This window comes from Paramisgurnus dabryanus, chromosome 22 (assembly GCF_030506205.2).
Source record: "Paramisgurnus dabryanus chromosome 22, PD_genome_1.1, whole genome shotgun sequence".
Taxonomy (NCBI): domain Eukaryota; kingdom Metazoa; phylum Chordata; class Actinopteri; order Cypriniformes; family Cobitidae; genus Paramisgurnus; species Paramisgurnus dabryanus.
This window is the reverse complement of record NC_133358.1, coordinates 9,787,784-10,021,434: the sequence shown is the minus strand read 5'-3', so window position 1 is coordinate 10,021,434 and position 233,651 is coordinate 9,787,784. Positions and strand designations below refer to the sequence as shown.

The 233,651-nt window shown below is 38.0% G+C and overlaps 1 protein-coding gene across 2 annotated transcripts; it reads right to left on the bottom strand.

Moving 5' to 3' along the window:
• Positions 1-4,476: 4,476 nt before the first annotated feature.
• Positions 4,477-209,569, bottom strand: adarb2 (adenosine deaminase RNA specific B2 (inactive)). 2 transcript variants are annotated; one of them, XM_065294726.2, is made up of 10 exons: positions 209,269-209,569; positions 80,388-80,474; positions 78,575-79,506; positions 41,576-41,690; positions 33,900-34,068; positions 30,591-30,742; positions 26,390-26,558; positions 14,843-15,024; positions 8,914-9,095; positions 4,477-5,481 (listed from the first exon to the last, which is right to left on the bottom strand). In XM_065294726.2, the coding sequence occupies exons 1-10, from the start codon at positions 209,339-209,341 to the stop codon at positions 5,305-5,307; spliced, it is 2,238 nt and encodes a 745-aa protein (XP_065150798.2). In that variant the 5' UTR covers positions 209,342-209,569; the 3' UTR covers positions 4,477-5,304. The 2 variants fall into 2 exon arrangements, with proteins under 2 accessions (XP_065150798.2, XP_065150799.2); XM_065294727.2 differs by lacking the exon at positions 4,477-5,481 and adding an exon at positions 15,108-15,144 and having other exon boundaries at positions 8,939-9,095.
• Between the last annotated feature and the right edge of the window lie 24,082 nt (positions 209,570-233,651).

Below are 233,651 nucleotides of genomic sequence, written 5' to 3'. Positions count from 1 at the left end.
CGTCACTGCGCATTTAGGTTAGGTCGCGCTGGACCGGATCTAGATGAAAAGTTGTGGTTTAAAAGAGCATATTTTTTATTTTTCTTGTAAAAAATGACAATCGTTTCGCTAGATAAGACCCTTATGCCTCGTTTGGGATCATTTAGAGTCCTTTGAAACTGCGATTTTAAACTGTATTAAAACTGTTAAGTGTTGGGGTCCATTAAAGTCCATTAAAATGAGAAAAATCCTGGAATGTTTTCCTCAAAAACATAATTTCTTCTCGACTGAACAAAGAAAGACATCAACATTTTGGATGACATGGTGGTGAGTAAATTATCTGGATTTTTTTTTAAGAAAATGGAATATTCCTTTAAAAAGGACACTCCACTTTTTTGAAAATATTCAAATTTTTCAGCTCCCCTAGAGTTAAACATTTGATTTTAACCGTTTTGGAATCCATTCAGCTGATCTCCGGGTCTGGCGCTAGCACTTTTAGCATAGCTTAGCATAATCCATTGAATCTGATTAGACCATTAGCATGGCACTCAAAAATAACCAGAGTTTTGATATTTTTCCTATTTAAAACTTGACACTTCTGTAGTTACATCGTGAACTAAGACCGACAGAAAATTAAAAGTTGCGATTTTCTAGGTTGATATGGCTAGGATAATAATCAAGGACTTTGCTGTCGTAACATGGCTGCAGCAGGCGCAATGATATTACACAGTGCCCAAAAATAGTCCACTGCTATTGAAAGTTACCAAGTGGACTATTTTCAGGCACTGCTTAATATCATTTAAGTTTTAAATAGGAAAAATATCGAAACTGGTTCTGTTTTAACGCAATGCTAATGGTCTAATCAGATTCAATGGATTGTGCTAAGCTATGCAAAAAGTGGTACCGTCAGACCCGGAGCTAGGCTGAATGGATTCCAAAACAGTAAAAATCAAATGTTTATCTCTAGGGGAGCTGGAAAATGACCATATTTAAAAAAGCGGAGTGTCCCTTTAATTCAAGAACAATTTAAAAATGTTTTATTTTTTTGCTGGTTTTAAACATGAATTCAAGTCACTAGACTTATTTTCTTATGTCCTTTTGCTCATCAAGAAAATACATCTTAGTTTAAGAATGTTTAGATATTTGTACTGAAAACAAGACAAAAAACTAAGTAATTTTTTTGGCAGTGTAGATAAATTGGAGATGCCAAATTGTACCTCACCCAGTGTGTATATGATATAACTTGTGTGGATCTTACCAGCGCTCGCCATAAATATATAGATATAGATGCTGGGATGGCTTTAAGAATAAATTAACAATCCAACCTACACTGTTAAAAATGGTCAAAATATGTACCCCCTTAAAAAGGTCCTAATTTGCACAACTAGATACAAATATATACGTTTGAGATATTAATGTGTATTTTTATGAACTCTTTATATGCAAACATCTACTTTTTGAAAGCGTGTCGCCCCAGTGACAACTGGGGTAAATATTTTGACCATTTGTTTCTGACATTTATTGACAGCATCAGACTTTAAGGGGCGGTTTCCCAGACAGGGCTTATCCTATAGTCCCAGAATAAAATGCATGCTTGAGCCCCCCTGATTTAAAAACATCTTGCACTGACATATCTTAACAAATATCAGTGTTATTTTTTTGTCTCAAGATGCACACCAGTAATGTTTTTGTAAGGTTTTGTTTGTAAAAACTACTTAAATTACCTAATATAACTAAGGCCTAGTCCTGGATTTGCATAACGATTAATTGCGATAAAGGTTTTTGTTTTACATCATATATGTGTGTGTACTGTGTATAATAACTTTGTATAAATAAATACACACGCGTGCATGTATATATTTAAGAAACATTTGTATATTTGTTTATACTTAATATATAAATATATATTTTTTTCTTAAAATTATACATGCATGTGTGCATATTTATATATACATAATTATTATTCACAGTTCAAACATATGTATAAGCTAAAAAAAAACCTTCATTATGCAATAGACCAGGAAACCATGTCCAGGAAACCGCCCCTAAATGTCTTATTAAATATATAATATAATGTTTTCATAATGAATATAAGCAAAGTAAACCACAGTAATTGTTTTTGGTTTTATTCACATAAACATTCACTTTTAAGGTGAAACTGACCTTAGCAGCATATGCTTGTGGATTTAGATGTACACTTTATTGAGAGCGCTTATAGTTTTTGTTTTAATCTTCAGTCATTTTACAAATTTTTACAAAATGTACAGTCATTATTACAATATTGCCATTCAGTCATGCCTTACAGCTGAAGTACTTAATGCAACACGTTTGTCAGGGGGTTTATGATAAAAAAAGCTTAAGAGAAATAAAATAAATATTTCCGAAACATCCGATTTACCTATTCCAAACACTGTGTTTTACCAAGTATAAAATAGTGGTACATAAACACGTGCACTTATAAACTAGCAGATTATGAACTAAAAAATGTCCACTATTGACATTTTCAATCTGTAGAGGATTGTGTAGGAGATTTAGAAGACAAGACAGCAAATGCTGGAGGAAATGTTTGGTTAAACACTCTTAAAATCTTTCTAACAATATTGTATTTCGGTAGACAAGAAGTTTATCACATTTGGGATGTACAGATATCGAACAGTGAAGAGATGCACATTAAGTAGGGTCATATACTGAAGACATGAGAATACAAATACATGTTATCACCACTAGATGCCCCTGTAACATCTCGAGCAGTTTGTTAAAGATGTTTACATGACATGTTGTCAAGAAATGACAAAGTGGCTACGAAAATATATGCTGAAAGCAAATGAAAACGTACACTACAAAGGAGTTCTGGTATATCAAAGCAGCATGATCAATTATGCAAATGAATCAATTAAAATGATAAACGTTTCAGTCAATTAAAATATAATCAAGGGTGATGTTTTAAGTAACAAGTGATAATCTAAAAAAGAAAATTTTGTTGTATACTTAACCAAACAAAAGCATAAATCTACAACATAATAATAAACTAATGCAGTAAACTCATTGGTTAAAACTGGCATGTCTTTCACAGGCAGGGTCGGGGATGTGCTCGGTTCACTTATGATCTCTATTCGAACTCTTAAAGCTCGTATTAAACTATTTTCTTTTGTGTCTACATCAAACCGTCGACTTTTCCCTTTTCTTTTCACGCAAGTCTCTGCTTTGAACCGCTGTGTAAAGATCCAGCTCTGACACACAAAAGAAAGCCCGCGGAGAAATGGCACATCACCTGTGAACGGGAGCGTGGATGGAGGTATTAAAGCAGCAAGCTGTACCGACTCAAAAAACAGCAAGTGCGCTGGAAAGACCCGGGGTGTCGTAATGGCACCATTTACATTAGCTTGTCACCATTACCTTCAGCCTGCACACCCAAAATGGGACTGAATTAACCTGTCTTTGCAATGTCAAACCTACCCTACCCTGTTTTTCTCCCTTTCACCTCATTTTAGAGTCGTACGGATGAACCAAAGGCGAAAGGAGCGGGAGGAAAACTGGGGACGCATCACTGTGACAGGACCTCTAATTGGACAGGGTGTCGGAGCTCTTCAGGGGCAGGCCATTCGTAAATGGGTAGATAATGACAAGACCGCGCCTGCCTTTCACTTTGGCGAAGGTTAACATGTACACGTTTGAATGGCAGGTAAAGGGACACCTGACAACGTGAAGAGAGAGTGACAATCTTGAAGAAAATCGTCCCTGTTTCAAATGCGTGACCCAACTTGCGTGAGGTCTTGCCAGATTCTGGTGACATTATTGTGATACATTTTAATTTGGAGTGATGAACCGTATTGCTGTTCTTGTTTCAATAGTTTAGAAAATTGTTAGAGTTCAAACTAAATGCATACTGATTTAAAAATAGCTATTTTAAGATACATGATGGTTTAAGTGTGATACAACTGCTTACTGATCTTTCAATGTAAACTTATACATCTGAATTTTCAATTTTGTTGTCATGATCACAATACCTATCCTAAAAGATTTCAGGAGATCCACAATGATACCAGAACGGGATGTGACCTACACTGTTAAAAATGTCTGTAGAAATGTCTTACTTGCACACTGCAAAAAATGATTTTCAAGAAAAAAAATTCTTAGTATTTTTGTCTTGTTTTCAGAAAAAAATATCTAAAAATTCTTACATTAAGATGCTTTTTCTTGATAAGCAAAATGACCTAAGAAAATAAGTTTAGTTTTTAGACCAAAAATATACAATTTAAGTGATTTTGTGCATAAAACAAGCAAAAATATCTTGAACATTTTTCTTAAACACTAAATTCAAGAAAATTTGCTTACCCCATTGCCATATTTTTTGCTTGTTTTATGCACAAAATCACTTAAATTTGATATTTTTGGTGTAAAAACTAGACTTATTTTCTTGGGTCGTTTTGCTCATTAAGAAAAAGCATCTTAATTTAATTACTGAAAACAAGACAAAAATACTAAGAATATTTTTTTCTTGAAAATCATTTTTTTGCAGTGCAACAGTTTGTTCAAAGGTAAATGAAAATTAAACATTGACTTTATCTTTAAACAATAAAACTTAAATAACACCCTCATTCAAAGCATACTGAGAACCAAACTCTGAAGAAAAAAGTTGATGAGGATTTCTGGTTCCCAGAATGCTTTGCATGACTACTATTTTATAGTTTTCTATTGTAAAGATAAAGACTTGTTCATGTTTTATGTTTAACTTTGAACGAACTGTTGCCAGTAAATAACATACATTTAAATCTACAGTAAGTTACTGGCAAACAGCTACATAACTACAGTAACATTTTTGTAACATTTATTTAACATTTTACAGTGTAACTACAGTCAAGTTTTGAAACTTTATGTAATAGTTAACAGTTTTTGGCATAACTATAAGTTTGTTCACCTAGAAAAGTAGTCCTATTTCCCATTTTTGTATTCAGGTGTAATTTCATAAAAATATTGTGGGCTTCCCATTTCTGCTTTTTAACTTTCTGTACCCGCTTTTATACCAGTTTCCTTTTTTCACCACAATATATTACTTAACATAAAAAAAAAACCTGAGGGACAAAGTCAATTTTTGTGGTGATCAACAATATGTCACAAATGCTGTTGATAAGCTTTATTGATTCTAGGACGTTCCATCCATTTTAGGTTTACTATATTGACGACACCTTCATCATCTTCCCGTGAAGTATTTCTGGCAGTGGAACATTGTGGACTGGATGAGAAAGGGCTCCGGTGGTAGCTGGTTGGTGGAGGGTGTGGGTGGTTTTAGTGGTGATGGGATGATATCAGGTCAGGCTTTCACACTCATACAGTCATAGTGAAGTTTTCCTGCTCAGGAGGTTTCCTGACCCAGGTCCCTAGTCCTGCTTCTTGTAGACCCTTCAACCACTGCAGCTTCACAGTCTGGTAAGTGCCAGCGGCCTGCTTTGCTTCACAGTATAACAGCGACGTGTCACTCTGAGGTGCTCCTCGGACCACCAGCTGTACGGAGAAAGAAAACAAACATTAAGAAGTTGAAAGAGGCAAAGTGTTAAAAGAAAAAATGTAAAAAGAAAAACAGCATATAAGAAACAAACAAACCAGAGAAAACAAATGATGACAAACAAACAAAAAAGACAGATAAAAAATAAACAAACAAACTAGAGAAAACAAATAATGACAAACAAACAAAAAGATAAACAAAAAGAAAGAAACAAACAAACTAAAAGAAATGACAAACAAAAAAAGAAACAAACAAACAGACCAGAGAAAAAATGATAACAAACAAACAAAACGATAGATAAAAATAAACAAACAAAGCAGAGAAAACATGATGACAAACAAACAAAAAGATAAATAAAAAGAAACAAACAAACTAGAGAAACCACGATGAAAAACAAAAAATAAACAAACAAATCAGAAGAAACCACAAAAAATAAGCAAACAAACGGACCAGAGAAAACAAATGATGACAAACAACAAACCAGAAAGGATGACAAACAAAAAAAAACTAAACAAAAAGAAACAAACAAACCAGAAAGAATGACAAAAAAAATAAATAAACAAACAAACCAGAAAGAATGACAAACAAAAAACAAAACAAAAAATACACAAACAAACCAGAAAGAATGACAAACAAAAAATAAACAAACAAACCAGAAAGAATGACAAACAAAAAACAAAACAAAAATACAAAAACAAACCAGAAAGAATGACAAACAAAAAACAAAACAAAAAATAAACAAACAAACCAGAAAAAATGACAAAAAATAAATAAACAAACAAAGACCAGAGAAAACAAACAATGAAAAACAAAAAGAAACCAACAAATCAGAAAGAATGACAAAAAAAGAAACAAACCTACCGAGCCCAAAGGTGACATTGGAGTAAAAAAATCATGTGCTCACACGAAACCTTCATGTGCAGATTTTTTTATTATCTAAGTATTAAGTTTAGTTTCGCGTGTGCACATGAAAGCGAAAATATAACGTGCGCACGCGTTAGATTCACGTGTGCACGCGATACTTTCACGTGCACACGCGATACTTTCACGTGCACACGCGATACTTTCACGTGCGCACGCAAAACTAATCTTTATTTAATTTTTGCTCCATGTGCCCTTAGGGGATCCGTAACAAACACACCAGAAGAAACGATAAAAAAAAGAAACAAACAAAAAGGAAACAACAAACCAGAGAAAACAAATGATGACAAATAAGCAAAAAAGAAAAACAACAAAAAAAAACAGAAAGGACAAACAAAAAAGAAATAAACATAAAACAAAAATAATGAAAATTTAAGAAAGAAAAAAATGGGGAAAGATGGGACGAGAGACAAAAGAAAGATATGGTGAGAGAGCAAAACAAAACGAATGAGCCGGCACAAACGTGGCGTTTGAGCAGCTGTGTAATCTCTCCATTTAAATTTCACAAGCAATTGAACATTCTCCGTGCTTTTGTGCATTTCTTTGTCGCACACTCTCGCACACACCAAAAAAAGAAGGGATGCGTCGAACGGAGGGGCTCAGAGAAAAGAAAAGTTACTTTGGAGATTAGTGCGCGCGCTTCTGCATCCCTGACTGCGTGCGCTGAGAGTTTGCCATGGGAAGCCGCTCAAGTGCTTTTCAAGATGATTACCATTTCCACAGTCATTAGACTTTAACTGCCAGCATTTGGTACGGCAGTCGGCATCTCTCCCATACATTTACATGATGTGGACCTAATTTTGCCCTACGCTTTTCCATCTTCTAATAAATGCTTCATCCTCAACTAGTTTCGACCTGAGAAAATGCCACAGGATCGGAGCTGATCATTAAAAGACTGCAAGTCATACTCTTCAATTCAGTGACTTCAAGGCTATGAAATACTATAACTGACCTCCCTATGCTGCATGCTTCATTTGGTGAATGGCATGAAGTCAAGATGGACATGAAAATCTTTATTTGAAGTATTACTATTGGTGTATTAATGTAATCGTTTTATTAGACCCGGAGATCGGCTGAATGGATTCCAAAACGGTAAAAATCAAATGTTTAACTCTAGGGGAGCTGGAAAATGAGCATATTGTCAAAAAAAGTGGAGTGTGCCTTTAAGCATCCTAGGTGTATATTACTTTTTTTATCTTTCAGCCAAACACAGAGTTATACTGAATAATGTCTTGGCTCTTTACAGCTTTATAATGGCATTGGATAGTTTCCCATTTTTCCATCAAAAACTAATCTATATAGTTAAAATGTTTTAAAATGTCTTCTTAAGTGAAGTGATAACATATTTCAAACTTTATAAACTATGGCCGCTGACCCAACATTACAAAAACACATTGCTATACTTCAGAAGACATTTTATAAATGTGTGGATTAGTTTTTGATGGATGGATGCACTTTTGGAGCTTTAAAAATGGGGCACCATCCAATGCCATTATAAAGCTGAAACGAGCTATGATATTACATCTTGAATTGTTTGAGAGTAGGTAAAATGTTCATTTTGGGTGAACTATTCGTTTAATAATGTAAGATGCCGATGCATGCAATGTTAAAGGATTAGTCAATTTTCTTTAAAAGAAAAATCCAGATAATATACTCACCACCATGTCATCCAAAATGTTGATGTCTTTCTTTGTTCAGTCGAGAAGAAATTATGTTTTTGAGGAAAACATTCCAGGATTTTTCTCATTTTAATGGCCTTTAATGGACCCCAACACTTAACAGTTTTAATGCAGTTTAAAATTGCAGTTTCAAAGGACTCTAAACGATCCCAAACGAGGCATAAGGGTCTTATCTAGCGAAACGAATGTCATTTTTGACAAGAAAAATAAAAAATATGCACTTTTAAACCACAACTTCTCATCTATCTCCGGTCCTGTGATGCGCCAGTGCGACCTCATGTAATTGTGTAGTGACGTGGAAAGGTCACGTGTTACATATATGAAACGCACATTTGTGGACCATTTTAAACAATATACTGACACAAAGACATTAATTAGTATTATTCAACATACAACAACGTCAGAACGGTCCTCTTTCTCCACACTTGTAAACACTGGGGTGTAGTTTCACACTGCGTGAGGTCGCGCTGGGGCGTCACATGACCGGAGTAAGACGAGAAGTTGTGGTTTAAAAGTGCATATTTTTATTTTTCTTGTCAAAAATGACAATCATTTTGCTAGATAATACCCTTATGCCTTGTTTGAGATCGTTTAGAGTCCTTTGAAACTGCAATTTTAAACAGCATTAAAACTGTTAAGTGTTGGGGTCCATTAAATTCCATTAAAATGAGAAAAATCCTGGAATGTTTTCCTCAAAAAACATAATATCTTCTCGACTGAACAAAGAAAGACATCAACATTTTGGATGACATGGTGGTGAGTTAATGATCTGGATTTTTTTTTTAAGAAAATGGACTAATCCTTTAATTAAATACACTCTTCCGTGCTCACCTTCCTATAGAGTCTGATCCACCGTGCAAAAAGCGCATGTTTGCAAAGTCTGGACGGGGCTCCAGAGTCCCTCCTCTTTCCAGTAGATGCGTTGAGCACCTCCATTTGGGCGTCTCCTGATGTCCAGTTGACACTGTAACATGCCGACTTCCACTGCTGTCTGCAGTCAGTGCTGCTCAGGCCTACAGCACACGTGCATGCAAAGGAAAAAACAAAGAGAATCGGTGAAGGAAAGCAAAAGAAGAAAAGCACTCAAGGGAGGTTCTATTAAACATGTGATTGCTGAAGTGTTTCATTAGCAGGCGAGTGTCGTCTGTGCTATCTTCGCAGTAAACACTGGTTCCAACCACAAAGAATCTCTTGGGCTCCTCAATCATTGCCGCTCGGCTACACCAATTAACACGCCATTCTTTCCGTCTTAAAGTGGAAAGTATCAAGGCATTTTCATGTCTGCATTGCAAAGGTATTCGATTTTGAACATGTGTTCTGGCCAATATTTACCCAGAATTGGGTTAAAAAGAAACCAGAATTTAGTCTAAAAGGCATGGGCAACCATAAATTTGTTCCTGTAGCTCAGCTAGTGGAGCATCGAGTTGGCAGCCCAAAGTTTTGGTTAAAAGCATCAAATGCATAAATGCCAAGTGCATAAATATAAAATGTAAAATGTTTGATCATTAAGTCTCCCTTTAAGGATTAAAAATGCAAAAAATGACTGTATAAATCTTCCGAAATTTAAGAGAATTTCAAAGCGATATCCATTGACAGCCAATCAAAATCCTTTTGAATTCAAAGGGCTGTTTGGGTGTTAATCGATATACTCTGGACATTCTGAAATATGTGAAATAAAATCAAATCCAAGTTTGAAGTAAGTAAATGATCGCAGAATTTGATCTTTTTGCCCCTAGTTCTCTCTTCATGGCTTCAAACAGGTAATAGATTGTCTACTTTAATAACGTTTCTTTGTTATGCCAACAGCCCTCTCATACTTTATTCTCTCTCTTTATCAAATTTTCATACTCTTCCTCCAGTTTATCCCTTTGTGTCGGTAATAGAGCATTTCATTTTTATTTTCCTGCAAGCAGTTTTCATTATTTACTGTCATTCTCTGTGTTGTTGTCTATCCGTCATTGCAATTATTTTACTCAAGACACCGCTAAACGTGATTGCTGGGTTTTAAATATGTCTGTTGCTAGGTGCTAGCTTGTAATGTTTTGTATCTTTTTTATTAACGTTTTGCTAATGTGTAAAGTGTGTGAGCTAAGACACCTTGGGTCTCATTTATAAAATGCTGCCTACATTTGATCTTTTGATCATTTATCAAAAACGCGTACGTGTGATTCATAAACCGAACGTACGTGCAGAAAACGCATGTACCCCTTTCTTTCAGCTTCAACTTGTGCGCAGCTGATCAGTTTCAGATCTCCGCCTTTAAACGATTATTGTCATAGACATAAAAGAGCACTTTTTAATGTTTAAACCTTTTTCGAGCAGCAAGAATGGATTATATTTCCAAAAACCTGATTTTTGGGTATGCACACTTTACGATCAAATCTGTCTGTACGCACGCTTTATAAATGAGAACCTTTAAAGGCACACTCCACTTTTTTTGAAAATATGCACATTTTCCAGCTCTCCTAGAGTTAAGCATCTGATTGTTACCGTTTTGGAATCCATTCAGCCAATTTCCGGGTCTGGCAGTACCACTTTTACCACTCATAGCTTAGCATAATCCATTGAATCTGATTAGACCATTAGCATCACACTAAAAATAACCAAAGAGTTTTGATGTTAGCCATATCTGTCTAGAAAATCGCAACTTTAAACTTTCTGTCGGTCTTAGTACATGATGTAAGTACAGAAGAGTCAAGTTTTAAATAGGAAAAATATCTCGAAACTCTTTCGTTATTTTTTTAGCGTGACACTAATGGTCTAATCAGATTCATTGGATTATGCTAAGCTATGCTAAAAGTGCTAGCGCCAGACCCGGAGATCAGCTGAATGGATTCCAAAATGGTAAAAATCAAAAGTTTAACTCTATAGGTGCTGAAAAATGAGCATATTTTCAAAAAAAGTGGAGTGTCCCTTTAAGCTGCATGCACACCGCCAGTGACTAGCAAATTTTTTTTTCCGAACTTAACCAGGCTCGGCCAATCACAGGGATGTAACAATATTTCACGATTCACACCATAATACCTGTCTGATATCGATTTTGAATCGCAAGGGAGGTACTATTACTATTGTTTAATTTTAATATATTGTATGTTCATATATTAACTCTTTCGCCACCATTGACGAGATATCTGGTCAATCAAGAGAAAATGCTTCCCTGCCAATGACGAGATTTTCCGTCTTTCCGCAATACTGCTATTATCCGCAACTTTTTAAAACCGGAAGTATTGCCCTATGGCAAGCTGCTGCATGTCCGTGTCTGTTTTAAAGATTGCTCTGAATGGGATCTCTATGAAAAGTCCGTCACAAAAATGGAATTATCTCTGCTTTTTGCTCAAAATATGGTGTTTTTGCAGAAACCTACCCATATTCAAAAGCTGATTACAAAAGAACTACTGAAGGTAGGGTGAAAAGTTTTTTTTTTTTTGAAAGCAGACGGTCTGTTCTTTCATTTGGTATATTGTATGTTTATATATTTAAAGAAGAACATTTTCTGGAAGGCATAAAACTTTGGGGAAAATCATGAAAAACGCTGGCGCTGGCTGGTACCTTTTTTTTAAAAACGCTGGCGGTGAAAGAGTTAAAATAAAATCATTTTCTGGAAGGCATTAAACTTTTTTGAAAATCATAAAATGTTGGCGCAGGCTGGCGGGGGAAAGAGTTCATATTTTGCTCTGCTAACCGACCACACAAAGACTATTATTTTTAAAATCGTTGTTGTCTGTAGCTTCAATTTAGTATTTATGTAACAAAACACAACCTTATTTAGCAAAATTACCTTCACGTTTATATCTTCGTTTTATATCTCTGCCATCATGCAGAGCATCTCATGCAAGACGCCACTAAATTTGATTGCTGTATTTCTAAAACGGCTATTGCTATGTGCTAAAAGTGACATTTTGTATTATACATAAGTGCTATGCCGAAGCGTCCAAACATTAAGTGCAGGTATGACCCGTGTTTTAAAGGACAGTCTCGCTTTAGCTTCCTGACTGAAGGGGTCATTTGCTTCCCTTATGATAAGAGATCTCGACCGCGTCTCGGGAACTCTGCGGCCCTTTATGATGGCAGTGCTTAAAATAACCAGTCCATTTTCCCCAAACAAGAGAGTCCACACAAAGAAAGAAGCTCATCAATGGTGGTGAAAGGGGCCGTGCCTGAGACGTGCGGTCCATTGGGCGAGAGAGGAAGAGTGAAAGCTTCTCGTTCTCTTCAGTGGCAGTGATAAGGTATTTGATGAGATTGATTTGGAGGATGGGTGGATCCAATAGTGTGGTCTGTCTGTCCCGTGATAAATAAAAAGGTAATGTGTAATGTGCTTTAGGTAATGTCTACTACAGCACAGGTGAGGATTGAATATTTTAGTTAGTGGATATAAACACAAAATACAACAAAGGTACTACCTTTTCTGTCGCTGGGGTGGTACCCTCAAATGTTAATTTTTGTATGGTTATACAACACATTGAAATGTTGTACCTTTTGGGGTACAATATTATAGCCTAATGACTTAGTGTGTACCTTTGAACTTATGTACCAGTTAAATTGCATAGTTTAAAAACTATGCAATGGAAAACCACTGTAAGTGTCCACCCCAGCGACATTTTTTTTTTTTACAGTTTTGTACCTTTTTTTCTGACAGTGTAGGCAACGTTTCTCTTATTATTTAGGTAACAACTATAACATATAACAGAGTTAAAACTAGAAAATGCATTTCCGGAGGAACTGCAAAAGTGTGCTTGCTCTGGTGCCACCAATTTAGTTTGTGCATCCTCACATTGGAGTCCCAAGTTCATGTACAAAGTTTGGTTTCAATACGTGAAAGCATTCCTGAGATATGAACGACTTTCTGTTTAGCTCCGTAAAATTTTTGATTGTTTTTTTGATAATGTGCATCCTCACATTGGAGACCCAAATTCATGTACAAAGTTTGGTTTCAATACGTTAAAGCGTTCCTGGGATATAAACTACTTCCTGTTTGGCGCCGTAAAGATTTTAGAAAAGGCAACCTCTCCATCAGCTAAACACCAATGTTTAAAAAAAATATGCAAACAGTCGAACGCACATCCCTACAAAGCATAGTTTTTTTTTTGTTGTGCGCTGACTTTCGACACATGCGGATATTGAATGTATATGGCGTACATACCACATACTCCTATACACGCACGTGCGACCTATTCGTACAATGTACCGGAGTATGCGCGCACTCTTCTGATAATAAAAAGTGCGTTACGCGCACTGTACGCAGACCCTCGCGTACATTAGAAAAATGGACCATACTTCGGCCTGTAGTTACAGTGTATTTACCCCCCTCCCCAAAAAAAGTGTGACTGAAACTTGTGTAAATTATTGACTTTTTTGGCAATTCTTTATAGCCGAGACCTTTTTATCAAAGGTGTAAAGTACACAAGTATTTTTACTTAAGTACATTTTCAAATATTTGTACTTTAACAGAGTGTGTTTCTTTGGCAAACTCTTACTTTACCACGCGTGTGCGTCCGATGAAACCGTCTATACTTGAGTAAAAGTTATTGAGTACTATGTACCTTAATATCAAATAAAATAGTCAAATAAAACGCGTGATATCATGCTAAGAATGTAGTGAAGTAAAAAAAAGGAAAAGCACTCTGATAAAATGTACTTGAATAAAGTAAAAAGACTTAAAGGATTAGTCCATTTTCTTAAAAGAAAAATCCAGATAATTTACTCACCACCATGTCATCCAAAATGTTGATGTCTTTCTTTGTTCAGTCGAGAAGAAATTATGTTTTTTGAGGAAAACATTGCAGGATTTTTCTCATTTTAATGGACTTTAATAGAGCCCAACACTTAATACTTAACGTTTTTTTCAACAGAGTTTCAAAGGACTCTAAACGATCCCAAACGAGGCATAAGGGTCTTATCTAGCAAAACGATTGTCATTTTTGACAATAACAAATATACACTTTTAAATCACAACTTCTCGTCATGTAGATCCGGTCGTGATGCGCCAGCTGACCCCACGCAATACGTCATGACGTCAAAAGGTCACAGAGGACGAACGCGAAACTCCGCCCCAGTGTTTACAAGTGTTGAGAACGAGGGCCGTTCCTACGTTGTTGTATGTCAACTGATACAGTAATTAATGTCTTTGTGTCAGTTTATTGTTTACAATGGTCCGCAAATGTGCGTTTTATATATGTAACACGTGACCTCCCTACGTCACTACGCATTTACGTTAGGTCGCGCTGGACTTGACCTAGACGAAAAGTTGTGTTTTAAAAGTACATATTTTTTATTTTTCTTGTCAAAAATGACAATCGTTTTGCTAGATAAGACCCTTATGCCTCGTTTGGGATCGTTTATAGACCTTTGAAACTCCGTTGAAAAAACCGTTAAGTGTTGAGTTAAGTATTAAATGTTGGGCTCTATTAAAGTCCATTAAAATAAGAAAAATCCTGCAATGTTTTCCTCAAAAAACATAATTTCTTCTCGACTGAAAAAAAAGACATCAACATTTTGGATGACATGGTGGTGAGTAAATTATCTGGATTTTTCTTTTAAGAAAATGGAATATTCCTTTTAGTACTTTACACCTCTGCTTTATATTCTTACACTTACCAAACAGGTCATTATTTCTTAAACTTAAAGAGTTTAGAGCTACAATTTAATACTTACGTAACGTTAGTTAAGTACTACTGTGAATTTAGTAAAATGTACTTTAATGACCTCCCCTGTGCATAAGTGCGACTAAATAATTAGCAATGTGAAAAGAAAGCTTTACCGCTGAGTAAAGGCTGTGTGCGGCGGTAGCAAGTGGGCAGAGGTCCGACTCTCTCCAACCTGTGGTTCATCATCCTGGACAGATGACCCGTGTGTCTCAGGCTGCCCACTGTCAGACTGTACAGATACACCGGATCCACGAAGTGACTGAGCAGCGCCCCCTGTAGTCCAAGCACATTCCACCTATAGAGAGAGAGGAAAAGTGTGTGAGCTTGATTAAAGGGATAGTTCACCAAAAAATGAAAATTCTGTCATCATTTACTCACCCTCATTTTGTTCAATTCCTCTATGAGTGTCTTTACTCTGATGAACACAAAAGAAGATACTTTGATAAATGATGGTAAGCACACGGTTGACAGGCGGTACCCATTGACTTCCACAGTATTCGAAGTCGAAGGGTGCCGTCAAACTGTGTGCTTACCATCATTTGAATGATGGTAAATGATGACAGGATTTAAGAGTTTGAAGTGTGGAGTTTAGGAGCGAATAAAGCTGAAAGTCAGTGATTGGTCCGTTGGCCAACAATTCGCAATATCTTAATGTATGCTAATGATATGTATAAACACGCTCACACAACAGAAAATGGCATTCAAGGGTCAGAGTCATTTAGCCACATTAGAGTTTGCATACTGTTGTGATTTATGTTCTTTGGTGAAAGGCTATTTGTGCCTCCGTTAGATCAAGAAATGTATAAATACTGTAAATAAATAAATAAAAATAAATGAAATGTATATTGTAAAAATATTGGCTCACAGCCTGTACCCTAAATCCGATATCACACCAGATGGAATAAACATTTTCCTCTTAACCTCAGTTTGCACTAATGTATTTATAAAAAGCGCAATCATTTACAAATATTATGCCGCTAATTTTTTCACATCATTGTTCTTTTGCGTAATTAATGTCTCTTTATAATCCGTTAATGATTTCAGGCACCTCTCTCTGTCTGTTCATCTCTATTCATGACTAATAAAAAGCCATTACAGTTTTTGCTTTCCCAAGCAGTCAATTAACACGGGTCGCTCTTCAAATATGGATCCGTTTACCTGAGCAACAATCTGTTTGAGACTCTTCCTCTTTTAAAGACAAAATGTTATGTTTTATTCCTTCTTTCTCTCTCTCAGATCCAAAACGGGAACAATTTGGTCCTGCAATATTAATTTACCCAGGACGCAATGCTGTGAATTAGAAACATCTTTTAATCTCATGCAAGAAAAGACAGCCATCTGGCTGCTGTAGAAAAAGTAAAGCGGGGAGCCTCTCTCTCATACCCTCTTCCTAACCTTCCTAGCCCCCCCCCCCCACACACACACACTTCTGGCCTCCATCGCTCCCAGCTTCCTCCCTCCCCTCCCGTGTCGTAAAACGCTGGGCCATTTAAAGTAATGCGTTCATCTACATAAAACTCAAATGGAATATGACGGATCATATTCACAGGCTTGCCATTTATGCCTTCAATTAAAGCAGTCATCAACTTAATTAAACATCCACTCCACTCAATCAGCTCGGCATACCTTACTGCCTTCCAACAATAATCGGAAATATCACAAGCACTGCCGATCGGACCCTGGATCACAAATTAATCCAATTGCCACTGAAAAGTGCACCAAAATCAAACCAAATATCTATTTGCTTTCTTAGAGGGATAGTTCACCCAAAAATACAAATTTTGTAAACTTTCAATCTAAAAAAAGCTTTGGGTTAAAATCACAGACTGTAAAAAAAAAATGAACGACGTGATGTAACCTCCCTCCATTGTAATGAATTAAAGCCAAAAATGTCCGACCATGGTCGCCGCCATGTTACGTAAAAACTTCTGTTTGGAGCCAAGGCATGCGCAGAAGGAATCGTCCGTGGTGCCAGAGGCGGAGCCGCGGTATCAAACTTACGCCCAAACGCTCTTGCGACCAATTCACCCATGCCAATCATAACGATACGCCATGTTTCTATAGCATCAAATTACTAGCTAAAATGAAACTAAATCACAAAAATGAACACTTGAACATACTGTATATCAGCGTGATAACAACTACTTGAAATGACCAAAACCATCTTTCGGAAAATTTTATTGGAAGTGTAAATATTTTTTTTTATTTAGAAAAGAGTTCCATTCGTTTGAATGGAGAGGGTGGGGTTTCTGACTTGTACTGCAGCCAGCCACCAGGGGGCGATCAAAGAGCCAGCGGCTTCACTTTTCAAAACTTATGAGGCACACTCGGTTAAAATGGGACAAACCCAACATGATGGGTTGCAATGTTAAGCTGGATTGCTTCCCACTAAACACAGGACGTCGGATAAACGTGCAGATCATGTCTATATTGGGTCCGTCGGTCCATGACCAATTCTGGACATCTATTCGACGTCCAAACTAGGTCCACTATTTGGACGTCCAACCATGACCCTATTTGGACGTCATATTGACGGGCAACTTTTGACGTTTAAACTGGGTAATTGTTTGGATGTCATTTGGAAGTCTATGACAGGCCTATGTCTATATTACATGATTAGGCCTATAAAAATGTGTTTATTTACAAATATCAGCATTATTGTACAAACATGATTAATACATACGAATAGTCTATATTATTTTTACAGTAGTGTTTTTTTCTGCTTTCTTGAATTACATACAAATTAATCTAAATGTACCATTAAAAATCTTTAATTAAATGTGTAGTTCGTTATATTAAAAGTATATTACCATACTAACAATTTAACATTAACATTTTCTCACATTTTCTCGCACTTTTAAACCACAACTTCTCATCTAGATCCGGTCATGATGCGCCAGCGTGACCTCATGCAATACGTCATGACATCAAGAGGTCACAGAGGACGAACGCGAAACTACGCCCCAGTGTTTACAAGTGTGGAGAAAGAGGACCGTTCCGATGTTGTTATATGTGGATTGATACTAATTAATGTCTTTGTGTCAGTTTATTGTTTACAATGGTCCGCAAATGTGCGTTTCATATATGTAACACATGACCTCTCTACGTCACTACGCATTTACGTTAGGTCACCCAGGACCGGAGATAGATGAGAAGTTGTGGTTTAAAAGTGCATATTTTTTATTTTTCTTGTCAAAAATGATAATCGTTTTGCTAGATAAGATCCTTATGCCTCGTTGGTGGCCAATACGGGGCGGGATGAGTTTTTTAAAACTTACTAACCGTCTCAGGCTTTCTCGACCGATTTTCAACATTGTAGACTAAAGCTTTAAATGTTGGGCTCTATTAAAGTCCATTAAAATTAGAAAAATCCTTCAATGTTTTCCTCAAAAAACATAATTTCTTCTCGACTGAACAAAGAAAGACATCAACATTTTGGAGGACTATTCCTTTAATGTTTCTACGGGTGAAAAGCTCCTTTAAAGGAACATTATGTAAGAAATTTATATCAATGAATCATAAAATGGCCCTGATATGTCACTAGACATTAAGAAATCATTTTCATTTCAAATACTTATATCACTGACAACAGTGGTCTGGCCAGGATATTGTCATTTAAAAAGTGGAGTTACAGCCCTCAACTGATGTTTATGTTGTCATGTTGTGTATTGGCCACCAGTTTTGTGATTGCAATATCAGTTTTGGCCACAATCCTTCATACTGTTCCTTTAAATCGAGATCCATTTTCTTGATGAGCAAAATGACCTAAGAAAAGTCTAGTTTTTAGACAAAAAAAAATATTAGGTGAAATTGTGCTTACAACAATCAAAAAATATTTGCCAACGGGGTGAGAAAATTATTCTTGAAATAAGTGTTTAAGAAAAAAAATGTACTTATTTCAAGATTTTTTTATCTCACCCCATTGGCAGATATTTTTGCTTGTTTTAAGCACAAATTCACTTAAATTGTATATTGATTGTCTTAAAACTAAATTTATTTACTTAGGTAATTTTGCTCATCAAGAAAATACATCTCTTTTTAAGAATTTTTAGATATTTCTACTGAAAAAAATACTAAGTAGAAAGTAATTTTTTCAGTGTCTGCACTGCAAAAAAGTATTTGCAAGAAAAACATTTCTTAGTATATTTGTCTTGTTTTGAGTAAAAATATCAAAAAATTCTTAAATTAAGATGCTTTTTCTTGATGAGCAAAACGACCCAAGAAAATAAATCTAGTTTTTAGACCAAAAATATCAAATTTAAGTGGTTTGTGAATAAAACAAGCAAAAAATCTGCCAATAGGGTAAGCACATTTTATGGAATTTATCTTGAATTTAGTGTTTAAGAAAAACGTTCAGGATTTTTTACTTAACCCATTGGCAGATTTTTTTGCTTGTTTTATGAACAAAATCACTTAAATGTGATATTTTTGGTCTAAAAACTAGACTTATTTTCTTGGGTCATTTTGCTCATCAAGAAAAAGCATCTTCATTTAAGAAGTTTTAGATATTTTATTACTGAAAACACGACAACAATACAAATAAAGTGTTTTCTTACAAAAATATTTTTTGCAGTGTGTACTTGTTGTGTTGCGGGAATGCAGGAATGAAAGTAGTGAAAACACGAAATGAAGTTTAATATGGAATATAATGAACCAAGTGGAATGAATCTGAGGAAGCAGCCGTGTAGATGTCAAGGCTGTAACTAAAATGCAGTTTAATTGTATTAGGGCATTCCTCTAGTGGAATGGATTTGACTGACTGCACTTTGACATGTAAATAGAAAAATGTGCTACAGTATATTAAGTAAGAGTGGGTCCAATATCATTGATCTTCATACAGTATACTGCAGGCCCGGGGTGGGTAATCGGGAGAACCGGGAGAATTCCTGGTGGGCCGCTTCACTTTTGGGCCGGTCGAGTGTTTTTTTTATTTTACATTTGTCACGTTAGTGAGTCTATCTTCTCTTAAATGACACTTCACACATTTCGCATTGACACTGCAGCGTGCAGCCTCTGCATGGGTTGTACCATGCGAGGGAGTTTTCCCCTCCCCTCCCATAGAGTTGGTTCGGTCCATAGCACGTCCAAGAAAACTTTTCTCCGGTAGGCTGGGCCGGCCCAACCGTAACAATACGCGTCTGTGAGGAGGAGGGCGTAAAAAACAGGTTGAAGAAAAAATCCATTGGAGGAGGATGCTGCCAAATGTGCCAAACTTACAGATTTATTTTCAAGAGGACAAACAAAAGTGACAACAGGTAACTTAAAGAGAAATAAGCCTAGTAATGATTAGCATTAGCAACATAATTATTCGGCTAATACCGTTGTCAAACTATTTACAAGCCAAACTTTTTTTTTTGTTAAAATATTACCCTTTTGTGTATACATGGCGATTCATAGACTTTGCAAATATTATGCAAGCAGCTTCTGAGCAGTCCCCCCGCTGAAAATGAGGAGGCCATGAATAAAAAATATGAATTAAAGTTATTTAACCCTCAGGTTGTGTTCAGAACCCTATAACACCTTTTGTTTTCCCAGTCAAAAATGACCAGCCTAAAAAAGCTTATAAATCACTTGTTATGCCATTTACCCAATATTGTATTCAATATTTTTGTCAATTTTTTTTTTTTTTAATTAGGACTTTTATATTTCTATTTGCATTAATCATCGGCCTCATAGCATTAGCAATGCTAATATTTTATCAACCTTTCCTTATGGAATACACTCTAAAAAGGGCTGGGTTATTTATATATTTTATATATTGGACAGAACACGCTGCTGGGTTAAAATTGACCCAGTGCTGGGTTGTTTTAACCCAACTGTTGGGTTATTATAATCCATGGTTGCATAACAACAACCCAACATTGGGTTATTTTTAACCCAGCATGGAGTAATTTTTAACCCAGCATGTGTTCTGTCCAATATTTACCCATTATGGGTAAAAAGTAACCCAGCCTTTTTTAGAGTGTAGAGGAATATTTTTGTTAACTTCTTATCTTAAGTGAAATATTATTTAACTTTTACCTTATTTGTTGAACCATGATATTAATAAAAACTATAATAAGAGCTGAACTGTTGCTTTATTTATCCAATTTGAAAAAAGTGCTAATTTGGAATAACACTATGGAAAAAGTGGGCCGGTCTTGGGCCTGAAACTCCCGGGCTGAAATGTGGCCCCACTCCGGCCCTGGTATACTGTAACGGTTCTGACGCCCATGTGTGCTATTATATATACTGTATGTACAGATATTATAATATTTTAATGCCTTTGTATAGCTCAATAGCATAGCTAGAAAATAGAAAAAAATGGATACCTTGTAATGCACTGGATAAAAGCGTCAAAATGCATAAATGTAAAATGGATGGATTTTAAACACAAATAACAAAAATGCATTGCACATGAAGAGAACGCTTTAGAATTTAAAACTTAAAACACTGCAAGTATAATATAAAGACTGGCCGAAACTGTGACATTGATCGGTTCCTATTATCACAGCACAGCTTTCATGTGGTGGTCAGACAGACGCAGTGATGAAGCGAAGGAGGAAAGCAGAGTGGGATAACAGATAATGATTTGAGGTCAGGAAACATGATGAACTGATGAAAAAAACTGAGTGCGACCAAGGATGGAAAAAGAGGGAGTTGGTTGAGGACAGTGCAGATAAATGGTGTTGGTCTATAAGGGACTATAAGGACTTTAAACCTCTTTTCCGCTTTGCACTTGATGGTGACCTTGATCAACGGCCCCTCTGAGTTGTGGGCTCAACAAAAGAGTCAAATAACTCACTAGGATATAAAATGGAGAACGAGCTGCGGTCCAGGCGATCTGGATTCTCTTTTCTATCTCATTCTGTATTTTTTTTATAAAAGTAATTACTTTTACTCTGCACAATGACCTGGCCAGATAGAATCAGACCCTTGGGGTCCCGGGCGATGCAATCTGATTCGAATTAATGGTCCTGGGGACATAGATTGACCTGTGAGTGTAACTGTGTGTCATTGAATCCAACATACATGCACTTAAAGACGAGGTGGGAGATGTACCGTATGAAATAATAAACAGATGGAAATTTATTCATTTATAATAAGGATTGCGGAAAACACCACCACATGATAAGGACATCATTTTGAGTAAAAAAACAGAATAGAAAAAATAGTCTTAGTACATTTTGTGTTTAATTGACTCTCTGCTAAGACCTGCCACCCAATATTCAGATTTTGGTGAATCTCAAGACAAACCCTTCTTCTAAATAACAATAACTCTTTCAATACTCTGAAAAAAATGATTTTTTAATTTACTCAATTGTTTAAGGTAAGTAGTTGCAATCGATTTATTTAAGCTACATTTAGAAAAAAAATTGAAAAAAAGAAATAAAAATAACATAAAAACGTTTGTTTAAATGTAGCTTAAATAAAATGATTGCAACCACTTACCTTAAACAATTGAGTAAATTGAATGAATCATTTTTTTTCAATGAATCATTTTTTTTTCAGTCATTATTTAATCTTTTTTACATTATAGAAAAATAGTCAATTCATCAAGATCCTAATATATACCATTTTGAGATACCAGTATGTACTTCTAATGTAACTATCTGTACCTTTGCGGCACCTATTAGGTACACAAGTAGAAACGGTACCGCCCCAGTGACAATCTCTGTAACTTCTTGGACCTCCTGAAAGTGTCCAAGTGACATTTTGTCAATGTCAACTGACGATGGTTATTAAATAAAGCATATGGTAGTAAACTCAAACGCATGTGTGTGTGTGTGTGTGTAATGTGATTCACACAGGGTATGGATGGATTGTTAGTGTGGTGCACAACCATCACAATGCCAAACACTGGAGTAATCACACTCTCTTGTAACATGCCTCTGCAAATATTTCTCCATTCTTATAACCATACCTGTCAACATTGGGTTTTTGAAAATAAGGGACATTTCCAGAACCCTAACAATCCCCCCAACATCCAAATGAGTCTGTGTACGCGGGGAGTGGGTGGACGTGTGGGCTGAGTGCATGTGGCGGTTGTAGTTTTGCGCGAGGCTCGTCATCCTCCACCCTCCCTCAGGAAGCTTTTCTTCTTCTTCTTCTTCTTGTTTTTTTGGTGGGTATCGTTTGAGTGATATGTTACAGATACTGTATACATCAAATACCGCCAGTGGGATTTTTATAGAAATATTAAAAATACAGGAAATTATTTAAACGGGATGATGGCGGGATAGAATGGTAAAATACAGGAGAATCCCGGAAAAAAACGGGAGGGTTGACAGGTATGCTTATCACCTGTTAAACACTGCAAAAAATTATTTTCAAGAAAATGTATTCTTAGTATATTTGTCTTGTTTTTAGTAAAAATATATAAAAATTCTTAAATGAAGACGCTTTTTCTTGATGAGCAAAACGACCCAAGTCTAGTTTTTAGACCAAAAATTTCAAATTTGAGTGATTTTGTGCATAAAACAAGCAAAAAAATATGCCAATGGGGTAATTATGGGGTTTTATGCAAAAAATCACTTAAATTTGATATTTTTGGTCTATAAACTAGACTTATTTTCTAAGGTCATTTTGCTCATCAAGAAAAAGCATCGTAATTTTAAGAATTTGTAGATATTTTACTAAAAACAAGACAAAAATACTAAGAATTTTTTTCTTAAAAATATTTTTTTCTTAAAAATACATTTTTGCGGTGTAAGAGCTACACTGCAAAAAATGACTTTCTTACTTAGTATTTTTGTCTTGTTTTCAGTAGAAATATCTAAAAATTATAAAATTAAGATGCTTTTTCTTGATGAGCAAAATGACCTAAGAAAATAAGTCTAGTTTATAGACAAAAAATATACAATTTAAGTGAATTTGTACTTAAAACAAGCAAAAATATCGGACCAATGGGGTGAAAAAAAATAAAAAAATACGATTTTTTTTTCTTAAACACTAAATTTCAGAAAAAAATTCTCACCCCATTGGCAGATAATATTGCTTGTTTTAAGCACAAATTCACTTAAATTGTATAGTTTTTGTCTATACAAACTAGACTTATCTTTTTAGGACATTATGTTCATCCAGAAAAAGCATCTTAATTTAAGAATGTTTAAGAATTTTTCTACTGAAAACAAGATAAAAAAACTAATTTAGAAAGTCATTTTTTGCAATGTAAACTCAGATAAAAGGTACAAGAAAATACAGAAGTTGTCACTTTTTTTCAAAAAGTTCCCCCTTGTACCTAAAAGGTGCATGGTACCTTAAAGGTACATATCTGTTCTAAAGCGACGACTTTTGAACAATTTTTTGCACTGCAAAAAATTCGGCATAAAGTTAAAACAACTTGGTTGTGCAAGTCAATTCAACCTATTATTTTAACAAAGCTAGTGAGCCTGAGGTCATTTTGAGTGTGTTCTAGAGGTGTACACATGTCCAAAAATTCCGATCCGAACCCGAAGAGACCCGTAAATGTGTTACACACTGTACCGACCCGGACCTGGCTGTTATTTTGAAAGCTGGACCCGGAACCGACCCGGACCCGTCTATTTTTTAAAAGCTGGACCCGAACCGGTCCGGGGAAACACAGACCCGACCGGAGCCGATTAGCAAATATTCTTAAAGCAACACCAAAGAATTTTTTTTTTACCTTAAAATAACGTTTCCAAAAAAGTTTCAGTTGTTCATCCACTCTAAACAGAGTGAACGACACTTTCACATTCGCTTTGCAACCCTCTATCGGCCAAAACCGCACTAAAGAAGTTTCCAACCGTCGGGTCGCGGTCCTGTAGTTTGAGTGAAAACTACAAAAACTTGCTTTACGGCAGACCTACAATCCAATCAGAGCCAGCTATGCTTCAGTTTTTACGACAGTGGTAATGAACAATTACGCTTCTAACCTGTAGGGGGAGCAAAGAGCAATAAGTCTTTAGTGTTGCTTAAAGCTAAATGTTATTAATAAGTCAATAAACAGGTAGCGAAATTAAACTTTTTGTCTTACCCATAGAAGTTAGCCTTCTCCATCCTTGTACCTGACTGTGATGCACAATCCTCATTGCCAAGAAAGTTCCATTATTTAAATGTGAGTGTGTGTTCTCCGAGTCCAATCGACTCGGGTATTCCCACAATGTTAAACAGACCCGGGACCCGAAGTAATAGATTGAGACCCGACCTGCCCTGGCTGATCATTTAAAATATAGACCCGAACCCGTACGGGCCTCGGGTCTTCCGCGTAGACCTCTAGTGTGTTCACACTTGGCAGATTTGGTTAGATTAATACAAATTCTGGTGCAATTGCTCAGTTGGTGCGGTTCATCTGATGAACTTTTAACATTACCACCTCAACCTTGGCCAATCAAAGCAGACCGAGACAGCGGACAGGCTGTTTGACTAAAATTTGAACACAAACCAAAGACATCTAAACAAACCAAAAAACAAGAACTAATAACGAGATGCAACCCCAAAAATCCCACAAATGGCACAACATGGAAGAGCATTTATTTTATAAAATTGTATTATTATAACAGAGGAATTCCTGGGGCTGTTTAGTTTATGGTTTAGACCAAATGAACAAAGACTAACAAAGTACAAATGTGCTAAAAACCTTAGAGTGACAAATCTGTGAACTTTAGGTACCAATAAGTATCTTTGAACTACCAATATTGGGTACAAAAGAGTAAATTTTTGAAAGCGTACTGTCCTAGTGACAGCTTTTATACCTATATTTCTGAGAGTGCAAGAACCTGAAAGGCGCTGGAAGACGTTTTGTTCCTACTGTATGTGTTGTTGTTGTGTGTTTTGTTTGCTAAACTTTACATTTACCTACCCATGAAAATTGTTTACTTGTACAATAGGTCATTCTAGGGCTAGGAGGTATATAGAGTTTTGGTAATATATCAGTATTTTTTCCCCGGTGGGATACGGGATGGGACAATGCCACATCGGTATGGACTGATATACCCTATTCCCACATATCTGCATAGATTGGTTTGGTCGACTCCCTACCTCAAGGCAAATATCACAGCAACCTTTTCCATCTGACATTATAATGCCGTGTAAAAGTCACCCTGTTTAAACAGAGCTAACTCGCCCTCATAAAAACTAATCCTCTAATAAAGTTAAACCTTTAAATCAATACACTGTCCAGCATTCATGCTTCAGAAATCATACCATCGGGACGGTTGGTCTTAACTCGTAGGAAAGCACACTGTGCTGTGTGAACTGTTCCAGAAGACCACAATGTCACCTTTGGTACTGACCTTGGCTATATTTACACTGCAAAGCTTGATGGACTGATCCGATATTTTGACACATATCCAATTTTTTTGTCCTGCTGCCTATTTACTTTCACTTAAGAGATAAGAGCGCCAAGTGATAATATCAGACCTTTGTTGCTGGCAATGACATTCTCTTCTGCATTAGGAGGAGAATTGTATTTGAGTGTTTAGGACTAAAGTTGTTTCCTATCCCCTTATACCCTAGCAGTTATGTTTATGGCTGTGACATACAGTAACTAAAGCTTACTGTCTATTAAAATGAAAGGTGAAGAGTCCTTCTATATGACCTGCTCAAACTTCAGGCTTTAATAGGAAATAGCTTGTAAAGCAAATTCACGAGGTCTATAATGTCTACTCAATGAGAGTCTTTTATGTGTACAGGAAGTCGAGAGCTAAACGGTTACTGACCTGGAAATCTTGTCGGTGCAGGACATGGTTATGAGTCTCTGTCCTTGAAGGACTCCGTCCCACGTCTGTACGGGTACTGTGCATTTCACAGGCAGCGTACCCTCACCCGATTCCATCTTTGTTCGAAGGTGGCTGTGAAACTTCTTCACCAAGTGTCTGTTGGTGTGCACTGGAGTGACAATATATAAACACAAAAAGTATTATTGATGATCAACTGCATTTATCTGTACAAAAATGCTGCGTGCAAGTTTAATCAAATTGGTTATGCAAGTCAATTGAATCTTTTATTATATTTATTTTTATATCCTGTTTTTTAACTGGTACACATTTAACACTGTATTTGATCTATTTGTGATATGTTAAAACCTGAATAAAGTCATGTGATTTACTGTTTTCTACATAAATCATCCTACATAATGTAAGGAACATTTTGTAAAAATATAACCTTGATATCTTTAATATTGACTGAGTAAGGTCATGTCAAAGATAAGAAATCAATGAAACTTTAATGCTCAAAATCTCATTATTAGATTATAAGACTTTAGGCTGGATTTCACAGACAAGATCACAAATATTCACTGTACATACACTGCAAAAAATGATTTTCAAGAAAAAATTTGTCTTCAGTAAAAATATCTAAAAATTCTAACATTAAGATGCTTTTTCTTGATAAGCAAAACAACCCAAGAAAATAAGTCTAGTTTTTAGACCAAAAAAATCAAATTTAAGTGATTTTGTGCATAAAACAAGCAAAAAAATCTGCCAATGTGGTAAGCAACTTTTTTCTTGATTTTTCTTGAATTTAGTGTTTAAGAAAAATGTTCAAGATTTTTTTGCTTACCGCATTGGCAAATATTTTTGCTTGTTTTATGCACAAATCACTTACATTTGATATTTTTGGTCTAAATACTAGACTTATTTTCTTGGGTCATTTTGCTCATCTAGAAAAAGCATCTTAATTTAAGAATTTTTAAATATTTTTACTGAAAACAAGACAAAAATACTAAGAATTTTTTTCTTAAAAATCACATTCTTACTTAGTATTTTTGTCTTGTTTTCAGTACAAATATCCAACAATTCTTAAATTAAGATGTATTTTCTGGATGAGCAAAATGACCTAAGAAAATAAATCTAGTTTTAGACAAAAATATATACAATTTTAGTGAATTTGTGATTTAAACAAGCAAAAATATCTGCCAATGGGATGAGAAAAAAACCCTAACACTTAATTCAACAAAATTTCTCACACCATTGGCAGATTTCATTGCTTGTTCACGGCACATTCACTTAAATTTTATATTTTTTTTTGTCTGAAAAACTAGACTTATTTTTTAAGGTAATTTTGCTCATCAAGAAAATGCATCTTAATTTAAGAATTTTTTGATATTTGTACTAAAAACAAGACAAAATAATACACAAAAAAGGCATTTGCAGTGTATAGTGGCCCCATAAAGTATTTAGTCACTTATAAATCTTCAAAATGTATCAATATCCCAAAATTAGTAAGATATTTTTTTTCATCGGCCCCAACTGTATTTTTCCGAATACCTTTTATTTTGCTTTTCAAGCTTTTTCATTTAAAATTGAAAGTTCAAAGTTCAGTATCCATGGAGAAGTTCCGGGTTACGTTTCTTCATGTTGTAAACTCTAAGGGCGAGGCTTAATTTATATGGGCATAATATTCAAATTAAGATGACCCCCTTTATCAAGATCATTTGTATGATGAGATTGGAAGCGTGCAAATGTTTCACAAATCACATGTAAAACCGTAATTCCGCTACTATGCACTACCCAATTTATACAAATACTGATGCAAAAACAAATGTAATAAATTTTATACTCTGTGTATGTTTTGATCTTCATTCTGAATCTGATCTCTAACAAAAATCCTTTAAAAAAAATGCAATTATTTCAATTTTTTGATTAAAATTTTGTATTTTTGAAGAAATCTACCCATATTTGAAGGGTTATAAAAAAGAACAAATAAAGATTTGTTGTTTGTTTGTTAAAAGCAGAGGGTCTGTTCTAGGGGTGACCCCGAATAGTCGAAGATTCGATGCATCGATAGGAGAAGCCTGATTCGACTAACAATCTCACAGTCGAATCGTCGCAGATGTGTTATGAAATGAGGATCATTCAATTTTGGCCGTATATGGGTGCACACATTATATGATTTCACATATAACAGCTTTCTCACAATATATTAATATACTGCATATTATGATAATGCTGCAAATAATATGTGAAGTAGCAGCTTTCAATAAATATTTTTAAAATGCATTAATAAATCCAACAACCCCTGTGACCGGGCTACACGTCCATAAGAGGTTTCTATGTTAATAAACCACTGCTTCTTTGTTTTCTACATTTAAAAGACAAAGCTGGCAAATTATATTATGCCTTTCGTTCTTTTAATAATTTCTATATTTTATTTTATTTATAAATCACTTTGGGTTATCTGATTTAACTATTTGGCTTGTGTTTTGTTTCCGTGCACTTGAGGCATTTTGCATATTTGTTCTGCACTTTGTTACTTCTGACCTTATTTTATTTAAAAAATTGTATTTATTATAAACGTAAATTCTGATCTCATTTAAGTATGTACATTTTGGATAGCTTTTCGTTGTATCGATGTTGCGCTATTGCGTGCTGGCCATGCTTGCGCATGTAATTTAGCCGAACGGGCTAGGTGCTCTGCTTCTCATATTTAGGAGTTCATCAAACTAAACATTAAAAAAACTGATGTTTTTTGACGAGTATAAGTTTTTAAAATGTATTTAAAACATACTGGTTATCTTGTCAAAAGTTAAACTACAAAACAGGTTAGCCGTTTTTTTTATTTCGGTGATGAAACGGAAACTAGTATCTGCACCAAACCTATTTCTGCCTGACACGAATGTCTTTCTTGTGATTTAGTATTATGGTCGGGCGGTGTTCACTTTCAAATGATAGCAAAGAGATTCCTGAAATAAATAATATCATCCGGTCTTTCTGTATCTAAAGTTAATACAGAGATGATCAAAGTCAGAGCAAGCAAGCAGGTATTTCTGTGCTAAATAATAACGCGTAGTGTCTATAAAATCATTAATTTCAGTGTTTTTCTTGTTATAAATTAAAGTTTAATGATTTGTATATAAAGCTTAGTTTTTATCATTTATAGTCACAATCACAAATTATTTGTCATTTCTCATTTGTCGGGTTTTTTTTTGGTCATGACTGCTTTGACGCGCTATCTCCAAATTAAATAAAAACACTTAATTGTAGCCGGAGTTTCCAAGGCAGGATCACCTTTGTTATTTTTTTAGGTTTAGTTATCAAAATGTATTTTTGTGTGATGTTCTGTAGATCGTGGCTTTAAAATGTTATGAGGAATAATTAAACAAATGTTGCCTTACATTTTACCTTAAAAAAAATATATATAAATGCATCCTCAGTTTTGTCTTCGTTTATTACTTGAAAGACAGTTTTGGTCACTTTATCAGAAAGTTGTTTATGTGTGCTGCTTGTGAAAGAAAATAAAAGTTACCAATTTGTACCTGGTCTGGCCCCCTCCCAACCCATGCACACAAACATAGATGATTCGACTATCGGTCGACTATGGAAAGATTTGACAAATTCTGATTCCAATATGTAAATCCTTAGTCGAGGACACCCCTAGTCTGTTCTTTCGTTTGATATATTTGTATGTATATATATTTATAAAAGAAAATTTTCCTGGAAGGCATTTTGTGAAAATCACAAAAAATGCTGGTTGGCAACTTTAAAAAAAATGGCTGGCAGGGAATGAGTTAAAGTTGCAATGAAACGGATGTAGCAATTGTCTTATTTCCACTTGATGACGTGAAACGGCTTCTGAAAAAAAAAATAGGGCGGGACTTGAATTCGTCCATTGAGAACGAATTGGATCGTTTGAAGTTGGGTCATGTTGCTAATTGCTGCAATCTTTTCCCCGACACCGCCCAACTGCCATACCCTATGACCGGAAGAAAAGAGATCGCTTTCGAGAAGGGGAGGAGATTTGTGTTTTTGATTATGAGGGCACATTTTTTTTAAATAATGAAGCTCACAGATAAGAAATACCAAACTATTCAAAAACAAATTACAGATTTTTTATTTCAATTTAATTTGGCCTTTAAGAGAAAATAAATAACATGTAAAAAAGTAAAAGACAAGTGGAGAAAAAACAGACAATGAATCTTACAGTCAGAGGTGATTTCGTATGGTGAGTTGACGCGGGCGTCACCGCAGGGCGAAGTGCTGATGTACATGTGGAAGAGGATGTTCTCTCTCAGTCTCAAACACGAGTCTTTGTGCCGTACGAAGATCGATTGTTCCCAGTCTTCTTTCCGTTTGCTTCAGAGTGATCACAGACCCCGGGCAGAAACAAAGAAACGAGAGAAGAGACATGAGAAACAGCAACGTCTCAAAATGCTTTGCACCCACAGTCTCTGCTAATAATGGACCGAAGACACAAAGAAGACAAATATTGGCCTTGCCGTGACCAAGGCTACTTCAGTCACTGTCACCTTCATGGGAAATCTCAAATCATTACTCTGTCAGAAGAACAAGGTTAGAATAAATAGCTGCGAAACCAACGAGCTGTATTTCTTTAACCTGGATGATCTGCAGCTAGTCAGCTGTAGGGAGGACGTTTCCAGCTGGGCCGCCCCACTTTTACAGATATCATCATCGTAATTATCATTACCGCCACACTGTGACCATCTACAAAAACGTTTCGGCGTAGAGATGAACTGTGCGCGGGGATCGCATTACGTACGAAAACATCATCGCCTCTAATTAGCACCTGAGCTGAGCTGTGATGTCAGGGGTGGAGTTGTGTTGCTCTAGATCTGTCCATCGAGAAAGGTGTTGATAGCCGTTGTGGTATTTTATTTGACTTATCTACTAAACTAGACTCCAGAGCCAGCCAGGTGGGTCTATTTAGCTGCAGATAATGCACTTTGTGAAGACTCGTATGCAAATATGACATTACAGGAATCTGCAGCATCTAGGAAGACATTTAGAGTCTTCATAGAGGCGCACTGATACCTCCAACACCAGACCCACACGATAATGCAAATCCTTTATGAATGAAGAAATGAAAGTAACACCTTTGAAAGTACATCCAGATCCTGTGCTTGGTGAAAAATGTGCTACTCGGAGAAGAGCGTGTCTGCATGTGTGTGTACCTGCACGATAGTAATACCAGTAATTATTTGACCTTATGAGGACATTTTTGGTCCCAAGTTTATAAAACATACAGAATTATGTTTTTTGAAAATATAAAATAGCAGAAAGTTTTCTGTGAGGGTTAGGCAGAAAATACTAAAGTATTTTTACTTTCTACACTGTAAAACATCTGCTGTAATTATGCAGCTGGTTGACAGTAACTTACTGTAGAAGATAAAGACTGAAAATGTTTCATGTTCATTTAACTTTGAACAAACTGTTGCCAGTAAGTAACATAAATGTAAAATCTACAGTAAGTTACTGACAGCTAGTTGCCAGTAATACCTATTAATACTGTAATTTCTACAGATTTTTTTTACAGTGTACATAAAAGAACATTTTTAAGTATTCGTATTTTATCAGTGTTACATACATTCCAAAGCATATTATCATAATTTTTATTCCAGTTTTTGGTTTACATTAAATATTTAAGTACATTAAACATCTAGTATTTTTTTACTTTTACTTAAGTAAAAAGTACTTTTGTACATTTACTCAAGAAAAGTAAAAGTACACATTTTTCATGTAATTAGGTATTAAATTAATTCTAATATGCGATATAAAATGAATACACAGTATGATTTTATGCTTTAGAATGTAGTGAAATTTTTTTAGTAAAGTACATATTTCCCAAGACAAATACTCTGATAAAGCACAAATGCTTGGTAAATTTACTTAAAATACTTAAGTGTCCACCTCCGGGGTTAGGTTTAGGGATAATCCACACTCAAAAAAAATAAATAATTTTTTCTACCCAAAAGCTGGGTTGAGCCTTTTGGGTGATTTAACTGTGTAGTTTTACTACACTAACCATGGTTTAACTATGTTTTTTTGAAAACCATGGTTGTCAAAACCATGGTTATTTTGTGGTTACCATGGTTTTACTACAGTAACCATGTTTTTTAGTTTTAACTGTAATAAAACCATTGTTAATTTTTCATAAGGGACATTACGTGAATTGGTCATTAGTGGTTAGCTTGTTTGATAAGTTGCGCCCACATGATCCTAAATACATTGGTTACTCTTTTTTGGATGTTTAAAATGCCTGAATCTGATTTTGTCTTTAATATATGACTTTTTACATACTCTATATAGCCTATACAAACCTAAGCAAATAACATGAAGTAATAAAGGAAGACAAGTAACGCTTGGTGCGATTAATGTCATGGAAACAAACATAATCTGCTTTTTCAGATTATTTTTTCAGTTTATAACCACTGCATAAACTTCTTGAGCAGCTCTCACAATACACTTCAGAACATCTCCTTGTGTCCAGGTAAAAAGTTTTCAAGAGGATAATACGAAAGTTATAATTTTTTTTTCTGGTGAAATAAATGTTTATAAATGCATTTTTGATTGTGATTAAGTTTTATTCTTAGATATGTTTGATTGAGGTAAACTGTATTACAGCACATGTCATTTTAATAAAAAAAAAATAATTGGATACCATGTTGGCATGTGTTTTTAACGTGGTGTACACTCACCTAAAGGATTATTAGGAACACCATACTAATACTGTGTTTGACCCTCTTTCGTCTTCAGAACTGCCTTAATTCTACGTGGCATTGATTCAACAAGGTGCTGAAAGCATTCTTTAGAAATGTTGGCCCATATTAATAGGATATCATCTTGCAGTTGATGGAGATTTGTGGGATGCACATCCAGGGCATGAAGCTCCCATTGCACCACATCCCAAAGATGCTCTATCGGGTTGAGATCTGGTGACTGCGGGGGCCATTTTAGTACAGTGAACTCATTGTCATGTTCAAGAAACCAGTTTGAAATGATTTGAGCTTTGTGACATGGTGCATTATCCTGCTGGAAGTAGCCATCAGAGGATGGGTACATGGTGGTCATAAAGGAATGGACATGGTCAGAAACAATGCTCAGGTAGGCCGTGGCATTTAAACGCTGCCCAATTGGCACTAAGGGGCCTAAAGTGTGCCAAGAAAACATCCCCCACACCATTACACCATTGCATTAATGAGAAATTGAACAGGTGTTCATAATAATCCTTTAGGTGAGTGTATGTGCAAAATAAAATAAACATTAAAAAAAGAATAATAATATTAACCCATTTATGAAATAAAATTTATCCAATATTTAAATAAAAATGAAACCATCATTTGGGTTAAAAAACAACACATTTGCTAGATTAAAATGAACAACCCAACTTAATGGGTCAAGTTAGCTCAGCGTGTGTTCTGTCCTATATTTACCCAGACGTTGTGCATTACTATTCTATTCTATGGAATGTCTATGGAGTGTGTGTATAAGTTACCTGAGGTGTAACTCCAGGTGAGAGTATAGAAACCGCAACAGGGCTCGTCTGGTTGTGATCTCTGCATGGCAGTCGTTGACCACCAAACCCCGGTCACTGATGTACTCTCCATTAATACATTTAGTGCCAGTCGATAGTGCCACCACTTGGGCCTGTCTGAGATCCAGACCTGAAACACATCATATCAAACAAATACTGTAACTGCTAGAATGGTTTTAAATAATTTAAACAAAACTGAATAAATATCATAACACAACAAAAACAGGGTAAAGTTTACATCCCTTATCATTCGTCTGACCTTAATGGATTGTTTGGCACATTTCACAATGCATTATTTTGACTATTTTTCATTGGACAGCAGAACATGTAAACACTGTTATTCATTTTTCATGCAAAGTGGTAACCAAGCACAACAGAGGTCTTTATCCAAAGTGGCTTGCGGTGCATGCAAGGTATACATTTAATTATTGGGTTCGAACCCACAATGTTTTGCATTGCTAGCACAATTTTTTTGGTCTTCCTTACATGCATTTCTATTCTGCATTCTTACTAAGGTAAATTAATAAATTACTTCATTGTTCAGGACAAATTCTTGACAGATTCACACATAAAGTAGCGCATCATACACTGATAAAACACAATTGTTTTATCAGAACAGATATATAACTGTAAAAATTTTTCTCAAATTAGGTCTCGGAATGATGAGTGACCCCTAACTTGCTGTGGCCGTGCTGGACATCCGCACACAAAGCTTTTCCGTGACATTTTCATCAGCGAGACAAAACCCACAACCCCGGCACAAAAGCATCTCCACCTGCCGCGGTCCACCGTAGCTCTCTCACAGCTGCTGGACCTGCGATTCGACACGAACAGAAGTATTCGCGCTTAGGATGGGAGAACGACTCAAGCGTGTGACTTTATGTCTCAGCATGCTTAACCATAAAGCTCTGTGTGGTGGAGAAAATAATATCTACAGTATCTCTCCATCACTTCAAAAATGTAGCCTCCTGTAGACCTGCGGGCTAAAGGCAACATATGAGCTTTTATCAGTCAGGGCCCAGGCGGTATTGCACAGCGCTGCCCGGCTGCCACTAGTGCGGCGATGGCAATAACAATAATAAAAACTAATATTGAGGTGGGGTTAAAGGCATAGCCTTTGAAATCTATTTTTGCACCTTTTACTGCCTGCTGATCCAGAAGAGAGAGAGAGAGACGGAGAGAGGTTGTGGGAGATGACTACAGGAGACAAAGAAAGGAAGCTCTTGAATGCTCATTTTGTTTATGTAAAACACAACACAGACAAAGCTTAGCTAATGCAAGGACTAGGCCTAAGTTAAATTGGTAATTTTCTAAACATGCCTTAGAAAAAACATTACTGATGAATTGTGAATTCAAGGAAATTTTATTTACAGTGGAATAAATATAACATTATTGCACATTTTTATGGCAATCATGCTAACATTTTTATTGCATGTGATATGCGGTGAGCGAAATTCTTTATACTCCTAGAAAATAAATCCTAAAGGAGGACATGAGAGCAGCTGCCCAGCGCAAAACCCATCACGATGAGTTATGTTCTTCTATTCGCTCACTATTATATGAACTCTACCTCGCCATCTATCAAAGACCAACTGCAACCCTTAAATGTTCCCTTGAAGATTAAACACCAGCTGGTTGCCCCATCTACACCTGCCCTACCTGTGCTATCCCAGCAAACACCTGTGGCAAAGCACAGGAGGTGCACAGTATGCTCAGGTTTGCGTTTAGCCGTCTTTACTCAACAAACCCCAACAACACTTTCTGGAAAAATAGCGAGCGAACACCTCACCCACCCATCCGTTACTGTTCTTGCTGAAGCGTTTAATAATAGTTTAGATCAATCTGGCGATGGCAGCGAAAAAGAAAAGAAGTGTGCAGTCATTTCTCTCTGTATCGGCATGAAATTGTTGTACAGGCTCTTATGTCTCAGTATGTGGGGGTGTTCAGGCCTGTGGGCACTGCTGCTTTTAGAAGAGCAATAATCATCAACATCTCGGAAAGAAAGGCACGTAGTGCCAGTGAGGTGGGTACAGAGACAAGCACTGCTGGATGTGAACATCACTGCTGCTCTCTTTAGCCTTTAGTACACTGCTGGATAAAGGAACATTATAAAAAAAATTATAAAAACAACTCTTTGTTGGAAAATGCAATCTGTGCATTATTTTTAATAATAATAATAATAATAATAATGCTATAAAAATATTTTAAGGCCTACTTTTTAAACAGTAGGGTTTATAGATTTGAGACCAATAAGGTCCACACTGTCAGAAAAAAATTGTCAAAATATGTACCCCAGCTGTCACTGGGGCTGTAACACTTTAAAAAGTTCAGCTCTGCACCTAAAGAGTTAATATTAGTCAAAGATACATATTAGTACTAAATGTATACCTGTACCTAATGTTGCATATTGGAACCTTTTTAAAATGTACTGCCCCGGTGACAGCTTTTTTCTAACAGTGCAATAAACATCTTATGTGTTGACCCCTTTAGACCCTGCGTCCAATGGAATGGACATCACATTTTGTGATTCAAATCAATTAAAAATCATGCTGCTATGAATTGGTCTCATATCTACCAATATAAATAAGGCACACTGGAAGGCCCTGGCTAAGATGTTTGCCCCTAATCTCGCTAACCTGGCCAAGTTGGCCTCTTTCTTCCCTCTTCTCATTTTTGGTCCTGCTAGCGCCTCCCTGGTCTCTGGTCTCAACAGCATCTTCCTGGTCTCTGGCCCCCCAGCGCCTCTCCCTGGTCTCTGGTCTCGCCAGTGCCTCCCTGGTCTCTGGTCTCACTGGCGTCTCCCTGGTCTCTGGTCCGACCAGCTCCTCTCCCTGGTCTCTGGTCTCGCCAGCACCTATCTGGTCTCTGGTCTCACCGGCGTCTCCCTGGTCTCTGGTCTCACCGGCGTCTCCCTACTCTCTGGTCCCGCCAGCGGCTCTCCCTGGTCTCTGGTCCTGCCAGCGCCTCCCTGGTCTCTGGTCTCGCCAGCGCCACCCTGGTCTCTGATCTCACCGGCATCTCCCGTGTCTCTGGTCTCACCGGCGTCTCCCTAGTCTCTGGTCCCGCCAGCGCCTCTCCCTGGTCTCTGGTCCTGCCAGCGCCTTTCTGGTTTCGCCAGCGCCACCCTGGTCTCTGGTCTCTTGTCCCGCCAGCGCCTCCATGGTCTCTGGTCCTGTCAGCGCCTGCCTGGTCTCTGGTCTCACCGGCATCTCCCTGGTCTCTGGTTCTGCCAGTGTCTCCCCCTGGTCTCTGGTCCTCCCAGTGCCTCCCTGGTCTTTGGTCCTGCCAGCGCCTCCCTGGTCTCTGGTCCTGCCAGCGCCTCCCTGGTCTCTGGTCTAACGTCATCTCCCTGGTCTCTGGTCCCGCCAGTGCCTCCCTGGTCTCTGGTTTCACTGCCGTCTCCCTGGTCTCTGGTCCTGCCAGCACCCCTCCCTGGTCTCTGGTCCTGCCAGTGTCTCCCCCTGGTCTCTGGTCCTGCCAGTGTCTCCCTAGTCTCTGGTCCTGCCAGCGCCTCCCTGGTCTCTGGTCTCACGGGCGTCTTCCCCTGGTCTCTGGTCTCACCGGCATCTCCCTGGTCTCTGGTTCTGCCAGTGTCTCCCCCTGGTCTCTGGTCCTCCAAGTGCCTCCCTGGTCTTTGGTCCTGCCAGCGCCTCCCTGGTCTCTGGTCCTGCCAGCGCCTCCCTGGTCTCTGGTCTTACGTCGTCTCCCTGGTCTCTGGTCCCGCCAGTGCCTCCCTGGTCTCTGGTTTCACTGCCGTCTCCCTGGTCTCTGGTCCTGCCAGCACCTCTCCCTGGTCTCTGGTCCTGCCAGTGTCTCCCCCTGGTCTCTGGTCCTGCCAGTGTCTCCCTAGTCTCTGGTCCTGCCAGCGCCTCCCTGGTCTCTGGTCTCACGGGCGTCTTCCCCTGGTCTCTGGTCTTACCGTCGTCTCCCAGGTCTCTGGTCCCGCCAGCACAACTCCCTGGTCCCTGGTCCCGCCAGCACAACTCCCTGGTCTCTGGTCCTGCCAGCGCCTCCCTGGTCTCTGGTCCTGCCAGCGCCTCTCGGGTCTTACCGTCGTCTCCCTGGTCTCTGGTTCCGCCAGCGCCTCCCTGGTCTCTGGTCTCTCGTCCTGCCAGCGCCTCTCCCTGGTATTTGGTCCTGCCAGTGTCTCCCCCTGGTCTCTGGTCCTACCAGCAGCTCCCTGGTCTCTGGTCTTACCGTCGTCTCCCTGGTCTCTGGTCCTGCCAGCACAACTCTATGGTCTCTGGTCCCGCCAGCATCTCCCGGTCTCTGGTCCCACCGCTGTCTCCCTGGCTTCCTGCTCTGCACCTGGACTCTTGTGTGTTGGGAGCGTCTGGAAGACGCTCTTTGGCTCTGTCACAGTCATGTCTGTGTTTCCCCAGTCCAAGTCTCGTACACTATAGGGCATGGTACTTGTTCTACCCTCTCTAAGATGCCTGTTCCCGAGTTCCCAAGATTCTCTGCCCTTGCCGAGATGGCTGTTTACATGTCTCCTAAACTTTCCACCCTGGCCAAGATGGCTATCCCTGAACTCTCTGGGACCTCTGCCGTGTTTCATTTTGTTAACCCATTTGTATATACAGTATAACCCTAGTGTTTCCATTGTCTTTTGTTAGTCGTTACATGTGTATTACTTGGTTTGGTTTGGTGTTTTTTTCTGTTTCATGTTTAGTATTGCATGTTTCATTATTCAAATTGTTTTGTCAATAAACCACCTGCGTATGGATCTGCTACCTCTGCCTGCCTCTGCCCACACTTTGTCAAAGTATGAAAGCATGGATGAAACTTTGGATGAAAGCAACTGACAAATCCATAAATGTGCTTTATCTAAATCTCAGAATTTATATATAATTTTGTATAATTCATACAATAGAGAGTATACAATAATTATTAACCACAATACCATACATATAAACTGAGATAAAATAAGCTAAAAAGAGTAAAACTACAATGAAAAACTTTATCTATGTATGAAAGTATAAACAGAGACAGGTGTCAACACACTGACAACACCCCCAAAATCCTTAATATATTCAGCTGTGTTTATGCTGCAGGCCTCAGACCTGCACTGCAGATGTTACAGAGGTTTCTTAAAAAAGCTAAATTTTAGCATTATTCACACCCCTCCCTAATCACAGCATGTTTTTAAAAAAAGAACATTTCAAATGAAAGCTATCCTAGGTAAAAACTTTTAATCTCTGTTTTTACCCAGCATGCCTTAGACGGAAGAAAGAGAGTTTGGCTATGTTTGGAAAAGAAAGCTAGATTATTTATTTACCTTTTTATCACGCAATGCATTGCCAAGTTTTTTTTTAATAGTATGTGCAGTGCAATGCATTACACAATATACATCTAATAATATACACAGGACAATCCTTCACATTGCATATTAATACAATAGTTATTTTGGATTTTTGTAATAATAAATATAGAAATATATCATTTCTGATTTATAATACACTGAATATGCATGACAAGCACATTTCATTATGGGTAGTACATACTGTTGTACTCTCTATACTATTATTTTCCTTTCTAAATTGTAGGTGTAATCCATGCATACAGAAAAAGTATGCATGCTGCAAACTTAATACGAGTACTTTAGTATGACAGTATGCATTTCCAAACTTAGCCACTGTCTGAGCAAGACACTATTAATCACTGCATGGGTCACTCCAGAGGAAGTCTGTCTGGGGAAAGCCCATATGCTGATATGAGCTTAATAAGCATCATTACCCCCACATTTCCTAAATGAGTTTTGTTTCGCAAAACAAGGGAAGAACGCAGTTCATCAGCTCCTTTATGAGGCCATCAAATCATAAGGAATCATTAGATGGAGTTTTATGCGTCCACTGCTTTGGGGAGTTTAGGATAGTCCGCCGTGGATTCACTGGAAAAGACAGACGTATTTGTTGGATACACTAGAATTGTGCCGTTTTATCATAAAGGAAAAATCTAGGATTTTCTTTCTGAAAAAATCAAGCTTATCAGATCAAACGGCCGAGGTCAACATCTATGAAGTCATTTACATCCCATTAGACCAAAAATGGAATCAGAGAGCCATGAATTGACCCTTAAGTTGCTCTTGCATGATAAAACGCTTGAATTTTAAATGAGGTCAGAATGGCGTACATCATCATCATTACATTATTGCTCATAATCATGAACAGAAACCATGAACAGGGTTACAGAGAGGTTTCCAATGGCTGACTTTTAAAGAGGCAGATCACCCAAAAATAAATATGATATACACTCACTATTTCAGAGTTTATTTAGGGGGTTCAAGATTTCGTCACCATATAAGTTAATATAGCTATAAAACTTTCTGAAATTAAATATTGGGTCATAATTTAAACATCTTCCCTTCGGTGGCAAACAGTGATAGTGTAAACAATGGCAGTTTTTTATTTTGAATAACATGCGCTTTTAAACTTTTACATTTTGTCCTCTTAAATGTTTGATTTTACATCTTAATCTTGACTCATACAACGAAATACCGATGCAGTGTCACATTTAACTATGTGAAAAATCTGTCTTCAGAAGAAAACTTTTGGACCCCAGCGGTCAAATTCAATACACATTCACCATTAACACTCATTTTCCAGCATTGATATATGTTTCTCCACTTCAGAATTGCTGTGCATCTAAAGTTTATAACCCAATATCTCAGCATCCGTACCACGCTACGTTGAAATAAGATTATTCACACAATCTGATTCAAGCCGCGTCTGTTTCTTTTGCGTTACCGGATGAAATAATCCAATAAGAGTCCACTTTCGCACAGGTTACGACACCCTCTGTGAAAGTCCCATCGTTCGACGTTGGACCCGCATTAATATTCTACGGGTGCCCGTGCCAGTCTGAAAGATTCAATAGATGCTCAAAGGGCGGCAAACAGAACCCCCAGTGTTTCTGTCAAGTTTGCCTGTCTGCTCGCTTGCCACAAATTCTTGGGCACCCACGTCTGGATCTTTGAAGATAACAGTCTTAATAAACAAACTCTGCAATTACTGTGAAGCTGACACAGCGAGAGAGAGAGAGAGAGAGAGAGAGAAAGAGAGAGATTAGGTCAGATCTCACTAAAGTCCAAATTGATAGCTAAGGTCTTCAAAAGAGAAACTTAATACTGATCCTGCAATGACTCCTGATTCTGAAATCCTGCAGCCGTCTCTCACACAGACAAACACATAGACCAATGGTTGGGTTTGTCCAAATTTTTAGCCATTCAAACCATTGGTTTAAACAACCCAGCATTGTATCAAAGTTCAACAACAGAACAGCAACACCCAAGTAACCATCTACTGAACAATGCCCCGCAATTGTGTTGATGAATTGTGCATGGTCACATTTCTAATTGAATTTTCTTTAGAAAAAGTAAAAATGTTAAATAAAAAATAATTTAAAATGTTTGAAAAAAGAGCTTCAGATTCTGTGAATCATTTCATTCTTGACGGCTGTTTGACTCCCATTGTCAATTTTTGTTTCACAGGTGATAAAATACTAAATATTTCATACGAAGCTCCAAACTCAGCAAAGGTGCTGCCATGCTCAGAAGACAGACAGAGACGTAGAGGTGCTTTCTCTCTCGATATTGAACTGGTTAAATAATTCACAAGCCGATTGAAACGTTGCCATACCTCTGGTCATGACGATGCCCGCCAGGCCTTTGTGACGTGCATGCAGCAGCGAGGAGCATCCAGCCAGCTCTGTGTATTTCTCCCGAACCAGGTGAAAAATCGCATCCGCAAACTCCTGCCAAACACAATGAGTTCTTTATAAGTTTGCTGCCTGAATAAAAATATTTTCACTGTGGTTGATACTTTTGTGTGCGTGTATAATAACATCACATGGTGGAGCATTGAATTACAAAGACAAGCATTAAAAACATGGTCAAAAAATGCTCTCTTGCTGTCACTGGAGCAGTACACTTTAAATATTTCCTAAGAACCATTTAGGTACAGATATCTATTTATTTGGTACCAATATGCACATTTAAGGTACTAATATGCAGTTTTTGGTATCAATATGTGGGTCAATGACGTGACGTTAATTATTTTGTGTCCGTATGGTTCAATTAAATGTAAAATGTAAAATTTCTAAATAAATTTGTCTAAAATTTCTGGCTTTTTTTTATTTTAAAAGAAAATTTGGGAGATAATTTCAAAAATGTCAAGTGGTATAACCGGTCTGTGCCAAATGGTGTTTTTTTTTTAATAAAAATATAAGGGCTGGGAAAAGATTAATCTCGATTAATCGCATGCAAAAAAAGTTATTTTTTGCATAATATAACTGTGTGTAATTATTATGTATATTTAACCACACACACATACATATATTCATGTCAGTTTTTTTTATTATATATAATTTTTTTTATTTATATATATAATATAGAATATATAAAAATATAAACATATATATTTACACATGTAAATGTTTCTTAAATACATACATGAATTTTTATGTACATAATAATTACACACACTCATATATTATGCCAAAAATCACTTTTATTTTGTATGCGATTAATCACGATTAATCGTTTTCCAGCTCTAGAAAATATAAATATATTCATAAAAAATGAAAAATAAAATATAATCATCTAGTTTAGTGTAATATCACTTTTTTACATACATTTTTACATAATTTGTCAAAGATTATACAGAAAACAGAGCAGTTTTCAACATATGTCTGGACAAATATTACAAAAACGCATTAAAATTTACATTTAGAAATAACTTATATTTTAAAATGATTTTTTTTTTAGATTACGCTTACATGCCATCAAGCTGGATAAAATATTTTATATTTCTCATTCCTTGGCGCAATTGGCGGTTACACCATTTGACATTTTCAGGCCCATTCAGTCTCAACTTTCATAAAAATGGTGCAAATGTAGTTTTTATTGCATAAAATTTACATAAATACACTATGTGCATTGAAATATACCTGATGCGAGCTTTTAAAACAAGTTTTTTTTTAAGATTTTTGATTTCTCATCTTGCCAAACCGTTTTTGTCAGTGACCCACGTACCCCCGAGGTACTAATACTGTATATGTACTCCATAGATGCAAAGGTGTAAATTTTGAAAAGGTACCATCCCAAAGACAGCTAGGGGACATTTGTTTGATCGTGTGGTATTAAGATATACATTATGGACACGTTTTTAAAAACAATAAAAATAATGTATAAATGCACTCGAGCTCCACAAGTTTGTGCAAAAACACGATGATCAATATTATCCCATCATGAACATTTTTCAATGTGTGCTTTAATAGAAACAAGAAAGGTCAATGTCGCAAATTACATTTGCTTAGTGAAATAGGTAGATAATATTTAGATAATATTATTATAGATAATATTCAAAACATTGAGGTCTATAAGATAAAGAATAATACTATAAAATATCAATATATAATAAAACCATATGTCTCTATAAATTTCCTATACAGTAGATGTGAGATTTTTATCATATAGCTCATGTATATTTAAGGAGCAGTTCATCGAGCTACCGTTGCTATTTCATGATCGCACAATGACTTTCCCCATGGCGTTTTTTTTCACATGCTAACACGGTGACCCAATTAATTTGTGTCAAAACATCGGCCATCGATAGAGTAATTGGATGGTGAGGAGACCATGGGTGCGGTCGTGGTCAGGCGTTTATCTAAGACACTTTCGCTAATGGAACGGCATGATTAGTTTGGTGGCGTCTCAAATGGACCATCTGTCCATCTCGGTGAGCACGAGGTTGAGGCCACCCGGCTGAAAAATAACCTGGACTCTGTGTCTGAATTCAACAGACAGGTTTGAGCTCACCCCATCCCGTACAGCTGTTCTTGGATTTATCACACCATGTTGTTATGGTACTGTCTGTGGCAATTAGCTGCATATGCAGGCAGGAGCATATTCATACAGGACACACACACACACACACACACACACACACACACACAGTGTCACATAATAATTATGACTTCTGAGGGGTCGGCCAGGCAGCTGGTTGAATAAAGTGAAGGCAAAGTGCTCAGGGAGAGAAACAGATGCACACCTCTTTACTGAGGATGTTCACAGCATGTGGCCGCTGATGAACTGATTGGAGAACAGTCTTAGCATAATAGTGATGCGCCCGCCTGTGGACTCGGCACACCTCTTAACAATAATGTGAACATGAGCTTGACAGCCAAATAATACTAACATGAGCTCATTTGTTTTTAATTATTTTCATACGCATGCATTGTTTACATGTGGATAGACATTATTGCATACAGTATCAGTGTATGCGCTGTGTTGTATAAATATAATCAAATATTATATTAATGTAACCAGATGATTTCATGCCTCTGAAATTGTATGTTTAAACAGTTAATGTTTGTGAAGCTGTTAATTATTTACGAATTATCAACATAATACATTTAAAAACCAGAAGTGCAAAAGCTTTTTTCATACAAATGCTTATGCTAATAAGATTGCATTGGAAATATTTGCACTGTGGATGTTGTGCGAATTAATTTTGTATTATGAAAAAAAAAGGTCTAAAAATGTCCCTGGCGGTCACTGGGGCAGCACTGTTCGAATTGAGGAGGAAGGGGTGGTCCGACCATCTGAAATAAATGTAAACTCTTAAGTGCACCTCACGCTGTTTTCTGGAGGAATTGACAGATTTTTAGATTTAGATTTATATGATTGGATTAGGTTTTTTTATCTTCTCAAATTGATATTTACAACCAAGTCTCATGGCAAGTCGTGTCACGAAATATTTGATTAATTTATTTGTGTTATTGACACGATTTTCCATTTTTTTTGTGCCATTAAGCACAATTTTTTTTCATGTCACTCAGCACTAATTTCTATAAATAGTTTTTAGTGTCCATGGCACCAGTGTTCGAATTGAAGGGGGTCTGGGGGGGTCCCGGACCTCCTATAAGCCTTAAGGGACCCCCCATAAAGCACAAAAATATAAATTAGGGGGGTCCCCTGGTTTTTATTAAAATTAAAATACTACATAAATTTAAAATCCTCATTTTGCGTGTCACAAAGCGATACTGTCCATTATTTGTCCCAATTTCACAATTAAATAATTCAAATGACTTCTGTCCGAAATAAAGAAACTCGCAAGTGCGCCTCATGCTGTTTTCTGGAGGAATTGAGAGACGAGTCAATGTCTCTATCTGCGTGTGGAGTATTTTTTACCTCAGTTGCAGTAAGAATCTTTAGTAATCTTTAGGTTTAAGGGTTTTTTAAAAAATCTTCTCAAACTATTATTTCATAAGTGTGGCAAAGCGATCCACTCAGACTGACGGCTGGTCAACCCAGTCACATAAAATATTTTATTAGGAAAGCAGAAGAAATCACGCTTAAATGATAATAAATGATAGTCTCTTTAATACTAGCCTATCGCTCAACTACGCATCTTTCAGAAATAAATAATTATTTGTAGAAAGTATCTTTTGCATGTGTTTTTTTAAACCTTGGAAAAATGTAACATGCAGGGCCGAAGTGGGACTCATTTTCAGCCCTGGAGTTTCATGTCTTAGACCGGCCCACTTTAGTTCACCACTGACTATATTAAAATAATATAATTAAATCCTCAGTGCACTATTCTTTGCAGCCTTGCAATTAATATATTTTCCAAAAATATCATTTCCAATTCAATGCAAATAGTCTAAAACAGCTATGATTTTGCCATAATCACGCAGCCCTACCATAAGGTATTTTAATATTATTCAATTAAACTTATTCAAAAACTGTTAAAGGGATCAAATATTTTCCCCTATATTTTTTTCCCTAGCGTTTTGCATGAAATAGATGAAGAATAACTATTAATAGATTAATCATTGTTACATATATAACTTACCGGTAGATATAAAAAATACGACATTTACCTTTTATCAAGTTATCAACTGCTGAAAAGGAACAAATGTTTTCCCCTATATTTTTTCCCCTAGCGTTTGCATGAAATAGATGAAGAATAACTATTAATAGATTAATCATTGTTACATATATAACTTACCGGTAGATTTTTTTTACATTTACATTTACCTTTTATCAAGGTATCAAGTTGCGCTCAAGTTTATTTTAAATCTAAACGTGCAGCAAGTGCACTCAAATAGACGCGTCTAAAACAAAACTCGTGTTCACAGCGACCGCTTTGAAAAGCAGAAGGCGGCGGCGCGTAATGCGTTGTCCATGCGTTTTAAATGAATATGGACCCTAATTATGATTATGAACGCAAGAATTACTTCGTGGTCGGAAGTTGGACACAATCAACTTGGTCATAAAGCGATGGGGACGTATACCACCCGCAAATTACGCGAATGGGGCTGCTGTGAGTGCTGGGGACAGCAACCTTCAACCTGGTGGCATGATAACTATCTTTAAAATTATGTATCTTTAAAAAGATTAATTATATGTAATTTATACAGTGAAGAAGATAGTGTTATTATTCATTTGATTCTATTTATGTACCTAAATACTACTGTTAGATCTTGCTTTATTTGTAACTTTGTTCTTTTTTTCTATTTTTATATGCTCATAATTTCCAGTTTTGCTGATCCGAAAATTATTATATCTATGACTCAAAAAACGCAATGTAATCATCCATTTAACCACTACTATATAGTAAAATTATGTAATTTAAGAATGAGTCCACCCTATTTCACCCCTATTCTGTTTAAAAGTTCTGCCCTTGCCAGTGTTTCACACTAATTTGAGGGGTAAACTTTTTTTAGAGTTTGAGTTAAGGGTAATTTGGGGTTTCTTTGATTAAAACCAGGATCAGATGATTGTTGATCAAGGACGATCACATCTTACGTTGTGAAATCACAGCGACCCTATAATGAGGAGGGTGGAGCTTGGCCGGGGGTGGGGCTTAGCTAGGGGACCCCCCATAAGCTTTGACATAATTCGAACACTGCATGGCACGACTTTCTTTTACGCAAGAATGACTTTCTGTGACATTTCAGACATCCTAACCCAAACCCCAAGCGAAAATACATTTCTATAAATTTTAGTGTCCATGGCATGACTTTCTTTTTCGTGTCATTTTATATTTTGTTTCCTCATTGTTTTTTCTCTATTTTTTTACCATTGTTGCTTAAGGTGGGGGCTAGAATGACTTTCGGCGAACTTTCAGACGTCCTAACCCAAACCCCAACTCTAACCCCAAGCGAGAATAGTTTTTAATGCGGAAGATGAACATGTAGAAACCAATACATAAAATTACATCCTTACCCAACCACAAATCTAACCCCAAGCGACAATGATTTAAAAATAGATGAAAAAACAATGAAAAAAACAAAATATAAAATGACACGATAAAGAAAGTCGTGCCACGGACAAAAAAAAAACTATTTATAGAAATTCCTGCTGAGTGACACAAAAAAGACATTCGTATTCAATGGCACGAAAAAAGCGGAAAACCGTGTCAATAACACAAATAAATTAATCAAATATTTTCTTAATATAACACGACTTGCCGTAAAATAGGGTAGGATGTTTCACACTAATTTGAGGGGTAAAAATGGAGTTAAAGGTACTTTGATTTAAACGTTGATTCAGGATCACATCTTACTTTGTAAAATTACGGCAACCAAAAATTACGAGAGCTTGGCTAGGGGGGCTTAGCTAGGGGACCTCCTTATAATCTTTGACTTCATTCGAACACTGTGGAGCAGTACTTTTGCACCTAAAAAGTTCATATTAGCACATCACAGGTATATATTGGTGTCAAATGTAAACATATCTGTACCTAAAGGGTACATGTTAGGACCTTTTTAAAGGATACTGTCTTTCTAAGGACCATTTTTGACCATTTTTTTGATAGTGTATAGGTCAACTGGAGAGTAAGGAAAGGTTACAGGTTTGATTCGCAAGAACATCAGATAAAAACATCTGCTGCCGAATCACATGAATATAAATGTAATATAAAAGAATGGGGAGCATTAGAGTAAAAAGAATGTTTGGGTAAACGTGCCACAATTAATTTCATTACATTTATGCAATTTATGCAGACACATTTATCCAAAATGACTTACTGGGATTCGAACCCACAACCTTTGCACTGCTAATGCAATGCTACAGGAAATATGACTTGGATTCAGTGTCTTTATGCAATATATAATTTCTTACTTTGATATTGGGGATTATATGATAGAGATTACACCTCAAAAATATCAGTAGTATTTTTGATATGTCATCATCAATCAACGCTTTGATTGTTTTAAATGACGAGCGTCTCTTTAACTCGCAGTTAAAAACAAATGTGCGCCTGTAGCCCGAGCCTGCCAAGCCAGCAGCACAGACACCTTTAAATGTCTCTCAGTGGTAATTAAACACTAAGCCCAATGTCACCTTAATAAAACATCTTTTATTGGTGACATTAAAAGGATTAAGAGGGATGCCAAACATTTCCACACTTTAAAGACAGAGGCGTGGCCTAACGTTGGATTGACGCCCACGTTCAAGACAGTTTGACTCAATGTGCTCGAGATACGTTAGAAATTCAACATATGGTTGTAATGAATGAGGGTGAGTGAAAAATATATTAAAGTGATGTTTAATGTGGCTAAGAAGTTGCAAGGATGTTTCTTATTGGCCCAAGTCAAAATATGATATATTGGTCTCTAGATGTCTCCAGTCTGTCCTTATAAGTAATTTACAGTTATTATATCATAAGTCTTTTGGAATTTTATTTTATTTTATTACTTTAATACGTAGCCCCTAAGGGGACATGGAGAACAGGGGGACGTTTTTCAATAAAGACTACATAGCAAACAGATTTTTTTAAATAATGATGAACATGGATGAATAATTTAAAAAACCTACAATATTCCAGAAAATATAAGAACTGTCAATTTCGATTTCATATTGACTTTAATGTTTAGGGTTTGTTGGAGTGAGTAACTAGTACGAGAAATAGTACTAGTGATGCTTCTGACAAAACACATTCACAAACAGAGAAGAGTATGGAAATGAAATAAATATATAGAAAGTGAAAGGCACATCCACAGCTCTGGCTATTTCAGGAGAATTAAGTGGCGTCTGCCTTTTGTTTGGTACATGCCAACAGTACATTATGAGCTTTTAAATCTCAAAGACTTGTCTCAACACAAACCATTAATGGCAATCAAATCATTTGATTTCTTTTGAAGATATGCCACAATAATGAAGTCTTTAGCATAAATCTGTATTCACGACTCTGAATAACGAATAATGTCGCACTGATTTGAAAAATAAAAAAACCTCTTGCAGGTAATGGACTGAAATTAGTTATCAAAGGCGGGAATAAAATATTCAGAGCACTCAAAGGGAACTCTAATACCTTGAAAGAGGCCATGAAAAGAAGGGAAAAATAAAGAGGAAATATCTGTGGCACATTGCTACAGAATTTGTGTTGCTTGTTAATCGTGCAAAAAGACGACTCTGACAAATCAGAGCAGAACCGCAATCCGAGTCCTTTTTCTGGTTGCAAGGTGTAAAGCATGTGTCAAACACAAAGACAGATCTTTTGATGGATGTTTCTGCTATCTGGGAAGAAAAAATCAAATATGACACACTGCACTACACATATTAGTGCTATTTGGAAGGAACATGGTTTATAACTTATAAAATTATGCTACTTATTCCATTCACTTTTGGAAGCAAATGATTTTGTCATTATGATGTTCAATGCAAAAAGCATCCAAAATATTTTTAATAAAAAATAACGCTTTACACTGCCTAGAAGATTTTATAGTTGAAATGGATGGTTCTTAAAAAAAACACTTTGTTGGTCAGACTGATTTATATACTGCTTTATATATGATAGTAATAATAATAATAATAATAATATCAATAATGCCAATAATATAAATATAAATAATGCATTTATTATGGGCAAAATGTATTAAATACAATATTAATTATTGCATTAAACCAAAAAGCCATAGCTGCTTCCCCAAGCCTCCCCAACTTCTAATATTTGCAGTGGTATTTAGAAATGGAAACACTATTTTATTTTGCAAATTATTGAACAATTCAGATAGTTGTTCAAATATGATGTAAACATAACCAGTGCCTTAACAGGTTTCAGCTTCTTTTTCCGTCAGTCTTTTTTAATGTAATGTAAATTGTCAGTATACTGGAGTCATCATCCCCCCCTCAGAAGTCAATATTGTGCTAGGAACACAAATGTCAACAGGGAACTTTTCCCGACAGATTCCTGACCCAGAAGTCTGTTCCTCTGGGGCTTCTGGCTGATAAAATGGTCTTGGCAATGCATAATGTCCTCTGCAGGAAAAAGCGTATGCAGAGATTTTTGCTGCATGTGCCCAGGTGAGCAGAGAGAAAGATATATTTAACTCTTTACTCTTTCTTACTGTATGAGAACAACTAAGATTTTGCCCTCTGCTTATCAACCGACTCTACCCACTAAACATAATTATTACTTTCTTCACAAACTTTATTATATATATTTTTGCATTGTTATTATTATTATTTTTTTAAAATGTAAAAGGCCAAAAAAACTTTACACAACTTGTTTTGAGTTAAAGGTGTAATGTGTTTTTTGCGGCATCTAGTGTTGTGATTGCAAATTGCAACCGCCCTCAATTTCGAAACGCAAAGAGAAGCTACAGTAGCAGCTACAGGACAAACATTTCGTTGTCTGAGACAACATAGGGATGAATCGCACTCAGTAGAAAAGTTTGTCCGTTTAGGGCTACTGGTGAAACATGACGGCGAATTCTATGCAAGGAGACCTGCGGTGTATGTAGATAAAAACAGTTCAATCTAAGGTGATAAAACAATACAATTCATTATGTAAGGTCTTTATAATATAGTTATTAGGGATGCTAAACAATTAATCGCGATTAATCATTAGCAGAATAAAAGTTTTTGTTTACATCACATATGTGTGTAAACTAATAAATATGTATATATATAAATATGAACACATTCATGTATAATTTTAAGAAAAAAAATTTATATATTAAGTATTTATATTTATATATAATATAAATTATACATAAATATACAAATGTATATACACATGTAAACATTTCTAAAACATATACATGCATGTGTGTACATTTATTTATACAAAGTTATTATACACAGTTCACACACATATATGATGTAAACAAAAACGTTTATTCTGCTAACGATTAATCGCGATTAATCGTTAAGCATCCCTAATAGTTATGTATATTATATTGCATTTCTGTCAAGAGATCCTTCTAAAATGTTCACAGTTCACCTTTTTACTAGTAGTTTTAAATTGAATTAAGTTTAAGGCAACCAGCTAACTTACTTTTTTAAGTTGAACCAACCAATCCTTATTACAGTGTGCACATTTATATGTCATAAGCATTGCATCAGATTTGACATGCATATAGAGTATTATTAGGAAAGCAAAGATAGCATTTATCTATTATAGGTCCTAAATATTATGCAACAAGCGCATGACGCTTTGCACTGTGCTGCTTATATTTATGTAAGCAATAAGGTATGAGAGGCTGTGCTGTATCGTGAATAAGTAACGACTGAAGGGCGTTGTTACTGTGGGTTCACACCAGCCGCATTTGAGGCGTCAAATTCGCGTCTAGTTTGCCGCTTGAACATTTTAAGTTTACTTGCTTCATTCGCGCGTGAAAGCCATGAGTGAAATTCTAGTCATCAAGACATTCACGTGGAAATTCGCGTCATGGGAGGGGCTTCTGCAACTCGCTTTCTGTAATCAAGTCACTACTAGAGCAAGCTCCTGACGGTGCGATTTTCCACCAAAGTTCAAAATTTTCAATGTGCGCGTTTCCCGCGGCAATGCTCAATTTGCGCCATTCGCGTGAACTAGACGCGTGAATGAGGCGGAATCGCATCTACCGCGCCGTGGTAAACGCCTCATTCGCGCCGCGAGACCTCCAGACAGCATCAACGCGTCTTCACATTGACCTAACATTGAAATCACTTCTACCGCAGCTTGTCTGAATGCAGCATTAGGCACAAGCTAGAAAAAAAATAGTTCCTGACCGTGAACAACAACGTTCCAATCGGCTGTGCCTCATAAGTCTAGAAAAGTGAAGCCTCTGGCTCTTTGATCGCCCCCTGGTGGCTGGCTGCAGTACAAGTCATAACCCCGCCCTCTCCATTCAAACAAATAGGACTCTGCTCTAAATAAAAAAAATATTTACACTTCCAATAAAAGTTTCCGAAAGATAGTTTTAGTCCTTTTAAGCAGTTGTTATTACACTGATATATGTTCAAGTGTTCATTTTTGTGATAACTTTCATTTTAGCTAGTTATTTGATGCTATAGAAACGGGGCGTGTCGTTAAGATTGGCGTGGTTGAATTGGTCGTGCGAGCGTTTGGGCGGAAGTTTGATACCGTGGCTCCGCCTCTGGTTCCACGGACGATTCCTTCTGCGCATGCCCTGGCTCCAAACTGACGTTTTTACATAACATGGCGGCGACCATGGTCGGACATATTTGGCTTCAATTCATTAGAATGGAGGGAGGCAACGTCGCGTCATCCATCTTTTTTTACAGTCTATGGTTCCAATGTGTAAAATGCATGAAAGCTTAAATAAAAACAACAAACTGCTCTCAAACTGATCCGTGGGGTTGCTGAGGGTGTTGCTAAGGGAGCTGTGATAAATAGAACCATTGGGTGAATCGGTCATAGCCGTGTTTTATTGTGAATAAAGCACAACTATTGACCAATCAGAATCAAGGATTGGAACTCACCGTTTTAAAAACTACAGTAAAATATATGTCATACAGTACATGACACTATGTCTTTCAATAGCAACAGCTTGTTCTGCATCATGTGTCATTAAGCTATTACTACGCCATTGCACATGCGGAGAAAGTTCTAGTTTCAATGTTCAGATTATACTTTTAAACTTTTAAACAATGATGCTCAAACGCACTTGTTTGCTTGATAAATTAACAATACCAACTATGTTATTGGAATACATATTAATGCTACTGAAAAAGTAAGCAATTCATTATAAAATGTGTTTTATGTTTTATTGTTCATCTCAATAAATCTCAACATCCTTCAAACTCAAGCCAAACACTTACATGTTCCTTTAAATAAAATTCTTCTCAACACAACACGCAACCCTCCCACCATTAATTGCATCCGCTGTGTGACGCAAGCATCATATATTTGTTAGCAGTACGACCGTGACGACTCCATGCTTTACAGTCTCCAGCATGAGAGAATCCAATCATACGATGGCGTGTGTGAGGGCCATCTGTCAGAAACCTCCCCCAAAACGCTTATCAGGGCCCAACAGAGCACTCGTGCCTGCAACGGAATGGGGCCATGTCTCCTATTTCTTTATAGAGGTATTTAACAATTCATTCACCAAGTTTTAATAGCGTCTTTCCGTGACTATATCATCCTCCTGCCTGCTGCCCACGATGGGCTTTTGAAAATCAATATTCGTTGGTAGCCTTCCTCAGGAGCTCTGAAAACATCTCAAAGTGGCAGGTACCCATCCCGTTTGTCTGCCATAACCTATGCTATTAACTCCTACCTCGGCTTTACAAGGACCTCATTGTTTTGTTCTAACGCAGCAAAAACAAAAAAAGGAAACAAAAAAACTGCTGACAAAGCTTCCACTCCTTTCCGCAATGAACTGTGATGTCGCCTCAATCCGCGTCCAACCTTTTAGCGTGTGGAAGGTCCAGATGGCCCTGCAGCTTGCAGGACAGATTTTCAGCCGGCCACGCTTTCTGCTCTATCAGCGGGGAGCTGTCAGTCAGATCAGCCTGGCTGACCCACCAATGTTGTAAAACACATCGCCTTCTCATCTGTCCCATTTTGAAGGCCCACAACACCCAAAAACAAATAACGGCTGGAGATCATTGGTCCTTCTACGCTATAAAAAAGACCTAACCTGAGGGACGGACAGTGGGCTTGACCCTAAAGCCAACGGGGATCGTGACAAATCAGTGGCTTGGAGCAAATGACCTCTACTGTAAGAAAGGAGGTTGTGTAGGAACAAGCATACCTGAAAAAACAATGGCCTGGTTGGGACAGCTAACTAAGCTTTGTTTCTGTTAAATCGATACAAATTTTCATGTAGTTTTTAACAGGATTAGTTTCAGGATCCAGTTTTTATAACATTGAACATCAAATGATGATGCAACCATGATCTCATGGGTTATCAGATACCTTGTTAACACATACTCACTCCCCAAGGCGTCAAAATCTGAAGCATGTTCAAATGCCTTTGGAGTCAGTATTAAGATGCGAAGCGTGCCCTTATGCTTCACTATATTGACGAAATGGGAACTCCGTTGTTACTTTATGCAACGTCAACGTATGTGACAATCGGCAGGATCATGCCGCTACTGGACGGTAACTACTAAATTTTTTCCCTATTTTTAAACCATTGTTGCTTGGGGTTGTGGTTAGAATTTGGGATCGGTTGTCAGTTTAAGTATTGGTTTATACTTTTTGTGTTTTGATTTTTAAACCATTGTCACTTGGGGTTGGGATGTAATTTTATGTAACAGAAAATCGTTCTAACCCCAACCCCAAGCGACAATGGTAAAAAATTTGGAACAAAAAAGTGGGTAGTTAACGTCCAGAAGTGGCATGATCCTGCCGATCGTTGCATACGTTGACGTCGCATACGTTGACGTCCAAAAGTGGCATGATCCTGCCGATCGTCGCATACGTTGACGTCGCATACGTTGACGTCCAAAAGTGGCATGATCCTGCCGATCGTCGCATACGTTGACGTCGCATACGTAGACATCGCATAGGTTTACGTCCAGAAGTGGCATTATCCTGCAGATCGTCGCATACATTGACATCGCATTAATAATGTCCAGAAGTTGCATGATCCTGCCGATCGTCGCATACGTTGACATTGCATACGTTAACGTCCAAAAGTGGCATGATCCTGCCGATCGTCGCATATGTTGATGTCGCATATGTTGACGTCGCATTCGTTTACGTCCAAAAGTGGCATGATCCTGCCGATCGTCGCATACGTTGACATCGCATTAATAACGTCCAGAAGTTGCATGATCCTGCCGATCGTCGCATACGTTGACATCGCATTAATAACGTCCAGAAGTTTCACAATCCTGCCGATCGTCGCATACGTTGACATCGCATACGTTAACTTCCAGAAGTGTCATGATCCTGCCGATCGTCGCATACGTTGACGTTGCATACGTTGACGCCGCATAACATGTCGGCATCACCTTCCGGGATGCCCTTTCGTCTATATTCGACGCTGAGGGATTAGCATAAAAGCAACGGAGTTCCCATTTCGTCGAAATAGTGACTCATAGGGGCACCCTTCACGTCTTCATACAGACGCTGAAGGCGTTTGAACATGCTTCAGATTTTGACGCCTGGGGAGTGAGAATGGGTTGAAAATCTTTATGAATAAGCATGTTTTGGTTGCAAAAAAATACCTAATAGTTTACCTTAAAACAATACTTAATTTAATTGTGTATAGCATAGTTTTAGTATAACACATTTCTTATTACTGCTAGTCCCTGCAAAAGTTGTGTTTGGTGTGCAGCTTACATTACACTTTGCAGCTGATCTGTGAAGGTTTTGCTAAATAAAAGCATAGGTTAAACTGTGAAGTCTGCACTTCTTTCTGACTTGTTACCCAGCTACTACGGTGGTGAACAGCTGGTACAGTACTCACGGGGATATTCACATTAAAGACGCAGACGCATCGCAATCCGAAACAAAACACTGCAACGTGAAAAGAGACCCGAGGGACAAAATCATGTCTTCGAAGTTAAAGGGTGCGTTCACACTACCAGTGTTTAAATTGGCAAACACGCGTGATTGGTTGCTAGTGAGACTCCAGCGTCTGCACTGTAAATTAGTTGAAGTTAGTACCACATCGCATTTCTGCTCATTTGCATAAAGTTTGCTTCACATCGACAACTTTTATTTAAAAATGTACTTTGCCGCTGCAAATCAATGTCAGTGCGAACGGCTCTTTAGGGTGAGAGTGACAAATGGTGCGGTTAAAAAACACATTGACGATCAAGCTCAGTAAAGTTATTTTCCAGGTCATAACGCAGATGCGCACTAACAAACCTGCGGCGAGGATCGTAATCACATTATTACAGATGGACTCATCCGCACTTCTGCAGCCATATAAAACAGATGTTGTTGGATGGGGATCGTGTGGTTGTGTGCGCATAGATCTGACGCCCAAAAACTGTCCTGCTCCAATAAGGCCATACAGAACGGGCAAACAGATTCAAAAGCAGCTTTTAGGATCAGTTCAATCTGTGCTGGCGAACAGTGTGGCACTGCATGGCCTTAATTCTCGGCCCGTGTGCATTCGACCCTGTATTATCTGTGTTTCGAGGTGAAGTTCACCAATCTGGACAGTCATATGCATATATCATCATTTTGTTGCTTGTTATACAACAATTTTTCAAGAGTAGCTTGACTGAAGTTTAACTATTTTAAATAAGTTAAACTAGAACAACTAGCAGCTCCAATGTGACCCAAATTAACGTCGTAAATAAGCTTATGTGTACCTGAGGAAAACGTGGTATAAAAATAGAGGCGGCGGTAGGTAAGATTGTGTTTTAAAGGCTCAGCACCAATCCCTCCCGATTAACCCTTCTGTCAAGACACAAAACCGAGGGTAAGAAGAAAATGGCTTAATAATGCCTTTATTATACATAATGCATCAAATAAAGAGGACAGGCAAGAGGCTCCTTCAAAGACATAACATGACCTGCCCCTTACAATGAAATCGTGAGGAGGAGGATGTGAGGTGTACAGGAGGAGAAACAGATCGCCTGGGAGAAAAAGAGAGAGACAGAGAAAAAAAGAGAGAGTGATGTTCTCTTAACAAGCGCCACTCAGGCAGACCCTCGTCTGACCGCAAGGGCTGTTCACACACCATTCATTAATCCACGTCTGATGGTAAGTGCCCCGCAGACAGAAAGGCCACAGAATTGCGATCGTCATTATGCCCACAACCTTCAATATACTTAAAACAAGATGGATAAAATATGGATTTGACCAAAAACAAATATGATCCAAGCTATAACTCATATTACACTGTTGGACCTTAGTTCACCCACAAATGAAAACTTTGTAATAATTTCCTCACCATCATGTCGTTTCATCCCCCAATTTTTTTCTTTGTTCTTCAGAGCCCAAATGCAGATTTTTTTTATAAATGGTCGTTTTGGGTTTTCTGGTTACTATGGGAGTGGATGGTGACTAACTCTTGAAACTTCGAAAGGCCCAAAAGTGTTAAACAAATAACTCGACTGAACTTATATAAAAAGTGAAAAACTTAAAGGGACACTCCACTCTCATTTTCCAGCTCCCCTAGAGTTAAACATTTCATTTTTACTGTTTTGGAATCCATTCAGCTGATCTCCGGGTCTGGCGTTAGCACTTTAAGCATAGCTTAGCATAATCCATTGAATCTGATTAGACCATTAGCATCGCGCTCAAAAATAACCAAAGAGTTTCAACATTTTTCCTATTTAAAACTTGACTCTTCTGTAGTTACATAGACAGACAGAAAATTTAAAGTTGTGATTTTCTAAGCAGATATGGCTAGGAACTATACTCTCATTCTGGCGTAATAATCAAGGATTTTGCTGATGTAACATGGCTGCAGCAGGCGTAGTGATATTACACACTGCCCGAAAATAGTCCTTAGTATCTTTCAATAGCAGAGGGCTTTTTTCGGGCACTATGTAATATCATAGGAAAAATATTGAAACTCTTTGGTTATTTTTGAGCGCGATACTAATGGTCTAATCAGATTTAATGGATTGTGTTAAGTTATGGCAAAAGTGGTACCGCCAGACCCGGAGATCAACTGAATGGATACCAAAACGGTAAGAATCAAATGTTTAGCTCTAGGGGAGCTGGAAAATGAGCATTTTTTTTATTGAGTGTCCCTTTAAAGAAATGATCCTTTATTTGATAAAAATCTTGACCTGTGCTTCTCTTTTAGTGCAAATTGAACTGTTGTTGAGGCAGGTTTATGATGTTTAATTTTTGTATAACAACTGAAACAATAGCGATGTCCACAACAAGAAAGTGGTTGATTAAATATCTTCAGGACACTTTGATATGACACAAGTCAAGTAGAGTTGTTTTATTTAACACTTTTGGGTCCATTTGTAGCTTGAAGGGTTTTCTGGTTACTATGGGAGTGAATGGTGACTGACTTTTGAAGCTTTGTAAAGTGTTAAACAAATAATTCAACTTAACCTGTGACATATTTGTAGTGTCCTGAAGGCATGTGAATGGTGACCACCCCTCCTACAGTAAACAGAAAACCTTTAAAAAAAATCTGCACTTGGGTTTTGAAGAACAAAGAAAGACAAGCTATTGAACTAGCCCTTAAATGTTGGACTGTACGACAGATAAGACTTCAAAGCCCGGTTTTACAGACAAGGCTTAGCCAGTATTAGGCCTTAGTTAAATTTGGACTAGTATTTGGATTTATAAATGTGACTTTACTTTATTACTTGTGTGCATCTTGACACAAAACAATGGCACTAAAATAATAACATTGCAAATAGTTTTCAGTTTAGACACTTCAAACATGCATTTAAGTCTGAGACTAGACCTAAGCCTTATCAGAGAAACCAGGCCTAAAGACTCATTAATGGTCTAGAGTCTTAAAATCGCATACTCAAGAAGACTTTTGTGAAGTTTTGCGTCTTGTTGTGATAGGAGAAGTTACACTCAAAACAGAGAAAAAAATCTGATGGCATTGATCACATATTTTGACCTAGACTTACAGGAATATTTTAGGACACTGGTTTTCAAACTGGGGTCCGGGGGCCCCCAGGGGGGCCGCGAGATGGTGCCAGGGGGGCCCCAGTTTTATGACATTTTATGAAATACATTAATTTATCATGAATTTTGTGTAATTAAACCAACAAAAATAAGACTACTAACCAAAAGCACTACTTTTTTGTATAATGTAATTTTTTCTTTGGGGGGGGGCGCAAAGGAATGCACCGTACACAAGGGGGGCCACACGCTGAAAAAGTTTGGGAACCACTGTTTTAGGATATCCAATTTGTGCCCAAAATCTGACAGTATGAACTTGGCTTCATACAAAAAGTAAACCATCCCTTTTCTAATCAAAAACTTATGGAGACTTTTTATTTAATTTCAATGCGTAGTCCAGCGCCACGTAGGTGTATTTTTAACATTAAACATGCCCTGATTGGCTGTGATTTTGTCACTTAGCATTTTAATTTAAGTTAACACACAAAACTTTAAACTAATTTGTGACTGGTGCCCAGTCATTATGAGGTGTTAAAGTGAAATACATCCAGCAAATCAACCTAGGACTAGAAAAATTTGCACACCCAGCCTCAAATGCTGCGACTAAAGCCGAACAAGGACTTTCCATCTGCTACGAGAGATGAGACGCATTCAAACACCCTGTGAAGCAGCATTTTGTTGTTTTCTTTAAGCGAGAATGTTCTGACCATCAACCAGACACATCGCGACTGCATCATCTCTGCTTCCCTTGAAGATACCAGCCACAGCACTGCGCATCATCCCAGACAGCACTTCAAACCCAACCAGTCTCCTTTGAAGAAACCCTCCATTTATGGTGCCAAACCAAATCCTGCCTCAAATTCACAGGAATGACTAAAACAGGGTGTGAAATAGGGTACAAATTATAGCTGTTAAGAAAGAAAAAGTGTAGCCAGCATCCAAACCCATGGGTACCGCACGAGCACTAAACCTTTTCATGGACTGGCCTTTGTGGCATGGTCGAATAATCTGGACGCTCGTGTGCCTTGTGAAAACCCTCCAGCAGGTCATATATCACTCGGTATTGATATGGTTCCACTAGAATGCAACACCTGACATTTGATTCATAGCTTCAGGTGTTATTTTCAAATTCTAAACAGTCAACATGGAATCAAGAGAAAATGTCAGACGTACGTTGTGGCGTGTTGGAGATCGGTAAAGTCAGAGTGCCTGATGTAAGTTATTTTGCTTGATGTGTGCTTATTGATGTGTGATGTGCATTAGGTCTTTGCGAGTGATGTTTAAAGGGTCCCGTACACACTGCATATTCATTTGGTTGTCAGTTCAGCTTTTAATGCTTAGTCCTGTTCTGTACACACACAGTTCAGCAATTTACGGGACTGACAACCACATTCTACAACCGAATTAACTCCCCCAAAATGCAGGTAGTGACAATCGCATTTACAGAAACTTTGCATAGTGTGTACATAACCGAACTGAACAACTAGTAGTTAATGAAGTGTTTAAACATGCATCATAAACATGACAGGTCTTTCTTCTGAAATACAAATGCCTAGAAGGGGAAAAGTCTTCTGTATGCCCGATGCAGAAAATGACAGAGGCACGAGCATTTGCTGAGTAGTGTTGCCAGATCTTGCCCAAAAAAACATCGAACAAGAAAAATCCAATAATAAAATGAAATAAATCCAAATGCTTTACCTCAAAGATCAAAATATTGGGACCGGCACCTTTACACCTTATTAACACCAAAATCTTGATTGCTTCAGGAGCCAAAAACCTTAACAGTTGTGCGGCATAATGGTATGTAGGTACAAAAAAGATGAGGACCTGGCAACACTGCAAAATGCGTCTAGTGCACAACGCCAAGACGGAGGTTTATTACAAAACATAATGCTGTTAAATTATTTTGTTCAAATCTGTGAGTGACAACGAAATAAGTGTTTGCTTTGGATTAAGTTATGCGGTAAACCACAACACCAACTAAACGTGGATAAACGTGGATAAGGATCTCTACCTCTGTTCTAAGCTAAGTCAACAACGTATTTGAACGTTATCTTTAACTCTTTCCCTGCCATTGACGAGTTATCTCGTCAATCTACAATATCGCTATTATCCACCAGGTGGCGCTCTTCCGCAACTTATAAAACCAGGATATTGCCCTTTGGCAAACAGCTGTATGTCCCTGTATGTTTTAAAGATCGCTCTGCATCTGATCTCTATCAAAAGTCATTCACAAAAGTGGAATTATCTCAGCTTTTTGCTCAAAATTTTGTGTTTTTGATGAAACCTACACATATTTGAGAGGTGATAAAAACAGAACACATGAAGGTAGGATGAAATAGATTTTTTTGTTTGAAAGCAGAGGGTCTGTTCTTTTATTTCATATATTTTATGTTTATATATTTAAAAAGGAGCATTTTCTGGAAGGCATTAAACTTTTGTGAAAATCATGAAAAATGCTGGCGGCGAAAGAGTTAACATCTCTAACATGACGTTAGCCTAACATTCGTAAACGTTAATGTTAGCTTCTAGCTGCGCTGTACTTCATGTCACTTAGCTTCATTAACGTTTATGTAAATAACTGAGATAACAAATGTTATTTGTAATAACATGTGGTGCTGATGAAATACTGTAGCACCAAACTAACGGAGAGGTACTCATGGTAAAGATGGTAAAAAGGCTTGTCCTAAAAACGGATGCAACTTATACCTGTACATATTTAATTTGATCATAATGGCATCGAGATGCGGTTTATCTCGTTTACATTGTGATTTTTGCGTGGAGCTGAAGCTTTTCAACGACCTTCTCAACAATAAAATGAATAACATAACCCTCCAAGATGATATATAGTCATTCTGTCTCCAAAAATCATTAATTGCCTCCTGTGAAATGTCTCTTACTGTGACAGCTGCCATAGCGAATGTTGATTGTTTGTCCGAGTGAGTGGAGGGGGCGTGGCTTAGCCATAGGTCAATTAACAACACAACTCAACTTTAAAGGGGACAGAGAATGAAAAACCATTTTTACCTTGTCTTTGTTGAATAATGGTAGTCTACGCAATCGCTACGTCCGCTTCATGGCGACTTTAATATAAGGTGACCAGACGTCCCCGTTTTCCGGGGACAGAGCCGTTTTTTGGTGTTCTGTCCCAGACTGAAGCTCTCCCCGGAAATGTCCCCGTTTTACGGCATGTCCAAAACAACCAGCAAATACACTAAAAACCCCGATCGTTTGTAGTACCAGACCGGAGCAATCATGTAATGATTATTTTCACCAGCAGAGGGGGCCGCGAGCTACCTATTACTTGCGCACGCCATTGATTTAGCGATGAAGAATTTACTATGAGACACATTATCATCAATCAAGTTATCATAACATATGAAAACAGTTATGGGGTACTAACTACTCATGTTAAATTAAAATAATAAACCAATGACGCGAACTGATCACAGTATGTTACGGAGCATTTGTTTTGTGTAGGCTAAATATGTTTTCATTTTACACTATTCCTTCTGTTCTTCACGTTTACAATGTTATGAAATCAGATGAAGTAGTAACTTAGAAGTCATTTTTGATGGGGTATGTCTCTTTTTGTAAAAAACGGGAAAAATAGATTTTTAGGATAAAGAAATTGTTCAATTAATTGAAGATACACTGCAAAAAATGACTTTCTTATTAGTATTTTTCTCTTGTTTTCAGTACAAATATAAAAAAATTCCTAAGTCAAGATGCATTTTCTTGATGTGCTTAAAACAAGCAAAAAAAAAATCTACCACTACTTAATTCAAGAAAATTTTTTTTTTTGCATGTTTTAAGCACAAATTCACTTAATTTTTTTTTAAAGCTAGATTTTTCTTAGGGGGTTTTGCTTATCAAGAAAATGCATTTTTTTAAGATTTTTTTAGATATTTATACTGAAAATAAGACAAAAATACAATTAAGTAAGAAGTCATTTTTTTGCAGTGAACCCACAATAATAAAAAGAAGAAAACTTTCAAAAACCATTTTGTCCCCGTTTTTTAATTCATGGATAACAACAAATGAGATTTTAATGATATTTTGACCATTAACTAGGAAATGTCCCCGGTTTTCATTTTAAAAATCTGGTCACCTTACTTTAATAGATGTCCTCCTAAAGCGAAATGATAGATTTGTGAGAAAAAACAGCAACTCTAGATTTAAATATGACAGCGCATGAAATAGCATTGGTTCTCGTGTGTCTTTGTGTTTCATCAAAACTCATATGATGGCCAGTTGTGAGACACGCAAGAACCAATGCAATTTCACATTGAGTAAATAAATGAGCAAATAATCACATTTTTTATTATTTTGGGGTGAACTTTTCTGTTTTTCAAGTGTGATGGAGACGTAGTAGGGTCTGAAAACATATCTGAAAGTCCAACTTGCTTGATTTTCAAAATGCACAAAAATGTACAGATTCATACAAATTCCCATCAAGAACAAAGCAGATATTGTCACTGGGATCAGACGGGGCTCGTGTTATACTAAATGTTCACACAAAAATCAAAATAAACTTTCGGTAACGCTTTAGATTACAGCCCGGAAAGTACTGCGTAAGTACAGCGAATTTACAGCGTATGTTTCTGTAATTATAGTTTACTTATAAAGTACGTACGTGTAATTATAAGGGAACAATTTATAATATTTGGGGAATAAAGGGGTAACAACCAGGAAAAATACAAAAAATACAAATAATATATGCAGTAAAGTACTGCATAAGTACAGCAAATTTACAGCGTATGTTTCTGGAATTATAGTAACTTTATGAAGTACGTACGTGTAATTATAAGGGAACAATTTATAATATTTGGGGAACAAAAGGGTAACAACCAGGAAAAATACAAATAATATATGCAGTAAGTATTTTAGATTACTAAACAACAAAACTTGAAATTCAGTTAATGTGTTTATGCTATACAATATAATTTATTTAGAATTTTCAATAAAGGTTACTTACCTTAAGAAAGAAAAAGAGTACAGGAATTTGTTGGGTCAAAAAGCAAAATTAAAAATAGACAAGGCAACTATGGTGAAAACAAAGCAAGCAAAACTAGAACTACACTCTTAGAACGAATGTGTTAAAAACAACACATTAGTGTTGATTCTGGGACGACACACTAAATTCGTTGTCCCAGAATCCACCCATCTCTGTGTTATTATGGAAACAACACATTTTGTGTTACTTTTAACACAACTTGTGTGATATTTTAACACAAAATCAACACAAAATGACACATAATGTGTTAAAATTACACATAATGTTTTAAAAACTTAACTTAATGTTTTTAAAAAATTAACACATCCTTTCTAAGAGTGTATTTTCTGTAGTTACTGTGTAAATATACCATTGTTTTGTGCTGTTACAGTCTAAGTCAAAAAATTTTACCCCCTTGTTTCACATAGTAGGAGTAAGTACAGAATATGCGGGCTGTAAATTAAAGTGGCACTTGTTACCCCCTTGTTTCACTTAGTTAAAGAGTAAATACAACATCTGCGGGCTGTAAATTAAAGTGGCACTTGTTACCCCCTTGTTTCACGTAGTTAAAGATTAAATACAACATCTGCGGGCTGTAAATTAAAGTGGCACTTGTTACCCCTTTGTTCCGAAAATATTATAAATTGTTCCCTTAAAATTACACGTATGTACTTTATAAGTACACTATAATTACAGAAATGTATGCTGTAAATTCGCTGTACTTACACAGTACTTTACTGCATATATTATTTTTTATTTTTCCTGGTTGTTACCCTTTTATTCCCCAAATATTATAAATTGTTCCCTTATAATTACACGTACGTACTTCATAAGTAAACTATAATTACAGAAACATACGCTGTAAATTCCCTGTACTTACCCAGTACTTTCCGGGCTGTAATCTAAAGCGTTACCAAACTTTCAAATATGCATCTTCCAAGCTGATTGGTTGGCTGATACACAAAACAGAAAGCAAAGCTATTTTTGACTTACCCTTAAAAGTCTGACTAGAAAATCTGTACACAATTTTGACATATTTCTTGGCTTTAATTGAAACTTTTACTATTGTGATATTTGAAGGCACTATGACTTTGTCTGAAACTGTATGCAAACATCACAGATTTAAGATCTGCAGTCCTAGAAATAATGTAAAAACTAAAATATTATCACCCTTGAAAGGCTTAATGTCTTTTCATGTCACAAATGTGGAACTGGTTCAGAACAAGAACCACCAGATCAGGTGTCCACGCTTTCTCCAAGAAAAGCATCAGCCAATGAAACTGCAAGAAGAGGATGATGCTGTGGGAATCTAAAAAAGTCAGTGGTCAGACCAAGATTATAGCAACCCAATTTTTTTCAGATGAGAACTAACAGTGGAAATGAATTTATTGTTTGTAAAGGACACACAGCAGGAGTGTGGGCTCGTACAGCGTGATTCATCATTCAAATAATGGCACACTTGCAGAATTCTCGCTTGCATGCTTCACCTAACATGACGTCAATAACAAAGGTGAAATAGCACTAGACTATACATCTCTTATGAACACGAAAAGGCTGGCACAGACATTTAAAGAAACTAAACTGGTAAGCGATTTACAATGAAATGCAGCCAGACTTTTGTACGGTCCTGCTATGAAAGCACGCTCCCTTCAGTCAATTATATTCCAGCCAGAAATCGTTGTATTATTAACACAACATGACAAACTCATCAGAACCACTATCCCGTGAACTAAAGCTTTCCGCATCGTGTCAGATGGTTATTAAACCTGCATATCAATTTGTGACCTCTCCTGACACAGATTTCCATCATTAGCCGCTGGTTTGTCCAGGGTGCTGTACACTTGGTGTAGCAGCAGGCAAAGTCAATTATGGTACCACGTTTTTCCTCGAGTGGATCACCCAGGGACATATCATTGCTGGAAGTCGTAACCTTCGCATCCAACTGTGCTCGTACGCTAGCCGGTCTGATTTACAGCACTGATCTGTGGTCACATCGCTCCCACCTATAATTGGAAGGTGATAGTTGGTGTGTAAAACTAGCTGCTGTATTGAAACCTCGGTAACCCTCCCTCATGCTCTCTGGGAGAGAGTTCGGCATCTAGCGGATGTTTAACATGGTGGTTAATGGTTCTGTGTGGGTGGTTACAGCAGCTGAACTGAGATTTCAGTACATGACAGACCCCGGTGTATCACACACTGTTGTGCCTTGACACTTGTGTAAAAATCGAAAGGTACTAATTTGACATGGCAGTCACCGAGGCATGCACAGGTAGAGATGTCAATGTCTATTATTAAGTTTTTTAACTCTAGTTGGTTTGTAAGATCACCACAAGAGGGAGCTAGGAGAGGTAGATTAGAGATACCTCAAACGTTTACATTTATGCATTTGCCAGACGATTTAAACCATGCATTCAAGGTATACATTTATACAACAAATAATCTAAAAATGATGGGTTATTTCAACCCAGGGACGACCCCGACCTCTTGGGTTGTCATTTAACCTATGCAGGGTTGTTTCAACCTAAAATGCTGGGTTGTTTTAACCCAATCTTGGGTCAAATATAAAAATTTTCTGGGTTAATTTAACCCAACGGCTGGTTTGTCACAGGGGCGTAGCCAGCATCTTAAAGAGCAACTATTTAATTGCTAAAAACAACGTTATTTTGTGTATTTGGTATAATACAATGTGTTAGCGTGGTTTATGTTAAAAAAACACATTATTTTCAACAAACCGTACCTTTTTGTTGTTTCAGATTTTACTGATTTTAAAAGCTGTGTGTCCCTGATTGGCCAGCTAATCTGTACGTTGTGATTGGCCTGAATACCTCTGACGTCAGCAGGAAATGGGACGCTCCTTACCATGTTTGAAATATTTGGTTGCTAACAGGAGGTAGTCTCTTATGGAACAGCTGAAATTCCACAACGGGGTGTATTTGTTCCTCAGACGTTGCACAATAAACGTGACACTTGAATTTTTCATTATAATTCGTGAATGAAAAGTGAGAGTCGAAGGAATGTCCGGTAGTGAACTAATTGTTTACATTATTTATATCCTAATTCGAACAGAAAAGTCAAGATTGTGAGGCAAACAAATCATTTTGGATTAAAAGGTTTGGATTGGATATTCCATTTCCTTGGACTTTTGGGGATATATGAACAATTTGTTTTGGACAATTTCACCAAAGCGGATAAAGGGAAGATTTTGAAGGTAAGTAAATATCCTAAATCGGCACCGCCAGGTTCAGATAGCTAACAACTAGATTACAGTTTTATGACTATGCTTTAGTGCTATATTATAGTGCTATAATATAATTATGCTATAAATCATATTATGCTTTGTGTGTGCACTTAATGGAATCCTGAGAGTCTAAGCTTTCAAATGATGTGCCGCATCTTGCAATATTTGGGAATAGCTGTTTCCCCTCTAGCCAGAACCTGAGTTGAAAAGTGCGGGGGACAGAATCATCTTTATTTCAAAGTGTGTGTGTGTGTGGGGGGGGGGGCATGTCCCCCACTTATTCTACGCCCATAATTTGTCACCATTTGACCCAACGCCGCTTTGAAAATAACCCATCTTTTTTGGACTTTGTGTGCGACCTGGGATTCAAACCCACAACCGCACTGCCAACCCAATCCTTACCAATTGAGCTACAGAAAGTAAATGTGCCCTGTCATTATTAATTTAGCCATCTGTGTGGAGTGTGATCTCCATTAGCGGAGGTGAGGTTTAAAAATGTCAGTGTTTCATATATTGAGAGAATCATGGTAAATGGAAATTCCCTGTTCGTGCTGAGGTGGTGAGGCAACTTGGATACCGCAAATGCCTTCACTGTACATGTCACAAGTGTTGAAAGGCAAAAAGGGCTAAAATGGATTGAAAAGGCACATCTCAACAGACGTATTTGTTACGCACTTCGGGTTATTTATTATAAATACATTTATGGAATGGAAAAGCACAGATGATGCAACGGTCTAAAATTAGCAATGTCCATATTTAAAGGAATAGATCACTTCAAAAATGAAAACAACAACAACAAAAACTCAAGGTAACCCTTATCTGAAGATTTTCAGTGAAAAGGACAAAAATAAAATATGGTCTGTTCCTAAAACAAAAACTATCAAATGACTTTGGAAGACGTTATAGCGCACACTGTAAAAAGAAGTTAAAGAGCACCTATGGTCCGATTCACGTTTTTACATTTCCTTTGGTGTGTAAGTGTGTATTAGTTCATGTTAACAATATGCAAAAGCTATAAATCCAAAAGTAAACGATGACGTGAGTTATCATTTCCAACATAAATCTCTTTTCTTGGACTGCAACAAACACGCGGATTGTAGGCAACAGTTTACTTCCTGGGATTGGTGATGTAGACAAGACCGACATTATCATAATTCATCCTCCTTCGGACTCACAGCCTTAAAGTTAACTCCTGTTAGAATTGCATTTTGAATCTTTCAAACATGGTAAGGAGCGTCACATTTCTGGCTGACGTCAGAGCTATTCAGGCCAATCACAACGTACAGATTAGCTGGCCAATCAGGACACAGTGCTTTTCAAATTTGTGTGTTTTAGGAAGAGAGGGAAATCTGGAGCTACAAAAAAGTACGTATATGGAAAATAATGTGTTTTTTGAACCATAAACCACGCAAACATAGTGTATACTAAATACACAAAATAATGATGTTTTTAACTCTTTCCCCACCATTGACGAGATATCTCGTCAATTAAGAGAAAACGCTTCCCCGCCAATGACGAGATTTTCCGTCTTTCCACAATACCGCTATTATCCACCAGGTGGCGCCCTTCCGCAACTTTTTAAAACCGGAAGTATTGCCCTATGGCAAGCGGCTGCATGTCCGTGTCTGTTTTAAAGATCGCTCTGGATGAGATCTCTATGAAAAGTCCGTCACAAAAATGGAATTATCTCTTCTTTTTGCTCAAAATATGGTGTTTTTGCAAAAACCTACCCATATTCAAAAGCTGATTGCAAAAGAACCACTAAAGGTAGGATGAAACGGTTTTTTTTGTTTGAAAGCAGAGGGTCTGTTCTTTCATTTGGTATATTGTATGTTTATATTTAAAGAAGAACATTTTCTGGAAGGCATTAAACTTTGGTGAAAATCATGAAAAACGCTGGCGCTGGCTGGCAACTTTTTTAAAAAAAGCTGGGGTGAAAGAGTTAAGCAATGAAATAGGTGCTCTTTAAAACAACTTGGTTTTGCATGTCAATTAAACCAATTTTAATTTTTTAATAAGTTGAAATTGTTTAACTTAATTTCTTAAGTTAAAGTAACATCATTTTTTTTACACGCAGTTGACTATTTACAAAGTGCTTTTATGTTATTTTTGACGTGCAGTTGTCACTCAATGCCTATTCAAAAAAGACAAAGACGAGGCTGCAGACTAATTTATTTTTTATTTGTGAGTGTATGTATTTTTAAGTCACTTAAGATTTTATGGAATGAATCATTTATACCTCAGTCCGCACTTCAACTTTTTCCATTGCACTAAAATACAGAATTATTTTCCAGAAAGTCACCTCAAACAATTAATCATTTCAAATGGATGAAATGCTTTGTGAGTCACATTAGCCATGTTCTGAATATCACAATGTTCTTTCAAAAGTGAGTGCAAGGATTCTTGGTCAGGAAACAGATTAAGCTCATAACGTAGTTTTTTTGTTGATTTGCCAATCGGTATTCAAAGACGGGAATTTCCTGTGCTTGGGAAAATGACATAATCGGAAAGGTTGAAAGGTGGTCCGTTAACACTTTCCTCTTTTTTATACCGCTGAAATGTTTGATACAGTATGCCGCATGTGTCACTATGCAGCAGATAGATGACAAACACGACTAAAAATACAACTGAATGGGGTCAAAACCTCTTATGGGACTTGAATTCAACACAAAGATTTGCATGGCAACCCAATGCTGCAGAGAGAAACAACTTGAAGTTCAACTTCCCAAGCTTTGCAACAAGCTGTAAAAAAACAATAAGTGAGTAAAAGCAAACAACAACACTAAAGAAATTACAAAATACTCAAGCATGTTGTACCTGCGCTTACGCGGACCTGAATTATGACCCAGCGGGCGGAGAGGACATTCTGCATGCGCAGAGCGCTCGTGCCCCGCAACCAATCAGACGCCTAATTAATCCTGAAGGTCTTTTGTTCTGCTCCACACCTCCTCTCCTCAGGTCCGTTTCTTTACCTGCTCATACCTCATGTGCCAGATCATTTCTTGCCTTTAGACAAACAGCAATCATGCCTACAGTGTTGTGTCAGACCAGGCCCTGAAGCCGTGTGTGTGATACATACCAGTGATAAAATACCAAGTATGTGGTCATGTCATGTCCTTCTGACAGCAGCTTTATAAATTGTTTACTACGCTATGCAGAGTTTAATATTGTTCATGATGTAAAGTTTATCGTGCATTAGAGAATTAAGTACAATGTTGCGTTGCGATTGCAACAATTGAGGCACATGAATGCAGTAAAAATACCTTTTCACTGTAAATTGGCAAATATCTGTGACATCAGTCAGCAGCATTATGTAAAATTTATATTAATGCAGTTAAGTGTAGTATTGTCCACAGTTGGTCTTATTAACTATTTACTATTATATTTATAGAAATATCTAATTATAATATTTGCTTAAAGTATATTTCTATGTATACTACATGCATAAGGCCATGCAATAGGTTCCTCGGGTCTCCATTCTCCCACCTGGTTTTGTAAGATAACCCCCTTCTGCGCTCAGACAACGTCTGTGATTTATCTGAGCCTGTTTGCTAGCTGGGCTTCTTTGGAGCAGTAATGAACCTGATTATGCTTTTAATGAAGTGTGAGGATCTCATTGGGAGATGATTATGAGCATGCGCTGTAGTCACTGGAGAGAGTCAGGCCATAATAGATGAGTGTTTGTGCGTGTGTGTGATTATGGAGAGAGAGAGGTAATTCAACAAGCCCTGTTAACACCTGGGTGATCCAATCACAATTGATCAGGTTAGACAGATCGAGGCTTACACCTGCTAGTAACTCATTTCACTCATTTCAATGATGTCTCCGGTGTCCTTTTGTGAGCAGATTTATTTTGTGTCTAAATAGCACTCAGTGTTAAAGGAACAGTTCAGCTAAATATTAAAATGTATTCACCCTCATGCTATTCCACATGTATACGACTTCCGTTCTTCAGCTGAACGCAAACAAATAATTTTATATTACAATGCTGTCATGGTATATTCTTATATGGGTGTTAAAGAGTAACTAAACCCTAAACCAACTTTTTTTAGTTAATGATCTGTAAGAATGATGCTTTATTAGTGCTGTTCATTAATTTTAGTAAGTTTTTTGACACTTGGGTATAAAGTGTTTCAATACTACAATATATGGTGTAAAAACGTCTGAGTGCTGCCCTCTTCAGGTTGAACGGTGGCTACTGCAGTTGAATTTTCCTATTGGATGTTGGGTCCAAAAAGTTATTCGTGACGTAAGCAGATTCATGCTCACCACGCCCTTGTTACGATCTCACCACACACTTAGTTCGTCCCCTCTATCTCCATTGGGGTCTGCCCACTTTTCTTGCATTTTTCAAATATTGCCAGTGGGTTGAGTCACACTCTGACCAGGGGTTTAGTTACCCTTTAACATATATGAAGCTCTTAAGTGCATACACATCAATTATTAAAGTAATCCAAATTACTCCAGTGGATTTTGAAGTAAAATGATCCATTTATGAGAAAACAATATTTTGAACTTATTATTTGAGCTGTTGATAGGGATGCGCGGGGCAAAAACTAACGCAGGGTTAATTGTAACACGGACCGTTTACATTGTTGCACAGGGTTGAGCAATTTGTTTTTCTGTATTGTTTTCACACTGCCAAAGGATGATCTCCCGCAAGTTTATGGAAATGTATAATGTTTTTCATAGAGTTATTGATGAACGCGTGTTTTGGTGGCATGTAAGTAAATTTTTTCATCATATGTTTTTTCGGTTTCTAAGTTGGGTGTGTAAGATACCAAATCCAATGCTATGTCATATTAATCAGTGTCTTGTTGACTAAAACATAGCATCGTTTTGAAATACGTCTGCAGCTTTTAGCAACTTTTTTGGTGGGCTTGAAAATATTTTCACAAAGCGGGGATAGTTGTAACGCTGTGTTACAAATAACCCCTCAGCAATAATGATATAAAAATAGCTAACGTTAGCGTAATTCTTGCTGTTGTTTTAAATCGGCTACACAGAATGATTGCTTGCTGCCAACAAAATAAATGTGCCTGTCTTATCAAAAATTGTGTGTCAAAAAATTTTTTTGTTCATATCTTTAATATTGATTAAATGAGGTCATGTCAAAGATTTATATAATAATGAAATTAATGGCTTAAATCAGACTCTGATTTTCATTATCTCAGAATTTGATTTTGAGACCCTAGTATGTTTTTCACAGACTGGGTCACATATATTTTTTTGTTTTTTGTCATAATTGTGCTGCTTTTTCTCACATATTTAGACATTTGTATCCATTTATAATTTAACTATGGTTAAATGAGGGATGAATAGTGTAAATACCTGTCTATTATAGGCAGATATATAAACAATATCCACTTCAAGTATATAGACAAAATAGTATTGAAATATTTGCCTGCAAACTTCATTTTTAGCAAGTGTTACAACTAACCCCCTGCCTGTTACAATTAATCCCCACCTATGGGGTAAGTTGTAACGTTTGCACTTCTGTCATGTTTGCTTTAATTGTCCAAGAATGGTAAGTACTAGAAACAAACTTCAAATGTTCATTTGTAGCAGAGATGTGTGTGTTGTTAGTATTAAAATATAATGAATCAAACTTAAGTATTTTTTAATGATTGAGCCAAAACCAAAAAGCGTAAGGGTTGTGCCCCGCTCTTCCCTACATGGCAATGCCGTGTACATGGCAACATAGAGATACTGTCTATAATAATAAAGTCTGTTTATCCCGCCTGATACGAGTTGGCTAATTTGTATGAATTCATATGAAGTTAATTGTGCAAAAACTTAAAATTTTCATGAAAAAAAAACAATAACGAAACCCAACCCGTAACCCCGCACCTAACCCCAACGTCACAGGGGTCAAGGCCAATCGAACAAAAATCTTCAAATGTGGTTGTATGAATTAATACGAATTAGCAGCCAACTCGTAAAATATGTAGGCTACAAATTCTCGTGAGACAGCGTTGGTATATCTGCGCTAATCCATGTTTAAAGTAAATCTGAAATGTGTATCTGTAAATGTCCTTGTATATGATATGAGTCAGTGCTGCCCTGATAGCCTGGTAAGGTAATCATTGCAATAAGAAATAATTTTGTGTCAAACGTGGCCATCCGTGCGTATCCACGCTTTAGTAAACTTCTGTGTATACATCTGTTTGGATATGTGCGTGCGAGAGACGGACACAGAGAGGAAGGTGAAGTATACCCAGGCCTTAATACACAATTTATCAGTTGCCAAATAAGCTCTTGCAGAAATATTGCGTGGTTACACAAATTGAGTTTATGTATATGTTGCATACTGTATGTACATTCACATTTCACCCAACAGAGTTTCAGGCCATTGAAACAACTGCCTTGTTTTTACAAATGAACAGTGCCTGTGATGTGGACATCCTGCCAGTAGGTGCTGATAATGTTAATCAATTACACTGATAATGTCTGTTTCACACTTCTGCAATCTGCATTCTCTCTCTTCCTCTTACCATCCCACCATCTCTAATTTTTTGTGGCAGTCTTAATTAATGATTTTTGCTTCATGGCTGCTGGAGGGTTGTTTATATCTGGTGTGATTAAGTCAGAGGGTTAAAACAGAGAGAGCAAGAGAGAGAGAGAGAGAGAGAGAGAGAGAGAGAGAGAGAGAGAGAGAGAGAGAGAGAGAGAGAGAGAGAGAGAGAGAGAGAGAGAGAGACATAATAATCACCAAATGGCAGGCTGTTGGACAAGGTCACCTTCACGTGTATGAAAACAGTCTTAATTCACTCTGCTGGGGAAATTACCATGCTAGATTAGTCAAAGTCCATGCATACATTCTGCATCCATATATCAAAAGAGCGACATAACTCATTGGAGCATAACGCAAGACACCTACAGTACATGTTGTTTCTCAGTGAGACATCTCAAAGGCATGAGAAACCTATGAGACATAATATAATAGACTTAAAGTTCAAATATTTTCTTGCGTTTGTGTTTTATTCTGCTGAGAATTTAAGATTCTTTTTGAAACAATGCAATAATATTGAAAGGCATTTACAGCAATTTGTCAGCTTTAATTTTTCAGCTTGACCTCTTGGTTCTTTATTTTCCACCCTTGACAATGTCTTTATTTTTTGACTCTCCATCTTATAATATATTTTCTCTATCTGATCTTTCCCCTTAACACTCACTTCCTTTTTTAAAGTTTTCCTATTTTGAGGGTTGTCCACGTATCAGCACATGCAAAATCATATCAAATGCAGAGGTGGACACTACTTATAGTAGTATATAGAGTATTTTAAGTAAATTATCCAAGCAACTGTGCTTTATCAGAGTGTTTTGTTTTGGAAAAAAATTTACTTTACTAAAAAATGTTCACTACATTCTAAAGCATAGAATCATACCGTTTATTCATTTAATATTATTTATTTTATTTTATATTATTTATTTAATACCTAATTACAAAAAAAGTACTTTTTACTTAAGTAAAAATAAAATAAAAATTATGAATTTATGAAATGTATTTATTTGAAATGTAGTGGAGTAAAAATTATGATAATATGTTTTTTCTAAAAGAAAAACACTGATAAAATATGAATACTTAAAAATTTACTTTTATGTAGAAAGTAAAAATATTTAAGTAGTGTCCGCCTCTGATCAAATGCCAACACTCTCCTCCCATCAACGACTTCACCCTTTATAAGCTCCTCCTACTATTTGAGACCTGTCCTAAAATAATACTCTTTCCTGAAGGCAACGTTTACACGACAACACTTTCAACCAAAAACAGAAAACGTTTTATGTTTGTTTACATGCCGTTTTGGGGTCCTGAAAATGCAAACTTTTGAACGTGTTTTTAAGTTTTTTCCAAAACAGGAATCTGTAAAAATTGGTGACATCATGCGCAACTTCAGTATACAGGCATGCGTGAGTACTTGACAACCACAACAATGGTGGCCTACAGAACTGTGTTTGTGCTATTTACACTGTCACAATTTTTTTTTACAAAACTGTCCCTTTTTTGTCGCTTGGGTGGTACCCCAAGCTACCGTTTTGTACCTTTACAGGTATATAAACATAATACAATGTTGTACCTTTTGAGGTACATTACTGTTCATTAAGGATCTATTGGGTACCTTTAAAGTTTTGTACCCCTAAAATTTAACTGAAACAAAATTGTTCCTTAAGGTACACAATTGGTCCTTATGGTATAATATTGTACCCCATAAGGTACAACATTTCAATGTGTTGTATACCCATAAAGGTACAAAAAGGTACCTTTTAGGGTACCACCCCAGTGACAGAAAAAGGAACAACTTTGTACCTTTTTTTCTGACAGTGTAAGATACTGAGCTTATTAACGCTTCTCTAACAAAGTTTACAAAATGTTGCCAATTTTCTTGTATTCTGGTGCCTTTTAATAAAAAAATTGATTTATTAGTCTAAAAGCTTTGTTTACTTTGTCGTGTTGCGGGGGTGCAGCAGGGAAAGTATTGAAAACCGAAAAACTTTAAATTATATGGACTCTAAGGGGCCGTTTCCTGGAGAGGGTTTAGATTAATCCAGCACTAGGCCTTAGTTATATTAGAACATTTAAATAGTTTTTACAAACAAACCTTACAAAAAACACTACTGGTGTGCATACTTAGACAAAATAATGTCACTGGTTAAGATACTTCAGTGCAAGGGGTGTTTAAATTAAAGCAGCTCAAACATGCATTTTAGTCTGGGACTAGGATAAGCCCTGTCCGGGACACTGCCCCTAAATGAGGTGGTGCTCTTTAAGGAAACAGCAGGTTAGGAGTCAAGGCTGTAGCTGAAATGCAGAACGAGGTTTAATTTATTAGGACATTTCTCTAGTGAAATGAATTTGACTGACGGCATGAAGTGAACAGTTTTTAAAAGTGGGTGGGTCCTACCCACATATGGTTCAGACGCCAATGGTTTTACTCATTTTACCATGCTTAAATAAATTACACAAATTCTTACCCTGCCTTCACTTCACCTATAAAATGTCCCTCTACTTTCTTACCCCTCCCTATAACACCATCTTCCCTGGTCTGATCCCACCTATAACGATTACCAAGTGCTGATTCAAACACATTACGCAAGGTGAAACTGTCCCTTCTCACCTATTCATGATTAAACCATGATTGTGATTTAGGGGTACGCCGAGGGCAGTTCTGCAGTCAAATGCTCTGTGGCCAAGGTTAATGACACCAGTGACCCGAACAAGTTCTGTGGTTTCGGTGACGGGCATCCTGTGCTCACACTTTGGCTCTCTCCTCTCGTAGCAGGGTCTATGGGTTGACTTGGCAACGCTGCAGATATCTGTGACTGCTCTGAGAGATTAAGTGACCAATCAACCTAACCACACTCAGCAATCATTTTACTTCTGATGCCAAATCGGTTTGCCCTGCGTTTATACTCATGAGACCACCGAAATGGTGATGAAAGGTGACATCATGACAGTGTTTGGGTGAGAAGATGCATGCGAGGGTCATTCGTCGGTTACAACTGCAACGCGTGTCCTTTTGGCTAGAAAACAAAATTAGGGAACGCTAGGTGCTATGATTGATAGACATTTCTGAGGTAACTTAATAAGTCTGTGCTCGTACCTGGTTTTCATATTACTGCTTCAATGTTATATTGACTTTCATAAGGAATGCAGTTAAATCCCTGCAGGGTACGTGGGCATGTGTGTGAGTGTGTCATTATTTAGAGATGTGAAGAGGCATAGGGATGTGGGCAACAAGCCATGGAGCATGGATGACGGTTCAATTTTTCATTTAAGCGGTGCTGGAGAAGTCTAGCCTGCAAGTTATTGTTCATATTTGCCGGAGGCATCACATAAAGCTATATGGTTGGCCCTTCCTACAGAGAAAAATATAAAATAATATATATATATATATAAGAATGCGTTTATATATATATATATATATATATATATATATATATATATATATATATATATATATATATATATATATATATATATATATATAAACGCATTCTTGCCACCGGAGTCTCCATGTCTCTCCCTACTCCAAAGGTGACCCTTATCTCTCTCTTTTAGTTTATCTTGATCTCCCACTTTCTATCTATCTTATTTGTGTTATTGCCCCCCTAAAGGCACAAGCACTGCTTAGCCAATGAATAAAAAAAATACTAAATAAATAGTAAAGCAGGGTTTGCATTAGAAATCAATACTTAAATGTGAATCCTTTGAAAAGCCTAGGTCGCATTTCACTACAGAAAAAAATTAAAAAATTATTTACAGTGTGTATTATACTGTAGATAGAAATGTTATTATGACAGGCAATTTATGTATTTAGTCAACATAAGCCACAGTTGCACTAAAGAGAGACAGAGAAAGATGTGAGGTGTTGAATTCAGTCTGGCAACAGCTGCTATCAGCAGGGCACCGTGGCACACGAGGAGACCCAACAGGCTGTGGTGTGAGCACCATCCAACCCTTAGATCTCCACACTACTGAGAAATCATCACACAGTCATCCACTGCCCAGATGATGCTGTGTGATTTTGTGATGGAAAAGAAGAAAAACTTCGCTTTTCATGTTCCCGGCATCGTTTCCGAGAGACTCAATGGCAGACGCCGTTTTTGGATTTTCAAGAATTTCCGCAAGGAAGTACATTTCTGGAACTAAACTGGTGAAGCAAATCCTCTTATAAATCCAGTTAAAGAGCGTAGCGAGGACAGAAAGAAAAACTTTCTCTCCGGCAAACATGCACAGGTTGTTCGGCTGCTGTATTCGGAGAGGCAAGACAACATTTTCCCTGTCGGCTCTGTACAGGAATAGGGATGAATGCTAATACAATGCACAAAAATACATATCATTGAGAACATAGACGCACAAATACACTTCGAAACTGATTAGCCACGTCATTTTGTGAATAATTCTTGTGTTAAGCGCTAAATTAAGCATGTAAAGAAGAATATATGTTGGATTTTTGACCCTCACATTGGGAACCAAAAAGGATATCTGTTTCCGTTTAAAAAACCCTGTTTCCGCAGCCTGATTGCTATTTACATATTTGACTAAATAGGATGAAAATGGGTCGGAGGTTTGTTTGTCGATTTGCTCTGTGCTTTTTTTAATCTCCTTTGGGCAACAGATTGAATTAATGTTTATAGACACTGGCGTGTCATACATGAGCAGACTAGAGACTGTGCATAATAACAAATCTTTTGCAGTTTGACTCTATAAACACATGAAAATTAAACAAAAAACCTCATTTGTCGAAGCATGGACTTTTTCTCCCGAGTCAGAGGATCATGAAAGATAATTTCCCTTTTTCCGTTCGAATAGATCTGTGGATAGATTCTGTTTACCTCTGGTCCTTTTGCTTTCCTAAGTACACAAATGTGTGTGTGTTTACGCTAGATATGCCACCCTGTCCTGCCCAAAGTAAATGTTAAAACCCGTGTGCTAACCTAAACCGCTTCCACATTTGTTCTGTGATACGGCCTAAACTCTCTCCCATAATCCATCTGTACTGCCCATGCCTCCCCAAACATTATCTCCTCCCTCTTAATTAAGTCTTGGCTGGCAGTTCCGTATCCCAGCATTCCCGCTGCTTTGGTTATTAAGGCCCGCCGTATGGAACGGTTGGGCTGCCAGCGGTTGGACTGGCACACTCACCTGGGGCAAATGAGGGCATTTCATCCTGCTGGGCCGGAGTCCCGCTCTCGCCTCAGGTGCCAGCCTGATGTTGAAGAGGGACTGCAGGGCGCACAAAGCCGCCTGCCTCTTCGCCTGCTTCTTACTGCGACCCGAGCCCTCGAATATCCTGCCATCTACTCGAACGGCCATGACAAAGCTGCGGTGCGCTCGTTTGCCCTGCGCGCATTCCATCAAGCAAGCATATCGCAGACCGGGACGCAGGTCATTGAGGAGGACGACGGGGCTTGGCTGAGGTGGTGGTGCGGGTGGAGGAGGTGGGGGTAGGCAGGGGTCTCCTTGTCTGGCTTGTACAACCATCAAGTCCAGCGTGTGCCGCAAACGGAAGGCGCTAGAAAGCAGCTCGCTCTCTGCAGAGCGGCAACCGTCCGGCTCAAACCCTTTGAATAGCGTATCTGGGAAGTCGGACTGGTCCGAGGTGAAGTCGGCTGTGGGATTGCTCAGGCTACCCATGGCCAGCTGAGCTTGCGGTGCATTGGGAAACTGAATGAATGACTTGAGGGCCATCTCAGCCGCCTTCATCTTAGCCTTCTTCTTTGTTGGGCCAGTGCCCTCAAATGTGAGGCCGTTAACTTCTACAGCGATAGAGAAGACGGGTGCATGTACCGGCCCTGTTTGAGAGACCATCCGGAACTGCAGGCCTGGTTTTAGCTCGTTCAGCTGGACCAGAGCGTTCTTTGGTGCGTCGGACCATGCCAGTTTCTTGCAGTACATACGCAATTTGCACAAGTGTCCGTTATTGTCCTCCTCCAATGGACGTTTTCGTTTGAGGCCGGACGTCCCATCCCTGGGTGAATCCGATAGGAAGAGTGTTTGGCAGTCTGATGGAACAACAGTGCAGTCCTCGAGGTTTCCTGTGTTGCGGTTCTCCTTCACCTCAGCACTGCTAGTGCCTAACAGAGTTTGAAAAAGAAGATCATTATCAGGGTTGAAACTTTTTAAGCAAAAACACAACACAATATTATGTTTTTTTCTTTTACATAGCTACAGACTCTCTTGATGTCCATTTTAACTTCATGCAGTACATGATCTGATGAAAAGTTAATTCATACAAAATATGAGAGATTTTATTACAAAATCGTAGCAGCTCCCCACAAGAAAACACTCCTTAAAGATTGTCCTAACTGTCTTAAATGGGGCACCATCTGGAAAATCACTTGGTAATCTCCTCACAAAATTGGCTTGGAGTCTATACGTAAAGTAGGTACAAGTCATCTGTCCCATATACAATGCAAAGCAGGCGCTTTAGTGATGCAGAAGAACAGACGGTTATGAGATTTCAGTGTGTGAAAGTCTGATCACACATTAAAGCCTCTATTTCACACCCCGGCTGTGTTATGACGGAACCAAATGAAATTTAGCGGAGAAAATACAATTTAATACATCAACGCAAGCATGAATTCAGAGTTAAAATGTCTATCAGTATTTTTGGTATACAGTACGTTTTTTAAATATGGAATTTATTTTATGATTATTTATTGTGAATTTTAGGTTTAGATCAAAACAAAAGTAAAAGCGTTATTGAAATTACTTCTTCAAAAACCTAATTCAGTAGATTGGCAAAAAAAAATCAAATCAAAGTCAGTGTGATGCAAGAAGTGATGTGTCGTGTTGCCAAATTTGGCATGTACATTTTTAATAGTTTTTTACTTTTCCTGATATTGGATATCTTTGTTTGGCACTAACCAAAAAGTAGTTACTTTTCTCTAGACACAGTGGCACAATTTAAACGACAGATTTGTTGTGTTGTGTGTTGATAGTTGTATTTACTGACTCAAAGTGTCTTCATCTTCTGTCCCATTGGCCGCTGGGCTCATGTATTTAAAGGGGGCGATCAAAGCAGACAACATGTTCATCTTTTCTGGAAAGTAATAAGAAACCACATACATGTAAATATAGCACATACAACATAGTGGTAATTTCTACCGAGCCCCTAAGGTGACATTGGAGTAAAAAAAATCTAAAGTTTAGTTTCATGTGCTCACGTGAAACATGCATGTGCAGAAACATGCATGTGCAGTGAAACTTTCGCGTGTGAACGTGAAAGCGAAAGTTTCACATGCGCACGCGAAAGTTTCGCGTGAGCACGCAAAACTAAACGCGGTAGTTTCACTTTGGCACTCGATAGTTTCACGTGTCCACGTGAAACTTTCATGTGCTCACGCGCAACCTTCATGTGCAGAATTTTTTTTAAAGTTTAGTTTTGAGTGCTCACGTGAAACTTTCGCGTGTGATAGTTTTACATGCGCACATGAAAGTTTTACGTGCGCACGCGAAAGTTTCATGTGAGCACGCAAAACTAAACGTGGTAGTTTCACGTAGGCACGCGATAGTTTCACGTGCGCATGCGAAAGTCTCACGTGAGCACGCAATAGTTTCACGTGCGCATGCAAAACTAAACTTTATTCAATTTTTGCTTCATGTCCCCTTAGGGGCTCTGTAAATGTCTTACTGTAGTTACAACACAATTATGCAAAAATACAATAGTGATATCTAGGACTGAAATACTTTGTACATGTTTTTGTAAGCAAAGTGATAGTTTAAAGAAATTTTACAAAGTATAATAGTTACACACATCACACAAGTACTGAAAAGTAAAGCAGTATAGGTCATAAACCCGTCCTCTCCATGTAAACAATGGGATGGGAGCCAAAATTAAAAACCGAATTACTTCAAATTAATTTATCTCAAGAATGGTTACTATTACTTTAGTTGTTACCATATCACACTGGTTTACTTTTAAGTGTTGTCTAGTTTTTGTTAGTCATAAGGTGTAATTGAAAATGGGTGTGACTAACAAAATTTGTGTATGTGTAATTGAGTCAAACTGAAATATGGGTGGGACTTTGATACCACAGCTACGCTTCCCGTTTACAATTGCAGACTCTGGCTCCAAATGACATCATCAAAGCAAAATGTCAGTGGTTATTGTTAGGAGATTTGGGGCTACATTTTCTACAATGGAAGTCTATAGTGACACATTGTCCATCTTTTTAGTCTATGGTTTATCGCTGGCTAATTGGATAATAATATATGTTTTAAATACACATATGGATACAGCCACAATAACATAACACATGCCAAGTATAAGGTTACAAAAAATGTAAGCATTCATTTTGTAATATATATGTGACTTGACTTAGTTGCAGAGGAAACTGAGTTTCTAGGTTGACTTGCTGATTGACCACATAGTCACAGTCTTGTTTTCTCTTTACCGAAGGGTGTGTGTGTTGTTAACACTGCAGGTCCCTATTAGGGACTCTGTCGGGCTCAATCCAGACTATGGGGAATTGACAGAGCTGCTTGGACCAATAATTACATCTCTCACCTTTCCTACCATCACATAATGATCAATAATTTTAATGGGCTGACAAAAGTGAAAAAAGATGAAGAGGGTGAAATGTGTAATAACGGGGGTGTGCTAGCCATAGGTCATATGGACGGTCACAGAGGTCTTATGATTTAAATGGGACATGCAACTTATTTCCAAATCTGATCACTTCAGACAGGACAATAACAAACAAAAACTGATTTCCCTATATTCCCTTTACATTTTGACCTATATGAAGTAAAAAAACAAAGACTCCTCAGGAAACAAATGCTAGCAGAGTTCAGTGCTGAAACTCAATAAAAAACATTGATGCATTATTAATCATGAATGTTAATGCAGTGAAGGATTTTTAAAGTTAAGAGATAAGACTTTCACAGCATCATCAAAAGCACAACAAAAGATACAGATTTTGAGGAATAATCGATTGTTTGGAGATTGTTAATGGACGTTTATGAGTGATAAGTTTGTGTTTTTCCAGTATGGACCTGCAAAATGTAACTGTAACATCAATGGTAGTACTTCAGCCTAAACGTTAGCATTTAGCATTAACTAGCATATAGCGCTAACTTAACAGTCACCACTTTGTTTTTAGGAATGTAACAACATTGTAATTAATTTAATGTATAATGTAATGTTGGGGCATTTGTTCTTGACTGTAACAGTTGGTGTTATGTTGAGATTGGCCTGTTTTCCAGCTGCCTTTTGCATGCACAAGGTCTAAGAAGGAGGAAACAATCACGTTTAAGGCTCACATAAGTATAGAGCTTGTATTATTCATCTATGCGGGGGTAAATACAGCTTTACATTCTATGGGACCTTTAAGCTTAAATTTATATATTTGCCCCCAGCCACACAGATACCGGAATTCTGGGAAAAAATGGGGGTTGTCTCCTTTAATTCGGACTACTTGTGTACAAGGTGTCATGTGGGATTTCACAGGTCCCTGGGAACCGCAGCCATGTCTAGAAAACTAATCATTTTAGAGACAAGGGTTCTTTTGACATGGGGCAAAAGACAAGACAAATAAATCCTCTTCCTTACAAATACTTTTATCTTGTTTTCCATAAAATACATTCAATAAAATAAATAATACATTTGCTTGTGAAGCGTGACTAAATGAACATATATTCAAGATGCGTCTAAATTTCCAATGCAGTTTTGCTTTTCAACCAATTTTATATTGTTTTAAGAATTTTATTTATTTTATTATTTCTCACAGCAATAGGTATTCTCAGACCTTTTTTCTGAAAAACAAATAATCTTAGGATTTTGTCCAGTAGGACATGCACTGCAAAAAATGAATACATTTTACTTAGGTTTTTTGTCTTTTTTCAAGTAGAAATATAAAAAAAAAATGCAAAAAATGTTGTAAAAAAATAAGTCTAGTTTATAGAAAAAATATACAATTCAAGTAAATTTAAACTTAAAACAAGCTAAAATATCTGCCGATGGGGTGAGAAAAAAATCTAAAAAATATGTTTTCTTTTTTCTTAAGCACTTATTTTAACCAACATTTTCTCACCCCATTGGCAGATAATTTTGCTTGTGTCATTTTTTGCAGTTTGTTCCTGGTCAACATCATTGTAGGTACTGCAATAACAATCCAGCACACCTACATCTCATTTTGAGCCAGAATAACCCTGCAATCCTATCAACCAATCAAATTGAATGCTTAAGTTTGTATGCTATGTTAATAAGACAACGTTGATAAATCAAATATAACTGAGAACTCATAGTATTAAAGTCTTTCTTCAGAAAATGTTAAAATCTTCCTGTGCCTAAGGATTCAACTAAGACCTTATTGTTTGCAAGGGATTATGGGTGCATCTATTTCACATCATAGACTTGAGTCAAATACAAATCCACCATTTCAGTGGAATCAAGTTAAAAATCACTTGAGCAAAACAAAGTGCAAAATTCTGTTATACCAAAACAACGTCCAACAAAAAAGACACAAGTCAAAAGATCAGCGTGGTATCTTCATACCAGTTCGGTCCACCAAACCTTGTCATGTGAAAGCCTCAGGCACGTGTCGGAAACCACTGCCCCGATGCCAAAAAACCCTACACAATCTAAATCAGTCTCACCTATCAGCCAGCCATACAAAATCCCTCTTGCTTGACTGAAACGTGACGAGGCCTGGCAGCAGGGAATTTTGACAACTTGTAATGTGTTGAGTGAGATAAGGAGCAGGAATCCAATTATTTTGCTTTCCCAAGCAGTGGTCAAGAGATTTTCTCTCTCTCCTCCATCAGAAGTGTGGAGGATTTGTAGGTCACATATAGCACAAGCCAAGTGCTGAATGTCAGCACACAGCAGTGGAGATACGGGGGCTCCATTGTCAGCTTCCTGTGTGTCACTTCCTGAATTATGACTGAGGAGAAGAGGGCATTAATAAGTGATGGGTGGTGCTATCACTGTCGTTAACCAATCACCAGAAGTGCTGAGACAGATTCTGTGCTATGATGTGGAGGTCTCTTCAAGTTCAACGGTATCTAACAAGCTCGCTGCTTTGCCATCATTATACGGACACTGAAGGTTACATGGTTGATGTAACGCTAGTTATCCCATGAGGTATTACTGGGAAAGTACTGTAGCTGTACTATAACAGGAAGAAAAGTTTGGTGAGGTTTTAGATATACTAAATATATTTAGACTAATTCAATCGAATTGAAAATTACAGTGTTTTTTGCAGATTTGCATCAAATTTACTTCTTACCACAAAAGTTTGGTAAATACCATGTTAAATTAGTAAGGAACAAACATTGGGAAAATAAATAAATGATAATAAGTGAAATGCATGTAATCCACTGTATATCACTTTAAATTAAATTGCTAAATGCATAAATATAACTGTAAAATTCAGTACCATGCTAGTGTATAAATGGAATATTAAAATAGGGGTGCGCGGGGGAAAAACTAACACAGGGTTTACATTGTTGCACAAGGTTGAGCGTTTTGGTTTTACCTGTATTTTTTCATGCTGCCAAAAGATGATCTCCCGCAAATGATTGGAAATGTATAATGTTTTTCCAGAGTTATTGATGAAAGAGTGTTTTGGTGGTGAACAAGTGTTTTGGTGGTTTTTCGGTTTCTAAGTTGGGTGTGTAAGATATCAAATCCAATGCTGTGTCATATTAATCAGTGTCTTGTTGACTAAAACATAGCATCGTTTTGAAATATGTCTGCAGCTCTTAGGAACTTTTGTGGTGGGCTTGAAAATATTTTGACCGAGCGGGGTTGCAACGAACCCCTCAGCACTTACGATATGAAAACCTCTAAAGTTAGCGTAATTCTTGCCGTTGTTTTAAATACCCTACACATGAATGATTGCTGGCTGCCAACAAAATAAATGTGCCTGTATTCGTGTGTCAAATTTATTTATGTTCATATCTTTAATATTGATTGAATAAGGTCACGTCAAAGATTGAAATCATAATGAAATGAATGGGTAAAATCAGACTTTGATGCTCATTATCTCAGAATTTGATTTTGAAACTGTAGTATGGGTATTACAGACTGGGTCACATATAAAAAATGTTTTGTCACAATCTTGCTGCTTTTTCTCACATATTTAGACATTTGTATCCATTTATAATTGAACTATTGTTAGAAAAGGGCTGGATGAATGAATACAGTGTGGATACCTGTCTATTATAGACAGATATATAAACAACATCCACTTCAAGAAAATAGACAAAATAGTATTGAAATATTTGCCTGCAAACTTAATTTTTAGCAAGTGTTACAACTAACCCCCTGCCTGTTACAATTAACCCCACCTATGGGGTAAGTTGTAACGTTTGCACTTCTGTCACATTTGGTGTAATTGTCCAAGAATGGTAAGTACTAGAAACAAACTTCAACTGTTCATTTGTAGTAGAGATGTGCGTGTTGCTTGTGTAAAAATATAATTAATCAAACTCAAATACTTTTTGAATGATTGAGCCAAAACCAAAAAGCGTTAGGTTGTGCCCTGCTCTCCCCTACATATGTGCCAGATGGACAACATTGACGCATGCATTATGTCTGCATTTTTCAGTATCTTGACCCCTTTTTGGTAAGTGTGGATGTTTTAGAAAGCAAGAACGTGTCCTATATGTACGACCTCTAATCCTCTTCAAACAAAGCGTTGAGGGCCAGTGTCTGTTTATACAGTTGCTGTCTGAACGACAAGTTGCTGACATTGTTTACATTGCAAATGTTAAAGTTTACAGTAGATTAACAAAGTTAAAAAGAACTTTTCCGCTGACTAATTACTCACTTCCAAGCTCTTCCGGCACTTTTTACACTACTGAAAAGAACATATGTCTACCATGCCTGACCAACTTAAAAGTAAAAAAAAAACAAGCTACACCAGCTTAACTCAGGCTGGGAGACCAGCTAAAACTAGCCAACACGCTTAGGCTAGTTTAGCTGGTCTTTAAAGTACGGTATCTACTGGTAAAACACATACTGTAATGTAATAACATATTTTTAATTTATGTTGCTTGCACAAGATTTTGTTTTGTCTTGTTGATGTTATTGTAGCCAGAGTGTGAAGTTATGACATGTATAGCAAATGCTAACTGCTAAAGCTAACCACCCAATCTTCAAATCTTTACGTCATGCAATTGACAGACATTTTTATCCCAAGTGATTTTTTTTAGCAAACAAGATACCTTTGGTCATTTTGATTATCAGGTAAATGTATCGCGATTTAAGAATTTTAAATATTTATACTGGAAATCAAGGCACAAAGCTAACTGAGACATTCATCTTTTTTGCAATGTACGTGTAAATTTAGAGCAAGACATGAGGGGTCTCGGCCCTCCTTCCCCGGCTATCAGGAGCGAGCAGAGGTAATGAGCCAATCACATCTCTCCATGGTTCCTCATAACCACCAGGTCAGATGAGACACTAGAGACACTATTCAAAAAGGCAGTAGGGAAATCATTGACTCGCTCTCCCTCTTTGTATCTCTCTCTCTCTTTTCCGCTTCTTTCAATCACTCTCTCTGTCTGGGAGACCACCGATTAAACACTAGTGAAGTGGCAAATGAGGGAGGCCGCATTGTCTCACCACCGCGCTTGGAATCGGATTTCTGTCAGGCCGCTCAGCTGGAGCTTGGCAATGACACCTTATATGTGTGCTAACCGTCTGTGCGTGTTTCTGTGCATATCCATGTACATAGTGTGTATGTGTGTGTAAAGGTCCTACACACAATACATTTTTATAACAGTAAACAGTTTTAAACTGCTGAGTTTAGCATCTGTGATGCCACTTGGATTAATTACAATAAGATGTCTTTGGAATAAAATACAGAACGTACAGTTACAACATCTACCAGTAGGGGCAAACTGGATCATGTTAAGCTGTGTACTGTATACACCACCAGTATTTGTCGCTGTGTGTCGCCCATCTCTGTCAATTAGGTTGTTAGGAGGCTTTCCTAATTCTGGGTGTCCTAGAAACAGTTACAAACTGACATGAGCTCCACTGCTTCACTCTCATTGGTAGTTACTCCTGAAAGTCATTTATTATTTGCATAAAGTTAAACTTTCTCAGCTTTGAAGTGGGACATGCCCTCTTCTTGTTGCCAATGGTCACTCATGTCACTGGAAGTCACCAAGCTTCCATTGGAATGAATAAGATCATGTCGCTCTGCCACTTCTGGTCGTTGGCGGTGTTAATGGGGCTTCAATCACCCAAATCTTGATCACTTGTTTTAAACATTAGTATTGTCTTCACAAGACTTCAGTATGGTTTTTGTCTAGGATGAACCAGAAGTCAAATCTCAGGGAACCGGAAGTTTTGACCAACTTAAGTATTTCCAATTGAAACAGAATACTGAATGAGAAAACTGAGGGTACAGTACAGCGTGTTTTTTGGGGAGGGTTTTGATGCCGTGGTTTCCAAAACTTTTTTCCTTGCCCCCCCAAGTACATATGACAGTCCGAGTCCCAAACCCTCTAGTCATTTTTCCCCGCCAGCCATTTTATGAAAAGTAGCCCACCAGCATTTTTTTGTGATTTTCACAAAAGTTTTACAAAATGCATTCCAGGAAAATTTTCTTCTTAAATATATAAACATACAAATATATCAAAAGAAACAACAGATCCTCTGCTTTCAAACAAACAATAAACAAACAAACAAAAACAGAAAAAAAATGCATCCTATCTATATTTTTCTCTGCTTATATACTCTTAAATATGGGTATTTTTCTATATATATATATATATATATATATATTAGCAAAAAGCTGAAATAATTGCATTTTTTTAAAGGAATTTTGTTTAAGATCAGATTCAGAACAATTATCAGAACATACACAGAGTTTAAAATGAGTTTATAACGTTTTGGCTTCAGTTTTCATAAATAATTTATAATAATTATTAATAATTGGGTAAGTGCGCCTAGTGGATAATCACGGTATTGCAGATTTACATAAACATTTTTAACAAAAAAAGTTTTTTATGCAAATGTTTTCTCTTAATTGATGAGATAACTCGTCAATGGCAGGGAAAGAGATGTAGCAAGCAAAATTCAAATTATTTTACACAAGATAATATCAAATACCTTATCTTAGCATTGTAAGCATATGATAAAAAAAATCAAAAAAATTCAATGTGCAACATTTTATGCATCTTTATTTGAGCACAAAGCACATCGGATCCCCCGTGAACTCCCCTAAGGGTGGCCTGGACCCCAGGGGTCTCATTTATAAAGCCAGTTCCCACGCAAAGGTTGTGATCTAAAAAACAAACTTGACGGAAGAATGGGCTTGCAGAGTGGGATCTGGGAATGATCCATGTACGCACACTTGCATGTAATCTGTGATTTATAAAGGGAACATTGCTTTGTTTTATAAGTCTTAATATTTTTTTGGCGTATGCCATTTTTGGCTTTTGTGCGTACGTAGACTTTTAGTAAGGATCCTATGCACAGTTTAATAAATGAGATCCCATGTTGGGTACCACGGATCTACAGTAGTAGTCATTGCATTCAGAAATACACCTGGCAGCAGCCATTTTTATATTATAATTAAAGGTATGAAAAAAAGGTATACAAATTTTTTTATTGTGGATGGACATGATAGTAAATTTTAATTTCAGGTGGACTTTAACAATTAAACATATACATCAGCTTTAAGGCTTAAACAAAGGTCGTCCCCAGTACTGTCGGCACAACCGCTCAGCGGTTTGTCTGACAGTCCGTGTAAAAGCAAGAGGACCGTTGGTTTCAGGATCAATCTGAGCGAGCAGACCGAATAATAGTTAGCACCTGATTAGCATCAACAGAAGACATAGTGCACCGGCCATCTGCTTTACATTTGTTGTTCTGTTTCATGCCAGCGACTGAGGTTTAACATACTAGCCGCTGCAAACACCACCCTCCATGGGCACAAATCCTAATCGCCCGCCTACTACAGCTGCAGGCGTACACAAAGCATGATTAAATTAACCTAATGAGCGCAGCTTTTGTGCTTATTTGAAATATGTGTTATAATTTAGGAGGTGGGAATGATGATGTGTTATTGGTCAGGGTGGGTGGAAGATCAGAGGTTGTTACAAGATAAATATTTAATATCTATATCTAACTGCAGTATATCAATCTACACTGTAGCTAGAAAAGCAACAAAAATACATTTCTTTAAATGAAAATGAATTTACTTATAGCAGGAATGCACACTTGCATGCAATATGTGCATAGCCAATTCTTACACTATATGTAACACTACACATACATGTCAACAAACTCTCAAAAGAGTAGGGATAGATTAGGGGTTAGTGTGGACACGTACTTGCAATGATATTCATAGTCAGTAGCAGTCTGTTGGGACACCATCCCAGTAAAGTTTTAACAGATATAAAGCTGACAGTCAATTGAATGTCATTGGGGACCATCAACATATAGTGATACCAAAACAGGTAGTAAGATATTTATGATCTGGGTTACAGATAATAAGCTAGATATGATTTTGGTTGAATTTGTAGATTAAAAGAAAAGCAAAACAAGGAGAACTGTTAACATCAAGGATCCCATCCATCCTATGATTTACTGAAAGAAGAGGTCATGAACTCCCAAAGCACTCGATTATGAATTCTTTAGCCCGTTTTGCTGTCAAAATCTTTCTGCCATGCAATGTGACTTGCAATTAGCTCACAACCTCAGCTCAAGCACTCATGTACATGCCAACCACGCGTATACAGTAAACCACACTCGCAGAAAAAGCCATTTGCTCGATTTATCCTAAAAGCCTTTCGGTGTAATAGTGGCACTGGAACAGGCTAATGGGAGAATAAATAAATGTTAAATTGTGCCACTCTGCATTTGCACCTGTGTCTATCTTGGTATACCTGTGTTCAGCTGTCTTTAACTTCCGAAAAGTTATTGTTTTGCCTGCTTTAAATTTTTCAGGAATCCAAGCCATATTTAGGGACTAGACTATCATAGATTCCCAGGGATGGACTCTTTCAACTTGTGCCAATAAAGCAACCAACAAGAACACCTAAGAAACCACTTGGTACCACCTTAACCTCCTAAAACACCTTACACTGGTTTAACTAAATAAAGTTATCTGGTTGCCTTTAAGGGCACCCATCAACTTTTACAAGGTGTTAGGACACAATGTGTGTTGGCAACCACCCTACAATAAACAAAACCCACCCGCTCCTTGCTTTTTAAACCTACTAAACCAAAGCAATCTTATGAGTTAATTCAACTTAAAAATATTAGTTGACTTTTATGAGTGAAAAATAACTCAAAATTTTAAGGCAACTTACTTTTTAAAGTTCAACCAACAAATCTTTTTTACCAAGCATAAAAAACATTTAGGGAACTCTAATACCCACACAGCAACACAATGGGAACCACACTAACTACACTGCATCACACGGCGACAAGTTTTATATTATCACAACATTAAAAACAGCTCAGATGGAGTTGTGTTTGATTTAAGCTTTTGCATCCAGATGATGTCAGCAATGTGAAATTTAATTCAAACTCTAGCTAAATGATACAGACCACGAATCTCCAGAGGCCTGTCTCAACTCTCTGTCCATCACTCCATCACGAATGGTCATGACGCCACGGCCAGTCAGGGCAAGATGAGGCTGATCACGACACAACGCCGTAGGCGGCTTCATCAGAAGGTGTCTGGGATTCATTCCAAAAGTGTTGGGAAGTAGAAAATTGCTATCCCACTATACTCTCGTTTCTACTGGCAGACATTAGCACACATGAAACACCCCCAAGCCAACTCAGACTGACCGAAATGTTAAGGGGAACCATAAAGTTAGGCAAGAGATAACATATCTGTAAAGACCGGCATATGCAATAATGGCATTAAAAATGAAAATCACAATTCGATCTAAGTGCCAACCAGTTGTCTATTTTTGTTTCTCTCAAAAATGTATAATTTAACCCTCATAAGACACGATTTTCCTGTATACGTGGTGGTAAAAATGACCCCAGAGATTAAAAGAGTGATTACAAAAAATATATAAATTTTTAATGATACAAATAATATATCTTTTTTTGTTTACTTCTCATATATCCATTAATGCTGTGTTTTGGGAGATATGAAGTATTTTTGTACCTGTTTACCACTCAATTCCTCAACTACACTATTAGCTTGCCTGTAAAATATAATTTTTTTGTGAAAAATTCACATAAATTATGATCTAAATTTGATTTAAATTGTTTTTAGATATTGATCTATGTTATGTGTTGAATTCGGCCATCCGGTGTTTAGAAAAAAAATACATATTACAGTTTAGGAAATAAATAATTTCGACCAGCAGAGGCCCATAAAGACCCATTCATTTAACTGGATGTGCCCAACTGCTCACATCACTACTTTAGTGATACATTTTGTGAATTTATGTATATATAAACATCGGAAAAGACATTAAAAATAAATATTATTTCAAATAGTAGAATTTTTTGTAGTTTTTGATGCATTTTGAAATGTCCGTTTTTACAAAATGCCACAGAAATTGACTGATTGTAAGTGTGTGTGTGCGCATGTGTGTGTGCATGCACCTGTGTGAGCCCACCAACTTATCTCTTTGTTTTGCATATGTGGCTGTTTTTTTGTCATACCTTTGTGTGTTTGTGTCTTTTCTATATTGCATTTGTGCTCTAGTACCAGGCCTACGTTGTTGAAATTTTCAGATTTATTCTGGATGCATTGATTTTTTTGACAAAAAAAAGGAAAAAAAATGATTTTTTTGCATTTCCCATTAATTTTCAATTGGTGTCATTTTTACCCCCAAAGGGACTATTTAAGTTACATTTTTACGCCTCTTTAGAATGACCGAATCAAGCCCAGTTTTTTTATATGAATCTTGACAGATAATCTGAAAAAGTCAAATAATCTTATTCCACTGAGATGAAGGGAACCATGTTTTAAAACTCATGAAAAGTGGCTTAGGGGTAAGATTGACCCCAAGGGTCTTATTAGGGTTAAAGGTGACATAGAATGATTGAACGGGGTATTTATCCTTGTTCTGTGATGTGACATGTACACAAAAAAATGTTTGTTTGGGTCTGTAAAGCCTTCCTAAAAACCTCTCTCAGATAGCTCTATTAGGGTGGGGGATTTTAAACAAGTGGTTTTGCACCTATTTGGCTCCCCCTACTGGCTTAACTTGCAATCTCATTACTGATTGGCTGACTTTGCTGCCACTCAAAAAATGTAGCCAATTATTTTAAAGTGGAGGGGCAGTGAGATGCCTGTGATGTCATAAGCATCAGTTTTTCAGATTGGGCCGTTTACTGGCTGACATTTCTAAAAGAGGAATTTCTATGAGACTGAGATGTTTAGCATGTATAGCACTTTTTGTATGTCTGTGAATGCAGGTAGACTACCATTATTCAACAAAGACAAGGTAAAAATGGTTTATCATTCTCTGTCCTCTTTAAATAAAAAATCACCCATTCCCTACACTGTCAGAAAAAAGTACAAAAATGTACCTTTTCTGTCACTGGGTTGGTACCCTAAGGCTCCGTTTTGTACCTTGACAGTTATACTAAACATAAAACAATGTTGCACCTTTTTGGGTACATTACTGTACCTTAAAGATCTATTGTGTACCTTTAAAGGTACAGTTAGCTGTTTTGTACCCCTAAAACAGTACAAAATAGGTCCTTAAGGTATAATATTGTACCCCCAAAGTTAAAACATTTCAATGTGTTGTATACCCATAATGGTACAAAAATAAACCCTTGAGGGTACCACCCCAGTGACAGAAAAGGTACAGTTTTTTACCTTTATTTCTGACAGTGCACTCAAAATAGCTTACTTCAACGCTTTAATGATATTCTGGTTTGTATGTAAGTCTATCGCATTTTCCCACCAGGACAAAACCATGAATCTCTTGTAATGACCTTTAAAGGTAATAAAACCCCTCTCATTCCCAATCCACACCATTTAGTCTGTAGTACATGTTTAATACCTTAAGTAAGGTGTTAGTTCAAGTCCCTAACCCTACATGTGATCAACAGTAACAATGATGTTTGCTATAGCGTATCCCAGAATTAAAAAAAGGGATTGCAATTCCAGTTATAACAAAACATATAATGTTGTGTGCAATTTAATATCCACCTCTCCTCTACTAACAATAGTCATGCTTGTGATTCAGCTAGACGTCCACAGTGGCATCGAGCAGAGGAACAGTTACACCGTATGACAATGTTTGTTTTTAATCTGAGTCTAGTCCACAGACTCAATCCTTTCACCTGAGACACTCGACTTCATATATCACGCTGAATTATCAGATCTTATTCCGTCAGCTCGACACGCTCAGCCTCAGATCAAGCGCTGCTTGTTTACTATCTCACTGTCATTCACAGTCTTCCACCCACCACACAACAAGAATGCATTCGAACCTTTCCCCTGTCTGTTTTCCATCTAATGAATCACCTCCTCTTTGCAAAGGGTTTCTCTCATTGTCACCCCTGCTTTCTCTTACTGTATCTAGCACTTCTTAATGTCTTTTCATTTTGTTGTTTGCGTTATCAATGTGAGAAACATTGCCTGCACTGTCGACAGCCGTTTAACACTGTAACTGGGATGAAAGGATTATTTTTTGTCACTTTTATTGTTTGTTGCTTTCGTTTGTCAGTCACAGATAGCAGCATCGCAAGAGATGCAGATAAAGCTTTGTCAGCTGACAATTTATTCAGAGACAAGCAGCCATGAGAAACACACTGTACTAATAAGTATGACAAAAACATAGAAATAGGGCAGAGGGGGTGCGAGTTTGGATCGAGTCTCGAGTTTGGACCCTCTATTATGACCAGTTCACTTTCAGCTTCTGTAACAACCCAGTATCATGAAATGACGTACCTATAGTAACGTAAATATGTGAGTCTTTTCCGTGACACTGACACACTGTCACACATTTCTGTTTACGTGTCACTGTCACATATTTGTACGGAGCCCCTAAGGGGACATGGAGCAAAAATTAAATAAAGTGTAGTTTTGCGTGCTTCACGTCAAAACTTTTGCGTGCATACGTGAAACTACCGCGTTTAGTTTTGCATGCTCACGTGAAACTTTCACGTGCATACGTGAAACTACCGCATTTAGTTTTGCGTGCTCACGTGAAACTATCGTGTGCGCACGTAAAACTTTTGATTTGACGTGCATGCGCAAACGCTTCACGTGAGCATGCAAAACTAAACCAAAAAATAATAATTGTGCACATGAAGGTTTCGTGTGAGCACATGAAGGTTTCGCGTGAGCACATGAAGGTTTCGTGTGAGCACATGAAACTAAACTTTTGATTTTTTTTACTCCAATGTCACCTTAGGGACTAGGTATATTTGTTACTCAACTGTTTTGTACTATTTTCTTACCATTGTCGCTTCAGTTTAGGGTTAGATTTACATAAAATGACATCCTTACACAAAACCAACTCAAACCCTAATGCCAGGTGACAAATATTTAAAAATCATAAAATAAATAAAATAAATTATGAAAAAAAGGTATAAACCAATACTTAAAGTGACTTCCTAACGCAAACACCAAATCTAAACCGAAACGTCAATGGTTTAAAAATAGGACAAAACAGTTGAGTAACAAATACGTGACAGTGACACGTAAACAAAAATACGTGACATGTTCACGCAAAAAGGCGGATAAGCGTGTCAATGTCACGGAAAAGACTCAAAAATGTATGTTACTATAGGTACATCATTTCGTGATTAAAGCAAAAACGATTCCAAATAAAATGTCAAAAATGACAGAACATATCCAAAACTGGATATTGTTAGTAAAGAAATTAAACTTGTTTGAGTAAAGTTAAAGTAACACCCTTGTACACTCATGTCTGTCATTATTGCACGTGCAGGGCGTCCCATCTCTTTTGTTCGGTTTGGAATAAGCGGCCCGCTGGGCCATCACTGGTCCAGATGGGGAGCGGTTGTTTCTCTTTTTTTCTGTCGGCTGTTCCGTACCGCGGCACGCACCACATCTGTTATGCAGCGCGAAGCATCTTCTCACTAATTTGTTTGTCAGTACATATTGAAGGCGCGATCTGTCATTCTGCCATGCTTTGGTTGCGCCGTGATGCCTGTAGACATGGCTAGTCATAAGTTTCAGGCGCTGCTCACTGGGGACTTGCGGAGAAAATGAAGGGAATGAAACATGTGGAAAACAAAAATGAAAGTACTTCATAAAGAAACCACTCCCAAGGTGAAACGCTGGGATGACGGGAGTGAAGGCTGTGATGACGATTCAAGCCGATTCATGCTTTGATCGGATTCATTTTTATAGTGGCTATTATTATGGAGACAGCTGACCTTTCTGAGCACAAGTGTGGCCAATATTGGACCCAGAATGCATAAAGAACAATCTGCACATTGAATGACAAAAACATTGACGTGTGTGTTTAGAGCACAGATAAAGACTTTAAATGGTCGCTCACTTCGCCTTTCACTGCGGCTGTTCACCTCAGTCTGTGTTTTCCATTCCTTTTCCAAATCCCAGGGCAAAAAATTGCGACAAATGCAAACTGACAGTTCATAATATCCCATTTCCAATCGCATGCAGTGCACTAAGTGTGTTTCTGAGTCAATTAAAGAAGTGTTTGATGTTGATACATTGAGACTTTCAAATTATGGGGCAGCCCGGATGCAGTTTTCCATGCACGGCACCATTAAAGACGAGAGAGACACAGTGGGACTGAGAGTGTTTCAAAAATCAATAGGAAGCTGTTTTAAAATGTTTTGATAATTAATCTATTGGCTTTTGATCTACTTAGAAATAGCCTCGTAAAATAACAAAATGTGCTAAATGTTAAGTTTGATTTACGTTGCGCACAAAGAGTTAGAAAAATGACCTTTTTAGTGCGAAAACTGCACGTGAAAACGGAAAGGCATGCGATTAATGCGGATGTGAAATTACTATGGCATTCACAGAAATAGCTCTATTTCCTCTTAAAAATAAAACAAAACTATGCATTTAAAGCCAGAATCATCTTTAAAAAATACAGATACAAATTTCTAACTTATTTGATTGGATGTCTTTGCCTGCAATACAATACTGAGAACGATGTAAATATATCATATTTCGTTTTCAGCTTTAGTTAGATTAATCAATATCACTTTGTTTACTTAAAGGAGACATTTCGCAAGATTCTTTTCAGATGTCAAATAAATGTTGGTGTTCCCAGAGTATGTATGTGAAGTTTTAGCTCAAAATAATATATGGATAATTTATTATAGCATGTTAAAATTGCCATTTGTAAATGTGCCGTTTTGAGTGTGTCCTTGTAAAGGCAAATGAGCTGATCTCTGCACTAAATGGCAGTGCCTTGGTTGGATAGTGCAGATTAAGGGACGGTATTATCCCTTTCTGACATCACAAGGGGAGCACAATTTCAATTACCTATTTTTAACATGTTTGCAGAGAATGGTTTACCAAAACTAAGTTATTGGGTTGATCTTTTTCACATTTTCTAGGTTGATAGAAGCACTGGGGACCCAATTATAGCACTTAAACATGGAAAAAGTCAGATTTTCATGATATGTCCCCTTTAAAATGTCCCAAAGTGCTTAAATACTGGCGAAATTAAAGCTTACAGTAGCCTACATTTTGTATGGTTTCCAAAGACTTACAAAATGACAAATTTTAAAATTTCTCAGTTAAACTGGAATTATTAAAGTCCGTGTTAAGTCATTTTAGAGTATTGTTTCTTAAAGCAACACTATGTAGTTTCCATGTAAAAATGACTTACAGCTCCCCCATGTGGTTGAAAAGCGCAACAGTGCCTGGTATCAGACACTCTTCTGCAGGCGGGGGAGGGGCGGGGCTGTGTGCTCTACCCTCCACCACCACTTTCAGATTGTGCTTGTAGCTAGAGTTCTCAACGGGCCTGAAAATTACAACCCGACCCGGCCCGTGGCTTTTAAAGCCCGGACCCGATGTAACCCGACACATCAACGTGAATTATCTGTCCGAACCCGACCTGCGGCCCGACCCCTCCGACCCCCCCCTGCCTTTTTTTTCTCATACACGTAGACTATTATCATGACCAGCAGACGGGAATTCAAATCAAGCTTTAATGTTCACACCTTTTAACAATACAAACAACTGAAACAATAAACTTTAAATATAGGCTATATTAATATGCCTTAAATAAAAATCACACAATAATAAATAAAAAGAACTCAAACATGTACCCAGCCAGCGGCTTTTCCTCCTGTAGTAGCAAGCAACGGTGAATTACCTGCGGCAAGTTTACTTTTCTCCATCTCTTCTTCTCCAGACAACAGGCATGCACTCAGTGATAGCAATAAGCTCCGGGGCGGATCCGCAACAGATCCGCTCTGAAGCCGGCAGCTCCGGTCTGGATCCGTTGCTGATCCGCGCCGGAGCTTATTGCTATCCCCCGCCCCTCTCTGTGATGCACGCAGCAGCCAGACCAGACTTTCTTTACGGTGAACAGCGGTAATGATTAATAATTTTTTTCACGAAGCGTAAAAGATTAAGCCTGAGGTCCGACCTGACCCGACTCATTTGATTATATGTTTGACCCGAACCCAATCCGCGGGTCCCGTCGTGTTTGTCGGGCCGGCCCGACCCGTTGAGAACTCTACTTGTAGCAGCTAGGAGGTTGCTCAGGTTGCAGCAACAGTACAATTTGTCCAGTTAAATGTTGTTCTATCACTGAAATTATTTTAGAGACATTATTTAAAGGTAAAAAAACTACATAGTGTTGCTTTAAAACATTAGGAATGTTAGAAATGTATTGCTGAAACACTACAAAGAACTATATTGTGCTGAATTGCACCGTTGCACCATTAAACAGTTTTTCCACATTTCTGTGTTTAGAATTATTTGAGTGGGGCAAAACATGGCCCGCCCCTAACACAATCCCCAGCATCCATTCAGGTTATAGCGGTATTCAAAAGTTGAGAGAGACGATCCCATGAGTGGGGTGTGGTTTAAGTGCCAACAACGGACACCCCCCCAGCATTTGAGAGCAGAGAATTCTGCCTATTTTTCCAAGATTTTGATAACGTATGTTATTTACTTTGCAATTGGCTGGGTGGTTAATGACACATTTTAATATCAGCCTTCAAGTGGACTTTAGAGTAATACAGATAGGAAACAACATTAGGAGAGTAAATGATGAAAGATTTAAAATTTTGGTGTAAATATTCATTTTATACCCAGTATTAGTATGCACTTGCTTTAGTTTGTGGCCCTACATCCAGTAAAAACATTGGGTTATTTTCAACCCAGTATTGGGTCAAAAAGGGAAGAACCCAACCATTGGGTTAAATTAACCCATATGGGGATGGTTTCCCGGACAGGGATTAGCTTAACCCAGGACTAGGCCTTAGTTTAATAAGGAAATATAGCTAGTTTTAACAAACATGCCTTACTTAAAACATTACTTGTGTGCTTTTTGAAGCAAAACAAATGGCACTGATGTATTTTAAGAAATGTCAGTGCAAGTTGTTTTCAGTTTGGACAGCTCTTAAAAAATTTTAATCCTTGTCCAGGAAACTGCCCCAAAATGTTTATATTTGACTGACCCAACATTGGTTTAAATCAACCCAGCATTTTGGCCTGAAAAAACCCAGTTAAAATACAACCCAGTGGGTTGGTCTTGTCTCTTTTTGACACAACGCTGTTGAAAATAACCCAGCATTTTTTTAGAGTATAAGGCAGGTAGAATACACAGCATCTGTTTGTGTAGTCAGGCTGAAGAATGCAATAAAAGTGAACACTAAAAGAGCAGTGATTATAATCACTGATCACCTGAATGCTTCTGCAAATGGGGCATCAGGTGCCTAGAATTACAGTCTAGCCTTATAATCTCTGAATGTATAAAGCCTGAAACATTACTTTATCTATAAAGCCTGATTACTTTATTGATGTATATGTTAATGAATGAAGTCATTTACATCTGGGATGGCATGAGGGCGAGTATATTATGAGAGAAATTTCATATTTCTACGAACTATTTCTTTAAAGGGGACATATCATGAAAATCTGACTTTTTCCATGTTTAAGTGCTATAATCCCCAGTGCTTCTCTCAACCTAGAAAATGTGAAAAAGATCAACACAGTACCATTCTTTATAACATGTGAAAAAATAGGTCATTGGAATTTGGCACCCCTTGTGATGTCAGAAAGGGATAACCACGGCACTGCCATTTAGGGCAGAGATCAGATAATTTGCATTTAAAAGGACACACACAAAATGGCAAATTTTTCCTTACACGTACAAAGTGACAATTTCAACATTTTATAATAAATTATCTATATGGTAGTTTGAGTTAAAACTTCACATATGGACTCTGGGGACACCAAAGATTTATTTGACATCTTAAAAATATCTTGTGAAATGTCCCTTTTAAAAGTTAGAACCAGCAAGTCTAGCTATTCAAACACACATAATATGGAGACCCATTCAATCAGTTTCCCACAAATTTCCGGTCTTTAAAATAATACAACTGTGGTTGTTTCATATGAAGAGATGTTAAAGGATTTTCCTGTTCTTTGTTTTCCTACGAATACATATATGAGTCTCATGACTCACACTCACTCCAAGAAAAGCTTTTGGATGGCTTTCAAGTCAACATGTGCCACAACATCTTCTAATGCATCATAAATGGACATCCCAGTGGTCTTGTTCACATTATCTTCAAAATGTATCATAGAGGAATGAAAAAAAAAAACAAGATAAATCCTGTCTGATAGTCCTCCAATGAAAATATCGGCAAATTATCGCTCTTCTGTGTTTAAAGGCTACATCAAAGCTATGCTGCCGTTGTGATGTCATAATGTGTTTTCAGAAGTCATAAAACAGAGCAGCACCATTAGTGAGTCATCTCTGAAGAAGGGCTACATCTCTTTAACTTAGACTGTCGCACACCTGGCTTCTGTTTGCTCTCATCTCTTTCTTCCTTTGAAGGCAGGAGAAACCGAGCTATTTATATAACCCTTAGACATTGTATGGCTACTTTAAGAAGTCTAGAATCTCCAAAACCAAGTAGAGAGCCCTCTATTCCAGCATCACGCCTGGGAACGCGGATCAGAAAGCGACTCTTGAGGGCACACTTATTTTCCTTTGTCGCAACATGCTGGTATTTTAGGCTCAGGGTCATGAAAGACACTGTGGCTGTGTTTCGGCAAGCAGAGCTTGAAACAGTGGCACGTGCAAATGCTCCCGATGCTTCTGGACAAGCCGCTTTAATTGCTTTCAAATCTTAAGGCCCTTCAAAATCAACAAATTATAGAGAAATGTGCGCTCAGTGAAATAAACACGGATCTTCTTTTTGTGCTGTTTTTTGTTTGTTAGCTTGAGGATATCTAACAGACAAGATGCATGGTCTAATTTTCATTTTATACATTTCTTTTGTGTTTGTGAGTCTAACTGATCTGACATTAATTCATTCTTTCTACACTGTTTGGCAACAAGAACTGCATACAATACAGCCAGCGTTGAAATTGACCTGAATTAATCAACCCTTTTTGACAGACATTCATGGTCTTACAAAGGTTGTGTAAAGGTTTTCATCTAAATGCGATAACTTATGTTAAACAACAGCAAAATGTTTTTTGACCCCCAAAATAACGATACCTGTGATTCACGACCCCCAATCACCATTAGGGGTAATGGCATTTTATTTTTAAATTAAACTACTGTTTTTTATTTGTTTTTACATTTATGGATAAAAATATGATATTTCTAACTGTTAAAAAATTACTTGAATTATTTTGTGACCCCCTCTCATTATTTCATGACCCTCTTAGGGGTCCAGACCCCTACTTTGGGAACCACTGCCCTATATAAAGGTCCTATATGTAACATTTATGTGTATATATATATATATATATATATATATATATATATATATATATATATATATATATATATATATATATATATAAAAAAACCAAGACAGTGGAAAGACAGCTAAACCCAAATATACTGTAGTTTGGCTATGAGTAACCCACTTCTATCCTAAATAACCTTGAATTTTGTTACATGCCATTTTTGTCTAAACAACTTGGAGATGTACGATCATGTAAGCAAAGTCAACAGGTGTTCAAGGTGTTCGCTTTCATTTCTTTTATATGTCTATTTTTGGGCTACATCTATTACCGTGGGTTCACACCAGCCGCGTTTGAGGTGTCAAATTCGCGTCTACCGCGTCTAGTTTGCCGCTTGAACATTTTGAGTTTACTCCCTTCATTCGAGTGTGAAATTCTAGTCATCGAGACTTTCATGAGGAAATTTGCGTCATGGGAGGGGCTTCTGCGACTCCGCTCGCTTCCTGTAATCACGTCACTACTAGAGCAAGCCCCTGATTGGTTAACGCGGCACGTTTTTTTGGCAAAGTTAAATTTTTTCAACTCGCGCGTTTCCCGCGGCAACGCTTAATTCGCGCGAATTAGGCAGAATTGCGTCTACCGCGCCGCGCTAAATGCCTCATTCGTGCCACGAGACATCCAGACGAGCGTCAACACGTCCTCACATTGACTTAACATTAAAATCACTCATGCTTCACATCTCTACCGCGGCTGGTGTGAACGCAGCATGAGACTTTCACTGACAGCCCAAATGGACAGCCCTTGTTTTAGCCAAAATTACTTGCTGGGTAACAAAAGGTGCACCTTTTGAACACTCCAGTGCCAGCTACCATTTTTTTAGACAGCATGGTATGGTCACTGTACACAAATGCATTTCAAGTTCAAAAAAATGTTCAAGTTCAATACATCTTAAATCTCATCCCATTCATAAAATGTGGTGAATTGCAAAATTAAACGTGTTTAAAATGTGTAAATACTGTTTTATGATGAGTTCAGTTTGTCACAAAAAAAACTTATGAGGTGCTAAAACAACTGTACACCCCACGAGTCTCTGTTATCTAGCTAATGTATTACCACCACCTTTCTACATTTTTTTTTTTTAGTGTAAGGTGACCACGAACATTAACAGACAAGATATTCACATCCAATTAAGTGCTACATAAACGTGAATGTCTCATGAGAGGAGTAGCTGCATAGCAAGTTCAGTTTTCTCTTCTGCGTCTCTCGATTTGCCCCCTATAAACATAGACGGCAGTCCTTTAACCCTGAAACATTCTCAACACCTCTTTACCTTCCTACAAGTGTATAATCATCAGTAAAACACCGTTTGTTTTGACTATTAACAACCCTACCATTAACAACCTCCAATTTACGGTACACAACGTATCCTAAAAAGGTACCTCTGCCACATATAAATTGTCATTAACTTCCAGAGCTGCTCTGCAATATAATTTTGATTTAAATATATAGATCCACTCTGAAACCTAGTGAGGCGCCTACCTAAACAGCATTGTAAAGCCCCCCAACCTAAAATAATACACTTTTAAATGTGTTTCTATCAGAAAATGAGTCACCAGAGTGTGTGCAGAAACATCCTGTAATTATACAAATCCATTTCTTCTTCTTTGTAAATATAAATATTATAATCTCCTTTAAACCGCAACACAAAACATGCTGTTGGGGATCCCCTATCAATGTGATGTCACATTGATTACATCCCACCCATGAGCGCTCACAGACTCTGCCTTATGAGCACGTAGGTCAATATTCTGCCAAAGACGCATGTTTTGATGTAGTCCAAAGCACATTATTATATTTTTCCATATCTTAAATACTGGAAATAACCAAGTTGAGTCTAATGAACATACCACATATAAGTTAGCATAATTAAATTGAATAAAAGAGTTCAGCCTGATCCCACTGGAATTCATACATATTTTCATTTTATTTAAGATGATGCTTTAAAAGGTAAGCACCTATGTAGACAGCAATGCAGCTCACTAAGGTTTTGAACGGAGACAATATACAATTTAATTTGAGGCTAAATATAAAATATAAAGTGAAACCATTTGGTGTGAACCCAGATTGAATGGGTTGTGAAGTTTACCGTGAGATGTAAAGCTCATCTCCAACCCAACTTATAACTCTGACCCCTCCATTATAATCCCCTGTGAGCCAATTATAGCCATGAATTATGGTTTATTACTAGCTTAGAGCACTCTTGGTTATTTTCAACCCAACGTTGGGTCAAAAAACATATGAACCCTATGCTAAGTTGTTTTTAACCCATGTGCAGGTTGTAAATGACATAAGGGTAATTGAATAATGACAAATATATTTTTGGGTGAACTGTTCCTTTAAAACAGAATTTATTAGTAAGGAGTTTATGCTTGTTAAATGCATTTGCGAACCTCTGGTGAGACCTTCTGTTAGAGTAGATTATAGCAATTAGTCTGACATATCTGTGACTGAAGTTGAGTCATCGCTAGAATAGACACATTTACATGAATAAAAATACATCATTATAGCTTAAAGTGCGCACTAAATGTGTAAGAAAAACAATAAATAACCGGGTAATAAAAAAGATGGCTGCAAAAGTCGTTTTATGTGACTGTAATGAAAGTTAAAATACCAAAGGGGCTGTTTTGTTAGGAGAAATTGAATTACATGAATTTCCATGTTTGCAGAGATAATCCCATTCCACTGATTGTCACACCTGGGTAAAATATGCAAATGAGCAGCATCTGCATAAAACAGTGGCGAATGAGTAATAATCATCATTCTCAAACAAGGGTCTGTAATCATTCACAAGTGTTTCACATGCACTCATTTAGTTTCACAGTAATGGTGCCGCACATAAAAATGCCTCTTTTATTGTGATGTTGGAATTCTGTGAAGTTTATTTAAAAAAAGTGAAAATTACCCCATTATTTACACACCCTCAAGCCATCCAAGATACATATATCCATCATCTTTCAGACAAACACAATTTGAGTTATTTTAGTAAATAAAGAGTTTGGTTCAAATAATTCAATTTTTACTAATTTCAGGAAAAAGTGACAAGATGAAAACCACTATTTTCTGTTACAAACTTTCACATAGCATCTTTAGGTTATAATAGCATTAAAAATTCTAATTCATAATTTGATTTTCAAAGATTTTTTATAAAAACTGATAATTTTTTCTACAAAATGCTATAAATCTACTGAATCAATTTATAAATGTACATTAATCTTTGCCATGTTATATTCATTTAGTTGACTAGTGGTATACACTGATTAAACATTAATGGCATTAAACAAAACATTTACTTAGTCATATTAAGAACACTGTCATTGCTGCTTTCATCTTGGGACGTCGTCGCTGAACTTTTTTGACAGCGATCAGCTGTAAAATGTATTGGTCCTGCTCGATTTTCGTTGACTTTGAGTAAAATAATGTAAAGTTTTTCATAAGATCCCGTGAGGTCAATGTGTTAGCATGACAGAAGCTTGATGCTCTCGGGAGAACAAGCAACAGCCAGCATTTTTCCTTCACCCGAGTGCCCGAGTGGCTTACGTTTCTTCCCCGCCACAGAAAACCACCACAGGTTTATCAATGCCATCAAAAGTATTATTTTGTTTTTGTTTGTTTGTTGATCACGAAGTACAAAGTAGGATTCTGTGTGTATTCAACACGCTGCCATTGTTATTTACGATGCGTGGAATGGTGCGCTGTGATTGGTTAAGTGGATTTATTGCATTCTGCAGAGAAGGAAGACTGGCTTATATCGTGTTTTGGGAAAAAGGGAGAAAAGATGACAGAAATACACGGCGGATATTGGATTTTGCGTACAAATAAGAATTTACTTTTTAATACTGACCAGATACAATACTGATTTTGATGGTAACAATTAAAAAAGGCATTTATCGCGTTTCGGAACCAAACTCTTCAAATGTCCTTTCAAGCTTTATAACAGTAGAACACAGGGTCCACGACTTTCAAGCCCCAAAAGTACACCCATCCTTCACAGAAGAAATATCCAGGGGCTTAATAAAGGCCTTCTGAGGGTAACTGATGTGATTTTGTAAGAAAAATATACATATTTAAAACTTTATAAACTGTAATAACTAGCTTTCTGTAGCAGGCAATGCATTATGCGTAGCGTACGATCCGTTAAAAATAGACTTTCACGAAAACTGTGCATTGTGAGTTGTTTTTGCTACAGATACAGTAACTCAATATGCCCTTGTCTTATTTCGAGATCTAGTGATGTAGTATTTGAGACCTGTCTCGTCTCAAACTTGTTCCTTCAAAGACTCGGTCTTGACTCGGTTTCGGACCACAGTGGGAGGAGAAGGACTCGTAATTTCAGACGGAGTCCTCGAGACCAACACATTTTTATGTTCATATAAAAAAACACACAACACATAACAATAATAATAAAATGCAATGTTGACGGGCATTATTTGAAAATGATATCCCATGGTGCAATGCAAAGATACTGCCATCAGAGCAGTTTATTTATCTCTAGAAAAATAGGCAGAAGATGATGCATGTGGTAGGAATTTTTTTAATGATATTAAAAGCATAGTCCATATTAAGACGTTAAGACTGCTCCGCTAAACAATTCCCAATCTAGCTTAGTCTGTAGGTCTAACTGTTGATCATAAACTGGGGTGATATAAAATCATGAATATGAAAACTGACATGTTTTATCGTGTCACACTTGCTTCCTCAAAGACTCGGTCTTGACTCGTACTTGACTCTATTTGAAAACCAACGGACTCGGCAGGGCCGGCGTCAAGGGGGGGGCATTCGCGGGCAGTGCCCCCCCGAACAGGTTGTTGTGCCCCCCCTACAAAGTTTTTAATTACTTTAATATATATCAAGAATAATTAAAATAAATTAAACATTGAATGTTTCATGACTTATTATATAATCAAATGAGGAAAATATAGTTGATATGTTTTCTTTAAATTAAAATAGACCAGTTTCTCTGATTGGATGTATTGCCGCGTCTCACACGTCTTACGTCTTTAGTATTTGTGACTTGATACTAGCAATGTGTTTTTTCGCGGCATTTTATGGATCGTGTAAAATATGGATATTAGAACATTTAGAACGAACCAGCACCGCCTGCTTCATCTGACTTCATGCAAACACAGACTGGCTCAAACTCAGAGATTAGAGGTCGAGGTGGAATTTACAAATCTACAGGACACTGTTTTAAGGAAGTTTAATGTTCGTACACGCCGTCTTCAGCTATTTTAAAGGTAAGTTAGCGTTGTTTTAAATTACGTAAGCTTAAATGTGAAGTGTGGCTTTAGACCGTTAACAGCATTACGACGTGATTATAGTAAAGTGGCTTTTTTAAAGCTAGGACGCGGTGTGCGCTGCGCTATGAAACCCACTCATTTCAATGGCTTGCGCCGCGCGAGGGCGGTTTGTTGTTGCGTCGAGCTCAGCTTGCGCTCACACCGCGGTCGAAGTTCAATAGTTTTGCGCATAGTTTGTGGTCTTTTGCACTTTAAACGGGAAATGAGCTGCCAGTCTGTACCAGTTGTATGAGTGTGTGCTTGCTGTATTTGTTGTTTTATTGTCTTGTTTTTGCAAGTTATTGTTGCTATTGCGTGCCCCCCTTTGGAAGCCAAGTGCCCCCCTGTTAGTTATGGTCTGGCGCCGGCTCTGGGACTCGGTCTCGACCCTTTAAAGACTCGGTCTTGACTCGGACTCGGCATAGGCGGTCTCGTCTCGATCACTATCGAGATCCTCCACCATTTTCTTAAAAATCCTTGGTTTAGACGACAACTTATTTGTGAAAGACATTATTATGATCTCTCCGTTCCTTCGCGTTCATCATTACATCACTACGCATTGTCATCCTACGCTAAAACTTTGGTGACTGTGCATTTGCCATTAACAGAAGCTAGTTATTGTAGTTTATAAAATTTTAAATATGGATTTTTTACAGAATCATATAGATTACCATTAGCCCCCTGAAGCTATTTGGATTACTTCTGTGAAGGATGGATGGACTTTTTGGGCTTGAAAGTCGTAGACCCTGTTTTCAACCATTACAAAAGCTTGGAAGTGAAAGGACATTTTCTAAAGTAACTCATCTTGTATTGGGCATATGTATCTCAAATGGCATGAGAGGGAGTAAATCATGGGGTAATTTTCATTTTCCACTGATGTATCCCTTTATCCTTAGTAAATGCACAATCGACTAACATGAACAATTGCATTGGCATTACAAAGATGAATAAAATGCTGATAAACTAAATTGCTCATTGTTAACTTATGTTATCTAATGCATTTTAACAAATACCACCTTATTATAAAGTGTTTTCTGAGCTATGAAAGATCAGTCTTTAATCAATAAAACTCATTTGCTGAATAAGCTCAATAAGTACACAATGTACCCTGCAACATTTACAGTGCCAATTGTCACTGTAGTGTTACCTCAAATGACACAAAAAGATAAACGCTCCTTGTTCCTTTTTCCCAAAAAGCTCTTTAGTGTAAAGCACATTTTTTCCGAGGCCAGGGCACGATAAACACAGAGGGGCCGTGTCTTAAGAAGGTCCCTATTCCCCGACTCATTTCCCATCATTAATCTAAGCGAGGGGCCGAGGAGGGAATATACCCTGTGTGGCCTCAGGTATGGCATTTTAACTGATGACTATGTGCCAGCAAAAGGGCCCTTCCTAGTTTTTTGGTTCCTGGACCCAATGATTCCAATTTTGGTGTCAATGAAAGCAGCGATTTATCATCCACCGTATTACTTAGTGTGGCGGGTGGAGGGGACCATTCATCTCCCTCACTGCCAGGCCTGGGCCAAAAAGACGCAAACACGCGCACCAACCTCCGCTGCACCCAACTGACTTCCCCCACCTCTCAACAATGTGTTACCCCAGGCTCCATTGACCTCAGTTTGGTCCATGCCTAAAAATATTACTAGTAGGCTAAACACAAGAAGTGAATGTATAAAGATGCAGAAATTGTGATACATTTTTATATTAGTGATCAAATGATATGAGCTTTTTGGCTAATAAAAAGGGTGTATAGCCTACATGATGATTTGTAATACCAATATTTAATTGCTAAAACAACAAGTATTCTTACCAACTACCTGGCCTTAAGCAAACTTAGACCATGCTTTGCAGACTAACAAAAGCAATGTTAGTTGTTGAAATAATTGTAATAATTGCTCTAACCTTTATACTTCCCACATAGACAATTATATTATACAGTCTAATTAAAGGTGCTAAAAAGACAAAATCACCCACCTTCTGTGCATATAGTAGGCTATGCCTAGTATCAAAGGCAGATGGGCATGTATGCTTAGGGGCTACAAGACACAAAGCTTATAATTGTGTAAATGAATATGAATGTGTGTGTGTATATGAGTAGCTTCCAGCACTGAAGTTTTGACTACTATGACACAGATACACAAAACAATTTCACACGCCCCAGGGGAGCAAAGGCGGTGGAGGTGATGGGGACTGAGGCGTAGTCCCCGAGCACACAGTTTTCTCCACTTCAATTAGCGTACCGCTCTCGCCTACTGGCCACCGCGACACGGGCAACTGCCAAGCATGAAAAACATGCTCGGGCTACAGCAATCTGTCCTTGCCTGTGACACACATGACTCTAATTGTATCCTTCCACACTCGATTTAGTTTTTCCAGAACGGCACAGCCCACTTCCAAAATCCAGACCGTTCGGGGATCACTTTTAGTTTCACAGTATAATTTAAGGTAGATTATTATTAGCAACTGTAGATTAGCTAAAAATTATAACATAGCTTATTCTGCAAGAGAGAAATGGTGCACATTTTTACTACCACACTCTGTAACTGTTTTACGAGGGGGCTAGTTGGTATGAATTTGTACGTTCTTTTGTACATTATAGTATGATCTGGTTTCACCCCAGTGACATTGGGTTTAGGGATGTGGCTTCATTATTGCTTTTTTCCTAATAATCATACATTTATTATGTAATCATCCATCTATTATTTTTTTTATTATCTATAATAATCACACATTTGCGTCATACAAGTTGATACAAAACTGCCACCTCGTTAATCGTTAAAAGATCGTGATCTCGATTCGACCCCCCAAACGATCTTAATCCAGCATTTTGACGATTCAGGTAATTATATTTTTGAAGAGGAAAGAAGCTGTCTCGTAAGTTCTCTCGACAACATGCAATCTAGCCCAGTCACACGAAATTTCATACCTATAGTCACATAATTTTTTTATTATTTTTCATGATACTGTCACAAATTTCCGTGTTTTTTAGTGATTGTATCACAAATTTCTGTTTATGTGTCATTGTCACGTATTGGTTACTCAACTGTTTTGTCCTATTTTCCTTACCATTGTCGCTTCGGTTTAGGGTTAGATTTACATAAAATGACATCCTTACACAAACCCAACTCTAACCCTAACGCCAGGCGACAATGGTTTAAAATTTAGAAAATATAAAAAATAAATCTGAAAAAACAGTATAAACCAATACTTAAAATGCAAACACCAAATCTAACCCTAAACCGAAGCGAAAATGGTTTGAAAATAGGAAAAAGCAGTTGAGTAACCACATGACAATGACACATAAACAGAAATTCGTGATACGATCACAAAAAAAAACGCGGTTATTCGTGACAGTATCACGAAAAAAAGAATAAAAAAATTATGTGACTATAGGTACGTGACTTCGTGAGACTGGGTAGCAAGCCAGATGTGCTCGTGTTCGCTCCACTGGTATGCAGATGCTTTCGCCGAGAACTTAGGCAGAAAGAAACAGAAACTAAAGAAGAGAATGAGTGAGGCAGAGCAATGCACAGGTACGTCCAACAAGAACCTTGACCTTGTTTAATTACCAAAAAGAGGATCTTATTGCAGATCTTATCCCTTCCGAAAGGGTTTTTTGCACAGGGGGAAACATTGGCTGCGTCCAAATAACCACACTTGCTGTCTTTAAACTTGACCACTTGACTGCTTACATTATGTTTTCCTGTATTTGGGCCAAGTGTAGTGGGCATGAAGATTAAGCGTGCATGTAGATTTATTCACCCGATGGACGTTCACGCCCCCAGCGAGAGCGTCAAAAAACCCTCGAAAGCATTCTCTGGAATCCTCTCAATCTGAGGTTTCCGCCTTCCGAATGGTTGCCACAGAACGTTTCCGTCTTGCGATTGGTTGCCGCCGAACCGCGTCATAGCTCATTACCATAAAGTAATGTTAATCCATGTCTACTTAAAATGTATATTTAATTTTTTTTTCTTTTAATAAAATGAATACATAATCACTCTACAATTAACATTAACTGAATTTAAAGATTATCTACACTTATCTGAAACTTTCAGAAGGATAATTCTTTGCACCTGTAAAAACTAATGTTAAACTAATGTTCAGAGGTTGTACATCTTTAAAATTACCAAAGTTCTTGAGAATCGTGAGAGAATCTTAATTTTAAGCAAAATAATCGTGATTCTAATTTATAAAGAATCATGCAGCTCTACTTACAATTTCTTGTGAAATCAGGCTTGGATGTGCAGGAATATTTGAGATGCAAAAGGCCCTAAATGCCACCTATGTCAAAATTTTGATAATTAACCGAATGCTTTCGGCACATTTTATACGTTTGTCAAATATTTTCGCTTCGAATCTGCCTAATCCTGGCCTCAGGCCTTTTAGAAATATCGGTTTGTTGGCAGAATCCATAAGGGATAATGTATAGGATGTATAAGGAAACCACCGCCACCGTTGAGAGCGTCAAAGTGGCATTCACTACACTTTTTCTATAGCGTGCCAGGGCAGCCAAAGTGTAAATGCACAGTAAGTAAGGTATAATGTATAAGCACAGAATTTAAAGGATAATTCCGGTAATTAACACTTTGAGTCTCATTTCTAGTTTGTTTTGGATGAACTACAGTGATGGACACTGGGTCGTGTCTTGACTTTTCGACTTGGTTAGAAGCGTCTCTTGACTGCTTCAGAATGGAAATCAATGACCATGCACGAACATGTCATTAAAACAACACTTAACGTTCATTTTCAAAACTGTACTACTCACCGAGTGGTTCGTGGTGTTCGTTGATGATTAAAAACAAATATATTGGCGCAATGTATGATTTCAATCCGTGTTATTTGCTATAGTGGAACTATTTTTTCAGATACCTCACAACCGCGTATATACTTCCGCTCTATATTTGAGTCTGAAGCGTCAGCACACTCCCGACCACTTGATGGCGACAACCACTTTGCCATACAAGTACGCTCGGTGTCTAGTGTATAGACCGTCATAATCGAGCTCAACTTCAAAACTAAGGCTGGTCACTGAGCCATCAAATATGGAAAAAATTTCTTCTGAGAGAAACCGAGCGAAAAAACTACAACCACATGTAAACAGACCCTTTTCTGTTTCCCGGCGGCGGAGTGATATATCAGCGAGCAATGAGTCTTCCAAGAGAAGTCAATGGAATTTTACAAAATGCCAAATAAAACATGACAGAAGCTGTATTTCGCTACACAACTTGTTTTTAATCATCAACGAACACCACAAACCACTCGGTGAGTAGCACAGTTTTGAAAATGAACGTTAAGTGTTGTTTTAATGACATGTTTGTGCATGGCCATTGACTTCCATTCTGAAGCAGTCAAGAGATGCTTCTAAACTAGTCAAAAAGTCAAGACACGACCCATTGTCAAAATTTCTGTGTCCATCACTGTAGTTCATTCAAAACAAACCAGAAATGAGACTCAAAGTGTTAAATAACGGAAATATCCTTTAAGGGACACTCCACTTTTTTGAAAATATGCTTATTTTCCAGCTCCCCTAGAGTTAAACATTAGATTTTTACCATTTTGGAATCCATTCAGACAATCTCCGGGTCTGACTGTACCACTTTTAGCATAGCTTAGAATAATCCATTGAATCTGATTAGACCATTAGCATCACGCTAAAAAAATAACCAGAGATTCGATATTTTCCTATTTAATGTTTGTGTAATATTAAACTGTACCTGTCAAAATCATTTGCAGCATCCAGGTTCCCTTGTGTTAGCTTTGAGCGTTGGTATCTGGGAATAAACCTGCAAATGTCGCAACTGGCCAATCCGAATCAAGCATTCCAACAAGCTTTGTAAAAAGAGTTTTGTTGTAGAGATACAACAAAACATGTCAGAAGCACTTAGAGGGTCTTGCATTTGAGCTCTTCAATTGTTTTTGCATCTCGATTGCCCTTTGGTGTACAAATGTGTCGCACAGTTGCAATGCTTTGAACAAACATTTGTGTCTGATTTTGCATACTACTTAAATAAGTATGGACTAAGTGATGGGGTTCCAAGTCAAAAAAACAAATACTGAAGAAGACATTTTTTCCATTTCCTTAAATTCCCAACCCCCAACCAAACAGCATTGCATGAGCATTTAAAATGCATGAATTCATATCATGGCTATCATCATCAAGAACATGACGAATTTCATCATAAACCAGCATATTTAGAGCAGTGGAAAAGTAATTAGTCAAACTGAAGATGCTTTTCGAGAGACAGGAATCATATCAGTGTATCCCAGCGTGCCTGGCGATGCCTGCAGCTCTTCCACGGCGTGTGCACTGGCTGATATGAACGACAAAGCTTTTGTTGTGTCTTACTTACCAACACCACACCACTCCTCATTAAACTTTGCACAGATAAGCCTGTTTCAACGGCATGTTTGAACAGCCTCAGTGAAGCAGTCCCTCATCCAACACAATAAATATCCAAAAATAGCGCAATTTTATTGCGTCACTCACTATTATAAATCGGATTGTGCTATATCTATATCTATATTTCAATTGCATTTACAGCTCAGACATCTTGGCCTGGCTGATCCACCTTTCATTTCCCAACATGCAGTGTTCATTCTAGCACAGCTAACAAGGTTAAAAGGTGCAGCTTGAGTCTAATGAGATTCGGGATAATTCGCAGAATAATTGTTAACAACGTGTAACAGCTTTCTCTCTTCCTCGCTCACTCCTGGTCTCCCCAAAGCATACGCTTGTTAGAGGAGACGTTTGGTTAGAAAGAAGTCCATGTCTAGATTCCGAGCGGCACTCGTGAGTCCCGCAGCTGTGTGCGAGGGGAGGAGGTGTCAGAAGTGGGAATGTACAGAGGCGCTAAACAAACACGGCGTTTATCGGAAGCAACACGCAGAGGCGCAAAGAGGGGAGTGAATATTAACCGCCAGTGTGTTAAGATAATTGGCACAGGGTGATTATTTATCCACTCAGGTCAGGGCTTCAATGGCAGGATCGGATGGAATGCAGGCAGTGTGAGGAACATACATCGATATACACAAGGGAATAGAATATGCAGTATACTTCAACTAGTATAACAACACATGAATTACTACTACTAGTTTTCCCTAAAGCTTACACTGAAAGCAGTTGTGAGGAAAACTAACTAAGGGATGATTTGCAACCTCTGACTCTGGTGCTCCATTCGGGTCTTGTCGCCTGGTAATTTACAACAATCCATTAACAAGCCAATAAAGTGCGCACTATTGGTAAACATCCACGGGCAGTTTAACAGTGCCCTTACAAATGCTAAATTGCACCTATTTCATTGCTAAAAACCAACGTTATTTGTGTATTTGGTATAATACAATGTGTTTGCGTGGTTTATGGTTAAAAAAATCACATTATTTTCCACATACCGTACATTTTTGTAGCTCCAGATTTCCTAAAACTGAAACGCAAGGATTTGAAAAGCTCTGTGTCCATGATTGGCCAGCTAATCTGTATGTTGTTATTGGCCTGAATACCTCTGACGTCAGCTGGAAATATGACGCTCCTTACCATGTTTGAAAGATTCGCTCACAAAGCAATGCTAACAGGAGTTAACTTTTATAGTATGTCCTAAAAGTATGTAACCCAGGCCATGATGATGGTTAGTAGACATGCTCCTTACTGCTGATGGTACTTGGCCCAACTACCTTTTCCAAAGCGTTTTTCAAAAATCGTGCACCCCGCCTTTAACAATAAAGTTTATTTATGTGAAGCATCACGCAATTCCTCTCTCTATCACAATGACTTAGGCAATGACAGTGTGTAATATAAGCATCTGGGTACTTTAAGGATACTCATTACAACAAACTACGACTTTAAGACACAATAATTCTAATTTCGAAGACTATCTATAGATAGTATGCAAATGTGGACACAAAATTAGATGGAGTGTTTTTTATTCAATGAGCTTACAGCAATGCATTATGGGATAGGCTTGTCTGGAAAGATGTATAGCAAACAGTTTCTAACAATGTCTGGACTGCATGTGATGCAACACGATTCCAACAACAAGCAATTTGTCTGTCCACAAAAACGCATTATCCTAACCTGGGAATTTATTATTTTTTATATCCTAAATTGTAGCCACAGGTTATTTGAATAACACATGATTCAAAACTCAGGGTTCCCACACCTTAGTTAACTTCAAATTCAAGGACTTTTCATGGACTTTCCAGGTCACCCTCAAATTCAAGGACTAAATGTGGGGACACATTTCAAGTGAGAGCAAGGTTACATTGTGTTACCTTTTAAGATACATTGTACAGTTCCCTTTTGAGGGAACTTGCGCTGCGTCACTGCGATGACACTTTGGGGATGCCTCCAGGGTTAAGTGCGTCTAAATGTGAAATTCAACCAATGGTGAGGCTTAACGACAAAGACAGGGTGACACGGGAGCCAGGAAGTATATCGCTATCTGAAATATTGCCAAAGACGGCGTTACAGGGACGCAGGAAGTATGGCAAGGGAGACGCAGCGTCTCGTCCCCTTCTCAGGGAACAACAGTTACAGACGTAACCCAAGACATTTTCATGTGTCAAACACAACTATGCAAAACATAGCATACAGAAGATATAAGCATTTAAAGCGAACAGTTTAGCACGTGTGCTTAAAACGTCTAGAATTTTTATGATATTATCCTACACTACACAGGAAATAATATGGATTTTTTTCCCCAGAAAACTTCTTGCATAAAATAGATTCAAGCACTTTCAATGACCTGTATCTATGTATGTAAATTTTTTAAAACTTCCCAGGGCCTTGAATCCCGCCCCCAGATTCACAAACTTTCAAGGATTTCAAGGACCCGTGGGAACCTTGAAAACTGTATTTCGCTATATTTTAGAAAGCAACAGCAAATTAAGTCGAGCTTGCTAGATGCATCTGGATCAAAGTTTGCAAAGAGCTTGTTTTAGGCCTTCAAATTTAATTAAAATGAGAGCAGCATCATTTGCTGAATTTGCTTACTAAAAATTGTCAAGAAAAACTGTGCTGTTTTATTAAAAAAAGGGACAGTGTGATTCTGAGAGACACTCTTTTGGACTTGATGAATTTGAATCTTCAATTGACCAATGAGGCACGTATCTAAATATAAACACAGCTAATGAAATGACGAAAAACGTTTCCACTGCATTCTTCAGTCTGTCTGGCTCTTCCCCTCTCCAGCTGTATAAAGCAGAAAAAACAAGCTTGAGGAAGCACATCATCTGCTCATCCTTTTGGAGATAGAGGAGGTGGGTGAAACATCTGTGCTATTTCGACAAATAGGTAATCAAAAATCAAGTAAATAATGCAATTATAAAAACAAACAAAAAATCCCTTCTGCTAACACTCAGCTAACTGGAACTTTTAATAAAGATCCCAATGTAAATGTACGTCAATGATTATTATTCCAGCCAAAGACAAGAAAGCCGTAATGCACTCATTTACTGAGATCTTAAATAAAAGGTGCTAATTTGCTTGTGCAATCGCTTGTACAATTTGTGATTACAGCAAATTTGGTGTGCACTGCGCCGTCCTATTGCGGGCCATTTACTAAGAATACATTTTTTAACTGCACCATGTGTAAACAGGCTGGGCACATGCATGCTTTATATTTACATAGAAGTACTTTTGGGGGATGCTTTTGTCCAAAGCAAATTCATGTGCATCCAACCTAAAGTTTATTAGTGGATGGGCTTGAATATTTTTCATATGTGCTATGCACTTGTTTCAATACATACAAAACTCTGGTAGTCAGGATTTAAATACGATTGCCTCTGTAAGAAAAGGTTATGCAAAAATAACCTTGTATTACCTTGCCTCGGTCACTATTTAAAGGTGATTTAGACATGCACGACATTTCATTGCTGACCTAATAAAAATTCTAAAATTGTAAAGGCCGAAAAAGGCTGTAACACGAGGAACAAGGTCCAAATTAAAGCCTTTATGCAACAATAATGAGGTACAAAGAAGTCGGCAGCGCTAAAGGACTCTGCAGTAATATTCTCCATCTTTCCGAAAGGCCACTAAAACTGCTTTTCGAATATTCAGCTTCTTTTACATAATTCATGTGTGCGGTGGCCACACAGATAATTACATCAGCAATAAGCAAGGAAAGTCTCCTTTTAACGCGTACCCTTTGACTCGGGAGCTAGAACAAAAGCGTGAATAGACGGGGCTTTCACCATTACCTTCGCCTTTTCGTCGAGAACGTTAATGCAATTTCAAATGGCCATTCATGCCGCAATCTGAAAACCTTTTTATCATAATCCAATTACTTGGTCTCATTTATCAGGCGGCATTTTATCACCCAAAACAATACGATGAGAGGTCAGTACCATTACTTCCGCTAGTCGCTCGCTCTGTGTCTTAGAAAGAGCTTTGGCTATTCATGTGGTTGTAAGCAAGGAGACAAAACATTGTGGACATTGTCATGTATTTAAAGGCTAATCAATTCATAAATATTAACAAGTTAAAAACTAAATAAACCAATTATGTAAAGACGCAACATTCCCATTTCGGTGCCCACTTTAAATTCGATTTACAAAAGTAATTTCATATAACTAAAAGATATTAAGTAGAGTCTATTTAAATGTTTCAAAAAACTTTTGTGAAAATAAAATACAAAATATGGCTGAAATGTTTTAAAACTGTCATTCGGTATAATGTCACAACCATTTCATCTTTAAATTAGCATAACAAATAACAAGTAAAAATCATTGACTGCGTCCAAAATAGCTCCATGTACACTTAAAGGGACATTCCACTTTTTTTGTAAATATGCTTATTTTCCATAGCACTTTTAGTATAGCTTAGCACAATCCATTGAATCTGATTAGACCATTAGCATCACGATAAAATATAACCAAAGAGTTTTGGTATTTTTACTATTTAAAACTTGACTCTTCTGTAGTTACATCATGTGCTAAGACGCACAGAAAATTAAAAGTTGTGATTTTCTAGCCCGATATGATTAGGACTATACTCTCATTCTGGTGTAATAATCAAGGACTTTGCTGATGTAACATTGCTGCAGCAGGCGTAGTGATATCACGCACTGCCCAAAAATAGTCCCCATGGTTAATTTCAATAGCAGGGGACTATTTTAGCGCAATGCTAATGGTCTAATCAGATTCAATGGATTGTGCTAAGCTATGCTAAAAGTGCTAGTGCCAGACCTGGAGATAAGCTGAATGGATTACAAAACGGTAAAAATCAACTGTTTAACTCTAGGGGAGCTGGAAAATGAGCATATTTTTAAAAAAGTGGAATGTTTTCTTTCACCCATTCAAGTGTACTTTATTAACAAACAAATAGGGTTTGAGAGTAAAGGCGGCTATTTCGGACACAGACATTCTCATGTTAAAATAAGTATGTATATCCTTATAATATCCTTAATATTTACATAAATACTCCATTATGCAAGCAAACAGCCTGTCTGTTTATACCATATGGTGCCTGTACAGTATTGTGCTGTATTTGACATCAAGCCAGTATAACAGCAATGTTTTCGTACATTTGATTCTCTAAACTTAACCCAGTTCTGAAACATCTGGTTAAATTGTTCACTAATCTCACACCATTTGTTCGACAGCTCAGCTAAAGTTTGACCTAATCTTTAAACCTCTAAACCTGCATATGCTTAAGACTCTGAGACCTGACATTGGCAGAGACCACACATTCCTGCTGAGTTTTTAGCTTCAGAGGTCCATTGTGTATGTGTGCGTTCATGTTTGTTTATTTTATCCCTGCCCTTTTGGCATTGATTTAAACATGTGGCTAAACATTTCAAGATAAGAGCGGCATTTACCTCTCTGGTGAGGACAGATAGCATCCCAGCCCATTACTCCAGCCATGTTGGCTTAAACCCTATCAGGCGAACCTTTACACAGTAATCCTCATGAAAGCATTGTTCGAGTCACTGGAATAAAATAACTTATCTCTCATCCTAAAGTGGTCATTTAAACATGTTTTTGGAGCCACAATTTTACAAACGCTTTGCTTTCAGTTCAACAGATATGAGGTAGAGCATGGTTCTTACAATGCTATAGTCGTGAGCTAAACAAAAAAGTTTCCATTACCATTGAAATTGCGCAAATTAAAATAATTAACTCTCATATATCGCTTGGGTGTGGTGGTTCGAACACGGAATATATCGTAAAACTGCAATAATGTTTTTGCATTTACAGGTCACATGACGTGCGTAAAAGTCACATGAACATTCTTTAAGTATGGCACGGTATGTTTGATTGGACAAGACAGAAGAGGTGTTGTCGACTGGCTTGACATGTGCCGTCACAAGAACTGACAAGCGCATGACATCAAAATATCACAAGAGCAATTCGGCAGTCGACTGTTCTGTATGCTCTCATGGTATTTTGATGTTATCCGCATTTCAGTCTGAGTGGCGTCATATGAAATCGAACACACACGACACCATGACTTATCGCACGATAACTAAATTACATTTTGTTCACATAACATCAGTTAATGGAAACAACGTCATTTCGCAATTGTTTTGTATAGGCATAACACATAACATGAATACTATTAAACGCATACTATTAAAACGTATAGCTAAAATGCACTGTGAGTTGCTTTTGATCAAGGATCTGCCAAATGCATAAATGCAAAAATGCAAACAGATATACCAATCCCAGAATGCATTGCAACAACTTCATTGAATATTTTGAAATAGTTGATTATAAAGGTTTTATTTGTAAAGAATAATTGACGACGGGTGGTTAAATTATTCGAAAAAAAAAGGCACACCCAAGGTGGTAATGCACAATGCGAATGCTCTATTATCAGAATAAAGCATTCAAATGTGGTATATGATTTAATAATGCACAGCATTACTGAATACTGTTATCAAACATAACTGTAAATGAACAATATTTTGTGCCATGTATTATTGTCCATGTTCATATACTTGTGGCACTTTTCCATTGCATAGTACCCCACAGTTTGGTTTGGGTCGGGTCAGCTTACTTTTGGGAGCTTTTCCACTGGGTACAGTATGTAGTACCCAATACTTTTTTAGTACCACCTTGGTTGGGGTTCCAAGTGACCCAAGCCGATACCAAAACTTTACGCGAAAACACTGATTAGTCTGAGAGAATTGCACTACCAGCGTCATCGCTTTAATGTAAAAGATTAGCTTTACCTTCATGCTAGCTTGTGCTATTTCGAGTAAACCCATAGATATGTACACTAGATGTCGCCTTGGCTACGGCAGTTCATTGGACCGAATGCATCAAACAGAGACGCCATCTTGAAACAGGTGAATCCCGCATCAGCGTCATTGTAGGCAATGGTGTAACGGAAATAAAATCACCATAAATCGTCATGAATGCGATTTTCTTGGTTTTCTTTTGGTTCGTTTCAACAGTCAGACATGTATTTAGCATTGAGTCCAGAAAAAAATTAAAGATTTAAAATTTTGAAAATCAACCTTTTCTAACCATAATGCATAGTGCTAGTAGGCCTAACATCCATACGCAGCATAAAAGTCCGGCATCGTCCATGAATTCGAATTACAGGCGGAGATAGCAGCTTTACCTAGATACTTCCAATAACAAGACCCCTGTTCTAAGATGGCGGGGGTTATGACGCATGCTTAGAACCCCAAGGCGACATCTAGTGTATATATCTATGTAGTAAACCTGTTGTCATCTGTGCTTTGCTGTAAGTCCCCAAACTCCCTTTTAGCGATTAAAAAGATCTTTCGCGATGCGCACGTCCGCATATTATGCTTAAATGCAACTTAAATGAGGCTCACTGGAACGCGTTGACTGACGCCATGGGTGTTTGTACAGAAACTGTCATGTGAGACAGAGGTAGTGATAAACGGGATGTGCAAACATCTATTTGTGGTGGTCAATTTTAAATTTGTGGCGGACTGAGAAATAAATACATTTATGGGAATGTACAACAACGCTGTCACTTGTATGATGTCACAGCAGTAGGCAGCGCAAATATAACGACACGCCTATAATCCCTCCCACTGCGAAGTGATACTAAACTCGATGGAAAAGCTAACCACGCCAAAGTGAGGTGAGCTGACCCGACCCAAACTAAACTAAACCGTGGGGTACTAAAGCTAAAGCATACTTTAGCTTAGCAACATGTCAACAGCACATTTTTTTTTGCTTTTGTAAACAATAAACAGCTAGGCACTAGGTTTTAGAGCAAAGCTATAATTACAACACTGCTTTATTTTGTCTGTGTTTTACGTGAGGATGTAAACAGCCATTGGAATCATGGAAATAAAAACATCAAAACACCCATAGACTTCATTGCTCGGAAATGGAATAATATGAACAAATAAAAAGTATGACATAATTGAAGACAATGCAAGTGTATTTTGTAATTAATACACTGTTTATTGAGAGTAACGTTCTCACAAACACCTTGAAATCCCCTCCTCTCAGGGGCCGAGTGACGAAATTCACCGTCTAGCTCCCTTGACAATATTATCTCCAACAAACAGACAATTTGCCTTTTTGTTTAAGACACGAATACCACTGAAACTTCATTATGCGAAATCCTATAAATAAAAGCCAGTCGGTATAGCGTTACAAAAATCCCTCGTACTGAAAGCTAACATTTACGAATATAATGGGTCTTTATTTCCCTTCTTTTCTCATCTTTACTCAGGAGTAGATCAAGTGAAGGTTGTGTCGACCTCTTGCATGGCCTACATTCTAATGGGGGAGCTAATTGCATAATTTGTTTTAGAATTAACGGCTAATAGCAGCTGCTCTCCGGTCCACAGCCAAACTCTGACACCCTCTCTTCTCTTCCTATTTAACTGGAATTTACGAAGGCTTTGGACAATGACTCATCAATACTGTGGGAAAAATAAAGCCAACTGAAGTCAACAAGAACTCTGATTAGGAAACGGCACAAAATCCATATGCAGATGGTGTGGCTGCGTTTTATAGCATCACGCTTATATGCCTAAAAGCTTATAGAGCATGTTGAGTAATAATATTCAATTAGCAATAACAATAATAAAATCATTGTAAATACAAAAAAATAGAGAAATATATACATATATCTTAAAGATCTAGTGTGTAGATTTGCATCAAGCAGTTTGAATTGAAACCAAAAGCCCACCCCTCAATTTTCGAAATGCATAGAGAAGCTACGGTAGCCACAACAGGTCAAACGTCATCTTCTGAGACAGAACATAGTGACAATGTAGCCACTAATACCACTGATAATATAGTTATGTATATTACATTGCATTTCTGTCAAGAGATCCTTTAAAAAGTTACACAATGCACCTTTAATGATATTGCGTAGTGTTACAAATGCAAAAATTCTGTCATCATTGATTCATCTTCATTTTCTCTGTGAAACATAATATGTAGATTTTAAAACCACCTTGACTGCTTTTTCGTTTAATAAACATGATGGTGGACTTAAGCTATAAACCTCCAAAACTATTAGTTAGATCTTTCTGAACTGTCCCTTTAAATAATTCGCTCAATTCAATGGCACCTACAGGTCGGATTAGCTATGATGACTGGATTGTCAATCTTGCTCAAACCAGGCAATAACTTGGCTCCACACGATGTAATAACCAAAGAGAATTTCCAAACCAAAGCAAACAAACAAAGCTCAGCTAAAACATACAGAGGGAAAGATGCGAATTCAATCAATACTGTGTGATCCAGCTGTCAGTCAAACTCTTGAATTTCTTCAGCACATGGCAGCATATTCCCCTTCAAAAACCCACCCAGACAGTAAAGAAAGTAAAAACTTTTGAATATGTTGAAATAAAAATTTGTTTTAATATTTGTTTCTGCAACATGGAAATGAGGTAGGCGGTCCTTGTGTACTGTAGCTCCAGTCCATCATTGGTTGCATAAAAACATCAAATCTAAGTAAGTCACAATTGAAAAGCTAAGCGCATTTTGTTGAAGTTCTGTTTATAACTTAAAATAAATGAAGACATAAACGTTAACCCTTTAAACTCTGCAGACCCGCCGGCAGGTCCAAAACGGCACCTTAAAAAAACTTGGGGAGCAACTTCGTGGAGCAAAGTTTTCTATAAAATAAAACTATTTCATCAATTTACTCCAAAGTATGTGGATATATGAATCTTTTAAATGCCCAATGCAAAAATTCAAATATAATGCATTGCATAATAATAACGAAATAATAACCATTAAAAGTAAAAAATGTAATACAAAATATGTATATATCAAATTTGTCTTTTTTACATTAAATTTTTTTGCATAACATTTTTTTTACTTTTCATGAGGATTAATGTATGTTTTATATATACACTTTATTTATTTATTATTACATTTTTACATTTAACTTTCCAATTATGTGGAGAGGTCTATTGTCAAGCCTTGTACGCTGTTCAGTTTGAGCAAATTTATTTCAAAAAATCAAATTTCTTTCCAAAGGTTTGGAAAATGAATTAAAAGTTAAAAATGTAATACAAAATATGTTTATATAAAATTTGTATTAAAATTTTTTGCATTACATTTTTTTACTTTTCATGATGATTTATATATGTTTATATATACTTTATTTATTTATTATTACAATTATTCTTTTTATTATTGAAGAAATGGTCTTGCATACTTAGGCATAAACTTCATGACCCATTCCCCCAAAACAGACCCTGAAAATACGGTTATGGGAATTTCTTTGCATGTTTAGCAAAAACCCGCAAACCAAAAGTAATAGCTATTTTAATAGAGACCCTTGACTTTCACTAATACAAATAGCAAGTATCTTCAGTTGAATGGAACCGCAAACAATAACAAAAATACAATTTGGTTCTATTTGTGGAGCCAACACTTCATCGCTAGCAACCAACTGTGACATTTTATCCAATCACTTGACTTCATTCCTCAGTAGCCAATGATCTGTGTCCTTGCATCTCCGACACAATGATATGATATATTACAGCTCACTCACAATGCCCAAGGCATCCATTTTAATTAAGGTCTCTCTAAAGTGCAACCTTCATAGTACATTACCACCGTAGTATAGAAGTAATAGGAAGAATGTTCATAATGGCGAACGTCTTTTTATTATTCGGTAAATAATGGCTGCGTGTTCACACTTTCCATCATGTTCGGTATTTTAAATTTGATTGTAACCTCAGGTTCTGTTCTCTATTATGCCTCATTGGAACCTAATATTGCTTTGCTTTGTGTTTCAAATTGAAATATGACAGCACCACTGAAAGGGCACATTTAAAGGAGCTGTTTTATTAACTTTTATTCTACATTTTTACATTTAGCTTTCCAATTATGTGGAGAGGTCTATTGTCAAGCCTTGTACGCTGTTCAGGTTGAGCAAATTTATTTCACCAACCACCTTTCTTTTCAAAGGTTTGGATAGGTAAAGACAGTTTGAGAGTTATGGATGTTATAATATCACAAGCAAAAAAGCTTTGTGGGAGGAACAGAATGAAATGTAAGTTGTAATTCACTTAAAACGCTGTTATTTCATCTTAAAACTGTGAAATTAAAGGGACACTCCACTTTTTTTGAAAATATGCTTATTTTCCAGCTCCCCTAGAGTTTAATATTTGATTTTTACTGTTTTGGAATTCATTCACCCGATCTCCACATCTGGCGGTACCACTTTTAGCATAGCTTAGCACAATCCATTTAATCTGATTAGACCATTAGCATTGCGCAAAAAAATAACCGCAATGACGCAACTTTTCCGTCATCTTTAGTACACGATGTAACTACAGAAGAGTCAAGTTTTAAATAAGTTTTAAATAGCAAAAATACTTAAACTCTGGTTATTTTTAGTGCGATGCTAATGGTCTAATCAGATTCAATGAATTATGCTAAGCTATGCTAAAAGTGGTAGCGCCAGAACTGGAGATCACCTGAATGGATTCCAAAACCGTAAAAATCAAATGTTTAACTCTAGGGGAGCTCGTAAATGAACATATTTTCAAAAAAGTGGAGTCATATCACATCATTCTCATGCATTTTGAACATGAAGTGGTGTTTTGACTATGCATATATAGATAAACATAATGGACTAAATCACTTTTTGGACTGGTCTTCTTCAATTGAACAGCCTCATAGCATTTTTTTTCTAGGAAAAGCACAGTGTGAGGTATCTTCAAATTTCCATTTTAGTGCTCCACTGGAAAAATTACAGCATAAAGTTGCGTGCACACCACCAGCGACTAGCTACGGCACGATTTTGATCTTTTTATTGATACTTGGCAACTTCCGGCGACAAAAGCGACTGTGACTAGGTGACAGGAAGTGCCAACAAGAATTAGGAATGCCTCCTAATGACCTCATCGAAGGAAATGGGTGACACACTGGCATTGGCAGTGTGCACGCAGCGTATGAGTTGAAACAATGTGGGTGAGTAAATAATGGCACTATTTTAATTTAATGATAAACATTTAGATTGTGAAAATGTGAAACGATCATCCATGTTCCCTTACTATTATGGGTGTGAACTTGTAAATGCTTGAACTGAAGGGTCATATATTGTGCTATAAGGCTGTAAGCATCAGGGGTTCAACATTAATAACAATGGTAAGGGTCTGAATACAAGACATTGTGTAAAAAATGTTCAAACCCAACAGGCAAACATTGTTCAAAAGCACTCAAATGTCCCTAAAGTGAACAACACGAACAGCATGCTGGCCAGCAAAGACCATGGACAAAAGAAAAATGGTGACACGTGGAAACGCATAGGCTACTGTACCTGTTAAAAGAGTCCCAGCATGAGGTGAACATCCATTTGTGGGAAGGAAAGAGAGAAGAAAAGAGAAAAAGGTGATTAAAAACATATAGTGGACAGATATTACAGTTTTACCAATAACGCAGCGCAGCAATGTCTTTCACATGACCTTTCACCCAATAACACAAAAGAGAGCAAGAGCGAAAGGCAGTTGATTGACAGCTGGAGCGTCCATCGGTAGATTTCATTCCAGATTGCCTTGCTATCTACAGAGATAGGCAGAGGTTATCGCTGACCACCTGCTCTGCATTCACAAACACGCTAACTGTTGACTCACCCACCGCATTACGATAAAGGTGCGATTCCACGCTGGGAATGCTGGATACGCTTTGATAGCACAGCAGATTAAAGTTTCAGGCTTTAAACGTTTGTTGTGACCTGTGAAAATGAATTTTGAACCTTGGCTAGCGACGAAAAAGTAGATGAAACATTAAGTAACATCACATAAGTAGATGGGGCTAGTTGTCAAGTACTCCCAATAAATATTTTAGAGGTTTATTTTTATTTACAGTATGTATGCGCGCATACCTGGACGCTGAACATTTCCATCATTACTGCCTAGGAATTAAAGATACAGTTCGCTGAACAAATGCAAGTAGTCGCACTATATGGGGTAGGTTTTTCATAATGGATACCTGCCATTTAATAGTCTATTATAAGCTCATAAAATGCTTTTCAGCAAGATTTAAACAGTAATACAATTAAGAATCACTAAACCGTTCATAATGTCAAATTACAAATATGCAAGACACAAAAACATCAAACCATTCTTTAGGTCAACAAACTTTAACCTTGTGACAGATACCTCATGTGACAATTAGCCCCGCTCAGCCTTTTATTCATGCTCTCCGCTGCTTTCCTGAATCTTTTGTAATAGGGCAGCAGGATAAAGAGGCTGCTGACTGCAGCATTATCAGTTATTTACTTCTAATGGCGACTGTACTTGACTGGCAGTATCTGTAGCAATCATCGCAGGTCATTCAGCCTGGAGTAAATGGCTCTTTTAAATTCCGTATATCACATGCCCATTTTCCAGAGAGCTGCGGTGTCATCAGATTAAAGAGACGCTAAATGCTAACTCACTGCACCGGCGAGGTTCACGGAGTCCTAATGTTCCTTGCTAACATGTTCTCTGAAATTAGCTGCGTTATAAACATAAGCACTTTAAATGCACATACATTTGCCTGTGGTTTCCTAGAATGAAAGCACCATTAGATTCATAATCTTAATATAAATGCATTGGTACTTAATGTTTTTATTTTTGTGAATATTACAGCTATTTTAAACTCAAAAATGGATAGTGTGATAGTACAGTGAAATATTTAAAATTATAAAAAATTATATTATATTATATTATATTATACCACAGGTCTGTTGAATGCTGTATTCTGATTGGTTAAGAAATGTTCCACGGGTATGCATTATTTTCTATAACCGCACACCTAACTTGTCAAATGCCTTAAAAAAAGGCACCAGAGCAATGTTTGTGGTAACCGTTGTATAAGCAGAATAATTGACTCCGGTCCTTTGAATTATTTGAAAATAATGCACACCGGCTTCGCGTCGCACACCTTGGGTGTGCATTATTTTCTTATAATTCAATGGCCGGTCGTCAATTATTCCTTACTTATATTATATTATATTATATTATATTATATTATATTATATTATATTATTATACTAAATAACAGTAGTGTAAATATAGCACAGAAAATAATAAGTAAGGAATAATTGATGACGGGCCATTGAATTATAAGAAAATAATGCACAGCAAGGTGGTAATGCGGCATGACGCAGGTGTGCATTATTTTCAAATAATTCAAAAGACCGGAGTCAATTATTCCTCTTATACCACGGTTACCACAAACATTGCTCTGGTGCCTATTTTTAAGACATTTGACAAGTTAGGTGTGCGGTTTACAGAAAAATAATCAACACCCATAGAACATTTCTCAGCCAATCAGAATGCAGCATTCAACAGACCTGTGGTATAACAGTAAATATAACTGAATTTTAAAATACATTTTTATATTTATTGAACTCCCCCTTTTTTTTCTCTGCTTATAAACTCTTATGGGTATTTATCTTAAAAAAATACAAATTTTTTAGCAAAAGCTGAAATAATTGCATTTTTGTGAAGGAATTTTGTTAGAGATCAAATTCAGAACGATTATCAAAATATACATGCAGTGTAAAATTAATAAAAAAAATTTTGCTTCAGTTTTTTTATAAATTGGGTAACTGCCTTAGTGGATAATCACGATATTACGTTTTTTTTTCATGCAAATGTTTTCTCTTATTTGACGAGATAACACGTCAATGGCGGGAAAGAGTTAAAAACATTTTTTTATAAATTTTTATTCCTATTCTACACTTTGTATATCCATAAACAGTACAAAAGCTGTATTTACACACTTTAACTCTTTCACCGCCAGCGTTTTAAAAAAAGTTGCCAGCCAGCGCCAGCGTTTTTCATGATTTTCACAAAAGTTAAATGTTCTTCTTCAATTATATAAACATACAATATACCAAATGAAACGTTTTATCCTACCTTCAGTAGTTCTTTTGTAATCAGCTTTTGAATATGGGTAGGTTTAGTGGATAATAGCGGTATTGCGGAAAGACGGAAAAACTCGTCATTGGCGGGGAAGCGTTTTCTCTTAATTGACGAGATATCTCGTCAATGGCGGGGAAAGAGTTAAATAAAGATTTGTTGGTTGGTATTTTTAAGTTGAATTAACTTAAAATTTAAAGGCAACCAAGTAACTTTTTCACTTGAAACAACTTTTTTATAGTGCATGGTAGGTAGGACACAATACTCAATAATCTTATTGGGTGCCTTAATTTAATAATACTTCAGTTCAGGTCATCTAGTATGCACAGTATTAAATGTTAGCATTAATAATAATATTCATTATTTTAAAATGAATACACTTTTTAGGTATTCAGGAAAACGTATATGTATATCTAAGCAAGGATGTATGCTAGACTAAAACTGCATAAACACAAAGAGAAGCACTGACACATGGACACAAATGCATACTCATACAAACTCAGCTGGCTTGGCTGGGGTTTCAGTTACTAGAAAGTGCTAAAGAGAGCATGCTTGCAGGCATGGCAATGTTGGCAGTGGTTCACGGGGATCATTCCATAGAAGGATGTGGATTACATTCGCATTAACATGTGGCTTTGGCTCCATGCTGGGTCATCCCCTGCGCTGCTTCCCAAGAGAAAACTCATCTGTCTGGGGCAAAACTGTGCCGATCGAAGGCCACGGGGGGAGAGGTGAATCGCAGCTTTCTGCTGAGACTCATCTTCCACATTATCTCTCAACATGCCGACTAAAGCCCAGCTTTAGCCTTTATGGACTTTATAGGGAGAAATTGAATTCAGTGAAGAGAAACCAAACAAATGTATTGGATGTATATTACACTTCAAACCCATGATTCATACTTTAACCGTACTGACTGGGAATGAAACGTAAATTACATGACAATCAATAGCACCCGTGTTCCACTTTTCATACCAATGTTTCAAGTCAAGTTTGCAGTTTGCAGGGTCACACCTGAGTTCAAAAACCACTTTACAACAACCACATGAACTGAACTCAGAATCAGATTTCAGTCAGCAATAAAATTGTTAAGTTAACCTTAAAATAATGTTTCAGTCTTATGCCATAAAGTATCATTTTCTATATTTTATGATACACAGCACCCAAAACACAGACCAAGAGCCTGAGATTTTACGTCACCCTGTCTGTTAAGTCAAGGCTAAAGTCTTGTAATCTAAAAATGACATTTTGAACATCAAAGTTTGTTTTCGATCAATGATTTTACATTGATTTTATGAACTTACTCATTCTGTGAAAGTAAAACCTTGATATATTTAATATTGATTGTTCTTTACATTTTAGAAAACAGTTAATCCTCAAAAAAATGATTTTAGCTGGGGTTTTATTGACTGGATCACAAATGCAGAAGTTATGTCTGAATCCAATACAGAGAAATACTGAATAATTCTTAACGTCTAGACTAGACTAGGAGGCTCTATGTGATTATAAACATGTCATTGTTTCCCAAACGCCTACGAGAGATTCTCAAACACGGTGGTATAATTGATGTATCTGTTGCTGATGTACTCTTCCTTCCGGCTTTTCTTTTTCCCTGCCCTCATCCCTCTTTCACCACCTGCCACATGTTGCTACGCCAGATCTCGCTCCGTCGAGAAAAGTGATTCCAGTGTGTGAAAGATGCTTCACAGTCTCTCATTCAGCATCCATCAGACACCATCTGACTCACACACAAGTGTGACTATGCAATTAAGACCAAACGCCATGAAAATACATAAATCAGTCACAGCAAAAGGGCGAGGGGGGTATTACACGGACTGTGTGTGCATGTATACGAATAAACATTGTGGTTTTAAAGAGCTCTAAGAAACACTATTTAAAAAATATTGTCATGAGCATTGCGTATGTGTTATCTTGGGCATAACCAGGGAAAAGTGTTAAATGAGCCAGAAAAAAAACTAAGGCTGTCATAATGATTAAATAATCTGCTCATCGCGATTGTTTGACCTCATCGTGATGATTTCAGATCACCGCAATGATTGCACATCTCTCTAAAAAACACAAGGGGGAGTTGCAGCCCCTGTACAAACAAAACAGTATCAGATTACTTTTTAATATATGTGTTATGTGTATTAATATTTTCTGCCAGGTAAACCTTGCAAAAAGGTTTAATTTATATAATCACAACAATGTGTAAAAATAATTTTATAAACAAAGAAAAAATGTATGAGAATTAAATGTCAAAGCAATAAAATAGTCAATTAATCGTCATAATTGTCAAGCCCTAAAACAAGCAATTAATCGTCATAATCGCCACAATTTATCAGACAATTAACTCTCAGCCAACTTTCATAATCGTGACAGCCCTAGTAAAAATAACAAAAAATTCTTAAATTAAGATGCCTTTTCTTGAGCAAAACGACCCAAGAAAAAGTCTAGTTTTTAGACCAAAAATATCCAATTTAAGTGATTTTGTGCATAAAACAAGCAAAAAAATCTGCCAATGGGGTAAGCTAATTTTTCTTGAGATTTTCTTGAATTTAGTGTTTAAGAAAAATGTTCAAGATTTTTTGCTTAACTACGCGAAACTAAACTTTAAAAAAATTCTGCACATTAAAGTTTCACGTGAGCACATGAAAGTTTTTACGTGAGCACATGAAACTAAACTATAGATTTTTTTATTCCAATGTCACCTTAGGGGCTAGGTACTAACGGGACATGGAGACAAAAAATAAATTAAGTTTATTTTCGGATGCGCACTTGAAACTATCGCGTGTGCACGTGAAATAATCGTGTACACATGTGAAACTATCGTGTTTATTTTCGATACAAACCTTAAAAAAATAAAAATCTGCACATGAGGGTTTCGCGGAAGCACATGACACTAAACTTAACATTTTTTTTCTCCACTGTCACCTTAGGGGCTTGCTAATACGGAGACCAAATGGAAACTTTTGCTTTTCCTGCGTCTTAAATATTTCTCCTGAAAATAGGACAAATTTTTTTCACAAAAAAGAAATTTCACAAATGTCTCCATTAGAGTTTTCATTAAAATTATTGAAGATTTTAATAAGAACTCAAACATTTCTCATCAAAATTACACAAATCCAGATCATTATACATTTCACACACTATGTATTTCTCCAAAGTGATTTTAACAAAAGCATCTTGCATCTGCACTGTAAAAATTCATTGTTACACTTAAATTTTTAAGTTCAATAAACTTGAAATTACAATAATTTCAACTTTCTTTAATGGTGAGGAGTTGATATGAATTATAAAAAATAAAGTTGGAATAACTTTTTTATAATTTGTATAATTTCTAACAACTCCTTACTAATGAAAAAAGTTTAAATTAAAATTCAAGTCAATAAATAAGTTTACACTTAATGAAACGCATGTAAAAACTCAAATCTCCTGATCTATGAAACAGCACCATCTGAGTAATAAAATTTACCTTTAATGGGAATTCAGGCAATCTTCAGTCAATATTCGCAAAGGTGTCGATCATTATTCCTTGTACATCTGCAAAATTTTTACGATACGCCTATTTGCTTGTGTATCTACATATAGATCTCCTGATAATTGAGACCAACAGCGTCCATCGTTACTTTCCCATCTGCTCTATCCGCACGCTCAGCTCTCAAAACGGCACACTGCCTCTGGTGGTCCGTTTCCGCCAGTCACGCGCAACTGCTAGCTGGCAAGTGCCGAATCCTGCTGAGAAAGGCCAACAACGGGCGCTATTCTGTCACTGCCAGCCTGAATGACCCAGTACAGGGCTCAGCTGTGCACTAGCATATCAATTCCCCCCAAAGACAATGAACCCAGGCCGAATGACTAACAAACGAACAAAGTGACTGAGAAAAGTCACACATAGATGCCTGTCAACAATGCCTAATTGGCAACACATTTGTTTGTCATTTGCTGAACTTTAACGCTTTCCATAAACCCAACAGTCTAATTAGAATTTGATGGTTACATGAAAATGTGTCATTATTTTTCTGAGGGAACTCTACAGTCATGCGCACGGTGCTCGGCATCGGGCTAATTAAATCTATTTTGCCTATGCACGGCAAATGAACCTTGATGAGCAATGCGATCTCATTAAATGACAGTGCGGCAAATCCGGCACTGTGCCTTGGAGTAGCGGCCCTGATGTTTTTCCGACAACAGACGTCAATGGTGCTGCCTCAAACAGCTGGGATCTGGCAGTCCGTTGAACTTGTGTTCTTCCTCGTTACCTCATCCGTAACTGTTACGATCAAAGCTTCAACTTTTTCTACCAGGGTATCGGCGAGTGATTCATTTGTTAGTACATGCATCATGCGAGCCCACGAGCTGTGGCAGTCGTGCAGTCTTTGCAAGTTTATTTTCTCTATGATCTTTTTCATTTAAAGGGGACAAATCGGACTTTAAGTGCTATAATTGGGTCCCCAGTGCTTTTATCAACCTAAAAATGTGAAAAAGATCAACCCAGTAACTTAGTTTTGGTAAACCATTCTCTGCAAGCATAGGTCATTGAAATTTGGCTCCCCTTATGATGTCAGAAGGGGATAATACAGCCCCTTAATCTGTACTATCCAACCACAGCACAGCCATTTAGTGCAGAGATCAGCTCATTTGCATTTTAAGGGACACACCCAAAATGGCACATTTTTGCTCACACCTACAAAGTGTCAATTTTAACATGTTATAATAAATTATCTATATGATATTTTGAGCTAAAACTTCACATTTGTACTCTGGGGACACCAAAGATTTATTTGACATCTTAAAAAAGTCTTGTAAAAATGTCCCCTTTAAGGCAATGAGTTTTCTCGAAACATTTAAAAGAAACTTGTAAATGCGTAAATGTCTTCAGTAAACAAAGCTCATGCCTCAAAAGATAACAAAATAGTATGTAAGATGTACTACATTAAAAAGTCAACAACTACTTGAACTTCCCCTGTAAGATTGAGGCTTTAATGGAGTAATTCACTTGCCTGAAGAAAACAAAGTGGAAATGTGACTCTGTCAAAAGTAACCGTTCGTGTCTCGTACAGATGTGTAATAAATCACCCACACAATCACTGACCTGCGCACTGACAAACTGGAAATGAAAGTCTTTTCCCTCTTGACAAATAATGTTTTCTCTGCCCTCGGGCTCTCTATCAGCACCGGGTGTAAGTGGGGGAGGTTACACATCAGGCCTGTTTCATTTGACATTAACGGCAGAAACACAGAGACCGATCGCGTACCTTTACCGATCCGGTAGGGAACCTCCGCAGCCTGGGTTCAGCAACTCACTATGAGGGGGGTAGGCTCTCATTAAAAGGGTAGGGTCAAGGCCAAAATTTGATTGATAGAGGACACCCCCTTCTGAAACGCCACCTGTACATCCGCTTTGATGAGGTTTTCTATAGCTAAATATCAAGTTCACCCCGAAGACATTCTCCGTTACCAATGGTAACACTATTTTTAGACGTGTGGTTATTTGCAATTATCAGCGCAACCTGTATTCCATTAACATTAAAGGTGAAGTGTGTCATTTTCTGCACTACCAGTGGCATTGTAAGTGGTAATTGGAATGACGTGGTTAACCAATAGCTCATACGGACTAGGTAATGTAAGCCGAAAAGCTGTTGTTTCTGACATTATAAGGTTAAATAAAGAAATTTTAAAAATCTCTTTATTTCTTACAATAAGAGAAATAGTAAAGCAATGTTTCAATCAATAAAGATCTTTGTGCTTGATGAAAATCTTTATTGATCGAAACGTTGCTTTTCTATTTTATTTTACAGAATAAAGGAAACTAGACAACCAAAACAGTGTGCGGTTTTCTTTGTCAATATTAATACTTAATATTTTTAGATCCTGCACCTGTTAAAGGGGACATCATCATGAAAATCTAACTTTTTTCATGTTTAAGTGCTATAATTGGGTCCCCAGTGCTTCTATCAACTTAGAAAATGTGAAAAAGATGAACCCACACTGCAAAAAATTAGTATTTTTGTCTTGTTTTCAGTAAAAATATCTAAAAATTCTTAAATTAGGATGCTTTTTCTTTATGAGCAAAACGACCCAAGAAAATAAGTCTAGTTTTTATACGATAAATATCAAAATTAAGTGATTTTGTGCATAAAACAAGCAAAAAAATCTTGAAATATTTTCTTAAACACTAAATTCAAGAAAAAATACAAGAAAAATTTGCTTACCCCATTGGCAGATTTTTTTGCTTGTTTTATGCACAAAATCATTTAATCATTTAAATTTGATATTTTTGGTCAAACATTTTTCGTCAAAAATATCAAATTTAAATAATTTTTTGCATAAAACAAGCAACAAAATCTGCCAAAGGGGTTAGCAAAAAAGTTAAATTCAACACTAAATTCAAGAAAAAAAAAATTGCTTACCCGATTGGCAGATTTTTTTGCTTGTTTTATGCACAAAATCACTTTAATTTGATATTTTTGGTCTAAAAACTAAACTTATTTTCTTGGGTCGTTTTGCTCATCAAGAAAAAGCTAACTTAGTTTTGGTAAACCATTTTCTGCAAGCATGTGAAAAAATAGCTAATTGAAATTTGGCTCCCCTTGTGATGTCAGAAGGGGTTAATACTGGCCTTTAATCTGCACTACCCAACTACGCCACTGCCATTTGGTGCAGAGATCAACTCATTTGCATTTTAAAGGACACACCCAAAAACAGCACATTTTTGCTTACACCTTAAAAGTGTAAATTATACCATGCTATAATAAATGATCTATATGATATTTTGACCTATATTTCACATAGATACTCTGGAGACACCAAAAAAGTCTTTTGATTTAAGATCAAAATTTTGAAATAAACACAAATGCGTGTGCAGTTACAGACAGATTCTCTGTGCTCATATCCAGTAGAATATAATCTAATGCTAATGTGTCATCTTACCGCTGACTGCTGGGACTAAATGAGACTGTGTGTTTAGAAATGCTTCTCCAGCGAGCACTTCAAGGGTCTCGTCAGCGACACATTGAGAAACATTCACCCTGAAACAAAGTGGTCTTAAGCACTGATCTGCCTCTGTTTTCTTTGCGATTAGCATGGCGGCGGAGCAAAATGTCATTTAGTCAAACAGCGCTGCGACGGATTTGCCGCACTGTTTGTCTTCTTAAACCTACAAGTAAAAAACTTGGCAAATGAACCAAAGGTGCATGAATAAAACGTATGACTTTACTGAAAGATATGCTGTCTAGTACTCTCTGCACCATCCTAGTATAAACAGCCATTGTACTGTCAACATGTCTTCTTCACAGATATTTTTGCCTTTTGGACATATTCAGAGTGAATGAGATAAATGTCATAACCAATGCAATGTAACAGTGAAACTTGCATAATTGTTTGCAAAGAATGAAGATATGTCCGTTAGATATCCAAAATAATTGTTTAAATGCAGGTGATGGTATATCAATCTTGCAGACCTTGGTGATCAAAGGGCTTACTCACTCTATACAAACCGAACCACATCCAGGCGTGTTTGGCCCCCAAAGCCTGGTTCATTTGATTAGTGTGTGGTATGGTTTATCGCACCTTGGCCCACTTGCGAGCGTGGATCAGAAAGCAAGCTGCGCGACTGTCATTCAACTTCACCTGCCCCTTGATGCAAGCAACACGGTTACGTAAATACTGCTTAAGTTATAGATGACTGTGTCCCACATAAAATACCATAAACATGACATTAGGGTGGGCTTCATTGTTCACACAGACTGTAAACATTAACGCTTCTCATTTACTTTAAATGGGTGACGTCATGCATTGCCGAACTGAATTGTGGATCCGTTGGCGTCACGTCACTACCGTTGCACTGCAAAAAATGACTTTCTTACTTAGTTTTTTGTCTTGTTTTCAGTAAAATTATCTAAAAAAAATCTTAAATTAAGATATCTTTTCTTAATGAGCAAAATGACCTAGAAAAATAAGTCTAATTTTTGGACAAAAATATAAAACTTAAGCAAAATTTGTGCTTAAAACAAGCAAAAAAAAAAAAAAAAATGAAATGGAATAAGAATTATTATTATTATTATGAATTAAGTTTTTATGAAAAAGTAAACTTATTTCAAAGAAATGTTCTTATTTCGTTGAAAGATTTTTTTGCTTGTTTTAAGCACAAATTTACCTAAAGTTTATATTTTTGTCTAAAAACTAGACATATTTTCCTAGGTCATTTTGCTCATTAAGGGCGCACTCACATTATCCAAACCATGCCCCAACGCGATTGTCACCCCTTCCTACTCCCCCAGATGCACGCACTCACACTTTTATCGTTTCGAGCCCGGGCGCGCTTTCGTCATTAAGATGTGATTGTTTAGAAAAAGTAGGAAGTAAAGCAGTCTCTTAACACTGGAAGCCATCATAATGATAAGTCTGTGTTTTTTATACGGAGTTGTTTGCTTAGTTGATCTGTCACGTGTGCAGCTCGGACAATTCGCGTAACCCCGCTGCACGCATCAAAAGGTTTTTACGGAGGCAGTTGAAGGTGAGTGGTTGCGCAATTGACGTCTTAACCTTTTGAAATCACGCTTAATCGAGCCCAAGTGAACCACGCTCCAGCCCAGCTCTGCAAACCGGCCGGGGCGCGATTAACCAATCTGCGTCCAGGCGTGGTACAGAGCGATCACACTAGTCAAACGAACCAGGCTTTGGGGGTCAAACGCGCCCGAACGCAGTTTGGTTTGGATAGTGTGAGTACACCCTGAGAAAATACATCTTAATTTAAGAATTTTTTTATTTTTTACTAAAAACAAGACAAAAAATACTAAGTAACAAAGTAATTTTTTTGCAGTGTGCTCGGAGAAGTTGAACATTTCTCAACTTTTCAAGCGCCAATGCGTGCGTCAGCCAATTAGATCGACTTGTGCAAATAACCTAGTGCAGAGCCAGCCAATTTTGTTCATGCAAGAACAAAAGAGCATGTGTTGCGGCCACTGTGATTGGCTGTTGGCCACGCTACAGACATGCCTTCCATCAAACGTTAATGCTTTTGCCCCGTGTGAATGTACTGTAAGAGAGCGCGTTACTTACTGTTTTACGTTCAAGAAAACTTTAGTTCCTAATATTAATACACCCTAAAGTAACTAGGAGTCTTCAATTGAGAAATGATTTAATGTGACATGGCGATGCAACAAAACTGGGTTCAATTTTAAGGTATTTATAGTCAACATTTCTATCAACTCCTCAATCTATCTTTACTGAGCTCCTTCAAATGCATTCTGGGAATGCTTAATCCATGACAGATAAATGCAATGCTGATAAACTGAGATACTATACTACATACTAGGCAAAAAGCAGTAGGTGAGTAGTATGTCCAAATTCATATTATTTGAAAAACAGTAGGTGAAAAGTACCCGGATGACTTACTACTTCCGGCAAGATCCGAAAATGTTCATTCGATGGACACTTGCTATCCCGTGATCCTCAGGAGAGGAGTTATCCAATGAAGAAGAAGAAGGAGGGGCGTTGTTTTATTAAAAAATGCCTGGAAGCGGTAACGTGGCTCAATTCAAATGGAAATACGTAAGTGAAACAGCTGTCACGTGTAGTTAAATTGCACTTGTTTAAAGTCATTCCAGTTAATGACCAACTTTTTATTATGGCAACGTATGTCACATGATGTATCAATATGGCATTTTTAGTATGTCCAGATTCATTTTAACTAGAACCTACTGTTTTACAGGTCGATGAGTACTTCGTCTAATTCAGTACATACTGTCATAGTATGCAATTTCGGACGCAGGCATAGTCTCATGTAGTCAGACCATCAGACTGACTTTTACTGGCCAAGGACTGCCCAAGAGGATTCTGACTGACATGTAAAGCAACCAATGACCAATTAGCCAATTGGCTTTGTTTCCAAGCAGTTCTTTGAAAATTGCATCAAACATCTCCCAGAAACTCTTTTTAAATAGTAAAACTTCTTTAAATGTCAAAATATGAATAAACAAACGAGTATTCTCAATCTTTAGGAATATACTGGTGATTTAATTTTGCCACCGATTATTAAACTCATTTTGATTTGAAAAAGCAGCATAATATTTCTTTCTACCTTTTATAACAGTTTTTAGCCTTTGTGTCAAGATCACGTCTGTGATGCTTTAAACAGGACCTATTCTGTTTAGGTTAGTCATGTGTCATAATGATAATGTGATGACAGGCGGCACGCAAACCACACTTTCCCATTTAAGGTTTGGCCTCAAGAAAGCTGTAATTCTGTGAATTATAAGTAAAAGAGCGGTGATTAACATTGCTTTAACAAATACGGGCCATTAGCCCGGCAGATTGTCCGTGACATTTCAACCGCACGCACACCACCACAAATATTAATAGCTGCATTTCTGACCGCATCCATCTCAGACAGCTCCATCATATTATCAGCAGACTGCAGCAGGCAGCAGTGTCACACATTCAACGTGCGAGCCAAGACTGCAAAGAGAAAAAACCTCACATTTTTATATAAACCCACAAGCATATTGATTGCTTGATCACAGGTGGTTAGACTATCTGTGGGGTAAAGACTACAGGTGTTGAAGTGAAACTGATGCATCTGGATATCCAGCTCTTGGGTTTGCACCCCAGTTCCTTCCCGGCATCCTTTGCTTTGAGGAGGTAAAAGCCATAAGGCTTATTTACAGTAAACAGGAGCGATGGGATGTCTTTGTTGTGCCATTCGTGGACATTAATTAGTCATTCACTGTTTGTCCACATGCATAATTCAGATGGGGAGGTGGCATTTCGCAAGGTGTGTGAGCTGTGGGGGTTTTCGTTCATTATTCTTTCATCTTTTTTTGACAAAGCTCCTTCCTTACGACTCTTCATAAATGATCTTCAGATCTGCTACTGCATGCTGTGATTCACATATCTACATTCAACGTCAAAATAAAGGCCCGACTATAATTTGATTATTTAGACTGAGACTTAGGGCCATATCATACACCCAGCGCAATGCAGCGCAATACGCGACACAAGTGACTTTTGCTAGTTTCAACCCGGCGCAATTATGATTTTCACGTTTAGCGCCACGTTGTTTAAATAGCAAATGCATTTGCACCCAATTTTGCGCCCATGGTTGTTCTGGTCTGAAAACGAGGTGTGTTAAGGCACACTGTTGGCGCGTTACTATTTTGAGGCAACTAAAATAGACTACGCCATTGATCAACTAAAACCTGTTCTAAAGTCTATGGCGCAATATTGTTTTTGTTATTTAATGAGCGCATTAGTATGTGCCTTTAAACAGGACGACAACGCGCGTTTGCTTATCACATGGATGCGCAGCAGCACATAAACGTTTTTAAATATGAAAAATTTAATTATTAAAATGTTTAGATTATTGTTGAGTCTCTTGGACATAAATGAGGTCCGATTACAAGACATTTAAAGGCGTAAAGAGCTGCTTCACTTGTAGCCTGGTAAGTAATTAAATGTTTTGCTTTAAACAAATGCATATATTGCATCTTTTTATGTTTTTTTTTTTTTTTTAAATGCTACCCCATGGATTTATTGTATATAATGACTTTTTATCTGTGGATCTTTTTTTTATCTGTGCTTTTCAAAACACTCACGGGCTGTCCGAGAGCTGGAAGGTTTCAGCTTTGCACACATTGGTAAATTCTTAATCTCCTGTTTGTTACAAATAAAGTATTTTTAGAGTACAAACCTTTTCTTGCAAATTTGTAAAAAAAATTGAGATTTTTTAAGGCTTTCCTAAAAACAATTCGATACAAATGACAACAACGCATTTTTTAACATCAATCTTAAACTAGGGGTCTTCTTCCTCTGCTTAGTTTTTCAGTTTACAAATTTCGCCATCTAAATAGGGAATTGGCATGGGGTGAGCGCAACTGTCTTTTAAAGGGGATGAGAGCTGAGACTCTCATTGGTTTATTGCACGTTACGCCCCAAAACACACCCATTACTCATTACGAGAATAGGATCAACCCTTTTAGACTGTGTGCTAGGCGCACAAACCATTTTCCCGTCGTTAAAATAGCAAAAGTGGATTTGGATACGCCTGTTTAGACAGTGCGCTGTGCACTTTAGACAATGCGCTTGTTAAAATAGGGCCCTTAATGTACAAAATGTGTACAAAAGATGCTTGTGGGTTATTTTTTTCAATTACCCTTAATGTTTTCTGTTGTTTGTAAAATAAGATATTTTGAAATAAATGAGTAGACGTCAACAAGGATCAAAGTTTGATCCACTGTATTGGAAAAAAAGCTCTTTAAAATTTCTTAATTTCTCTTCATTAGAAGAAAATCAGTCACTGCAAGGCCTGTTCGTAAAGCACGTTTATGACTCAAACCTTAGACTTAAATCCTGCCTCTGGAATTTGATAATGCAAAATTACCAAAGTCTGCGTCTTTATAGTTGGACACAAATTTTAATGCATGCATTTCACAAAATGCTTATATAATGTCCATTCGGACTGAGCAGTAGGTACATGCGGTGCTCCGAATGAGAATCTACGGTACGACTTCTCTACTCCAGTCCACAGAAATATATTTTGTGCATGAGTGAATTAGGTGATCATTTATTATCTGGCACGCGCTATGGCTTCTGGAGTCTGCTGCAAGGAAATTGGAGGGGAAAGAAGTTTAACATTTATCGCATGCCGAGGTTAATCTCTTGAAATGGTGGGATTTTGTCGGAGGGAAGAGGAAAATCCTCAATACACTCTGGCAGAATTACAGTCATATTTCAGAACTCTTTTTTTCTTACCTCCGTCTCTTCACTTCCCGTCCTCCTTACAAAGTATCAAATCATCATTTTACTTTAAAAACACAAAATCATAAAATGATTTAGTAGAAATAAAGATTGGCTATAAAAATATATCGATTGCATGGATCAGACGTTTGTTTGATCGTCAAATCTAAGCACAGTTTAAGACATTCCTATTATCTCTCCAGATCTTCCAGAAGAGACTTGTGTGAGAAACCTAGGGGTCTGTTTTAACTTTAATTTAACATCCCCATTTGCTTCCAAATAATTTGATCGCTCTCTATGAGAAACAACTGAGACATTACAGAGATCTAAATGGCTGTTTTTCAATATAATGGGTTTCACTCACTAAGTGAAGGATTTGATGAAAGAGCATCTGTTCCTATTCACCTTCGTGACATTTCCCTTCTTCTCTTTGCACATTCTGACAAAAGCAGGTGCCGAAAGGCGTCTGGTAAAAATGTACAGGGCGAATCGCTTCTCGCAGCTATCAAAAGCAAGTCATACACCCGCATGCATAAAAGCGGGTCTATTCACGATGCATCTGAAAGGCACACTTGAACAAACCTGTGTGGCTTTAGGCTCTTTTTCACAGGTAGGCAGGTCTATCTCTCTCTGCAAGTCTGATGCGTCAAAGCTGCAGTCATTCAATAACATCTTGTTTATCTGTGCATGTTGGAAAGGTCAAAAAGCCACCAAGGAAAATTACCAAAGAGTCTTCGGTAAAATGGGAGTCCGGCGACAGATCTGTTGCACTTCTGGGTGTGCGATTTATACCTGTATTTTATGGCGTTTGCAAATGACTGTCTGCCGCACTGCAAAGTAATTCCATCCTGTCATATTTGTCTTTTAAAATTGTAACAAATTACGGTGATTTATTATGTGGAGTACTTCGAGGTGCCGGCTTTTTCCGTTTCTGAGAAGATAAGTCGCTGATGGCAAGATTGCAGGGCCATCCATTTAAAAAGTGAGGCAGCTGACACAAAGACATGTTTCATTCTCTCTCCGTGTGACACAGCCCCCTTCTTTGACTGGAGCCTGTCAGCATAATTCAACCCATCAGCATGCTTTTGTTGGATAAGACGAGTGTGTACAGCTTGAGTGTGTGTGTGTGTGTGCATCTGAGTAGACCAACTAAAACTTTCAGTTCCTATTTCCTTCATGGGTTCTAGGTACAGCTAAAAAAGTTAAAAAAGAACTTAAATCAGCAAGCCTTCCTTCTGGTGAGCTTTATTCCCCATCTAAAAGAATAATGACAGATTTAACAACTTTTTTCTATGTGTTTCAATATGGAGCTCAAATGGAACATTTTGCATAAAGTGCCTCCATTTCATTGCTAAAAAACAACGTTATTCTGTGTATTTGGTATATCAAACTAAATATTGTCCACAAACCGTACATTTTCAGATATTCTTGCCTTCCTGAAACGCTCTGATTTTGTACAAAGCTCACTGATCTGAAAAGCGTTGTGTCTCTGATTGGCCAGATAATCTTTACGTTCTGATTGGCCTGAATACCACTGATATCAGCTGGAAATGTGACGCTGCTTACCATGTTTGAAAGATTCGCTCACAATGCAATGCTAACAGGAGTTAACTTACAGGCTGTGACTCCAAGGAATTATGATAATGTCGGTCTTGTCTACATCAACAATCCCAGGAAATAAACTGTTGCCTACAATCCGTGTGTTTGTTATAGTCCAAGAAAAGAGATTTACGTTGGAGACGAAAACTCGCGTCATTGTTTACTTTAAGGTTTGTACCTTTTTCATATCGTTAACATGTACTAATACACACTTCACACTTCAGCTACGTTCACACCAAACGTGGGGCATCGCGTTACTCGCACTAGATTACTCGCGGGATTTAACTTCATGTCATGGGAATTTTTCGCTCAAGTTGAATATTTTGCGCAGCCCATATCGCGTCATTCCCATCGCCCCTTTGAGGACGCGTCTGATCGTTGAACTCACGTCTGGTGTGAACCCACAGTTACACATTTAAATTTTTGCAGATGCTTTTATCCAAAGCAACTTACAGTCCATTTCAAGGTATACTGTACATTTTTAGCAGCATGTGTGTTGCCTGGGTTCAAATCCATGACCTTTTGCGCTATTAATGCAATGATCTACCACCAAACTATACAGTCGCACACCAAGCTATACAGAAGCATACACAACCATACACAGTATGACATGCAGTAAAGTCCTTGGTAGGATCTCTCCCCACACTTCCTGTTAAAGGAATAGTCTACCCTTTTGCCATATTAAACTATGTTATTACCTCAACCTAGACAAATTAATACATACCTATCTTTTTTCAATGCGTGCACTGTACAGCGTGTTGTGAATGTGTTAGCATTTAGCCTAGCCCCATTCATTCCTATGGTACCAAACAGGGAAGCCACCAAACACTTCCGTGTTTTCCCTATTTAAAGACTGTTACATGAGGAGTTATACCAGTAAGTATGGTGCCACAAAATAAAACTTTTTTTGGTACCATAGGAATGAATGGGGCTAGGCTAAAAACTAAAACCACAAATAGACCACCTTGAGCATTACCAAACCAGTATGAACCAGCATGAAAATGTATGCTGGCCTAAGCTGGTCTTCTCAGCAGTGTAATTAGCTGTGACTCAGTTCCAGACTGCCAGTCATCCCTCATTCCTTCCTTTTCCTTCCTTCATTCGAACCTTCCCTGCCCTCTTCCAGTCAAACGGGAGATCTATCTGTCACGCTTAGAGACAACCCTGGGAGCTATGACTGAGCGATGAGTGTTTGAGTATGTGTGTGTGTGAGCGAGAGAAAAAGAGAGAGACGTCTGAGAGAGCATGTGTAATCCTGGCACTCGGTATCCTCGCAAGAAAATGAGGAAACAAACGTAAACTGAACTGCTGCCATCATCTATTCACAACTGTAAAATGGGACAAGTTGCCAACTGGGTCTTTTCACTGTACAGAATTCCCTACATCCCATCTCAGAGATGATGTCTTCGGCTCATGTTTTTTATGACTCTGCTGTTGTGGCATAGGTTTGTGTGTTAAAAAAAAAGGAAGGGAGTTTTTCATATTTGTGCAGGACAGGAAAGGTCAAAAGAACCATGAGTTACCTAAGTAACAAAAAAAAAAAGAAATTGACTGAATCACTGTTTTCAAAAGAACTGGACGTGTACCAGTCTACAACATTACCTTGCAACCTCATAATGCCAAGTCCATTATGTTATCAGTAATGCTGTAATTCTTACATGGAGGTCAATGTGACACATAGTCTCAGCCTCAGACGTCACGCCCACAGACTGTTGGCTAAACGTCTGATGTTTTTCGTACACTTTTCCCGGAAACCCTGTGAGAATGTCAAAGTCGTCTTTGATTGGTTGAAATAAACCGGATTTCCAGGAGACGCGAGTGTTGTGATTAGTTTCAGTCCCTGGAAAACAAAGCTCTGACGTTCTATTGAGGAAGAGAATCAGTCATTTTCACGTGGATAATAATGACCAGTTATCATGATCAGCTAAACATTGGATTCTCAAAAATACGCACAAAGTTTGGGGCATAGACTCTCTAAAAGACGTCCAAGAGTTTTACTTGAGGCAGTTAGTGGAGTCAAAAAGTTTGGTTCCAAAACGTGATGCTAGACTAAACAAACTGTGATTGGTTGTTTGACATGTCGGTCAAACAGCTTGTGGGTGGGCTTTGTCCAGAAAAATCAGCAAAAAACACCAGACCTTCAGTATTAAACGTCTGTTTGAAGCATATCTCTCCAGTTTGTAACACCTACAAGCAATTAAGGAGAACCAAACTCTTTGACTCCACTAACTGCCTCAAGTAAAACTCTTGGACGTTTTTTAGAGAGTCTATGCTGCAAACTTTGCATATTTTTGAGAATCCAATGTTTAACTGATCATGACAGTATTCAGTATTTAAGGTCTGGCTACGCCAGACTATGTGACACATGACCCCTCTGTGTGAAGTTTCAGCACAAAATACCCCACAGATAATTTACTACAGCATGCCCAAAATGCCCCTATTTAGGTGTGAGCTAGTTTTTCATGTTTGTACCTTTAAATGCAAATGAGCTACACTTCCTCACTCCCTTACCAACATACAGTGAGCACTTTAGGTTAAAAATAGATCGGATCCCTGTGAATAAAGTCTGGGGCAATAGTATCTTTAGCCGCAGTAGTGCTACAATTTGCTAACAAACACATTTAGAAAAGCTTTTAGGCAAAATCAACCCATCAATCAATGGTTGTGGGCGGGGCTTTTTTTGTGACATCACATCACCAAGAAAATAAAAACTGCTATGTTTCAATCCACCTATGCACATTTTGGAATATCGCATTTAAAAAAGCTGAATGGCAATGCGAAGATGCGCATTAATTAAAAAAAAAATAGCATTTTGGAATATCGCATTTAAAAAAAGCTGAATGGCAATGCCAAGATGCGCATTAATTAAAAAAAAATTGCATTTTGAAATATCGCATTTAAAAAAGCTGAATGGCAATGCCAAGATGCGCATTGATTTAAAAAATAGCATTTTGGAATATCGCATTTAAAAAAAGCTGAATGGCAATGCCAAGATGCGCATTAATTAAAAAAAAATTGCATTTTGAAATATCGCATTTAAAAAAGCTGAATGGCAATGCCAAGATGCGCATTGATTTAAAAAATAGCATTTTGGAATATCGCATTTAAAAAAAGCTGAATGGCAATGCCAAGATGCGCATTAATTAAAAAAAATTGCATTTTGGAATATCGCATTTAAAAAAGCTGAATGGCAATGCCAAGATGCCCGTTAATTAAAAAAAGGATTGCATTAAAACATATGTGCTCTATTGAGTTAGATAACTTCTTATTCCCGGAAACAACACGCATAATCTATGACGGAAACACTTTAACCGCATATATTCAATTACTGTACGTTTCAATTTTAATGTTTTCATAAACGGCATTTGCATCCATGTACATTAATTGTTCCAATAAGCAGCAACGTATTCTTGAAATTTGGCACTATCAATCACAGGGTTTAATTTTCAAGCCCTCGTGATTGTGCAGGATTACGTCCCGTCATTGGCCGTGTTTCTGTCTGCTAACTCTTCGTGTTGAACTACGCTAAGACTTGCTTGGGTTCTTCAGACTCCTGCCTTACTTTTGCTAATTGCACTTGCATTATAAAAACATATTCCCCATAGAGCTCTGCCAATTTAATCTTTTGTTAAAACGTGTGAAGAACATTTGTAATTTAATAAACCTCATTAACAGAAAAAGGGAGAGGGAGGGCTTGATGAAGAAGGGAGGGAGGAGGGGGGTTCAGACAGCCTTCTGAATGTCCTAGAAATGCCCTGTTTTACCCCTGAAAGGAATTCATAATGAATGTCTCACCCTCTGCTAATCACTCAACAGCAAACTGTGAACACATCAGTCATACAGTCTACCAATTACACATGCTGCTTTTCATAAAATGCAGAAAATATCCAATCTGATTATTGCATTTGAATAAAGTGTGTTTGTGCTGTATATGTGTCTTTCATTTCTGATTACCATCTAATAGCGGTTACGGTCTGATCTAATATTTCCCTTAAACATTTTCTAGACGAGATATTTTAGACTGAAAATGTTGCATTTTAATCATTACTTTGGAACATATTTTCTCTTCTTTTTATTATTATCTCTGACACGATCATCACATCTTCAATGTAATTATATTTTAATGAGAATGACAGTAACGAAATGGTGCTGCGGTTTATGCAAATCACTTTTCTCGCACTTTGAGTAATCAAGAAATGAAAAGAATATGACTGTTGAGTTAAAATGATTAAATACTGGAATAATATTCTTCCGGAGCACAAATATCCCCTTAAGGACGTGTGGTGTGGGTGGGCTTCTGGGATTGTGGTGTATAAGCGTGAAACCATAAAACCAGACAATCTTAAGCAGTGGAAAACAGCTAAGACCAGGCAAACTACCAGTGTCATAGTATACAAGACCAGTCTTGTCCACGAGACAAGTTTTTTGAAGGTCTTGGACTTGACTGCACTCGATTCAGACTGGGATTAAGACTAGGAGGACTTTATTTCAAGACCGGTCAAGTCCATAACTGTGGGGATATATAACTATATTATACACCATATATACACTATATTGGAGCATTTTATTTATTAACTTATTATCATTAATGTGATTGGATATAAAGCTTCCGGCTTCAAATGCAATCATTAACTTATTTCTAATTATGTTGCAATGCTTTGTGGGATAAATTATAGTTGGGTTATTTTACTCTTTCAGTTTATTTTGAGGAGCGCTAGTCTGCATGGTCTTGACTTGGTCTCACCCTGCCTTGGTCTCAACATCGAAAATCTTGGTCTTGTCTTAGTCTTGAGTCACTCTGGTATTTGTCTCGTCTTGGTCTCAACTTCTAAAATCTTGTCTTGGTCTCAAGTCGCTCTGTTCTTAGTCATATATTTGTCTCAACTTCTAAAATGTTGGTCTTGTCTTGGTCTTGAGTCGCTCTGTTCTTAGTCATATCTTTGTCTCAACTTCAAAAAACTTGGTCTTGTCTAAGTCTCGAGTCACTCTGGTATTAGTCTTGTCTTGGTCTCAACTTCTAAAATCTTGGTCTTGTCTTGGTCTCATATTCGCTCTGTTCTTAGTCTTGTCTTGGTCTCAACTTGTAAAATCTTGGTCTTGTCTTGGTCTCAAATTGCTCTGCTCTTAGTCTTGTCTTAGTCTCAACTTCTAAAATCTTGGTCTTTTCGTGGTCTCCAGTCACTCTGGTCGTAGTCTTGTCTTGGTCTTAACTTCTAAAATCTTGGTCTTGTCTTGGTCTCGAGTCACTCTGTTCTTAGTCTTATAATGGTCTGAACTTCAAAAAACTTGGTATTGTCTTGGTCTCGAGCAGAGCATGTGAGCGGTGCGGAGCGGGAGCGGAGCGTTGAGCGGTGCGGTAATATTTCCAACAGAGCGCATTTCCGAAAATTCCGCTCCGCTCGCTCAATACGCTCAGCACCGCTCGCTCATCCCAGAATGCCCTTTGGTAATTTGCTAGTTCGAGAATCTGTAAAAATGGCTAGCAATAAGTTATGGAGTTCAAATATTGTTTTAATGAAGTTGTCAGCCTTATATATAAATGAAAGAAATGAAACTAAGATGACAGAATAACTGTAGCGTCGTCTGCATCTAGATGCAGTTTTAAAGATTAAAATAACTTTAATCTAACTGATCAACACAAATACAAATATATTTATAACTGATTGCTTAAAACCACTTAAAATAAAAACATTTAATAGTTCTTTATATGTACAGCGGCCACTCCGTGGATGAGGAAGCTGTATCCAAAAACGCCGGTGCATTTAGTATTAACTGACTGAACACTTGACTTACCTGGACATTTAGATATTACATTTTTTCATCAACAGTATCTGCGTGGAACATTATAAACATTGATGATAATCTGCCGACTCGACTGATTCAGCACGTCCTCTATTTTACAGAGAGTCCGCTTAATTAACGGCTTTTCGTTCGGTCTGCGTGACCTAAACATTTTTGTTCTGTAATTTGTTCTCGTATAGGCTATATTTCTACATATTTTCGACCATGTAACATTTGGGATAAAATGTAAGTTGTTAGATAGCATTTAAGCTTGTTCTTGTACTGAAATGATGAAATGTTTACTCTGACTAAAAAGATCTATCCAGATTAATTTAGCCAAAATAATGATTTATTCGTTTTCATAGATACATGTTAATTTATCTACTAATATACTATTGAAAATGCCATAAATAAATATTCTGTAGCCTATTGCATTCGTTTTGTACATTTACAGGTTCATAAATACTGTCTAATTTTAATTTCTTTAAGACACTGTGTTCTGTTTTTACCGATGCAATGTAAATTCGCACTTAAAAACCTTCTTGTTAAGAAATTGTTCTTAAATTTATTTTAGTTTTTTTTCAAATAATATATTTATATAATATTATAGTTTGTTAATCTTTTTCTCGTAAGGGGAACTGTTATAATATTTCGTATTATATGATCTATCCAGATTAATTTAGCCAAAATAATGATTTATTTTTTCATAGATACATGTTAATTTATCTACTAATATACTATTGAAAATGCCATAAATAAATATTCTGTATTGCATTCGTTTTGTACATTTACAGGTTCATAAATACTGTCTAATTTTAATTTCTTTAAGACACTGTGTTCTGTTTTTACCGATGCAATGTAAATTCGCACTTAAAAACCTTCTTGTTAAGAAATCTTCAATTTATTTTAGTTTTTTTTCAAATAATATATTTATATAATATTATAGTTTGTTAATCTTTTTCTCGTAAGGGGAACGAATTGTTATAATATTTCGTAATTACTTATTACATTTATAATAACTTAAAATTGTGAATTAGTAAAACATGTGGATGTCGTGGAAACAAATTGTTAATTTGAATTATATCCGTATCAGTTAAACTAGGTCTAATAGCCAACACACAACTGTACATAACTGCTATTTATCAGCTAATACTTTAATTAAATGCAATTATCCAAGAACGTCAGTACAGAAAACAATTAGGCTTACTAAATATTTTTTTTATGTCAGAGCGGGATCTGAGCGGGAATTGGTTTCTTTGTGAGCGTGAGCGGAAAGTTAACGGAGCACTTGCTTGGGCCGTGAGCGACTGAGTGGAGCGCTTGAACAGTAGAGCGGAATATTTAGCGGAGCGTCACACCGCTCCACACCGCTCACATGCTCTGGTCTCGAGTCACTCTGGTATTAGTCTTGTCTTGGTCTCAACTTCTAAAATCTTGGTCTTGTCTTGGTCTCATATTCGCTCTGTTCTTAGTCTTGTCTTGGTCTCAACTTGTAAAATCTTGGTCTTGTCTTGGTCTCAAATTGCTCTGCTCTTAGTCTTGTCTTAGTCTCAACTTCTAAAATCTTGGTCTTTTCGTGGTCTCCAGTCACTCTGGTCTTAGTCTTGTCTTGGTCTTAACTTCTAAAATCTTGGTCTTGTCTTGGTCTCGAGTCACTCTGTTCTTAGTCTTATAATGGTCTGAACTTCAAAAAATTAGGTATTGTCTTGGTCTCGAGTCGGTCTAGTCTAAAGCCTGGGATATACTGCACGATTATTGGCTGTCCCAGATGAAAGATTGCTATTGTGAACCATTCATCGTGATTTCTGTGATCGTGGCTCTTCATCGGTGGTCCTATGTCATACAATGAGAGAGGTTCAAAGACGGCCGTTTTCCTGGTGTTGCGTCCAGAGATAGCCTACGATAGTTTTCTGACAGTGTCAGAAATTCGGCATGATCACAGCGCAGTGTGTTTGCTGCTACCACCTGCGTATTGGTATTTGTTTACCACGAGCGCATGCTGGTGACGCTGCGCTAACGTGTGACGCAGCCGCAGAAGCTTATGTGTCATCATCATACATTCTACATGCCTGTCGTGCCTGAGTTTAAACGATCCATGTCGCACAGTGTGATAAGTTAATGATCTTATAGGAGTGCAAAAATCTTGCAGTGTATTCTGGGCTTTAGTCTCAACTTCTAAAATTTTGGTCTTGTCTTGGTCTCAATTCACTCTGGTCTTAGTCTGTGCCTGGCCTCAACTTCTAAAATCTTGGTCTTGTCTTGGTCTCAAATCCCTCTGGATCTTGGTCTTGTCTTGGTCTCAAATCCCTCTGGATCTTGGTCTTGTCTTGGTCTCGAGTCTCTCTGGTCTTAGTTTTGACCTGGCCTCAACTTCTAAATTCTTGGTCTTGTCTTGTTCTCGAGTCACTCTGGTCTTAGTTTTGACTTGGCCTCAACTTATAAAATCTTGGTCTTGTCTTGGTCTTAAATTGCTTTGGATCTTGATCTTGTCTTGGTCTCGAGTCTCTCTGGTCTTAGTTTTGACCTGGCCTCAACTTCTAAATTCTTGGTCTTGTCTTGGTCTCAAATCGCTCTGGATCTTGGTCTCGAGTCTCTCTGGTCCTGTTTTGACCTGGCCTCAACTTCTAAATTCTTGGTCTTGTCTTGTTCTCGAGTCACTCTGGTCTTAGTTTTGACTTGGCCTCAACTTCTAAAATCTTGGTCTTGTCTTGGTCTCAAATCGCTCTGGATCTTGGTCTTGTCTTGTTCTCGAATCACTCTGGTCTTAGTTTTGACTTGGCCTCAAATTCTAAAATCTTGGTCTCAAGTCACTCTGGTCTTATGCTTGACCTGGACTCTACTTTTAATATCTTGGTTTTGTCTTGGTCTCAAGTCACTTTAGTCTTAGACTTGACTTGGCCTCAACTTCTAAAATCTTGGTCTTGTCTTGGTCTCGAGTCGCTCTGGTCTTAGTCTTGTCTTGGTCTCAACTTCTAAAATATTAGTCTTGTCTTTGTCTTAAGTCACTTTGGCCTTAGTCTTGACTTTTGGCCTCAACTTCTAAGATCTTGGTCTCGTCTTGATCTCGAGTCGCTCTGGTTTTGATCTTGACTTGGCCTCAATTTAGGTGGCCTTAACTACAACACAGTACTGTAGGCTGGCTTACGCTGTTTCTTAAGTATGGAAGAGGGAGTGTGAGTGAGCCTGACTAGAAATGACAGAGAGGAAAACAGCTCTTGAGGTGCTGGGAGAACAACTCAGGCGAGTCGAGGAAGGAAACATGCTATGAAAGGCCTCTCAGGCTGTGTTATTGATTGGAGTTCACTGGTGGCCATCATTGAGACAAACGTGGTGGAAAGCACCAAAGGCGATCATTACCACTCAAGCACTAGTGTCAGTAAACATTAGACAGTCTCTACACTGATACTAAAAGGGAAAGCCTGGCTGTAACACCAGTTCCTGGGCATACAGTACAAAGGCTTCCCTGGGAAGGTGTAAAATCAAATTGATAGCTATTCTCACTATAGTCAAATGACTTGTGTTGATGAATAGTAAAATGTTCATTGCATGCATGTTGGTTTTATGTTTGACGTTGATGTCCTTGGATTGTTAAAGTGATCATTAACACAACCCAAGACTTTAAGATTACGGCAATGACCTTGATGAGGAAATAGGCATTACAGTAAAAGCATGTTGACTTCAAAATTGTTGTAGATAATTCATTTTCGGACACATCTGACATGTCTCATTTAGGCATATCCTACACTATTTATTTGCACCCAAAAGTTTTTTGGCACCAAAAAGTCATATCGTACTGTTACACAAACATCTTTCCCCACTCTGACATTTAAAATAAAAAACAGCTGTGCCTCTCAAATCTTGTTTGTGTCTGGAATATGATACATCAAGATGAATTGTCCCATGTTTAATATCATAGCACACCCAAACACATTTCAATAGCACAGATCCTGTTGCCATTTTTTAACACAAATACATGTAGTATATCATTATATATGAGCGAAGACAATACTTAACTATCATAATCATGACTGTATTTGCTGGGAATCAACTTTATGCCATTTGTTTAGCAGTTTTTGACAGACTAAAGCGCTTCATTATTCAAAACCTATCAACAATGAATACAGGCAATGTGACATTGCTGACGCTACAATCTTTTATCTTACATTGAAAGGAAAGGTAAAAAACAGATAAAACTTTGAGCTGCCAGCTGAGCACTTTCATTGACTTTGTCCTCCTGAGTGAAAAAAAGACAAATTAAACAAGTTCCCATAATGGTGAGACATAAGCCTCTGGCAGCGCGCTGTTAGCCGGGCTCCTTATTTGTAAAGCGACTAGATTAATTTGTTTTATTTGTATGGGTGGCCACCTGCCTGGCTTTGTTGAAGGGCATTTTAAAGCTCTGAGACCCATGAGAGGGTGACTGAAGTAGATAGAGAGATGCAAACGAGAGACAAATAATTCAGTGCTCAAGAGACTCTTGACCCCGAGAGCTCTCTACTCCCCAATAGTAATGCAAATACCTTCTGACAGATACCACTATTGTCTACAAAGTTTTAAAGGCCAATCACAGAAGTCTTATCATTACAATTTACATTTGCAAATTCGTTTTAGTGCTTTTTGAGTGTATATGTGTTTCCTGGGATCGAACCAATGACCTTTGTGTGGCTTATGCAATGCTCTACTCACTGAGCCACCGGACACTTCAACCTAATGATCTAAAGTACATTATATATAACTTTATTAGGTACCTTGAACAGAAAAGGTAATGTGAATGGACAGCTCCTGTATGGGTGTGAACTGCATTTTCCATCCGAGCAGCGATCAGCTGCATGTTTAGGATTCATGTGACTAAATGAAGCATAAATTCAGAAGGGACTCTTGACCGATGTATCCAAACAGCATGTCCTTGTTCGGCACTGCACACATTAATACTGCCTATCCTTGTAGGGATTTCCTATATTTACTACATTCATGTTCTCGCTTTTTCTGGTTTTGTGCCACTTTTATACAGGGAAGTTAAAAGATGACTGGATACGATGTCATCTACATCAGTATGTGATTGCATGGGAGCACATCATGTTATCATTTGATGTGCAATGTCATTTACACGGGACACTCCTATCCAACCCTAAACTTATCCATGTGGTCTCACATATGGTTTATTTCAGGCATAGGCTATTGTGGCTTGTGAGAATTTTGGGTTATACCGTATTTATATACTCCAAAACCATTAAACTCTATAAAAAATAGTTTGAAAGCAGATATATAGGAGGTGGTCTGAGTTTGTTGAAGTGCACACCACATTTATGAGATGGACAGACCCTCGTTCCATTTATTTTGACAGAAGGAGCAAGTCTGCTTTACATGTATACTTCAGACTGCTGAATAGACCACAATGCACCTTGATTTTGATGCCACAACAGCAACTGGCATGGTGCACATGGTTTTTCTAATTGCTCTCGCAGTATTTGACTTCATACACTGATCGGTCTGCACAGCACCATATGAAATCGAACACACCTGCTGTCTTTGCACTTAAAGGGATAGTTCGGCCAAAAATGATATTTAACCCATGATTTACTCTCCCCCAAGCTGTCCAAGTTGCATATGTCCATCATTTTTCAGACAAACACATTTTCAGTTATTTTAGAAAATGTTTTAGATCTTTTAGTTAGTCAAATGTAAAGTTACAGGGTCCACGTCCTTCAAGTCCAAAATGTGCATCCATCCTTCACAAAATAAATCCAAACGGCTCCATGATGATAAACAAAGGCCTTCTGTGGGTAATCCATGTGGTGTTGTTGTAGAAATATGCAAATTTAAGACTTATAAACGAAAATAAATACCTTCCGGTAATGCCACCATCTTAGTCGCCCCCGCATTCAAGATGAGAGCGTACGCAGTTTACTGAGGTTTCTGTGCTGCTGCTTTGTGCCCCCGCCGTCCGAATTTGTCATGCGTCTTTAAGAAAAGTACGTACACTATGCTGATACTCTCTCCTGAATACAGAGGAGTCTAAGATGGCGGCGCTACCGGAAATTAAAGTTATTTTATTTTTCAATCATTTTTCAAGATATTTCTACAACAAAACGGTGTGGATTACCCCCAGAAGGCCTTTGATAATCATCGTGGAGCCATGTGGATTTATTTTGTGAAGGATGGATGCACATTTTTTGGACTTGAAGGAAGTGTACCCTGTAACTTTACATTTGATTAACTGAAAGATCTAAAACATTTTCTAAAATAACAAAAAATGTGTTCGTCTGAAAAATTATGGACAAATGCATCTCGGACAGCTTGGGGGTGAGTAAATCATGGGTTTAATATCATTTTTGGCTGAACTATCCCTTTAATTTACCCCAAGTGATAAAGGTCTTAGGGGGTACCATTTATGTGCATTATTCCAGGTTCACTTCATTTTCATATCTACATTCTAAGTTTATACTCTGCTACAACTTGAGATACTAAAATGAGAATTGAGTCCACTTACAGGTCCAGGAACAGTGTAAATGACAAAAAATTGGTTCTCTCTTTTAACTTTTTGGTCTGTTATATATGTGTCTGTATTTATTTCTTTAAAAACAAGATTCAGGACTCTCCCGAAATATTTCTCTAAGAATACCAAAGGATTTGTGATCCAGGAACACGTCCTACTTTTCTATGCCTCCTTGAATGTTTATTTTTGTCAGCAAGTAAACACGGAATAACACGATAAAGTGTTAAACGCGCCTTACATTTTCCCTCAACCAAAACAACAGTGTCATGTATATGTATGAGCAGGCCTGTTTTTATCATTTCGCTAGCTGTTCAGTGTTAAAAAAGGAGAATTCTCTCTTTCCATGACAGTATTTATGTTTCGAAATTCTGCTAAAGAAGAACCCGCTAAGGCCAGTTGCAAAGCCAGAAATTTTAACAACTTCATTTAAAATGGCTTGAATGTTAACATTTGCAAGGTTTAGAAACACATGCAAATGATAAATATTCTATATAAATTGTTATTTATTTCTGAATGATGCATGTTTGAGCGATCATTATTAAAGAGATTATTATAATTTATTTGTGGGTTCCTTTGCTTTTATTTTTGTCTCTTCTAACTGGGTGGCCCAACTGTCAATCTGAGTGGGCCAGTGCCACCCTGGCCCTTAAAGGGATAGTTCGGCCAAAAATGATATTAAACCCGTGATTTACTCACCCCGAAGCCGTCCGAGATGCATATGTCCATCATTTTTCAGACGAACATATTTTCAGTTATTTTAGATATTTTAGAAAATGTTTTAGATCTTTCAGTTTATTAAATGTGAAGTTACAGGGTCCACGTCTTTCAAGTCCATAAAATGTGCATCCATGAATCCAAACGGCTCCACGATGATAAACAAAGGTCTTCTGAGGGTAATCCGCGCAGTTTTGTTGTAGAAATATCCACATTTAAAACTTTATAAACAAAAATAACTACCTTCCAGTAATGCCGCCATCTTAGTCGCGTCCGCATTCAAGATCAGAGCTTTACGCAGCTTACGGAGGTTACACTGCTTCTGCTCTGTGCCCCCGCCCTCCGAATTTGTCATACATCACTAAGAAAAGTGCATACACTACGCTAATACTCTCTCCTGAATACAGAGGAGTCTAAGATGGTGGTGCTACCAGAAGGTAGTTATTTTCGTTTATAAAGTTTTAAATATGGATATTTCTACAACAACACCACATGCATTACCCTCAGAAGACCTTTGTTTATCATCCTGGAGCCGTTTGGATTCATGGATGCACATTATTGGGACTTGAAGGACGTGAACCCTGTAACTTCCCATTTAATTAACTGAAAGATCTAAAACATTTTCTAAAATATCTGAAAATGTGTTAGTCTAAAAATGATGGAAATGCATCTCAGAAAGCTTGGGGGTGAGTAAATCATGGGTTTAATATCATTTTTGGCCGAACTATCCCTTTAAGTAGTCTCGCCACTGTGACCCGCATTAACAGAGGATCTATGTCAGAGACAGACTTAGCAAACATTTTTATTAGCCATTGATTCATAGCCAGCTCTGCTGAGCAACCCTTTATACCAGACAACACTGCACGAGTGCGGTCGGCATCGGTCTGATAATTACACCAAAGCACCTTTAACTGCTGCTAATAATGCTCTCATGAAAAGACATGAACATGAAAAGACAAAAAAAGATGTGTGTGTGAGAACCAACAGGCTGAGCCTCATTGAGAGTTGGCAGTAGGCAAATACTGTAGACACAGCAGAAATCGCATTGATATTGGGGATAAAACGCACAGGTGACAGAATTTGTTAGACCATTGACTGATCTGAAATGTCTGAAACTGCAAAGCACTTCAGAGACTCTAATTATTGTATCTGAATTCATTCCAGCCTTAATCCACAGTGCCTTTAATGCTGAATATACAGTACAAGTACTTTTATCCTGTATAGATAAAGTGTTATGTCACAGGTATACACTGTATTTGCAGTGGGATTATCTTTCTCAAGCCTGTCAAATAGGCCTGGAGTTGTTTTTGCAACTGACCTTATTTCATTAGCATTTGTAGGGGTGTCCCTGTCAAACGCAAAATTATTTAAATGAATCACGCAATTTAACACAGCATAGTTTAAAGATTCAAGTGTTTCCCGGGACTATCGTTCCAGCGGATATTCGCAAACTGTATCGCAAACTTGTATGGTTGTAACTACAGCTGTTGAGCTGTGGTTATAAGAATAGTTCCTTGTTATTATGATGACATGTAGACTGGCATTGATCATGCTTTTGAACAAAATAAGCAAGCAACATGCAGTGCATGCAATATCCATCATTCTAAATATATACAAAGTCCAATTTATGTCTTTTAGTTTGTAAACATAATTAAAGCGCTGTTTTTGAAATGTGTGCATGCGTGTAAGCCTACAGGCTTTAAGACCCTGGGGAATGCCTATGAGGAGTGCGCATTAATGGAATATCTTGAAATAAAACAAAAGAGGACTAAATCACGGTAACAAAATCAGTCTTCCGATGCAATTTACGTTATTAACAACACTAATCTGACACTTAATCGATTTAAACAGATTAAAGGTGCTCTAAGCGAATTCACACGTTTTAGGCCATAAAACATTTTTTTTTGTTTCATACAGTAAACATCTCCTCACTATCTGCTAGCTGCCTGTCCCCTGAACAATTTATCTCTGTAGACAGCCCAGGCTCCACAAACTGCAATAAAAACAAAGTGGTCAAACCTACCACCACGAAACATAACAAAGTGTTCCAGCCAATAAACGACAAGAAGGATTTGGGAGTGGGGGTTGGGTGTGTTCCTGACTCGTTCAGAAAGCACGGAAGGGAGGGGAGGAGTTAGCTACACTCAGTTTGGTTTAACAACATTTCGAAGGTTAACAAGAAGTGACGTCACACAGATTCGCTTAGATGGCCTTTAATTAGTACTCCACCTCCCACGTGACATCATTAACTATGTTGCTAAGCAACCCAGTCTCACCCCATGTCGTCAATATTTGACGACACTTGACCATTCGTCATATGTTGACGCGAAGGGTATACCTTTTGCGTCATTTTTTGACGAACTGGGGACTTCAATACTATTACGTCCGATGCATTCTCTTTCCTATTTTCTTACCATTTCCGCGTCGGTTTAGGGTTAGATTTACATAATGACATCCCTACCCAAACCTAACTCTAACCCTAACGCCAGGTGACAACTGTTTCATTTCGCGTACCTAACTCTAACCCCAACGCCAGGTGACAACTGTTTAATTTCGCGTACACTGTTTAATTTTGCGTAATCTAACCCTAAACCGACGCGAAAATGGTAAGAAAATAGGAAAGAGAATGCAACGGACGTAATAGTATTGAAGTCCCCAGTTCGTCAAAAAATGACGCGAAAGGTATACCCTTCGCGTCAACATATGACGAATGGTCAAGTGTCGTCAAATATTGACGACATGGGATGAGACTGTGTTACGCTAAGCCAACATGGCTTTAAACGACGAATGTGTGACAAAGTTACAAGTCTTGCCAAGGTAGTTCATTTTTCCAATTATGAATTGTACTATAATGGTTGAGCAGCGAGTTACGTCATTGTTCGGCAAACTCACCACTGTTAAGTAAATCTGGCCAAACGTTTTCTGCGTCGGTCTTTTCGCTACTATCACTCCTTCGCTATTGTATCGCAATCTGTCAAACAGTGTTGTCAGGAAACGAAAATGTACATTTTGACAGAAATGTGTTGTTGGACGTTACATGAATGTGGAAAGTGTCAAAATAAAGGTACCTCATTATAGATATTTGACACATTTAATCATTAGACGAAAAGTTTACACCCTGTCCAAAATGCATCTTAATACCAGCTGTAAACACCCTATAAGATGCTAATAATGCACATTGTGTTTATGGCAGGGTGACATAGATCTTGTATAAATAAAATGAGAACACTGTTATAACCCCTGCTGTGCTTTGTAGGTATTAGTCCATTGAAATAATGTTTAATGTGCAGTATAGTTTCTAAGAAGGGTAATTAAAATACCAGTTCTCTTTGCCATCATAAGACAAGATATACTAATTAACACTTTAATAATGAAGTACACGGGCAAATATCAAAAAGCACCAAAGACTTTTCAACAAATAGGCAGGTTGGAGGGAACGGCCACATATGGAGTATTGCGTTTTGAGGTTTCTGGAGGTGAAAAAAAAAACTTTGCAGAAGTTCATCTATCATCTTGGTTTTTGCCTTGCTTGAAAAATCCAAACAAATGAGGTGCAAATCAGTTATGTGGAAAAAAAAAACGACTGTATGTAGCTTGTCAGAAATGTACAGCGCTCTTTGTTTCTGTGTTCCTTCCTGCCTGACAACATGACAGAATTCTGAGATTAAATTCTGCAAACTTTATATATTATTTACAATCTTGCCTGCTCAATCAATTCCCAAAAGCGAGTTTTTCTTACGTTTTATTTTGTAGATCGATATTATAACAAGAAGCGCAACAAAAATGTTTGTCTCACGTGCGATTTTCTGTCTGTATAAATATTCTAGTAAACTAATTATGAAAATAAACACGGGGTTGAATTGATATCGGCACAGATTCTCTTTTATCTTGATTTTACCAAAGCCTCAACCGTAATTAAGATGTTTCATAGGCTTTGAAACAAGGCCATGTAATGAAATAACAAAGAATAAAATTAAGACTTTTTATGTTCTTCTCAAAGTGAGCTTTAGTAAATAGCTATGTTGTCAAGGAAACAAGCGCCATGGTGACACGTTAATCTCAATGAATGTAATTGAAAATGCGAGTTTGGTAGATTTTTAAATCTAGATATTTGAGAAACTCTATCTAGAAATAACTAAAATGCTCATTATTGCCGTATCGCAGCTTGAATGTAGATAATGAAGATACAAATGAAGTGATTGTGCTTTGGGGATAACATAATAACCAAATTCATGCAGATAAATGGAAGTTAAGGTTAATTTGAGTGAATTCACTATGGGTCAAATCGCCATAATTCTCCCTTAAATAGCTTTTGTTTAATAGGATATGCCAATTTCAGGAATTTTACACATCCCTAAAGGAAAAGCTGTGTTATCTGTTATCAATTCACCGGAGAAATAAAAATGATGTTGTTTTCTCAGTCTGAAATGGAATCAGAATGATACATGGATGTTTTCTGTAAAAGATGTGCAAAAGATGTATTCACAAAGTCATGCAAGATTTTATAGGCTTGAATTATGTGGGTAACAAACCATATATACCTATGCCTGTTACTTTCCTTTACCTGTCCGTGCTGACAAGCAACCTATAGCTACTGTATAGAGTTATAACTGAGATTAATAGTTCCACTATTCAGTGTAAAAAGGCTTTTCAACGTTTTAAAATCACAGTCTGGTCTCAAGAGGCTGCACATAACTTTGCCATCATCTGCGCAATAATCATATGAAGGAAAATCATGTCTTTTCCTGCAGGCGATGGCATTAGGCCATCCGTAAAGGGGTTTGAAGAAGAGATATCCTAGCCAAAAGCTTAACCAATCAGCAGCTGATCTATTGCAGCTCATGCAATGCTAATCTGGCTTTTGCAATAAAGAACCCCCACTATTCAGTCCATGACTTCATGTTCAATATTATGAGAAATAGTCTCATTTTAACCCAGGAGAACCTAAAGGCTCTGTTTTCAGCAATAAGCTGTGAAAGCTCTTAGTTTTCCTTTAGCTATCCAAAACTGACTATTTATCTATATATATATATATGTTATATTAAACTTCCGATGTCATTTGTTTAAACTAAACATCCAACTAAACATTAAGCATACACAATTGCTTTTTAAAGCTCTGTCTCTAAGGCAACAATCTACTGAGGCCATGCTATTATGCATTCTTTTCATATAGATTATGAAATGCAATGAATGAGAGGAAGTAATATCTCATATAGGATTATTTAAAAAGCTCCATGAATTCCCAATTTGCAGTGCTAGTTTCGATTTACAGGGTGGATGGTCTGTCTGGAGCTTTATGATGCAATCAGATGTCAAACATTGGTTAAACAGTTACTCATGACTTTCGTGCGTAGTGCAATTTATTCTGATCATAAACAAATAAACAACATATAAAGAGTTCAGATGCAAACCCCTCTAAGGGCCGGAATTACTAAACGGGGCAAATTAGCGTGAGAGCACAATTTTAAAAAAGCACAGATGGGAGTGGTAATATATGTGGGTTATTTACAAAAAAGGAGCAAAAATTAAATAGCACAAGCGCAACAGCTGATTTCCATAATGACCAACGCAATCTACTAAGAGCAGCGCAAATAAGTTCAGGGTCGCAATAAGCAAAGCTGATGAGGTGCGGGTGGTCTACTAACACCTGATGCGCTTAAGTTCAGCACCACAGACATTTCAGCTGAAAATTCGGGGTGTGAAATCCCAGCTAACGAAGCCATAGTATACTGAAGGACAAAAAAAGAATGTTTACAAGATGTTTTTTGAAACACATGGGGCCTCATTTATAAAACTGTGTGTAGGATCCTTACTTAAAGTCTACATATGCACAAAACCCAAATATGGCATACGCCAAAAGACTTATAAAACAAAGCAATGTTTATAAATCACACATCACCTGCAAGTGTGCGTACATGAATCATCCTCATATCCCACCCTGCAAGCCCATTCTCCCATTAAGTTTTTTTTTTATAAATCACAACCTTTGCGTGGGAACTGGCTTACACACGTTTCTAGCCCTGTTTTGTGCGTACGCGTGCTTTATAAATGAGACCCCTGGTATTGTGTGACTTCTCCTAGTGACTCCTCTTAAATTTCCTCCAACAAACGAAAAATAATATGGCTTGGCAAACAATATTTTTAAATAATATGTTCCTCTAACTGAACTGTTACGTGTAAAAAATCCTCTGTCTTGTACCACGCTCTTTGTAATGCTAACAACAATTGCAGCCATTTCAAGCGCAAAATGAATTAAGACGCAGAATGATTTACAGCGTTAAATAATGGCACAAATACCAGTAATATCACACGGCCAAACCTAAGTGAACCCCGTTGCGTGACTCATTCAAATATTCTCCACCCATAAATAATGTGTCTCAAAAAGGGAAACTCCGAGAAATACATACACAATAAGGTCAGTCGCAAAAATAACAATACCACACATTTTCAGCGCTAAGTATCCACTATGCGTCTTTAGTAAATCCCGACAGTCATTATTTAAAGCCAAAATTATGGTTTGCACCGGCGCAAACTGTTAGTAAATCTGGCCCTAAGTGCATCTTACATGTTTTCTTGTAAATGAGCATGTTTTACAGGCTCTTATATTTAGGATAAGTAGTTTCACTTTAATGGCAGTGAAAGGTAATTTGTCAGTAATTAAGATACAGTCATTTAAGTCATTTCATTGATATTTAACAAATTTGTCTTTTACTGCAAAACCCTCTAAGTGCATGCACACTTTTTAGTAAAAACTAACACTTCTAAAAAAATACAAGACATAGCAAACAGTTGCAAAATCACTAAAGATTCAACTAGAAACATTGCAAAGGATAAAATTCAGAAAACTGAAGCACACATTAGGGGTGCTGGCACGTAAGTGGCACATTCAAGTTGTATTTAGGATCAAGTGCTCACAAGAGGCGTAAAAGTTTAAATGTAATTTCTGGTTATTTTACATTAGTCTTCCGTGCACATAGAGGACAATGTGGCGTTTAACGGTATTTCTGAATGGCCTGAGGCCAGGATTAAGCAGATTTGAAGTGAAAGTATTTAATGAACATATAATATACTGTAGTTAATATCATTATTAGGGCTGGGATGAATAAACGCAATTCATACTAATAATACCCTCTGAAATAACAAAGGCGATGTAATGCAAAGCTCTTTCATGTTTTATGGATCTTTGATCAGCAGGAAGTCCTTATCAATCAAAAATCACTAGGAATTTTATAACATGGATTTGAAAAAGCAACACTCATTAATGATTAAAAATATTCTTTATTATCGTGAAAATACCTGAAAAGATGTACATGGCGGAGGTGGCGTTTTGCGGCATTTGCACCTGAACTCATTATATTATGCCTTTAGATATTCAATCCTCGTGATTTGAATGTGTTTCATTTAAATGACGAGAGAAATAAGGACTGGCCAACAAGTAATGCACCATCAACATCATTCTGATTAACACACAGATGGGGCTAGAAACTCAAATAACAAAGGTCCCAGAAAATGTAAGGCATCTCAGGCCAACTTCCTTTTTAATTATCATCTACTGTTGACAGCTTCAAAAGAAGATTTGCCCCCATTGATTATACAAATCATTTGTTTTCCAATGCAAAGCTTTAATCTGTAATTATGACCCGCAGCTGCTCAAGCTTCTGGGAAGGTTTCAGTTGTCATTTGGAAACACTGGAACTGTAAAGTTAACACGATGTCTCCTTTATGCTTGGCGTTTCTACTGAAAAAAATGGTGACATCTCCTGATGCTGTTCATTAACATTAAAGGTTATGGGCGAAAATGTCACGATTTCCTCATTAGAATGAGAATAAAGTGCTCATTTGCTGGTTAAATCTTGCTGTAAACCTTTACCTGCGAGAATTCATACCACTCTTTTAACTGTTGGACAGTTGCTAAATAGGTCCTGAGAATAATTTTGCATTGACTCGTACATCTGTTGTACGTAGCAAGTTGCAAATAAAATGCTTTATTGCTAAGATTTTTAATATTTAGTCATGCACCCTAGGGCTACAGACATATTACAGTGGGCTCTCGTATCCATAATTTCTTAGCTGTGCTGGCTGAGGCACACATCACGATACCTTGGTTTGGGGATTCAAACAGAACTTTAACCCTTGTCTCATAAATAAATCCTTTAAGTTTAACTTGGCCTGTGGGTCAGAGCTAAATTCTGGAACAAAATGTTGATTACATTTTTTATGATTTCTCTCATTACAGAGCCCCTTTTCCCATCTAAGTCCCACTTTCAATTCCATTGCGGAAGAAAACATCTCTACCCTTAACCCATCAGTATTTGGGTTCAAAGATCTGCACTAAGTAGAAACATCTAAATCTTACATTTAATTAAGACCTCTTCACATTTCCATAAGGAAAATAGGGTCACCAGAGACACCATCAGTAATGTCCCACAGTTTTGCTACGACCTCCTCAGGAGAAGCCTGTCTTGATGACCGGACCTACGCAAGGTCTCATCTGGTAAGTCTGAATAGTTCCAGGCAGGCCGACAGTGTCCTTTGCACCCAGATGTCCCAGCATGTCACTCAAAGACAGGACTATAAATGTCTCACCGCATCTGACAGGCATTTCTGGGGGCCAGAGTGCTAACCTCTACTAGAGGTGCTTGGTAGAAACTAATGCATAGAAATGGGTTGATCCATAAGGGCAGGAAGTTCAAGTCAAGGGGGATCGCTTGCTGACCGATGGCCGTGTTGAAACACATTATTCCCTCTGCGACCGAAGGTGGTCATGTCCATTATGGGACCATGACTCCAATGAATATTTCAGTGTGATGAGTTTGCGTTTTGACAGACGAGAGCACAGCCTTTCTATGACCTCTGATCTAGCCCTAAAGACTTCATCCACTTGGCTAAGCAGTGGCCATGTCACGGGTTAAAAGGTCATGAAATTGTCTAACTTTACATAGACAAGCTCAGAATTTCTCAGGACATTATGGGATATTTTTACCAGCGAGACCAGTTGTGTTTTGGTGCTGGTATGCTGGTGACCATGTGGATTATGCTGGTGTATGCTAGTTTATCAAGTAGGGTAAACAAACAGAGACCGGAAGTTAAGTTCTATCCAGACGCGTATCCACGACAACGAGTGTGAGTAGCCTACGATGAAACACCCAAGGTTAACAACTTGATTGTTGCATTTAATTAAAGAACATGCCACGAAAGGAAAAAAATGGGGGTGAGGGAGTGTTGTTGTTAGCTTAACAGGGTTTGAGAGCATGTTATGAAGGTATGAGAATCCAAGGACTTTCAGAGGTGAAGGCATGACTATCAAACATAATTCATAGTCTTGTCTAATTTGTTCTACGGTGATAAAAAGCCTTTGATTATGCTGTGTGAAGATTAAGGAGCTTGCATAAACCGAGCTAGCGTGAAGCTTAGCTTCTTTTTGGAAAGTCGCTCCTTCTGAATTTGCAACTGTTACATAAAACTAAAAATACATGGATTATTTTAAATAATACATGTGTTAAAGCAGTGGTCACCAATCCTGGTCCTGGAGGGCCGGTGTCTCTGCAGAGTTTAGCTCCAACCCTAATCAAACACACCTGAAGCAGTTTATTAAGGTGCTTCAGGTGTGTTTGATTAGGGTTGGAGCTAAACTCTGCAGAGACACCGGCCCTCCAGGACCAGGATTGGTGACCACTGTGTTAAAGTAACCTTTAAAAGAAAACACCAGCGTTTTTCAATATTTAACTATGTTCTTACCTCAACTTAGACAAATTAATACTATCTTATTTCAATGCGAACACTTGATCTTTGTACAGCGCGTGGTGAATGTGTTAGCATTTAGCCTAGCCCCATTCATTCCTTAGGATCCAAACGGGGATGAATTTTAGAAACGTTCATGTTTTCCGTATTTAAAGACTGTTACATGAGTAGTATCATGAGTAAGTATGGTGGCACAAAATAAATCGCGGCGTTTTTTAAGTGGATAAAAATGAGAATTTTGTTTGGCGGAAGAGCATTAGGTTTGCAGCACTTTGCCCTAATGGGGCTAGGCTAAATGCTAACACATTCACGACGCGCTGTGCAAATATTAAGTGCACACATCGAAAAAAGATAGGTATGTATTAATTTGTCTAAGTTGAGGAAAAACATAGTAAAATGTAAAAAAATTGTGGTGTTTTCCTTTAAGGTAACTCACAACCGTTTTTTTTGAGCTTGAAGCTATGCCCGCTGTTTTCCTCTGTTTTACAGAAGCTAGCAAACACACTATCTGCCTGGTCTTGTTGAATTTTTATCATATCATCATCATCATGATCAGTGTAGCACTGCAGGACAGCTGTGGATAGACAGGTGATAATGGGGTGAATGTGTGGCTGAGATCCTCCAATATATTCAGTGCGAGCTGAGTGAAAGAGGCAACTCAAACAGTTGTTGCTAGGGTGATTTGTTAACAGCTCTACTTAGTGTGTCAGAATGACCCAGCTAACATAAGGAGTACTTAAAGCTGATGATAAGTGCTTGAAAAGACAGCTACGCTGTAGGTTAGCCGTAGCCTCTGCGTAGCATGATGTCTACCTTGCATAATTTTTAACAGCACACCATTTCTACGCGGCCCGCAAGCGCTGTGATTGGTCCACTAGAACCCCTCCCGTCAGGTAAAAAATAGGTATTTTTTGACGGTGAGAACAAAGATAGGCCAATTTTAGGAGTGATTTAGCTGAAACTGCAACAAAAGTCACTGTTTATTTACTTCCATCACTGCTAGTCTTCTCAAAACATACACAACAGGTGCTGTTTCTTCGTTTGCTGCCAAGCTGTTTCTTTGACAATCACGCTGCTATTGTGTTTACACGCGTGGATACTGTCTACCAACGGTCTGCATGTGTGTTATTTGCACATCGACGTGGATGACTACACAGACGTATATATGAAATCCGACGCGTAGCCTACAACATCATAGGCACAACTATAATGAGCCCATAAAGATTCGCAGTGGATAATTAGCGCTGAAAAGATTAGGTTATTTTTGCGACTGACCTTATTGCATATGCATTTCTAGGAGTTACCCTTTCAGACGCAAAACTTATGGTTGGAGAGTACTTAAATGATTTACGCAACATGATTAACTAATGTTTACTAATGTGTTTAAAAAGTGTGTGGTACAAGGCAGAGGATTTTTAACATGTAACAGTTTATTTGGAATTCCAAAGAAACATTTAATTTAAAAATATTGTTTGCCAAGCCATGTTTTTTTATTTACTGGAGGAAATAAAAGATGAGTCACTGAGAGAAGTCAATACCAAGTGTTCTTTTTTTTTGTTCAAGTGTACTATGGCTTCGTTAGCTGTGATTTTACACCCCAAATTTTCATCTGAGGTGCTGAACTCAAGCACATCAGGCATTAGTAGATCACCTGCACCTCATGAGCTCTGCTTATTTGCGACCCTGAACTTATTTGCGCTGCTCTTAGTAGATTGTGTTGGGCATGGAAATCCATGCGCCTTATTAGTAAATAACCACTCCCATCTGCACTTTTTTTGAATTGCACTCTCATGCTAATTTGCTCCGTTTAGTAAATCTGGCCCTAAGACCTTTCCACTCTGATGTACCCCCTATTTAAGATTAAACCTCCAATGTTTGCATTAAAAGCCCAGGTTTTTTTAATGAAACTGCCCTTAAAATGTTAGGACAATGTGCACAAAAAAGGCAGAGACACCCAATGAGGTGAGAGATAAATGAAAGAAGGTGAAGATCGTCTTTACACTTCTATTATGTGTGTGATGGTGTGAGTGCCAATAACAGCCAGTGAATTTTTGATGACCGATACTTCTCCACCTGCCACTTCACATGCAGTCGTGGCGAAAATGTGTCGGGCTTATCAGAGAAACAGACAAGAGGCCGGTGGACACAGTGAAGGCTCAGCAGTCGCTGGCAAGTGCTATTGGAAGACAGATCATCTAATGCGAGGCAGATGTCTGGTTTAATTACCAGAGAAAATTATTACATTGAACAGCCGCTGTCACCTGATATAAAGAACACCAGCTTCAATTATCTACTTCTGTAAATTTTAATTAATGAAGATATTCAGTTTGCAGTTAACTTGATAAAGTGTATTAAACTGTGATAAAGTATTTTCGGCTTTTTTGTTTGGTCCCCTTTGCTTCTTCTCTATTTATACAGGAACAGACCATTTGACTGACATGTAAAGTGTCAGTTTGTTTTGTTTATATTAGACTTTTAGTGGCAGGTTTATCAGAAATGGATGACTCGACAATAATAGACGGGTGTGGGAAAGACTTATCTACCAATGGAGCGGCAGTCTCCATACGTGACTGGCTATACAGAAAACCAGGGCAGAAAAAGTTAAAAAATCTGTAGACCAATTGTTATAAGACTTCTGATCCTTCCTAAAATTTCTCAGAAATATCCAGTGGTTAGTTGCTTATTGTACTATTTTCTCATTTTGTCCTCAAATCTACATGGAAGTAAGAAAACTATTCTTTCTGGCTCTTTGAAAATATGATCTTCGACCAGGATGGAAGACAAGTTGCTGGTTTAGTGGCGGTCTAGCTGGTGGTCATAGGCACCCAGCATACAGTATCCAAAACACAATATCTTTTCAAACAATATTAACTGCAAATTTCAGTACAAATGACTTTTTATAAATAATGCATTTGTTTACATTGTCAAATGCAATGCTCCAAACTCAGTCTTCGAATAAAACTGATATGTTTACTCTCCAAAACTACCAAGCCAAGTTCCTAGTTCTGCATAATGCATACGGCCTAATGCTACAGCCTCATTACCGAGGACAAACCCCATCCAAGACTATCACAATGAGGTTTGTCACACACCCTTAGTAAGTACATGCCTGAAGACAGCACCCATTGCAGTGCGGGCTAATTAGAAAGCTTTCTTTAATGGGGTTAGTACAGCTGCCACTATGATGAAGTTACCCATGGTGCTCAGTACAGTAGTTTAATGGGCTCTGACTGGGGAACTGCTGGCGGATTAAAGCTTTGTGTGGCATTAGAGAAGGACTGTGCTCTCAAGAGCTGCATTGTATATGTTAATCATAATAAGGTTGTCAAGGATTGTTTCCGTTTAAGGAGATACGAGGATCAAAGCGTAATGAAGGCATTAAATGAATGTTTCGCTTTTTGATTTTTTTAAAACGAGTGCATTGGGCAATCGTGGGTGATTTCTCGAATGGTGATTAAGAAAGTTGAACAACCACAATCTTAAAAATAACGGTGCTTCAGAAGGTTCTTCATTGTGATGCCATTAAAGAACCATTTTTGTTTCCTTGAAGGATTAGTCCATTTTCTTAAAAAAAATCCAGATAATTTACTCACTACCATGTCATCCAAAATGTTGATGTCTTTCTTTGTTCAGTCAAGAAGAAATTATGTTTTTTGAGGAAAACATTCCAGGATTTTTCTCATTTTAATGGACTTTAATGGACCCCTACACTTAACCGTTTTTTTCAATGGAGTTTCAAAGGACTCTAAACGATCCCAAACGTGGCATAAGGGTCTTATCTAGCGAAACGATTGTCATTTTTGACAAGAAAAAAAATGCACTTTTAAACCACAACTTCTCGTCTATCTCCGCTCCTGTGATGCGCCAGCACGACCTCACGTAATTGCGGAGTGAGGTGGAAAGGTCACGTGTTGAATATGAATGCGGACCATTTTAAACAATAAACTGACACAAAGACATTAATTATTATCATTCGACATACAACTCTTTCTCCACAATTGTAAACACTGGGGCGTAGGTTCACATTCGTCATCCGTGACCTCTTGACGTGATGACATATTGCATGAGGTCGCGCTGGCGCATCACAGAGATAGACAAGTTGTGGTTTAAAAGTGAATTTTTTTTTCTTGTCAAAAATGACATTCGTTTCGCTAGATAAGACCCTTATGCCTCGTTTGGGAGTCCTTTGAAACTGTAAAGTGTTGAGTTAAGTACTCAGTGTTGGGCTCTATTAAAGTCCATTAAAATGAGAAAAATCCTGGAATGATTCCGCAAAAAACATAATTTCTTCTCGACTGAACAAAGAAAGACATCAACATTTTGGATGACATGGTGGTGAGTAAATTATTTGGTTTTTTATAAAAACATTGAACTAATCCTTTAAAGGGGACATTTTTCAAGACTTTTATGAAGTTCTAGTTTAAAATAACATATAGATAATTTTTTATAACATGTTAAAATTGCCACTTTGTAGGCGTGATAAAAAATGTGCTGTTTTTGGTTGTGTCCTTTAAATGCAAATGAGCTGATCTCTGTGCCGTGGTTGGATAGTGCAGATTAAGGGGCATTATTATCCCTTTCTGACATCACAAGGGGAGCCAAATTTCAATGAGCTATTTTTTCACATGCTTGCAGAGAATGATTTACCAAAACTATGTTACTGGGTTAATCTTTTGCACATTTTCTAGGTTGATAGAAGGACTTGGGACCCAAATATAGCACTTGAACATGAAAAAAGTCAGATTTTCATGATATGCCCCCTTTAAAGAACCATTTAGTCAAAGGTTCTTGAAAGAACAATTCCTTTACCCACTTATAAAAGAACCTTTATTATGAAGTGACAAGTACACGTTGTTGGGCAAAGAAAATAAAACAAAATATTTTATTTAACAATTTGTTCTCCTCTTTGGTTGTTTGGTGCATGTTCACCAGCAGACAACGGTGCATGCTGCTGACATCACCTGCTGATTTTTCTTTTCTAGGAAGTGAACTGTGAATCAAACTGGGACAGTCACAAGTCAAAAAACACAAAAATGTTTTTAAAGACAATCGAATGACTTGGTGGTTTGGGGTGAACTAACCCTTTAATGCTAACAGGAGACTCTACATTTACAAAAACGAAAATCTAAAAGTTGCTTCCCAACACAACAGAGACAAACATTAAAAACGCAAAGTCAACATAATGCCACGTGAGAAACCAAATTTGAAGAAAGATAAAGAAATATTCTCTTAAAAATAAAGTCGACAAATGATGCAATAGAAAAACCATAAAGGCGGGGTGCATGATTTTTAAAAAACACTTTGGAAAAGGGAGTCAGGCCGAGTACCAGAATTGCCTGGGTTGCGTATGTGTGGGGCGGGTCTATCAAAAGAAGGTCCAGATTCTATTGGGGTAGGGGCGTGTTTGTCTGGGTGATTTCAAATATCAACACTGGCTTTCAGAGATCATACACCCTGCCTTTAATGGCTGTATGGTTCCCTGAAGAACCTTTAACTTTCGAATCTTTCTGCTTCACAAACATTTCTTTATTGAATAAAGATTCTATTAAAAAGGTAAGAAATAAATTATTCAGGAATTTCTGAATGGCTCTACTATTGCTTTGAAGAACCATTTGTAGCACATTTATTTTAAAAAATGTAAAGAAAGTAAAAAGGTAGAAAAAGTTGTTTGATAAATTTAGGGAGTGGTGAGGGAGGAAATCTCTTCCGGCAGTCAAGCCTGACCGTGCTCTTTTGAAAGTACTTCCCTTCCTCGCGTCGGGTCATGTGCTGAATAGAAATGAAGCTGCACTTCAGCACTCCAATCATCCCCGTAATAGACTCTCTCTTGTGGTGACGGACCTCTAATGAGTTCACTTTCCACCATTAGGCCGGTTACGACAGCTAGCGCCGCAATAAACCCTACAGGCTACAACAGAGCATGTTCGGCATTTAAAGGCCTCTCTACAGTAATGTGGTTTCAAATTATGCGCTGTTATGTCATATTATATTGTCTGTACATTGCTATTAAAACCGTATTATCGCATGCTGATTTCGATTTGTAGATACGATAGTGCGACCCTGGGGATTTAAAGGCTGTGACTAGACTCAGTAAGCGGAATATTGAAGCGCTCGCATACAGGGTGTGAACTCCCTAACCGTTCTCTGTTTGTTTGTGGTGATGCTCTCGAACGCCCGGGGCCGCTGCGTGTAAAGCTTCATAGACATTTTTCATGAAAAATAAAACAGCTTAAGTAGGTCTATACTATATAATGCATGCCAGGATAGCTTCGTAGAGATTTATCTTGCAGCCGTGGTTGTCCAAGGGCAAGGTCTGGTTGCTGAAGGCGAGGGTTGAGTGGCTTGGCCGGCTCTGCTTTGTCTCAGCGGAAATAAGGAAAGGGGATTTCGTGTGCTTTAATCCTCCAGTTTACAAGACAGGCAGTTTATGGGGACATTGTGAATAGCTGTTTCCCTCCATTTAGCGAGTGCACCGCACTCATTCCAGTTAGTTTAACGCTACCGTGGTTCCAAGAAGAAGGATTATGGTCGGGTTCATGTCGCTTTGAGAGAAACAGCCTGAACAGAGTAAGTGTTTGTTTGTGTGGCATTTTTTTATGCTACACGCACCGCGGCTTTCATTTCAATTCGTATGATGAGAAGACGACTGGATGTGGCTTTCACAAACTTAGGAATTTTTTAGCAAAGTAATAGATGGAGGTCACGGCTATTGGTTGTAAATTGTCAGAAAGCAAGCGTGCTGGCTAAACACGCAAGAGAAACGTACATGTGCATTTTCGAAAGCCGAAATTGATTACCGTGCAGTAAAAGGTATTAAAAGTGACCTTTCTATATTTTTGTTCTTGGCCTAATGCCATAAAGACTCACGTAAGTGATCGAGACCGCGTACAGCCTGGGAGGTAAAGGCCACATTGCCATTTCAGAGCAAAATCACACACACGCTGCTAAACGTGTGTCTTTTATGTGCGGTAAGGCATGCAGAGGCAGACATTTAAAATTCATTGTCAGCAAACATCAGAGGATAATGAATTTGCTGCGTTAACAATTTGCAAACGGGCTATTTTTTGGGTCGGGGAACTAGACCCTAGTCGAGTTATTAGCTTGCTATGAGATCTTACATCAGGAGTGAAAACAGGGGCTTGTAGGTTTTCAAAGCATTTTAAATTACAGCCAAAACTTGGGAGTAAGTCAGGTTGGGAGTAAGGACGCGAGGTAAACAGACATTAGGGTGATTCTCGCGAAATTAGACTTATGAGGTGTCATGAAACATTTTGAAAAAAAGTAAATGCTATCAAAATAAGAAGCATGCAGTTACAAACATCTCTTCATGTACTATTTTGCACATCAATTGAAATGACATCATACAAACCAATTTTGTGTTTTTTCCACATTTAAGGGGAACATTTTCATTACCGCAACGTGTCCATGACTGGATTTGGGTTCTTTGACATGGAAATATTTATAATTAAATAATCTAAAAAATAAAAAGCTTCAGTGCATGTTATACTATAAACATTTACAGTAAAGAAACATGTGGTATTTGGTGATCATTGGTAAATGTAGAGACAATAATAAGGAATATAAATGTGTCCAAGACCAATTTTCTCATCCTCCACAACAGTTTTCAATCATTGATTAAACCCTCAAGGAACTAACATTTGAAAAAAATAGTTGGAAGGGACATAATTGACTGTGACACTCAAGATGGCTACCAGGTAAGCAGTTCTTATTTTACAGATAAAAGTTGATATTTTGTTTGTCATAGTACCTAGACAACTTTTTAGTTCTCATTACCGAAACATGAGTTTGTAAATGCATATATTTAATGTAATATCATGTTGCGGTAATGATAATTTTTGATAATGATAATCTAAAAAATGTAAATAATTCTATAGGAAATATTTTTTGAATCCTCTAAAAATAATAGTTGTAGTAAGTTCAGACCTTAATCTTACCTGTGCAAAAAAACTGTCTTCAAAGGGTTTACGCCGACATTTGTAATTCTGTCCTTTAACATCATAAACACAATATCAAAAGGTAAGTTCATCTGGGGGCTTTTTTAAACGTCTGTTTTAATTAGGTTTCCCATCACAACGTATGATAATACAACGATATATACACAACGTTTCCTACCAGCAAGGGGAGAAAGAATGGAAAAATCCAATTCCAACCCTGACTAGCGTAACAATGGCCTGGGTGGCTGGTGCCAGACAAAAGCGAAATGAATTCACACTAGCTGAAGCGCAAAGACATTCTTTAACTTCCCATTATACTGCACCTCTGATATGTTGTGATCTGGTTCATGACAGAGCGCTGCCATTCCAATATGTGTGAATTCAGACGCGGTGTCCTCAATAATCACAGGAGATGAGTATGATTGCTTCACAATGACTTCACTGCAGCTTGCAAAAACCATACAATGAAATAATTAAATAAATAAATATACCACGACGATACTGGACTGCAATGAATGAGGTAGTTCATGAAACAATGATTGCATTGATTTGGCTGGAATGGCTGCATGCACAAACCCTGTTTGAATTCTACATGTTAGGTAATGAGCAGAGGAAGGGACCATAATGATCAAACTAATGGTACATCACTGTCTTTTTCACCTTGTTATCGGCATACTGGCAGGTTGACTGCACCCTCTATAAAGAAGACTTCTTCAGGTTAAATGCCATGCATAGGGGTCAGCTGATTTTAGAGACCAGCTTTTTGTATGACTGTTATATAATAGAAAGCAGGACACACTGTACTGAGCAAAAGTTGTTGACTACCACCAACTTTGCTGTTTTGGTTTTAATGACCATTTATATTTTTTGGTTTATTAAAGATGCACTGTGTAACTTTTAGGAGGATCTACACTCGCCTAAAGGATTATTAGGAACACCATACTAATACTGTGACCCCCTTCCGCCTTCAGAACTGCCTTAATTCTACATGGCATTGATTCAACAAGGTGCTGAAAGCATTCTTTGGAAATGTTTGCCCATATTGATATGATAACATCTTGCATGGAGATTTGTGGGATGAACATCCAGGGCATAAAGCTCCCGTTCCACCACATCCCAAAGATGCTCTATTGGGTTGAGATCTGGTGACTGTGGGGGCCATTTTAGTACAGTGAACTCATTGTCATGTTCAAGAAACCAATTTGAAATGATTCGAGCTTTGCGACATGGTGCATTATCCTGCTGGAAGTAGCCATCAGAGGATGGGTACATGGTGGTCATAAAGGGATGGACATAGTCAGAAACAATGCTCAGGTAGGCCGTGGCATTTAAACAATGCCCAATTGAGATGCCCAAATGCCTAAAGTGTGCCAAGAAAACATCCCCCACACCATTACACCACCATCACCAGCTTGCACAGTGGTAACAAGGCATGATGGATCCATGTTCTCATTCTGTTTATGACAAATTCTGACTCTACAACAGAAATCGAGACTCATCAGACCAGGCAACATTTTTTCAGTGTTTAACTGTCCAATTTTGGTGAGCTCGTTCAAATTGTAGCCTCTTTTTTTTCTATTTGTAGTGGAGATGAGTGGTACCCGGTGGGGTCTTCTGCTGTTGTAGCCCATCCTCCTCAAGGTTGTGCGTGTTGTGGCTTCACAAATGCTTTACTGCACACCTCAGTTGTAATGAGTGGTTATTTCAGTCAAAGTTGCTCTTCTATCAGCTTGAATCAGTCGGCCCATTCTCATCTGACCTCTAGCATCAACAAGACATTTTCCCCCACAGGACTGTCGCATACTGGATGTTTTTCCCTTTTCACACCATTCTTTGTAAACCCTACAAATGGTTGTGCGTGAAAATCCCAGTAACTGAATAAGTACCTATTTTACAGTGTTGCTATAATGAACAATATCATTCTTACGTTTTAGTGCAATCTAATTTCACCCCAGTAATGTTGGAGTTAGGGATGGGGTAGGTGGTGGAGTTAATTTCTTGCTTTAATCAGATAAACAATGGCGATGGAGTGTAAGCAGAAGTGTGCACCTCCTCTTAACAAGGCTCTCTGTAGATTTTGGAACCAATATTTGGTGAAATTACCACTTATGATAATCGACCAAGCAGACAACAGACAATAAAGAGATGTGTGTTCTTAGTAATTTGTCAGACTACACCCTCTAGGTACTGTATGTCCTAAAAGCTGTCAGATTCCTGATAACATATAAGAGACAATGACAGAACCTTCTGGCAGGGTGAAACTTTGTGACAGATAGGTCTACATGTCTAAAGTTATTTTTTAACCAAGAGAAAATGCTGACTTACAGTAAGAACATATATTCTTGGTGTCTGTGAAAGTTGAAAACATCTGTCAGACTGAGGATTTGAAGTATGGAGTGAGTATATAGGATATTTCTTAAATTATAACAAGTTTAAAACAATTGTCAAAATATGTACCATAGCTGTCACTGGGGCAGTACCCTTTACAGAGGTCCTAACATGTGCCATTAGGTACAGATATGTAAACAGTTGGTACCAGTATGTACCTCTGAGGTACTTATATGTAAAAGTACTCTCTAAACATTGTTGTTTTTAGTGTAGAACCTTACAATACTATTCATGTGTGTCTGTGTATGCGTGCGGATATGTGTGTTGAGCCTGGGGTGGACGGACTTGACATGAGACAGTGATGGAGGTTGGATATTGGTATGGAAGGTCAACAACAGCTTGCAGGTGGGGCACCAGGCTGGTGCTTTGAAAACAACAACACAAAGACCTGCAGGGCTCTGTAAGGGACATCAGGGGTGTGTGTGTGTGCGTGTGTGTGTGTGTGTGTGTGTGTGTGTGTGTGTGTGTGTGTGTGTGTGTGTGTGTGTGTGTGTGTGTGTGTGTGTGTGTGTGTGTGTGTCTGTATATGTTAAAGAATAGCTAATACCAAATGACACAGAAAGGTGACATTGTGTGTGCAAGGATGCACCGATTCTCGATAAAAAGTGCTCAAATGTAACATAATGAAAGCTAAAAAAAAAATATGAATACATCTACAGAATATAAATATGTCTGTGAAAATATAAATAGATCTAGAAAATAAAAAAACAGTAAAAGCAGTTTTTTTGTGATGGACATAGTCTTATTTATTTATTCTGGGTGTCCATTTCAAATTCAATTTGAGGCATCGTTGAATGTTTGTTTAATCTGAAAAGCTAACTTTTTTTATACATTTTTCCAAATCCTTCACAACTTATTTGTGTGATATTTATAGGTTGAGTGATATCTTTGGACAGCTAACACCACACACACACACACACGCACACAGACGCGCAAACACAGGCAGCTCTTGTCTTTGGCAGACTTCTGAATCTACTGCTCTAATCCTGACAAGAAGCCATTGTCCCAAAGGGAGGTGTAACCTGACTGTAATACAGGATGACATGTATGGACGTAAAGAATTCTAGAAACAGACAGATAGACTGTACACATCCATTCCTAACACTTCCAGAAACACAGTTGTATTTTTTGTTACATTGAGTAAAGGTTTTTCAACAAAGTGGGTGATGTTGGCTGTTGTTTTAGGTGTTGTAAGGTGGGTTCAGGTTCAAAGATGTTGTAAATGTGTTTGTTGTTATGCCGTTGCTACAGTAGGTTGCTTGTGTGGTTACTTAGATGTTGTGAGTGTTTTTATGTTGCTATGTTGTTGCTAGGTTGCTTTAGGTGGTTGCTAAATTGGGTTCAGGTTGGTGGCGTATGGCTACTAAGGTGTTCTGAGTGTTTTTATGTTGTTATGCCATTACTAGTTTGCTGTAGGTAGTTGCTATGGTGGGTTCAGATTGGTGCTGTATGGTTACTAAGGTGTTCTGAGTGTTTTTATGTTGCTATGCCATTACTAGTTTGCTGTAGGTAGTTGCTAAGATCGGTTCAAGTCGGTACTCTATGGTTACTAAGATGTTCTGAGTGTTTTTATGTTGCTGTGACATTACTAGTATGCTGTAGGTGGTTGCTAAGGTGGGTTGAGGTTGGTGCTGTATGGTTACTAAGGTGTTCTGAGTGTTTTTACAGTCTTGTTCAAAATAATAGCAGTACAATGTGACTAACCAGAATAATCAAGGTCTTTAGTATATTTTTTATTGCTACGTGGCAAACAAGTTACCAGTAGGTTCAGTAGATTCTCAGAAAACAAACAAGACCCAGCATTCATGATATGCACGCTCTTAAGGCTGTGCAATTGGGCAATTAGTTGAAAGGGGTGTGTTCAAAAAAATAGCAGTGTCTACCTTGGACTGTACAAACTCAAAACTATTTTGTACAAACATTTTTTTTCTGGGATTTAGCAATCCTGTGAATCACTAAACTAATATTTAGTTGTATGATGACCACAGTTTTTTAAAACGTCTTGACATCTGTGTGGCATGGAGTCAACCAACTTGTGGCACCTCTCAGCTGTTATTCCACTCCATGATTCTTTAACAACATTCCCCAATTCATTCACATTTCTTGGTTTTGCTTCAGAAACAGCATTTTGATATCACCCCACAAGTTCTCAATTGGATTAAGGTCTGGAGATTGGGCTGGCCACTCCATAACATTAATTTTGTTGGTTTGGAACCAAGACTTTGCCCGTTTACTAGTGTGTTTTGGGTCATTGTCTTGCTGAAACAACCATTTCAAGGGCATGTCCTCTTCAGCATAGGGCAACATGACCTCTTCAAGTATTTTAACATATGCAAACTGATCCATGATCCATGGTATGCGATAAATAGGCCCAACACCATAGTAGGAGAAACATGCCCATATCATGATGCTTGCACCTCCATGCTTCACTGTGTACTTGAATTCAGAGTTTGGGGGTCGTCTCACAAACTGCCTGTGGCCCTTGGACCCAAAAAGAACAATTTTACTCTCATCAGTCCACAAAATGTTCCTCCATTTCTCTTTAGGCCAGTTGATGTGTTCTTTGGCAAATTGTAACCTCTTCTGCACATGCCTTTTTTTAACAGAGGGACTTTGCGGGGGATTCTTGAAAATAGATTAGCTTCACACAGACGTCTTCTTACTGTCACAGTACTTACAGGTAACTCCAGACTGTCTTTGATCATCCTGGAGGTGATCATTGGCTGAGCCTTTGCCATTCTGGTTATTCTTCTATCCATTTTGATGGTTGTCTTCCGTTTTCTTCCACGTCTCTCTGGTTTTGCTCTCCATTTTAAGGCATTGGAGATCATTTTAGCTGAACAGCCTATCATTTTTTGCACCTCTTTATAGGTTTTCCCCTCTCCAATCAACTTTTTAATCAAAGTACGCTGTTCTTCTGAACAATGTCTTGAACGACCCATTTTCCTCAGCTTTCAAATGCATGTTCAACAAGTGTTGGCTTCATCCTTAAATAGGGGCCACCTGATTCACACCTGTTTCTTCACAAAATTGATGACCTCAGTGATTGAATGCCACACTGCTATTTTTTTGAACACACCCCTTTCAACTAATTCAACTAATTGCCCAATTGCACAGCCTTAAGAGCGTGCTTATCATGAATGCTGGGTCTCATTTGTTTTCTGACAATCTACTGAACCTACTGGTAACTTGTTTGCCACGTAGCAATAAAAAATATACTAAAAACCTTGATTATTCTGGTTAGTCACATTGTACTGCTATTATTTTGAACAAGACTGTATGTAGCTATGCCATTACTAGTTCGCTGTAGGTGGTTGCTATGTTGGGTTTAGGTTGGTGCTGTATGGTTACTTGGATGTTGTAAGTGTTTTTATGTTGCTATACCATTACTTGTTTGCTGTATGTGGTTGCTAAGGTGGGTTCAGGTTGGTGCTGTTTGATTCCTAAGATGTTCTGTGTGTTTTTATGTTGCTATACCATTACTTGTTTGCTGTATGTGGTTGCTAAGGTGGGTTCAGGTTGGTGCTGTATGATTCCTAGGATGTTCTGAGTGTTTTTATGTTGCTATGCCATTACTTCTTTGCTGCATGTGGTTGCTAAGGTGGGTTCAGATTGGTGCTGTATGATTCCTAAGATGTTCTGAGTGTTTTTATGTTGCTATGTTGTTGCTAGGTTGCTTTAGGTGGCTGCTAAGGTGGGTTCAGATTGGTGCTGTATGGTTGCTATGCCATTACTAGTTTGCTGTATGTGGTTGCTAAGGTTTGTTCAGGTAGGTGCTGTTTGATTCCTAAGATGTTCTGTGTGTTTTTATGTTGCTATGTTGTTGCTAGGTTGCTTTAGGTGGCTGCTAAGGTGGGTTCAGGTTGGTGCTGTATGGTTACTTAGATGTTGTAAGTGTTTTTATATTGCTATGCCATTACTAGTTTGCTGTAGGTGGTTGCTAAGATTGGTTCAGGTCGGTACTCTATGGTTACTAAGATGTTCTGAGTGTTTTTATGTTGCTATGCCATTACTAGCTTGCTGTAGGTGGTTGCTAGGATGGGTTCAGGTTGATGCTGTATGGTTACTAAGATGTTCTAAGTGTTTTTATGTTCCTATGTCATTGCTAGGTTGCTTAAAGTGGTTGCAATGGCGTTGCTAGTTTGCTTTAGGTGGTAACTAAGATGTTGTGAGTGTTTTTATGTTGCTGTGACATTACTAGTATGTTGTAGGTGGTTGCTAAGGTGGTTTCAGGTTGGTGCCGTATGGTTACTAAGATGTTCTGAGAATTTTTATGTTGCTATGTCATTGCTAGGTTGCTTAAAGTGGTTGCAATGGTGTTACTAGTTTGTTTTAGGTGGTTACTAAGATATTCTGAGTGTTTTTATCTTGCTATGTCATTGCTAGTTTGGTTAAAATGGTTGTAACGGGATTGCGTGTTTGGGTGGTTTAGGTGGCTTTAGGTGGTTACTAAGATGTTCAGACTGTTTATATGTTGCTATGCTGTTGCTAGGTTGCGTAAGGCATGGTATAATGCAGTTTATCTTTATTTAATGGCTTTAATGGCTTCACATAGTATTCAATATAGAAAAACTTATGGATAGAAAAGAAACAATATTATGATTTCTGTGCAACTCAAAAACAACCTTTGGAATTTAAAATGCACGCAACTAAATAAGAAATCAGCGTTTGAACGCAACACCTGCCTCCATCAACATTTCCACAAATGACTGCAAATATCGACGTGTCTTTGTTGTGTTATGATTACCCTCTCTAATCTGATGGGGTTTTGAAAAAGGTCCCCTCATCTCCAACACTCTGATTTGAGGAATTGGCCGTCTCCAACTGTGAGCTGGCTTCTAAGGCTCATTTGAGCCAAAGCAATGAGAGTCGTAATCAGAGCTGAAATAACACAGAATTTGGGGCTGAGATGTGAAGTTAATTTCACCAGTGCCACTTGAAAGTCAGCAGGCTCCTTCTTAATTAATCTAGCATGACTTCCAGCCTCAGCAAGCAAATCCTCGCAGCCACGTGCCTACAAACCCAACCCACTCGAGCACCGAGCCGCGGTGGGCGAGGACACGGCGGGGAGGCGTGAATCACCACTATCGGACCGCTTACATCTGTACTGCTCCTGACATTTCCCAACCGTTCCATCAAAACTTTGAAATTAATCGTGAATCACTGAATGAATTCTCTGCTGATCATGTCACAGTAGGTGATCCTAGACTGCTTTTTTGCAAAAAGTTGAGACAAAAAATTTACACAATACATTAGTGTTGTGCGATCGTCCGACATATCGCCAATGGCAGGAATTCATGGCGATAGTCATGACGATAGTTGGCGAATGGTTGTTATTATCATCATCATCATAGTTTTGCATGCTTTTCCTCGCATGAGGGTTTGTGCTTCACTTTACGCGGAGAGCTTGTAGAGAGAGAGTTCCTTCTTGCACGCAGATGCACTTAATGCGCGCGTCTCGGACTCGTTCTAGCACCTAAATCCAGCGCGTGGATGAGCAGCTACGCTTCCCTCTGTCTCACATGCACGCGCTCTCGCATCTGTCCGAAGTCTAAACATAAACTGAAGTAGTAATCCTTATGTATTTGTGCGGTTTAATGCGTTTCATGCGAGCTGAGGCAAACTATTCCTTTTGTTTAAAATATAACCCGCTGCATATTGGTGCCACTCTCGCTTACGTGCAGATAGCTGCGCTCTGTCTGAACTTGAAGTCAGATAGTAATCCTGTTTATGATATGCTTTTCAAGGAGTTTTAGCAATACATCCCTCGTGTTTAAAATATGATTGTGTTCCGCTGGACCAGTGTGTTTAAAAAGGCACCTCTGAGAGCACCACTGCTTGACACGTGTAACCTTCTGCAACAGCACTAAACAAATGCATTTAATTATTTTTATGTGCGCTGCGTGTGTCTGCGCAGGTGCATGTTTTTACAGTCATTAAGTAATCGTGTTAAAAATCAGGATTATGATTTTTCCCATAATTGAGCAGCCCTATCTCTGACATTTCCTTGCACTAGAGAGGTTGTTAGCGCGCAGAGGGTTAAAACCAGCGCGTGTCCTGTTCTCGCTCTCTGGCACGCAAAGAGCGTCTGGGCTTTAATGACGCACTCAGATTAATGGCATTAGTTTTAAGAAAGATGCATTCATGACGGTGTTGCTCTTGTTCTTTTTTCCACCAATCAAGTCTTGTCATAAATGAACAAATAAATAAATGAGTAAACTACTGCCCCGCCCCCCGATACTATCGTGTATCGCCGATCTCACAGGCTGACGATAGGACGATCTCAAAATGGGGCATATCGCCCAACACTACAATACATCTGTGAACTACAATAATACATGCACAAGAACTTTCACATGCTCATAAACAAGCCCAAGCTCATTACACAGAACTGCCGGGCTTGCCAAACAGGTGCGGCATTATAACAATCCTTCAACCGAGACACCTTCGTTGGCCCGAAATTTGATTTAATACTCGCGCTGAGACACGCACACACGCACAGCCAATGTCTCGCCAAACCAGCCCCTTTAGGAAGAGCAACAGTGTCAATGTCAAAGCTTCATTCTGGTGTCTGTAATGGGCGGGTGACTTGCTGACACCGTCATGATCACACAGTGCGACGGTGACCTGAAAATGCAAGGAGGATAGCAAAAGGGGAGGAGGAGGGGGACTTCACGAGACGCCGCTGACCTGACTTTACTCCAGGGCCTTAGAGAAGGTGTGACTGACTAAAATGCTTTCATTAGGATAAACACCAGACTGGAAACAACAGAGGAAAACACATGGTTTCATGTAAAACAATTCAAGCCGTAGCTTGGGTCTCTGTTCCAAGTCTGGTGTAAGACATCGTGTAAGAACATAGTAAATAATGTTGTGTCGACTAGATTAGCATGTAAAATAAAATAATAAAAAGCAAAAATATTAACCTGGCTTGTCACAGTGCATTTGGGAATTTCCTTATCCTCAAAGGACACATGCAATCTGCCTTTGATTTTGGTGAAAATAAGGCAGCCTTTTGTAACATCTACATCCAGAACGAGCTTATGAAGACTAAAATGTTGTCCTTGTAGGTTTGAAACAGAGCCTATGTGTCTTGTACTGCTACTGGTGTACGCCTGAGCAGTATTGGTGTTTCTTGCTATTAAGCAGAAGAATTGCAATACGTATAAAATCTTCTGCTCCCATGCAAAAACACACACTCCTCTAAATGATAGATGACATATACGTTAGTAGTAGAATACTTTAGCATGCTGTGTTCTGCAAGCTTTTATCAGATATCAGTAGTTATTCATATCATATTTGTGTCACCGCGCCTCCAGGAGATAATGTGTGGTGAATGCATCATGTGTAAAATGAAGACAAATGTCCCCCCTCGCTATTGTGTGTCGGTCGTTTCTGCGGCGGTCCTCTTGAGAAACGGCCTTGCCTTCTCCATGCAGACATGCGAAAAATACTCAGTCTAGCACAAATGATGGTAATTTACCTTTTTAGCTTGTTCCTGACCTAGAAACATAATTCATTAGCGGATCCCAAACGGATAAATCAGGACTTCGAAAAACGACTTCTAAAACAGTGACGCAAACACTAAATCTTCGCTCACATTCAGGTGTGACTACATGTGCGAGTCAGGTGCTAAATTTGAAATGAGGTGCTCACTGACTAACAGCACATACATCATACTAATGCAATTCTGTCATCTTCTGCATCCTCTTAATCAGAGCACATCCGTGTTCACATAGCACACACATGTCAATAAGGTACACAGGAATGTCTGTGTGTTGCAGTTTACACTGGACTGGACTCTGGACAGTTCCTACCAAACATGTATATGTTGAGTAGATTAGGTTATAGCAGGTATTTCAGGCCTAAAGGCAACTTTGACTCTTTAACCTTTGTATAATGTTAAAGGAACACACCCACATTTTGGGAATTTAGCTTATTCCCCGTATCCCCCAGAGTTAGATAAGTCCATACATACCTTTCTCATCTCCGTGCATGCTGTAACTCTGTCTGACGCAGCTCCCGCTAGCTTAGCTTAGCACAAAGACTGGAAGTGAATGGCTCCAGCTAGCAAACTGCTCCCAATAAGTGACAAAATAACGCAAACATTTTCCTATTTATGTGTTGTGATTTGTATAGTCAAACCATGTACAAATAACAAGGTGATATGAGACACAGCGATCGTTTAACCGTATACATACTGGGAACTATATCCTCAGAAGACGAAGCACTGATACTTGGGCGGAGTGATTTGCACAACTCTGACCGAACTCTCTGCTCCTCCCAAGTAGCAGTGCTTCGCCTTCTAAAAATATAGTTCCCAGTATGTATACTGTTAAAGATGGCTGTGTCTCATATGACCTTGTTATTTGTACACGCTATGACTATACATATACACGACACATAAATAGGAAAATGTTTGCGTTATTTTGCTAGCTGGAGCCATTCACTTCCAGTCTTTGTGCTAAGCTAGCGGGGGCTGCGTCAGACAGAGTTAAAGCACGCACGGAGATGAGAAAGGTATGTATGGACACATCTAACTCTGGGGGATACGGTGAAGGGTGAATAAGCTAAATTCACAAAATGTGGCCGTGTTCCTTTAATGAGCCAATCGTGAGCAAAACGTTCAATTTTTCCAGGACGCATACCGGCCAGGATTTTGGGTGTGTCTTCCTGGAGGTGTATTTGGCTGCATACATCATACGTCAAATTTCAGCTAAAAACATTTAGTTCTTACCTTGAAATGTAATGGTTGCTTTTCTAAAATAGAACCTGAAATATGTATGCGGTCAACAAATACGACTTCCGGAAGATGCAACACAAAGGTCATAGGTTCAATCCAAAGAATTGCACATAATGACAAAAAAGTTGTATATCTTGAAAGCACTGCAAGCTGTTGTGGATAAAAGCATCTGTCAAATGCATAAATGTGAATGCGACTTAACATTTGGTACTGTATATTTACATTACATCTATGTTGAGGTCTGAAAAAGGAATGCTATATGACTTTCAAGTTTTACATATTATTTCCATAAGTATTTTTTTCTAAAACATTTATTCGCAATGTTCCTCCACATTGGGAACATTAAAACTGTCACCTTGTTTTTGTTAGTTCTAGGTCACATTATAAAGTCACAGTAGGCTACTGCGTTTTGAATTAGCATTTTACATATTATGGTGTCACCAAACGTCCTCCTTTGTTTAAACGGGAGCACAATTTGTCGACCCCAGACGTAATTTCACAAATATCCAACTGCAAGAATGGAAAAAGGCCGGCTCAGTGACTTCCACTTTGTTACGAGCTAATAGAAACATTGCGTTCCGATTTCCATTCAGGCAGCCAAGGCGCATTCAACCTCGCTGGTCTCTGAACGTCATATCGGGAAACAACCAGTTCACAATACCTCTCAGTCTGTAGATGTGGCTCAGACCCATGGGCATTGTCCTGCTGTTATAATAAAGTCACAACGCATGGGTGACCTTGAGCTAGTTAGCATACACGCTATAGCTAGCATTTAAAGGTCAATGCGGTGACCACAACTGTGTTTTTAATGAAAAGTGGCTCCGTTCATCTATGACATGTGACTCTACACCTCTCTACCGATTTTGTTTCATTGCAATCACAAATGTTTCTCACCAAAAGCGAATGCCGATGCATCAAATGTGTTTTACTGGAAAAGATATAAATATTCAGGGAGGGAGGTAAAGTAATGCTAGCTGACAAGAGCAGGCGCTGACAGTTCAAAGGCGCTCTAGTATACGGATATTTCAAGGGCCCATGTGTCACCAACTAAAGCGTTGAGCGTCTGGGGTTGCAAAACAGAAAAATGTGACTTACTGTATTGTTGTGATGTTATCCTATGAATGCAGTTTTTTATGGATGGAGACTAATTTATGTGTACAGGATGTTGTGCCTTATAACCTATGAAATTGCTGTAGTGTTCACAATGTATTGCAAGGGAAAATTAAAATGTAAAGAGGTTTTGGTGTAGCTTGATCAATCAACGGCAGTAGTGGCAGAATGGCAACCTGTGCAACATTACCTACATCCTGGGTCTTTTGTGGCAAGTTGTCTACTACTTGTCAAATCCAGTATTAGAGAATAAGCAGAGAATAAGCTTTACATAACATTATAAAACACTTTCATCTATGCCCTGAATCTCTATGAGGCTCTCTTTCCATGCAAAGGTTGTTAGGGGAATAAAGTCATGTATCAAGTCTGACTTGCTTTATCATTTTATAATGTGTTTTCTGTCAATGGATAAACTCTTCTTCTTCTCCAAAATTCTCCAATCATTGCAGTTCTGATGTTCTGGACAGCTGCCAAAAGCTTCCCTGCGTTTTCCCCGCAACAGCACGCCAGTCACTGCATCTACAGGATGACAAATTACCCTCCGTGTGCCTTCAGACGGCGACGGCCTCCCCATCACAGCCACCTCCAGATGGACTCAATTAAACTATTAGCCAATGAGTGGGGCCTGATGACTCCATTAGGAAACATTTTAGGCTTAAACAAACTGAGCCAATCAAAAAACGCAGGCAAAACCTGCCAATGGCAAGGACTGTGGCATACTTTCATTTATCGGTCTAGTGTTTTTCGATTTTTGCAGGCGAGGGCTATGCTCAGAATGGAATACAAATAACTACACATACTGTATTATACTGCACAGTACTGTATACTTGCTGATAAAATTTTAATGTGTAACATTATGCAGTATGGAACCAATCTTTCAAACAGTAGTACTCGGATATAAACATATGTTGCATTTTTTAGGAAGCAATCCATAACTTTTGTCTCTATATCGCCATCTCTGATAGAAACATAAAATTGCAGATTAATTTGTGTACTTAGCTTTAAGTGAGTTAAATTTCAAATAAACTCACATTTTATGCAAAAAGTGTACATGCACTGTAAAAAATGCACTTAAGTCATTTCAACTTTTTTTATCTTGACTAGTGATGAGTTATTGTAACTTATAAAATACATTTAAAATAGGGATGCTTAACGACTTATCGTGATTAATCTATAGCAGAATAAACGTTTTTGTTTTCATCATATATGTGTGTGAACTGTGTATAATAACTTTGTATAAATAAATGCACAGACATTCATGTATATATTTAAGAAATGTTAACATGTGTATATACATTTGTATATTTATGTATAATTTATATTATATATAAAAAAAAAATATATATATTAAGTATTTATTTTTTCTTAAAATTATACATGCATGTGTGCATATTTATATATATATATACATATTTATTATACACCGTTTACACACATATATGATGTAAACAAAAACTTTTATTCTGCTATAGATTAATCACGATTAATCGTTAAGCATCCCTAATTAAAATAAATAAAGCTAATTCAATCTCTTGGCTTAAGAAAAAATCCGCATAAGAAATTCCAGTTTGTTGACAAAATCCATAAAGTGTTTGATACAAAATGTTCATTTACAAGAAAACAATGGATCTCATTCACCAAGCATGCGTATGATTTGTTCGTAAAATGTGCGTACAGACGTTTTAACTTACAAATTATGATTCAACTAAAACTTTCATACAAAAAATTATTTTAAATGTATGAAAAAACTTAAGAACAACTTACCCCTCGTTCAGACAGCCAGCGACGTTATCGCTGTGTGTCGCTTGTCTCTTTCAATGAGGCGTTTCTAAATCTGCTTGTCATAAACAAATGAGTACAATCCACGCCAGTAACTGACGAGAGAAGGGTGACGTGAACTCCACTGCTTTGTTCTCATTGGTAGTCGCTCCCGAAAGTCGCTCGACATTTGCATAAAGTTAAACTTTTCTTAACTTTCTCGCGTCGCTGGACACGCCCATACAGTCGCCAACGGTCACTGTCGCTCGTGTCGCCGGAAGTCGCCAGGTTTCCATTGAAATGAATGAGATCGCGTCGCTCTGCTACTGCTTGTCGTTGGCTGTCTGAATGGGCCGTTAGACCACATGTACACAATAATTATCATCAAGGAAAAAACTATATAAAATATATAACACAGATATGTATTATAGGGTTCTTTTTCCTTGTCCATGATTATTGCGCATGTGTGGATTAAGTCCGTACGCACATTTTTTGAACAAATTTGTGCGTACGCATGCTTAGTGAATGAGACTCAATGTCAGATGATTTAGAGGGTTTTGCATTTGAGCTCTTCATATATACATTTTGTGTGTAAAATTCAGATAATTTAATAAAATCTGTCTGAAAGGAAATATTTCCCGTTGACAACCTATTGCTTTTATTCAAGTCAAGGCAGGTGCAATGTATTCTGGGATATAGCTGTATACTTCACATTAGCAATGTCATAATTGTATTACAAAATTACCAAACAGTGCACACTTATATATATTACTACTTTTCTTCAAAAATATTCAGTTTTTATGTCATTCCGAATATGGCCAAAGCATTTGTGGCAAATGTGCGCCTGTACTGGCCTGACAAGGTTTCCAAATAGGCAAGAGAGCCCTCTGTGGTGAAAGAGGACAATAATTCAGAGTGAAATACGTTGAGATGAGAATCTGGAGTGGCTCTCTGCACTCTCTCACGGGCCCCGTTTATCTGTCATCACCTTAGCTGTCCCATATATTCAGACAGAGAGTCAATGCAATTCACTGACACCATCATTCACTTCAGGCTCTGTAGTGCCAACTGCCTGTGAGAATCAAGCCGAGTAACACGTATCTAATTTATATGACACGAAGGAAGGGATAAACACCAAACCAAGGCTATAAACTCGCTTGATCTATTTGAACTGAAGATAGGGCTTGGAAATGTGTAGAGGCATTTAACAGCACTGGTCGTTGAAATTGCTAACAAAGGACGTTTGAGGTGAATTATACTATGGAACGTTAAAGGCCAATGGAACAAACCAACGACCCCAAATCTACCTTTCAAAAGCGGAAAAAATATACAGTGTCGTGGGCATCTCGATGGTCTCCTATTACCACAGCTATAAACGTGTGCGAGGCTGTGAATAAAAGTAATGTTTATTGCTATAACACTGGTAGGCTCTAACCATCTATAGGTTATAGGTGAAGTGTTTGGTTTGTGTCACAAAAGATAATTGCAAAAATAATGGATTCAAGCTGGTTTATATGTTTCTGGCACAAAAACATACAGTATAGTCATGCCCTGAACTCAGTGGTTAAGTCAAAATTTCTGTAATAGTTAAAATTGGTTGAGTTAAAATTGCTCTTTTCTTAGGGGGAGGGGGGTGTTAAAGCTATTAGATGCATTCTGACGTATGAACACAGTTTAAGAGTTGGATTTCTCATGCTAAACATAGGTAAAGTGTCAAAAAAGCAATTGGACGTGTGACTGAGTATTTCTGTTCCAAATGCACTTCACCAATGTTTATACAAGTTTCGATAAGTTTTTTTAAGATTCGGTAAGATCCATACATAACAATTTTGCTCTTTTATGGCCAATTTCAAACAGGAAGTACAGTGGAAGTCCTTATATGGGCACTATAACCATAATAGCGCTCACACACCAACTAAGAGCTGACACGAAATCAAAGCCACTAAAGAATTGTGTTGAGTTTGTGAGGGATATTTAAGCTTGTTTAGCTTGCCAAAGAACCCATCATTATGAAATCAATGGATATAGTTTGTTTATCCGGGGAAGCGCGGAGTTTGTTTAACCATGGTTTTCGTTGAAATGGGGTGGTCCCAATCGGGTCATTAGTCGCAGGCGGTATGTAAAACTGCATCAAATGTATGTGTTTTGTTTGCAATCGGCGCGTGAGTGCATATAATGTAAACAACACAAACATGTAGTGAATCATAAGTGATCTAGAGATAGTGGTATAATGTTTTGTGAGTGTTGCTTGCTCTTGACTCGCTCCACCCATGGTACGCCTCGAGGGAATCGGGTTTATTCAGAAAGAATCGGTAAACTTTTATAAATCTGATAAAATTAAAGACTCTTTGGATATATGAAGGATGTAATAGTACTCTATAGATTCTCGAGATTAAAACCAGTTAAGCAGAAACAGTGTGTGTTATATGAGCTTTAAATGGAGGTGTTAAATGCACCAAAGAGCTACAGTGTTTGAATGAATGAACTTACAAATGACTCTAAAATCTTTAGTAATCTAGAATCTTTATATCACACGCTATGGTATACTGCAAGTGTCTTAATGACTTTGTGATGTTATTGTAGAAAAGCACCATTAACTTAACACAGGGGTTAAGTGTTATGCTCATGGGGACAATGGTCTTGTAGTGATCCCAGACAGCAGCTTTTGGTGAGTACTCCTGACGGAAAGGTGGCTGATCTTTGATGAAAATACTTGAACTGTTCAACTTAACAACTGTGATCCAGACATCTGAAATGGCTCTTTAAAATGCAGAAAGTATGCATAACAACAAGGCATTTCTGGAGATATCCATTCTTTTTTTGTAAGTGTACAATGCAGTAAATATAAAACATGTTGGCACCTATAGCTAGTGATGGGGACGAGACCGGCTATGCCGAGTCCGAGTTAAGACCGAGTCGAAACCAAGTCGAGACCGAGTCCGTTGGTTTTCAAATAGAGTCGATTCTGAGTCAAGACTGAATCTTTGAGGAAGCAAGTCAGAGTCGAGACCAAGTCCTTTAGGAGTCAAGACCGACTCAAGACCAAGACCATAAAAACATATAAGTTTTCATATTCATGATTTAATATCACCCCAGTTAATAATCAACAGTTAGACCTACAGACTAAGCTAGACTGGGAATTGTTTAGAGGAGCAGTCTTAAGGTCTTTATATGGACTATGCTTTTACTATCATTTAAAAAATCCCTACCACATGCATCATCTTCTGTCTATTTTTCTAGAGACGGCTCTGATGGCAGTAGCTTTGCATTGTACCATGGGATGTCATTTTCAAATACTGCCCGTCAACATAGCATTTTAATTTTGTTATGTGTTGTCTGTTTTTTTATATGATCACCGAAGTAACATTTCGACCTGCCGCCCTTCTTCAGACTTCCAAGACTTCAGTCTGAAGAAGGGCGGTAGCCCGAAACGTTACTTCAGTGATTAAATAAATTAATATATTTTTTTGTGAGTTCAGTGTGCGGATTCCTTTTTTGTCTTATTTAGTTGTATTTTTGGATTCTGGCACCTGCTAGTGTTTGGATGTGCGCGTCTCCCTCTCGGTTTTTTTCATATGAACATAAAAATGTGCTGGTCTCGAGGACTTGGCCTGAAATTACGAGTCCTTCTCCTCTCACTGTGATACGAGACATATGGCCCAATCCAATTTCTCTGTCTTACCCCTTCCCCTTACCCCTACCCCTTAGTTTTGCACATTCACGTGAGAGTAAGGACCAATTGGGATAGCCCTTTCGCTCTCATGAACGTGCAAAACTAAGGGCTAGGGGTAAGGGGTAAGACAGAGAAATGTGATTGGGCCATAGTCAAGACCGAGTCTTTGAGGGAGCGAGTCCGGACTCGAGTACTATATCAATACCTATAGCCCTATGGTAAGTGGGCTGACATACAGTACCAGTGCGAACACAGAGACCCGAGTTCGATTCCGTCTCTGTAATCCTTTGCCGATCCAGCTTCCCTATCTCCACCCAACTTTCCTGTCATCTCTCTGTTAAAAATATCCAAATAAATGCATAAAAGCCCCTAAATTATAAAAAAACTGAACTAAATAAACTTAATCTTTATTAAACAAGAGCACAACATAACCATGACATTCATATGATCATCAACCAGTATACCACAATGCAATTCAAATGACATGACCTTAATGATAACTTCAGTATATGTTGCCCACTTCATTGTTTTCAATCCCAGAAACACTTATCAGCCAATAATAGACAACCTGCTATGTGATATCCCTGTCCTGACTCTCTATGACAATGAGATACGGTGGCACCAATGCAGGAGTCCCTTGACAATGCACCACAGCTGTGCAACTGTCCCACTTTCAGAAACCCCCAACACTGCCAATTGTCTTTCTCCCTCTATTACCCTGCACTACTGGTTTAGCACAAATGTGTTTCTTTTATTTTAATGTAAGTAGCTTTATACTGACACACACTGTGCAGCAACATCTCTGAAAAATCTGTTTCAAAGCAGTGATGCCTGGCTTCAGACACTTTTCCCTTCACTGCAACTTTCACTGCCAAGTGATTCCCAGTGCTCTAAGCGGAAAGCATATGACATGCTGAAATGCCTTCAAACTGTAGTACTGAGATAATATTAAAGCATTTGCTTTTGTAATTGCATTAGGCTGGCCACCTCAATTAGGACAAGGATCCCCAAAATGAATTCAAATGTAGTTTGCCTCTGACTCTCTTCACTGGAATTCAAAAGAAGAATGAATACCAACTTAAATGTCCATCTGATAATGACATATAAGTGGTCATAACAGATGCTTTTTTGGAAAGCTTAACCTGCAAATTTAAATTTTTAACAGAAGGAAGTGATTTATTGTTTAAGGTGCAAAATGGATAACAGAATTACATTATTATTTTTGGGTGAACTTTCCCTTTAAGGTGCCATAGGAATCAAAGAAGATAAATCTTTTAAAAGAGACATGCTCCGTTTGAGGCATGAAGATCAAGGGGTTCATTGGCGTCTTGACAAACATTCGCTGCTGTGTGAGCGACCGTTCAAAGGCGTGAAGCCAGAGAAACAGCGGAGGCTTTTGTGATGAGCGCACTACCAGCCTGTAGAGACTGTGTACTTGTCATCTTCAAGCTGAGCAGAAGCCGAGTTGTGTTTCACAGGCCCTTCACAGCAAGGCAACAGCGACTTGTGCCCACCCCTTAATAATCACTGACATTCCCTGCACGCCAGCATCCCTCCTCTTCTCCCTGAAACTGCCAATTTGCCTCAAACGAGCCAAACTTAATCCCATCACTCCCAGGCTCTTTTCTCCACCTCTGTCTAACCGGCTGAGGCCATGAGAAGAACAAAAGGAGGGATACAACAAACATAAAGGCCTTAACCTTCTAACTTTCACTCTCTGGATCGCTTCGTCAAATAACAGCACCTCTCGGCCTTCTTTGTTGTCCCAATCCTCCTGTCATTTCCCTGTAATTGTGCTCAATGGAGCTTGAGATCTACTCTCCCTTGCCTCCTCGCAGCTCAAAGCCTACTCGTTTTCTCCGCCGTGTGCCTTCTTTTAGACTCTCGACACAAACAAGTGCATCGCATTTAACCCTAACAACCCCACACTTCAGCAGCCGAGGATAAAGCAACTAAGGCCTTCCTTTAAAATGCTATCACCTGTCTCCACAACCTCTTTCCCGTTCCTCTCCAACCTGCACAGTCCATCCATCATCCTGTCCTTTACTAAACTGGGACAGCCAGTCACCCCAACGCTTAACCCCTCATTCGGAGCTCTAGGAATTCATCTTTCTCCTGCACCTGCGTACATGGCTGGTCTTTAGAGGATCGGCTCTAGAGGACCAGGCCCACTGACCCCTGCAATGGAGGACGTCACGGCTGCCCCCTTTCCCAGCAAGCTGCACGACTCAGCATGACACGTGGGCCTGTTTGTTCATCACCGAGCCTGACTGATTCTTACTGCTCTACTTTTTTGGTCCTATTTTGTGGATCACTCTTCTGCGGTTTCTCCTTCTGTGGCACCTGCAAGAGTCTGAAGAAGGTGCATAACACTTCCTAACCTCCATTTATGATTCATGAAAGTAATATGCAATGACAAATCAACCAGAAGTTATTTTAGTATGTTTACCGTGACATAAACGACATCAGTCGTTATAAGGGTGTGTCCAGCAGTCTATGCAAATGAGCTGCCAAAGGATATAGTGATTACTAATAGTCCTGCTGATCCATCTCCTGCTGTAGTTGAATTTGGACAAGATGGAGGAAAAGTTAATGTAACTGCAAGGGATTTCACTGATCTATATGATTTGTTTTCACCCACATTCAGGGATAGAATAAAAAATAGAATAAAATGTGATTTTGTATTTAGGCATTGATCGTTCATCTTCTTCAAGATATGATGCATTATACACTGCTGCGGTTTAAATGCGTCCCCTTGCAAGAACTTTAAGTTGCGAGAAGACTTTTATTTTTATCAGCAGCACAACACATTCATGGCCAGATTCAAAAGCCACCAACAATGTTAGGGCATACAACGGTAAGGCAACCTGGCAACCTCCACTGATCAAATCACTGCATGTTTGAACGAGGCATAACCTCCAACCAGAGTCTGTATACGCTGTCATAGCTCCAACAACAGTAAAAGCCACATATTACTGTGGGCTGATGGGACGCTGACATTAAGACAATAGGACCATTTTCAAAGGCTCAATTAAATAGATGGTGACAGCATGCATTTGAGGGGCATATCTGCTGCGCGCCACTTGACTCCATTCATTAGTACAAGATGGTAGCAAGCAAGACTTGTTTTATATGTGTATATTTATAGCTAAATAACCAGCTGGTGAACAGAATCCTGTGAAGACGCTCTGGGCTTTGTGATCCTGTCAAATAGAATCGGAGACACAAGCAGATGACATGTGCTCTGGGACTTTGCACGACGTTCCTTCAGAAGACAAAAATAACCAAACATACTAAGAGAGATATCTAACGTGGAAATGCGATCCAGACTTTATTTAGTCGGCTGAAGTGGAAGAAATGTTTAATCATGAAGATATATCTGGCCCTTACGAGCAACGGTAAGTGTTAATGTGGGACAACTATAATGACCATTAAATTAAGTTGAAATGGATGTTTTTTCACTAAAGCGTTAGGGGCCGCTCAGGGCCAGTCAATAAAAGAGTGTGTGTGTTAAAAAAAGCGCTCCCTCTAAAGAGCCGTGTGATAAGTGGTGAGTGGCCCTTGGCAAGGGTGGAGGGTCGCATTGATTTAGCTCGAGCCTTGCAAAGCAATTCAGCTGACTCACTTCATTGGAGGTTAAGGAAAGAAGAGGGGCGCGGGACGTGTACAATTAGAACCTCGGTAAATGGGCTGCCAATTGTCAGACTAATTAAAAATGGCTAATTATAATGCGTGTTACTTCAAATAATCACTCAGCTATAAAGTCGTGGCTGTCAGGTGTAAACAAGGCTTGTGACTGCAGGAGAGAGAAAATCAATGGACATCTGTTCATTTATCTCAGGCAGGAGACCAAATTGAAAAATGGATTGCCCAACTTGCCACAAATCTGCATTGTGATAAAGGTGCAATACATCGCAACACCTGCTTAGGAGGCGATAATGGGCATTTCGACGCTTGGCCGCTAGCCCCTGCGGATGGCCAATAAAGGATCAAATTGCAATCTTTCGCCGGCCCGTGGAGTGAGAGCCGGAGGAATTTGTAGATATAGACAAGGCGAGGGGCAGACAGGATGTCTTCAATCATGGAGTGAAATTCTTCTGTGTGCCGAACAGGGTGTTCATTATGGAAGTCTAATGAGTGAAAATTAGACAATAAATCCATTTCGCTGGCTTCTCAGCTATAGAGTCCCAAACCTAATGATATTACATTTAATCCTTTTTAACAATAGGCCAGTCTATATGTCCCCTGATAGATTCCTCAAGATTGACCAGGATTCAGACAACACAGAGCTTCCGCTGAGGACTGATCGGTGATCTCCAATGATCCGCACTGGAGGACTCCATTATTGGCCTGCTTAAACCAGAAATAGTTCAATTATTTTGAAGAGTAATCTAGGCATTTGTAATCCCTTACTTTTTTAACTGTTAGCAATATTAGTGACAGAGTGGACACGTAAACCAAACAAAATGGTTTTCAAAAATATCTTTTTAGAAATTATTGTAAATATGCAGACATCTTTAATATTTCAAAGCTCAATGATTAATTATTAAAAATGTTAATTGAAAAACTTTTAAAAGGATCTTGAAAGAAATGCAGTATAATATACATAATTATACAACAGTTCTTTCTGGTTCTCGAATCTGATTGGCTAAGAGCTATGCGATATTGTGCTGATAACGGCACTGTAACCGCTTCACCTTTCGTATCATTCCGCCACCTAGTGAATGGAGGTCCTAAGCAGGCTCATCTCTGAATGGAAAAACACAGACGCCCTGTTTTTAAACACTCTCCGTGTGTCTCATTAGTTTACTAGCTCATAAATCAGTCTGTAAATCCCCAATCAGGTTTTTATTCCGTCAAAGATCAGCGCTCTTGGATGTTATGTTAAAGTTAATGGGGCTAAATGTCTTGTCACATCGTGTGGACGATTAACACTTGGAAAGAGGAATATAAACACTCGTTTTTTCTGGAGCGATCTCTTCTCAGAACGCGAAAACACAGTGGAACTGCAGGTAAGCACCGCAGCTTTTAAATGTGGACATTGATCATTTACTTTATCATGACGTGACTATTAAAACATGTTATGAGATATCGCCACTGAAATATTTATAAGCAGCATGCAAAAACATCTCTCTGACACTTATAAAAAAACGTTTTATATAGTACTGACAAGAACAAAGTTTAATAATAATAATCGAGTGCTCGTATCGCGTTAAGAATAAATGAGAAAGCAATAGTAACGTTATACAAGTATAGTTTTATTAATTTTTACCTCGCGCCAAAACAATAACAACACAAAAGACATTAAATATGAATAAAACAACAAGTAATAGTTTGATCATGACACCAAATACTGCTGATTTGATCTCATTTTGACGATCATAAACAAACAAGGCCAACATGAGAGCCAGGGAATCCCTGTCAGAGATGTAGCCCAGAGAGGGCGGTGGTCAGCGGGGCGAGTGAACACTGACGTCCGCTCATGCTTTGGTTCTCATTCGTACCGAATCTCACTAAGCAAACGTTCAAACAGGCGCTATCTTTACTAATCGACTGCAGATTTAAATATAATACATATACATTCTCGACTGAACTAATCTTAAAACTACACTTTGTGACCAAGAAACGGTAATATAAAGTAACGGCTATTTCGTCCATTGAGTTGTTATGAGATTCAAAGCAGCCGAAAGTGTTACCTGTCATTCTGGCCGCCCTCAAATCCGTGGCAGAAGAAAGTAGTTCTCAAACAAAGAGGCTTTTAAAATAACTCTGTTGTTGTTTTCTAGTTTTCGTTTTTCAAACGTGTGCCGTCGAACTGTTGTATAAAAGCAATATGTATAGTTAAGCAATATCGGCCTCGTGCCTCTGGCCTAATCACAGCCGTGATGATATAGAGCTATATCACACTCCTACTCGAGCGATATTGCTTAACTATATTATCAGTGGTGTATAAAGACCTTACATAATGAACTCTATTGTTTTCATCTCCACACAACGCGGGTGCCCTTAAATCAAAGTCGCCATCATGTTTCTACAGTAGCCCTAAAAGGACAAACTGTCCTATAGAGCCAGCCTGATCTCACAAGAAATCGTACATAGTTTACAAGTTGGCTAATTTGTATCAATTCATATGAACTTAATTGTGCAAAACCGTACTATTCTAATAAAAAACAACAACAACAAAACTGAACCCCTAACGTCACAGGGGTCAAGGCAAATCGTACCCAAACTTACGAATGTGGTCGTATGAATTAACACGAATTAGCCAACTCGTAAAATATGTACGAATTCTCGTGAGATAGCGTTGATAAAGCACGTTTTATCCTTATACGTTGTCTCAGACGATGACATGTTTGTCCTGTGGCGGCTTCCGTAGCTTCTCTACTGCATTTCGAAATGGAGGGGTGAGCTGTGGTAGCGGTTGGTTGCAATTCACAACCTCACCATCAGATGCCGCTAAAAATCTACATAGTGGACCTTGAAATTGTGTTACTTTACTTGAATCTGCCATTTTACAAAAACGTTGCTATTATAATAGAAACTCTTTTCTGCTGCCTTCGACATCACATCCTGCAGAAAAGCTAGTGACCGAAAAGCTTGAGATTGTTCACGCTGTTTCTTCAGCCAATCAGCGTTGTCATGTTTCTGCGAGACCACAGTAACAGCTCAGGTGATTGGCTTTGACTGCAGAACTGAGTCAGGTGTAAACCAAGTTGACAGGATGCAGGCTGCATACTTCTGAAGCGCTGCATGCACAGCCGTGTAACTTCCATATGAAAGCAACATTATGCAACTCTCCTCAGGAATCCTTGGGGAGAAGGAAAAACATCATTCAAACATGTGTCTCCCTCATTAGCACCACAGCTCTGCAATTTGCAAATCAAAAAGAAGGGAAGTCCTTTTTAATGCCAGAGAAACACTTTATATTACAGTGCCTTTGTTATAAGTTACATTAAATTAATATAGTAATAACAGTAAATTATGCATAATTACATACAACTAACCCTTATTCTAAACCTAACCCTATATAGTAAGTACATGTTGTTATTATAATGTGTTATAACTGAGGGGCAACCTTCCGATCTCTATGATGAAGCCAATACGGAAGTGACTTAAACCGCAATTCATCGACTGGCCGCTTGAGGCTGGCTCCAAAAGGGATTCAATTCCCATATATCCCCATGTTGATATGTTTACAGCCTGGTACAAAAAGTGTTTTTGGTCTGTATAGTTAATTTTGCCCTTCATGACAACTGTGAGGGGGGTGAATTTTTTGTAACTGTGAGGGGTAAACGGTCACTGCTGTCACAAGAATCAAGCTAGGCGGGCGTGGTTTCAGCAACCAGCCACCTAAGCTTTACCCATGTCCCTCCTCTTTACCCATTTTCGGTTTTCCGCAAGTGATTCGCGGTAACGCGCGGCCAAAATGGCGACGGCAGGCAACGCCTTATTTAAGCTTCAAAAACAATCTTCACAAACCAATAGGTGACGTCACGGACACTACGTCCACATTGTTTTACAGTCTATGGTTATTACACTGTAACAGTGACACCTTAAAGGGATAGTTCACCCATAAATGAAAAAAATGTCATTAATGACTCACCCTCATGTCGTTCTAAACTGGTAAGACTTCGGTTCATCTTCGGACCACAGTTTAAGATGTTTTATATTTAGTGACGTGGCGGATGACGTACGACGCGGCTGACGTGTTATCTGGTGTGCCCCCAGCTGTTTTTTTTTTGTGCGCCCGGGCTTCATTTACAGTCTGAGGGAGATGCGCGCTGTAAGTTTGAAAAAAAACATTTGCAAACATGTCTGAGGATAACACGTCATCTGCGTCACTACAGTCACGTGACTTTAGTCTTGCGCATGCGCTTCACAACTGACACGGAAGAGAAGTCAATGCTGAATAAAGTCGTAATTTTTGGACCAAAATGTATTTTCGATGCTTCAACACATTCTAACTGACCCACTGATGTCACATGGACTACTTTGATGATGTTTTTATTACCTTTCTGGACATGGACTGTATACCGTACGTAGATTTTCAATGAAGGGTCAACAACTCTCGGACTAAATCTAAAAAACTGTGTTCCGAAGATGAACTGAGGTCTTACGAGTTTGGAACGACATGAGGGTGAGTCATTAATGACATTATTTTCATTTTTGGGTGAACTTTCCCTTTAATTAAAAAGACAAACCAATATAAATTAAAACTTAATATACAAAAATGCCAAGCAAAACAACGGCACGAAAGTGAAAAACAAATATTTACATAGCATCTGTAATCATTCAGATTTGTGTTCCTGATAGCAGCGGCAACACGAAGCCTTAAACGCTATCACCGTGATCCAGCCACAGAAGTGAATTGTGTTCCTGTCAGGAGCTCTTCGCACAAACAAGCAGACACAGATTAGCAACATTGTAAGCTCCATCTGGCAGCGAGCCCCGTCTACCATTTCTCTCGCTGTCTTGCTCGCCCTCCGTCTCCCTGATACTTTGTGGCCATTCATCCTCAGCTAAGCTCAGTTAGGTATACGAACGCGGGGTGACAGCTGGGCGGCCTCACTGGAGACCTGTTGTGCGCCGCGGCTGCTCGCTCCATACGCTCTCAATGGTGAGCTATGAGTTACATGTGACCTGCTTCTCACATCCAGAATGGACGATGTGCTGGACAAATTCAATGAAAGGCCACGGGAGTGCAAAAATTCCATCACTGCTGGCCACCAAATGCGTTAATGTTGCACGTACCTAGACAACATTTCCAAGCACCCTCCTGATAACACACTTTACACACGGCCAACTTGCTCTTTATTCTATTCTTGACCTTCACACAAAATTTGCTAGTGCATATTACAGAGCTTCTCTCTCTCTCTCTCTCTCTCTCTCTCTCTCTCTCTCTCTCTCTCTCTCTTTCCCAATAGTTTTTCAACTCAAGCTGAGAGTGGCAGGCGGGGAGAATTGCAGGAACAGGTGACAACAAGATAATAGCTCCTGCTGCAGTGAGTTCATCACACTGCCCTGTCTAGGCTCTGCAACAGCGTGCCACTGTGTGTTATGTGTGTGCGTGTATATGTGTGTGTGTGGTGCGCTATTCATAAAAAAACATGGTATGTGTAGCTTTCATGTTTTTATGACTAAGAGAAACTTTACGGATCTGTTCCAGAACCTAGTGAGCAGCATGTTAATGCTCCTGATGAAGTGCTGTTCCTGCATCATTCGCCATGTTGACATCCGACGTGACTTCTGTCTATACTTATTCATGCATTAAACTACATTCAAGCTATACCTAAAAAAAATCACATTTATTATTATTTGTGTGTGTGCTGTGTATTTTAATGCTTATTTGAGTACTAGAGTAACACTGCTTATTAAAGTATTAGATTTGTATCTTAACAATATGTGAGGAATAATTGATGGCTGGCCATTGAATTATGCGAAAATCTTTTACACCGCGGGTGTGCATTATTTTCAAATAATTAAAAAGACCGGAGTTAATTACTCCACTTATATCAAAGTCACCACAAACATTGCTCTGCTGGTTATTTTAAGAGCTTTGACAGGTTAGGTGTGTGTTAATAAAAAATAATGCATACCTGTCGAACATTTCTCAACCAATCAGATAGAGCATACAGTATAGTTGTGGCCAAAAAGGATGTGCTTTAAACTATTTTAATTATTTATTCAAATATTTCATTAACTCCTTCCCCGCCAGTGTTTAATGCCTTCCAAAATATACTTCTTTAAATTACATAAACATACAAATGAAAAAACAGACCCTCTGCTTTCAAACAAAAAATTTAAAAAGTTTTATTCTACCTTTTTTATTACCTCTCAATTATGGGTAGGTTTCTTCAAAAAAATCTAAATTTTGAGAAAAGCTGACGTGAAGGACTTTTGATAGAGATCAGATTCAGAGCGATCTTTAAAACATACACGGAGTTTGAACTGTTTGACCTAAGGGGTTGCTTTCAGGTTTTATAAGTTGGGTAAGAGCACCACTTGGTGCATAATAGCGGAAATACGGATTGCGGGAAAAACTCGTCATTGGCAGGGAAGCATTATCTCTTAATTGATGAGTTAACTTGTCATTGGCGGGGAAACAGTTGTTTTGTATGTATTTGCATTCGTGCACTGTCAAAAATTATTTTTTGTCTTAATTTTTTTTGTTTACTCAACTCAGATTTACAAGTAATTTTAACTTACTATTATTTATTAAAATATGGTTGAAATAAGTCAACTTCATTTTATAAGTTATAACAACTCATCTCTTGTCAAGATAAGATAAAAATGACTTTTGTTGATTTGTTGATTTTTTTATTTACAGTGTTTGTTTGGAGTATAAACTGAAGCTTAACATTGAGAAGAATTGAAACTCCCTGTGAACAGAAAGTCGCGCTTGACTTCTGTATTATAAAGTATTTCAGAGTCAAACTGAATATCACATGGGGAAAAAGTGGGCGTGGCTTTGGTTTTCCACAGAGAATTGATTGGACATAGAAATGTAGGCGTTTCATTGCAGCAGACTGATAGTTGGAGAGGGCGGAGTTAACGGAGGCTCCCACCCAAGCTGTCGCCACAAGAAGACGGAAGTACAAATTTTAATTAAAGTTTGTATGGGCACCTATTTATTTATTTTGTAATAATGACCCACATGCATAAATAGTTTATAATGAACATTGCAATATTCTATTACACAATAAGAAATTTCAGTTTTGATTTCAAGGGGACTTTAAGGAGCCATGGCAAATACATTACAACACAACACAAATGTTTTTAAAAACATAACTCAAAAAACTACAAAATATTACCACAGAAGAGCATCAACAAATATTAAAGTCGCCATGAAAGTTATGTAGTTATGTGTACCCTATTGAAACGGCTTTTGATATAAAAAAAACTTGAATTCGCCCATCGAATTAATTCAATTGTTTGAAGTGTTGTCATTTGCTAATGGCTGCCCACCTTCCGGAAGTATGACTTGTGCAGGAGATTTGTGTTTATCACATTTATTTTAAAAAATAAGTCAATTGTAAAAAATATCACAATATTCCAAAACAAATGACAGTTTATCTTTCCAAATTCATTGCAACTTTAATAACAGATAAAACTGTTTAATTACCTATAAGCTTTTGTTTTTCTATGCATTTTGCAAACCCCAGATTCCCTAATACATCGTGGTTTGCCTTTTTGCCAATTATATTGCCCAAATATACCTTAAAGGTTTAGCGTTTTGTCATTTTTTGTCTGTTTTGTCCAAATACACAACTGACAAGCTGACAGTGTACAAAAAAATAAGATAAACAGGTATTGTGAAATATAAAAAGAGTATTGCAGATGGGTTATATGGCACAGGAACCACCGACATCACTTTTGTATGTATGTCTATATACTGTATAGTAATACACTGATAATGTGCATGCATGTGAGCGAGCAACACATTCAAGACTCTACTTGTTCGAACGCTCTTTTCAAATGAAAATGAACCCCCATCACATTAGCAGGACAATGACCTTCTTTCAGCTGTGCAGACAGACCAGAATTATCAGCTCTATATATACAGCCATTGCTATCATTGCTTTTCTATCTCTGTCCCTCCGATACGCACACGCTTACACACTAAATAAGCGTTATGAGATTATTTTCACTTGCACTCGATAGAGCACTCAATTAGGTTTAGTACACACTACTTTAGTGAGAGTCGTCTGATGATAGAAGAGCCATTGAATTTTCTTTGAGATGTGGTCAGAGATACTTGTGGCATGAGGATGTGCTGGCACGGCCAGATTATACATACTGTACAAGAGGTGCACAAAGTCTACATAAAAAATAGAGAGATTTAACAGAAAAACAATTGATAAAGGAACAGAATACTTCACTTGTAGTCTTTAATCACATTTAAATGTTATTATGAAATGCATACGTCAAACACCTACACATCAGGCTTTACGGCGCTCTTCAGTCATGACTATATTCACATTATGCACTAGTCTTTATTGTTTAATTTTGGTTAATTTGTAGAAAATGTGTCTACATGAGAAGTTAGTAGCCATGTTGGGTAAGTGTGCAGTCTGCTTATTGTGGAAATAACGTGAGGGTTCTTGCAACATTTTCGGTTTTAAAATTCTAATTATTTACACGCTTCTTGTCTTCATTTTAAAATGCAAATTTAAGCTTCATGTGTGAAGACCTGCTAGTTTTAATTATAACAACTGCAAGTGCCATTCCAAATAAAGCACAAATGTACAATAAAACATTCAGGCTAAGAAAAAGACATTCACCTGTGAAGGTGATAATTAAAAAAATTACAGTTTTTTTGCTCTTCTCTTGGGTTTGGACCCAGTGCAGCACATTGTTTTCACATTTTTTAGTTACTGCACATATTTACAGTGAGTTTTTTATATATTTTGTGTATTACCACAATAACGCATCATATTAGTCTGATATCTCACGTTACCCAGGGTCCAACATATCAACTCTAGTCAAAACGAGTCACACACAAAATAGAAAAAACTGTTGTCCAGCAGTACATAAAACTCACCCAATCTTACCCCGAGTGTCAACACTGTATGTCAGTGTCATCATGGTGTGAAAACCAAATACACTCAGGGCTATCATACGAAATAGATGAGCAATCCGAACAATATTTGAATGCAAATATAGCAGCCGGTGTTAAGTGTCAGTGTCACAGCTGTTCAAATCAGATCTCTCCAAAAACAAACATTGCTTTGTGCACAATAACGAGTAAAGAAACAAAATGTTGTCACTTTGCCAATAATTAAATCAAAGTAATTAAAATATATATATATCTGTCAGATTAAACAACATATATTCAAAAAGATCAGATAAACCCAATGCACACAAATGTTTTTAAAGGATTTGTTAGATAAGCCTCGTCTCATTGCATGGCCCCTAAAGGATGCTGGAATCGATGGATGAAGGCAGCTTTACTTTAGGGTATAAGGAAGGAAAACGTTATTTAACGCCGACGGCGAGTGGAAGCGATAAAGCCTCATATATTTTCACTGCCGCTATCAACGCCAAAGCAAATCTTTCATATGGCAGTCACTCAAGCCTGTCGCCATTACATTCGTATCTAAATAATAATACCATAACCAAGACAGACGTATGCATGAGCAGGGATACGGTCGGTAGTTAAGCGCTAAGTAAGCGTTTTATGGAGAACGTGGTTACAGACATTCATGGATTCTGGAAGATTACACGAGGAAGGATGAGGAGGAAAATATAAATCTTAAATAAACCGAAATCTTTGGAACAACATTAAAACGCTTGTTTTAATCCTGACGTGACTGAATAAAAAACTTTATCTATGTGTATAATGTTTAAATCATATTTCGACATGCACACTAAACAAGGCTTTATTTTAGTGGGCTTTAAAAGCAGGGAAAATCAATACTGATGCAAAAAATAAAATAAACTAACCATATTATTGTATATAGTATGACAGAAAAATACGATTAATTTTTACAAGGGAGCAAATAACACTACCAAATATTTTGTTTGTTGATGTCAAAGATTTTTACATCTGATCACGGATATTTTGTGTCACTTAGAAGTGTCAACTTGGAAAAAAAAACACACAGATGAACTAAAAAAAAATTATATATATATATATATATATATATATATATATATATATTTATTTATTCAATAATAATTATGGCATCAAACCATTAAAATGTTTCAATGATTGATTCGTATGACGTTTATCAACCTATAAATTACTACTGTTAATAAATATTACTATTATTATCATAAGTAGTATTAATCTTGGACATTTTGTGTCACTTAGAAGTGTCAACTTGGAAAAAAAACACACAGATGAACTAAAATTTGTGTGTATATATATATATATATATATATATATATATATATATATATTTATTTATTTATATTTATTTATTTATTTATTTATTCAATAATAATTATGGCATCAAACCATTAAAATGTTTCAATGATTGATTCATATGATGTTTATCAACCTATAAATTACAACTGTTAATAAATATTACTATTATTATCATAAGTAGTATTAATCTTGGACATTTTGTGTCACTTAGAAGTGTCAACTTGGAAAAAAAACACACAGATGAACTAAAATTTGTGTATATATATATATATATATATATATATATATATATATATATATTTATTTATTTATATTTATTTATTTATTTATTTATTCAATAATAATTATGGCATCAAACCATTAAAATGTTTCAATGATTGATTCATATGATGTTTATCAACCTATAAATTACAACTGTTAATAAATATTACTATTATTATCATAAGTAGTATTAATCTTGTAATTAGCATTAGTAAAACAAAAGTAATATTGCAAAGCACCCATAAATTACTACTAATGGTAATTATATAAATATAAAATTTCTCATTATTAGGATAACCATTATTAAAATTTATAAACTCTTTTTGCAGTATTAGAAGTGGTCACGTCAGTAGTTCTGTCTGGTGGGCATTGTTAATTGATTTGTGGCCCACATAACAGCGCGGTGCTGCTTTTCCAGGCAGGAGGTATTTATGGAGATGTGCTTGTGCTGTCAGCTCTCATAGCCTGTAATATTATTACTCTGATCATCTGATAACTGCTCGCAGCACCATCACAAGTGGGCAGGCTGATAAAAAAACAAGCCCATTCACGGCGCACGCCAGACACGGGTTTGTTTACTTTGATTATCGGGCAAGACAGAACCGAAAATATCTATATTTCGCTATGATGTGAAGGACTGGATTGAAATTCTGAAGTAACATTAACGATTGAATAACTTATGGAGAATCACAATGTATAAAATGGGTAACTACATAGATTTGACTATATTTGTAAAAAAGGGACCATGTTTACATTTACATGCATGCAAATATCAATGACATCATGATGTAATATAAACGCATAAATATTCACTATTCCTGTCTAACCTTACTCGGACGGTTATCTGAACAGCTCCTGTGTGGTACTGATACATTTCCATATGAAAATGTGTTGTTTTGTTCCCTCCACACTGCATGAACTTTAAGCAGAAAATCAAGAGCAGATTCTCGAAAGCCAAAAGGGCCTATTAAGAGATAATTACTAATTATGCTAATTTGTAAAGTTGTGCTATTCCTTTCTTTCGGTCACTTTATCGACGGTCCCTCTGGAGGAAGCCGAAACCGTTCGGTGTTAATATCATTTCCCCCTCCCCAGCCAAGCGTACTGTGGAGGACGGCGTGTCCTAAACCAGGAATATTTCACGCTTAATCAGGGAAGTGTCTGTGAATTCAAACGCCGCCGTCACGGTGGTCTCTGGTTGCCGCTGGTGACGACCTTCATTAACTTCTTAAACGCTAGCGGTGTTACCAAAAAATGCCTTATCGACAACGTGCACAAAGAGAAGTGTGTAATGAAGTAGACTCGGGACGAAATTGTGTTTTTGCAAAACCGAATGCCTTTCCTTTTCCGGTGCAACCGATTCAGGGTGTCTAGATCATGCCTGAGCTAAATCATATAGGTATCAAGAATAGATTTATTATTAAATCCAAAAAAAAGAGGAGAAAATAATTCAGTATCTATCAAATGTCACAATGAAAGGGTTTAAAATGCATAAACATGATCTTATTATTTAACGAAACAGCTTCACGAGATTACTGATATTTCGTATTACAACACGCAACACCAAAAGACAGGCAGGTGGGTTTGCATATTCACACACAAGCTTAAAATTTATAAAATACACAGATATGATAAAAAGCACTAAATATCAGTCTGAATTGAGCTGTGAGGATTTGCACGCCAAGATGTGTTGATTGTTACCGCACAGGACGTGTGTGATACTGCACAAATCGGACACAATGCCTGTCGGCATCCATCATGATAACAATATGAGAGCATCACATGTGTCAGCATTTAAAAAAATATTATCATGAATAAAGCTCAAATCTAATGCAAGACTCACATTTGGCTTTGGAAAGGTGGCTTTGTATAAGTATAATCCTCTGTCGTATGACCTCAGCGGGGCAGTCAAACATTACAAGATTGACTAACCTTTACCTAGTTTAAAGCTAATCTTAATTCATTTACCTACATCAAGACATTGAAATATTAAACATTGCATCATTTAATATTTAACATATGTTGCCCTACTGCCGACTGCCTTTCTGCGGTTCGAGTTAAAGAGGTCAACAAATGTCCTACTGTTTTTCGTTCAAACTTGAATACGTGAGTTAAAAAGCACATACTTGATATCACAAGAACTGCCCCAGTTAAGAGGATTCATTTTTATTGTTTGCAAGTCTGCTACCTTTGTAACATGTAGTCTAACACAACTGTTACGCTTTCTAAAAAAATAAACAAAACGACTAATGGCATCAGGGCCGAAATCTGCTTACATGCTTTTGAATACACAGCCGTTTTAATGCATTCTGTAATAATCTGAAGCATTTGCTTGGGATTAAACCATCATGTCAATATAATCCGGAAATTTACCAAGAGGACAATAAAACGAATTGTGTTATTGCTTTCAAAATGATGAGCGTTTATTAGAAGAAGACACAGAATTACGTTTTCATCTCCATTAGAAGAGATTAGATGGGAGAAGTTAAAACAATCTGTTGACGTAATCTGGTTTTATGTGATTAATTGTGCCTCGATTCCCCCGAGTAAAGCGCATTGTCTCCAAAAGAATGATGATCAGTGATGATTATAAAACAAACACGAACACAATTCGGAAAATGGAGATGAAAATCTGCTATAAATAGCCAACCTGTTAAACACAAGTGCACTTCTAGAATGTATCGCTTTGGGGTTTTGGCGGAAATGAAGGGGAGATGTCGCCTTCTGTCCGGCATCATCGTTCCCCATTAGCTCAGTTGATAAATTAACCATTCGAACACACAAATGCACACACTCTTACTCCTCTAATGTTAATACGCGAGACCTAATGTTGTGTGACCAATTCCGTCATTTTCATTATGTAAATATATTTGCCTACGTTTTACACTACAGCCATAGTCTGTGTTCACAAAATTGCTTGGGTTATTAATATTTTGGGCTACAGGTCAGGACGCAGTATGTGTCTCGCCTATTACTAATGGATCTTTATTGCATGTTTAGAAAGAATAATTGCATCACAATGTCTTTAAACTAAGAAGTATGTGAAGTCAGAAATATCAGAAATAGATCTACACTTTAACTCACTGCTCGCTCAGTACACAAAATGTTTACACTGTTGGAGAGCTTAGTTTCATCTTTTATGAAAACTTTAGATGTGATGGTTCTAAGATTTGCATATAAGGTGGTAATTAAAGATGAAACAATGCAGATAGTGAGAAAAATGCTAATGAGCTAAGTAGCAAATCAACATCCATCTGACAGTTAAGGCAAAACCGGGAGAAATGCAGCCGATCAATGCCGCACTATCAGCCCATCCAGCCTGTGGCCCGCGCACCTGTCGGGTCACACGATAAGCAGTGATCCCACACAAACCTGTCACAGCTATGGCACCCGACTGCCATCAAACATTTGATTTATTATCAACGATTGGAATTATGTTTGCTGTATTTCAATCCTATTACTCTGATTGAATATAATTATTAATGCAATTAGGGTTGTAAGTAGCAACAGTAAAAACAACTATTAATTATAATAATGAGAATATAATAGCAACGTTGTTTTTGTTCATGTTGGTTGGTGGATACAGAATATTTGGTATCTGTTATGGCAGTGTAACTCTTTTACAAATACATTTTACATAACTGAGTGTAAGATTTTTATTTACACTTTATAGATGTGTAATAAAGTGTATTCCCACGATTGATCTATTTTTTTTCTGCATTTGTCTCTTTAACTATACATACTGTATAATGTAAATATACAAACAGTGTCACCAATCCTATCAGCAGGGTCAGCGGACAAACCACAGTATCATAACTAAAAGCCTGGTGCAAAATCAATTAAAAAATCTTACGTACAAAATTAAATATGTGAAAATAAAAAAGAAAACTATCAAGCATTATATGGTTTAAGCATGCCTATATAGGATACGTATGCTACACACTGGAAAATATTTTGGTGTGGTAGCTTACAGTAAATATCACCAGTTTGTTATCATTTTAATTAACCAGCTTTATTTAAATTAAATGTCTATAACTCGACTACAGTATGTTGCAGCAATAAGCAGGTTAGATAAGAATATAATGTAGCCTTTAGTTATAATAGAGTATATTCATTTAGAAATCTCTTTATACAAATACGCCCAACAGCTTACGAGAGACTCAAAGTCGCTCACATCATGTAAGGTCAAATTTTGTACTTTAGGTTACGACAAGGACACATCTCAAGCCCCCCAAAACACTGTTTGAATGCAGCATGAGTCTCACAGACAGAAAAAAATAAACGGTGCAAGCGTGTCTGTCTGCCTCCAACAACGCATCAGTGTCCGTCTGAACGGAGCTTTCATATGTTGCCAAAACTTGGACAGGGTAGCGATGCTGATGCTGCTTTAACCTCCGAAATGATGCTGATGCGACGCGCGCAACGGAGATGTGGACTAAACAACTGTACAGACTGTAATGTCATCGCGTAACTGCGCATTAGGTACTTAATGCTGCAAATTTTAGCCAATTTGCCTCCGACCTTTCGGCTGTAGGGGAAATAACAAGAATAGCAATAGCAAGAAACTTTACCTTTTCGCTTTGACCTTCTCCTTCTCCTCCTCTTGAACTTGCATTTGACTTGGCTGCTGGGCACCGATGCCATAGCGCTCAGCTTTTGTTCAACTTGTTCTGCTTGATGTTTCTGGAGTTGCTCTGCTTCAGTTGCGCACGCGAAAGGCTCCAGGTATAACTGCTTATTCCGCCTCACACTGTAATAACACGCCGTAAATAACTAGGATTAAAAGTGCTGCGCGTCTGTCTGTGTGGCTGTCTATAGATATGTATGTTTGCTCGGCAGGAGCGACGCGTCCTCCACGCGTTTGAAAGCGCTTCTGTGCGCTCTGCGCTTTTTGGCACCAGCCACTTTGAATCCAATCATGCAGGACGCGTGTCTATTTGCTGCCGCAGATTGTAATTAGAGCCAATCATGAGAGTCCCTGCGCTCTGACATCACGGCCGATGACACGCCCATATCCCGTCCCATTACATTCAGGCGTGCAACTCGGCCTTCATCCCTGAATGAGTGACGGATGGGATGCTGTAGGATGAAAGAGCAGACTGGATGAGTGAGATCTGGCGGGGACAGCAAAAGTTGCAGATATATGTAATGGGTAAAGCCACAGTTTGGGGACTACCAGGAGTTCGCAAAAAGATATCCTGAAACAGATTTACTTTATTTTAAGAGAAAACGTGAAAATATTGAACAATTTTGTTACACATACAATTACAATGCGATAACGGTACACTGTCAGAAATAAAGGTACAAAACTGTCACTGGGGCTGTACCCTAAGTTTCCGTTTGGTCCCTTTACATGAATTAAAAACAGAATATAATTTTGGGTAGATTACCGTACCTTTAGGACCTACATTGTTAGAAAAAGTCAAAATATGTACCCTAGCTGTCAGTGGGGCAGCACCCTTTAAAAAGGTAATTGTATGGACCCTTAGGTACAGATATGTAAACATTTAGTACCAATATGTACCTTTGAGATACTAATATGTATTTTTGAGGTACTAATAAGCTCTCTTTGGTCCCAGAATGTACCTCTGAGGTAATAAAATGAAATCCCTAGGTGCAAAGCTGTACTTTTTGAAAGGGTACAGCCCCAGTGACAGAAAAGGTACAGTTTTCTACCTTTATTTCTGAAAGTGTAAACAATACACACAATTTGCAGCATTCAAGTCTTACATAAAACATAATGTTCAGTGCCACATATACACTATCTGTATAAATCGACAAACGTTTACATATTACAAATAAACAGCAAATAACACTGTTGTATATTTATACATTGAAATAACTCATCTACTTTAGGAATTAACTTTCTTCCAAGTGTTTCAAAAACAAAATAATGTTTTTTTTAAGTTATTTGTTTCAAAAACAAAAAAGTAAAATAAATTGTTTTTGGAAATTTATTAGTCTTAAATACTGATTAAATAAAAATATATAAAAAATATTATTTTAAGAATTTTTTTGATTGATGTGAGTAAGACTTGTACAGTTTTTACATGTATGTGTGTGTGTTATCTTTATCAAACTATAACAAAAATAAGATTTACTGTTCATGCACTACCAAAGTTTGTATAAGTTTAGCATCTTTTCTGTATAGTATTTTTTTATTTTTTTACTTGCACATTGAATTATCTAAATTTTTGACATGGTCATTACAGTTTTATAAATATATAAATATATATATATATATATATATATATATATATATATATATATATATATATATATATATATATATATATATATATATATATATATATATATATATATATATATATACATATATATATATATATATATATATATATATATATATATATATATGTGTGTGTGTGTGTGTCTGTGTGTGTGTGTGTGTGTGTGTGTGTGTGTGTGTGTGTGTATATATATATATGTATATATTTATATATATTTATAAAACTGTAATGACCATGTCAAAAATGTACAGCTAAGTAGCACCATAAAACAAAATAATAACATGATAACATAATAATAAATATGTTTTGACAAAAATGTTAAAAACTGAGTTATCTTGTTTTGCAATGAAACTCTTCATATATATATATATCTATATCTATATCTATATATATATATATATATATATATATATATATATATATATATATATATATATATATATATATATATATATATATATTCCACTGTAGTGACAGATGAAGTTTCATTTTAGGGATAAACAATACTATTTTCTTTGGCAATTGACAGCATGTCACAGATGTTGTCGATACAGATTAACTTCTATTGAACCTGGAATCCTCCTTTCGTCTCTTGTTGTGTCTGCAGATGAAACCCCAGATCGCAGGTCATGATTCTCCCTCTCGCTCCCTTTTGATTTAAATTGTGTTTGACGGCAGTGCATTAATCATAAACTTAATAAAACTAAACATTTTTACAAAACTAAAATATGTACTGGCATAAACTATCATAAATATTCTCTTTTATTATGTCTCAAAAGCTTGTTCCTAGATTTGACATAATGTTACTTTGATGTTACTTTTGAGATTTTGCCATTTGGCAGGGATTGCCTTGGGGCTCAGGTGAAACGCTTTCAAAAAGCGCTTGTGATTTTCCTGTGTGCTTAAACTCTCCAATGATCCTGTGGGAATGATGTGAGCTGGATTATGAAAAAAATGTAAAGAAATTCTGAGAGCAAGTGCTCAAGAAACCAAACAAGTAAAAAAATGATTTATGATCATTATGAAGGTGCAAGACATGTATGATGACAATGACAATAATCCTTAGATGACTAAACTTCTGCTTTAGAAACACACATCCATGAAGCAGCAACTCCTCCAATCCGCTGATCGACAGATTTCTAAACTGAAATAATCGTAGACATGCATGCATTGATGTTGACATTTCGCTAACAAAACAAAAGGCAATTTTTTTCCTGTCAAATGTCATTAGACTTCATCTAAAATACCAGCGGTGCGACTACTTGGTGACATTTACTGCAAAAAAAAAAAAACGTCTAGAGAATGGTAGTACATTTGAAACCGCGGCATATTTGCTGACAAAAAAGTCACTTTAAGGTTCTTTTCCAACATTTCCAAGTAAGAAAAAATGATGTGCTTGGACAGTAACCTGTGTATGCGCAAGGTTTGGTGAGGGTGTTGGGTTGGTCTGCAGGGACGCTGGTTGCCTGAAGGACACCCACAAATATCCATGTAAATTGCAGTTTAAAAGAAATCAATGATGGTGACAAGTTGCCAATTCCACTATCTGGGGACATAATGAACATTTGGTGAGGCAAACCGTTTCCTGATAACCCCATGGGGAGTGTATGTGTGAGCTGCTGTGTGTAAGGCAGAAAAGCATTTACAAAGATTTCCTCTTTATCACATATGACAAGAATTAGAAGCAACAAAATCTGAAGATGGGCGAGGGAGAGACACAGGTACTGAAGGTTATACAGTGACTGCACTGTTTGAGAGGATGTACGTGTCAGTGCATGTCATTCATCAAACCCAAGAGAAAGTGACTGCAGAAGCAACATAAATGGTAAAGAGAATAGAGCAGATTCATGCTACTGTAAATTCAAAATGACATTTTTGCACACTTGAAGGAAAACAGTGAGCAAGGCGGTACCTTGTTACTGAAGACTATGGTCACTTCAAGAGGACAAATAAATGTAATAATACTGTACCTACCCTACCCTCAGCTGGTTTATGAGCCAATCACTTGAGCTGTAAATGTCATGTGATGAATCCTTCGGGAGTCATTGGATAACAATTTCATGACAACACTGATGGGCTACTGGCACCAAGAGACCATTCAGTCACAAATTTGCACTAAAGACTCCCATGAGCGGTAAAGGAGAGGCAGAAGACAAAGAAAAATACATATTATATCTGAGGAAAAGCTTAGTTTACTTTAATGTAAATTTGATGTCCGAGTTGTTTTAAAGTACAACTATTCTGCTTTTCAGTCTAAGTGCTCACTTTCAAAAGGAATTTGCTGTCAGACTTTATTCCCATGATGCACGGTGTCACCTCGTCTCCTTCATTTGAATTGTGGGAAATAAGCACTTTTATTTTACTGCTTATGGTTTTCAGGGTTGAGCATAGAACAACTGCTGTAGGGATTTGAATGAACACAATGGTTTCATTTAAGTCAAGTAAATAATTAAGCCAAACTGCTCAAGTGTTCTCCACTGCGGCTTAGATAGAAAAAATATACTTTTTTTTAATCTTAGGAGAACATATTTCTCTACTCCATTTTCTCCTCCACAATTCAAAACCTTTGTCTTTATATGGCGGAGGCCTTTATATTGTACATTGACTCATGTTTCACATTTCTGACCGCTGTCCATGGTGCTGAACTGAGACAAAAGAAATGGTTATATTTATTTTTTCTCAGTAGTCAAAGCGCTTTACATATGAACGGGGGAATCTCCTCAACCACCACCAATGTGCAGCATCCACCTGGATGATGCGACGGCAGCCATATTGCGCCAGAACGCCCACCACACACCAGCTTACTAGTGGAGAGGAGATAGAGTGACATAGCCAATTAGTATGAGGGATGATTAGTAGGCCAATGGGCAAGATTGGCCCTACTCTTTTTCGAAGGACATCCTGGGATTTTTAATGACCACAGAGAGTCAGGACCTCGGTTTAACGTCTCATCCGAAAGACGGTGCTTGTTGACAGTATAGTGTCCCCGTCACTATACTGGGATGTTAGGACCCACACAGACCACAGGGAGCACCCCCTGCTGGTCTCACTAACACCTCTACCAGCAGCAACCTGGTTTTTTCCCAGGTGGTCTCCCATCCAAGTACTGACCAGGCTCAGCCCTGCTTAGCTTCAGTGGGCAAGCTGTCTTGGGCTACAGGATGATATGGCTGCTGGCAATACAGTAACATAGCCTGTGCTATAATACACATAACGGCATCTGGTAACTTTGCATTATGTTTATAAATAACTTCTTAACTTTCCGTGCCTAAAAAGCTATAACAGCAGGTACGATTATTTTTTCTCTATGTGCTTTTCTGTTCCTACCTTGGGATGCTCATCCTAACCAGCAACCATGCCAGCCCAGTCTGGATCCTTCATTTATCAGATGATCAAACACATGTGGAAAGATGACACCGGCCCTGCAAGAATCTGAGACGACACCTCCTCAGGACTATAAACTGTTTACATTGTTTTGAATTGTGTTTCATCTGTATTTTACATTGTGTCCTCCTGTAAGGCTGGTTTGCAACAGTGTAAACAGTGAAAGTGCTTTACAAATAAATGTGAATTGAATTCATGTAGTCACGACTAAAGGGTGTTGTTAGGCACAAGTGTGGCCTACAGTTTGATTATAAAAATAAAACAATATCATGAAATATTAAGGACCGTTATTTTCATTTGAACACATATTCTATTAAGCAAATTCATTAAGTGTGATTAAAGATAGCTCCAACCCTGACAGACCAGACCACCGATCAGTGCTAAAGTATAGACCAGACCATTCACTGGGGCTGGAGAATAGCTCAGATTAGTGATCAATGCTGGAGTATAGGCCAGACCAGTGTTCAGGGCTGGGTAATAGGCCAGACCAGCAATCAAGGCTGGAGTTTAGACCAGACCAGTCATTGGGGCTGGAGAATAGCTCAGACCAGTGATCAATGCTGGAGTATAGACCAGACCAGCGTTCAGGGATGGGGAATAGGCCAGACCAGCAATCAGGGCTTGAGTATTGACCAGACCAGTGATCAGTGCTGGAGTATAGGTCAGACCAGCGATCAGGACTGGAGTTTAGATCAGACAGGGATCAGGTCTAAAGAATAGGCCAAACCAGCGATCAGGGCTGAAGTATATACCAGACTAGGGATCAGGGCTGGATTATAGACCAGACCAGTGATCAGGGCTGGGGTAAAGACCAGACCAGTCACCAGAGCTGGATTATAGACCAGACCAGCGATCAGGGCTGGGGTGAAGACCAGACCAGAGATCAGGGCTGGAGTACAGACCAGACCAGAGATCAGTGCTGGACTATAGAACAGACCAGCGATAAGTGCTGGACTATAGACAAGACAGGCATTCAGTGTTGGAGTATAGACCAGACTAGGTATTAGTGCTGGAGTATAGAGCAGACCAGTGATCAGGACTGAAGTATAGACCAGACCAGCGTTCAGGGATGGGGAATAGGCCAGACCAGCAATCAGGGGTTGAGTATTGACCAGACCAGTGATCAGTGCTGGATTATAAACCAGACCAGCGATCAGGACTGGAGTTTAGACCAGACCAGCGATCAGGGCTGGAGAATAGGCCAGGCCAGCGATCAGGGCTGGGGTAAAGACCAGACTAGTCACCAGAGCTGGATTATAGACCAGACCAGGGATCAGGGTTAGGGTAAAGACCAGACCAGAGATCAGTGCTGGACTATAGAACAGACCAGCGATAAGTGCTGGACTAAAGACAAGACAGGCATTCAGTGTTGGAGTATAGACCAGACTAGGGATTAGGGCTGGAGTATAGAGCAGACGAGATATCAGGACTGAAGTATAGACCAGACCAGTCATCAGGACTGGAGTATAGACCAGACCAGTCATCAGGGCTGGAGTAAAGACCAGACCAGGGATCTGTGCTAGAGTATAGACCAGACCAGCAATCAGGGCTGAAGTATAGACCAGACCAGGGCTCAGTACTGTTCAGTATAGACCAGACCAGCAATCAGGCCTAAATTGTAGACCAGACCAGCAATCAGGTCTGAAGTGTAGACCAGACCAGCGATCAGTGCTGGAGTGTAGGCCAGACCAGAAGTCAAGGCTGGAGTTTAGACCGGACCAGTCATTGGGGCTGGAGAATAGCTCAGACCAGTGATCAATGCTGGAGTATAGACCAGACCAGAGATCAGTGCTGAATAATAGGCTAGACCAGCGATCAGGACTGGAGTATAGACCTGACCAGCGATCAGTGCTGAAGATTAGGTCAGATCAGCGATTAGTGCTGAAGTATAGGCCAGACCAGCGATCAGGGCTGAAGAATAGGCCAGACCAGCTATCAGGGCTGCAGTATAAGCCAGACCAGCTATCAGGGCTGGAGTAAAGACCAGACCAGGGATCAGTGCTAGAGTATAGACCAGACCAGCGATCAGGGCTTAAGTATATACCAGACCAGCAATCAGTGCTGGAGTATAGGTCAGACCAGCGATCAGGACTGGAGTTTAGATCAGACAGGGATCAGGTCTAAAGAATAGGCCAAAACCAGCGATCAGGGCTGAAGTATATACCAGACTAGGGATCAGGGCTGGATTATAGACCAGACCAGTGATCAGGGCTGGGGTAAAGACCAGACCAGTCACCAGAGCTGGATTATAGACCAGACCAGCGATCAGGGCTGGGGTGAAGACCAGACCAGAGATCAGGGCTGGAGTAAAGACCAGACCAGAGATCAGTGCTGGACCATAGAACAGACCAACAATAAGTGCTGGACTATAGACCAGACAGGCATTCAGTGTTGGAGTATAGACCAGACTAGGTATTAGTGCTGGAGTATAGAGCAGACCAGTGATCAGGACTGAAGTATAGACCAGACCAGCAATCAGGCCTGAAGTGTAGACCAGACCAGCGATCAGGGCTGGAGAATAGGCCAGACCAGTGATCAGTATTGGAGTATAGGCCAGACCAGCAATCAGGGCTGGAGTATAGACCAGACCAGCATTTAGGGCTGGAGCAGACCAGCAATCAGTGCTGGAGTATAGACCAGACCAGCGATCAGGGCTAGAGAATAAGCCAGACCAGCAATAATGCCGGAGTATAGACCAGACCAGAAATCAGTGCTGGAGTATATGTCAAACCAGCGATAAGTGCTGGAGTATAAACCAGACAGGCGTTCAGTGCTGGAGTATAGGCCAGACCAGTGATCAGTGCTGGAGTATAGGCCAGACCAGCAATCAGGGCTGGAGTATAGACCAGACCAGCATTTAGGGCTGGAGCAGACCAGGAATCAGTGCTGGAGTATAGACCAGACCAGCGATCAGGGCTAGAGAATAGGCCAGACCAGCAATAAGGCCGGAGTATAGACCAGACCAGAAATCAGTGCTGGAGTATATGTCAGACCAGCGATAAGTGCTGGAGTATAAACCAGACCAGTGATCAGTGCTGGAGTATAGGCCAGACCAGCAATCAGGGCTGGAGTATAGACCAGACCAGCATTTAGGGCTGGAGCAGACCAGAAATCAGTGCTGGAGTATATGTCAGACCAGCGATAAGTGCTGGAGCATAAACCAGACAGGCGTTCAGTGTTGGAGTATAGACCAGACCAGCGATCAGGGCTAGAGAATAGGCCAGACCAGCAATAAGGCCGGAGTATAGACCAGACCAGAAATCAGTGCTGGAGTATATGTCAGACCAGCGATAAGTGCTGGAGTATAAACCAGACCAGTGATCAGTGCTGGAGTATAGGCCAGACCAGCAATCAGGGCTGGAGTATAGACCAGACCAGCATTTAGGGCTGGAGCAGACCAGAAATCAGTGCTGGAGTATATGTCAGACCAGCGATAAGTGCTGGAGTATAAACCAGACAGGCGTTCAGTGCTGGAGTATAGGCCAGACCAGTGATCAGTGCTGGAGTATAGGCCAGACCAGCAATCAGGGCTGGAGTATAGACCAGACCAGCATTTAGGGCTGGAGCAGACCAGAAATCAGTGCTGGAGTATATGTCAGACCAGCGATAAGTGCTGGAGTATAAACCAGACAGGCGTTCAGTGCTGGAGTATAGGCCAGACCAGTGATCAGTGCTGGAGTATAGGCCAGACCAGCAATCAGGGCTGGAGTATAGACCAGACCAGCATTTAGGGCTGGAGCAGACCAGCAATCAGTGCTGGAGTATAGACCAGACCAGCGATCAGGGCTAGAGAATAGGCCAGACCAGCAATAAGGCCGGAGTATAGACCAGACCAGAAATCAGTGCTGGAGTATATGTCAGACCAGCGATAAGTGCTGGAGTATAAACCAGACCAGTGATCAGTGCTGGAGTATAGGCCAGACCAGCAATCAGGGCTGGAGTATAGACCAGACCAGCATTTAGGGCTGTTGCAGACCAGAAATCAGTGCTGGAGTATATGTCAGACCAGCGATAAGTGCTGGAGCATAAACCAGACAGGCGTTCAGTGTTGGAGTATAGACCAGACCAGCGATCAGGGCTAGAGAATAGGCCAGACCAGCAATAAGGCCGGAGTATAGACCAGACCAGAAATCAGTGCTGGAGTATATGTCAGACCAGCGATAAGTGCTGGAGTATAAACCAGACAGGCGTTCAGTGCTGGAGTATAGGCCAGACCAGTGATCAGTGCTGGAGTATAGGCCAGACCAGCAATCAGGGCTGGAGTATAGACCAGACCAGCATTTAGGGCTGGAGCAGACCAGAAATCAGTGCTGGAGTATATGTCAGACCAGCGATAAGTGCTGGAGTATAAACCAGACAGGCGTTCAGTACTGGAGTATAGGCCAGACCAGTGATCAGTGCTGGAGTATAGGCCAGACCAGCAATCAGGGCTGGAGTATAGACCAGACCAGCATTTAGGGCTGGAGCAGACCAGCAATCAGTGCTGGAGTATAGACCAGACCAGCGATCAGGGCTAGAGAATAGGCCAGACCAGCAATAAGGCCGGAGTATAGACCAGACCAGAAATCAGTGCTGGAGTATATGTCAGACCAGCGATAAGTGCTGGAGTATAAACCAGACCAGTGATCAGTGCTGGAGTATAGGCCAGACCAGCAATCAGGGCTGGAGTATAGACCAGACCAGCATTTAGGGCTGGAGCAGACCAGAAATCAGTGCTGGAGTATATGTCAGACCAGCGATAAGTGCTGGAGCATAAACCAGACAGGCGTTCAGTGTTGGAGTATAGACCAGACCAGCGATCAGGGCTAGAGAATAGGCCAGACCAGCAATAAGGCCGGAGTATAGACCAGACCAGAAATCAGTGCTGGAGTATATGTCAGACCAGCGATAAGTGCTGGAGTATAAACCAGACAGGCGTTCAGTGCTGGAGTATAGGCCAGACCAGTGATCAGTGCTGGAGTATAGGCCAGACCAGCAATCAGGGCTGGAGTATAGACCAGACCAGCATTTAGGGCTGGAGCAGACCAGAAATCAGTGCTGGAGTATATGTCAGACCAGCGATAAGTGCTGGAGTATAAACCAGACAGGCGTTCAGTGCTGGAGTATAGGCCAGACCAGTGATCAGTGCTGGAGTATAGGCCAGACCAGCAATCAGGGCTGGAGTATAGACCAGACCAGCATTTAGGGCTGGAGCAGACCAGCAATCAGTGCTGGAGTATAGACCAGACCAGCGATCAGGGCTAGAGAATAGGCCAGACCAGCAATAAGGCCGGAGTATAGACCAGACCAGAAATCAGTGCTGGAGTATATGTCAGACCAGCGATAAGTGCTGGAGTATAAACCAGACCAGTGATCAGTGCTGGAGTATAGGCCAGACCAGCAATCAGGGCTGGAGTATAGACCAGACCAGCATTTAGGGCTGGAGCAGACCAGAAATCAGTGCTGGAGTATATGTCAGACCAGCGATAAGTGCTGGAGCATAAACCAGACAGGCTTTCAGTGTTGGAGTATAGACCAGACCAGCGATCAGGGCTAGAGAATAGGCCAGACCAGCAATAAGGCCGGAGTATAGACCAGACCAGAAATCAGTGCTGGAGTATATGTCAGACCAGCGATAAGTGCTGGAGTATAAACCAGACCAGTGATCAGTGCTGGAGTATAGGCCAGACCAGCAATCAGGGCTGGAGTATAGACCAGACCAGCATTTAGGGCTGGAGCAGACCAGAAATCAGTGCTGGAGTATATGTCAGACCAGCAATAAGTGCTGGAGCATAAACCAGACAGGCTTTCAGTGTTGGAGTATAGACCAGACCAGCGATCAGGGCTAGAGAATAGGCCAGACCAGCAATAAGGCCGGAGTATAGACCAGACCAGAAATCAGTGCTGGAGTATATGTCAGACCAGCGATAAGTGCTGGAGTATAAACCAGACAGGCGTTCAGTGCTGGAGTATAGGCCAGACCAGCAATCAGGGCTGGGGTATGGACCAGACCAGCATTTAGGGCTGGAGCAGACCAGAAATCAGTGCTGGAGTATATGTCAGACCAGCGATAAGTGCTGGAGTATAAACCAGACAGGCGTTCAGTGTTGGAGTATAGACCAGATTAAGGATCAGTACTGTACTGTAGAAATATTGTATTTGTATATACTGCACTTAGTTTTGAACATTCATTTTTTTTCTAATTTTCACAATATTTCTCTCTCAACATTTAATGTTTATGTTCTCTCTCTTTATCTTATTTAATCTTATTGGTATTGTTATTAAAACATACAGAGTCTCCAGACCTTGTGCACATCAAGAAAAGAGAAAAACAAAACAATGTGTTCCTTCTGACAATGTGTACTCTGCTTGATGTAAAGAATGCGCAGCGTTACGCTACTTGAAAAGCCTAATTTGTTTAAGGAAATTTAAAGTGATCCAATCCAAATGAAACACTCCAGTGATGATGGCACTGTGAATCATAAAATACATTACTTGTTATGAGAGATGCCCATTTTTACTGTGCCGCTAATGTGCCGCACTGTTTTATATAGCCGGTAATCAAATTTAGTGCGACTCCTTGTGATTGTAAAGTGAATTTAACGTCTTTTCTCTCCTGACAGATGCGTTACGTCTAATGATATGATCATTTCTATTTTGTCAGAATGCCTGGTGGTCTATTTATTTAACACACTCTCCAGGGAAATGTTAGTCATTCGTTAGCATCCATATACTTGCAGCGGAGCGGAGGTGGAGAGAGAGCGAGCGATAGAGGAGAACATGAGAGATGAGGGCTGCAGCCTGGCACCAGTTTTCTCATAAACATAAAGCATAATAACATAATAAATGACAGTGAATTCCAACCATTATCTTGCTACAGTTCAGGGGTGATTATTAGCCAAACAGAAATGGAATATAATGCAATATCAAATAAACTATAGTTCATCCAAAATGTTAAAGGGATAGTTCACACATCATTTATTCACCCCTAACTCTTTCCAACCCTGTATAAATCTTTCTGTTCATATTTTGAGCAATGCTTTTTATTTAGTTTATATATATATGGAAGTCAATGGTGCTCCAAAACTTGTATACAGGGTTGGAAGAACTTGAAGGTGAGCAAATGAATTTTAATTTTTGGATGAACTATCCCTTTATTCTTTATTTGAATCTGCTCTTGTATATAAGATTCATAGTGTCATGAATGACTTCATATTGAATCATTCATATTAATACTTAAATATACTCTGTTTCGAAAAATAGGCTTGGCTTTTTTAAATGTTTGTGCACAGAATACATCTTTGATTCTTGTTTCTGTGCTACTCTGGACAAAGATTTAGGGCTTCTTTGGTGTGTGTGTGTGTGCGTGTGTGTATGTGTGTATGTGTATTGACTTTTCAGCTCTCTGGGAGGGATTAGGTCTTATCTGGTGCTGAGACGCCTCACATGAGGTTTGCAAGGGGCCTGAAGATCTTCCTTCATCTACCCGCCATAGATGTGTTAACCCACCACACACACCGAAAATACACCCAGACAAACTTAAAAAAATCTCTTTTCTTTAGGCAGACTGATTCCTCATAAGTTATAGGCCTAGTGATGTTAATATAATTCAAATATTTACAATGCACTGATAAAAAAGTCACAATATGTGCCCTAGCGGTCATTGGAGCTGTAAAGTACATCTTTGCACCTAAAGTGCTGTGTCTGCTGCATTCCGTTAATGACACGGGTATAAATAAAGTTTTTTGACAGTAAGCTACACGGTCAGCGTTATTTCTCTGAATAAGTTTAGGTAACTTTAAAGTTAAGATAACATAATTACAAAACCAGCAAATTATTGCATGCACAAACGTATAAAGCATGATTATTTATTTAAATTTCAGAATGAGCACGTTTATTGTCATTAATACTAAATATGCTGCGGTCGGCCGCTGATCTGATACTGTAATGAAGATGAATTTATAGTAATTTACTGTTTAAAAAGCAAAATGTACAACTTTCAGTAAATAACTATGTAATAATGTCCAGGGAGACTTCAGATATAAAACAGAGACAAGTAAAGTGATGTTTTATCATTCAAATCTGATAACGTCCATTGATTTAATAGAATGTTTGGGTATACCAATATGGCAGCGCGGTGGCTTCACAATTGTGACGTCATGCGCAATCCAGTCATTTATACAGATACGTGGTTTGACCACACCTCCCTCTTATTTTTTAATGGTGTATTAAGTTAAAAGGATCATGAGAAATGGAGTAATAGCTAAATGTGTATTAAAAACTTGTACAGATCTTGAAACTTCTTCACCAGTCTAGCAAGATTTGCATTTATTGAAACTAAGCTGTAGAATGACTCAGAATACTTTTGCTACTGACGTCGAACATTTACATTTCTGCATGTCACAGACTCTTACAGTATACAAAGCGACTTACAGTGCATACAGATAGTATACCTTTAATGAGTATGTGTTTTTCCTGGAAACAAATAAATACCAGATTGCTTATAAGTACATGTCAACAACATGTCATGGTGCAACACATATTAAACTTAAGTGAGCAATGTTCCTCAACAAAGACATGAAGAGCCAAACACTGACAGCTTTCAGAATACAAGCGTGCAGAACTTTCAAAGGTTAGAAAATAGTTATGTAAAACTAAATGATAACTTTATAAATAGACCTTATGTAAAGATAAAACCATTTTGTGATTTATAAAGCAATGCACTCATTATTAACTTATTAAGAAGCTGAATATTGCAAAATGAGATGAACACAGATATCTTTCATTTTACAGTTTTCACAATAGACTTATCATGAGAATTTCCAGTCTGTAAAGTAAAATTTGGAAAAAACGAACAAATAAATAATAGCTGTGTTTACAAGAAAGCGGTAAAGTTGGGCAGGAACTTGAGGATGAGGTGAAAAATGTCTCTTGTTATTTATGTCATATGTTACATAGCACAAATCCAGAATGACAGCAGGACACAGAGAACTGTAAAAGCAAGTCCTGAGGTAATGGTTCGCCTGTGCCACTTTCAATCAGACCGGCCTGTGGTGGTGAAGGTGAGCTGTTCAACTGCATTTGTGTTCGCCTGTGTTTTTCTTGTGGGTTCGGTCAGCAACAAAGCAAATGTTCTTGATAGAAATGCTGGGGCAGTGGGACACATGACATAAATGTAGTGAGGAGTGTGGGTTTGAGGCCTGTGGCCAACAATACAGATTTTTTTTCATAATTTAATGTTTCAAAGTCATATGGAATGTATGATTTTGAAAGGCAAGTCACTTTAAAGACACCTGGACAGTATTTGTGTATTTGTACACCTTGACAGTACTTGAACTGCTATAGAGTAGTATTACATCCTTCATATATCCAAAGACTTTTATCAGATTTATAAAAGTCAGATCAGTAAAAAAACCTCAGAAACCCTGGTGAAGTGCATTCAGGACAGAAATACTAATTTTGCCTGTTTAGCATGAGAATATCTTGTATATAATATCATTAAACGCCTTCCCTTTAAAAAAAAGGATTGTTTTGGATGAATTTAATAAAATATTATGTAACAAAATTGTTCAAAAATATTTAAATAAATGACAAAGGTGCAATGTGTCCACTGTATGCAATATTTATCATCTTACAACTGATTTGGTTTATGGCAGTTCATTAAATGTTGCAAAACGCTTCATTGTTTTCCACACTGTAGATCATTTTCAAAAGCTTATAGATGGCATGGTCCAGCATATTTCAATTAGTCACATATCTTTAGCACAAACACATTAAAGAAGTTTTCCATCTCGCTCCCTCTGCCCACTCGGCACAAATTAGTGAGCACCGGATCATTTTGTCTGAAAGGACTCTGCAAGGCCTTGAAGTTTCACTGTATATCACAGTATTTCTAAGACTCCGATTAATTGCCTCTTTTACGCCCCGACAGTAATCCGTGAGACTACTTTCCTCACACTTTCAACATCCGAGGCTGCTCGACAAGTTTTGAGAGAAACGTAAGCGCAAGATGTTAAGCCACTTCACCGATATCCTCTCTGACACTCCACATGACTTCAGTATGCAGAAAAATATATTTTCCTGGGGATTTAGTAAAAAAAGAAGGTAGCTGTAGGTTTCATCCAGAGTGTGTTTTAAAATACTGCAGTCTCATTTGTTTGTCTTTTTCATTTTGACGACACTGATTGTGCCATATGTCGTCCTCATATCTAAATCCTCAGGAATACGACAGCAGTATTTAATGCTGTATCGTAATAACTCTGTTGTTTATTAAGTCGGCAGATTTTGCACATCCTTTAGCTTGACTCTACTGGCCGGCATATGTTGCATGTGACATCAGAAAAGGTCATTGTGTTCTCTCACTGATTTGATGCCGGCAACAGATGGCCTGCGTTGTTGTTTCATTTGTACGTTTTGTGAAACTGTAAAGTGTTTTCTCATTTTCTGCATGGATGAGAAATTCACTCAGGCATAATTTATATTTTTAGCATGTCAAATCTGCCGTTAAGATTACGAATTGCAACCAACCTCTATTTCGAAATGCAAAGAGAAGCTACAATAGCTGCCACAGGACAAACATGTCGTCGCCTGAGACAACGTAGGGACGAAACACGCTCACGAACAGTTTGTCCGTTTAGACCCGTTGTGTTTGGAGATAAAAAGGCTTATTCTAAGGTAATAAAAACAATACAGTTTATTATGTAAGGTCTTTATACAGTCACCTAAAGGATTATTGGGAACACCTGTTCAATTTCTCATTAATGCAATTATCTAATCAACCAATCACATGGCATTTGCTTCAATGCATTTAGGGGTGTGGTCCTGGTCAAGACAATTTCCTGAACTCCAAACAGAATGGGAAAAAAAGGTGATTTAAGCCATTTTGAGCGTGGCATGGTTGTTGGTGCCGGACGGGCTGGTCTGAGCATTTCACAATCTGCTCAGTTACTGGGATTTTCAGCGCAACAATTTCTAGGGTTTACAAAGAATGGTGTGAAAACGCAAAAACATCCAGTATGCAGCAGTCCTGTGGGCGAAAATGCCTTGTTGATGCTAGAGGTTAGAGGAGAATGGGCCAACTGATTCAAGCTGATAGAAGAGAAACTTTGACTGATATAACCACCAAGGTATGCAGTAAAGCATTTGTGAAGCCACAACACGCACAACCACCGGGTACCACTCATCTCCATTACAAATAGGAAAAAGAGGCTACAATTTGCACAAGCTCACCAAAATTGGTAAGTTGAGGACTGGAAAAATATTGCCTGGTCTGATGAGTCTTGATTTCTGTTGAGACATTCAGATGGTAGAGTCAGAATTTGGCGTAAACAGAATGAGAACATGGATCCATCATGCCTTGTTACCACTGTGCAGGCTGCTGATGGGTTAGGGTTAGGGTGGGGGATGTTTTCTTGGCACACTTTAGGCCCCTTAGTGCCAATTTGACATCATTTAAATGCCACGGCCTACCTGAGCATTGTTTCTGACCATGTCCATCCCTTAATGACCACCATGTCATAAATGTCATTCTGACCACCTCGAATCATTTTAAATTGGTTTCTTGAACATGACAATGAGTTCACTGTACTAAAATGGCCCCCACAGTCACCAGATCTCAACCCAATAGAGCATCTTTGGGATGTGGTGGAACGGGAGCTTCGTGCCCTGGATGTGCATCCCACAAATCTCATCAACTGCAAGATGCTATCCTATTAATATGGGCCAACATTTCTAAAGAATGCTTTCAGCACCTTGTTGAATCAATGCAACGTAGAATTAAGGCAGTTCTGAAGGCGTAAGTGGGTCCAACACAGCATTAGTATGGTGATCCTAATAATCCTTTAGATGAGTGTACACCACTGATAATATAGTTATGTATATTATATTTATAAAAGTTACACAATGAACATTTAAGTTGAAAATATGCCAAAAGCTAAAGTTTTGAAATTTTCAGTTTTGAAAAAGTATTTGAATACCCACCGATGTTTTAAGCGACATACAGTATGTGATTGCTGCTCCAATCCAGGCCTTTTTTTCTTGTCACTGATTGCAAGACTATACTGAATGCAAACTCTGTCTCTTATTCACTCCATTCTGTCTGGTGTGAATGGCATGTAATCAATCTATAATCCAATCACAAACAGGTTGCCAAGGTGGTTTGTGCGGTGTGACGGACAGAGCCCCACAGTCTGAACATCATATCAGAGCCTGAGAAGAAACAAGAAAGGAAAAATGCGCAGTGAAAATATAAAAAAACTACTACTGTCAATAATTTATTAGTATAAATTACATAAGATGCTGATGACCAAATCAAACTAATATCAGCATGTCAGATAATTTATAATGTTACATTATTGCATACAAACAAATCATTGTGAAGGAGTCAAATGGTCTTGAATAATAATATTTAGCTATACATCCTTAAAAATTAATAATTGGGATTGACACTGTATGTGACTGTGGAAGGATGATTAGTACGGATAAATAATAAACATTCATATACAAAACAATAAACAGGTAGACTGGCACGGAAAATACACACACATAGCATTAACAAAAACCAATGGAGAACACGGTATTTAAACACAAGGAGGACAATAAGGTAAACTGAAACAGGTGAAAGAGTAAAATAACAATGATGATAACTAATTAACTCAATGAGGGAGAAAAGCAGACCGTAACAAGGAACAAAACAACGTACAACTCTGACAGGGATAAATTGCAGTTAAGCTAAAATAAAAGCACCTATTGTTTCACACTTTCAAATCTTATTATTGGTGATACACTGCAGAGATACTCACCTTATTCAGCTCATCTAAAATAAAATTATTTAAATATTATTGAAGTATTTTGATTTATTTCCAAAACAATCTCATAGCTATTCGTACACCCACATTCGAAAGTTTTAGTACAATTTGCTTTCCCCTCAGTGACGTCAGGGTTCGGGTGATGTTTGGGGTGGGGTTTCATTCATGTTTTTTTTTTATAATCAAACATTTTTATTTGATTAACATACGAATCGTACAAATTCATTCGTATTAGCCATTTCTTCAAATTCTAAGTTTGAGGTTATTTTATGTCATGAATTGTCTTTTGGGGGCTGTAAAAGGATGAACACTACACGGGGGTGGGGGGTATAGGAACCGCTGCTTTAATGTGTTTATACAGTGGTGTGAAAAAGTGTTGGCCTCCTTCCTGATTATTTATTTATTTATTTATCTCACTTTAATGTTTCAGATCACCAAACAAATTTAAATATTAATCAAAGATAACACAGGTAAACACAACATGCTAGTTTAAAATTAAGCTTTTTATTATGAAGGGAAACAAAATACAAACCCACATGGCCCTGTGTGAATAAGTGTTTGTCCTGTAAACCTAATAGATGGTTGGGTCACCTTTAGCAGCAACAACTGTGATCAAGCGTTTGCGATAACTTGCAATGATTCTGTTACAGCCCTGTGGAAGAATTTTGGTCCATTCATCTTTGCAGAATTGTTGTAATTCATCCCCATTGGACAGTTTTCAAGCATGAACAGCATTTTTAAGGTCATGACACAGCATTTTAATAGGATTGAAGTCAGGACTTTGACTAGGCCACTCAAAAGTCTTCATTTTGTTTTTCTTCAGCCATTCAGAGGTGGACTTTCTGGTGTGTTTTGGATCATTGACCTGCTGCAAAACCCAAGTGCGCTTCAGCTTGAGGTCACAAACAGATGGCCAGACATTCTCCGTCAAGATTTTTTGGTAGACAGCAGAATTCATGGTTCCATTTATCACAGCAAGTCTTCCAGGTTCTGAAGCAACACAACAGCCCCAGACCGTCACACTACCACCACCATATCTGAAATGCTATTTTACTTTTACACCAGACGCAATGGGACACACAGTCTTGGCATCAAGATATTTTCTGGCAAAACTGAGATGAGCCTTTATGTACTTTTTGCTCAGCAGTGGTTTTCGTCTTGGAACTCTGCCATGCAGGCCATTTTTGTCCATTTTTGTCTCTTTCTTATGGTGGAGTCATGAACACTGACCTTAACCGAGGCAAGTGAGGCCTGCAGTTCTTTGTATGTTGTTGTTGACCTCTTGGATGAGTCGCCATAATTTTAGTCGGCCGGCCACTCTTGGGAAGGTTCACCACTGTTCCGTGTTTTCACCATTTGTGGATAATGGCTCCCACTTTGGATCCTTGGAGTCCCAATTAGAAATGACTTTATAACCTTTTCCAGACTGATAGATCTCAATTACTTTCTCATTTGTTCCAGAATTTCTTTAGATCTGAACATGATGAGTAGCTTTTGAGGAATTTTTTGGTCTACTTCACTTTGTCAGGTAGGTCCTATTTGAGTGATTACCTGAGTGCGAACAGGTGTGGCACAGAGATGCAAAGTACTCAAGTATTTTACTTTATTAAAGTACATTTTTTAAGTATCTGCATTTTATCAGGGTGTTTTTCTTTTACTTTAATACATTTTAAAGCCTAATATCGAACTTTTTATTCCACTACATTTCACAATAAATATCTTTTAATACTAAGTTAAAAAATCTAGTACTTGAGTATTTTACTCAAGTAAATATAAAATTATAAGTTAATACAAGATTTTAATGTATTTAACTTGATAGTCGACATGGTTGGGGAAGATACTTTTAAAAGTAATGCATTACAATATTGAGTTACACCCCAAAAAGTAACTAATTGCGTTACTTAGTTACTTTTCATGGAAAGTAATGCTTACGTTAATTTTGCGTAACGTTTTCTTACTTGGCTGAGGCTTGATCTCTTTCAGGCCTTGCAGGTGTTTTTGATGATCGCAAAAATGTCAAGCTCTGGCCTGCCATCTCAGTTTCTGACTCAAACCGTTCCCCCTCAGGCGCACAGAGTGCGTAATTCTACGTTAATATGTTCAGTTTAATTCAGTACATTTTTTTATTTTTAAATTGAATTAATTAAACTGAAAAGTAACTCGCATTACTTTTTAAAAAAAGTAACTCAAACATTAATGTGTAGATTTATAAAGTAATGCATTACTTTACTTGTTACTTCAGAAAATTAATATTATTAAAGGAATATTTTTTTTTTTGAGGAAAACATTGCAGGATTTTTCTCATTTTAATGGACTTTAATAGACACCAACAATTAACACTTAACTCAACACGTAACAGTTTTTTTCAACGGAGTTTCAAAAGACTCTAAACGATCCCAAACGAGGCATAAGGGTCTTATCTAGCAAAACGATTGCCATTTTTGACAATAAAAATAACAAATATACACTTTTAAAGCACAACTCTTCGTTTAGAGCCGGTCGTGATGTGTTAGCGTGACCCCACGCAATACGTCATGACGTCAAGAGGTCACAGAGGACGAACGCGAAACTCAGCCCCAGTGCTCACAAGTGTTGAGAAAGAGGACCGTTCCTACGTTGTTGTATGTCAACTGATACTAATTATTGTCTTTGTGTCAGTTTATTATTTACAATGGTCCGTAAACGTGCGTTTTATATATGTAACACGTGACCTCCCTACGTCACTACGCATTTACGTTAGGTCGCGCTTGGACCGGATCTAGACGAGAAGTTGTGCATTAAAGGGGATATTTGTTATTTTTATTGTCAAAAATGACAATCGTTTTGCTAGATAAGACCCTTTTGCCTCGTTTGGGATCATTTATAGTCCTTTGAAACTCCGTTGAAAAAAACTGTTACGTGTTGAGTTAAGTGTTAATTGTTGGTGTTTATTAAAGTCCATTAAAATGAGAAAAATCCTGCAATGTTTTCCTCAAAAAAAAACATAATTTTTTCTGGACTGAACAAAGAAAGACATCAACATTTTGGATGACATGGTGGTGAGTATATTATCTGGATTTTTCTTTTAAGAAAATGGAATATTCCTTTAAGTATTGCTTGTAATGCGTTACCCCAACACTGATAGTCGAGTAAAACATATAAAGTTATGCATCAGAATGTAGTGAAGTAAAAGACAAGAAAAACACACTGATAAAGTACACATACTTGAAAAAAACATTTCCTTGAGTAAAGTAAAAATACTTGAGTACTTTACCCCTCTGGTGTGGCAGTAATCAGGCCTGGGTGTGGCTAGAGACACTAAAATTATGTGTGATAAACCACAGTTAAGTTATGTTATTTGATTCATATTTACATTTGTTTTATGATCTGAAACATTAAAGTGTGACAAAAAATAAAAAATCAGAAAGGGGGCCAACACTTTTTCACACCAATGTACGTTGTCTGTTAAATGCATAATTAATTGTTTTGTTTTAAGTTAGAGGCACAGCCATTAATCTCTTTATAAGTGATATTTATTAAATAAGCCAAAATTTCATTAATTCCATACATACATTTAGATTCAATTAAACATCATATATAAATATATGCAGTAAAAAGTAGGCAAATAAATGTGTATTAAATCCTCATTGATATAAGTTATTTATTATGTTAGTTGTAGTGCAGTGGTCTGTGTTCTGTAGAGACCCTGTAATCTTAAAACACTGTTCTTGTTTTCCCATGAACAAATTATTTTTTTGAGTCAGTCTGTCAATTTGCATTAATAAACTGAAGGCACTGACTTTTCTACAGGGAAACGGTGCATTGCTATTTCTAAACGTGTGGCTTGAATTATGAAAGATAAATTACAAAGCATCCTTTAACCAGCCTTAGATTGTGGCCAGAGATATTCTTCTCAGCTATCCATGGCTATGCTTTCTTCTCCCTGTGGTCTATTTCAGAAAGGCAAAGCAGTGATATTAGTATTAGAGATGATTTTACTGCCATGGTGACAGGGTATCCTTAGCAACAACAAATAAAATTGCTCTGAAACGGCTTCAAAGCAACAATTTAAATATCTTTTATTGTGTTAAAGGAGGTTAATGGCGAAACGTGTGTTGGGGAGGTGGGCTTTCTAAACATAAGCTAACTATCAAATTAGGCACATTTATTATGGGTGATACAGTATATTGGCTGTTCAGAAACTAAAACGATGTATACAAATTATCATTGTTAAAAAAGGTAAAAAATAAATTTTGTTGGATTACACGAGTGATGATGTTTTTCTTGAATGTGATTTAATAGTTTTCAGAAAAGAAAAAAATGATATTTCAGCAGATATCATATATGAACAGCAGATGGTAGTAGTAAACATTTAGAAATCTGGTTTTATTCTGCAGTTGACTAAAGTGGCATCATAATCATAATTATGTGAACCCATTCGCACATTTAACACATGTAACATTTGCAATTAATACCAAAGGCTAAATCACAATATGACAATGTTTTCGATAAATGTATAAACAGTACTAAACGTGCCATAACAACATCACACAGGGGGCATGGGAAAAGATTTCCTAATAGTCTGCAGGGAGACGTTAGCACTGAACGGGACTAAAGATACAGAACAAAGCACGTCTGCCTGTCAAAGTTAAACTCAGATTTGGGAACAAATGAAAAGGAAGCCATAGTATAAATCCCACAAGTTAAGCTGCCTGGCCTGTGTTTGAAGCTTCATCTTTTGTCCTGTGAAAGATCAGGGGAGGCTGACACTGTCTGAGGTTTTTCAGGTTTCAACCCTCGGTAAATTAAACAGACGACGTGGGCAGTCGGACCGATGTGAGATAAGGCAGAAGTGAGATGTCCCATTTGCCTACCTTCATCGACAGACGTAGACAGACCTGCCTGGCAGGCAAAGCGATGTCAGATAAAAATAATAGCAAAAGATCAAACCGCAGGCAAAAAAATGTCAATCATTCAGAAGTAATGATAGCAATGTGTCATTTAAAATGGCAAATCTTTAAAACTCTATGGGAAAATCTAGTCAAAAACATAGCAATAAACTATGCAAATAGCGTATTGATGTTATTTTTTGCTGCAATTATAATTTTAATAATCTTTGGAAAGCTTCCTTAGCCAGATGTGGCAGATTATTGACTGGCACTGTTTATCTGTTTGTGGGGTGGCCATAAATATGTGATCACCGGACTGTGACTTTCTCACACAGGTAGATAAATCAGATGAAGTTAATCAAAGCTTACAGCTTAGGTCTCTCTCTCTCTCTCTCTCTCAACCCTATTTCTTAAAGGAATAGTTCACCCATATATGAAAATTGTCCCATAATTCACTCACCCTCGTGCCATCCCATATGTAAGTATAAGTGCCCATTAATTTTTTTCGAACATGAATCCAACAGACGTATCATAGGTTCACCTAACATATCATTTCTTTTATGGGCACCTCCCCTGGAAAAGCATGCCAACATGTCAATCAGCGAGAGAGTGAGAACCGAGGAGGCTAGAAGTGACAGCTTTGTTTTATATCAAGACTCAACACTGGCATGAAAGAAGAAGTGTGTTTTGGGATGTAAAAAGAAGTCAGTCAGCATTATGGAAACAATGGATAAAGTTTGTTTATCTGGGTTAGCAGAGGAGTTTTGCGTGTGTGTAAGACTTCTGTGTTAGGTCGGACATTGCCGCGTGTTTGTTGAACATAACAATGGAAGGTCAGGTAAGGGGAGTTATCCAATAATTAATAATTAAACAAGGGGGCGGGGACAAAGAGAAGACACAGAAGCACACAGCCCCAACAAAGGCCATATGCTACCACATAAAACATGGGTCAAACATGTGCCACGATCCTGGCACATGAACTACTGTATAAATAACTGTGAGAGGCTGGCAGGATCATGACAGATGCTCCTAATAAAAATGTGTTAGACTTCATGCGGCGCTATGCAGACCTATCGGCAGCTGATTTGAAGCAGTTCATGCCGGTTAGTAATTTAGTTCAACTTGAGCTGGCGCTGAAGGCACGTGACTGTGTCATATGGTTTTAAAGTACTGCGTTTAGAGAGTAGCTGGCTAGCTCAAATGTTTCTGGTTGCAACTTTTAATTAAATGTTTGTTTTTATCAAATTCACCATCTAATTCATTTCATTTGCGATAAAACAAAGGAGAAATGGCGCACACGTTACTACGGCAAGCAGCAGGTGTCTGGCTTGACGACTCCGTCTTTAACTCCTCCTTGACTGCAAGCCGCAAACCTCACCGATCGATCTGCGCAGCGCTGGATGATCTCGAACACACCTAAACAGTCCTTCCAGAAAAACGCGAGTTTCTTTTTTGGGATTGTTGAGGGCAAAAATCCTTGATCTTGCGGCACGTTTTCAAAAAATATTTTTCACTACTACTCTTTAGACAACTAAATGCCATTTTTACATATGATCTGTTCTGTTGTCAGACATAAAACGAGTAGACTATAAAATAGTGACTAAACACGACCCAGTAACACCTCGTGTTTAATCCAACTGTTGCTAAAATCTTAAACGTGACATCA

What these genes read in the sequence shown, in the direction of transcription:
- adarb2 (XM_065294726.2), bottom strand. Translation starts at nt 209,341, where the DNA reads ATGGCATCGGTGCCCAGCAGCCAAGTCAAATGCAAGTTCAAGAGGAGG. An exon ending in GAGAAGGTCAAAGCGAAAAG is followed by an intron (nt 80,475 to 209,268) that starts GTAAAGTTTCTT and finishes ATTACTTTCCAG; the next exon opens with AAAAGATGAACATGTTGTCT. An exon ending in AATGCCCTCATTTGCCCCAG is followed by an intron (nt 41,691 to 78,574) that starts GTGAGTGTGCCA and finishes TGTGTTTGGCAG; the next exon opens with GAGTTTGCGGATGCGATTTT.